The following is a 248689-nucleotide window of genomic DNA, read 5'->3' as shown; positions in this document are numbered from 1 at the left end:
GTTTAATAAAATTCATTATCAGATCAGAAATTTTGTTCCTGCAGTTTGAAACAAGAATTTAAATTATTCTAAAGTAAAATAAGTATTTATTTTAACTTGATATTGTGAGTAAAATAATAGAGAAATGTGACTCTTTAACTATTTGTTTTCTTGCACATTGTAAAAATAATTATTTGGTTTAAATTGCAGCATTAAATTAAAACTCACAATTCAAGATGAATGAAGTTAAAAAACAATGTTTAGACAACTTGTCTCTTGTTATTAAATCACTTTAATTTCTAAGTTAAAACCAAAACTATTTTCTTGTTGACTTAAATTTCATTTTTAAGGCAGCAGGTGGACTTTCATTTTCAAGTTAAACCACCTGTAAATGTTTTACAGTGTGTGTTTATTCTCCTCTTAGCAAAAAGAGCAAATCTCTCTGCCTCGGTTTTCTCTCTCAGATAGAAGTGCAATGCCTTGGGAACATTGTAATTATGCGTGAGCTCATTACTCAAGTTTAATTACTGAAATCAGATCTGATCAAAATATTTCCTCTTCTTTTCTCATTGAGGGTTTTAACCCACTGAAACAAAACATTCATTAGCTTGGAATAAACTAAAATTAAATATATTTTTCTTCTACCTGTAGGTAAAATATCAAAGTAGAAAAACCAGATTTTTTTCAGCTCAAAGCTGTTCGTCATTAGCTGGAAGTCATCAGCAACTTGCTAATTGAACTCATTTCCAGGCTATCCTAATCTGCGGAGGTGACCTTGATCCAGCATGCGCCTAATGTTTACGCCAGTGAACATGAGGACGCCTGTCTCTTTGTGCCATCATGAGCACAAAATGCAGATAAGCCATAAAAAATCTGCCCTTCATTAGTCCTAATCACCTTTTCTCTGAGAGAGGCGATGAGTTTTTGAGTCGGCAGAATAAAAACTCATCAGCAGAGAAGCAGAGCTCAGTCCCTGCACCTTTTTGCTTTTACTGCTTACAGTATATCAGCCGACGCCGGCGTGACGGGAGAAGGGGTGTAAATCTGAGGCGCTGGTGCAGGACGGGCATTAAGTAGAGGGACGGCATAAGGAGGAGCGTGTTTGGAGTGATAGATTAATGAGGCGTGGCCTTGTCTGCGTGAGTGGGGGACGCGTCGCTGTACGCTGTTGTATCCATTTTATGCTGCTCATAACTCTCTCTGAGTCAGTGGCTTTTAGTTTTTATTCTTAAAACAAGGAATTACAGCGCCTCAGAAAAGTATTCATGCTGCAAAAGCACAAAATCCTGCCAAGTATTTTTGGTTGAAATGCCTTAGTTCAGTTAAAATCAGACAAAAAAAACTGACTAGTAACTTTTTAGCAAGATGTAGGAGCCGGTTTTCTGATATTTATAGAACTTGATGCATAAATTTTTTCTATGTTATAAGTGAAATAATCAATCCAATTAAACCAACAGTTTTTCATCAATATTAAGAAATTCTTGACTCAAAATAATCTCCTATATTATGCTGAAAAGTTATTTGTAAGTTAGTTTTGTGTACTGAGATATTTGCACTATAAACTAGCCTTAATAAGCCTGTCACAATAAACAATAAATCAGTTAATGGCATGATAAATTAAAGTGAACTCAATAATTTCCAAGTAAATAATTTATTGCTTTTCTCTTTCTACTAAAAACTGATAACTAAAGTCTTCAGTTTGCTGCTCTGGTGTCAAAAATGTTGCTTGTAGACGTCATAATTAATTTTATTCTTTGCTTCTGTTATTTATTTATTTTTGGATATTTTCAGTTAAGTTTTGAAGTGTATTGATCTTTGTTAAGGCATTATTATGGCATTACTGTCACTTTAAAATGTTTATCGTTTATCGCAATAATTTCTGGGACAATTTATTGTCCAGAAATATTTGTTATCCTGACCTAATTGGTAATATTTTGTGTTTTTGCAGTGAGGATAAGTAAACTTCTGATTTAATACTGGACACTATGTTTAACATATTATCCACATGCTCTGTGGAATATATGTCTTATTTCAAGAGTATTAATATATTTGGACTATAAACCAGACCAAAAATACTCTGTAAGATTTTGTTTTTGCAGTGTATGACCCTTTATCGTTTTTGAATGCCGTCATGCTACAACCTAAATTAAGTAGTTACTGCGATTTTACACGCTAGACCAAATCAAAGCAGTGCAGAAAGGGAAATTACACGTGTCGACTTGAAGGGGAAACATTGAAAACAGAGTTTGTTTGTTCAAAAAAAAAAAAAGAAACCCTCCTGCCAAATTACAGAAGTGGATTTGGCTGTTATAGGACTGGATCTGAGGGGTGGTAAATATGCAAAGATGATAAGCTGGTGATTGTCAGACACTTTTGCGATGGGGAGAGACAAAGAATGAGAGCTCTGTGCGCGCAGTCAATAGCCATTTAGAGGAGATGAAGTGAGAGATGACAGCTGAGCAGAAGGGTGTGAAGAGAGGAGGATAAATGAATGAGCGATATACTGGGAGGATGGGGAGAAACGGGTGGGGGCAGGTCGTCGACTATATTGTGGAGGGATGGGACCGTCTTGTGACCTCTGACCTGTAATTGGATCAGTGCTGAAGAACCTACAGTGAGGGTCTCGGAGTGTTAAGGTGTGTCTGCATCGCCTCACTGTAATGTGCATTCACACCCTGCGGTTAATTACTGGATCAAGCCATTAGGATCCCCTTTGAGGAGGCTTTCGTCTCTTTGTTGGTGTTTCTAGTGTCAGCAGCTGTTATGATTCAACATGAAAAGCATCAGTTTTTGCACAGCGATGAAACAAATGTTTGTTTTTTTTCCACTGTTGCTGGATCCATTTTTAAATCTTTTTGAATCAGTTAAAAATGTACAGTGATTACAGTTCTCTCTGTTTTACTTTTCAAGCACCTCGTAGCTGTCAACACTGCAAAAACACAAAATCTTAGAGTATTTTTGGTCTGGTTTATAGTGCAAATATTGTAGTGCATTTGTATTAACCTACAAGTAACTTTTAACAAGATATAGGAGCATGTTTTAAGTTAATATTGATGAATAAGTACAAGCTCAGCTGATGGAAACGTTGGTCTTAAGGAGGTGAGATAACCGATACACTGCAAAAACACAATGTCTTACCAGGTGTTTATTGTCTAGTTTATACTTAAAATAAACTTGAAATAAGCACACTTGAAATAAGACAAAACTGACTTTCAAGTAACTTTTAGGAAGATATAGCAGCTTGTTTTAAGTTAATAATTGCTTAATATTTATGAAAAAGTACAAGTTCCCCAGATGGAGACATTGGCGTTTAGAAGGTGCTATAATTGACACACTGCAAAAACACAAAATCTTAATAGGTGTTTTTAACTTAGTTTCTAGTGCAAATATTTTACTACTCTTGAAATGAGACAAACCTAATTTACAAAGTAGCTTTTCAGCGGGATAAAGGAACTTGTTTAAAGTTATTCATTTCTTAATATTGATTTAAAAAAGTTCCACTGGCAGATTATTGAACTTAACATGGGAAAATGTCTTATTATAATTTAAATAATCTGCCAGTGGAAGTGATGCTTTTTAACCTACATTAAGAAATTAATGACTTTAAAAAAAAGCTCTTATGTCTTACCAAAAGGTTACTTATCAGTTAGCGTTGTCTTATTTAAAGCTCACTAAGATATTTAAACTAGACCAAAGATACTCTGTAAGACTTTGTGTTTTTGCAGTGTATGTGTGTCCGTTTGACTTGTTGATCCCCTCCAGTGTGGGTTAGGGTGGCTCTTGCTCTACTGACCCATGTAATCGAGGCCAAAGGTGTTCCTCCTTGAATTCAGAGTCCACAAAGATGAAGGTCACCTTATTATCTGTGTCATCTGTCTCACTTTAAGGCCAACAGGCTCTTTTCTATCTCCTGCACTCGGTTTAAGAGTTATTTTTATCGAACTTTTATTTTCTCCAGTTCACAGAGGCAGCAAAGATCGGTATGAGATTTTCACTGTAAGATAACTGGCATTATATAATCTACTTACTCATATAAAAATCAATCTTCTTGAGAGTGATTTTACATTATATCATACATATTACAGATTGTATACAAATTAGTTAATTCCAACTCAACATTTAAATGGATACTTTAAAAATGAGATGGAAACTCAGTGAGAGCTGAAATTAGTGATTTATTAATCACTCCAATATCTAGTATTTAAACTTGAATTATAACAACAAAGACAAAAAAGCAAGGATGCTACACCATTTCTACACTGTAAAACATTTGAAGACATTTAAAACATTTAACTTGAAAATGCAATTTAAGTCAAACAAGAAAATAGTTTTGGTTTTAACTCAGAAATTAAAGTTCATGAAGTTGATTTAACAACAAGAAACAAGTTGTCTAAACATTGTTTTTTAACTTCATTCATCTTGAATTGTGAGTTTTAACTTAATGCTGCATTTTAAACCAAATAATTATTTCACAATATGCAAGAAAACAATAGTTAAAGAGCGACATTTCTCTATTATTTTACTCACAATATCAAGTTAAAATAAATACTTATTTTACTTTATAATAATTTAAATTCTTGTTTCAAACTGCAGGAACAAAATTTGTGATCTGATAATGAATTTTATTAAACATCCCAATGAATTCAGCTCAGAAACATTTAGTGTGAACAGGACATTATCCTCAAGCTTTGCTAACTGAGAATTGCATTAAAATGAACATTTGCCTTCATAAAACACAAGAGTCAGATCAATGTAACACACTTCCATCTCAGGAGACAAAAACATGCCGCTAAGCATTCTGGGAAATAGTTCCCACTGCTGTCTTTTTCTTCTTTCAGTTTTTTAAGTGTTAACCTAAAAACTCTGGTTTATTCAACTCTTGGAGGTTTGACTAAATTAATAAAAAGTTAACACAACTTACTGCTGTAAGTTTATCTTTCACAAACTCACATTTAGGTTCAAAATCTAAAACTGGATAAATTTATTTGACTCAAAGAGTAAAAGATAGTAGACACAACTAAATGTGGCTCAAATGTTTTACAGTGTACTCTACAACAGCTGGTTGAAGGGAAACTTTAAATCTAATGAACGCACTTTTAAAATACCAGTTAACTGATGAAAATCTATGAAATAACAGTAGATTATTCTTTACATTATCGTGAAATAGGAAAAGGAAACCAGGATCTGAAACCAGTCCCGTTTAATTTGCTTTTGGTACCAGAGCTAGAGCAACAGAAAAGAGAAAAAAATGATCCAAAATCAGAGTTTCAGTGCTCACGAAAGCTAAAATATCTATTCAGCTTTGACCTGCTGACTCTTAGCTTGACTGATGGAGGAATCTTGGAATAAAATAGATTGAATGAACTTTAAGGTCACTGGTTTGTTTCAGTAACTTATTGACAGTGTGTGTTCCTGGAGTAATCTGCAGTGTTTGGTAAGTGTTGTTGCATTCTGTTCAGAGTTGTGGCAGACCAAACGTTTCCTAATTTGCATTATCCCTGCCACAAATTGAAACATGCAACAAGAAAAACCAGCTATGTCTAAAAGATTCACACAGACGGACTGATTTACAGTCAGTTGCCACATCTGGGTGTGGCGTTTTGCAGCTATAATTCCTCTACAACCCCAAAGAGCTATCACAGCAACTTACTGAGCAACGGCTCTGTTGCTCCATGAACGGCGGGTTGGAAAGAGTCCTCATCTCTTCGGAAACAAAACCTTGATCTGGGATATGGGAGAGCTGGGCGGAAAAGGAGAGTGTTTGCTGGTTTAAAATGAGATTTTCTCATATTTATTTATATATTTTGCTGAGCTCATAGCTCAAGGCTGTCTGCTTGCTTTTTGTTATGTGCATACTGTGGCCTTCGTGCCCCCACCCCTCTTCTGTGTTTCTGAGCATTGGCAGGCGCTAATGTGTGTGCTTACACACATTCACACCTCCACTAAAACTGCAAGGATGCTTTTTAAAGGTTGTATACATTAGCAGGTTAGTGAGAGTTTGTTTAAATCTGAAAAGCAGTCGCTACTCTGTTACTGTACGAGTTTAGGCATCCTGGTAGTAAGAAGTAGAAGTCTGAGCTGGTGTCTGTGGATAAAAATCTTTTGGGATGGACCTGTTTTATTATGTGCATGCCAGACATGCTGCTCACACAAGAAAAGAAAGCGAGCTTTCCTTGGCTGCTGATGAACACAATGCCTGAAAGCAGCTCAGATTATGCAGCAGAGTGAGAACAGGAGCTGTTTTGTTTTTGCTGGTTGGGAAGAACACATTGACATTTCCTCCAACCACACTAAAATCAATATTGTTTCTATTGGGAAAATAAGGAATTCTAAACACGGTGGACTTTTTGTTTGGGTTCATGTACAATTTATGATGTGAGTGGATGTCTTTATCATTTGTTACATTGATTTGCAGCAGTAGTCACTGTTTTTCAAATGCTACCTGGAAAGCTAATGTCAGCAGATCTGTAAATTGATGTTTTTTACGCCAAATAAGTTTTTTTCTGTGTCACCATTATTCTTTATGAGCTCAAATCAGATTTTAAAGAAGACCTATTATGCAAAATTCACATTTTGCACATTTTTGTACTTTCATTTGGGCATTTACTACTTCCAAAAACAGCCCAAGCACTTAAAAACACCCCTCCATACAGTTTTTAGCAATAAATTAATGTTTTTTTTGGTGTCTGGAAAAAGAGCCATTTCAAAGATATCTCTAATGCAGCGCTTCTCAATTCCACTCCTCAGGCCCCCCTGCTCTGCATGTTTTAGATGTACCTCTATTCCAGAGCAGCTGATTCAAATGATTGCATGACCATCAAGTGCAGCAGAAGCCTGTTGATCACCCAAAGATTCAATCCAGGTGTGTGGCAGAAGGGAAACACCTAAAACATGCAGGGCAGGGGGGCCTGAGGACCAGAATTGAGAAAAACTGCTCTAATGTAACATCAGAAATCAGCAAGCGCCACCCGTTACCAAGCAACCCTAGCTGAGCTTCAGCACTTTGGCCAGCTGGTTTTACAGCTGAATATGGCGCTGTACAATGGCTGCTGGAAAACACAAAATGTATACAGCTGTGGGAAAAAATTAAGAGACACCTTAAAATGATCAGTTTCTCTGATTTTACTTTTTATATGTTTGAGTAAAATGAACATTGTTCTTTTATTCCACGAACTACTGACATGTCTCCAAAATTACAAGCAAAAATTTAGTATTTAGTTGCAGAAAATGAGAAATGTACAAAATAATGTTGTTTTTCTGCCTGGTTACTTTATTTTTGTTGTTCTTCGTTTTCTTATGCGGTTATTTTGCACTAATTTGTTGGTCGCTGTGACAAGACGACCTTTAGCGGTTGGGTTTTTGTTCAGAGAGAAAGAGTCTTGAACCAGAGTCAGGTGGAGAACAGCAGCAGTTTATTTGTCACTCAGCATCAACACACCTTCACAGCTGAAACTGCAGTCTTAAATAGTCCCAGCTGTGACGGACCAAACCACATTAAATTCACAGGGGAATCTCTTAATCAATCTCCACCTATTTACATAAAATACATTTTATTAAATATAATACTTCTATTTACTTTTTATAAATATTTTCCATTTTATCATTACACCTTAAATAAACACCACAAAAACCCATAAACAATTCCCCCCCTAGTCCTTTCAATGGCCTCTCCCAGAATCTATATATGGCATCTGGACCCCCGGGGCAGAACCCGTCCAAACACCCTGGAGAGGACACAGAAAAGACAGGTGAGTCACTCTACCACAGCACTCCACACTTAACAGATTCTGCACACATTTGCTTAGTTTTTCCTCACCATTAGCTCATTGCTCTGAGTAACAATTGTGCTCCTCCACAGGCAACAGCAACCAACCTCACTCATCAATGAGGAGCAGCTGTGCAGAGCCCAGAACAAAGGCTACATACCAATTGCTAAAATGTTCAATAAATATAATTAAAACTTCTTGTGTGCAAATTTCTGCTTAAAGTGCAAATGCTAAATAAAGTGTTTGTTGTTGGTACAGTGCAAAAATACATTTTTAAGTGCCATACAGTGCTATATATAAAATAGTCCCAGTAATGAAGATCTCTTCATTACATTTCCTCCCTCCTCTCTTAAAAGCACAGTACCTCAGTCCTCCGACACTCTGGATAAACAGTCAGCAACCACATTAGACTTCCCTGGCTTGTACTGGACCGTGAAGTCAAATGGCTGCAGCGCCAAGTACCATCCAGCGATGCGGGCGTTGGCATCCCTCATTCGTCTCAACCACTGGAGGGCACGATGGTCAGTCTCTAGAATAAAGTGACGTCCCAAAAGATAGTACCTGAGGGCCTCAATAGCCCATTTCATGGCCAAGCACTCCTTTTCCACTGTTGAATATCTTGTCTCCCTGTCAAGCAGCTTCCGACTCAGAAACACCACAGGTCTTCTTTCACCATCCACCTCTTGTTGAAGAACAGCTCCAAGTCCCACTCCTGAAGCGTCTGTTTGTAAGATGAATGGCTTAGTGAAGTCTGGTGTGTGTAAAACTGGATGAGTACATACTGCTTGCTTGAGATCCTTGAATGCTCGATCACAGTCTTCCGTCCAGCACACTTTGTTGGGGGCTGCACCCTTTGTTAGATTGTTCAGTACAGCTGATCGTTCTGCAAAAGAAGGTATGAATTTCCGGTACCAACCCACCAAACCAAGAAATCCTCTCACCTTCTTCTTGGTCGTTGGAACTGGGAAGGAATGTATTGCGTCCATCTTCCCCACTTGAGGCTTTATTTTTCCAAACCCAATGACAAAACCCAAATACTCCACTTCTCTCTGGGCTACATTACACTTCTTTGGGTTAACAGTCAGTCCAGCCAACCTGATGCGGTGTAGCACCTCCTGCAGGTGAATCAGATGCTCCTCCCAAGACTGGCTATACACCACAACATCATCTAAATATGCTGCAGAAAATGCTGAAACATCTCTCAGTACATGATCCATTAAACGTTGGAATGTTGCTGGCGCACCCTGGAGCCCAAATGGCATGACTCTAAATTGGTACATACCAAAAGGAGTTTTGAAGGCAGTCAGCTCTCTTGCTTCTGGTGCCAAAGCCACTTGCCAGTATCCTTTGCACAGATCCAGCGTTGTGATGTAACTTGCAGAACCGACTTTCTCCAGTAGGTCGTCCACCCTGGGCATCGGGTACGGGTCAAAGTTGGACACAGCATTTAAATGTCTAAAATCTATGCAAAATCTCAGGGAGCCGTCTTTCTTTGGTACCAGCACAATCGGGCTGCACCACTCACTACTAGACTCTTCAATTATACCCAAATCCAACATCAGCTTTATTTCTTTTTCCAGTACCGGAACCAAGCGTTCTGGTATGCGATAGCTCTTTTGACGACTCGGCGCATCTTCTTTCAGCCGAATCTTGTGTTGGACCAGTGATGTAAATCCTGGAACTTCTTTAAAGAGCTGAGGGTCCAAGAAAGGTTTGATTTTTTCCTGCTCAGTAGGAGACAGATGAGAAATGTCAACCAAAGCACAGTCTGACATGCTAGTTGGGAAAAATTTTTCAGTCACCTCCTCATCCTTAACTGCTCTCACAAATAACTCCTGGTGCACAGGCTCTTGTCGGCTGTGAAACTCTTTCAACAAGTTGACATGAAAAGTCTGATGCTTTTTAGCTCTTTCCGGCATGTACAGTTCATAAACCACTTTACTCACTTGTTTGGTGACCTCATATGGTCCATGCCATTTTGTCAGCAGCTTGTTGTCACTGGTAGGAAGCAGTAACAGAACCTTCTGTCCTGGCAAGAAGACTCTGTCTCTGGCCTTCTGATCGTACCATGTCTTTTGATGTTGTTGAGCTGCTTTCATGTTGTCCTGTGCAAAAGATGCCATTTCCTGCAATCGCTCTCTCATGTTGATGACGTATGCTGCAATGTTTTCACCCCCTGGCTTTGCGTCTTCCCAACAGTCTTTCAGTAGATCCAGCGGACCTCTCACTTGACGGCCATACAATAACTCAAAGGGTGAGAAACCTGTGGACACTTGTGGAACCTCCCGGTAAGCAAATAACAGGTATGGCAGCCATTGGTCCCAGTCGGCACCTGTGTCAGAGACAAACTTGCGCAGCATATTTTTGAGAGTCTGATTATATCTTTCCACTAGCCCGTCCGTCTGGGGGTGGTAAGGGGTGGTCTTAAGTCCTTTAATCCCTAATAACTTATAAACCTGCTGCAAAAGTTTGGACAAAAAATTTGTTCCACAATCTGTGAGAATTTCTCTTGGTATTCCTACTCTAGAGAAAAGCTGCAGGAGACAGTTAGCAACATGTCGGGCTTTAATGGATCTGAGAGGAAAAGCCTCAGGGTACCGTGTAGCATAGTCACATATCACCAAGATGTAACGGTAACCTGTAGAGCTCCTCTCTAATGGACCCACAATATCCATGCCTAGTCTTTCAAAAGGTGTTTCAATAATTGGCAGCGGCTGTAACTGGGCTCGTGCTACTCCTCTGCCTGAAGTCAACTGACATTTTTCACAGGAACTACAAAATTTTGAAACCTGGGTATACATTCCCGCCAAACAAAACGGCTACTGATTCTACTCGGTGTCTTGTGAAAAGCCATATGACCTGCCCATGGAATTGAGTGGCCCAGCTCCATGACTTTGTACCTGAACTGTTGTGGAAGGGCTAATGCTTCACACTGTCCCTTCTTCTGATACAAAATGCCTCCTTTAATAATGTAAACTGCATCTTCCAAGAAGTCTAACCGGCGCTGATGAGTTCCCCCCACCCCAGTTACTTTTTCAAACCAAGGTTTTAGAGTAGGATCATCTCTCTGGAGTGCACCTACATCTGAGGGAATGTCAAACTCAAACAAATTATTTGGCTTAGACAACTGTTCTATCATTTCATCACCTGAGCCTTTGAATTTCTCCATTCTTTTCTGAGCTCTTGATTTTTTAGTTTTTCCTAGCTCTGTTTCCAGAGACTCCCCATAAAAAGGCAGCTCTTCCAACACAGTCTTTGAACTTTGAGCTCTTGTGACTACATTACAAGGTTTCAGTGATTCTACTGGTATATCAGATTTTGGACATAAATCCTGGGCCTCTCTGTTGGTAAGCACTTTGGGTTCATAGTCTGACTGGTGAATAAGGTCAAAGAGTAGGGATATCATTACCAAGTATAACTGAGTATGGCAAAGAGGGAACTACAGCTACATGTACCAAGTATGTTTGACCTCCCACTGTCAAATACACCTCAGCACTAGGGTAGACATGTTCATCTCCATGTACACATTTTATTTTAACCCCATCCCACTTAGCTTTTCTTCAGAGATTAAGCTAGCATGCACTAGAGACTGGAAGCACCCAGAATCAAGCAAAGCTTCTTCTTTCTGCCCATTCACTAGAACAGAAACTGTACAAACTTTCTTTTCCACAGCCTCAATAACTGGTCTTGGAACTGAACACAAAAGTGATGGCTTTGATTTAAGGGCAAAAGTGTTGTGTATGGCCAAAGCCATTACAATTGTAACATCTAATATCTTGGACAGAAGACTTGTGAAATGACTTTTTAACATTGGGAGGTCTTTGAGAAGGGAGCTGCTTTGAACTAGAAAAATTTCTAGCCTGACTTTGACCAGAGCCCTGTTCACCCCCAGTGGACTTACTTGATGGGGCATAGTGAGTCTCTCGGCCAAAATAGGTGCTCTTGCTCCCCTTCCTGGCTGATGTGAAGACCTCTGCAAGAGTAGCTGCTTCTTTTGCCGTCTTCGGGTCGCGCTCACGGATCCAGATCTCCAACTCTGGATTAACCATTCTTAAAAACTGCTCCAGAATTATCTGCTCGGATATTTCTTGCACAGTAGATTTATCAGGTTTAATCCATCTTGAAAACAAGTCTTTTAATCGCACATAAAGTTCACGTGGCGTCTCACCTGCTTCAATTTTCAGGCATCTGAAGCGGCGTCGATAAGTGTCAGCAGTGATTTCATATTTTGCCAGAATTGCCTCTTTCACTTTGTCATAGTTCTCAGAGTCAGCCATATCCATTAGAACATAGGCTGTGCGGGCCTTACCGGTCAGCAGAGGGACCAGACGAACCGCCCACTCATCTCTAGACCAGCGACACACCTGGGCCATCCTCTCGAACGTCGTCAGAAAATGCTCAATGTCGTCATCCGTGGATAAGGGAAGAAACTTTGGTTCAATTATGGACCTGGAACCATGAGCCAGCTGGACATCACCACCATCTGATTCTTCTGTCTGTGCTTCAGATGTCGTGGGTTGAAGATGTGCTTCTGATACATCAGATTTTTCAAGTACAGCATGCACTTGAAGCTGCATTTGTTGAAATTGATGCTGTATGCTTTTCCACCTCTGCTCCTGGCGGGAAAAATCTTTATCAATCTTCAGGTCTCTAGCCACTTGAGACCGCATAATAGATTTCACCATCACCGCCAGTTCCTCCAACTTATCTTCAGGGCTGGTTGTTGCCATTGTCTCCATTTCAGAGGAAGCTCCAGCTCCTTCATCAGGCTCTCCCTCTGGGCCTGGCTTTTTCCCTCCTCTGGTCATCATCTTCTCTGGCATGAACGATCCCACTTCTGACACCACTTGTGACAAGACGACCTTTAGCGGTTGGGTTTTTGTTCAGAGAGAAAGAGTCTTGAACCAGAGTCAGGTGGAGAACAGCAGCAGTTTATTTGTCACTCAGCATCAACACACCTTCACAGCTGAAACTGCAGTCTTAAATAGTCCCAGCTGTGACGGACCAAACCACATTAAATTCACAGGGGAATCTCTTAATCAATCTCCACCTATTTACATAAAATACATTTTATTAAATATAATACTTCTATTTACTTTTTATAAATATTTTCCATTTTATCATTACACCTTAAATAAACACCACAAAAACCCATAAACAATTCCCCCCCTAGTCCTTTCAATGGCCTCTCCCAGAATCTATATATGGCATCTGGACCCCCGGGGCAGAACCCGTCCAAACACCCTGGAGAGGACACAGAAAAGACAGGTGAGTCACTCTACCACAGCACTCCACACTTAACAGATTCTGCACACATTTGCTTAGTTTTTCCTCACCATTAGCTCATTGCTCTGAGTAACAATTGTGCTCCTCCACAGGCAACAGCAACCAACCTCACTCATCAATGAGGAGCAGCTGTGCAGAGCCCAGAACAAAGGCTACATACCAATTGCTAAAATGTTCAATAAATATAATTAAAACTTCTTGTGTGCAAATTTCTGCTTAAAGTGCAAATGCTAAATAAAGTGTTTGTTGTTGGTACAGTGCAAAAATACATTTTTAAGTGCCATACAGTGCTATATATAAAATAGTCCCAGTAATGAAGATCTCTTCATTACAGTCGCTAATGTTTGTTCTGCGTGTACTAACTGGTGAAGAAAAGAAAAGGAAAAGACATGTGTTGACTTACCATCCAGAAAAAAAATAATACTTTCTTGTTGGTTGTGCAGCAGGCTCTACTTCTGCTTTTCAAACATGTACGGCTGTTTGCAGCCATTTTCACATGTAAACATGAGTTGGGGAGGCGTGGCCAGCAGTTTATTTGGATTTAAAGTGACAAGAAGGAGGTCAACTTAGGCAGAACTAAGCAGACTAAAATCTGCTTATCTAAGAATTATTTTGTGCAAAAAAGTAATAAATGTTTTGTATTGCTCATAGACCTTTTCTAACCGTTCAAGGGGGCATAATAAGTCACCTTTAAGAAAGTCAGTAACCTGGTGGCATTAGATTTACTCGTTTCGACTTCCCTTTGTCCCACATAACTTCTCCCTCCTGTTCTTAATTGTTTGCATGCTGGATGTTGGGATGGAGAATTGCTGTCTGTGGTGTCACACCACTCTGCACTCACTCCGTCTGTCTCTGTCACAATGTGGCCATGTGTCTGTCATCCTCCATGTCTCGTATTCCTCGGCTTCTTCTTTCACAGCTCCGTTACCATGACTGCAGAACAGGAGGGGGGAACCTGCGATGACTGAGCGTGGAGCTCAAAACGATGGGTTTCCAGAACAGAGTCTGGGCTCAGAAAATGTAAAAGAGCTGTGAGTTTGACTCTGCTTCTGTATTAAAAAATGCATCACAGTTAAATGGGGCCAAATCAGTGTGTGAACTCAAAGATGTCTGAGCGAACAAGGATTTTGTATTTGAAAAAGTTGATTCATTTCACATGAAATGTACTTCATGCTTGGTGTGTTTTATCAAAAAACATTGGAGTATTTCATCAGGTGACTTTATTTTTGTAGAACAGAGCCAAAAACTGATCAGTTGCATCGTGCAGCTGTTCTTCCTACAGGTTGAGCTGCTCTGATTCCCTCTTTTTTAAAACGTTCAATGCCTAAATTAACAAAATGTTATAAAAACCAACAGAATGACAACAAAATGACAAGAAACACAATAAAAATAACTTAAATGACTTTGTGTCGAGGCCTGGATGGGTTGGATGGGTATTTTTGTGTTTTTATGATGTAAAGCACTTTAAACTCCCTCGTTGCTGAAATGTGCTATAAAAATAAACTTTGATCTGATTTATGTAAGCTAGTTTATTTTATTGCTGCTGGGACACCAAGAAGCATTTTCCTGATGCGCCGGCCCATTAGAAGAGATTTGGGGTGAAGGTGCTGTTTTTGTCTTATCCCTCCTTCACTACTTTAAGGGAACAAGCTTTTCATGGAGTTAATTGGAGTGTGTAAGCCATCACAGCTGAAGTGCTCCCGCTGGGCATCCTTCTCTTCTCTCCCCCTCCACTAGCCTTGCTTTTATTATCTTTTGCCGTGTTAAGTAAACAACCTGTTGGTGTAAATTAGGGCCCAGTGAGTGATGAAGCGACACATTCAACTCTTCCACTGTCTCCTACTCTGTTTCTTACTCCATCCCTTTCAGGGCTTTTTCTCTTCTGACTTGTTTGGCGTGCCGGCCTTTCAGCTGTGGTGATATCTGTGGTGTGTGTACGCATGTTTGCAGGGGGCAAAAATGAAGATTGACGCAGACAAAAAGGCCTGGCGTAACCTTGAGGTGGAAATTAATAATGATAAAAATAATTACTGACCCTCTCCGCTTACACACCCTTCCCTGACCTAGTTTATATAATGGAGAGCGATAGCCCCCAGTAGGACATTGTGTGAGTGTTGAGAGGAATGACCATAGTGTAACGGAAATGGATGTAGGACATAAACTAGGACCTCCATAAAGGAAAAAGAAAAGACAGAGGTCATCGGGTACAGTAGTGTTATTCTCTTTTAAATTTGTTTTGTATTTGCAACTTTTTTTTCCCATACGTCACACAAGTATAAGCGTTAATTTTCTGTGTGGAAAAATAGAAACCAAAACCAAAGACAGAGGGTATTTCACTTGATTTTTAAAAGCTGATGTCAAATGTTGATTGAAGAAATATTTAGCTGTTTGAGTGACAAGTGAGGATTTGTTTCGCAAACACATCACCTCCATGGACATCAGCACTTCATATAATATTATTAAAGTCTCAATAAAGGTGTCGCTTTAAAGGTGGCCTGTTATGCTTAGTTAGGTCTATGGGCTATCCAAAACATTTTAATTACATTTTTGGACAAAAATCATTCTTAGATAATGAGATTTTAATTTTAAGCTCCTTTCAGAATAAGCTGTCACTTTCAATCCAAAGAAACTGCTGCTGGCCACGCCCCCAACTCAACGTTTACACTCAGGTGAAAATGGCTGCCAACTGTTGCGCAATAACACAACCGCACATCTTAGAAAAGCATTAGCAGAGCTTCCTGCACAACCAACAAGATGTAGCATGTGGTTTCTGGATGATAAGTCAACAACAAAAAAACTTGTCTTTTCCAGCAACCATTGTACAGAGGATTCAGTGGTAAAACCAGCTGACCAAACGTGCTGGAGCTCCGTTTGGGTTGCTAAGTAGCGTGCTGGGCTTTGCTGGGGTTGTTATAGCTGCCAGTGCCTGCTGATATGTGATGTTATGTTCTGAAAGGTTTTTGAAACAACACATTTTCCAGACACCAAATACCATTAACCTACTGCAAAAAAGCGGTTCGGTGATTTTGTTTTTCTAAAGCGCTTGTTCTGTTTTTAGAAGCAGTAGAAGCCCAAATAGAAATATGAAAATGTGCAAAATGAAAATTTTGCATCATACGTCCAATTAAATTAAATATTTCCTGTTTTGGGGATGAGGAGAGGGAGTTAAGTTGTGGTGCGGTCAGGACAAGGAAAAGCACTGTTACCAACTTAACTTTGTTGCTATTGTCAGTGACCTTTCAGATCCCCTCTGGTGACATTTTTTTCAAAAAGAGGGACCAGCGACAAATTTAGAAACACTCTTCTGTCATTGGAGACTTTTATCGTGACACTACATTCACAAGTCCAACTCCTGACTCACCACCAGGGGGCGTGTCTGTGACCCCAACCAAGCCGTGCTGCTGTTAGCAATAGGAAAATTTGACTGCAGTAGCTGCCTTTCCACCCAAAGAGGGCAGCATTAAGGCAGTTTTAGGTAAAATAGTGCAAAATGAAACAAATTTACATGAAAATGACAATTCGCACAAAATTGTCATTGCTGGTATATTTAGACAATATGCCAGCAAAAACAAAGTTACTACTGATTTGAGGTTTAGTTACATTAAATGAAGAACATTCACTCTGATAAAAGTCTCAAATTGAACTTCAAAATACCTTATATATCTTTCACCTTGAGCCTAAAGCAGAAACTACATGAAGGAATCCCTTGGATGCCAGTGAGACACAAAATAACTTATGTTCTCTGACAAATCTCTCTTGTGATTTAATACATTTAGTTTAATTAAAAGTCCTTAATTAAGTGGCGCTGTAGCCTCGCTGGACCGTGTGAAAGCGGAAGAGAAGCGATAACCTCAGATCTCCGTCTTCAGTCTGTGCAGACAGGACCACCAGTCTGGCCTTGTAAAGCAGCAGGGGAGGCCATAAAGAGCCTCTGCAAAGCTGGTGCCATCAGTTCACTGTTTCTTGATTGCTTTTCCATTGACGCTCTCATTACAAGCATCCTTAAAATAGCTTGTGCATGCATATAAATTATTGCAGTGAAGGAAAGCTTAACTGTGGAGCAGAATCACATTCACTAATATTTTGGTGTACTGGAACTGTCACTACTTAACACTGGGACTTATTGTATTTGGAAAGTACTGTGGTGATGTAGTGGAAACCTCTAAAACTAAAGAAAAGACTGAGGTTGATCTGCATTGAGCCTTTGGATACCTTTAGATCTGCTTTGGGGGGTTTAAACTGTTGAACCGCTGATTAACACAAGATTTTTTGTTTTTTTTCTTTCGCAAATTGCTTTTTGGGGCTCAACTTATAAATTGTTTATGATTCAACAGAGTAAAATATAAATAATTGTATCCTTTTTACAGGTTTTTAGATTTTGATTAAGACTATAGAATATTAGATTTGTGTTCTTGTGATTTATATATATCATTATTTAGGTTTATAATATTTTCTCACGCCACAAAAAGGCTGCTTTCTCTCTCTGGATGGTCTTTGAGAAAAGATAACAGACTTCTGTTTTGCTAATGAATAATAAAAAAGTATGTTGTGTTTCTGGGTATTAAATACAGTCTGGATTGAATACATGCATACTTTGTGAAACCCAATGGAACAGAAAATATTGTGGTTTGTTTCTTTAAGCTTACTGGAGGTTTTCTTTGGAACTTGGTGCTTTTCCTTCTTTCACCCAGATATTTGAAGAGGTGTTTGGTTTTATTCCTCTGACCTGTGAATCCTTAATACCAATGGTGAGCAGATGTCTTCACAAACAGCAAAAAAAAAAAAAAAAAAAAGATTAAAAGTTGGACCTTTTTACTTGCAGCCTTTTACAAAGACATCCAGTCTTGTTTATTTTAGTCTGCAGTGTCGTATCTGCTGTATTGCTTGAGCAGCTCTGGTCTGTTGTGGTAAAAATCAAATAAAATAAAAATACAGCACTTATGATATGGGTCTGTTTCAACTCAACTATTTTTTGTGAGTCCTGTCTTGTATCAGGATTTAAAGAATAAGATCTTGGATCTCATGGTTGCTCTAAGCTAACCCATTTAACAAACAATCACCTAACTTGAAATTGCCCCACAATAACACATCTTAATGTATGCAACCTGAAATGAAAATATTAGTCTCTTAACTCAGGTATTATTGTCTTTGGTGCTGTTTTGTAAATGTGAATGGCCACGACAAAACATGGACAGGTCTATTTGGGGTGTCTGTAATTATTTATAGATTCTGAAAGTGTCCATAAGCTTTCCAATGATGTCAAACACAGGAAAATCAAAAAAGAAATGATTGTAAAATTTGTGCATTCATGACGTTTTAAGACTATTTGTATTTTAGAAGCATAATAAACAAGAAAATAGAGTTGAGTAGCTTTGGCAGAAACAAGAATCCTCTTCAGTGCTATTAAATATAAACATCATCCACCCATTTCTATCAATTGTATTTAAATAATTTAATCCTTTTTAATTTAATAAAAATAACAATAGCTGACGTGTGAGCAGACTGGAGTCCTACCTTTCTCGGTACAGAGCCGTTCAAAAGAACTGAATCTCTAGTGACGACTCATCAATATGACTTGACTTACTCTGATCATATAAGTATTCCTGCCGTTGGTTTCTTTCCACCAATGTCTTCAATTTTTCTTTTGAGTGATCTGGTTTTAAGCCAGTTATCCATTATTATTTTTAAACACAATCGTTTGGTAAGCTAGCTGTGGCGTCGCACTTTGAGCTGACGTCACGGCCAATTAACGGCCGTTTCCATGCAGTACTTTGCCGACCACTAGGGGGCACCCGCGGAGCAGCAGAAAGACTAAGCCTTAGAGATAACAGTGAAGTTTCAGTCAAGTCCAGGTTAATGCCACTAACTCAATTCATCCAACTATTTATTTTTTAGCTAATTATTTACATTAATTTACTTAAGACTTATTGTGTGGAATAATTTGTAAGATAAAAACTGGATGTTTCCTTTTCCCCCCAAATGGTTTTGGGAATTGTGTGCATGTTCAATTTTGTTATGGGACTCTCCCAGGGAACAAGTTATACAATAAATGCAATTTCTATATTAGGAAAGCCTTGAGATTCCCCACAATAAGCAGGAGACAGCCTCTAAACAGAAGGATGTCTAGGAGTCCCTCCTGACTCAACCTCAGATAACTTCACCAAAATGAATGGTTGGAAAAACTGGAAGAAATTTTTCCTTTTCTCATATTTAAAGAGTATGTGTCATGTCCTACAGAACTTTACTGAAAATCAGTAATAAAGCATCTGAAGTACAGTGAAAAGACCTTATAAATAAAATATCACTTAAAAGAAATTGGACTTTGTAATTTATCGCCTTAAAGTTGGGCCTCTGTCTCTTTAAGAAACTCCTCCTCTTTCTAAAACTTGGCCTTCTGAAAGTTGTCACAATGTCGCACCTCTATTAATTCTTTGACAATGTTTTTACCAGCGTTGCACTGAGAAGTAGCTGCTCTAATGAGCTCAGTTCCACCAGGTGTTTGCTAATTACTGCTGGCTAGTTTGAAGGAGCCGAGTCAGAGGGCTGCTCTGTGAAGTGGAAGCTTGGAAACTGAAGCTCTGAGCCTTGAAGGCAGGGCTAGGTCCAACCAGGCGTTTTGGACAGCTGAATGGTTGCCATGGAGACTAAAGAATTTCTCAAACATGCATTAAACAATCAAGGCAACACCCTAGGAATGTTTTTGATGAGGGAATCACATTATAACATGATTTAAAGCTAAAAAAAAAACAACCCCAAAAAACAATAAAAACTAGATATACCATTTTGGTTGTTTAAAACCTTTTTATTCAAACATAGGTGCTAATTATCATAACATAAAAATATAAATTGTATAATTTTTACTTCTGAATCCAACAGAAGCAGCATAAACATGATGATAAAAACACAAGATGCATTTGTAAATGTGCAGACTGGAATTTGTTTGAGCAGGATTCCGGTGCTGGAAGCATCTGGCTGAGCTCTCCGGCTGCAGGTCGTCCAGACTATTTGGACTGTGTGCAGCTTTGTTGGTTCGGGAGTGTTTATGTCTGTAACTGAACAGGCACTGAGCCACATAAATGCCTCAGACAGCGAAAGAGAAATGCCAGAGTGTATGTTTTGCAGTGTTAACAGCAAGTCCTTTAAAGGGATCCATGATTAGTTGTAACAATAGACTTTTTTTGGGAAATATTTAATTTAGATGTTAAAAATAATACAGTAATAATGTCAAAGACTGTTTAGTTTGTGTACATTTTTATAAAATATTGCCACACAAACATCGCCATGTTGTTCACGCTGCAATGCATTCTGCGTAAATCATGTCTCACGGTTCGACTGCACTAGCACCGCCCAACCAAAGCAGGGGTGAGTAACGTCTTTAAACCTTTTCAAATTGAACTGGAGCATGTTGAAATCGATGGGAATGTAGAAATCATTCCCAGAGGTGATGAGGAGGAGGAGGTCCAAACGGAGGAAGAGGACAGAGTTGGCCGTAGGAGTTGGTGTTTGCTGCTGCTGCCTTCAGCTTTGTAAATGAATGAATGAATGAATGAATGACACTTACCTTTGGTTGGACTGTGTGGTCCAGTGAGTACTTCTACAGCTCTGTGTCCGGTTCGATAACAGCTGTTTAGGGTCCGGTCTCCTGGTCCAATGCCACTGTTGCAGAACTCTGTTAACACTTAAAGAGCTTCCAGTGCTGTCTGTCTGATGTTTCTCCCAGCGTTCTTTGCTCCGTTGGCAACAGGGTTTAGGCGCTTTGTGGATAAAATCTGTCGGCATGGTATTTACTTTTTAGCTTTTTAAAGTAACGATCACCTGTTAGAGCCTTTGTAAGTTTTGCTCGCATAAATTACTGAAAGTGTTCTGGAGAGAAATGTTGAGAGCACAAATGTAGGTACTTAGGAAATTGTGTTCCGATCCGGATCTCTACCACTGTGTTCTTCTTTTTTTTCTTGTGGGAAGCGATCCAGATTCAACTCACTGGGGTTTTTTTTATTGTTTTTTTTTTATATTATAGCCAATAGTGACACAGTGTGACATTATCTAAAATGACACCAGCCAAACACAATATAATAAGAAAAAACTACTCAGGTAAAGTTAGGCTTCCTGTGTTTACTCTGTAGATTCCAGTACAGAATGGACCAAAACCTTCATCAACCCAGCAGGTGAAAAGATGGCAACCTCCATCGGTGAAAAATATAACAAAAGATGTAAATTTTTTAAGTAATTATGAGTTTTAATATATCACAAACCACTATTTTTTAGTTAATAGGAAAATTACAACATATTTAGGCCAACATGTTCAACTAATAAGTGGATCCCTCTAAGCTCCATGTTAATTTATTTAATGTGCCTTTCTCTGTAGCTTTGTACCACTTGAAGGAATTGCATTGGAGACATTTTCTTAGCATTTGAGAATCCACAACGTCTGTGCAGAGAATATCAGTCAGAGGTGGGGTTAGGTGGAGGGAGAGTGTATCACTTACACTCAGCGCAAGAGACAGATGAGCAGAGAAAGAGAGCAGCAGATGAAAAAAGCAAGTATATGTTACTCAATTACTTATCCCCATCATTTGGTGGGCTGAGGAGAAAGCAGCTTTAAGGCTAGTGTTGCACTCAGTCGGTTTGATTAATGTAGAGCAGAGCGGTGGCACACGCAGCTCTGAAAAAGTTGGAAAACAAGGTTCTGATGGAAAACCCAGGCAAAAAATGGCAACAGAGGAGGAGAAGGAAAAAACCAAACTGAAGATTTCTGAGGAGAGAAGGAGGCGTACGGGGTTTGGGAAAGAGTGAGAGTGAAAGAAGGGAGGGGAGGCCGAGTGGAAGAGCAGCAGAAAGGAAGAGGAGGGAGGAAGGAAGGAGGTGTGATAGTGGGTGGGAGAGGAGGAGACAGTCTGGTGGATGGGCAAAAAGACAAAGGAAGAAGAGCGGAGTGACGGGGATCTGTCAGAGGGCTGCTTAGGGATGAAGAAACTAACAGATGCATGGAGATAAGACAGCCAAGCTCTCTGGAGGAGAGCAGCGTGGAGTAACTTAGAGTATTTCACAGAGGTAAAGAGAGGGGGGAGCATGAGATTAGGGAAAGGAAGAGTGATAGACTGGTAGACAAGAGGGAGGAGAGAAGAGCTGGATGAGAGAGAAACCGCACACGCGTGGAGCTCATGTTAGAACGAACGAGAGCCAGAGAGAGGAAGGGAGGGAGGGTGGGAGGAGAGAGGGCAACACAGGGAGGGGGTGAGGTATTTAAACGCCGGAGCAGGACAGCTCAGGCGAAGCTCCGAACTCCCTGAGAGTGGAGACAGGACAGGGGAACAAGAAGCTTCAGAGCAGTTTCTCTGACACACCTAAATATCCCTCACTGAGAAAACACACACACACACACACTCTCACTCTCACACACCCACTTCTGGACTTGGACTCAGCTGTGGACTCCACCACCTGTCCTCTGGAGCTCAACCTGTGCCGTCCACACTCCCAGTCATCACTCCCATCACCTCCAGTCCCTCAGCCGCCCGCTTGGTGAGGGGGCAAATGGCCGTGGCGCGGGCCTCTCTTGGGGGCGTTTTGGGCTGTGTCTTGCTTTCCCTGGCGCTGGGGAGCAGCAATGTGGATTTCGGGGCACCTCCGGCGAGCTTCTACCCCCGTTTTAACCCGTTCTTCTTCCTGTGCACCCACCACACGGAGATGGAGGGAGCCGGGGTGGCGGAGGGCGGCGGAGAGGTGCTGCTGACCCTCCAGATCACAGGAAATCCCAGTTCCTACACGCCTGGACAGGAGTATCAAGGTGAGCACACCTTCTGAGGTGTCCTCCTTTTTGTTGTTTATTCGATTAGATATTGTTTTGGTAAATTCAGAAATTTCCTACATCAATATGCGTTGCTTTTGCTGTGAATTTTCCTGAACGCCTTTCCTTTTTGAAAAATGTAAACCTGAAAAAAATGTGATGATTTATGAGTTTATAAACAATCTAACACCTTCCTGCAGATGTTTTGCTTGAAGCTTCTTTTCTGTATGATTCTGTTTTTGCTGCTAATGGTAACCAGCTTTTATGTAACTGTAATCTGTAGTGATGCTTGTGGGACTCCATGTGTAGGTGGCTCCTCGCAGGAATAAACAACACAAATTCACCAGCTGAATGAGAGCGTAAAAGTTGAGAGTGCAAATAGAGAAGCTGGGCAGAAAGAGTTGTGTTTTCTGATTGCAATAAAAACATGAAAAATGGAGGGTAGAGGAGATAAATGCCACTTTTCTCATAATGATGTGTTTGCACCTGATTCTGGAGATAAAAACAGATTTTCTTTCCTCCCAAACCGGTGACCCGCTGGTTGATAAAGGTCACATTCCCATGCTTCTGTCCCACTAAACTGTGATGTTTAGATTTTAAAAAAGTAATTATATTTTAATCGGAAATAACTGGAATATTTCCTAAAGTTTCACAAAAAGGAGAGGGATGAACAAAAGTCAGCAAACAGGGAGAAAAGGGAAGGAGACTGCCTATAACTGGGGCTTATGAGGAACACGGGCGGGGAGAAATTTAAGTCAGAAGCTGGCGGATGGGAGGGATAGAAAGCACGGAGAGAGGTTTAGATAATTAGCATTAGAAATGTGTTGGACTGGGAGGAGGGAGAGATTTAAACAGGGCCATGGCTGGGATCGGATGGCGTAGGGGGAGATTTAAATGACGATGAGGGGATTGAGCAGATAAGATACAGACAGCGGAGCTTGAGCTGGAAAAAAATTAAACACTTGCAAGCTTCTCACTTTTTCCTCTTCCTCTTGTTTTGTCACATGATCGCAGGTCAATGTCGTTCTTATAGGGTTGTTAATGGGAAATGCAAGATTGCTTGATGAACCAATGTTTTGCCCAAATACTTCATTATCTCTTGTGAGAAATATAAGACACATTGCCTTTTTATCCCTCACTGACTGCCTGTAAACCATGTCAAACTTTTGTATAAACTCTTTACTATTTGGGATAAAGTTGTTGTGTTTCTTTCCACAAGGCTCTCACAATCATTTGCTTTAATTTTGACCCATTCCTCCTGACAAAACTGGAGCCTCTTTTCAGCTCTGTCTGCATATTTTCTGTGGAAATTAGATCAGGATGTTCTCCTGGCTTTGACTGAAGTCACTTTGTAGTAATTTGCTGGTATGCTCAAGGTCATTTGCCATTTGGAAGATCCATTTGTGTCCAAGCTTTAACTTTTTAGCTGCACACCAGTTCACCAGGCTTTACTATAGATTTATTTTTCAACGTAACAATGACTAAACGGCTAAGTTTTAGTTTCCTTACACCAAAGTACTGGTCCCCCAAAATTAAGGCCCTTTTCCCTACATAAATTTGCTAATTGTAATCTAGTATTTTGTTATTTTGCTATCCTTTCTGAATAAAGTTTTATATAAAACAAAATAGTATTTGAGTGAGCTTTTATCAGTCTGATAGAGCCAGACCATCATGGACGTCCATGTTGACGTCCATGATGGACGTCAACATGGACACCACAGCTGAAGAAAACGGTTATAAGAACATTGATTTTGGTTCAAATCGATTTATAAACCTCTATTTGATTGATATGTTCTGCTGGTGTTACCTCAGTCAGCTACAGCAGTCATGCAGATTACATTTTATAATAAAATACGCTACAAAGTGCATATGTAAAAACCATAAAGAAGGGGAATATTTCAATGAAAGAGTCAGTCACGTTCCTTCTTCTCAAGCGTGTATAATTTGAGTTAGCTTGCAAACATACACGATGATACCAAACCGTTGTTAGCATGGCAGCTAACAACACAGTGTGTAAACATACGGAGTGTCAAAAACATACTCACAAACCTTCTAATAGTTAAGAAACTAATTTACAACCGTTCAGGTGAATTTATATATAACTCATATCCGAAGAAGGGGAATATTTCAATTTAAAGCGTAAGTGTGTATTATCAGAGAAGGACGTTTCTGTCCTCTTTACTATGTGCTAGCGCTAGACTCCCCCTGCTGGTTGCTTCCGGCCACTACATCAGCCAAATCAGACCGGATATTAACATATTTAGCCCAAACTGCTGGCAAAACATTAGAAATGTTAACATTAAACTCTGTAATAGATACAACATGCAGTTCAGACCAAAAACGAGTAAATGTACCTCTGAATGGCAAATTAGCACGTTTGGCATATAAGCATGTTTTGATGTAATAATAAAACACTTTTAGACCACAGTAACAGAAAACTTATAAAAATATGTTTTCTTTCTTCTTCCCACTGATTTTGTGTACAGTGATGTCATGGCAAGGAGGTTGTACTGCAGACGAAGGTATAGTTCTGTGAACTGTTTCAACTGGAACCAGTAGCTGGTTTCCATTGACCATGAAATAGCATGAATGGGATTTGCAAAGATAAATTTGCTTATTGGAAGCATGTGAATTTTGAAAAATATTTTGACAAAAAAAAATTTGCGTTAAGATGAAGAGCTGTTTTGGCCGTAACGAAAGAATTTGTTTATGTCGCAAAACTGCAATGGAAAAACGTTTTTTTGCGTTACATGAATCACATGATTAACAACCAGATATTGCCACTGGCACAAACCACGAAGAAGACGACACAGGAAGTAGTTGGAGAATCATGTTTTTTAATGACTTATCACATTAACAAACGTATTTCTGTGTGATTTTAGTTTTGTTTCTAATTGAATAGAAACACCACGATTGCAATTTGTAGTGTGAAATTTGACATTAGCAGAATATTGACAAAGTTTTGCATATGTTTGTGATGGAAACGCAGCTGCTGGCGATGATTCTCAGCAATATAGCTGGTACTTTCAAGGAAACTCTGGCTGAACTGTTTTGATGCATTTGGTTTTGTATTTTTGACACATTTTTGGGGAGGCCTATGGAGTGTTCTCACAAATTATGAGTTTTGCTGCAGTTGCAGAGAATGCAAATTAGTACCACCAAAAATCAAATGTGAATACAAGCCCGATACCAGCACAATTAATTAAACAGAGCTCATTAGCCGTAGCATTATCAACGCTTTGTTACGCAAATTTGATTGATTCAAAAACAAAGTCTGTCCAGTAAGTTAAAAATGTATAAAGCAATGCCTAAATAAAATGGTCTGGTCATGTGACGGATCAGGCACGGCATTTAGAAAATTGCTGCTTCGCCTAAATGAGCTTTTGTATGCCAACATTGCAATTTTGATCCAATATCAATCACTTTATGAGATATCTCCACCTTAGTTATGGATTATATTTGGGTCAGTGTGAGTGAAATAATCACTGAAAGAGCCGCATGTATGAAGAGGGGGATGGAAAACATCCGAGACTGTTGAAGGGTTTTAGAAAAGAGAAATAAAGCAAAACTCTGAAGACAGGAAAAGTAAAGAGACTGGTGACCTCGCAAACAAAAGGCAGGAGGTTAGAGTCTCTGAGAACAGCATGCGCTGTAAAGCAAAAGGAAGATTTGGAGCAGCCGCACAGTAATTGAGTTTCTGACCCGACCTCAGTGCTTCTTGCCTCTCTGTTGCTTTTCAGTGATAAGACCGTGTGTGGGCAGCATTGCTCTGTGTGCATGCTGCAGACATGATTACTGTGTTAAGCTATCAGGATGAAATGACCAAGAGAGGCTGTGTTACTCACAGAGAAATATTTGAGGAGGTGGGTGTATTGGCAGGGTCATGGTGGACAAAATGGAAATAGAAACACTGTGAAGAGAGGATGAACTGCTGGGAAACAGAAGTGGGAGAAATGAAAGGACATATGACGATTTTTGCGCTTGCATTCAGAGTGTAGGGCGAGACCATGTGTCAAACACATGCCGACCTCTCTTTAAGAGGCGAGGCAGGAGAAAAGAGAAGCGAATCCTGACGTCTAAATAATCAAGCAAACCTTTTGAAGTATTTTTGCTGCACTCAGAAGGCAGCAACCTGAGATATATATTTTCCTTTAGCATCTGACCTTTTTTTAACACTGCTGTGGGAATGCAAGACAGCTTCCACAAAGCGGCCGCATGTTTATAAGAAGCAATATCAGAATACAAAACCCAGAGCCTTGTATCTAAACACAGTTAATCACAGGGAGCTGGTTTTCATTCGGTTGTCCTTTGTCCCTCTTCTCATTCTTGCTTGTTTACTTTCACAGGCAAACAATGGCGTTAAAAAGGGACAGTGATGGGAAGAAACAGAAGGAGCCACGATTCCTCAGACTGTTTTAGTATGAGAAAACACGGCCTTTCATTTAGAGCACAAAGTTTAAAAACAAGGACGTCTTTCCTACGTTTAACAGCATGAAATTCTTTTGGAGGAAGCGCAATGGAAAAGACCGAAAGGAAAATGGGATTGCAACGTGGTGTCCTCTGAAGGAGTTGCCAAAAAGAGTTCTGCACAGAAATAAGGCTAACAAGACTGACTCAGGTTATTTCTTATACTTTTAAACCCATTTTTATTTATGTTCACAATGTCAGTACCTGTTTTCACTGAGAGCTGATTAGCTGGCTGTTATTCAAACCTGTGGTAGTTAAAAACCCTTGAGAGAGTGTGTAAGTGGTTGTTCGCACAGCTTTTGTATTTGCATGCTGGGCAAATACAAAAGCTGTGTGCATTTGCTTTTGAATGTAGGGTTATTGGTTAGATTGTAAAAGCAATGAATGAGTCATTCACAAAAGCCCCGGAGAGTTAATACAAGCTCAACGCACCCGTCATTATGGGAACAACATCGAGCAGCATTTAGCTGTTTGTTTCACACTGAAGCAAACATTTACGCAAAACCCTGAAAATTATTGTTACTACTCTTAATAAGAATAATTATACTTGTATGCGTAATTAACTGGGGGAGAGCTAAATTTGTTTTACAAGACCCTTAAGGTCAGAATTAATGAACACTTTTGGAAAAACAAATCAGATTTTCCAGCATCAACAGTTTAAGAAATTTTGTTTTTCCTGAGGTTTAAATATGACAAGGTACACAGGCCCATTTCTTTTAACTTCTCTTCAAAATGGGAAAGAAAAGGGAACATCTTGTTCAAGCGGACTGGAAAATAAACATGTTTACACAATAATGGCCACTTACCTGAAATTCATCTATCTATCAATCAAACAATCAATCAGTCATGTTTATTTGCACTGCACAGTTCAGCAACAAGGCGGTTCAAAGTGCTTTACGTCAGAAAAACACAAAAGTATGAAGTCAGTAGCAGAAAGCGGCGCCTGCAGGATATTATCAGAGGGTACACACAAAACTGTCCCTGCACCTGATCCACAAGAGTGCAACCTCATCTCCAACGTGCATCATGAGAACCAGCAGAACCCTAAACCACACAAACACAGGCCACAAGCATGTAATGCGCTTGGCCCTTAAACAGCGGACCTATGTTTTAATTTTTTTTTTTACAAACTATGCTAAATAATGAAGACAGGAAAGCAGAGTCTACCCGTTTGATCCACAACAGGAGGATGTAGATTCCTGGGTTCAGGAGAAGGTGAAGCAACAATGTTTGCTTAATTTATGCTCTTTTGGTAAAAGTTTTGACTAGATTACCTGTTTAACACGCAGTCGTAGTGCAACGCTCTAGAAGAGCGCGGCAGATGTCACGGTTGGCCAACTGCGTGATCTATCAACTCTTCAGTTTGCAAAACTATAAAAAAACTGTTAAACCAACAACCCCGAGAAAACTGCGCGCAAGGTAAAAACGTCAGGCGGGATCCAAATGGCCGCTTTTAGAACTACAGGAGGCTTCAAACTCCTCTCATTCATTTGTAGCTCAGAGAAAAAACACAACTGCCAAATAAACAAAAGTGAGCTGACCAACAACATTTAGGTGTTGGCGTGCCAACAGACTCACACAGATGTGCGCTACGGACAAGATATTTTGGCACAAAGGATTTTTTTCGTCCACTATGTTGTTGATAGTAAAGAGGGCTAGATAATAAGAAAAGTCCAAAAACTATTCTTTTTTATTTTAATTAAAGGAAAATCTCAAGGTACTCGCAGCGCGTACAGCTGCAGGTGCTACTGATAGCAGACACCACACAGTCGACAATTAAGATAGCTAGTAAACATTACATTTTGCCATCATGACACTTGAAAGTGTTGATCAGTGTTTCATTTATTTTTGTCTACAATAAAAGAAATAAATTAAAAGTTTTAAAGGAGAATTACGTAGATTAGTCCTCTTACGTGAAAAACAAACCAATATGTCTTGCAACGTTGAATTATGTCAATAGAACAATAAACAAAATTTACGAGGTAAATTTATAGTTTAGGAAAAAAAAGGTAAATGCAGTAAAACACTGCATTTATTCAGACAGGTGTTATCTTAGCAGACACCTGGTTACTTAAGACGTTCTGGAAACTCGGCAACAATCAACACAATGAAATCCCTGACAACATGAGTTGTCCAGGACTTCAACAGATATCTGGATGTCACTGTTTGCACTACTTGACCTCTGAAGAGGCTGTTGATTGTATGCCGTCTGACCTTTGTCCATTTCTTGTCAAATCTACATTGTTCAGAGTTCTGCTCCTGATAAGATTAGATTTATTCAGTTGCATTTTAGTCCAGTTTGCATCTCTTATTGTGCATTTGAATCCAAAGACAAGTCAGTGTATCTCATATTGTGCATCAATCATTAGCTGGTAACCCATCAAAGGACTGACCTAGTTTTCATGAAGGGACCCAGAAAACATAAGAGGAACAAATTAAGGGCTAATGGTAACAGATGACCCTCTTGTGAGCGAAAGAAACACTTGTCTTTTCAAGAGCCCAAACCTGTGCATCCATTTGTTTCTGTCTCTCTGCCCCCTGCTGATTTGTCTGAATAGGTCACTTCACAGCACACGGGGAAGTATGTCAAGCCTTGTGCTGCTTGCACTGCATTGCCAGATGTGTTTGAGTCTTTGTGGACCCAAACACTCTCAGAGATATGCCAGTTTCCTTTCTATCAGAGGAGCAGATGGGCGAGAAATGAGAATGGATATTCAGTCGGCATCGTTCCTTTGTCACACATGCCTGCCTGGTCATATGCAGAGCGCTCGGCGTTTAGAGGGTGATCCATCATGACACGGAGACAGGTCAGATGTTCCACCGGCTACACACGGGCGTCTCGATCAGCAGGCTGCTGCAATTATCAATGTAACGACAGGATATGATATGATAACGTGAGGAGATGTCAGGATCTCCGGTTCTTTGAGTTTGTTTTGGGCCTTGTTATTATTGGTGTTCCTTAGTTCTGCCTTGTTTCTATTTCTCTAGTTATGTTTATTTTGTGTGTCTAGTCCTTTTCTTAGTTGCTTTAGTTTTTACTTTGTTTGATTCATTTCCTCTCCCTCGCCCCTTGTGCTACTTTCTCATTTTCTCTCTCTCCACACCTGAAACCCATTAGCTCAGTCTGTCTCAACCTGTAGTGTCCGCTGGTGCCACCTAGTGGTCTGCGAGGTACTGCATGTAAATGACTTCATGTATCGCCGTGCCGTGCGATACATGAAGTTAGCTTACCAACGGATTGAGGTTTAAAATATTAATGGGTCACGTTAACAGCTATTATCGTTTTTATTTAATTAAAAGTGATCTATCGCAGAATAAACACAATAGATAAAAATGGGTGAATAATTCTTATATTTAATTTTTGTTTCTGCCACTGCAATTGCAGTTTATTTTTCTTTTATTGTGTTTATCATTGGAAATTACAATCTACTCTTTTTTTCAGAATTGGCAAATAACTCAAAATGTCCTAGACTGGTTTTGTTGTGGCCAGTCACATTTATAAAACACCACTTCTCATTAGTTAACAGACTAATACTTTCATTTCAGGTTAGGTATATCTAGATTCTGTGTTGTTGTGAGAAGCAATTTCAAGCCAGGTGATTCATGAGTGTTTGTTAAATGGGTTAAGTGGTCATCAGGCTGAAAAAGTTTGAGAAACATTGCGTTAGCTCATCAGCCCAGGTCTTTTGTTCAGCATCCAACCTCCCAGTACTTCATTCTCAGTTCCTCCTTGCTGGTTCCTCTCATTATTCCCTGTTCTTTTCTCGGTTTCCTCCCCGTGTTACCTGCTGTGTTTTCATTGGTAGTGATGGGTTAATGAGGCGTCATGAATTGTTCGATACATTGCCAAACTGTATTGATACTGGGTCACTGAATCCTGACACCTGCTGAACCTTAAAAATCCCTACAGGCAATCTAATTGGTGCTGTCAACTCACACTGATTTGATGACCTAGTTAAACAAAAATATAATTTAAGTCATTATTTTTTTTATATTTTATTGTTTCATATCTTCATTTAAATTTAAAATATCTTTGATACTTTTAGATCCAGTCAATAAATTTTGTGAACATGAATCTTAACATAAAAAATCTAAGTGAAGGTGCTGTGAATGAGGATGCATGTCGACTGGGATTTTATTTCTTTCTACAATTTTTTCATTTAAAAAAATACCTTTTCCTTTTTTGTAATTGAGTCTGTTACATTTTTTGATACAACTTCTCCAGCTGTAGAAAACACACGCTCACATGGCTGATGGGATGAGGCTGGAGGGCAAAGAAAATGTAAGGAAATGCAGAAAAGGTCTGGATAGATTCTCTTTTGGTTGTCCCAGTATCTCATAGGGTAGAGTTAGGATCCATCCATTTGGAACCGCAGATGATCAGAGATTCTTTTGGCAGATGCATCCCGTGGACAGATATGACCTGTCAGTGTCCGTTCGAAACAGTTTTTGTATTGGTCATGTGGCTTTCTTATAGCGAAACGTGCAACGACACAGGGTCTCACTCTATGTGCTTGATGCATCTTTATTCATTGGATTTATGGTTTTTGTTCTGCTCTGGCTCCCTGTGATTTCTATAAGTTTGTCCATCATAGTTTTTTTTATTTTCACTGCATTTCTGCTTTTGGATCCACTATCGAAACACACATCATGACAGGAGAAAGTTTGTACTTTCTCTTTTCCAGGTGCCAATTGCTTGTCTTAAGAGGTTTTTGCATTGATACTCATGGTTGATGTGTTTCTCTGTTGCTTTGGTGCATTTCTCTGAACAGAAAAGGCCAAGTTTCCATTGACCGAAAGTCACCAAACAATGATTTGTGACCCACAACAGGATGGAGTTCCTCTCATCCTACTTTTCATTCCTGAACCCCACTGAGGGATTTTTGTCAGCAGGAAGATGGAAATTATAATGTCATGTAATTCCTGCAGCACTACATGTACAATTTTCCTTAAGAAGATTATCTTATGTTGCCATTTCTATTTTTTTTTACTTTGTTCTTTATTTATTTATATATTTTTTACTTTGTTACTTTGTCTTTTTATTTCTGAATCTGTCAACAAATTACAGTAAAACTGTAAATGTAAATTTTGTCCAGTCTCTTCTCATTGGTCTCCCACATTTACATCCAAACTTTAGCCATAATTTCCAACAGAACACTGTTACATTGACAGCATGACTAAGAAATTACTCGTACACAATGTCTGTCTACTGAAAGGTTCACTGACACAGATATTTAATTTTGCGAGTTGAACTATGGATTTCGAGAAAGACTTTTGCCAGGTAATCAATGTTGCTTTTTGAGAAATGCACTTACTGTTTTGCAAATGTCAAATGATTTGAGAAATGGACCAAATGCAACTGAGAAAAACTTTAAATGCCACGGACATATTTTATTCCCGGAAAACAGATTCGCTCCATCAGAGCATGTAGAATGTTATTTACTTGGTCGTTAAACTGTTGGCTGAAATGAAGCCAGCAGAAAGCCAGGTGGGGTAAGAAGAACTACAAAAACAAAGACAGTGAGTGGACCGCTGCCAGGCAGAGGTGTGCGCCTCTGCCAGTCTTATCTGGGTGAGCAGCAATAAGCTGCTGCTACATTTTTTATTTTCAGTTTCCTCAGTAGAGTCGTCTCCCAGCCAAAACACTCTTAACAAGCAAATGTGAGTTGTGATTTCATTTACTTTTATGAGTGGGCAGATGAGTGGCTGTAAGTACATTCAGGATGTTGGAGTGTGCGCTCGTCTGTTGGGGGTTTGCCTGGTCTGGAGTGCCTCTTCTCTGATAATACAAGCTGCATCAAAGCTCACACTGGACAGCTCACCAGGCCTTTTCCATTCATCTGCAAACATGTTGTACACACTGGTTCATTTTAGGAGATTTTTCCAAATTTGCATCAGAAAGTAAGTCTGTCTTGTGAAGACCCTCCATTACCAAGTGTAAAAGAAATGATTGTACAAATGTCAATGCAGTGCAGCATGAGCAAAATAAATACAGCTCTGGAGAAAACTAAGAGCCCACTTCACAGAACCCCATTAAAAACCTCCTGGTTATTCCACCAAATATTGATCTCTGAACTCTTTGTGAGTTAAGACATTATTATTGTTGCTTCCAAATGGGTATAAACTTGTTTCTTTGCATTATTTGAGGTCTGAAAGCTCTGCATCTTTTTAGTTATTTTGACCATTTCTCATTTTGTGCATATAAATACTAAATTGGTGCTTGTAATTTCAGAGACATGTTGTCAGTAGTTCATAGAGTAAAATAACAATATTCATTTTACTCAAACATAGACCTATAAAACGTAAAATCAGAGAAACTGATAATTTTAAGTTGTTTCTTAATTTTTTTCCAGAGCTGCAGAACCCTAGATGCTTATATTACAGAATTGCTTTCGTTTATCTCCAAAAGATGTGGAATACAAAATGGTCTTTGCTATTTCTTGATTCCTTGGTCTGATTCTGGGTAAAAGAATGAAATATACCTTTAAAATTTTCAAAACTATCTTGGCCATTTGACTGCAGACATTGTAAAAGATGTAAACCAGACCTGCATTTCCCTTGGTTCCCTGAGATGATCCAAAACAGAGAATTTGGAGCCACATCTTTACTCTGGGATTTTCAGTTACAATTTTCTAAAACTGTCTTTCATAAACTCATGTTTCACTGACGCCAATGTGTTTGTATGTGTAAAGGTTTGCTAACTTAAACTCATACACTGCAAAACATTTAAAGGTGGTTTAACTTGAAAATGAATGTCTACCTGCTGCCTTGAAAATGAAATTTAAGTCGAATTTAAGTAGAAAATTATTTTGATTTTATCTTAGAAATTAAAGTTTATGAAGTTGATTTAACAAGAGACAAGTTGTCTAAACATTGTTTTTTGACTTCATTAATCTTGAATTGAGAGTTTTAACTAAAAAACTTCCCTCACCGAGTTAAAGAGCCACATTTCTCGATTATTTTACTCACAATATCAAGTTAAAATAAATACTTATTTTACTTTAGAATAATTTAAACTCTTGTTTCAATCTGCAGGAACAAAATTTCTGATCTGATAATGAATTTTATTAAACATCCCAATGAATTCAGCTCAGAAACATTTAGTGTGAACAGGACATTATCCTCAAGCTTTGCTAACTGAGAATTGCATTAAAATGAACATTTGCCTTCATAAAACACAAGAGTCAGATCAATGTAACGCACTTCCATCTCAGGAGACAAAAACATGCCGCTAAGCATTCTGGGAAATAGTTCACACTGCTGTCTTTTTCTTCTTCCAGTTTTTTTAAGTGTTAACCTAAAAACTGGTTTATTCAACTCTTGGAGGTTTGACTAAATTAATAAAAAGTTAACACAACTTACTGCTGTAAGTTTATCTTTCACAAACTCACATTTAGGTTCAAAATCTGAAACTGGATAAATTTATTTGACTCAAAGAGTAAAAGATAGTAGACAACTAAATGCAGCTCTAATGTTTTACAGTGTGTTTGTTATGCTCATAGCTTTAATTAAATAGCGAACAAATGAAAGCTACTTCCAACGTTTTTGTCCATCAATCCACCATGGGGATATTAACATTGTCTCCTTCCTCATTTTGTAAGAACTGAACCTGCAGTCATCTGTTTCTTTGTTTTGTTTTTTTAAATAAGCGTAACTTTAACTTTCACTTGATAGACGCAAAGGATGCTATATATAGAGGGACCTTGATTTGACTCTCTGAATATCGACCCCTTCATTGTAAAGAGAGCTGTTACTGGTTCTGGCTATACTATGGCACATAAAAATGTGTAGTGAGTGAATATGTCATACAAAATTAATGAACGTCCCAGAATCTCTGACCAGCTTTCAAGTTAGCCCTGCTGCCATGCTCTGGTAAACAGCATGCTCTGAATGCAGGGGATGTTTTGGAAAACAAGAATCAGATATTATCTGAAAAACAGGAACTGAGATATTTCAGTCATAGCGCCACCAACATTGTTGTGGTTACAGTTTATTTGGAGAAAGCCAAACCCTCTGGTGCAAACAAGGTGAAGCAGGGAGGGTGTATCAAAGTCTGGGGTGAGTACATGAATGTCAACAAAGATGTGGAATGCAAAATTGAGAAAAGACAAGCTAAAAGAAATAAGTGAGGAAGATAAAACTCTTACAATATGGCTCCTATCTGATTCTATTCAAAAAATGTTGATGTAAATTTTCAGTGATGCTCATTTTTAATACCCGATTCTACCATTTTTCTTCATTTTTGTCAACCTCTTTTGTACGGAGGACAATTAGGGCCATACTGCAAAACAAAAGTAGCAAAGAATAATATCATATTTTAAGGTCATATTATGAAAATAAAGTCTTAGAATAACAAAGATAAAGTCAGAATATTTTGAGAATAAAGTCTTACCAAATCTTACAAAAATAAAGTTTAAATACAAGAACAAAGTCTTAATATTATGAGAATAAATTTCTCTTTATAATCTCGTAAGAATGTGGTCATACAAGTTTTTTCCAAATGATAGTCTTTATATATGAAATAATTTTTTGTTTAAAACAAACTAGTTTTTTATTCAGTGAAGTTACTCACAGTAGTTGGGAGAAATCATGAATTTTAATCAAATAGTAGGGATACTTCGTAAAAATGAAGTATAAAGTACAGTTAACCTAAAAACTCTGGTTTATTCAACTCTTGGAGATTTGACAAAATTATTAAAAAGTTAACACAAGTTACTGCTGTAAGTTTATCTTTCAGAAACTCACATTTAGGATCAAAATCTGAAACTAGCCACATTTATTTTTCTTAAAGAGCAGAAGATAGTAAACACAACTAAATGCGGCTCAGATGTTTTACAATGTACATAGTGACAGTGATGTTTGCTTTTTGTACATGCGGGTCACTTCAGTTTGGTAAGTCGCTCCTCTTCTGCTGCTCCTGCTAGAGGAAAATGCGCCTCCTCCTCTTTCTGTTTTCTGCTCCTCCTGGCAGCTCCATTGAAAGAAACGTAATCCCTGCTCGGGGGGGCCGTGTGTCGTCTGTGCTGATAGCATTCAGAGGGACTTGTAGAGCCCCAGTGGACCCACTACAGAGGAGGCGGCATGGTGACACTGGATGGGTGCTGGGCCCTCATCCCTTGGCACAGATGGATTAAGTCGAGCCCTGCCCCGCCCCCATTCAGCACCACCTTCCTCCAACAGCCAGGCAGAGGCTGATTATTTATACAATCAACACTCACATGTATTAATTCTCCTGAAATTCCTAATTATTCTGCGACGTTACCAAATTTTTAACCTGAGACCTCATAATATTTAAGTGTCAAATTTGAAGTTAGTTAGGACTAAAATTAAAGACAACGGTGAATTTTAGTCTCTCCTTTTTATCACAAGGTTATGAAATGTAACGTTCTTTAGGTGTTAAGACTGCAGTAAGTAGCCTTTATAAAAAAATGTTTTTACATATTCTTTCAAAACTGCCACTATGTAGTTAGCATAGCCACGACGTCGGCAGGTAAAAACTTTATCTGTAACGTTGTTTCTCTGCCATTTGCACATTTAGCATCGCGTACACAAGCATTACGCCTGAAATGATCAGTACATTGTTGCGCGGGAACAGAAAAGACAAAATAAAATCCTCCATGTCCAGTAGGGGGCTCCGTGAATTGGAAGTTAATTGTCCTTCCAGAAGGCTCCGCGTTGGGGACCGTCTGTGTTTACTGCTACATGGTTAGCATTGAGATGCTATTTTAGGCTTAAATAGCTTCGGCGATAGATCAACTTCTATTAGCACAACTTAACACAACAAAAGTATCTTTTATAGTTACATTACATCGATTTTTGAAGTAAAAATTAACTCCCAGTGGGAAAAGAGAAGCAGTTTTTTTGTCCATCACTGTTGCTTGTGGATGCCAGTTGTGCGTCAGATTTATGGGTGTACCGGAAACACAATACAAATGTTCCGGGTTGGGACTTTTGCTTTAAAAAAAAAAAAGAAAAGAAAATGTGATTAATTGTGTAAAAATAGTGTTAAAGACTGTGTAATTAATCAAAATTAAAACGTTAAAGTCTCAAAAAAAAAAAACTCAGACTTTTATTTTTTAAATCTTACATTCAATAATTGTTTTTAAAGTAATAAACAACAACCCTGATAGAGTGAAGCGTTTTATACTTTAAACCCTTTTCTATCTATGTTTTCCGTTGTGTGGCTGACATTCTTAATGCCACTAACATAGTAGATTCTTTTTTAAAAAATGGCTGATTTAGAATAAAAAGCGAGACTTCATGTTTTATTTCTGACTGTGGAATGAGTGTTTGAACGTCTGCGTTCCTGGAATGCTAAAGACATCTTTCGCCTGCATGTGTGAGTGCTCTCATGTATAGTAATGTCTGCTAACAGGCAGAACAGCTGTCTGGCTTTGCCAAGGAAAACAGCCAGATGTTTCATAGCAGTAGATATAGGTTAGTGTAGAGACACAGATGGACTCAGTGGGACTAATTGTCTGTTTCAGATAAAAAATGATAAAGGAAATAGTTTGTTTTCTCAGTTGACCAGCTGTAAAAAATAGCTTTTTTGTCACTTTTTGACAAACGTGTGTCATATAATCTCAAACCGAATGTTAAGAAAACCCATAATTTGTTTAAGCTCTAGGAAATTTTTGAAGTAAAAATCTCACTTTAACAAAAAAATAACCTCTGTCATTTTCTTGTTAGTGAGAAATTTAAAAATAAAAATGTCAATTTATTGTCTTTAAAAAGAGAAGTTTTAATCAAAGTAATGTTAGTCCGCCAGCTTCTTCTCTTTTATCTCAGAGACTTAGTAAGTTTAGACTGTGTGATATTGGAAATGTGTGAATTGTAATTCAGTCCAATGAAAACACAGCAAGATGTTTTTTCCACAATATATTAACTTTGTATAAAATATGAAAAAAAAACAACAACTTTTCAAGCTATTTCCTCTCAGCTGGAAATAATTCAGTAGAAGCAGTGTGTGTTATTTTAATAAAACATGACTGAGTGGCCCCGAGACACTGACATTTATTAAGTTTGGTCCATTTCTCTTCTTGAAAGTGGGGTAAGGTCTGTGATGTTTCATGAACACACCCATTTCCCAGCTAAATCAGTGATGGACTACAAACTTCACCACATTTAATGAAATTTTAAGTGACAATAATTAGAAATTTACTTTTAGCCCTCCTGAGTCGATTCTTTGAAGAACTGCCTTTCTTATCGATGAAAGTCTCCCACTGCACATCTAGAAACTGAAGTTTTTGGCTCAAGCTGAGTCAAATTGGAAGTTTTCAAAACTTATGAGAAATAATAAATGGATCTTTGGCCTGAACTTTGACAGAGCCATTCAGGTGAAAATGCTTAGCTCTAAACTATTGATGCTCTGGATGTATGTCACTGTTAAAAGCTCTGTCTCTTTCAAAAGTTTAGATATTAGTACTAGAATTAGTAATTGTGTTGTGGCAGAAAATATATTTTACAGGTTTGCTGTAACCAAACACAAAGTCCTCTTAAAATGTGCGGGGATGTGTTTTCTCGATGTAAACAGGCGATATAAACGAGATATAATTTCAAGACCCAGAGCAGACGAGCATTTTTATCACCAGTGGGTAAAAACTTTACTACTACATAATCCTTTTTTTCATGGTACAGTTTAGGTAATGAGACATTTTCACTAACATTAGCAATTAATCAAGAATAATCAAGTTATTGTTCAAACTGGATTGGATCACGGCCTGTAACAGCTACACTTGTTGATTAGTCTTTCTTTGATTTGAGCCACTCTTTTATGCTCAAACATTATCATTGTTTATTTGTATTCTTTCTGTTGTACTGAAATATGCCACTTTGACTCTTCCAGTACGTAGTGTGTGTTATTATTCCTTGAATGAAAAACGAAAGGCTTTCTCTTTTTAGTGTACTTGCAGAGATTAAATGTGTCTCTCATTAGCTTTTTCTTTCTGGATTTGAATATGTGCATCTTTCCTGTTCTCCCTTTGCACACGTTGTCATCCTTTCCTGAGGGGTTGTATATTTCTTTTAATTCAAATGTAAATCTTTTGGCATGAAAAATGAAAAGAGAAGATATTACATTATGTAAAGAGCAATATGATTTTTAAATTACTCGTAGATGGAGATCGTGTTACTCCCTTGAAAGCCAATTAAAAAAGAGCAAAAGGAGTCCTTGGAGCATAGAAACATAAATCTTGATTTTGGAATATTAAGGGAACTTGCACAAAGGATCTGCTCTGTGGCGGATAATTTGGACACCTGCACTCGCTCATGTTTAGGCATCAAGTATGCTTTGCATCATAGGAGATCAGCACAGCTAAGTGTGATTTTGAGGTAGATTATGTATAAGAACAGGATGTTTGTGTCACAATTCTGGGGCGTTTTACTTTTCCTCTGTGTTTGTATTTTGATTGTTTTACTGTTTATTTCTGTTCAGCCTCGGTCAGTTCATTCATTTGTATTCAGTTTCTTGTTATTGCATTTTATTTAGACATTTCCTATCTTTCTGTCCTTCCCTTGTTTATCTCCTCCTCATCTTCTCTCTTGCTCATTAGCATACCTGTTTAGCCTCCTTGCACAACTGCAGCCTATTTCCAATTGTCCACCTGTCCTTTGTCAAGAAATCCAGCTCCTCAGTATCTTCATACAGCAGGTGTGGTGCTCAGTTCAGATTTTTTTTGCTGAAATCAATTATTATTATTATTATTATTATTATTATTATTATTATTATTATTATTATTATTATTATTATTATTATTATTATTATTATTATTATTATTATTATTATTATTACTATTATTACTATTACAGACTTCTGTGTGATCTGTTCATGTCCCAAAGCGACCCGCATGCGCAGCAGAAGAACGTAGACGTCACTTAGCAGCGTGTTGTTTACTAAAGTAATAATGGATGGAGCCGTTTATAGATCGATTTACTGAGCAGTGAGAACCAACAGTATTGTTAAAAGATCACAACAAGAAGCAATCTAGTAATAAAAGAAAGCACTATATTATCATTTATCTTTAGTGAAGAATTGTTTGCAACTTCTGGGTGGTCAGACAAGGACTTCCTTTGTAAGTTTGGAAACAGAATTTTCAGTCCTTGTTTATGTCTGGATTTATTGCATCTGACTTTTTTTGTTGTAGATACACACCTCATATCAATGACATAAAATGCCTCATGAAGTTCATGACGTTCACACTGCAGACACTTTAACAATTGGATAGGTCTCCCATTGACATTATATGGCGTAGATAAGATTTCTTTTTCTTTGCGTGCTTTCTACAACTGGCATTAAACCCTTTCCACTAGGGGGCTCCACAGTTATTTCACACCGGATTGAAGGGACGTAACTGCGAACCGGAAGTGACTTGACGGCGGACCGGAAGTAGTTCATGTCGCCATCGGTTTATGTAAACCGGTTTATTATCAAAATTTGGTCTTTCTTGCTTTTTTGAGTATTTCCCAATGTGGTGAGTTGATGTTGAATGTTGTAATCTATTGCGAGAGATTAAACTATGTGCTTTATAATTAGTTGGTTAAATCCAGCATAAATGGTGATGATATGCTCATATGGTTTAGGTTTAAATCTGTGATTTTAAGTTTGTGTTGATTTGAATTATACAATGCTAAGTATTGCCATTTTGCTTTTACTTTGTTTACAGTTTTCTCTATCAATTCAAGAAAATCTCTTCACCAAACTGTCTTATAGTGGTTGTTTTTTCACGTAGCTGTTGCAGGTAGGAAGCCAAACCAACCTCCATTAAAAAAAAAACAAACATGGGCAGAGTCTCAACAGTGCAAACATGACTCAGAAAATCCAGTGCCCATGTCAATACTGGTATAGTACACCTAATTTGAACAATCGCTTTGATTCCAAAAAAATCCCCCAAAAAAACACAAGTTGCAGTTTAGCAGACCTGTAGAAGCTGAGTACCTCATAGGTCATCTGTGATAGAGTTTCACAGCAGCAGATGGCAGTGCCAGCAGGCCAGGATGGTGCCAGTAGGTTACGCAATGGAATGATTCTTGTAAGACCTGACTGGAACACCACATGACACATGCATGTGCAGAAACACACTTCCCACACATTCTTCTGTTTAAAAGTGAACCAGTGCGTCAATCCTCAGTAATTCTGACGATCTGGAAATTGGTCCAACTTGCCAATTTGACTAATAATTCCTCCTTTTCTTGTCCCAGTAAATTGTGGTATATCCTCTGAAGCATTATGGTCAGGTGGCTGATAGTCTGAACCGTTTCAGGAAGCTCAGGGTGAAGTGACACCCCAAGGCTGGCATGGCAATGGGAACAGATGGATGTATAGGTTCCCTATGGTCTGGCCTCTATTTCCTGGTCATCTCTGGGGCACGTGCGTCTGCCAGTAGGATGTGGGTCAGATGGACAGTTATCTTTATCAAGATTATTGCCAGGAAAACCTCCCAACTTTATAAAACCAAACAGCAATCATTTGGTTTACAGGGAAAGAAAACACCTTGGTTTTAACACATATTATATTTGCCTAGTTTTGAGTGCAAATATCTCAGTCCCATTAAGATAACACAAACTTAACATAAAAGTAACTTTTTGGCAAGATATATGAACTTCTTTTAAGTCAATAATTCCTTCAGATTGATTACAATTCAAATGCCAATTATTTTCCCTTCTAACAAGTGGAAAAATCTGCCAGTGGAACTGGTGCTTTTTTAAATCAATAGTAAGGAAATATTGACCTGAAAGAAGCTCCTTTATTTTGCTGAAAAGTTGAATCAGAAAAAGTAGGTCAATTTTAATCTAAATTGTATTTTTTCAGCATTTGTTTTCCAATTGGATATTCTTTTGAAATTGTGCAGCCATACCCCTGTAAATCAGTTTTCTGCTCAGTAAATATCACTCTAACATAGAGTTCAGTGCTCAAAATCTTTGTGCAAAACACACAGTAGCTGAATAATATTGTCTTCCTCTAGCTGCTGAAATGTTCCCATACTGAGCGGCAGACAGCGATTGCTGTTGCTGGCAGGAAAATCATTTTTGGGTGTTTTTCATTGATGTAATCATCTAATTTTCTTGAATCACCATTTGAATGTAATTCCAATGGACAACGCAGGAGAGAGGAGAGTACAAACACACAACTTTTGTTTAAAACTAAGAAATCATTAATAAAATGTTGTGTATAATCTAGATTGGCCAAAAAGAGAAGATAGAAATACAGTTACTTGTTTTGGTTAACCATTCTGTTGTAAATCCACCAGTGGCAGTTTGCAACCTGGAGGTGGAGGTTCTGGTTCCAGCCAGAGGGGACAGCTGTGAGGGCTTTGAGATGGGAGAGGGGTCCATGTCAGCACCCACTGCTCGTTAGTACCTGAGTAACATGGCTGTCCAAAAAGTCTTCAATAACAACAGAAAAAGTTGTTGCTTGTCACCATATAGTGACAAAGTTGCTAAGTTAGCTACAGTGTGTTGTCACTTTGACTTTGCTTAAGCTTAGTAGTAGTCTGTGAAATTTAAGCAGTTAAAGTTGCAGAATGTAACTTTTATAAAAATATATATTTCTTTAAATATTTCTTGAAACTGTCACTGTGTCGTGAAAGAATGGTATGAGACAAATAATCTGTGTAAAAATATCGAGCTCCTCGGCCTTCTGCCAGTTCTCCCAGTGCCAACGAGAAGCAACCAATCAGAGCCAGGAGGCGGGACTTAGCGCTGACAATCACTGGTACGCTACAGCTTCTTCCTGAATGCTCAGGCCAGTTATCACAGCCACCGATGACAGCAGATGAACAGTTCTCCTGTGATTGTAAGTTGTTTCTCCACAATCAGCACATTGAACAGTGACTACACAAGGATGATTGACAGCGCTAAGACATTCCTCCTGCCTCTGATTGGTTGTTTTTGGTCGGGAGCGGTGCGTTTCTGCAGTTGGTTCAGGGAAAATGTGGAGTACATTGATCTTTTCACAGATTATCTGATATTACGCTGTCACAAAAAGAAACAGTTTTCACAAATATGGGAAAACTGTCTCTTTCTTTTAAAATAAAAGTTACACGCTGCAGTTTTAAGTTGAGTTTTAAAACCAACAATATGAAACTGTCAGTCCCATGAGCCTGATGTCAATATACAAACTTGATGTGTCCAAGTTTGATATGGTGAGTTACAAAATTTCTTGCAAATATCTCTGAATTAGCACCACAAAATATAACTTTGATCACAAAACATCACAAAAACAATTATAAAATCCTGGAGGGACTGATGAATGTGAAAAGATGTTCAAAATTATTTCATTTTAAGGAGCACTTATGAAATGCATAGGCAGGTGTTTATTAACATTTAATAGTTTAATTGATTTTATCAATGCATTCCACTACAACTGGCTCTTTGTGGATATTTATGATCTTTATATTTCCCAAAGTAAAAAATTAATTTGACGTGCCGTTTCTGAAACATGCTGTCCAGCTCTTTTCCTGAGTCTGGTTGTATTATTACTTTGAAAAATGAGCTCATGGTGGTAGGACAGGTCGTGATTTGCTATTTTTTCAGTAATTAAATGTCAATTAGGATTAGTTTAATCACTTATCTTCTCAAGAATTTTGTCAAAGCATTTGTGGTTTTAAAAATAAAACGTACAAATAAGTTAAGTGTCTTATGAAAGCTTATTCACTTTGCAAGGCTCAGTTCACTGGGACCTGTGTGAAACAACACTGTGGTACCTTATCAAATTTTCAGTGGATCTTCACCGTCTTGTTTCTCTGATGTTCAGGATGCTTTTACAAAAGACAGGAAAAGTTAATGCAGTCTTGTTGTTCTTGATTACCAGGTGATTTCAGCAACGCTGGGGAGAATCATGCCTGAAATATTCATCAAACAAATTCAGAACCGTAACCGATGGGTTTATTTTAAAAAAGTCATGTTTTACACATCAGTAAGCTTAAACTTTTTTCTTTTATTTTATTATGCTTATTTTGGAGAAGATCCCTGCTGCATTTTTAGTACATGTCTGTTTAAACTCAGACATGTGTGTTTTGTTTTGTTGGTGCGCTGGTACACTGTAAAACATTTGAGCCACATTTAGTCGTGTCTACTATCTTTTACTCTTCAAGTTAAATAAATTTATCCAGTTTTAAATTTTGAACCTAAATGTGAGTTTGTGAAAGATAAACTTACAGCAGTAAGTTGTGTTAACTTTTTATTAATTTAGTCAAACCTCCAAGAGTTGAATAAACCAGAGTTTTTAGGTTAGCACTTAAAAAACTGAAAGAAGAAAAAGACAGCGGTGTGAACTATTTCCCAGAATGCTTAGCGGCATGTTTTTGTCTCCTGAGATGGAAGTGCGTTACATTGATCTGACTCTTGTGTTTTATGAAGGCAAATGTTAATTTTAATGCAATTCTCAGTTAGCAAAGCTTGAGGATAATGTCCTGTTCACACTAAATGTTTCTGAGCTGAATTCATTGGGATGTTTGATAAAATTCATTATCAGATCACAAATTTTGTTCCTGCAGTTTGAAACAAGAATTTAAATTATTCTAAAGTAAAATAAGTATTTATTTTAACTTGATATTGTGAGTAAAATAATAGAGAAATGTGGCTCTTTAACTGGGTGAGGGCAGATTTTTAGTTAAAACTCACAATTCAAGATGAATGAAGTTAAAAAACAATGTTTAGACAACTTTTCTCTTGTTGTCAAATCAACTTCAAGAACTTTAATTTCTGAGTTGAAACCAAAACTATTTTCTTGTTGACTTAAATTGCATTTTTAAGGTGAAATTAAACCACCTTTAAATGTTTTACAGTGTACTTTGTGCCCTCATGTTACTCATGGTGGATCCAGAGAAGTGTAGAAAGCCCCGGGCCCATCAATAGTTGAGCAGTAGCATGGTTGTGTGTGTCTGTAATGAGGCTTACCGCATCTCTTCATCAATATTATATGCTGGCTTTGGGCCAAGCAGTGAGCGCCGTGTTCTGGTATAAAGTGTGTGGGTGTGAGTGTTATGCATACAGCGTGATGAGGATTTTGCAGAACTTCACTTCAGACCCCTTACAGATGTGCAAATACATCATCATGCAGGAACGCGATCTCTTCTTGATTGCCATTTGCATTTCTGACCATTTTAGTAACTAAAATTTCAACTTATGTATTCAGAAAGATCCAGAGCTTATATTAAAAGCTTTGGTCCTTTTTAAAAAATGCTAAAATAAGAAAATGTTTATTTTTTTTCCGCATAAAACAGCAGAATACACACTTTTTCCCAGAACTGATTTCTATTTTCGTGTGTGTTTGTGTAGCTGATTTGCAAATCGGAGATGCAGTCTTACGCAGGAAACATCCTAAATTCAGTCCAGATGTTTGCTGATCCGCTTCAAACCTTTACACTTGTGTCGTTTGGACATAAACAGTAAAAGGTGTAAACAAACGGGTTCTCTATCTCTCTGAACCTTAATGCTCTCTGAATGAGACGCTCAGTAGTAAATTTCAGCCTTATTCCTCCCTCATGGCTCCTCATCCCCTTCGGCCAAAGCGAACAGCTCTCAAAAAATGAAGTATGGACGAGAATGTTAACGGCTAGCATCAAAGGCCTTTTTTCTAAAACGTGTGTGTGTGCGTGCGTGTGTGTGTGTGTGTGTGTGAGAGGGTAAAGTACCCCCACAGGTGATTGGATCTGATCCCATCTCATCTGATTGGCTCATCTGTCTGATGCGTTACACAGGCAAGTGAGAAAGTACGGCAGGGTGGGGGTTGTTGGAGGCCAGGCTAAATAATTTAGATCTTGGATTTGTATTGATCAGCTAGCGCGGTTCTCCTCGGGCAGCTCCGCTACGCCGTCTCTCCCTGCTCTTGCTTTTCAGCGGTAACCTTCTGGCCCCAGCTTTACCGTCTCCCTTTTTTTGTCCCAACACCCCACCTCTCTTCAACCTGCTCACCAGCGCGCCTTCAGGTGCATTTCTGCAGGGGAAAGTAATTCCCTCATTTACTTGTGGAAGAACATTATGAACACGGGCTGATTTGCATTACAAAGGCAGGTTTTTATTTATTTTTTTCCTTCACAGTATCTTTTTGGAGTAATGGAGGGTGTGTAACCTTGGTGATGCAGGTCAGTGGAATTGCAGAAATTAGCATTTTGGCTGCTCCAAGTTTAATGCATTACTCTATTAAATACAGTACAATGTCACGGCCTTGGATCAATACTGCAGGATGCAATTACTAATGAAACATGTCTCAACTTAACATTTAATGGATTTCTTGAATAGGAAATGTGCTTGGAGGGGGAAATGAAAAGGACGTGTTATGTGTAGTAAAACATAAAGATGAAACTTATTCACGTAAATTGGATTTATTTTTGCAGTTTGTGGTTGATGCAGTGGCAGATGTTCACTCAGAAACAAGGAATTAATCAAATATTTCTTCAACTGTTGTTATTTAAGCTGTATTATATTTTCAGCTTCTTTTTTTAAAATATTTGTTACATTTTTCCAGCCTTAAATTTTATTTCCAAAACATTTGAGTCAATGTCTGGGCTCTCCAATCTGTAGTTTCGACTTTATCTAATTTTCTTTCATTACAACGACCAACATCAATGCATTGATAGACCAGTACAAATCAGTGCATGATTGTAAAATTGATGGAAAATGATACACGGTTTTCTCTTTTCTCTGTCAATAATGTAAAAAGTGTCATGAAGTACATCTCTACCAAGTTTGTACATCCAGAGAATGAAAAATGTTTCCCGTTCTAACTTACAGAAGAGCTCAAGTTCATTCCGATAAGATGGAGATCAACTGTGATCATCCATTTTCAAATAGCAGATATTTTAGCTGTGGATTTGACTAGGCCATTCCATTGTTGCACCATCTGGTTGGATGTTTAAGGCCATCGTCAGAAGATGAACACTCCTTACAACTTTACATTTAATGGATTTGTTGAATATGTTTGTCAGCTTTATTGAAATTGGTGAACTTTGAAAACCTGTAAGTGAAACACTTTTTTCCGTCACATGAGTCGTGTGATCAACAACCGGATGTTGCTACTGGGGGAAACAATGAAGAAGATGACAGGAAGTGGTAGGAGGATGAGGGTGCAGCTTGTTTTTAATTACTTATCACATGAGCAAAGTTATTCCTAGGTGACTTTTAGTCGTGTTTCTTATTTAAGGGAAACATCACAATTGCAAAATTGTGTTTATTCGACATGAGCGGATTTTGACAGAGTTTTGCACACGTTTGTGATGGAAACGCAGCTACTGTTGTGCTAAAAAATGGCTCTATGTGCCTGGTAGTAAGATACATAATACTACCTTTAATCTTTATGGCTGGGTTTTTTAGGTTTTTTACGTTTTAGTTTTCTATCAGGGGCTTCAAACTCATTTTCGTTTTGGGCCAAATCAAAATTATGAATGCTCTTAAAGAGCCAGTTGTGCCAAAATGTATTTATAAAACTTTTTCACAAACTGTTAAAATTTTGTGAAAATTTTAACAGTTTTCACTGTTAAAAAACTGTTAAAATTTTAACAGTTTTCACTGTTAAAAACTGTTAAAATTTAATTTCTGAATTAAAAAAAATTTTAATTCAGAAATTAAAATTTCTGAATTCTTAAGATTAAATAATATTATGTAACATCTTTTCAGTCCCTCCAGGATTTTGTATTTGTTGCACTAACTTGAAAATATTTGCGCTCCTTTATGTTGATAAATGCAACTTTTTATTACTCGCTGTGTAGATCATGGACTATAATTTGACATCAATTAAATCTGAGCCAGCTGTTTAGTACAAGTAAGAAAGTTTTTGACGATTTCTGAGAAAAATTTGCAATAAACTCTCAATTATTAGCGCAAAGAAGTGTGGGGGTTTGTTGATTTTGTGTGAATTTCCACAATAATTCTCTAAACTGGAAAGACTGATTGATATAATTTGGCAGTAAACAGATAAAAAACGCATCGATTGGATTGAAAACATAATATTTAAGCATACTTAGTGTTTAGGGTCTAAAGGGCCATATATAATGCTATGGCGGGCCAGATTTGGCCCACTGACCTTGAGTTTGACACATATGATCTATATGCTAAAATTTAATTTCATCCATCCATATTCTATACACCCTTCTTCCTTAATGGGGTTGGGAGGGTTGCTGGTTCCTCTCCAGCTACGTTCTGGGCGAGAGGCGGGTTCACCCTGGACAGGTCGCCAGCCTGTCGCCGGGCAACACAGAGACACCCAGGACACACAACCATTCACACACACACTCACACCTAGGGAGAATTTAGAGAGACCAATTAACCTGACAGTCATGTTTTTGGACTGTGGGAGGAAGCCAGAGAACCCGGAGAGAACCCACCATGCACAGGGAGAACATGCAAACTCCATGCAGAAAGATCCCGGGCCGGGAATCGAACCCAGGACCTTCTTGCTGCAAGGCAACAGCTCTACCAACTGCGCCACTGTGCAGCTCAATTTAATTTGATGCTGAAACTAAATAAAGATGGCAACCAAAACGTGTCTGATGGCAGCATGTTTAGGTTCCAGTTGGGTTGAGGGTGTGTAAAGTGTTGAGCTTTAAATGTGACTAAAGTGTTTAAGGATTGTCACAAGAGAGCAGAACAGGAAATGTCTGGATGCAATAAAGACGGTAATGGGATGATTTATTGAGGCTTTGAAATGGATGAGAGAGGAAGAGGACCGAACTCCTCAGACGGGTGTAAGCTGTCCAATGTACACAAAATCACGAAGAACACTCACATTTAAACACACTGTAAAACATTTGACCTACATTTAGTTGTGTCTACTATCTTTTACTCTTTAAGTCAAATAAATTTATCCAGTTTCAGATTTTGAACCTAAATGTGAGTTTGTGAAAGATAAACTTAAAGCAGTAAGTTGTGTTAACTTTTTATTAATTTAGTCAAACCTCCAAGAGTTGAATAAACCAGAGTTTTTAGGTTAGCACTTAAAAAAACTGAAAGAAGAAAAAGACAGCAGTGTGAACTATTTCCCAGAATGCTTAGCGGCATGTTTTTGTCTCCTGAGATGGAAGTGCGTTACATTGATCTGACTCTTGTGTTTTATGAAGGCAAATGTTCATTTTAATGCAATTCTCAGTTAGCAAAGCTTGAGGATAATGTCCTGTTCACACTAAATGTTTCTGAGCTGAATTCATTGGGATGTTTAATAAAATTCATTATCAGATCACAAATTTTGTTCCTGCAGTTTGAAACAAGAATTTAAATTATTCTAAAATAAAATAAGTATTTATTTTAACATGATATTGTGAGTAAAATAATAGAGAAATGTGGCTCTTTAACTTGGTGAAGGCAGATATTTCATTGCATATTGTGAAATAATAATAATTATTTAAATTGCAGCATTAAGTTAAAACTCACAATTCAAGATGAATGAAGTTAAAAAACAATGTTTAGACAACTTGTCTCTTGTTAAATCAACTTCATGAACTTTAATTTCTGAGTTAAAACCAAAACTATTTTCTTGTTTGACTTAAATTTCATTTTCAAAGCAGCAGGTGGACTTTCATTTTCAAGTTAACCCTCCTTCAAATGTTTTACAGTGCACACACATGCCTATATTTTGGCTGTGTTGTGTGAGGACATGTTAAGGGGAGTCTCCCAGTCAGATGGACCCTCACAGGAATCCGTTCTGCCCACGAAAACACACCAAGCCCAGAAGAACGAACGTCCTGGGACAAAACTGATTATGTTTCTGTTCTTACAAAAAGAAAAACACATTAACACTGTGAGGTGTCTACTATTCTCTTCATTACTTCTCAGTAAGCACGGGGATTCCCGGGTCAGGAAGTATCAAGTCCTCCATGTTTCACGGCAGCAAAGCGTTTTATTCCTCTGTGTGCAGAGCTGCTTTTTTGGGGGGAAGCGTCACACTGTTCCCCTGAGCTCTGCGCCGTCTGACTGGAAGCAGGCCAGCAGCCGATCTCCCTCTTCCTCCAGTGTTAAATCTGACTCTGTGGGCCTGTCACTCCAGGCTTTTGTTTACCAGACAAATCAATAGTTAACTTTCTACAGGATACACTGAGCTGTAGATGCGTTCAGCTTGATACCATTTCACTGTTTGAGGAGAGCAAAGCTATTCGAGTTAACGCCAATTAGCTCATCAGTTTTCTCTAATGCGTATGTCGAAAGGGACAAGTCCTGTTAAAAGTGGAGTCGTTTGTGTAGCCGAAGAATCTACATTTCTGTGTCATTGAATTACCATTTGCATCAGTAAACTTCTAGTTTTATTGTTCAGGTTCCTGTTAGTAAACTTGAAAATGTTTTTTTAGTCGTTTCAGTGATTTACTTCATAGGTGAAAGTGGTTACACTGCAAAAACACATTTAACCTGGTAGTTTTGGTCTAGTTTCTAACGCAAATATCCTAGCACACTTGAAATAAGATAAACTTAACTTACAAGAAACTTTTCAGCAACATTTGGGAGCTGTTTTAAGTCAATCATTCCCTAATATTAAAGAAAAAAATATTAGATCCACTGGCAGATTATTTAACTTATAAATGTATATAAATGTGTGACGTCCAACACATGATCAACATTTTAGCTCTTTGTGCTTCGATGAGGCATCAATCTTCCCTTCAGCTTTTTAAAAGAAATCTTCCTTCTTTCTGTTTCTTCAGTCACCATCTCTACCAGTGTCCCCTTTGATGGTCTGCTGGTGACTGGCCTCTACACATCCACACCGGTCCAGTCTGCTCCCATTCCTGCCCCTGCTGCTTTCGGCTTTGGTAAGTTACGTTCATGCTCATGGGAGAAGGTTCTTGTTGCTTATTGTTGTTAACATCTGGGCCTTTCTGGAGGGCAAAAAGACGATTCTTTTACTTGCCGTCCGAAGCCGCGCTGCCGCAGTAGAACTTAACTGAATGAAGCCTGCAGATGTAAGTGTTATTAGTTTAGTGCGGTGCGCCAGAGCAAAGGGGAAAATAATACAGACAAACCGATGAACAACTCCCATTCTTCTCCTTGTGCCACCCGTTGCCATAGAAACTGGCTGACGACAGCTCCACTAGCTGACCAAGTAGAGATCATGTTCAAGCGTATCAGGATTCAACACCAAAAACACAAAAACATTAGAAAGATAGACATAAGAAAAAAAAAGTCAGAAATTTTCTAGAAAAGACATGAAAATTTTGTACTTTTGAATCTTAAAATTTCAAGCTTTTTTTTTTCTAGAAAGTTTCTGAGATGAATCAAACAAATTCTAAGTTTATTTCTTTCTACAGCATTCAGTTGTAAAGAACAGAACATTTAGTCCATTACAGTTTTGTGTTTTCAGGCTTGTTGTTTATTTTCCAATTATCAATAGGCAATCATTTGAGCAAAGTGATGGTTGATGAGCTGATTTAAACTTCTGCTCTACTGATGATCTGTCAGATAATTGTTTTGTGTGTCGCCTTATTTCTTTCAAATCAACCAAAACACCAAACACCAACACCAGCACAGCTACATGTTAGATTTGTCAAAGTCAAGCTAGCATGCCTGACCTACGTTCGTCTCCCTCGATATTTATTTTCTTTCTAAATAAAACGTTTTACTGAGCTGTGAAATGTGATACTCTTGGACCTTCTTATCTAGTTGTTGTAGTGCTGACAATCATTAGCAGAATAATGCATCCATGTTTTATATATATCACATGTACATTTAAAATTTAGTCTGTTATGTTGACAACTTGATAGCTAGTTATAATAAGTGAGAAGTTTTAATGTTTCTATGAAGAAAACAAAACTATTACAGTGAAGTTTTAAAAAGAGAATGTGTTATTTGGTCCCCAGAATTAAACTCCTTTAATGATCAATGTTGAGTGGGAATGATGGAAGAATTTCACCATGTATATTTAAAATACAAACTGAATATGACATAAATGTAAACTGAAACCAAACAAACCTGTAAGGGTGGTGAAAAGGAGACTTTTAGACTCCTTTTACTTTGACTTGCCTTGAGAATGTTCTTTGAAAAGGTTTGTCTGCAATTGGTTTCTGCAATAGAAAAGCATAACAGCTGTTGTTGGAGACAATTTAGTGGATGTGAAATGTTATTTTCAGGGATTGTCTCTGTGTAAACAATTTCCTGCATCCATTATCTACTTCTTCTCTCATCGGTGAGTTTATCATTTCCTTTTGGTCTTTTTTTTAATCCTCTTTTTCTCACAGCAAAAAAGAAAATAACAATATTTAGATTTGTTTTGTAAATTTAGTCTAGTTATATGAAGAGGCAGCTGAGTAAAATGCGATTTTTCTCTAGGAACACCATGGCCTCATTTATGGAACAGTTTGGCCAAAAACTTGCCTAAAATCCTCGGGTTGGTAGAAGTGAACTCCGGTGCGGTTTGAATGCATGCATGGATGCCAAAGACAGAAATCCTACGATTGCTAAAATCCACATAGATTTTGATGTAAACCAGAAGTGCCTGATGCTCACAATGCATTTGGTGTGAACGCACCATTAGCCACATCAAAACCAGAGCTAACCGGAGAGTTTTAAACATTATGCTAACAATATTTTCGATTGTTCCCTGCGTTTGACAAAAGTGGTTCTTTCCTCTGCACTTCAGAACAACCGATAATAAATCATTTGTGCGGCGCAGCATTGATTTATTTTAATTTTCCATTAAATTTTTTAATCGCAGCCGTTGCTACATCTCACCCTGCAGCTGCAAAGCCTGCTAACTCTTACATAAGTCGGCCGATTTGGAGTTTCGACTCCATCGCTTGGCGGCTCAGAAACATAAAAGTGGAGACAGACACAATAATGCTCCTTTCAGAAAACATAGGAAAAATGCTACTTTAGATGAAGTGCGTCTTCATAGACCCCCTTCTGCACTGGGTGGGGTCTTACTCGTTTGCTATAAAGAAATCCTCAGAGGGGCCCGGCTCGGCGCTGGTGCCCAGTGTGCTCACTCATCCTGACTAACTCCAGTGTTCCTCAGACGCTGACTTCACCCTGGCCCCATCCGCTCTGCCTTCTTGGCAGTCCTGCTTACTGGGGTGGCATCCAAGCATGAGTTGCGTCACCTTCGCTACACTCTAATGACTAGAAAATTTAGAAATACTGCTGCATAATGTTGCTGCTTGTGGAAGGAACCGTTAGGTTCTAGTATCTGATCAAAGCCTGGAAATCCTCGAGTTTGAGTTTGTGCAATCTGCTACACCGTGCAGTCAGTTTCTTCCTTACTGAATTTTCTACCAGTGGAATCTTTAGGCATATATAAAGACGATGTAGAATCTGCTTTATTTACAATTCTGAAATTGATAAACACACTGCAAAAACAGAAAATCCTACCAAATATTTTTATCTAGTTTGTCTTAAATCGTTGGATTTACGACAAACTAACTCACAAGTAACTTTTCAACAAGATATAGGAGTTTAAGTAAATAATTCTGATGAAAAAGTAGGAGCTCCACTGTCAGATTTTTTTCAATTATAACAAGATGTTTTCTCCAGTAAAAGTTAAATAATCTGCCAGTGGAACTTGTAGTTTTTTCAGGCAACATTAAGCAATTATTGACTTGAAACAAGCTTTTATATCTTGCTAAAAAGTTACTTGCAAGTTAGTTTTGTCTTATTTCAAGTGAACTGCGTAAGATATTTGCAATAGAAACTGAACGAAACTATTTGGTAAGTCTCGAATTTTGGGGTTCCTCAAATTTAATTTACCTCATCAATGAGCTTCTACACTGCAAAAACACAAAATCTTACCAAGTATTTTTGTCAAGTGCAAATATCTTAGTAAACTTGAATTAACTGACTTACTATTTTCTTGTTTGACTTAAATTTCATTTTCAGGGCAGCAGGTGGACTTTCATTTTCAAGTTAAACCACCTGTGAATGTTTTACAGTGTGGCAAAAAGTTTGGACACTCCTGACTTAAAACAAACTCTTATTTCTTGATGAATTAGTAAATTACAGTATTTTCCGGACTATAGAGCGCACCACACTATAAGCCGCTGGTATCTCCGCCGCTCTCAGTTTTCTGCAGCAGAGGGCAGCGGTCTAGTAAATCTGCTAGATTTATTAAGGCGCAGCCCTCAGTCTGCAATGCCAAACCATCATTTAGTTCATGACAAGCTAACGTGCAGCGGCTCTATTTCCTTCCTGTACTGCCGGATCAATAACCCTCAACTCAAAAGCTGCGTCATTTGAGTTTGAAGAAATTTCTCCGTCGTGCCTAGTGCTAGCATGTGCTTGTTCTAAATGAAAATTGGCACTTTCTTCTTTGATTTCCAATTTTGTCTTCCAATGATTCACTTCCTGCTAAAGAGCCCTCCCCCCCGGCGGTTGAAGAAACATCCGCAGAAACGCCGCACCGGGCTATAAGCCGCATGATTCAAAGCGTAGGAAAAAAGTAGCAGCTTATAGTCCGAAAAATACGGTAGTCTTGTCTAAAATGATCTCCTACATTGTGTTTTTGCAGTGCATGACCTAATGATGTTATGCTGTTGGATCAAAACACGATGAGAATAATAAAGTAGAACAGTTTAAAAATAGGATTTAATGTTGAGCAGATCATTAAGGTCACCCTTCCCCATGAGGGCCTTTTGTATCGACGATGTTTGGAGAAGAGGAATTAAGACAGAGTGTGCTTGTAATTCTTCTGACTGGAGCCAGTTAACACATTAACATCACCAAAAAAAAAAAAAAACTAATTCCCTCCTATTCAAAACACACACACTCACACTCCTAATGTGTGCTTTTGAAGTGGTTTCGGAAACATGTGGTTAGCAGATGTATCAGTGCAATATTTAATGTCCGCTCGCAATACGGCTAAAATTAAACTTCTTTTCATGATCATCAGAGGGGGGAAATAAACCAGCATTTATTAGGTGTCCAGGAATGTTTTTGTGTTTTGTACCACATTACTTTTGTAGCAGATATTTATCCAGGTGAGATGCATTCAAGGACCAACACAGCTTTCACTGTAAATAATCACATTATAGTAAAAGTTTAAATGGTCATTGACTAGCTTTTAGACCTAAAACTAATATCACCTACAGTCATAAAAACACGGAGCATTTCCTAATAGATGGTACAACATCTACGTCAAACATAAGGCCCGGGGGCCAAATTCTGCCCACCGCAGACTGTTTTTGTGGCCCTCTAGACTCCAAAGGACATCAATCAGTCCCTCTGTTTTTTTTTTTTGCAGAAATTCACGCAAACTTAACCGATCTTTGGTTGTTTGATGTTTCTTTCATGTTTTTGGGGTTTTTTGCACTGATGGATAGACCTTTCACAATAACCAATAAATATATTAATTACATTATAAATTAAAGTGAGCTCAATAATTTCTATTTGCACGATTTATCATTTTTCTCTTTCTACCAAAAACTGGATGATAAAAGTCTTCAGGCTGGTGTTTTGGTCTCAACGAATTGAAGGATAATTTTGTTTACAGAGACTTCAAATTTCATTTTATCTGTTGCTTCTCTTGTTTTGTTTATTTTTGACATTTTAAATGTCTTCCAGTTCCAAATGTCTTAACTGTTTGCTAGAATTTAAAGTTTATTGATCCTTAAGAATGTGTTCTTGCATTACTACGCCATTTTCATTATATTACATAAACATAAAATCAAAATAATAATACTATCGTTTATTGCAATGACTTCTGTGACAATTTATTGCCCAGTAAAATTTGTTATCCTAACAGACGTACACAAGAAACAGCCATAAACATTCATAAATACTCATGACATTCTTGTCAGTATTATGCACAAGTAAAGTGTTAAACATTTTTCATGTTATAAATAAACAAATATTTTATCTGTATTAAGTATTACCAACATAAAAGATGCTCCTAAGTCACTTCTAAGCTATTTGTCTTATTTCAACAGAACTAGGATATTTGCTCTAGAAACTGAAAATAAATGGTAGAGTGCCTTCTCCGGGTCAGGGGGGTTCTCCTGCCCCAAGAGGAAGAGTTCAAGTATCTCGGGATCTTGTTCACGAATGGGGGAAGAAGGGAGCGGGAGATCGACAGGCGGATTGGTGCAGCGTCTGCCGTCAAGCGGGCCCTGTACCGGTCCGTCGTGGTGAAGAGAGAGCTGAGCCAAAAAGCGAAGCTCTCGATTTACTGGTCGATCAACGTTCCCACCCTCATCTATGGTCATGAGCTTTGGGTCATGACCGAAAGAATGAGATCGCGGATACAAGCGGCCGAAATGGGTTTTCTCCGTAGGGTGGCTGGGCTCTCCCTTAGAGATAGGGTGAGAAGCTCAGTCATCCGGGAGAGACTCAGAGTAGAGCCGCTGCTCCTTCACGTCGAGAGGAGCCAGTTGAGGTGGCTCAGGCATCTGGTCAGGATGCCTCCTGGACGCTTCATGGTGAGGTGTTCCGGGCACGTCCCACCGGGAGGAGACCCCAGGGAAGACCCAGGACACGCTGGAGGGACTATGTCTCTCGGCTGGCCTGGGAAAACCTTGGGATTCCTCCGGAGGAGCTGGTGGAAGTGGCTGGGGAGAGGGAAGTCTGGGCCTCCCTTCTGAAGCTGCTACCCCAGCGACCCGACCCCGGATAAGCGGAAGAAGGATGGATGGAAACTGAACAAAAATACTTTGTGTTTTTGCGTGTGTGGCTGTTCTCTCTGTGTTTAGATTTATTTTGTATAATTGTGCATTTTGCTGTTTTTCTCTTTGGTGTGTCGCATTGGTAAATTTAGACTCTCCAATATTTAGTCACAAAGAGACAATGACATGCAGACAGAAAGCTTCAGTTTAGGTTTTTTCCCATCCCTAAACAGCCATGCATGTCTCAACACTTTAATAAAAAATGTGTTGTTTTGACTTTTACTGCGTCGTCAGATCTCGACACCCACTCTTTATTAAATTAGTTGATGTGTGACCAAAACTATGGCACCCATCAAGGTATTCAAAGGAATGCCATTTGTGTGGGTTTTGGGTTGAACTGCGGCTGCAGCTCGTTCCTCCTCTGCCTACAGTCAGTAGATCACACATTTGCTGCTGGCTGGCTAACCTCAGGACCTTTATGATACTATAACTGCTCTGTTATGGCTAGTGAGACAAACTGGAGTTAAAAACAATGTTCTTTTTTTGGATCAGTGCCCACTCAGAGCGCAGGAGTATAAATTGCTTGTGGTTTTCATAAAAATACCCATTGGTTCTGGAGGCTGGGTCCGTCTGCAGTGTTTTTGTCTGTGTTCTGGTGCCAGGCGTTGACTTTTATTTTGAAATGTATGATTATAGCTCACACCTTTTAGCTAAAGTAGGCCGTGTGGTTTCATTTGAGGCTTGTGGGTGGTAAGGTTTGTCAGTTTGGGTTTTCACTACGGACCTGTTCAGGGTAATTTTGACATGAAAGTTGCAAACTTCATAGGTATCAGTGCATGGGCATGTCTGTATCTGCTGCCAGCAAAGCAAAATGAATATGAACTGACTCAGCCGCCTGACAATTAGAACCTCTGCATGTTCTTGTTTTTTGTCCAAAAAAAACCAAAAAAACTTTTTAAACCTAGACGACTTCCTTTCCAGTCCCTCCAGGCATTATGGACCTCGAACTGAGATCTGGAAAGATTTCAGACTGAAAGCAATGTGTTTTCTTACCCTAATAATCGGTTTAGTTATCAAAACAAAATGCTGGCTTTCATCTGCCACAATGCAAATAATGAAATGATGCATTAAAACTAAGAGACCAATGTTTAAATGTTTAAATGGAAAGAATTGTCACATTTGGCCTGATTTGTGTTGCTCCCCTAACGGCTAAATGTTTCCCTTCACATCACTGTCCATTCAAACATGAAAACAGAACAAGTATTCATTCTACATGTCTTCAGCTACGTTACAATTACAATGATGTAGGAGCACGTAAAGGGAAGAGGGGGAAAAATGCCAACAAAAATTGACAAAGTATGTGCACTGTAAAACAGGTGAAGGAGGTTTAACTTGAAAATGAAAGTCCACCTGCTGCCTTGAAAATGAAATTTAGGTCGAACAAGAAAATAGTTTTGGTTTCAACTCAGAAATTAAAGTTCATGAAGTTGATTTAACAAGAGACAAGTTGTCTAAACATTGTCTTTTAACTTCATTCATCTTGAATTGTGAGTTTTAACTTAATGCTGCAATTTAAATAATAATTATTATTTCACAATATGCAATAAAAAACTGCCCTCACCCAGTTAAAGAGCCACATTTTTCTATTATTTTACTCACAATATCAAGTTAAAATAAATACTTATTTTACTTTAGAATAATTTAAATTCTTGTTTCAAACTGCAGGAACAAAATTTGTGATCTGATAATGAATTTTATTAAACATCCCAATGAATTCAGCTCAGAAACATTTAGTGTGAACAGGACATTATCCTCAAGCTTTGCTAACTGAGAATTGCATTAAAATGAACATTTGCCTTCATAAAACACAAGAGTCAGATCAATGTAACGCACTTCCATCTCAGGAGACAAAAACATGCCGCTAAGCATTCTGGGAAATAGTTCCCACTCCTGTCTTTTTCTTCTTTCAGTTTTTTTAAGTGTTAACCTAAAAACTCTGGTTTTTTCAACTCTTGGAGGTTTGACTAAATTAATAAAAAGTTAACAACTTACTGCTGTGAGTTTATCTTTCACAAACTCACATTTAGGTTCAAAATCTGAAACTGGATAAATTTATTTGACTTAAAGAGTAGAAGATAGTAGACACAACTAAATGTGGCTCTAATGTTTTACAATGTGGGAGCAGAGGAAAATGACCCAAACATGCATGAAAAATGGCAAACAGGACCGATGAAGGTACGACAGAACTTGGTTGATATAGAGGAGAAGAGGAAGATGAAGGGATGGCATTCCATCACTTCCTGTGACGGAGTGGCTGATTACTGTCGCCTTGCCCGTGCTGAGCTGCTGAGAAACCGGTCATTGATGGATAGCTCGTTTGCTTGGGTGATGTTTATTTTGTCGTTAATTTGCATATTTGTATGTATCCGTTGGGTTGTTGGCTTCCGCTAGTGAGGTTCAGTGGCCCTCACATCGCGTTATGATGAATTTGGCCGTCTGACAAAACGGACAGCTTAGTGACGGGGACGTCCAGCTGACACGCGGCTCCCATGACGGATGGGCTCATACTAACACACAGCCACCATTAGAGATGAAATCCCGCTGAACCTTGACCTTAAGAGGGTGGGGCGAGAGGAGATCTGCTGCCAAGAGCGTAATCATGCACATTTAATTCCCAAAGGAACACCTTTGAACATTGGCAGCACCTACAGTGCCACGCAAATGTGGGGGAGACTGAGATACACTGCAAAAACATAAAATTTTACTAATTATTTCTAGCATAGGCTCTAGTGCAAATATCTTAGTACACTTGAAATAAGACAAACTAACTTACAAGAAGCTTTGTAGCTAGATATCAGAGTTTGTTTAAAGTAAATAGTTTCTTAATATTGATGAAGAAGTATTAGTTCCACTGGCAGATATTTTCATTTTTTCCCTAAAGTTAATTTGTCTGCCAATGGAGCTAATAGTTTATCATCAGTATTAAGCAATTATTTACTTAAAACAAGAGTGTATTTCTTTCTGAAAAGTTTCTTTTAATTTAAAAAGAAACTTTTTAAATTAAAAGAATTGTTCTATAAAATTCTTTTTAAAAAATTTTATAGAACAAGTACTTTTGTTCTATAAAAAATAGAACAAAAGTACTTGGTAAGATTTTGTGCTTTTGAGTGAATAATCTGCCTGTTAATTTTGTACTTTATCATTAACAAAAAGAAATGGACTCAAAATAAGCTCCTTTGTCTTGCTGAAAGCTTCTCGTATGTTAGTTTTGTCTTATTTCAAATGTATTAAGATATTTGCTGTAGAAATTAGACACAATTAATTTTTTTATGCCAGAAATGAAAATGCCTGCAAGATATATTTTGTTACTGAGTCTTTTTTTCTCTCATTATTTAGACAGATTTAATGTCATCAGCTCTGCAAACAGTGATGTACTTCAGGCTTCTCAGTGGGCAAATAATTTTTTCTGTCAGTCAAATAATCAGTTGAGTTTGGAGCAGAACTGGAGCATGAATATTTGTGATTTTATTTAATAACCTTACCAGTTTTGGGTTATCACCCCTAAACCTGCACAAATATTTTACCCTTCAAGGCTGCAACTCGGGAAGCCAGAATTTATTAGTTTCTGATGGAAACGTTGGAATTTAGGAGGTGAGATAATTGATACACTGCAAAAACACAAAATCCTACCATCGGGTTTTATTCTAATTTTCAGTGCAAATGTTTTAGTACACTTGAAATGAGACAAAACTGATTTACAAGTAACTTTTCTGGAAGTAATAGAAACTTGGTTTAAGTAAATTAACATTAAAATTGATGACAACAGATTATTTCACTTATAACACCGGAAACATGGTTTGCAAGTGAAATAATCTCCCAGTGGAGCTTGGTATTTCTTAAAACTAAGTATTAATTTACTTAAGAAAATTGCTATATCACGCTGAAAAGTTACTTGTAAATTAATTCTGTCTTATTTAAAGAGTACTGAGATATTTGCATTAGAAACTAGACAAAACTATTTTGTAAAATTTTGTGTTTCTCCAAAGTAGAGTGATCCATTCGCCCCTAAAACCTGTAGGATTTTGTTCTAAAAAGGGGGAAAAAAATTCAAATTATCAAATTGGTCCTCTGTAATATGCGCACGTTTATGTTGTAAATATCTACACATTCATCCATCTCGAAGCTGAAGGTTAGCTGCCGTCACCTCCCCGCCACCAGGCTGGATGGAGTGTCAGCCGAAATGTCAGTAAATGAGAAATGGCAGCTCATCATGTCAGTATTTACAGAGACATACTCTCAGGTGTTTCCTGCAGAACAAAGCCTTGTTTTGAAATTCTACGTGTTTCCTCGAACAGTCCCGGGAGATCGTGCTTCCGCATAGCCCTCCTTCTTCTCAAACAGCTTGATGAGGACGCAGAGTGAGGAGTTATACCGTGTATGGAAAGAGCGCAGGATAAAAAAGAATGATACAAGAGAAAAGAGGTGGTGCACGGAGCAAAGAAGGGGCGAGGAAAGAGGGGCTCCCATGGGGAGAGAAGCTGTCAGTCCCTGAGAGACATCAAACGCAGTGCAGTCCTGTGATCAGCTTGCACCCTGGCTCTCCTCTGACAGCTCCCTGACTGCGCCGCTTACACTCCTTCATACCAGCGCAGAGATACGCACGCTTACTCTTTCCTGCAGCCACGAGAGCTCTCGCTCTTTCCGACTTATCCATTCATATGCCGACACATTCGTATTCCACACTTTCACTCGCCGTCATACATTGGATGCACATTTGTGAAGCGTTTACCTTGTAGCGACATCGTCAAGGTCGCCTGAGAGTCATAAACTGTTGCTGCGAAACTTTGGGCTCTGTGGAGGGGAGGTAGCGCTGCACTGCAAAAACACAAAATTTTACCAAGTATTTGTGGTGTAGTTTTTAGACCATCTTAGTCTGCTTGAAGTTTGACACAACTAACTTACAAGTAACTTTTCAGCTACATATAGGAGCTTTTTTTCAGCAAATAACTCCTTAAAGCGGCAGTATAATGTAAAATGGGCTATTTTTAGTTTTACCTCATGTTGTAATGTGATTCCCTCCTTGAGTGTTGCTTTGATTCTTTCATGCATGTTTGAGAAATCATTTGATCTCCATGGCAACCATTACTCAACTGTTCAAGACACCTAGTTGGACCTAGCCCCGCCTTCAAGGATGAAACTCCTCCCCCACTGAGCTCCTTCAAACTAGCCAGTAGCAATTAGCAGACACCTGGTGGAACTGAGGATCTGCTGAGTTCATCATAGCAGCTACTACTCAGTGGAACGCTGGTATAAACGTTGCTAAAGGGTTAAAGAGGAGCCATGTATGTTGTGATGACTTTCTGAAGGCCGATTTTCTAAAAGAGCAGGAGTTTTTTAAAGAGACAGTGTGTTAGATTACAAAGTCAAATTTTCTTTAAGTTGTAATGTTTAGCATTTTTATAACAACTGAAGGTAATATTGTTACTTATTTGTGCTGTGAAATGGCACCATGTGGCTGTAAAATATGTAATACTGAACCTTTAAAATTGATGGAAAAGTACTAGATCCACTGACAGAGTATTTCACTTATAATAGACCATTTATCGCATGTTAAAAATGAAATAACAACATTGAGGACTTATTGACTTCAAACAAGCTCGTACAATTTGCTGAAAAGTTACTTGTAAGCTAGTTTTGTCTTATTTCAAGTGTACCAAGATATTTTCACTACAAACTAAACCAGAAATACTTGGTAAGGTGTTGTAGTGTGGCAGCCACAGTGATGTTGAAGATGAGGAGGATAACTGATCTGATCCATCATTCCTTCTCTGCTGGGGTTATGGGCACCAAAGGCAGATCCTTCCCGATGATGAATTCATTAGCGCCTGAGATGAAATGGGTTGTCAGGGCCAGGGTTATGTATGGGAGGTGATTTGTGTCCTCTGCGGCACGGTGTTGGATCAGACTCGGAGATCTGTTGGGTCGGCTTGTTGTAAATAACGGCTCTTTTGCTGGCAGAGGATTTCCCCATCCCTCTCGTCCAGATGAGCTGCTGTTCTGTCCTTCTTGTTGCTTAGCACCCCCATCCCCAAGGCCTGCAGGCTGCTAACAGGTGGCTAAACATTTGTGCTCTGTCAGAGTCCAGAGGACTGCTCAGATAATTATGCACCACTAAGTGATCAACAGTAGATTATCTCAATGTGCACAGCCTCATTAGAAACAAAAAAACAAGCCCTATTACTAGAAAGTGAAATTTTTTGAAAATTATTTAAATGTGATCTATTATGCTTCCTTGAGCAGTTTACAATAGGTCAATGGGCTACATGCAAAACTTGTTCATTACATTTTTGCACATAATCATTCTTAGATAATCATATTTTAATCTACTCAGTTCTACCTATTTTGAGTTGTTTTAGAGCCTCCTGTCACTTTAAATTCAAATAAGCTGCTGCTGTCCACGCCTTCTACTCCCCTCTTACACTCACAGATGACCATTGGTACCAATGATATAACCGTACATCTTTGAAAAGCAGAAGCGGAGCCTCCTGCACAACCAACAAGAATGCAGCAAGAGGTTTCTGGATGTTAAGTTAACAACTAAACACTTGTCTTTTCCAGCAGCCGTTGTACAACGGTAAAATCAGCTGGCCAAAGGTGCTGGAGCTCAGCTTAGGTTGCTAGGTAACGGGCAGTGCCTGCTGATTTGTGACTTAACAATTGGGAGATTTTTAAAACAGATTTAAAACCCATTTAAAACAATAACTTATTTCCAAAAAGGCTGGGTGTTTACAACATTTCACATTTTTGTACAAGCACAAATACAAGTTTTTTAGAAAACAAAGTGGTGCATCATTTTTAAGTAGAAGAAAATATAGTTTTAAAGCTGCTTTTATAAACAAAAATCTGTAAAGTGTGGTGTGCGTTTACGTTTAGCCCCATTTCCTGGTGCTTAAATGGAGTCTAGCAAGTTCAAAAGACGATGAATGAAGCCGAATTGACAGAAATTCTGGAAGAAAACTAGGAAGTCTATGACAACCCTACACTGAAAAAACACAAAATCTTACCAATTATTTTGTTTTGTGTCTTGTTCAAATATCTCAAACACTTGAAATAACATAAACCTAACCTAAAAGTAACTTTTTAGCAAAGATGCTTGTTTTAGAGAAAAAATTCCTTTATACTGACTCAAAAATACTAGTTCCAATGGAAAATTTATTCATTTATATCATGAGAAAAATGTATTGTTATAAGTGGGGGAAAAACTTCCAGTGGAATTATCAATATAAAGGACTTATTTACATAAATAAAGCTTTTATTTCTTGCTGAAAAGTTACTTTTAAGTTAGGTTATTTCAAGTGAATAAAGATATTTGCCCTGGCTGCTTGGTAAGACTTTTTGTGTGTGTGAATGTTGGTGTTTTTTATGCATTTTTAAAGCTTTGACCCCACATAAATTTGTATGCTCATGCTGGGCTTTGTCCTTTTCTTGCTGTATTTTTTTGCATCTAAATGTATGGTAAGGAGGTCCAGGGTAACTGATAAAGCAGAAACAGGAAGGCGGGAGCCAAACTCACTGTGATAGAGATTTCAAAGCAGCGTGTGAGCTGTTGGGCACTTTTTTATTTTTATTTTTTATTTTATGCTGCAGGAGAGAGCAGCAGGCGTAGGTTGTTTCTCCCATGTGTGGTCTCTTTCGAGCAGAGCTAAGTTATTTTCTAACCGTGCGGAGAGGCTGGTTATATGTCAAAAAGAACGGGAGAGAAATATGGATGGAAGAAAGACGGGGAGAGCATCGACTGAAAACGCTGCCCGTTTCGACACATTTCTGTGAACACCAGTGGGTTTGCATCATTTCAACACTGAGGGAAGCTGACTTTGAAATGGATCTTTGTTGTTTGGTGATGTAAAACTTTTTAAATTCTGTGCTTCCACAGGCAGCTTGCAAGTGTGTGGGTTCCTGAGGCAAGCCGTACGTGTAATTTTACAAATTTGTGCTTGCCAACTGAGCTGCTCTCTTAAGGCTACCCACTTTTAAACAGTTTAAGTGCTCCGTGATTTTGTTCGCAGGAGGATTTCTCCCCTTATGTCCCTGATTGTACCTTTTTCTAAAAGTTTCTGTGATGAATCTGATTTACTATTTAGTACCAAGACAAGTGCATAGAAATTAATAGATTTTTGGTCATTTCGATTATTAAGTAGTAGTAATTATGAAATTCAGTTAATCAGTAAATATCAGAATATCACATTATATCAATGAAGAAGAAATGTCATTGACAAGGACACATTGAAGGTAGGCCACATAAACATGAAAGTTGTGTGGAAGAAAAAAGTGAGATAAAGTTGTTCATCTATCTTGGCTAATAAGAAAGAAAGACTGTTGAGTTATTGAAGCAACTTCCTGTTTTATTTTTTTATTGATCTTTTGTTGATTCATATTTTCCCTTAAGGGAATGAAACTTTTTTTCATCAAACTGTTTCTTACCTCCAAACCTTTTGGACATTTTTATGCTTCCGTTTGGGTCTCTGATGCTTCCAAAAACAGCTAAGCACCCAGCTGTTTAAAAAAAAAATAATATTTTTAGCAATAAGTTGATTTTTGAAATGAACAGTTTCAAAATATTCCCAGTTGGCAAGTAGCATTTGAAGAGCACTGTCATGTTACCTAGCAACCCACCCTGAGCTTCCAGAACATTTGGTCAGCTGGTTTTCCCGCTGTATGCGCTGTACAATGGCTGCTGGAAAAGACAAGTGTTATGATGTTGACTCACTGTCCAGAAACCACCTGCTGGTTTCTTGTTGGTTGTGCAGGAAGCTCCACTTCTGCTTTTCAAAGATGCAGAGTAGTGTAATTATGTATGTTCTGGAGCCATTTTTACGTGAGTGTAAACGTAGAGGTGATGGGAGTTGTCAACAGCAGCTCATTGGGATTTAAAGTAACAAGACTCTAAAACAGCTCATTCTGATTGCACCTTAAAATATGCATAACCATATCTATGAATGAGTTTGTGCAAAAAATTTAAAGACCATGTTTTGTGTAACCCATAGACTGATTTTAACCTGTTCAACGCAGCATAAAAGGTCACATTTAAACATATTTTTCATTATTTTGTAATGTTGGTTTTCTAAAAAACAGACTTTTTAACTTTATTGGTTGTAAGCAATAGTCCTTAGAGAAAGAGATGACTAAAAATGATCAAATAAACAAAAAACAGTTTAAATAAATCCCTCTCTGAATGGAACTATCATCTTTTCATGTTTTATTTCCCGTGGAGAGTTTCTCAAAACTCACCCTGACCCACTCTGACCCATATTCTGGCAGAGGAAAGTTTCTGACCTTCTCCTTGTCTTTCCCTCCTTATGAGAGCCGGTCTGTCGCCGTGATTATTCCGCTGCCTCCCAGCGCCTCTCGGTCAGACCAGGCGCAACTCCAACCCCCGTCATAAACACATCCAGAAAAGGACACAATGGGTGTACACACCCTTCACAGCCATTGTACGACGCTTTCCCAGGGCTTTCCACTGACTCCTCACCTGTCGCCCCAGGTCTCTGTCTTTCATACGCAGTTTGTTTGTTTGCTGCATCGATGGGTGGAGAGCAGGGTAGCGGGTGGAAGAAATTAGCACAAGTCATATCAGATTAATTAATGTGAAACTCAAACTATTAGCTGAGGAGTCCTGTTGAATTAAAAATCAAATTAGCCAAGGCGCCTGCCGGTAAAGCTGTGGCTGCGCGGCTGCCAAGCCACAATGACACACACCCACAGGACGCAGCTGCTCACGGGCCTCGCTCTCAGATTGATGTATGGATGGAGAACGAGAGGAAGAAACTCTTGCTCAAGAATAACCGGAGGATGTCAGGGATGGGGAAGATTTGTTTTTTGACTTTGCCGCCCAATTTCGTCAGCTTGTCTTCAGGCACGAAGCTGGCCGTCCTCCAGAGGGCCCTTCTCCCGGGCCTCACTCAGCAGTTTTAGAAATGTTTCTGCAATCACTCCTTTCAGCAATGCTTCACCTTCAGCATTTATATAATAAACGTTCTGCTTGATCTCTTGCCTATTTCTAGTTTTATCAATGCCTAAAAGTACAATTAAAATTTCAGCTGAGGATTTGTTGTTGTTTTTGACGATAAGTTATGCGTCACTTATAGTCAAACTTAGGATGAATATAAACATCTTTCACTTTTATGCATATTTGCATCTGTTTCTTCAAAACGGCATAAAAATTAAAATTTTGGGTATGTATATGCATGTGCAATGTTTTCCAATGTTTTTCCAATCATTTTTCTTCATGAGAACCATCTGGAGTGATTGTTGCCAATTGTTTTAATCTTTTTTTTTTTTTTTCTTTATTTGTGCGGCGCTAGTGGCTCGTATTTTTTGTTACAGTGGGCAAACAGGAAAGAGGGCAAGGAGAGAGGGGAAGACATGCGGCAAAGGTCGCCGGGACCGGGAGTCGAATCCGCGACGTCCGCGTCGAGGACTAGGGCCTCCAAGCGTGGGGTGTGCTAACCCCCTGCACCACCACAGCGCGCCCCGAATTGTTTTAATCTTAATTTCATCTGAATAAAACTATTCTTAATGGTTGCATAAGTATTGCATCAATGTCCAATAATCACAATAATCAATCTGTATGTGTGTATATATATATATATATATATATATATATATATATATATATATATATATATATATATAAATATATATATCTATATATATATATATATATATATATATATATATACATATATATATATATATATATATGTATATATATATATATATATATACATATATATATATATATATATATACACCCCTCTGATGGTAGATCTGCACTGTAAAAACATAAATTTTTACTTAGTTTCTAGTGCAAATACCTTAGCACACTTGAATTAAGACAAAACTAACTTACAATTAACTTTTCAGCAACATATATGAGCTTGTTTAAAATCAATACTTCCTGGGCGTGCTCCGGTGGCGTAGGAGATAGCCTGACCCACATTTGGAGGCCTTGAGTTCTCGTCGCAGGTACGATTCCCAGACCTGTATCGCATGTCTTTCCCCTTTTCCTGTCAACCTACTTTCAAATAAGGGTCACTAGAGCCCACAAAAAACCCCTGGAGGGGAGGAGAAAAAAATTAATAACTCCTTAATATTTATGTAAAAAGTACCAGTTCCACTGTCAGATTATTTTACATGTTTTACGTTATACGTGAAATGACCTGAAAGTGGAACTCATATTTTTAAACCAATATTAAGAAATTATTGACTTAAAACAAACTCCCATATCTTGCTGTAAAGCTACTAGATATTTGCACTAGAAACTAAACAAAAATACATGGTAACTTTGTGTTTTTGTAGTATGAGAACAACTTTCTCCTGGCATTCCTTTCAAAAATGTGGTTTAAATCTAAAAGGTGTGCTTTGGCACAGATGCAGTTTTTGATATGGACCATATGGGCAGTTGCCCATGGCAACATTAGTAACCAAAGCACACAAAAATCAGATAGAAAAATTTATCCTGAACAGAAAAACTCTTGAACAAGTTTTCTGTCACCTTTATGCATATCATCTTTGCTGTTGTATGTAGGACTGCACTGTATTTTATTCACCCCCTATAATTTAGATGATTTCCTGGATTTTGTTTGGTGTGAGGTTTGCAGAAGGAAGTCTTCAACTTGTGGCTCCAGAGCTGCAAGTCGTTCTTTGGAGTTTCCAAAATGGCTCTTAATAATTTGGCTAACAAAGTGCCGAACCAATAAAATGTTTTAAAAAATTAATATACATAGAAATGCAGATTTTAGTAGTTTGCTTTTGCAAACCTGTAAATGCTGCATTATATTTTCACAACAGAATGGCCTTAGTATGACTAATATTTCTGTTTGTCTAGTCATTACATTGAAAATTCAGTGGTTTCTTTGTTTAAATTATTTTCTATAAATATCAAAAGACAATGTATCAATATTCTTTTTGTAAACAATTTTGTCTTAGTTTTAAAACCAACAAAAAAATAAAGAAAATGGTGGTTCTGCTAAAATTACCGTATTTCCAATATGACTCTTTCCACGTGACGTCACTGTCTTCGAACCGCAGCCCGCTCCGCCATGACGGACGTCAAAACAACCTGCTCATCTGGTAGCCTAATACCACTTTTATTTAGTTGATTTCGCAGTCAAAATGGGCACAGGATGCTGCGCAGTCAGCTGCACAAACAGACAAGGATGCAAACCAAACTTGTCATTTTATTTTATAACTTTTAATGAGGAAAGTTACGGCGGTGATGGATAACAGCCATCAATCATAATGACTGTCAGCCCTCGGTGTAACTGCGGATTTGCAGCGAACACTTTTTACAAGGTTAGAAGATTAACGTTCATTTATGTTATGAGTAAATATGACTAGAAAGATATTAATTATTGCATTATGGAGAAGGTAGCCGTCTGATCACTGGTAACCATGGAGACAATGTCGCACCGTCATGTAGCCTAGCATGTACAGAAAAAACTGGTTAGCATCTCGTTTTTTGTACGTTTTTAAGGTTACTCCGGTTTAAGGGGAAACGCTGTTTGTGATATAGTGACTTAAATCATCTGGTGCGAATTCAGGCAAAGTCAGTAATTTGATACGGACGTTTGGTCACCCTAATTAAGGGATGTAGTTGTACAGGATCAATAGTAAAGTTGCATTAAAAAGTTTCAGGTTGTCCCATTGCGAAAGGTTAAGTAGCTTTTGTGGGTCTAAACTAGTTTTATTTAGCAGGACTTGGGACAAAAACGGCTCTATGGTTTATGAAGTTGGCAGACTTCTGGTTTATTGCTATTTTTTCTCTTCACTTGTATCACTTTAATAACTTATGAAGATCAAAACACATAGTCCTTCCTCGAATGGCTTGTTTTGTTGTCTTTTTCATTTTGAAGATTGGTTAACCGTGATGGGCAACTCATTATTTTATTTTTTATTATTTATTTATGAATTCCCCTCCAGGGGGTCTTTTGTGGGCTCTAGTGTCCCTTATATGACAGTAGGCTGACAGGAAATGGGGAAAGAGAGGAGGGAAGACATGTGGCAAATGTCGCCGGGTCCAGGAATCGAACCCGCGACGGCCATGTCGAGGACTCAAGGTCTCTAAATGTGGGTCGCGCTATCCCCTACGCCACCACAGCACGCCCGGCAACTCATTATTTTTAAACTCTGGGGTAATACCATATCAAAGGTCCCTCAGTTTAATAGAAATTCTCCAAAGTGCCAGTGCACTTGAATTTAAAGCACCATCCATTAAACATTACAAGATCGTTTAATGCCAGTTCTTTAATCCATTCATGTGGCAAACATCCTTTCATTTTCCCACATAGTTTCTCACTCCATTTCTCTCAGACCACTGGCATCTTTTGCCACCCATATTAACACACAGCTTCCTCCTGGCAGCGCGTTGCCAGACCCCTGCCATCAACGCAAAGTTTCCAACCCGTCTCCATGGTAGCGTGATTGGCAATTCCTGAGATGGATCCCCTTTTTTTTGCCAATGGCGGCTCAGATCAGGGTTGTCATGCGCTGCGAGCTCCCACAGTCGTCCGGCTGACCAGCTGCAGACGGCGGTGGAAGGAAGGAGTGAATGCGACGCAATGTGAGGCGCGCAGCAACACACATTGCATGGGATCATTCAGCAAGCACAAAGCGTACGGGGGTCCCTGCTCAGGCTGTCAGTACTGTTGTGATGTATCATTTATGTCCCCATTGTGTGGCCTTCTCTTGAAACATGTTGACAGAGCCATTATTCTCGCCTTGACAGATTCCCATATATTCACTGGCTTTTAATACCACATGTTAATGCTCCAGTTAGTTTATGACAGGTATTAAGAGCTGCTGCATGGAATATGACCCTATATTAGGCTGTTCCAAATTATTTAGGGTGTTGTACTTTTTAGGTCTGAACTGGAAAATTATGGAATGGATCTGGTTATTCGGCTATTATCTGCCAGTGTGAGACAACATACGCAGCTTAAACTCAAGATCCTGGAGGAAAGAGGAATTTCAACCATTTTACAATGCAAAAATACAAATTCTTACCAAATATTTTAGTTTAGTTTCTACTCAAAATACAGTACAGACCAAAAGTTTGGACACACAGTTGTGTCCAAACTTTTGGTCTGTACTGTATCTTAGTTTTGTCTTATTTCAAGTGTGCTAACTTATAAGTAATTTTAAGCAAAATATTGACTTGTTTTACGTCAATAAAACGTAAAACAAGTCAATTAATATTGATGATAAAGTTCTAGTTCCACTGGCAGATTATTTCACATGTAACAAAATATGTTTCCCATGTTATAAGTGAAATAATCCCTGGGTAGAACAGGTTTTCAGCAATATTACGGAATTATTCACTTAAAACAAGCCTCTATATTTTGCTGAAAAGCTACTTGTATGTTAGTTTTATCTTATTTCAAGTGAACCAAAATACTTGCATATTGCAAAGTGAGGTAGCACTGCAAAAAGTAAAATCTGACAAAGTATTTTTGGTCTAGTTTCCAGTGCAAATATCTTAGTACATTTGAAATAAGGCTAAACTAACTTACAAGTAATTTCTAAACAAGATGTAGAAGCTTGTTTTCAGTCAATCATTTCTTAAAGTTGATGATAAAGTACTAGTTCTGCTGACAGATTATTTCACTTATGATATTGGAAAAATGTCTTTATATAAGAAAAATATTCTACCAGTGGGGCCAGCACAGTTTAATCAATAAAGAGGAACAAGCTCCTAAATCTTGCTTAACAGTTACTTGCAAGTTAGTTTTGTCAAAATTCAAAATTACTTGGTAACATTTTGTGTTTTTGCAATGTATTTCTTTTGACCCTCGTCTTTTTTAAATAATCTACACTTTTCTCTGTTGAATCCAATATAAGTGGCTAACTGCATTGTGGGTCTTCGCTCCAAGTAATCTGCCTTGGTAGCGTTGTGCTTATTGTTCTCCTTTCTGTGTTTGTGTTAGCATATCAGGCCGTGTGTTTACAGTATTATCAGTGTTATTCTGCAGGAATGTTGCAATTTCATTAAGCTTGTATAACATTGTCAATTAATTCTGTAAAGTAAACCCAGATAAGTTCACTAATTTACTTTTAGCTTAAAGGAAGGAACAAACATCCAGACTCTTCTTATCTCGAAGTATACATTGATTTTATCATGTGATTTCCTTTCACATCGAGCTCTGTCAATAAAGATATATTTTACAATGATCTTGAAAGCATTTTTAAAACCATTTAGCAGGCATTGATATAGTCCAGCCAAACACAGATGGTTCTCTCAGACTGGTGGCTTCCCATTGCCCCTCAAGCCAGACAAAGTTAAAGGACATTTTATGGATTCAGAGGAAAATAAAGCAGCCATTTGCTGCTCACCAGATGCCAAATGGTGTGCATGGATTTGGTAACTGTGCTCGTAAGTTTAAATAAGTTGCCCTTTGAATCCTCACACCATAAAGCAGAAATGTTCGCTGTATTGCCAGTCAGAGCATGCTGGTCCTACAGTGATCAGCTGCTGCCAGGTTGAGCCACCAAGTGCCCATCTGCTGCACCGAGGAAATTTCTCGCTCCATGTATTTGACTTGTTTTAGAGCTTTTCTCCACAAAGTCTATTAGACTGCAAATAAAATTTTAAGATATTTTTTTAAAAAGCACACATTTTAAGGCTTCAATTTCTCTTTCGCTGCAAAAACACAAAAAATGTACCAAGTATTTTTAGTTTAAGAACTTCTGCTCTTGACACCACTTTGTTAAAAATGTAAATTCTGTATACTCTGCGACCATCTTCTGATGTCTATTTATTTCTCATTTTTACTATTTATTTCTTTATCTTCTTTATGTATGTATATGCATATTGTATATTATGTATATATACATAACCTGCACTTCAACTCGAGTCAAGCAAATCTTAATCTTGTTGTAATCTGTAACTTTTCAGCAACAATAGGAGCTTAATTTAATTTAATGTTGATGAAAAACTACTTTTTCTACTGACAGTTTTTTCGCTTGTATTATAAGACATTTAACCCATAAGTAAAATAATATGCCAGTTGAACTGGCACTTTTTCATCAATATTAACAAATTATTTACTTAAAAACAAGCTCCTATATCTCCCTAAAAAGTTAGTTTTGTCTTATTTAATTTGTACTGCGATATTTGCCCCAGAGACTACAGTAAAAATATTTGGTAAGATTGTGTTTTTGCAGTGTTGTTTTTTTTGTACTACACAACTTTGTGACGTTTGCATTAAAACATCCAACACGAATAAAAATGAGTTGTTTTGACATCAGTTCTTAACATTTTTAGTTATGCATAAAAATAACAGACCAAACAAAACCTAGTTTTTATAGATAAATAGCCAGACTGAATATACATGAACAAAGGGAAGTCAATTTCCTCCTCCACTTTTATGGGAACTTTAAAAACATTCACATAATTAGCTTCAAAGATTTATGTCAGAATGATACTCCTACATCCACTGTTGGACATTTAATATGCTAACACACCCATTTCCTATGTCTTTGACTGAGTTTGTTTGTGAGCATGCGTGTGTGTGCGTGTGTGTGTGTGTGTGTGTGTGTGTGGATGCTGGGGGTTCATATTAATAAAACAAGCTTGGCCGAGCTATATTGTGGGAGTTAGCAGGTCATCTTCCCCTGTCATTAATCACTGCTGACAGCTCATAAGTGCCCAATCTGCATGTGAAAGATTTGCATGCGTTTACATGTGTGAACGTGTTTGTGTTTGCATTTGCATTTGCGTATTTGACTGACGCTAGATGCTCTACAGCAGCAGCCTTTACTGTGGACAATTCATTAGGAGACGGTTGGACACACGATTCAAGCTACAAATGTCTAATCTGATTAAGTAAAAGCAGACTATTCCCTCTCCCTCAGAGTAGGTTGTAGCCTAAGTGTCTTTGTTTAATGTTTTGGTATCCAGAATACTGATTAGTTCTTGCTTTCTGATAATTAAAATTTTCAGAAACAAAAAATCTGTTTTTTAATAACAGCAGAGAAAACTTCCCACTACCCAGAAATTTCTGAAAAATAGACTTCTACTAGGTCTGGACAAAAAAATAAATAATATATATATTGTGATAGACATGTTCTTAATGTCAATACATAATATGTCTGATGGAATATCCAATAATTTTACTGAAATCTGATCCAGATTCTGGGGGATGTAGGCAGAAGAAAGGCTTTAGCCGCACAACCTCTCACAGCTAGCTAAAAGGTTGTTGGAATCAACTAACTCACGCACTCTTTGGTAACCTAGCAACTCACGCACTCTTTGGTTACCTAGTAACAACCTGCTGAGTAACTGGCACAGCCGCTGGGTAATCTGAAGATGTTGCGACTTTTTCGATGAGAATGAAAAGTCAGAGGAAGATGTTTAACCTACAGATTATTGGGTTCACAGAACAATTTGCAAAAGTCGCTGTGGGTCTAATGAAGAACTACTTTAGCCTTTGTGTGAAAGTGGAAGGACTGGATTTTGCATCTGATTTCTTCCCACTGGACTTGCAGGACTTTATATGGAAAACTTTCGGCAAATTAGGATTTCTGTTCAGAACAACATGCTCTGCACAAAAAAGTATTTTGTTTTCTTTATGCTTTTCTTTAAACTGGAAAGCAAACTTTTCCCGAGTTATAAGATGTTGGTGGACTGCGAACAACGGCTGTAAAATCTGCTTAATAAGATCAAAGATTCTCCAGTTTTGTGCCTTCGACCATCTTTGTGTATCAACAAAATCAATCAAATTCATGTAATTTTAATGTTTGGAACTGCTTTCAAAGCGAAAATGCATCTAGTTTTCTTCTGTTTGACTAAATCACTAATAGATTTTGACCAAGTTGACACAACATTGACAAAGGATAAATCAAGAGGAAGTAAAAAAAAAAAAAAAAGCAACTCAGCTGCTGAGAATGTTAAATTCTAAGAAAACTTAAACAAGGAGTGAAATGTTTCCAGCTGATGCAACCCAGGTGCTGATATGCATGTAGAGGGTTTTGCAACAGATTTTATTTTACAGTTGCAAAACAGCTTATGCATTTCTCTGCTTATTCTCTGGACAGCACCAGGAATGTTGGAGGTTTTTCTCCAGTCCAAGTTCACTAAACCTTGTTGCTCCTCTGGACAGTTGGGATTTGGATCACGCTGAATAATTTGGATTTCTTCCTGCTCTTCTTCTAAACTCTCTGCTCTCAAACATGAAAGGAGAGAGGGACTGTTATTTGCATTTTTATGTCTTGGTATATTTTTCATGTGGGAATAGAAATTCGATGAGCAGAGTCAAGTCCCAGTGCTGCTGTGTCCTGAAGTGCATCATGCTGCCTTTTCATCTTCACCTCTGCCTAATCGCTCCCTGCTTCCCCGAAACCAGACCTTTAGCTTACTTCTCTGAAGAACTTCTGAAATGTGCATTTTGCTCTCTGTTTTATGTTTTTCCTTTTGCATTTTCATAATTTTTTTCAAAAGTGTAATAATTTCCATCTCCTTTCATTGACTCAACAGCCACATTGGTGCTTTTTAATCACTCGATATACTGTAAAAAATAAAATATTGCCAAGTAATTTTGGTCTAGTTTCAAGTGCAAATATTTTAGTTTACCTGAAATAAGACAAAAATAACTGACAAGTAAACTTTAAGCAAAATATAGGAGCTTGTTTTAAGTCAATAATCCTTAATATTGGTGAAAAATTACTTGTTCCACAAACAGATTATTTCACTTATCACAAAACATTTTTTCCCATGATAAAGGTACATAATTTGCCAGTAGATGTAGTACTTAATCAATGTTAAGGAATTAATGACTTAAACTAAGCTCTTGTTCTTGTTGAAAATTGTCCAAGTTTACCTTGAAATAAGATAAAACTAAGACATTTGCACAAGAAACTACACCAAAAATATTTAATAAGATTTTGTGTTTTTGCAGTGTACTTACGTTCTCTGATCTGTATTACAACAGTTGGCCATTTGCAGATAACAAAACATTAGCTGTGTTTCCATTACAAATGTGTGCAAAACTGTGTTGATATTCCGCTAATGAAAAAACCCCAAACAATCAAATGTGAATAAGTTTGTTCATGTGATATGTCATTTAAAAAACATGCCGTGCCATAATTCTCTTCCACTTCCTGTTAGGGGTGCACCAATTTATTGGCCGGCCGATTTCTCTGTGCCAATTCCCTTAATTTTGGGAGATTGGTGATCGGCAGATTTTTACATGTGAAGCCGATCTTATCCACCGATCTTATCTAGCTTGGCAAAGGTCTAAGAATCCATCACTGTGCTCTCTCTCTCTATCTCTCCTATAAGAAAGGTTTGATTGACAGACCGACCCACCAAGTTATGTCAACGCGTTTACAATTAACAATAGTTGCCTCACTGTTGTCAACTCAACAACCTTCTTGCTATTTTGAGCAACATTTCAGACCAAAAACTTGGTATCGGCCAAAATCGGAATCCGCAGGATAAGCTTTTTAAAAGATTGGTAATCGGCAATCGGCCAGAAAACTGCAATTGGTGCACCCCACTTCCTGTTGTCTTCTGTCGTTTCCATCAGTAGTTATACCCGATTTTTCATCACTTGACTCGTGTTGTCCAAAAAAATTGTTTCCATGGCAATTTTGTGAAATATACTAATTTTGATAAAGCTAAAAAACTTTTAGCAAAAACATTTAATCATAAATGTGAGTTTTAGAGAAATTGGCGTGTTTCTGTCAAGCAAATTTATTTTTCCAATTCCAATTTGAGCAATCACACAGTCAATGAAAATGCAGCTATTGCTGAAAAGTTCCATGCAAGTCAGTTTTATTTAAATTGTACCGAGACATAAGCGGTAGAAACTAGCCAAAAAATATCTGTTAAGATTTGGTGTTTTTGCAGTTCAGTACATTCCAATGTTGTAAAACACCTTAAATGTAAAACTTCTCTTTTAGGGATGCTTCAGTCAGATGATGCAAGTATCTCACACAGGTGACATGGCAGGTTTTGACCTGCGTTTCTGTATAATTCATTTATTAGGTCTTGGATTGTCTGTACTGCATATGTGGAAAATTCAGCACTTCCAGTTCAGCTTCCAAGGCTGACTTCACTCTAATAAAGATCCTTTAACCCTTGTTTGAATGTTTATGTGTTGGGTTATGCCTACGATAAATTGCAACCATTAAGCCGAGAGGTTGAAGGCAAGGTGAATGGAGAACAGCCGCACTATTAGTGGGTGATTACATCTGATTCTGTCATTACACTCCACCACCTCGTTAGCATGGTTAAAGGCAGCTTTTGCTCTCTACCTCATAAATCTGACACATTAGGACCACACACTGCATCTACACATGTCCTGTTAAAAGGTTATAAATGTTATTGTGTCGCTAATTTTTCATTTTGACTTGCAGTTGAAAATTCAATAGAAATCGTAATTAATACATGGTGCGCAACGTACAAACATGTTTGTTTGCCAACAGCAATGATATCCAGGTCTGTTTGTGTCATGGCACACAAGCACAAGCACGAGATTTAAAGCAATGGAATTAACAAGCACATATTCACACACTAACACACTGCTAACATTAGGAGTGTTTATAAATGCTCAACCGAGAGGTCAGTTTTATTCCTGCCAAAAGGGGCTGTAAATATTTCTGCTTCAGAAAATTAGTTTTCAGACACACACTCACACCATCAGTGCATATTGATCTGCACATTGATTCTAAGGATATTAAAGCTTTGGTGGTATTAATCACAACTGATTACATTTTCAGTGAAGTGAGATTTTATTAAGAAGACAAAGTTCTGCAGCTTTCAGCGTACAAAGGCCTTGCAAAATTATTGACACCCTTTGCACTTATCATGTTAAACCCCTTAAATTTGATTTGGTTTTATAGAGTTTTATGTGAATAAAGCAAAGTAGCAAATAATTGCTATACTGCAGAGTAACATCTTTAGCTGCACACTGCAAAAACACAAAATCTCACAAGGTCTTTTGTCTAGTTTCTAGTGAAAATATCTTAGTATTGAAATAAGAAAAAACTAAAAACCTTTCAGTACAATAAAGGAGCTTGTTTTAAGTCAATAATATTGATGAAGAAGTGCTAGTTTTGTCTCACAATAAGGAAATATTGCAAATCAAAATGTCTTGTTCCAACATCCAACCTGACCGAACTTGAACTTTGCTGCTAAAAAGAACAATTTGTGCAAAGCTGTTAGCAACATCCACAAAGAGGCGAGAGACGTGCGGCTATAATTGCAATGAAATGTTTCCCTGCAGAGCATTGCCCCACAGCAACATGTCACACTTTTCAGGATTTTATTTAAAGAAATGTTTTTTAAAAATGTTTTTTTCCGTATACTTAAAGGCTCTGCTTTGTTTGTGTATCACATGAGATCCTAATAACCTGCACCAACGATGAAAATGTAAAAAAGTTTAAGAACTTTTTCAAAGTACTGTTTCTTTCTACATCAGAAACCCTAAGCTGCTAGATAAGCTTATGTTGTTTGCATAGGACCGAAGTATGCTGACTATTTGAATAATAAAAAAAAAGTTTTTCAGTTTGAGAAATATATTCTTGAGTTGTTTATGTGACTGCTGCTGCACAGCTTTGGTGTCTCGTTTAGGGACGGTAAATTATTCAGCCGTTCAGGATGTCTGAAGATTGATTGATGCGTTTGCTGGTGTCCTGGTCTTGCCCTTTGCCATAAAAAGGAAAGATTGTGTGACATGATGTCCTTCCAACTATGCAATTATAGCCAAACCAGGATGCACGTTAATAAGAGCGGCGCTACAGAGCGACGCCTCACTGGAAAGTGTAAAGATGCATTTTGAGGAAAAGAGAGGGAGAGATGGAGCGTGGAAGCAAAGAGAAGAGACAGTGAATGTAAAAAAAAAAAAAAAAAAAGATGAAAAACAAACTTGTGTGGTGAAAAATATCAGTTGAATATCATCACTGATGGGTGGAAAAGCAAAGTAAATACAAAGAAATGGGGTTTATTGGGTATTTAAAACTAACCAAATATTATCGAAGTGTTTAAATTTCATACATGGGGTTTATTTAGTTTGTACAGTCGGTTAACTTCATCTCCTATGAATCTCCTTGTTGCTCTTTCCGTTAATCTCTATTCTTCTTCTCTGTTGTGATCCAGGTGTGATACCAGATCGCCAGTTTGCTGGAACCCAGTTCGTCTGCAGTGTTGTGGCCTCTCATGTCAGCCATCAGCCCTCCACCAGCTTCAGTTTCGTCTGGATCGCTCCGCCGCCGGGCACCGGCTGCGTCAATTTTCTGTAAGTCTGCTGTCAGATTCACACAAAGAAAAGAATAAAACAGAGAGAAAGTGGTGCAGATGGGTGGATTTGCTGGTAACTTTACAGCTGCTGCTCCAGACATGGAAGTTATAAACTTATTTGTTAATGAATTTAGGCTCCGTGCTAAACCAGAAAGGCTGAGAGCGGCTCATCAACTGCATTAAAGTTTGCTTTTCCTCATTAGGCCTCCCTGCATCTTGGTGTTTATATCCGGAAATGTTGCGCATGCACACGATGCTGGAGGGCAGAAGGACGATTCCTTTATATGTTGTCCATAGCTGCGCTTCCGCGGTAGAACAACTCCGTTAACTAAATGAAACCTGCAGATGTTTAGTAATTAGTTTAGTTCATTTAGAGGAAAAATAATTTAGAAAAACCGTTAAAGAAGAACTCAAAAACCTTTTTTTCTCACTCTCTGCGTCGGCTAAGCTATGTGAACTTGTTGCAATCCTTGTCGCAGGTTCTCAACAGGATTTAGATGTTGATCAGGCCTAATGTGCTTTGATCCAAATATTTCTATGTTAATTTTGGATCTATGTGCAACACTATAAAACATTTGAGCCGCTTTTAGTTGTGTCTACTATCGTTTACTCTTTAAATCAAATAAATTTATCCACTTTTAGATTTTGAACCTAAATGTAAGTTTGTGAAAGATAAACTTACGGCAGTAAGTTGTTAACTTTTTATTAATTTAGTCAAACCTCCAAGAGTTGAATAAACCAGAGTTTTTAGGTTAACACTTAAAAAAACTGAAATAGGAAAAAGACAGGAGTGGGAACTATTTCCCAGAATGCTTAGCGGCATGTTTTTGTCTCCTGAGATGGAAGTGCGTTATATTGATCTGACTATCAGATCACAAATTTTGTTCCTGCAGTTTGAAACAAGAATTTAAATTATTCTAAAGTAAAATAAGTATTTATTTTAACTTGATATTGTGAGTAAAATAATAGAGAAATGTGGCTCTTTAACTCAGTGAGGGCAGTTTGTTTTTCTTGCATATTGTGAAATAATTATTTGGTTTAAATTGCAGCATTAAGTTAAAACTCACAATTCAAGATGAATGAAGTTAAAAAACAATGTTTAGACAACTTGTCTCTTGTTGTTAAATCAACTTCATGAACTTTAATTTCTGAGTTAAAACCAAAACTATTTTCTTGTTTGACTTAAATTTCATTTTCAAGTTAAACCACCTGTAAATGTTTTACAGTGTACTTTTATGGTATCGAAATTAGCACTTATTCAATTCTGTAATTTTATCTTAAATTACAGAATTGTGGAATGCAAAACTAATAATTTATTCAGAAAACTGAAGTGTAAAAGTTTAATGTTCATCTTTATATTAGACGTTTGGGGCTCTGACCTCATTACTTTGTGTCCATCTGGCTCAACATGTCATGGATTGATGAGAACCGCCACCCAACTTAAACGTCTTTCTCTTTTTTTATTGAACCCATTACTGAAGACTCTTTACAACACTCAAAAACTGCTTGGTTAAATTCCTGAAATGTTTCAGCTAATTTTCAGACTGAGAATTTTATAGAGAACAATTCAACTTGACAGCTCTGCTAAATTAAAGCTGCCATTTAGACGAAATCCACCACAATAAATGGATTTACTGGCTTTTTCCCTCTGCCAACTCACACTTTTACTGTCAAGCTTGTGTCGGGTGCGGGTTGTGCTTTTGTCTGAGGACTTGTGTGTGCATGCATGTTGAAACCGCAAAACTGCTGATGACAGCTGGACAACTGTATGGCAATCGGAGTCCCTGCAGTTGACCTTATCAAAGTCAGTTCTTTGCACTCCAGCTGACTGGAAATGCTTCTCAAAAATACATGCAGGCATTCAAGCAGATATGATTACTGGACTCTGTTGTCTTCATCTTGCTTTCCAGAGTGACTTTCTTGTGTCTCATAGGTGGAATTCATCGTACATGTGGGTGTCTAACCAAAACGTGGGTCACTTTTAGTGTTGCAGAAAATATTCCAAGACTGAACTGTCAGTAGCTGTGTTTCCATTGACCGTAAAATTGTGCAAATTGTAATTACAAAAATAGAAACATGGCATTTCCGGATAAAGCCACACTTTTCAATAAAACATTTTTACGCTAGTGGTTTGTGAAGATCAACAACTGGATGTTGAAAAGACAAAGAAAACGACAGGAAGTAGTATGAGGAGGATGGCGCAGCATGTTTGTTTTAATGACATGCGAACAAACCGATTCACATTTGATTTTAATTGTGTTTCTTAACATTAGCTGAATATCGACAAAGTTTTGTACACACTTGTAATGGAAACACAGTTTTCTCTACTTTGATGAGAGAACTGTGACTCCTTCACTAATAAGCCTGCTTTCCATCCAATTGCAACACAAGTTTTGAGTGAATTTTAAGAAATGTCCCTAAAAAGAAAATGCAAATTAGTCCTGTTGCCATTAGGTGTGAGAATTTTATTGTATTGTTTTTCATTTATGGTGAAAAATGTCTTATAAGAATTTTGATTTACTGTTTATTTTGCATTGGCTGTTCTACTCCTAACTGCACTGTCTGAACAAATTAAATATGTATTTGATAAACTTGTGAAGCTCTTTGTGTATTTAAGTGAGCTCTACTGGTGCAGAGTTATCAAATAGATTTGTAATTCTGTACATTTATGTCTGTGTTTTGAAAAACAAGATACATTTTAAGTCAATTTGGATTGGTACCAGCCATTGCTAAACCCATTTCCTTCGACCTTATTTAAAGCGATCCTTCAAAATGCACGTAAAAAAACCGAGATGAAAACACGGTTATCTACAGTTTATGCATGACATCTGATTTGGTAAGTGTTTGCAAAATCTCATTTCACTTTCCTGCACATTATACTAAAAAAGTAATCAGTTTTATCATGCTTTGATTGATACAAAAAGTGTTTTCTGCAAGCCGAGCCAAGAAGTGTTTAAATTGAAGACGCAGACATGCTCTGTCCTTCAGAAGGCTGGAACCGGTCCACCACTGCATTAATATGGGCCCTGTGAGCAGTTTTATGGCCGATATTGTGGGATTGTCCCTGGTAACACATCACTTGCAGCTGAGTGATAGAGTGCAGTGATGTGGGCATCCAAAAGAATTAATTTTCTGGATGGCTGTAAATTGCCACCAAAAGAGAAGGTCAGGCCTTGGAGAACAGATTAGAAGAAGAAGAGATGGAGGAAGGTGGAGAGCACACATACATCCAAAAGTTATTGCTCTCCGGAAACCTCACTGAAACAATGTTGGACTCTTTCTGGGAAGTGTTTTACACTACTGTCACAGCTGAGGCAGACACTGAAACAAGCCAAAGCCTGTTTGCACCAGCTTCTGTTTGTTGGATTTCTGTGGCAGCCATACGATGTTGAATATCAACTCCATGCTTACAGTCATTGAATGTGAATGTGGTGGCAGGATACCTTAAACCAAAGGTTGTTTAATCCCGTCACCAGACTTGAGGTATTATGTCTGAAATTCTGAATGGAAAACAAACTGTCAACCTGGAAGTTGGTTGGATCTGGTGGTGGGGGAGGCTGACAGATAGTGGCTATTTTTTCAAATGAATGGTGCATTTTTGGAGTAAACCCGAAGCATTTGTAACCAACACTCTTTAAAGTAAACTTTTCCTGGTCATTTTTACTGTTAAATTAACCTAATTTTGTGGATTTTGATCAAAATGGCTGCTATTTTTCTTACACTGAGTTGCAGATGGGAATCTATTATGCCAAACTCATATCTCGCTCATTTTTGTACCTCTATTTGAGTTTCTATCGCTTCTAAAAACAACCTAAGCACTTAAAAACCCATCCAGCTGGTTTTGGCCAATAAGTTTATGTTTTTTGGTGTCTGGAAAAGGTTTCAAAAACCTTCCAAATGTAATGTCACAACTCGGCAGACACTGCGCCGTTAGCAACCCCAGGGAAGCCCAGTTCCGTTACCTAGCAACCCCAGGGAAGCCCAGTTCCGTTACCCCAGGGAAGCCCAGTTCCGTTACCTAGCAACCCCAGGGAAGCCCAGTTCCGTTACCTAGCAACCCCAGGGAAGCCCAGTTCCGTTACCCCAGGGAAGCCCAGTTCCGTTACCTAGCAACCCCAGGGAAGCCCAGTTCCGTTACCTAGCAACCCCAGGGAAGCCCAGTTCCGTTACCTAGCAACCCCAGGGAAGCCCAGTTCCGTTACCTAGCAACCCCAGGGAAGCCCAGTTCCGTTACCTAGCTACCCCAGGGAAGCCCAGTTCCGTTACCCCAGGGAAGCCCAGTTCCGTTACCTAGCAACCCCAGGGAAGCCCAGTTCCGTTACCTAGCAACCCCAGGGAAGCCCAGTTCCGTTACCTAGCTACCCCAGGGAAGCCCAGTTCCGTTACCCCAGGGAAGCCCAGTTCCGTTACCTAGCAACCCCAGGGAAGCCCAGTTCCGTTACCTAGCAACCCCAGGGAAGCCCAGTTCCGTTACCTAGCTACCCCAGGGAAGCCCAGTTCCGTTACCTAGCAACCCCAGGGAAGCCCAGTTCCGTTACCTAGCAACCCCAGGGAAGCCCAGTTCCGTTACCTAGCTACCCCAGGGAAGCCCAGTTCCGTTACCTAGTGACCTAAGCTGAGTTCCAGCACGTTTGATTAGCTGGTTTTAAAGCTGTATGAGCTTTTCAATGTTTAATGTATTCTTGTTGGTTGTAAGGTTGTATAATCGCACATCTGTTTGCAGCCATTTTCACATGTGAGTGTAAACATGGAGTTTGGAGGGCGTGGCCAACTGCAGCTTATTTGGATTTAAAGTCATTAGAAGCTCTAAAATAACAATCATTCTGAAAGTAAAAGGCAGAAATAACAGTCTGTTAATGATCTTGTGCAGAAAATGTAATGAACAAGTCTTTTATAGCCCATACATCTATTCTAGCCTGTTCAAAAAAACATAATAGGTCACCTTTAACCAAAAAAGGTTTACTGAAATTCATGTTTTAACAAGTTTGTCAATTAATTTGCATAATAAAGTTTGCAAATGTTCTGTGAATCCACTAGATTGAGTCTGACAAAATATCAGACATCTTTCTGTTTGTCATGAGACCTGACCTATCTTTCCCAGGGCTCCTAATTTACCCAGTTATTAGTCTGCTCCATTGATTTGTTTGTACTCAAGTCAATCAGTCGACTCTGTTTTATCATAAAGCCACTGCTTAATGACCTTTCATCCTTATTAAAGGTCCTCAAAGACCTCTGGCCGGAGGGCGCATGAAGGTTTACTGGAAATGTTAAGCCAGGAAAGAAATAATTGGCTGAAGATAACAAAATATTTGTCATGGATACAGATCAGTGAGGGAAAAATGTGGAAGATAAAACAAAAATCGGAATATTTTAATGTCCAATTTTAAAAAATATTTCAGATTTCAATTTATTAACTTATTCACGATTTCTTTACCTACAAATCAGTTATGTGCATCACTTGATTATGCACTCTTGTGTTCAAACATAGGGTCACATATTTACAAATTACTGAAATTCAAAGCATTTTCCAAGTTTGGAAAATTATTTAAAAGAAACTGTTTTCTCAGAATTTATTTCTAGTCCTGTTTTTTAAGTGTTGTAATTAACTGTTGTCCATCCATCCATTCATTTCTTCACAGTCATGATTTTTTGCAGATTAGGTATTAAAAGCCTGAAAGTAAACATTTATAGTCATAATTGCACAATTGTCTGAGTTTTACTTTATTGATGTTAGTGTAATAAAATAATAAACAAACTTCCAAACAAAGAAAATAATTTGAAGACAAAAGCAAGCAAAAGAAAATAACTTTAAGGTATATTTTTATGTTCAAAGGAGTGGGTATTTTTAAACCTTTCCCTCTTACATAAATAGCATCATCCAGTAAATTACTATTCAAGTTCATTTGGTTTTTTGAGGCTAAAAACAAAGAGTTCTAAGGATTTAATTCTGTAAAATTGCTAAATTTTGCCAATAGAAATGCATAGAGACCCTGCCTCAAGTTTTCCTCTGTATTTATATCGGGTTATTTCCCAGAGGAAAGGCTGTGACCCCTGTAATCATGTGCACACCCCAGTGTGCACACAGACTCAGGTGCACACACTTAGCTGTCCGGGATGCACCACTTCTCAAATCGATAATGCTACATATTGTCCTCATCACCAGAATTCCACATCCTCATTACCAAAAGGTCACTGTCCCACCTGCTGGGCTGATGATCATTTTAACAGTCTGAGATTAAATAGAAGGTTGAAATAAAAAAAAAAAATAAAAAGTAGCATAATGAACCAGCTTCCCCAGATGGACTGTATGCTGGTGTCGGATTATTTGTCCGTGATCAGCCCTGCTCAGTTTTGATGAAAACCAGACACGGCCGCTTGCTTGGAGTCATCTCTCGTTCGTTGACTCCAAGTAAATGTAGTTAATTCTTCCCAACATCCAGTCTGACCCAGATGATCTGTGACAGGCAGAGAAATCTTTGTCAAAGCATTAAGTTTCCTTGAGTTTGTATAAGACTTTCTGTTTTTACTTTTAAAGGGGCAGTATTATGTATTTATCATGCACAGAGTGACATTTTCTTACTGCATTGTTATAAAAATGCTATGTATATCAAATAAGACTTAAAAGAAATTTGACTTCATAATTTAATGCCTTGAAATTGGGCCTCTGTCTCTTTAAAAACTCCTGTTCTTTCTGAAACTCCGCCTTCAGGAAGTAATCTATTAACCCTTTGACAACGTTTTACCAGCGTTTCACCGAAAATTGTCACAGTTCCACCAGGTGTTTGCTAATTTCTGCAGGCTAGTCTGAAAGAGCCGAGTGATGGAGGAGAACTGCTCCGTGAGGCCAAAGCTTTTAAACTGCAGCTTTGAGGAGGAGCTGCACCTCAAAGGCGGGCCTAGGTCCAGCCAGGCATTTTGCACAGTTGAATGGTTGCCATGGCGATTAAAGGACTTCTCTAACATGCACTCCAGCTAGGTTTTTTGATGAGGGAATAAAATTATAACTTGATATAAGGATGAAAAAAAGCTGATTTTACATAACCTTTAAAATAAAAGTATTTCTTCTGATCACATTAAGCTGCTCACATCCCTGATTTTTCCTTAATCTCATATTCACCCCAAAGTAAGTAGCTACAGTTGTTTTCCTAATCTTTCCCATTATTACCTACTTGCAGCAGTCAAGGTCAATTGCTCTCGTCTTTAAGCTCCATACTGAGAGCAGTAACCATGTTTCTTCTGGCTGTATTTGGAGCAATAACTATCAATGACCCTGGGATAACAAGCAGGTAATTTGCCAAACAACTCCCAAATCCCTCTTCTGTGCAGCTTCATTAAATTTGCATGCTCTCTAAGAGCCCTTTTCCAATTAATTAATTCAAGGGTGGAGGGAGCGGATGATGGAGTCGCACAAACCAGAGATAGGTACACATTTTTGTGCATAAGGATGAAGAAAATCTTTAAACTGTATTGCATGAGAGCTGAAAATAAGATACTTTTCAGCTGAAATGTGATTTTTGTTTCTGCCCTGTGTTGTCCAGGTCAGTAGGGTCACAAACGCAGCTGGAGTCCTCAACGTTGGGGATAAATCAACCAATTAGGGTGTGTTATTTTAAAGGGAGAGGTCCAAATGCTCCAAATCAGCGTTGGCAACAGAGACCGCACCCCTCTGAAACTCCACCTATTTATCATAATTACAAAACGGGCTTAGTGGGCTGGAAGAGAAGATGAGCTTTTAATTGGGGTTCCAGGAGAATAGTGGCTTTTTTTCCTCTTACTAGGAAAGTGTGTGTTCTCTATCCTCACATGTTAGACACTCATCACCATCTTTCTTAGTTATTTCTTGACAGTAGGGTTGGATTTAAGAAATGCCTTAATTTAATGAGGTGTTGAAAGGATTCCCCAAAGATTGTGGTCCATTTGGGCACCAAGCAAATATCCCCCCAAGTGTGAACCATTGATGCAACTATGGCTGCAAACAATAATTATTTTAGTAATAGATTATTCTATCAATTAATCAATTAATCAATAAAAAAAAAATTGTGCCAAATTTTTCTATCTTGTTGAAAAAAAATAAATAAATTATGAGCCAAAAAGGTATTAAAAAAGCATCTTAGAGCCATTTTTATACAATATTAAAATTACATTAAAGGATGAAAATAAATGATTCAGTTCCCTTTTTAAATAAGGACATTAACATTTTATTGCCTAAATTGCAATAATAAAGCATTCATTTAATTAAGTAATCTTTGCATCAACCAATTATCAGTTGAATAGCGGAAAGTGCTATTTAGTTTTTTACATAATTTGAACCAGGTGAAGCTAAATCTGCCACTTGAGAAATTTTGGGTAAAATATATTTGAAGACCGTTTTTTTAATCTTAAATGCAAAATGTACATATGTTTTGTACAGTTTTTCCGTAAGTACCGCTCTGTGTGTTATTTCAGCAAATTACACTGTACACTCCTGGTTGAGATTAATCGATTTCTAAATTAGTTGGTTATTTCAGCAATCGATTAATCATGATTAAACCGATTAATCATTTGCAGGCCTAGATGCAAGTTAAATATTAGAGTAGAGAAAATTGCTGGCCTTGTTTGCTTTTGTGGTACATATAATTTATTCATTTATTCTTTCTTTTTAAGCAGCAGTTTATTTAACATGTATTTGCGGCTTAGGGTAAATCAGCAGTCTATATAATTTGTGCGTGTGGTTAGCAGGGAGCAGTCAAGCCGGTTTCCGGGGGATACTTACGGCCAACAGCAACATGTAATCTAACATAGATGACATGGATGGTAATTACCCACTCCCAGCCCTTTGGGGAACTCTGTGAGTGACAGCCTGTCCATCTGCATACATGTTACCGCCGCTCCTATATAGCTTAGAGTGTCCATGTGTGCGCCTGCTTTGCTTTTACTGGCTTGCCTCGCCACTTGACAGCAGATTGTGGTGTTTGACTGACAAGGCCATCAACCCTTCCCCCTTAAATCATTTTTTCCCTCTGACCAAATCCAAACCCTGCTGCCTTCTCTTCCTATCCACTCTCCATTCGCTCTGAAATTCCTTCATAATTATGAGTGTTTTGCTTATTTCCAATTCAACATTTTGACAGATGGGGCATGGGTGACATGTACAGCTCTGGAAAAAACCAAGAGCCCACTGCAATGAGCCCCTCCTGGCTATTCCACCAAATATTGATTTCTGAACTCTTCCTGAGTTAAAACATTAATATTGTTGTTTCTAAATGAATATGAACTTGTTTTCTTTCTATTATTTGCATTTCCCATTTTCTGCAAATAAATTCTAAAGTTTTACTTGGAATTTCCAAGACATGTTCATCAATATTAAGAAATTATTTACTTAAAACAAGCCTCTATGTCTACTTTACAAGCTACTTTGTTTTATTTCAAGTGTATTAAGATATTTGCACTAGAAACTAGACCAGGGGTGGGCAATCCTGATCCTTGGTGTGCTGCAACTCTTAGAGTCTCCCTGATCCAACACACTTGAATCCAACAGCTGAATCACCGCCTAAGTGAAGTCAATTTCTCCAGAGTCCTGCTAATGACCTCATTATTTGACTCAGGTGTGTTGAAGTAGAGATAAAAGTTGCAGGAGACCGACCCTCCAGGACCAGGAGTGCCCACCCCTGAACTACACCGAATGACTTGGTAAGATTTTGTGTTTTTGCACTGTGGTGCCACAAAAAACACAAGTTTGATTGTGTTCAAAGAGTCAGGTTCTTTGCAATCACAATGGGATTATATTACCAGACTATAAATAAAGGACAATCAAAAACGTTGTAAATTTTCACAAGTCTGTGACTGCAGTTGACCTGCAGTACATAAAAGGTTATATAAATATCTCAAAAAAATGAAGAGCTCACTGCACTGAACCCCATTGAAAACCTGCTGGTTATTCCACCACATATTGGTTTCTGAACTCTTCCTGAGTTAAAACATTAGTATTGTTGTTTCTAAATTAACATAAACTTGTTGTCTTTGCATTATTTGAGGTCTGAAAGCTCTGCATCTTTTTTGTTATTTTGACCATTTCTCATTTTCTGCTAATAAATACAAAATCTTTGCTTTGAATTTCAGAGACATGTTGTCAACAGTTCATAGAATAAAATAACAATGTTCATTTTACCCAAACATAGACCTGTAAAAAATCAAATCAAAGAAACTGATCATTTTAAGTGGTTTCTTATTTTTTTCCAGAGCTGTATTTTCAAAAAATTAACTCCAGTTTGAATCCAAAAGGAGGAGAAGAGTGGAAAAAACCTGACACATATTACAGCCCCTAATTGCCCCACCCACTGAACTAAGAAAAAAACGAATAAAATTAACATTTAGCTGCTCTTTTTGTGTTTGTGTGGGTTCCAGAGAGTGGATGGACTAATGAGAGACACACGCTGAGGAGCCACTGGTGGGTGACGGCAGACAGACACCGGGGTCATGCTGCTCAGATCAAACGCGCTCCGGCTTAGACTAACTGCTCTCTCCCTGCTTCTGTTTTACTCATAAACACGCTCCGAGAGAACCACTCCTGCTCTCAAATAGTCTAAATGAAGCAACAGACTCTTTCTCTCTAAATAGTTTTTTATTTTCACTCTTTGCAAAACAATGCTTTACTGTTTAAGCTGAGGTTTAGTGCTAAACTGTGTAGGAAGTGTGCTTTCTAAAGAGGATCTCTCCTTCCTGGCCACCAAGCAAAATCCGCTAAGTGAGCTTGAGCTGTTTACTAAATATTTAAGGGCCTTGTTCCTACATCCTCACCCGCTGTTCGTTACGCATCATCTTTTATTCATAAATACCAAACCTTAAATTAGTTTTCACCAATTCTGAAATATGAGTGTAATTAAGTATGTTTTCTCCCCAGCTATGCTCAGGCACTAGAGGTCTTTATCAATTAATGAGCAGTCCATTCATTATTTATAGGATGAGACGACTGTGTAAATGCCTCGGCACCCGTAAAGAGGCATGAGTCGGCAGGGTGGGTAGAGTTTGGAAGATGAGATCAGATTCATGTGGGTTGAGAAAGAAAAAGAGGAAAGATGAATGAGGAAGAAGGAAGCTGGTGGTAAATTGTTTACACCCACTTGGCTAAGCATATGCGCTCAAAAAGAGCTGATACAAATTTTGCAGCCTCACATTTCAGCCCAAATCTGTCATCGTACTTTGGCCATTTCTTGTTTGTAAATCCACTCTTGGTCAAAAACTGGACTGTTTATGTAAATTGTGTCACTTTTAAGAGCGAGAGACTGCTGTGCTGAAAATAAATTGGCAATAACTTCACAAAGGAGGATTCTATTACAGCGTTTATGCAAAGTCACTCCTTCTCATGGAAAGATTCAACTTTCAAGGTATTTTAAGGGAATACAGTTGTCTGTATTCTCCAAACTTAGCTTATTATTTGTACTTCACCTCTAATCAGAACTATTACAAGTTTAATAGCATAAAATATTATACTATCACCACTTTTACTCTCCTCCAACTACACAGATGTCGAAAGATCACAGAAATATAAACCTAGACATATTAAACCAGTAAGTACAATTTAGCATCCTTGCAGCAAAAAATTCCTCGATTCAAAACGTTATACTTATCTTTTTCCGAGAAAAGGTCGCAAATGAAACACATACTTTGACAGAAAATTTATTAAAAACAGAACAGTTATTATAAGGTTTTTCTTTAAATGTGTTGCATTCAAAAACCATGTTCCATAAAACAAAAGGTTAAGAAGCTTCTTTTGTAGGAAGAGCTACGTTGAAGCCACTAAAAACGTCCGTTTTTCTAAGTCAACAAAGAAACATTTGTCTTGTCCAGCAGCCATTGTACAGTGCATACAGCGGTGAAAACAGCTGACCAAAGGTGCTGGAGCTCCGCTGGGGTTGCAACATAATGGGTGACACACTTCTGGGGTTGTTAGTTTAGAACAGTGTTTCTCAATTCCAGTCCTCAGGCCCCCCTGCCTGCATGTTTTAGGTGTTTCCCTTCTGCCACACACCTGGATTGAATCTTTTGGTGATTAACAGGCTCCTGCAGCACTTGGTGGCTGCAGAAGATGTCATGCAATCATTTGAATCAGCTGTTCTGGTGTAGAGGCACATCTAATGCATGCAGAGCAGGGGGGCCTGAGGACTGGAATTGAGAAGCACTGGGTTAGAGGATGTGTAACATTATGTTCTGGAGGTTTTTGAAATGGCTCATTTTCCAGACACCATAAAATATTTACATGTTGCCAAAAAGCAGCGGGGTGTATGGAGAAGCAGTAAAAACTCAAATGGAAGAACAAAAATGTGTGAAAAATAAATTTGCATAATAGATCCCCTTAAAGTTGTTGATCTATTGGAAAAATTTTGCTGTGCAAAAAGAAAAAAAAAAGATGTGTTCCTTTTGATTCTAAGAAAACATTGTATGCACATTATTTCTATTTCATTGCTAAAATCCCACAAATGTTCAGAGTTTCAAACTAGAATTGAGAAACAACAGTGATGGTCTAAACCCATCATATTAAATTAAAACATTTAGAGTCACAACCTGAAAGGGAAATACCCATATGCAAACCAGACCACCTACAATCAAAGACTAATCTCTGCTAATCGCTACATTAGCATCTGTGCTCTTTGATGTTCATTTGTGCTGATACCACAGATTGAGTATCTTAAAAATGTGTGTAATGTTTGTGGATTTAGAGACAGTAGCCATCTTTGAAGAGATCTTCAGTCTCTTTGTGGGTGGCACACATACTGTAGTTGTGTGTTTGTTTGCTCATTACTGGGAGGTTGGTCAGATTTATTAGCCACAGATGATTTTAATATTTAATGTTTAACCCTAATTGCAACATGTGAAAAATGCTTGTCTGTGTGCCAGATGATACAACTGCTCTACACTCCCCTGGATGGATGAGCTCAGAGCATGCACAAAGTCTGGGAGAAACGCGTCGCAGCTGTTGTGTTGCTCCTCTTTATGTTTTTGACCTGCAGCCTTTTGTATTAGAAAAATGTTTTAAAAGTAGGGTAATGTAGTTTTTGCAAGCCATCTAAATCTATCATTGAGTTTTTCTGTGAGATAAAAATGCAGTGCATCCAAAAAGTGTTCACAGCGCCTCTACGTTTTCTTATGTTGCAGCTTTATTCCAAATTATATGAAATTAATCTCTTTCCTCAAAGTTCTACAAACAAATGCCACAATATAACAATGAGGAAAACTGTTTTTGAGTTTTTATTAACTGTATTAAAGGCAACCTTCCAGGCAAAATTGACATTTTGCATGTTTTTGTACATCCATTTGGCTTTCTACTGCTTCTAAAAACACCCCAAGCACTTAAAAAAAAAATCACCCAGCTGTTTTTTGGAAATAAATTCATGTTTTTTGGGGTCTGAAAAATGAAACCTTTCAAAAATCTACCTAGCAACTCAAGCTGAGCTTTCACAACATCCAGTTTTACCTGTATATGCGCTGTACAATGGCTGCTGGAAAAGACAAGTGCTGATGACTTGCTGTCCAGAAACCACTTGCTGCATTGTTGTTGGTTGTGCAGGAGGCTCTACTTCTGCTTTTCAAAGACATACGGCTGAATAGTTGCACATCGGTTTGCGGGGGGAGGGGGGGGAATGGCCTAAAACAGCTCAAAAAAGGCAGAACTGATCAGACTAAAATCTAATTATACAAGAATGATGTGCAAAACAATGTAGTGAATATATTTTTGTGTAGCACACAGCTACAAGGAAGCATAATAGGTCGCCTTTATTACCACTGACAAAATAATGTTAAAATTTAATGCTATGCTTTTTTTTAAATTCAGTATATTGATAGGATAATCTAGACACAAAATAAACTAATTTATCGCTAGTTGATCAATAAGATTAACCAACTTTAGATTAATTCATTGATCAATAACTTGCATTCCTGCTTAATATTATAAACTGATGTTAGAACTTTATTAGAAGTAGCCATCGGATCCCATTGAGCATCCATAAGGTAACACACTGCACTACTTTCCATATTCTGATTTAGTCTCAGCTTGTTAAAATAGAAATTTTGACTTTGTGAAGAAGTTTCTTGCTTTGATCTCAAAGTCAGATCATAATGGTTTTATAAAAAGCCTTCTTTCATGTAGAACAGTGAAATGCATTTTGGTAAAGTAGAAAAGGATGCCATCTGTGCTAGATCGATGTTCAGACGGTATACTAAGGACAACCACTTAACTTTCCCCGTGGTGGTGTTTATTTTAATTATCCTCCTCTCCTTCGTTTTCCCCTTCTTTTTCCATTCTCCTTCCCAGAGCCACAGCAACGCATCGAGGACAGATCATTTTTAAGGATGCGCTGGCCCAGCAGCTCTGCGAGCAAGGAGGTAAGTAACAAGGACAACACAGAGGCGTTCCTCTATTCCTCTCCTCGGTGTGACACGGGCATCATGAGGCACTCGTAGGGGTAATATATTCACATCTGTGCAGAAACACAAACATGTGCACCAACAAATGCTGCATGGTCTCACCTTCTGTCAGTTCCCATTGTGTGTACGAGTGTACAGTCAGGATTCAGATGTCAGAGCAGCTGATGTTCAGGACTGTGCCTTTGCAGCACTTCCTGGCTTTCTTTCTGCTTAATGATGCAGCCCGAGTTAGAGAGATTCGGATGCCCTATATTGCCAGCTTAATTTCAGCTTATGCTAAACTCAGCTTTTTCCCCCACTCCTTTTTGCTCCTTCTCTGTCAGAGATTTACACTCTCAAGAATTCTTACATCCACTTTCTGCGACAGTCCTAAGTAGCTATTGACAGACAGTGCAGTCCCACTCTGCATGCTGAGTGTGTATAATTGCTTGTTTACAGGCAAGATGCCTCCCTCCTCCTCACTTAAGAACTCCCCGCTTGTAGATCAAAATTTATCTTTAATGCCAAACGAAGACAGAGTGTAAATACCGCTGCTCTTTTTCTAGTTGTAGCAGCAAAAAAGTGGCTTTTAATAAATAAATACTTACTTTTTATGTTTATTTGCAGTGCATAGAAGCTTAATTAGGAAAAGACAACTAAAGTTAGTCTGTATATCCTTCAGTAGGTCATCGGAAACCTTTCAGAAAGAAAACTAGCTGGGGAATAAGTGCTTAAATGTGTCATTTGGAAGAGATGGAGCTCAGAGCTCAGTTAGCCATGGATGATCAACAGAGAGACGGAAAAGCGAGAAGGCTTTTCTCCTTTGTCTCCTTGCTGGAGAGCTCATCCTCTCACCACCCCTGACACACTGCCCCAGTCTACCCTCCCTGCACATGAAATATCTGCAGCCAACAACAGTCACTTAGCTATAAAGTGCCAAGGCCCCAAAGTATCAACACTAACACACAGCCGCTGGCCGCAGACGAGCTGGAAAGCAGATATTTAGTCCTCACAAGACCTTGGAGGAGACGACTTGTAAAGCGGACAGTGCAGTAATGTAATACACGGATAGGATGAGAACAGAGTGAGCTCGGATCAAAGTGGTGACAGCGGTAAGTGATCCAAAGAGGAAGGTATCAGTCTGAATACTGGAGACTATAAATTACAGAACTGAAACAAAGCATTCATTTTAACAAAAGAGTTCACGTGAACATAGCCTAATTTTTATGAATTTGTTGTTTGTACTCATCTTAAAGGGGCAGTATTATGTATTTTACTGACATTTTGTAGCACAATCAAGTAACTATTAACTTCAGTTCCTATAAAAATGCAAAATATATCAAACATCACCTAATCACATTCAAATGAGAAGTTGCTCCTACAATGAGCTCAGCAGATTCACAGTTCCACCAGGTGTTTGCTAATTGCTGCTGGCTAGTCTGAAGGAGCCGAGTGGGGGAGTCCTGCTCTGTGAGGCGGAAGCTTAGAAACTGAAGCTTAGAGGAGGAGCTGCGCCACGAAGGCGGAGCTTTGTCCACCTAGGTGCTTTGCACATGAAAGAATGAAGGCGACACATCAGTTACTAAGTTTTAAAGTAGCTTTCTGGATAAAAGGTGAGACATCTTCAAGAAACGAGAGAAGAAAACCAGTTGCTTTCTATTCAAAATTTTAGGATTTTTAAGTTTTTAGCTAACGAATTTGAGAAGACAACTAGTATTTTTCCGGTCAGCAGATTGTCCCACCTGAGCTATGGATTTCTGGAGTTCCTCCAGAGTTATCAAGGGCCTCTAAGATGCTGCTTTGATTATTGTTGCATCAGTTTAGGTGGCCGGATACATTTTGTTAGGTTTTGTAGTTGTTTTTTCATGCATCTTTCATCTTTGGATAATAACTTGTGCAGTTCTATGTGAGATGCTCAATACTTGGGATTTTATCTTTTAACCTGCAACCTGGTTCAAACTTCCTTCTATGTGATGCAAGTTATTCATTAATTTTCTCTAACAAACCCATGAAACCTTCACAGAATTGGATTTATACCAAAAATACCCCAAAATCTTAAACTATGTATCTATTTTCTTCCCCTTTATTTTATGTGTATGTGCTCTCCTGTGTTGAGCTTTCACATAAAATCATAATAATAATAATAATTAGTGAAATATTATATTTATGCTTTTGCATTGTCAAACTTTTGATGTTGCAGTATAACTGTGCAAAGACACAAGCTAAACAAAGTCAGATTGAAAAACGTTCAACTTTTCATAAATTGTCAAAACGCTCATTTACCAATCGGTGACGCATGAAATGATTTTTTTTTTTTCCTGCTTTATCAGATTCATAAAATCTGCTGCCACGCAGTAAGTAGACAAATTTCAGAATTAGCTTTAAAATTTAACCAAAAGATATGAGGTTTCAAGCTATTTAAGAAGTTTAAATACTTAAGACTCAAGCTTTTAGAATTGGGAGTTATATAAATCTAGGTTATGATTCATGGAGGAGAGCGAGGGAAAGTTGAATAAGAGCACAAAGGATTGAGACATGGAAGGAGAGGGCAACCAATTGGGACTGATCAAAAACAAGTAAGGAACAAATGGGTAGATTAGCAAAGAGGCTAAACTCTGACGAGAAGGAATCCAAAAATCCTAATTTATGGATGAAATCAGATTTACTGTAATACCTCAACTAATGCTGGATCAAGTGACCTGCAACATTCTGCTTCTCAGTAACATAAAGCCCCGAAAGCCTTCGAATATATGAGCAGGGGGCTGGATTTGGGTGTGCGTGGGTGTGTTTGTGTGTGTGTAAAATAATCTACAGCAGTTTTGGGGGATGCCTGTCTGGTACCAGACATGCTGCTCCCCCCTTTTGCTCCTTTCTGCTGTGCCAGCACACTTCTTCACCTCTTACTTTCAATCTGCCAGCAATATCTTCCTCTAGCATCCCTTCTAGTTTGGATTGCTTGGATTTGCACTGTAATAACTCACCCTGATATTCCCGTTGTGTGGTTATGTTTGTTTTTCCATGAAGCATAATGTCAAAACTCTTCTTTTATAAATTAAAGGGAGTAAGTGAGTGTAACCACCTGCATAATCTTACATTTATTACATGTATAATCCATACATCCAACACTAAACCCCTTTTTAATAGTTAACCAAAAATAGTCATATTGTTTTTCAGACGATATGACTGGAAAATGTATCACGATATAAGCACAGTTCTACTCTTGAGTAAAATTTTAGGTACTTTATATGGAGGAATTTCCTGCCATAATTCGAGCGCACACATTTGCAGTCTGAAAGCAGAATTTCATATCTTTTTTTTCCTCAAACCTTTAATACTTGTGCTTACATTTTCAGTTTTAAAGCATGTCTTTCTTCTCAAAACATTTAATACTTGTACTCAAAATGTCTGCTCTGTTTCAAATATTCCCTGTGCTTTCTCACACCTTTCTCCTCACGCTCAAAACTTGTCTCTTCTTGGGTCAAATCTCTACTTGCAAACTTTTCTGCTCGCTTGTAAATCATTTTCTGCTGGGCTTGGAACAGAAAAGTGTCGTTGCCTGGCAACCTCTCAGCCAATAGAATGCAAGTGTTAAACTGGGTGCGTTTGTTTTCGTCTACTGGATGTGCCTGTGTGGCTACAATCGATTGTGGCAACTGGTGAAGTTTTTACGTACAATTTTTGAATGTTTTACAGTGAAAACCTGGTGAAGAATTAGCCCTGTCTGTAATTTCACTATGTCAGTGAACTTAATCATTTGGATTTTACAAATAGTTTTTAATGCTTTCTAAATATTATGTCTTGTGGATAATTCACATTGCTTTTTTTTGTAATATTAGTTGTGTCTAGTAGCTTTGTGATTATTGCACAATAACTTACATAGGGTAATATTAGGAAATTAGAAAACAAAACCACTTGTAATAATGCATCCATTTGTCTTTGGGTTAAGTTGTTTGTAAAAGAAAAATGCAGTTTTAAATTAGTATGAGTTAGTAAAAGTTTCTTCTTTGCTATTTAGTTTTAAAAACATATATTCAGCATAAAAAACAAGTCTAGATGGGACTAGCCAAGTGGATAAGGAAATATGGCTTATAGTTGGGGAAGAGGGTGGAGCCTTTGGACGTGTTGAATTGCGCTGTGTGCCGTCCATCACTTCTATCTCCTGACAGTGGGGGCAACAATCCCAGCTTTCTGCCCAGCATCGCCAGCTCCTCTCATTTCCAATGAGAGCATAAATCAGGTCTTTATGGGCCCGGTCGAGCGTTCTGCGGTCCAGATGGATTATTAAAGGGACATATAACTCAAAGAGGCCACCGCTCCCTGAGGGTCGCCTGATCACAGCGCAACAGAGGGGACGGGTGGCCTACCCTCTCCCACCTCCTCACCTCCCACCCACCCAGTCTGCCAGCCAGCCTGCTCTCCTGGCTGAATGCCATTCCTCACTAGCAAGAAATCTTAAGACCTTCGTTGTCTGAATGTCTCCCCTCTAGAGTCCTAAATATCTCCAGCAATATGTTGCTTTTTTCAGGAACTATGCCTGCTTTTCTGAAATCTGTCTTCTGATCTTTAGTCTTTTGGAGTTTTTTCTTTAAAATTGCCTTAATTTTCATCAAAATTCAAACAAATGATGGCACTGTACATTAAAGAATGGGTTTTTGAAAGGGAGGTGTTGTGCAAAATTCACATTTTGCATGTTTTTGTACTTCCATTTGGATCTCAACTGCTTCTAAAAAAAACAGCTCAAGTCCTTAAAAAAACACCAAGTAGGTTTTTGGCAATATGTTAATATTTTTTGGTATCTGGAAAATGAGCCATTTTCCAAGATACCAAGAATGTAACGTCACAAATCAGCAGGCACTGCCCATAACCTAGCAACCCCAGGAGGCAAGCTTGTTACCTAGCAACCCCAACTGAGCCCCATCCATCACCTAGCAACGCAAATGGAACTCCAGCACGTTTGTTCAGTTTGTTTTACCGCTGTATGTACAATGGCAGCTTGAATAGTCAAGTGTTTTGTTGTTGACTTACCATCCAGAAACCACTTGCTGCACTCTTGTTGGTTGCGCAGGAGGCTCGACTTCTGCTTTTCAAATGTGTATGGTTGTATAATTGCTCATCTTATTTGGACTTAAAGTGACAAGAGGCCCTAAAACCGCTCGTTCTGAAAGGAGCTGAAAACTAGTAAAACTGAGCAGACTAAAATCTTATTTAAGAATGACTTTGTGCAAAACAAAATTTTTTAGGAATGTACCATAGATCAGTCCTGACTCGTTCAAGAAAGCATAACAAGTCACTTTCAACATCAGTGGTGAAAAAAAAAAAATCACAGCTCAGAAAGTACTTTGGCTTTGAAGTCATGCTAAAGTACATTTTTAGAATTTTTGGGTCCAAATATTTTAATTTTAATCCTCATTTAAACTGATGTATTCTATTCCAGAAAATGTTTAAATGTTAACAATTTGAGTGATTTTTGGTCGTCAAAACTGCTCTGTTTATGAATTTAGATGACAGAAAAACAGGAGTGATGTGGTACTGACCTACATCACTACTTAAATTACTTGTAAAAGTAACACGTTTCAGCGTCTCTGTAGTATTGGTTTGAGATCAGAGACCCAATTATTACTGTGGCAAAGCCTGGTTTTTCTTCAGGTGAATAAAGTATTTACAATGTGGCCATAGGGAGCTGTTCTTTCAAGTCACTGTAGACCAACAAAAGCTGCATCCTGCACCCTGGCGATTCAGTAATTGCAACCACCGGTTGGACGAGAGCGAGGCAACTTCAAATGCAGTTCACGTCTTCGACAATGTGAGTCAGACAGAAGAGGGAAAAAGCAAATGTGCAAGAGCAGATGCAGTTTAAAGCACTCCTAGAAAAGTGGAGAGATTAGGGTTGAATGAGGGGGAGAAGACTTAAGATGACTTGTGCCCTATGCTCTTGGTACATGTCTGAGTCTGCCAAAGCTTATTCTCGTTTGTCCTCAGTTGTCGCGCTTCGATCCTCCTCATCAGCACCCGTCTCATTTGGGTGTCCCTTGTTTTATTATTTGTGCATCGGCATAGAGAGGAGAGCACTCGTTCAGCTTTCTATGAATGTATGTTTTTCCCCAATGCACACTTGCATGTTTAAGCCCTGGCCAGGAAGATACAGGCATTAATAGAGATGAGCCGCTAATAGACGAGGCGGTAATTGAAGTCTTTAAGAAAGTGAGAGGGGGATTAATCCAAGCGAAATGAGCACCACTGTCTGCTGTGGGTGAGGCGGAGAAAGGCAGAATGGGTGTGATAGAGAGACGTGATGAAGCATAGAAAAGAAATCTGTAAATGAGGCCCTTTTTGGAAGCTGGAAGGGATTATCCACAAAAGAAATAAATAAATCTTCTGGGCCGTTCTCCAGCCAAATGGTCTATCTGGAAAGAGTTGAAAACTAAGCCAAAGAAGGCCACAGAGAGCAGAACTATCAAACAATTTATGCACTTTGGTTGTTACAGCCGAGTAATAACTCTTGTTATGAGCAAGAGACATTGGGACTGATGGTTACTGTCGACATATTCTGAATCAGCAAACTCTGTTGGATTAGAGGGGTGAGGAATAAAGATGGAGAGAAACAACAGAGGCTTTTTCATGTGCCTTTATTGGGTTTCATCGCAGAGCGGATTTTAGAGGAGCAGCCAGTGAACCAGTCACTAAAGCCACTAAAACTTTAGCATCCACAGTCAGCATGGAAACTTTTGCACCCTTGCAAAAATTATAAATCCATCCTAAAAGCATTTGCATTGATAAGAAATGAGGGCAGCTGACGAAAGTAAAGCTTCAGCTCAAATAAGGACATTTGCAGGACTGTTATGAAAGGAGAGGACCATTTTCCTTAATCCCTCCTGACTTTATTCAGGTTCAGTTGTTTAAAAGGGGCTTTAGGTAGGCTTTCCTTTAAAATTTTAAAGGAGTCTTAAGGGACTGAGTAAAAGTTTGGAATGAATCCTTGCTTTGTTATCTGAGTGTGTCTTATTAGCTGAGCACGAACATCTAGGCAAGAGAGCATTGCGGCAGATTATTCTTTTTATAAAGTCTGAAATAAGGCTGCTTTAAGTTCCAGTAACTAAAGTAACGTGAAAAAACTTCAGCAAGACTGACTAGCTTTTAAACTAAAAAATACAACTGGTCAGAACTCAGGTAACTGGTTAAGCCAAAAATCTAATTTATTAACGTTAACAACCATTTTTAACAGCTACGGACCCCTTACATTTTCTACATTTTATAGTTTACATCTGGACGTTTTATGTACGTGAACAGCGCTGCAGCGCAAAAAGACGATTCTTTTGCATGCTGTTCATAGCTGCACACACAAACTGTCACAGTGTAGCTATGATCAGATTAGTAACCAACAGCTGAACTTGGTTAAGTTTTATTACCTCTGGTTAATCTCAGTGCTCTAGTTCTTATATTCTGAGTCACTATTGTGATTTTAGTTTTATCTTTTTTAGTTATTTCTTTTCTTTTTTGTTCTCGTGTGTTTAGTTATGTTCCGTTTAGATATTTTTGGTAAGGTTATCAGGCATTACTGTTATTGCTCACCTGTTTCCACAGCACCTTTTCACCTCCCCAGGATTCTCACTCCCTGTTTTTCCTCACTGTTTGTCGGATCCTTTACCCGTCTAACTCCTGTTGCTCCCAGTTTCTTCTTTTTTGAATTATTTTATTAAAATTTAGCACTGTACGGTAAGACTGAAAAACTTATCACGATTTAAATAAATGAGATCTGACTTTTGATGGGGCTCTACCTGGTTAAATAAAAAAATAATAATTTTAATTAATAATGCAAAAAAAAAACTGATTAGATTTTAAGAAAAGATACAGTTCTACTTAAAAATATATAATTAAAACATTTATTTGGTTAATTTCATTTGATTATTCCCTCAAACTTTTTGGGGTCCTTCTACAGGCCCCCTCAAAGGGCCTCTTCCCCCACTTTGAGAAACATTGCTCTAAAATATACGAATATTCTGTCTTAAGTTTTAACCTTTACATTTTTCAGCACAAAAACCTTGGAAACACTTTCCTTTTGCTCTAAATTGGAGTTAGATCTTTTTCTACAAAGTGTTCTTTGTAATTGAGTTACAGTCATTTTTTAAACTCACAGTTGATTCATTAAGATCTACCACTCAGAGCCCCCACCTCTTCATCAACTTCCCATTCACCTCCTTCCTCCTCGGAGCTGCCATGTCCCCTGGGAGAGATTGATGGCTGAGTGTGTTTGCTGGGCAGCGGCCACAGATCACAGCCTCTGCCTCTGGGGAGGATGGCGGTTAATTGCCATTGAACTATTAATCATAGCAGCCAGGCCTTTCATTACAGAAAGGAATTAACATCAGTAGCTAGGAGACTTTGGGGAAACACAGAGAAACTTTGTTTTACTCAGATATGATGTAAGATCGGCCGCTTTTTCTTGTCCTCACTTCCCAAAAGAGTACAGTTGAAGTTGCAAACTGTGTAAAATATAGATGGTGGGATAAATTTTTGCACGGAAACCTGTGTGTTTGTATCTGCACTTTTCAGATTTGTTTGTGTCCACCAGCAGCAGCTATCTGCAAGTTATACACTGCAAAAACTCCAAATGTTACCGAGTATTTTTAGTCAAATTTTGGTGCAAATATCTTAGTGCACTTGAAATAAAACAAAACTAACTTACAAGCAACTTTTCAGCAAGATATGGGTTCTTGTTTTAAGTCGATATTTACTAGTTCTGACAGATTATTTGGGAACAATTTCTTGTCCCATGTTTTAGGCAACATATTCTACCACTTTTTTCATCAATATTAAGGAGTTATTTACCAAAAACAAACACCCATATCTTACTGAAAACTTACTTGTAAGTTAGTTTTGTTTTATTTAAAATGTGTGAAAATATTTGCACTAAAAATTTGACCAAACATATTTATGATTTTGTACTTTTGCAGTGTAAAGTTAGGATTTGGTGGATTTACCATAAATTGACTAACACCTGTCCTCTGTTGTAGCTCCAACAGAAACCCCCGTGAGACCCAATCTGGGTGAGTTTCAATTTCACTAAATGTTATTAATTTCATTCATTACTTCAGTCCTGCCAATAATACTCTGTACAAAGTGGCATAGACAGTAGATTTAACTGTGAGCACATTGTGCATTGTGTGTTTATAGTGGAGCTCCATGCGAAACATGCTGTTCTGCGAGATGACTTTGACGCCAACGTCCCAGGAGAGTTGGACTCTAACATATGGTAGGTGGAAAAATTTCTGTTTCACTTGCAGTCTGAAAGGCCACTTGTGTTTTCTGGGAACTCTCAACCAAGTTTGACAGAGGTTCACTCATTTGTACCAGTTTTTATGGATCATCAAGTTGCTTTTTGCGGCAGGATCTAAGTAGATCAGAATTTAGTGGCTGTGTGAATCGAGCCTGATAACTACAAGAAGGACGTTGCAAATGCTTTTATGTATGTTGAAAAGACATCTTTTATGTATCATCATAGCATTTTATGTGCAAGGATAACCCATAGTAGTCAACAATAGTGAATGTATCACAATCTTTACTAGATTTTTGTTGATAAAAGAAATTGGAATCATACATATTTCAACTATAAAAAGTTGAGAGAGTATGACGACTTTTGCAAAGCACCCTCTGATAATTTGTGTCATTCCAAGATGATTACCTTTTTGCTCTCCTCTTTGTTTCAACTCTTCTTATCCTGATCTCTTCCCAGGTCTGAGTGCAGTAACTGTGAGGTTGGGGAGCAGTGCGGTGTGTTGTTGCATGGCAGAGCCGTCACTTTCTGCGAGCACTTTGGAGAGCGAGAGCTGGTAACTACCGTGTTCGACCACAATGCAATCACTGCATATTTTATGGCCCATTGACTACAGATCCAAACCAGCCGCCCAGTGGGCACAACCACATCCACTCTAAATCGCAACATGCGAGTTGTGACAACAGAAGCTGGAAAATTAAAATGTCCTAGCGCTGCAGCATTTACCTTGAACTCTCTAGTTCAATATCAGGTTTTAAATTTTTATTAAAATCAACAATCACATAAGAATGAAAATGAGTAAGATGTGAAATTAATCACTAGGTATTTATTCAATTTGAAAAGCCAACATGATATCACATTTTTTTATTTTATTCATTTATTTCAAACAAATCAATTTAAAAAAAACTATGTTTTAAGTCATTTTAGCAATGTACTTGTCCAAAAAGGAGCGAAAATAAGCTTACACTCAGTGCTTGTGGTTAAAAAGTTAAAACCAGCTTTTATTTAATTATGCATTTGATCTGCCTAAATAAAAGGAGCCAATCTATTAAAAAGAAATATCCCTGCCCTGATTTATGGTTTAAAGTTTAAACTGTAGTTATCAGTTTTAAATAAAAAAATAAGTTGATGAAAATCAATTTCTAAAATTTCTTCTTTGATTAGATTTTATTATTTGAAGCAAAAATATTTTAATATCAATTTGTTTCATTGAATTTTCTAATCCCGATTTACTCAAGATGCTGTTTTTGACATTTGGTTTCGGCATTTAAAGGCCTAAAACAAGGGTTTATAAATAATATAAAAATATAAATGTTTGTTGGAGCTTCACAACTGCATATTCCACCATGACTATATGAAAGCAAAGTTATATCTCACACAGTGAAAAGTGTTTCTCCGTCCTTTCTTTCCCTCTTTCTGTCTCTGCGGATTTCAGTCGGTTTTGCTGTGAGAGATTAAAGCTTCACACTTCACAGCAGAGAAGTGTTTAGTGCCTTGTGATTCTGTTTACTTCTGTGATAAACAGCCGCTTTGTCTGTCACTGTTCCAGATGTTTTTGAGCAGCTCGCTGGCAGCTCTTCTGTCAAGTGCAACAAAAATGTTAATCCAGAAACAACACACACATTTAGCCAAAGACAAATAAGCAGTTTATAGCAATCTATAGCTGAAAACATTGCGTAGGTTGCTATTGTTAAATCATGTAAACAAAACTTTTTAAATTTAAAGAGATCTAATAAAATCGCTCACAGCAAATCACATTTATTACATAATAAAGTCTAATTTATTGAATTCCAATTGAAGTACCGACAGCTTATTTCCCGTTGTATTCATCCTTTAAAATATAGAAAAGTAAATATGTGCATTTTTAGAAATTTTATTGACATTGTAAGATTTGTTGTTTTCTTTGCTATGAAGATATTGTTGTTCTTCTGTTTCCTCCTTAGACCACAGTACCTCTCAACACCAGCACAGCCTCCGTCCTGCAGTTTGCTCTGGGTGAGTATTTGAAAAAACACTCTGCATACAGTCAATGTTTTTTTGTTTTGGTTTTTTTATGATAAATCATTATAACACTTTTTTCAACCTTTAGATTATAGCCTGTTATATAGTGGATCAATTGTCTTTGCAAATTCACTGGTCCTACTTTGAAAAAGGTCTCTGTCAAAATTAGAGATGCAAGCAATTAATCAAATTACGTTTAATTGGCGATCAATAGTTAATTAGATTAAAATTAGTTCTAATCATTAACTAAGACCTTGTTTTAGTGGTGTAGTTTGGCCGCCACCCAGCAGAGGGCGCCGTTGGTCATCCGTAAATACAGCCAGAAGATGGCAGAGGCAGACCGGAACAGGAAATAAACGGTCCATTTTTTTTTCAACTTTTATTTTTCGATTTAGCGATCTAATCAGTTACTGTTTTGTTATACAGGGTGGACCATAAGTTTCCATACATAGAAAAAATAAACATTGTATATTGGACAACTGTTTTGATTTGGTCGGTCTGCAACATTTACAATTTTCCGAAACTTGCAAATATGTTTTGCCACGGTGTCGTGTGTGATGCTGGTTCCATGTTTTCTGTTAAAGTTTTGTGCAACCATGTGACTGCCTCCAGATCCATCCAGCAGTACAATTTCAGTTCTTTGTTTTGTTTTTTGTCAAACATATCTTCCTGGGTATCTGAAAAAGGAATATACATTTTACATTCTCCTATGTATGGAAACTTATGACCCACCCTGTATTTTAGAAATATGTGAAGTTTAACAATTTGCAAAAACCACAATTTTCTGTTTATCCAGTCTGTATGTAATACAACTGACACAAAATTGTTAAATTAAACACATGAAAAACTTAGTCCTTCATCTTATGGAAAAATGGTAAACCCTGTTGATAAAAATGAAAATGGCTGCTTATCAGTCAATCATTAGTGGATTGGTAAGAGCAATTCTCTTTAGATTAACTCATTAATGAATTGTATTTGAAACGTAATCAATTACAAATTTATTGACGGAATCTGACTTAATGTTTTGTTTTGATTGTTGATTCTATGCTGCATTGTGTTTTTGTGTTTGATTTGATGTAAAGCACTTTGAAATGCTTTTCTGCTGAAATGTGCTATACAAATAAAATTTTATTGATTAATCAATAACTTACATTTCTAGTCAGAATACAGTTATTTTTTGGCCGCACCTCCAGATTATCCTATAGATTATAGCTTTAAGTTACAGTCATTAAGCCTTAATTAAGGTTATTATAATTGTTGAGATGAGAAAGCCTTTTTAAGTGTTTCTCTTTTCTTTTGCTCTTCATAGATCTGTTGGGTTTTTCTATCTGAAGTGTTATTTTAAACATAAAACATTTTTAAATTATATAATTTGATCTTCCTTCTACATCTCAGAAATTTCAGTAGGTGTAGACGTTTTTTAAATTACAAAGGTTTCTGCTTTGTGAAACCTTTATAATTGCGTTGAAACAATCTATCCATGAGGAGAAAATACCTCTGTCTCCTTTAGGGAGACAGCGTTCATTTACACTGTTTCATGTCGGTAAATCTGCTGGTACAAACCATATTTCAGTGTTTCTTCCTCCGTCCTACTGTCCTCGCTCCCGCCTCCCCCCTCCTGTGTCTGTAATGAATGATTTACAATTTCTGGAAAGACACTGAGAAGGCCATGGAAGAGTTTTAGAGGTGTTGTATTTTTCATGTCCATTACATCCATCCACCTGTTCTCCAGGGAGCGTGGCAAGGAGAAAATAAAAGTACATGAAGGTAAAACCTCACCTTCAACTGCTTGTCTGACAGGCTGCTATGCTCTCTGAAGGTCAGGAAAATTGGTTTGTTTTGCTAGATATGCGAGGTAAAAATTGTTGTGGAGTTCTAGTTGATGCATGAATTTTAAACGTAGTGTTGAATTAACGAAAGGAGGGGGAGCAGGTGAGGACGTTGGGAGTACTAGTCCATTAGCAGCCTTTGACCCCATTTACTCCCATAGCATCCAAAGAGGTCCGCATTTAAAAATAGTGTAAGTTAAATCTGTGTGTGTGGAAACACACACACACACACACACAGATAGTTTCCAACGGTCAGTCTGCCTTCACTTCACCATCCTTATCATACATCATCTTCTCTAAATCCTCAGAAACTGCTGACTGACTCCTTTAGTCATGACACCATTTACAGTTTAACCTCCCAATTTATCCTGGAGGGAAGAGTGGGAGAATCGAGCAGAATCAGAAAATGTATCTGTCTTTTAGGCTTGTCCTCGATAGTAAACATTTCTTCATTATTGTAGCGAAAGAAGGATAGAGGGTTTACTGATGAACAGTAAGGTTTATTGGAAATAAATCCTTAGCTTCACTGTAAGAACTGTATGTGCACATACACACACAAAAAACCACAATACTCTGCTAAACCATGCTCTTACTAAGCTAAAAATTGTTTACCACTGAAAATATCAACTATATTTTAAAAACTTTACCCTAGTATTTGTATGCAATAAAAAAAATTCAGTTTTTACTGATCAATATTAGAAACATCCTTATTTGCAAACTGAACATGCTGCATGCTGCTAATAATAAGCAACTCATTTTTGTCGCTAAGCTGCTGTTCAATAATCTATACAGTGAAAGTTATCAAAATAAAAGCATCAAAAACCAGAAGTCAACCATATATTATACATGTAAAATGAAGTAAAGGAAATATTCTCTAAAAAGGCGGTGCAACAGATAAGGAGCTTAATCTGATGTTATTTACTACTACTACTATTATTATTATTATTATCCAATCTGAGTGCCCTTTTTCTGTTTCTAGGTTCAGGTTCCTGTCGGTTCAGCTACTCAGATCCCAGCATCACCGTGTCGTACAGCCTAAGTGGCAACGCAAACACCTCGGGTGACTGGATCACACTGGAAAAGATCAGGTCGGTTTCTCTCTCTCGTCTCCTTCCTCCCGCCTCATCCATCACACACACAGTCCCTCCATCTGTTATAAACACCCGCCCTCCCTTTTCCCTCTTCACACCTCCCCCTCTTAATTTGTCATTTCTCTCCTGTTTGTGTCTTGATGATCCACCTGTTTTTAATCCCTCTCTCTTGGCCTCTGTGTTGTCAGCTTTCAAACAGGCATAGTAAAATTGTTATGTTTAGTCAAGATACGATGTGAGGTTTCAGTTTTAACACGTAAACTTCTTAACAGGTCTGGTTTACTTTATATTCTGATTCCATTAAAAAGGTTAGGATAGGTCTATGGACAACACAAAACATGTTTCTTACATTTTTTACTCAAAATCATCCTTAGATAATGAAATTTTAATTTAGCCTGTTTTGAGCTCCTTTCAGAATGAGATGTTTTAGGGCCTCTGTCACTTTAAATTCAAATAAGCTGCTGCTGTCCCCAACTCAGTATTTACATTTTTAAAATGGCTGCAAACTGATGCAAAATTATACAAGCATACATCTTTGAAAAGCAGAAGTGGAGCCTGCTGTACAACCAACAAGAATGCAGCAAGTGGTTTCTGGACAGCAAGTCAACACTTGTCTTTTCCAGTAGCCATTGTACAGCACATCCGGCTGTAAAACTAGCTGACCAAATGTGTTGGAGCTCAGTTTGAGTTGCTAGGTGACGGGCGGAACTCCACTGTGGTTACCAGGTAACAAGCTGGGCCCCTCACCAGCAGTGGGTGAGGGGTAGTTCCCATTGATTTATGATGTTACATTCAGAAGGTTTTTGAAACGGTTCATTTTCCAAACACCAAAAAAAACAAAACAGTTTTTTTTAACATTTAGTCTGTTACTAGAAGCAGTAGAGAAAACATGCAAAATATACATTTTGCTTCACTTTAAAAGTATTAAGCACGATGTCCATAATGTGTTTCTTCATTTAGTATTTTCACTACATGAAATATCAGCCATTTAATCGTCTTTTTTTCCCTTCTCTTTTAGAGCTCCCACTAACAGCAGCACCGTCGTCCACCTGGTGCCACTCCCACATTCCTCCAGGGGAGAAGCCGTTCGTCTGCGCTGGTCTCAGGAGACGCCCTACGGGCCTGAAGGCTACGAGTCCTGCTGGGGCCTCGACAACGTGCTGCTGGTGAATTCTGCCCACAGAGTTCCCCTCATAGAGGACAACCTGGATCCTCTGGACACGTCCAACTGGCTCTTCTTCCCCGGAGCCACCATCAAGGTACGCTCATATAGAAGCACATAAAGTGCCTTCAAATGTATTTTAGGGGATTGTAGCTGATAGGCCAACACAAGGTAGAGCAGAATTATGATGTGGATGGAAAATACTTATCACCCCCACAAGTATGATACTGCCACCATGTTTGAAGGAGGAGATGTTGCATTCAGTTTTGCGCTGACCCAGAAAATCGGCTTTAGTCTCCTCTGACCAGACTTTTTCCACCTGCTTGCTGAGTCGCCTACATTATGTGGAGGCCTGTTGCAATAATAAATCAATTAATTACATGATAAATTAAAACAAACTCAATTATTTCCATTTCTGTGATTCGTCGTTTTTCTCTTTCTGCCAAGAACTGGATGACAAAAGTTTTCCGTTTGGTGCTTTGGTCTCAACTAGCCCTTTTCTTTAAGGATTTTTTTTGTTTACAGAGTTAATTTTATTTGTTGTTTCTGTTGTTTATTTCAAATGTCTTCCACTTCCAGTGTTAAATGTTCATTAGAATTTAAACTTTATCTTTTAAAATGTATTTTTCCTTTATTATTGTGCCTTTACCATTATGTAGCATGAAAATGGTTTCATATTATTGTTAATCGCAATATATTTTGGGACAATTTATCATGAAGCAAACGTTGTTATTGTGACAGGCCTGCTTCTGGAAAACTACAAACGGGTTATTATATCCGTTTTTCAGCAATAACGTTTCTCCTTCAAGGACAAATTTGTAGCATTCACAACTTGTGCTGTAATAATACATTTTATGACTTGAGTACCTTGATTTTTAACATTTTTGTTTACATTTAAATTAAGATGAGTAATATCATCAGCTTTGTGTACAGCTGCAGAGTTACCAGATTATTTCTGTAAATGACCCAGAAAACAAATCAAAAACATTTTTATCATTTTCTCTCCCCTTCAATGTACTGCTTTGTGTTGGTGTTGCATCCCCAAGGCAGTTTATTTATTGTTATTTAACAATAAATAAACCAGGGGAAATGAAGAGACCAAACCAGGAGGGCCTAGTTAAAGTTTTATTCTTCAAGAATAATCTAAAGAAATCTTAAAGGTGAAGATGAGAACCTGAAGGAGAAGAAAGGGAAGAGTGAAAAACCAGGGTTTCTAGCAATCAACAAATCCTCCATCACAGCGCCACAAAGCTGCAGGAAACACATGCTGCCCAATTTGCCAAGAGGCAATGAAATCCAGAGGCAAAGTGAAACCAGCTGGACCTGCTAAACCTACAGGAGCTCAGCAGCAACCTGAAATGAGGGGAAATCCTACATACAACCACCACTGCATGTAACAGTTGCATATCAGTTGTATGTTCTTCAAAAATACACTACAGTGATTATAATGTGGAAAAAGTTTTAGAAAGCTCAAGGCGTATAAATAATAAATGTCAGGAGGAGGTGTGTATCTATTGTTTGGAGAAATATAAACTATAATGATGCCAGATGTTAAATTAAAGCATGTAATTACATGTGTTTTTATTGAATAGCATGCCTGTCAATCGGAGGGCAATGCTCTGTACTTCCTTGGTGGTGAAGGAGTCGGCCGCAGTTTCGCCTCCACCAGAAACATCGATTTGCACCGTGAAGAGGGAAGAAGCTACTGGGAAGAAGACTTTGAGACGCCACCTTTAAAGTAAGTCAAGATCAGAGTAAAAATGTTTTCATTTGGTTTTTATCAACTCACCCTTTACAGCTACTTAACCTAATCATGTTGAGGCGCCATGAGGAACTTCGAAAGTGAGGGATGGAAGTATTGAATGGAGCGACTGTGATTGTTTTCCCAAGTTTACATACCACTACACTGCAAAAACACAACATCGGGTGTGCCGTGGTGGCGTAGGGGATAGTGCAACCCATGTTTGGAGGCCTTGAGTCCGTGACACGGCCATCGTGGGTTTGACTCCTGGACCCAACGATATTTGCCGCATGTCTTCCCCCGTCTTTTGCCCCCTTTCTTGTCAGCCTACTTTCATATAAGGGACACTAGAGCCCACAAAAAACCCCTGGAGGGGAGAGAAAAAAACCCCCACAAAATCTTCCCAAGTATTTTGGTCTAAGTTTTACAGCAAATATCTTGGATTAAGATAAAACTAACTTACAAGTAACTTTTTAACACAACATAGAAGCTTATTTTATGTAAATAATTTCTTAATATAGCTGCACAGTGGCGCAGTTGGTAGAGCTGTTGCCTTGCAGGAAGAAGGTCCTGGGTTCGATTCCCGGCCCGGGGTCTTTCTGCATGGAGTTTGCATGTTCTCCCTGTGCATGGTGGGTTCTCTCCGGGTTCTCCGGCTTCCTCCCACTGTCCAAAAACATGACTGTCAGGTTAATTGGTCTCTCTAAATTCTCCCTAGGTGTGAGTGTGTGTGTGAATGGTTGTGTGTCCTGTATGTCTCTGTGTTGCCTGGCAACAGGCTGGCGACCTGTCCAGGGTGAACCCGCCTCTCGCCCGGAACGTAGCTGGAGAGGAACCAGCAACCCTCCTGACCCCATTAGGGACGAAGGGTGTACAAAAAATGGATGGATGGATGGAATTTCTTAATATTGAAGAAAAAGTATTACTCTCACATATAACAGGAAAAATGTCTTGCTATAAATGAAATAATCTGCCAGTGGAACTATTACTTTTTCATCAATATTAAGGAATTATTTATTAAAAAGTTACTTGTAAGTTATTTTTGTCTTATTTCAAGTGAACTAAGACATTTGCAAACTAGACCACAAATATTTAAGATTGTGTGTTTTTGCAGAGTAGTTGTATAAATCTACATAAACAATGAATTCCTGGTTTGCTTATATGGTTATGGTTATATTTAACTCCTGGCAAGTGGGAAAGAATTACATTGGCAGGGTTACTGAGATATGCAAACATTCAAAATGCTTTGACACCTGTCACTTGTCATATGTCCTGTAATGAAACACGCAGCGCTGCATAAGTCAAGCGTGGGAACTCACACAGGTGATCGGCATACCTCTGACTGCTACAGAGATGGCCGTCCATCTGTTCGGAGTACACAACCGTACGGGGAAACACACGCCGGACAGCAGAGAGCAAGGAAGCACTGTCTGATGCTCTGCATGAGGCGCAGAGATGAAAAGAGAGGGCTGATGGATAGCACTGCTGCCAGGGAGTAATTAACAGGCTTCATGCATCAGCTCTGTCAGTACGCGTTTCCATTAATGAGAAGGACCACGCCCTCACACCTACATCCCGACACGCCGCCCTGCGTGAAGCTCTCACCCATCAGGGAACTGTGAACTGAACACATGTATAAGGAGGCAGGGAAGACTTTTTCTTCTCTTTTGTTAATGGTACACTTCACGTGTTATTTAACCCAGCAGAGACTGTGACAGAGACAGAGAACAGATAGTAACAGCAGGAAGGGGAACAGGAGAAAAACAGAAACTGTGAGGGGGGTCAGATGAACTACGGAGAGCGGGGCTGACACACTGAGCAAACTTCTGTCGGGGATAATGAGAATCTGAAAAGTCTGCCGTGATAAAATATGTGCATCCTGTAGAAGTAACAAAAAAAACAAAAAACAAAATGGGCGAAAAAGCGGGCACTGTTTATTTGCCTTACAAGCCAGGTTTTAACATGAAGGGTTGAAACTCTTAATGTTTTAAGACACAGCGGTCTTAAAACATTAACCAGCATTAACATTAACATTCTTAACCAGCATCAGACTGATGCTGGTTAAGAAAACGTTCCATGTTTAGACGACATCAAGTCAGCTGCAGTTGTCATGCCAGGATACTAGATGGCATTGTGATTTTAGCAGGTCATCAAACGCGCATGAAAATGAAACCTTAAATGTTAAAGAGGCAGTATTATATGAAACTGGCTTTTTTGAACTTTACATCATGTTATAATGTTGTTTGATCATAAAAAAAAAACATTTCTGGAGTGTTGCTTTAATTCTTTCATGCATGTCTGAGAAATCCTTCGATCTCCATGGTAACCATTTAGCTGTGCAAAATGCCCGGGTGGACCTAGCCCCGCCTTCTAAGCGCAGCACCTCCTCTAAACTGCAGTTTCCGAGTTTTCGAATATGAGAATGAGAAACTACAGAATGAGTGAAAAGAATTAATGGGGCCAATTTATAAATGTGTTCAAAATTTTAAGACTTTGAGTAAAATATCAAGTTTTTTCAAGTAAACTGCTTCAAGTCCAAAGTCATTGGTATGAAAGTCAAAGTCAAGTCCGAGTCTTTGAAAATTTTTTCAAGTCAAGTCTCAAGTCTTGATTTTAATGACTCGAGTCCAGTCATGTGACTCGAGTCCCCACCTCTTCTACTTGCTAGTAGAAACGTTGTTAAAGGGTCAATAAAGGAGTGATGCTGTGATGACTTCCTGAAAGAATTTTTAAAGAGACAGAGACCCAATTTTAAGGTGTCAAATGACAATAAAATTTATTTGAAGCCATATTTGACATACAGCATTTTTATAACTACTCCAGTTAACATAGTTGCTTGATTGTGCAATAAAATAGCTCTCTGTGGCTTGAAAATACATAAGGTAAGCCAGGTCAAGTTTATTTGTATAGCAAATTTCAGCAACAAGGCAATTCAAAGTGTGTTTCATCATAAAAATACAAAATCATAGAACACACAGTCAATAATTGAAGCATTACATTTCGTCAAATGTCGTCGTTACACACCAGACTTATGTTTCAAAAGTCTCTCTAAACAGGTGGGTTTTAGTATAGAGTTGAAGGAACTCAATGTTTCGTCTGTTTTGCAGTTTTCTGGATGTTTGTTACAGATTTGTTCTACATAATACATAATAAATCTCTCACTTTTTTTCCTCAGCTGGGACATAGAGGGAGCAATGTACGGGACAAAGTGTGGAGAGATTGAATCAGGCGCTGCTTTGGTGTTCGAGAAGGAGGGTCGGAGAAGAGTGTGCACCCCCTACCTGGACACCACATCTTATGGAAACCTCCGCTTCCACTTCACCATGGGTACGTATTCCCTGTGGCTTCTCCTTATGACCTTTACTGTAGTTGTTGTCAGTTGTTTTATGGGTGTTGGCTGGTGTTTTGTGCAGGTGGTGGTGACTGCGATCCCGGGGAGTCACATGAGAACAATGTGGTTCTGTTTGGAAGGTCAGAGGGCAGAAGGGAGCGTGTGGTGCTCGACACTCTCCCATACTCTTCCTACAGGGTAAGACACATGTCCTTAAAGTGGGGAAACTGAAATAGAAACCACATTAATTCACTTCTGAATTACTTCTTTTGTTTCCAGAAAGCCTTTTACATAATGTCTGGAAAAATATCCACATTTCATTAAAGCAGTAAATTTGATTTGAGGAGCTACACTAATAATAAAGTTATATGATGATGTTTTACCCTTAAAGTCAAGCAGAGCAGGCAATTTAGGCTGCAATCACATCACTTTATTACAACTCTAGTGTTTTTGTCTAGAAAGTCCGGTTCGTTTGTGGGTGTGTGAATACCCAATCGAACTCTGATGCGGACTAAAAAGCGGACGCGACTCGGCTTACAAACCTTGGTCTCGTTTCATATGACTGGAACTCTGCTGCGGTTCGATTGCATAATGTTGATGCAAGTGAACCAGATACTGCTCCAAAAGCAGAAAGTAGAATATTGCACATGGCATTGTGGGTAAATACAACCTAAACAAACGCGCTACTCTAGCGCTTGCTTGAGAAATGGCTCGTTGTCTTTTACCAAAGACAAAAGAGAAATCCTACAACCGCTAAAATTTGACGCTACTCAGTTTTGTTTACATTTTGGAAAGAACGAAGTGGAGCTCACGTCTTCTTCTGAGGTTTCTGTGTCGTTTCCGTCGGTGGTTCTTAGTGCAGCGCCTCCACAGGCAAAGAGGGGAACAGTTTTTTTTTGGTTTGTTTTAGAAAGAGCAGGAGTTTTTTTGAACGACAGAGACCCAAATTCAAGGAGTTAAATTACAAAATAAAATTTCTTATAAGTCATTTCTTATTTGAAATATGCAGAGTTTTCATAACAGCTAAAGTTAAAACGGTGCCTTTACTTTTGCTGCTATAAAATGGTACTTTATGCCTGGAAAATGCAGAATATTTCCCCTTCAATATTTAGTTAAATTTCATTAATCAATTTGCTCACAGGTTTATAGAATAGAAACAGCCTTTATTGTTCTGTAAACCGTAAAATCATGAGCTTGATTCTAATTTTGTGCTGCTCTGTTCGGATCTTTTCCGTCCTCTTTCTCAGACTCCCTCAGTCGTATCGGTCGCGCTGCCATCTGAGCTGCAAACACCGGTCACACAGTTCTGCTTGGAGCAGCGGTCCCACGGAGGCGCTAACCGTCATGTGTGGGCCGTGGATTTCATGCAGCTGCTCCCTGTGTTGCCTGGCACACACACACATGTTGCTCAGTTCTCCATCAACCTCGGCTGTGGCTCCTACCAGCCTGCCAACAGGTATGACACACGTTCCAGCAGAATAAAGTAGCCACAAGGGAGCGTGATCCGAAAACGAAGCTGATTTTCTCCCTGTTAGTGTGAGTCTGGAGTTTTCCACCAATCTCGGTCGCTCCTGGTCTCTGCTGCACACCGAGTGTCTGCCAGAACTCTGTGCTGGGCCACATCTACCTCACAGCACCGTCTACTCCTCAGACAACTACAGCGGGTACAGGTTTCTGCTAACACTTTTTGCCGTACGTTTGTGCATTTAATGAATCTTATTTCCAAAGTGTGCTTTGTTTGTTGGTTTAGGTGGACCAGAATCTCTATCCCCCTGCCCAATGCTGCCTTGACAGAGACGACTCGGTTTCGCTGGAAGCAGACCGGCACCGGAACGGGCAACATGTGGGCCATAGACAATGGTTAGAACTCCACATACAGTTCAAACTAATTCAGGGTTTAAAAGCGAGACTTTCTGTGAAATAGGCACAGAACTCAAAGATCTACAAAAGTAGCAGATGTTATGAGAGAAACTGAGATTTTAGCGACATGAATGAAAATAATTAAACATTTTAAATTTCTATCCGGCAAAAATTCAAGCTGTTTGTAAAGTGAAAGTGGAAAATTACCAAGAATACAATGGTTTATTTAGCCTCTAATATGAGACAAAAACAGGGATTAATTTATTAAAGTCATTTTTTCACTGTTAGTAATTCTTTAGAAATGCATTATTTAGCTCCAAAATATTTAGGACCAAACTCCATATTTTGTTAGTGTGTTAAATATTTAGCTGCCTATTTAGTTAGCAAGCTACATATTTGGATCCAAACTAAACATTTAGCTATAAACTAAATATTAAAATGGTAAATATTTAGTAATCGAGTTGAATATTAAGCTCTAAACTAAATATTTAACTTTCATATAAATATTTAGCTTCAAAGTGAAAGTTAAAGTGCTAATTGTTTTGTTAACATGCTGAGTACTTATTAGCGTCAAGCTAAATATTTAGCTTTAGTTAAATATTTAGGACTTAAGCATTTAACTAAAGCTAAATATTTAGCTAAATTAAACATGTTTCTGTTTAATTATGTTCATGTTTATTTAGCTATAGCTAAATATTTACTCATCAAAACTTTATTTATGATATTTAGTTAATTAGCAAAGTAAATATTTACTCCATTCCATTTTTCTAAACAGTAAGCATGCGATCATTGGTCTTCTTGTCTACATGTGATTATTTGTGCATCAAATTGATGCTTCGTAGATAAAATTTAAATAAATTCCAATTTTCTGTATCCAGTGTTTATTAAAAAAAATATTTAAGTTTTATGTTTTATCAGTCGTCTCCAAAAAAGGAACAGCTTAATTAAACTAGAAAATTTCTGAAGAAATTTAAAGGGGGCCTGCCAAAGCGCGCGCATCGGTCTGGACCCGGTGTTCCGACGCTGAAAGTTTGCGTCGACGCCATAGAAAGCTGCAGCGCGATCGACGGCATGAGGAGAATCGCGACAACGTCAACTGACACGGACTTGCATGTTAAAATGAGCGTATGAGCTAAAATTTGCTTTCTTCACTTCTTGTCCGCTCGTGCTGTCCTTCTTCCTCCCTCCTCCTTCTCTCTCAACCAATCACGGGACACGCACCAGAGGACTGTCTGAGCTGTTGTGCTGATCGTTCTGTTGCTATGGTATTTAATTGTCAGTCATGAATTGGCAGCTGTGATGACTCATCCAATCTGTCCCCATACACAACAATGGCAAAAAGCGTTTTTTGCTTTTTTTGTCGGCTTATTAACTCAGAATCCCACCAGAAATAAAAGCTCCAATGCTGTGATCAAGCCGCATGTTTTGATACCACTTTTGTAGGGGTCCATTCAGCGGTTCGAGCCACATTAACGGTAATAGGTGCATAACAATAGGTTCCTGCCATTGCTTTGCATGGCAGGCCCCAATTATTACAACATTCATGCAAAGTGTGAGTCAAGATTTCTAAATCAACTTGTAGTGTTTGACTTAATTACACTGCTTTCATTTCTTTTTTAATCTTTGACACTTTTTGATCTATGTAAGCAGTCTGACGTTTTGCTGTGTTTGCAGTGTACATCGGACCAGCTTGTCTCCGGTTCTGCTCTGGAAGAGGACATTGCTCCCGCACAGGCTGCAAGTGAGAGTCGACTTTTTTATTACTCTAGATAAATCCAGATCGACTGAGCTCTGACATCTGAAGCCTTTATCTCTATTAAAAATTAATCACATTCTGTTATTTGTATGATTTATTAATAAATTTTCATTTCCTGTCGCTCCATGTTATCATTTCTGCCTTCAAACCTGATCCTCTCTGCACAGATGTGACCCAGGCTTCAGCGGTCCGGCTTGTGAGCTTGCGTCGCAGACCTTCCCCGCTTTCCTGTCCGAGGGTTTCTCCAGCCCGCGTCTTTCCTCCTACCACAGCTTCTCGTCTCTGCGCGGCGGTGAAGTCAGCTTTGGCTGCGGCGTGCTGGCCAGCGGAAAGGCTCTGGTCTTTAACAGGGATGGCAGGAGACACTTGGTCACAGCGCCGCTCGACAGTTCCCAGGCCAGGTACTGATAGAGCGGATATAAAGTGTTTATCATGCACAGGAGCAAATCTGTAGAGTAGTGCAGAAAGCTTCCTTGTTCCAGTGATCCATCACCGCGCTCTCCTGCTTTAATGTCACCTCTGTGGATGTACGGTGTTTGTGGCGAAGCTTTAGCTGAGAGAAGAAGACATTAAAGTGTTAGATGAAAATAAACATGCAGTTAGATTTGGCATTATGTTAGATTGATTGCACCTGTTGCAGATGGCGGCCATATTTAATGCCAGTTTCCTGGCTGATAAAGTAAACAGCTGCCTGAGAGAGGAAAGTGTTCTGTTAATGAAAGAACAGTTTAACCGAGGACAGAGAGCCGGAGGTGGTGAATCTGGGAGCCAAGAGAAGATGATTGAAATCCGAATAAAAAATGCATTAAACTAGATTAGAAAGTAATGTGTCTGCAGGGATCAGAAGATGTGATCCAAAGTTTTTCATAACCAAACTTAGACGTCAAAGAACATTTGTGTCTAGGGTTTTGCACCGTTTATTGGCCAGCTGATTTATTGGCTGATTTTCTTAATTTTGTGAGATCAGTGATTGAAAATTGGAATCAACAAGTCAAGCTTTTTAAAAATCAGCCAGTAAACTGCAACCGGTGCAACCCTTGTTGAGTCTACTTTTTATTTCTAATCCCACTTTTGTAATTAGATCCTTGTTATAATCATTTTATGTATCCTACTATAAAACCCTTTTCCAATTTTGTCTTATAATAAAAAACGTCGAAATGTTTCCTTGAAACAGGAAGTAGAGCATAATTGATCACTGAAGAGGAAACAAATGTGCAAGTGTTTTTTTAAAAATAAACAAAACGGTTTGCAGAAGTATCCATTAAGGATAGACCGATTTTCTTAATTTTGGGAGATTGGTGATCGGCCAAAGCTTGCTTATTAACCTCAGCAAATGGTCTAAAATCAACTTCTGTCCTTTTCTGCTCTACAGGGAGATTTCTTACTAACAGATCGGCCCACCAGGTCAAGTCTGCACATTTGCAGTTGACAATAGTCGCCCCACTGTTGCCAACTCAGCAACTTTAGTTACATTTCAGACCAAAAAAATGGAATAGTTGTTAGGCTTTTTAAAAGATCGGTAATCAGGGATCGGCCTGAAAACTGCAATCAGTGCACCCTTACATGTGTCTACTTTTTATTTTTAATCCCTCTTTTGTACTTAGGCTCTTGTAATCATTTCATCCATCTTATTTTAAAGCTTGTTCCAATTTTGTCTCAATATAAGAAACTTTAATTTGTTTGTCATAATTGATCACTGAAAGAAAATAATTTTGCCTGATTTAGTTAATTTTTGTTACTTATATGAATTATTGTCATTTTCGTCCTTAAAATACCAAACTTTATATTTTGGTCCAGCTGATGGTGTATTTTTTGAATGTTAGATGATAATTTGATCAGTACTTGAGTAGACTTTTTACCAAATACTTTTTTACTTTTACTCGAGTCTTTTCTCGGACTACTACTTTCTACTTTTACAAGAGTAAAAATATGTGCTACTCTTACTGGAGTGATCCTGCCACCACCATGTCTCACTTTTAGATTCTGTGTCTTGCAAGTAGTCCAAAACATTTTCATACCAAAACATTTTCAGACATTAATTAGAACAAAAACATGTATTTCTTCTTCGCAATTACAAATCATGAAGTAGAAATTGATCACCTTACCTGCCTTACTTTTTAATTTACCTTTTCAACGAACTGGCTCCTTTCAGTCTATTGAAAGGAGCTGCTTTAAATAATCTGCTTTAACTTCTTCCTTGTGTCTTTGATCTGATCTGCAGATACCTCCAGTTCACTCTGCGCCTCGGCAGTCGCAGCATCCTGAGCTCATGCCCGGCTCCTGATCAGCCGGGCGAAGGCGTTTTGTTGCATTACTCTTCAGATAATGGCATCACCTGGACCCTGCTGCGGCACTACGCGTACCAGGGCTTCCACGAGCCAAGGTGACTTCTGCATGTGTGCTTGTGTTGGGTTATATTTTTATTTGGAGCAAAAATCATTTTTTGCAGTCAGATATGAGCTTGATTTAACTAAATAAGTCCTTAACATTGATCAAAACTACTAGTTATTTTGGCAGATTATTTTGCTTATAACAAGGGAAAAATGTCTTAATATCAGTGAAATAATCTGCCAATGGAACTGGTACTTTTGATCAACATTAAGAACTTGTTGACTTAAAACAAGCTCGTATATCTTGCTGAAAAGTTGCTTTTAAGTTGTTGTTGGAGCCTAAAAAGAATTAGATTAATACAATCGTTACAGTTGTATTAAAATTTGATATTTTGTACACTGTAACTGTCAGAAAGAGTTAAAATCACGTCTGCATGTACATTAATTAACAAACAACAGAATGTGTTTGTGTAGGTTTTCCGTCCAAGTCGAGGCCTGACTCACCCTTCTGTCAGTCTGTATGATTAACTCCTGCTGATCGGCTCGGATTACATCATAAACTGTATAGTTTAATGTTCCTGGTTTAATGTTTGGCTGTGATTATGACACTTGTGCTGCTCAGGCACTGGCAAAACCAAGAAAGTAATTATACTGATCCAGTTTATAAAACATAGGTCTTTTTTTCCTAGAGGACGAATTTTTATGGCTAGAGTGATGTAATTTAAGCATCGATTGCTGATAATTATTATCACTTACTGAGAACCCATAATTCATTTCCCCAGACAGTTAGGATCATACATAACCCCAGTAAAAATCTAATATAATAGATTAATATATAATAAGCCTAACCCTATAATAATAATAATATAATATAATATAATTAATGCAAAAATAAACACATCTCTGTATTTTTTCAGTACATTACTAATGCATAATTGTTGCAATTTCTATTTGCAAAAATGGTCAAACCCATTGTGTTTAAGTGACTGCTGACTCCCACCTGCAGGTGGCAGTATTTCAGAATAACATCTGTGATTTTGATTGCAAAAAATCGCAAGACAATGCAAAATCCTGGAGACACTGAAAAGTATGACGGCATAGTCAATGTACACAGAGAAAAAGAGGATAACATTTTTTGCCAAAAATCAAAAATTTTGAGATTAATCTCAAAACTTTTCAAGAATTTTTTATTTTTTAAGCTTGAAAAGTCAAAAATTTTCTGGGAAATATCAGAAATTTTCTAGAAAAAACGTGGAATTTTCTGAGATGCAAAGAAAAATTTTTACTTTTGAAACTCAGACATTTCCAAGTTTTTTTCTAGAAAGAGTTTAATCTCAACATTTTTCAGTTTTCTGGTGGAAATTTACTCCTTTTTCTCTATTTTTTATTGGTCATATGTAATATAAAATTTTTCTGAGCAAATGAATTTTGAGTTTTCTTTTGTTCTGAGTCGTCAGCAGAAATTAAAAAACAAAAAAAACATTTCTTTTAGCGAATCTAAATAACTTGAGTTTCCCTTCATTGAATTACTGACATTATTGATTATTTTTGCTGATATCTGATTTCCTCGCTCCTTTAGGATCGTTTCAGTCGAACTTCCATCGGGCGCTCGTAAGTTTGGCGTCCAGTTCCGCTGGTGGCAGCCGTATCACTCGGGACGCAGCCGCGACGTTTGGGCTTTGGATGAAATCAGCATGACCTCGGTTCTGTTCAACACCATAAGTCTGGACTTCAGCAACGTGTTGGACGTCACCCAGAGTCTCGGCTTTTACCTGGGAAATGTTCAGCCATACTGCCAGCACGACTGGACTCTCAGGTTTCAGACATTCTCCTACCAGTACTAGTTTTGTTATTAATCTGTAGTAGTGTTAAAAAATCACCTAACAAGCTGACACACAGTGTGATCTTCCCGGGTTGTGCGTGTCACTCTTCAGTTTCTCTGGTGAGCCCAGTCCCGGATTCAGCATCCGTTATGTTGAAACGCAGTCGATGCAAATCGGCGCCTCCTACAGTCTGCAGTTCTCCCTGGTGATGGGCTGCGGCCGCGACCCCTCCCCTCACATCGACACCCAGGTGCGCCTGGAGTTTTCCACCAATCACGGCCTCACCTGGCACCTGGTCAAAGAGGTAAATGTGATTTTTATTTTATTTTATTTTTCCCACCACATGGCAGAAACTTCTCTCACTGCCCGTGTAGAGACAAGGACACAAATTATTTATTTATGATCATGAATATTGATTTACCCATTACAGCCACAGAGATAATATGTAAATAATTAGCCTAAATGTGGCACTTTATTCTAAATGACAAATTATCACAATTAGTTTGAATCACTCCACTATCAGAAATACACGGCTGTGTGTGAATGAGACGGCAGATTATCTTCAACAAGGATTTTCTATAATCATAACGGCTTCATAAATATTCAGAAGTTAGATTTTTTTATTGCTTTTGGAACTTAATGGACTATAATGACTTTCTCTTTTTCATCAGTGACTTTTCTCTGATTCACTTACACTGTAAAACATTTAGTTGTGTCTACTATCTTCTACTCTTTAAGTCAAATAAATTTATCCAGTTTCAGATTTTGAACCTAAATGTGAGTTTGTGAAAGATAAACTTACAGCAGTAAGTTGTTAACTTTTTATTAATTAAGTCAAACCTCCAAGAGTTGAATAAAGCAGAGTTTTTAGGTTAACACTTAAAAAACTGAAAGAAGAAAAAGACAGCAGTGGGAACTATTTCCCAGAATGCTTAGCGGCATGTTTTTGTCTCCTGAGATGGAAGTGCGTTACATTGATCTGACTCTTGTGTTTTATGAAGGCAAATGTTCATTTTAATGCAATTCTCAGTTAGCAAAGCTTGAGGATAATGTCCTGTTCACACTAAATGTTTCTGAGCTGAATTCATTGGGATGTTTGATAAAATTCATTATCAGATCACAAACTTTGTTCCTGCAGTTTGAAACAAGAATTAAAATTATTCTAAAGTAAAATAAGTATTTATTTTAACTTGATATTGTGAGTAAAATAATAGAGAAATGTGGCTCTTTATCTGGGTGAGGGCAGATTTTTATATTGCATATTGTGAAATAATAATTTGGTTTAAATTGCAGCATTAAGTTAAAACTCACAATTCAAGATGAATGAAGTTAAAACACAATGTTTAGACAACTTGTCTCTTGTTAAATCAACTTCATGAACTTTAATTTCAGAGTTAAAACCAAAACTATTTTCTTGTTCGACCTAAATTTCATTTTCAAGGCAGCAGGAGGACTTTCATTTTCAAGTTAAACCACCTGTAAATGTTTTACAGTGTACATGCATCTTGCAAGTACAGACTCACTGTGCACTTTGTAGAGTTACTCCATGCTGATCATTCAGGGCTTCAGGTCAAAGATAATGTAATTCAGCAAACTCTATTTATGATCATATGAAACTGACTAAACCGAATCTGCAGGATACAGTTCTAAGAATATTTCAGAAATTCGGAGTGAGCAGTGTTGTAGCCCCTCTGGTGAATATGTGAAAGAAAATATATTTTAAAAGGTTTCCTTTCCTTTGCTAGGCCTGTCTACCTGGCATGCCGAGCTGCTCTGAGTTTACAGCTCCCAGTGTCTACCATCCGTCTGAGTTCAAAGACTGGAGACGTGTTACGCTCTCGTTGCCTCAGAAGACGTGGTAAGTACAATTCACAAAAACAGAAGAAAAAGACTCACAAAGTCCCCTTTGGGATTAAACGCTCTCTGATCGTGATTTTGCCTTGTTTTTGTTTTGTTTTTTTCATTGTGGCTAATAAGCACGTTGGGATTTGACAGCAGTCAGGTCAATTAGAGAAAACGAACAGCAGAATACGAGGAAAGGTCTGCATTTTCCTCCATCAGTGGCTGCAGGCCTGAATAGAAATACATAATCATCTCACATCTGCTAACACTTTTACTATTTCACATATATTCATATCCCGCAAACATTTTTTACCATTAGAACCACAAAATTGTTCTTCCAACATGTATTTTATTATAATTTTCTAAATGTGATCCGTCATCCAAAACTGTGAACTCAAGTGCAAAGTTTGTAACTTCATAACTTCATTATGTTTTTTAGACATAATGAAATGTGTAGCATGCATATAAATCCAGCTTCCTTAACTCTGATACCCCTAAATAAATTCCAGTTAGAAATATATGGATCAGATTGTTTCATAAATAAAAAACAGTATGGTATAATAGAAATGTTGCTAGAGCAATATCTAAAATATCTAAAAGATATTATCAGTAGTTTGGATGTATCATTTGGGGTTCCTCAGGGGCCAGTGTTTGGTCCTACACTGTTTATACTTTATTTAATTACATTTGCAAGGAATCAAACAAAATTATATTTGTTATATTTGCACAGGATACAAACATTTTGTTTAACAGAAACAAATGATTACTCAATTAAAAATAATAATAAGAAATTAACTATATCTGCAAACACTAAAAAGTATTAAAAATATGGAAGTTGAACATATGTAACATGTTCAATCTAAATGATCAAGAATTATTTCAATTTTAGGTAAAACATGGTATTTTTAAAACATAATTTACTCAACAAATTGGATTATTGTTCTATTTCTGGAATACTGTGTGTGTAAGTTTAATGCAATATATAAAAAACAAAACTGAAACCAATTATGGAAACTATTGAACAGGATGATCCAATAGTAATAAAGAAATAAAGTTCAAACTTACTGAAGAACAACTAAGAAGGAATACGTTGTTGAAAGAAAGTCGGAACAGAAAACATGTAAAATACGGTTTTCTGGTAATTCAAATTCAGTTTAAATTCAATTCAGTTCAATTAAAGAGACAAAAATTGAATTAAAAAACATATACATGTGTTAGAACGGCCCAGATCTTAACACTGTGATGATCTGTACCTTTCTCATTGATCTACTTTGCTCAGAAAAAATGGGCAAAAGTCTCTGGATGCGTTTTACTCTTTTGTAAGATACTGTTAAAGATTTTATCAGGTAACGTTTTATTGGACTTTGGGTTAAATCAGTCCTTAACACACATGCAGCTAAATAGGCTGTAAATAACGTGAAGCAGCCTTAGTTCAGACATATATCCGTTTAAATCGTCACATAAATCTTCGCCTCTGCTGAACACCTTGACCTCAACCTCCATTTCATTCCAACACCTCGGCTCCTAAATAACGATGCTCTAATCTCCTGTAGAGTACGATGACAGGTCAGAAGGTCACGGCCCCTAATGGTAATAAAACAGCAGGTTGAATGAACACCAGACAAGCTGATATGGATCCGTAAAGCAGTAAACCAAGAGGCCTGTGTGGTTTATTAACTCCAACCTGCCATATGTACACCACGAAATCTCTTCAATTTGACGTTCAAAAGTATAAAACATTAGATGTGACACCAAGGTGACCTCTTTCGATTCACTGAACAGGTTAGTTCAGTGAATCTAAAGTTTATAAAACGTGTTTTATAAACGTGCTTTATAAAATACGTTTGTTACATTTTTTGCACAAAATCATTCTTAGAGAATCTGATTTTAGTCTCCTGAGTTCTGCTGAATTTGATCTTATTTCAGATTGAGATGTTTTAGGGCCTCTTGTCACTTTAAATGCAAATAATCTGCTGCTGGTCACACCCCCAATTCAACATTTATGCTGCGATCCAGTAACCTGGGAAGTGGGAACTTGAAACTGGATTATCCTTCAGACCCGAGTTGACGGCACTCATCAACATGGCGACGCCCATAAACATGGCGACGCCCATCAACATGGCGACACCCATAAACATGGCGACGCCCATAAACATAAACATGGCGACGCCCATCAACATGGCGACGCCCATAAACATAAACATGGCGACGCCCATCAACATGGCGACGCCCATAAACATAAACATGGCGACGCCCATCAACATGGCGACGCCCATCAACATGGCGACGCCCATCAACATGGCGACGCCCATCAACATGGCGACGCCCATCAACATGGCGACGCCTATAAACATGGCGACGCCCATAAACATGGCGACGCCCATAAACATGGCGACGCCCATAAACATCAACATGGCGACGCCCATCAACATGGCGACGCCCATCAACATGGCGACGCCCATCAACATGGCGACGCCCATAAACATGGTGTTCAAAAGCTCTAACAAACATCATTTTACAGACTACTTTCCAAAGGCAAACATCATTTTAATTTGTTCACTTTAGAGTTACAGGCTCTACATGTTACATTGATTTTAGTTGCACTTTTACCTGTGTGTCTTATAAAATACACATTTCCACCACAAATTACTACTGCTGATGTGAGGACCGGCCACATTGAGACGCAACATGGCCACGTCTCATGTTGAACTGGGAGAACAGGGAGAAATCTGACTTTGGATGGCACTCCAGTAGAATCAACTGGATTCAACTGGAACTCAGCATCACACTTGCGCTTGAAAATGGCTGCCAAAAGATGCTCAATTGTGCAATTGCGAATCTTTTTGGAGCCTCTTTTAGAGCCTCCTGCACAACCAACAGCAATGCAGAAAGTTGTTTCTGGATGGTAAAGTCAACAACAAAACACCTGTCTTTTCCAGCAGCCGATATACAGAAATACAGCGGTAAAACCAGCTGACCAAAAGTTCTGGAGCTCAGTTTGGGTTGCTAGGAAGTGCACTGGGTTCCGCTTGGGTTGCTAGGTAACAGGCTGGGCCTCGCTGGAGTCACCAGGTGAAGAGCAATGCCTACTGGCTTGAAAAGTTACATTCCCAATAGCTTTTTTGAAATGGTTCACTAAAGTTAAACTTATTGCCATAAAAAAACAGCAGACTGGGGTTTTTGTTTTCTAGAATCAGTGGACGTACAGAAACGTGTAACATGTCAATTTTGCATCATGGATCCCATTTTAAAATTTTAGGACATTTTTTATACACAGTTCAGGAAAAATGAAGAGCCCACAGCAATGAGCCCCACTGAAAACCTGCTGGTTATTCCACCTAATATTGATTTCTGAACTCTTCCTGAGTTAAAACAGTAATATTGTTGTTTCTAAATGAACATAAACTTGTTTTATTATTTGAGGTCTGAAAGGACTGCATATTTTTCCTTATTTTATTCATTTCTCATTTTCTGCAAAAAAATACAAAATTTTGGTGACATGTTCTCAGTAGTTCATAGAATAAAAGAACAATGTTCATATTACTCGAACATATACCTGTAAAAAGTAAAATCAGAGAAACTGATCATTTTAAGTCAGAGGTCTCAAACTCCAGGCCTCGAGGGCCGCAGTCCTGCAGTTTTTAGATGTGCCACAGGTACAAAACACTGGAATGAAATAGTTTAATTACCTCCAATGTGTAGATCAGTTCTCCAGAACCTTAATTATTCTATTCAGGTGGTGCAGCAGAGGCACATCTAAAAGTTGCAGGACTGCAGCCCTCGAGGACTGGAGTTTGAGACCCCTGTTTTAAGAGGTCTCTTAATTTTTTCCAGAGCTGTAAATTCTAACTATTTCAGGTCCAGTGCAACCCGGTTTAGATGGATCCAGAATTACTACGGCGAGCAGGACGAGTGGGCTCTGGACGACATCTACATCGGCCAGCAGTGTCCCAACATGTGCCACGGACACGGCTGGTGTGACCACGGACATTGCAGGCCAGTCCTTCCTCCTGACCTGTGGATGCATGTGGGATAGATCATAAACGGACAGCTGCATTAAAGTCGCCCTCTCATCTCACACAGGTGTGACGACGGGTTCTCGGGTCAGGACTGCCAGCCGTCGTCTCCGCTCTCGTCGAGCGTCCTCTCAGATTTTGAGTCCCAAGACGCGCTGCTGGCCACGTGGCAGGAGGTGATTGGCGGAGAGGTGGCGGCGCCCGACATGGGCTGTGGGGTGGTGTCGTCTGGATCGTCGCTGTACTTCAGCAAGGTAGCGCAATGAGAAATATTTAATTCAGTTCTGTCAAATTAAATAAAGTGTTAAATGTGATTATTTTCACGTAAAATCCAGTGAGCTTAACTGCACGAAGAAATCTGGCTCTTGAGAGTTTTCTGTGTTTTCGAATGTAGCAGATCAAGCATGTGGTAAGTTTGCATTATTATAGTAAACCAATTTAGAGGAATGTCCAAACCTGTCTGATTACTGTCCAGCATTCGTTGCCGAGAACCGTTGACCTCTGAACTCCTCCCTGAATGTTTCAAAAATAAATATCCAGAGAGTTCAGGAGTTTGATTGGCGATTACACAGCTGTTGCTAAGCACTTTTTAAATCAGTTTTTCCAGCTGCAGCTAAATTTTTTCCACAGTTTTTTCATTATTTTCAGCTCAGTGCTAATCAGAATTTCACACTCATGGGTTAAGTGAATATTATTATTTTATGGCTTTCAATTATTTATTTCAACCTGTTTTTCAGATTGGTACAATTATAAGACCATCAACTTCAACAAATTTTGAAAAGCACAGGTTAAGATTTATTGTGGAATTTTCTTTAACATTTTTTAATATTTAACTCAAGTTTATTTCCATCTCACATTTCAATAGCAAGTCATTTGAAGTGCTTTATGTGATGACAACATAACACAATTAACAAAATGCAACATTGCATTACAGTGGCAGAATAAAGACAAATAACATAATCTAGACTAGAATTAATCTATGTTGACTTATTATTAATCGAAAGACAACCTTAACTCTAAGGTGGGTTTTATGCCTTGATTTAAAGGAACTCAGTGCTTCGGCTGTTTTGCAGTTTTCTGGAAGTTTATTTTGGTATTTAAAATGTCGCCCATGTTAAATGTTTGAGTTTACAGTTTATTGATCTTTAAGAATGTGTTCTTGCATTCTTATGCCATTATCATTATATTACTTAAAAATGGTCTCAAAACAACAATATTATCGTTTATCACAATAACTTCTTGCAGTTTTTTTCACCTGTAACGTTGGAAAAATGTCGTGTTATAAGTGAAATAATCTGCCAATGGACTAGTATTTTTTCATCAATAAATATTAAGGAATTATTTACTTGAAACAAGCTCACATTTCTTGCTGAAAAGTTACCTGTTAGTTAGTTTTGTCTCATTTCAAGCAAACTGAGATATTTGCATTAAAAACTAGACCAAAAATACTTGGTAAGATTTAGTATTTTTGCACTGAAGATGATAAAATCTGACCAAATGTTTATCTGGTGTGACTCTGTGTGCATGTTGTGGTCAGGCTGGGCTGCGGGAGCTGGTGAGCTGGGATCTGGACACGGAGTGGGCGGAGTTTGTGCAGTTCTACCTGCGTGTGGGCGGAGACTGGGCGGAGTGTAACCAGGCAGACAGCAGGGAGGAAGGAGTGCTGCTGCAGTACAGTAACGATGGAGGAATCAGCTGGGGCCTCATTGCTGAGATGTACTTCACAGACTTCACCAAACCTCGGTGAGACAGAAACCAGCAGAGGAATACGTCTCAGCTGGTCCGAGTTGCATGTGGTTCCAGAATAACGAAGCCGCTCTTTGTCTTTCACAGCTTTGTTCATTATGAACTTCCTCTGGCTTCTAAAACTCCCTCCACTCGCTTTCGGTGGTGGCAGCCGCTCCATTCTGGGGAAGGGTACGACCAGTGGGCCATTGATGACGTCATAATTTTGTCCGAGAGGGAGAAACACATCATCCCAATGGCCAATCCGACTCTGCCGCAGGTCAGACTCCGTCATGGCATCATCTAATGTTATGTGCTCTAACCGTGTTAATACCCCTTCTCTTCTCAGTACTTTATTTTATGCAATTTCTTGTTTGTTTTAAAAAATGTAGGACTGGAAAAATATCTATTTTCTTTATTCATATGTTATGCTTGTTGCAAAAAGCAATTAATCAAATAATCGCACAATAAATTAAAATGATAATTTTATACTATTATTAAGAATTTTAATAATTTCCATTCTGATGATTAACATTTTTTTAAAGGGAAATTTTCTTTTCAGGGTTCATAATCCATTTTATTTACGGGGTCTGATGTGTGTGATTTTTATTTCTGTTTTATTGATCATTTTTGATTGTGTTTTATTTTGGATATTTTAATATGTTTGTTCCTGTTTGAAATGTCCTTTACCAAATTAAAGTTTATTGGTCTTTGTAGAGAAACCCTCTGCATTATTATGCAATTATCAATATATAACTTGAAAATTATCTCGAAACAACAATATTATCGCTTATCGTAATAATTACTGGGACAATTTATCATCCAGCAAAATTTATGTAATTATTGTGGTAGATCTACATATTGTTGTTCTTTTTATATATACATTCTTCTCTATGAAGTAACATTTGTACCCATACATCTATATATATATATTTATATATATATTTATATATTACAAATATTATTTGTAATTAAGTAAAATAATCTGGTATTTACAAAACAGGATTAGGGTCCTTAGAAAAAACAATCCTGTTTCATAATTACCATATGTGACTGCTTTCAGATTCTAAAAATGTTGATTCTTTCCAGTGATGTCAAACACACATGTGATGATGTCAATTAAATAATAGTTTGATTGACTGTCTGAAAAGCCTTTTTTGGATTCATTAAGATGCGTTTGACATGTTTAGACTACCAATAAACAGCTTCTTCCACTACAGCAAACAGCTGACTTCAAAAACATCTTAAATCTGACTTTTTGTTTTGCAATAAATCCTTCCCGGATAAATATTACCAGAAAACACAACACCTGTTTTCTCTTTTCTGCACAGAACTTTTACGAGAAGCCGGCGTTCGACTACCCTCTGAACCAGATGAGCGTTTGGCTGATGCTCGGCAATGAGGGCATGGAGAGGGACAACAACAGCAGCTTCTGCGCTCCGACTCCCTCAGCGATGGTGTTTGGACGTTCAGACGGGGACCGGGTGGCCGTCACCAGGGACCTGGCCCTCCGCCCTGGGTACACCCTTCAGTTTAAGGTTCGGGAGAAGTTTTCAAATCAGATAATGTAGGAGAAAATACTGAAACTAGGGATCCACTGTTTACATCTCCAATACCGATATCTGAAGTTTAGTACTGGCCAATACCGATCTGATACAGAAAAACCGCTGAATTGACTTGAGATGTTTCTTTTTTTAAAAAAAAAAAAAAGAAAACATATAAATATATTTACTGAATTGCAAATGTATCTGAACCAGAACCGCACATTTAAACACACCAATAGCTTCACAAGCTACATGTAAAAACAGCTTTAATTAGTTTAGTCATTCAAATTAGAAGTAAAACAGCCAATGTAAAATAAATGATAAAGAAACTAAAACTGTCTGAAGCAATTGGTTGGGTATCATGACAAAATTAACTGTAACAAACCTTTCAAGTTTTTCAGAAAGTGCAATTAGGAAATGTAGATATAATGTAAAATAAATAATACAGCATGAAATCGCTCAAAGCACAAAACATAGAAACGGGCTGAATAGATCGTTGTGACATCGTCACCAATTCCCCATTTACATTTTCTTTCATTTCAGCACCAATCCAGATGTTAATATCGGATCAGTGCATCTTCAGCTGAAACCATTATTTGGATCAATTGTAATTAACTGATTATTGAAATAATTACTGTCAACTAAAATAGTAATTGATTCCTTGTTAACAGGCGTAGAGAAACTCAAAAAATGCCATTTACTGAAAGAACAAACTGAGAGCAGTAATTAAACCAAAACTGTACAAAAACATATATAAGTTTAAAAAAACCCTTCTGTCTGTAAACATGTTTTAACTTGAGCTCTTCAGGTGATACCTTCACCTGGTTCTGTGAAAAATCTCCTGTTAAGCACCTTTTGCGATCCAATTATTATTTGGTTAATTCAAAAAATAATCAACAGATCAGCCCAACACTGTATTGATGTTAAGTCGTGCAGAAAGTCTGAGCTTTTCACATGTTAGAAGTTCAATAAATTAAAGTTGTTACTGCTTTTTAGGCAATTAATGTTTTACTTTTGTATTATATAAAATGGCATTTTTCATTTGCATTTTTAAATATATTTCTATATTCTTCTGAACTAGCTTAAGTAGTTAAATGAAAAATCTAAAAAATGTGCTCATTTTTTGTACCTAATTACTGTTTTTATCATCATAATCATCGATAGAATAATCAGTTACTAAAGTAATTATTTTCCATCCATCCATTTTCTTTACACCCTTCTTCCCTAATGGGGTCGGGAGGGTTGCTGGTTCCTCTCCAGCTGCGTTCTGGGCGAGAGGCGGGTTCACCCTGGACAGGTCGCCAGTCTGTCGCAGGGCAACACAGAGACATACAAGACACACAACCATTCACACACACACTCACACCTAGGGAGAATTTAGAGAAACCAATTAACCTGACAGTCATGTTTTTGGACTGTGGGAGGAAGCCGGAGAACCCGCAGAGAACCCACCATGCACAGGGAGAACATGCAAACTCCATGCAGAAAGACCCCGGGCGGGAATCGAACCCAGGACCTTCTTGCTGCAAGGCAACAGCTCTACCAACTGCGCCACTGTGCAGCCCGTAATTATTTTCTGCTGCCCTAAATTCTTTTTAATTGAAGTTTTTTTTTACATTCTTCATTTATCGTTGTAGCTGAACATAGGCTGTGAGTCAGAGTTCAGCGCCTCAGCCCCGGTCCTGCTGCAGTACTCCCACGACGCCGGCAGAACCTGGGCGTTGGTCCGAGAAGGCTGCTACCCGGGAACGCCGGGAACAGGCGTCTGTGAAGGCAGCGGCCGTGAGCTCAGAGAACCGACTGTCTACAACACTGGAGACTACGAACAGTGGACCAGGATCACTGTGGTCATACCTCGAAATGTGGCAGCCAGGTAGCTCCCTATGTTTACATTTACTGAGATGTTACAGTGTGTTTCAAATGTATTCTCACTGCAATAACACAAACACAGAAGTGTCTAGTGCAAATATCTTAGTGACTTGAAATAAGACTAACTAACTTACAAGTAACTTTTTGCAAGACATAAAGACATGTTTTTAGGGAACAAATCATTAATATTGATGAAAAATACTAGTTGGCAGATTATTTCACTTATAACAAGACAGTTTTCCCATGTTACAAGTTAATTTATCTACCAATGGAACTAGTAGTTTTTCATCAATCTTCAGAATAATCTTAAGAAATTATTTACTAAAAAACAACCTGTGTGTCTTTCTAAAAAAGTTACGTGTAAGTTAGTTTGTCTTATTTTAAGTGTATTGAGATATTTGCACTAGAAACTAGACCTAAAACTTGGCAAGGTTTTGTGTTTTTGCGGTGCTCTTAGTCCGGTAGATCTGTTACGTTTTCAGCAGCGGTTTGGTTTCACCCTGCGCTGCGTCAGACAAACCACTCTAATAGAAAAATCTGTTCCCCGTTTCGCCTGTGGTGGCGCTGCACCAGGGACCACTGGAGAAAGCTACACAAAAATGTCTGAAGCACAACGTCCTTCTTCGTTTGATTCAGATTTATGATGCATGTCTCACATCAATATAAAAGTCGGATAAAATGCAACATGATCATTCAGACGCTTTCAAAACAATCAGATACGTATCCAAATTAGCATCTGATTTGTACTATTAGTTATTAGCACAAATCAGATTTTTTGGGGGAGGTGAAAAATTGGAATTGGGCCCTTCAGACTGCCATAAAAAAGGCAAATTTTGTGGCAAGAGTCTGTTTTCACACCTCGTAGTCCAGTAGACTCAGTTCAATTGGGGACCAAAATTGCAACATTTGTTACATTTTTGTTGTGGTTCGTTTTCACACTGCAATGTCAAACAAACCAAGAACTGCTGAAGGAAATGATACTAAAACCTTAGAAGAAGACACCAGCGCAACTTCCTTCTTCATGAAATGTAAACAAAAATTGAGTGGTGTCAAATTTCAGTGGTTGTAAGATTTCTCTTTTGCATTGGTAAAAGACCACACAAATTTTCGCCCGCTAGTGCTAGACTCTTAAATTTGTTTTGATTTTATTTACCAAGATAGCCATGCGGTGTAGTTTGCTTCCTGATTTTGGAGTGGTTTCTGATTCACTTGCATTCTCATGTATTCAAACCACACCAAAGTTCATGTGAACTGAGCTGAGACACAGGGTTTTAGGCGGACCAGAGTTTGCTTTTGTAGTCCAGTTGCACATTCATACTTCTCCAAACAAACCAGACTTTCTAGCAAACAAACTTGAGTCTGATTAAAGCAAACAAACCTGGGCTGGTGTGAATTCACCCTTAATTTCTAAGTTTTATTTGCACTGAAATACCTGAACTTTATTCATTTTCCCAGTAAAACCAGGTTCCGTTGGTTCCAGGAGAGTAGCGTGTACCGAGACGCGCCACCGTTTGCTTTGGACGGAGTCTACATTTCCGAGCCCTGCCCCAACCATTGCGGCGGTCACGGAGACTGCATTTCTGGTGTCTGCTTCTGCGATATGGGCTTCACAGGTACCTTGATGAAAGAAAGCTGATCTAACCAAGTATTTCATGATGCTGCTGCTGTATCTTAACCTGTAATCTTCCTCTCTTTTTTTTTATAGTGGAGCAAGATAGTTGTGTCCCATCCGTAGCTAGTCCCACGGAGCTGACAGAGGACTTTGAGGGGAAGCTGAGTCCTCTCTGGCAGAGTATCAGCGGGGGACAAATCGGAGGCGGCTGCGGCATCATCAGTGAGGGCAAGGCTCTTTACTTCAGCAGTGCTGGACTTCGGGAGGCTCGAACAGCTCCTCTGGACACTACCAACACACGGTGAGAGGAGCAACCCTCTTATTTTCCCAGCATTTCAAGCATTATGTTGATACTGTTGAATATAAAATTCTCTTTTGTTGTTTTTTTGTTTATAGGTTGGCTCAGTTTTACATCCGAATTGGCAGCAAGAGTTTAGGACCCACCTGCACCAGGCCTCGCTCGCGCAATGAAGGTTGTTTCCAAATAGAACACATGTTGTGATGAGGCCCTCTGCTGGTTCAATGTGGGAACTACCTCATAAATCAATAAAGAAAGGCTAACTTGATCATTTTAGCTCTGCAAAAACACAAAATCTTACCAAATATTTTTTTCAGTTAGTACAAATATCTTAATACACTTGAAATAAGACAAAAGTAACCCATAAGTAACTTTTTAGCAAGATACCGGAGCTTGTTTTAGGTCAATAATTTCTTAATATTGATTAAAGGAATTGCAGATTATTTCACTTACAGTACGGGAATAATCTCTTGTTATAACTGAAATAATTTGTCAGCTGAATGCATAGTTTTTTTAATCAACATAAGTATTGCTGAAAAGTTGCCTGTATATTAGTTTTCTCTCGTTTCAGGTAGACTAAGATATTTTCACTAGAAACTAGACTAAAATCATACATGGTCAGATTTTGTGTTTTTGCAGTGAGGAAAGTTTGCTCTGCCAAAGACTTTATCTTCATCATCTTTTTCACTTAATTTTATTAGCAAATTTCTGAAATTAAGGCGTTTTAAAAGTTTGCACTGAGTTACCTGGAGTATATAACTCTCTACATTTAGCATAAAATTAGCCAGCTAAAGCTAAAGACAAGTCCAAGACTAAAGTGAATATGTATCGTCTTAAAATTCCTCCAATTTCTAAAACACGGGACGCTGTGTCAAATCTTGTTGTGTGAATTACACTGAATATTCAAACCATTTCAGGTCAGAGTAATTGCCTATTATGAATTTAAAGTGGAATAAAAGGCACAATTATTACAGTGTTTTACATTAACACTGAATCTTCTGAATTTCACACTGTAAGATTATAATTTTAAAAGATTTATTTATTTAGAACAGACAAAAAGTAAAAACGAGGAAAAAAAAATTAAAATAAATTATCATTTCTATTGAAATGCAATTTTACATTATTTGTTTGAAAAGGAGCAGGTAGAAGAAGCAGGATCTTATGATTTCCTGCCCCTGTTATACTCATAACCTACAAACATTTAAATCTCCAAACACCAGATTAACTCTTAAATTATTCCCACATTGAATGATACTAAACATCACATTCTCCTCCTTAAATGTACAATTATTTATACATTTCTAATATCTTCAACAGCATTTTTGATCTTTGAGACCTTCATCTTGTGCAACATATTTCCCCAAAAGCTCCTTTATAAACAGTTTTTTAAAGCTGGTTTATAAGATTATTGGTGACAGAAGAACTTATCCGAAGTTTCTGATGAGGGTCATGTTGGTAGTTTCCCAGGGCTGCATTAGAAATGGGGATAAACACATACTTAATATTTAATTTGTGCTACAAGTTTTCTGTTGCTTTTGTACATGTGAAATCAGTGGGAGGTTGACGTCTCCTCATGCTGAGGAAGTATCCCCTCCATACTGCTGAGAAACAGGGTTGGCCTCAGGATTAACCTGGATCTCTACTAAAAGATTAAGCTAAGAGTGTAATGAATGAAGTCATTGCGACTGAACTTTATATCCAGAACTACCATGTCGTTTAGAATAGTACAAGCTTCCCATTTGGTTTCTCTTAATAATATTCTCCCTCATCTCTATTAAAAGGCTGTTTTTGTACTTTCAGGTGTCATTGTCCAGTTTTCCACCAATAATGGCATCCATTGGCAGTTTCTGAGAGAGTTGGACTTCAGCTCCTTCTTGGAGCCTCAGGTGGTCACCATTGAGCTTCCACCTCCAGCAAAAACTTCCTACACTGTGTTTCGGTGGTGGCAGCCACAACAAGGCGAGTGAACTATCTACAAAACTCACGATGCAACAAAAGTATCTTAAATTTTACCTATTATGCTTCATAGAACAGGTTAGGATAAGCCTATGCAAAACATATTCATTACATTTTTTGCACAAATTTATGCTTAGATAATGAGATTTTATCTGTTTTAGAGCCTCTTGTCAATTTAAATCCAAATAAGCATTTTTACGGTTGTCGTCTTGTGAAATACATGTTTCCACCACAATTTACTACCGCTGATGTGAGGAGCAGCCATATTGAAACAGGAAGTCTGCCTTGCAAGTTGGTCCCAGTTTCCCATTGAGAAATCCAGTTGATTTTTCTGACTGGAAAGTCAGAAATTCCCAGTTCCGAGTACAACTGGAACGCAGCGTCACACTCTCACTTGAATATGGCTGCAAACAGTACGACCGTACATCTTTGAAAAGCATTAGCCGAGCCTCCTTCACAACCAACAAGAATGCTGCAAGTGGTTTCTGGTTGTGACAACAACAACTTGTCTTTTCCAGCAGCCATTGTATAAAACATACAGCAGCAAAACCAGCTGACCAAACATGCTGGAACTCGTTTTGAGTCGGTAGGCAACGGGGCTGGGCTCCACTGGGGTTGCTAGGTAACGAGGCATTGCACTCCAAATGTGACTTGACCATCAGGAAAATCGTTAACTTATTACCAAAAAAAAAAACATCTGGGTGGTTTTTAAAGTGTTTGGTCTGTTTTTAGAAGCAGTAGAGACCGAAATGGAAGCATAAAATCTTTTAATAATATTAGGTCGCCTTTACTGTAAGCCAACTCTTTAGATTGTTTTACTCATTTACTCTTTTGTCCCTGCAGGAAAGCACTCTGCCCAGTGGGCGCTGGATGACGTTCTGATCGGTATGAACGACAGCTCCAGAACGGGTTTCCACGATAAATTCGATGGCTCCACCCCGCTGAGGCACAACTGGTACCGGATCCAGGGCGGGGAGGTGACCGTGGACTGCTTGTCTCTGGACACTGCTCTCACCTTTAACTCTGAGGCCATTGATAGTAAGTGAAACACATTCACTACAGCTATGATGTGCCTTGCTTCCAGTTTGTTGTGCATATAGACTGAAGTACATGTTATCCACCCAGACACTTAAAAATCATTCAAACAAGGAACATCACAGCACTTTGCTATTAACAAGCAGCTGAAACAGAGCCTGGGATTTACTGAGGTTTCATCCATCCTGCATTATTGATGAGAGCAGACCTCATTGAACATCCTGCCTGTTATATATGCTTGCATCAAGCTGTGAGTGGATTAGGTTTGTGCAAATAGCGCATCACAAAGGGGCCATTCATTAGGTGTGCACAGCATGACCGATTTGGCAGCCCATCTGTAAACACAGGAGCTCTGGGTTTACAGATGCAGCATGAATAGTCAGAGGAACATTTGAGGATGCTTCATGACATAAAAAAAAGATAAATTCAGCTTAAGTTTGAGTGTTTACTTCTTCTTTCCCTGGCAGGAGAATTTACCAAAAGAAAACATATAAATTAATAATTTAGTTTCAGATTGTTGTGCAAGTCTGATTAACTATTGTTAGGGCTGTAAAATATTATATAAACAAACTCTCTTAAAGTGATTGGCTAGACTTTATTGGAGAGACTTTTAGTGTTATGACTTCTTCAGAATGTAATTGTTGATCACAGTAGAAAGGAATCAAAAGCCATTGTTTCTTGCTAAGCAAGAATACCTACACAAAGATGGTGCCTTCCACCTGTATTCATAACTTCTAAACCTTCAAACATTTAGTCACCAACTCAAAGTGCATAGCTGTGAAATGAAGTGAAAGGAAATGAATATGACGAGTAAATTTGTCTTACTACACTGCAAAAACACAAAACCAGTACTTTAATCTGGTTTCTAGTGCACTTAAAATAAGATAAACTTAACTTAAAGGTAACTTTTCAGCAGATATAGAAGGTTGTTTTAACTCAATAATTAATTGATATTGATTAAAAAGTGTACCAGTTCCACTGGCAGGTTATTTCACTCATTTTTCCCAGTGAAAGAATCTACCAGTTGAACTAGAACTTTTTCATCAACATTAAGGATTTATTTCCTTAAAACAAGCTCTTATACTTACTTGCAAGTTAGTTCTGTCTTATTTCAGGTTTAGTAACATATTTACTACAAAATAGACCAAAAAACACTTGGTAAGATTTGGAGATTTTGTTGTGTAATTTCGATGATGCTTCATAAATTGTAAAACGATTTAACTTTTGCAACCTGAAATCCCTTTGCAGAGAAGCCAAGATATGCAGAGAGCTGGGACTTTGAGGTGACGGGTTCGTCATTCCTCCAGTTTGAGCTGAGCATGGGCTGCAGTAAGTCCACCTCCTTCTCCCACGGGGTCCGACTGGAGTACTCGACAGACTGTGGCCGCCACTGGACTCTCATCACGCCGGAGTGTGTCCCTCCAGCCATCGGCTGCGCTGGTTACACACAGAGCTCCATCTATGCATCAACCCAACACAAACACTGGAGGAGAATCACGGTTTACCTGCCCAGTGCTGCTAAGTAGGTGTTTTTGGACACACACATGTAGTTAAAATTAGGAACGCAAAGAATTAATTGGGTTACGATTAATGTTTTATTAGATTAAAATTACTTCCATTGTAAATTAAAGACAGAAAAGCGGAGGCAATAGCAGAAAAATTGAGACAAGCCTAAGATGCTCCTGCTTTCTTAAGTTTAGTAATGTGAGAAAACCAAAATTTTTTGTTTGTTCAGTCAGTATTTAATACAGCTGACTCTAATTTGTTAAAATATGATGATATTCTTATTTTAAATTAAGCATTTTATTAAAAAGAAGTATCCCTTCATTTTATGGAAAGATGGTTGACCCTCTTCAGACTAGAGAAAGTTTGGGCGTGCTGTGGTGGCGTAGGGGATAGCGCGACCCACATGTGGAGGCCTTCGGTCCTCGACGCGGCCGTCGCGGGTTTGATTCCCGGACCTGGCGACATTTGCCCCTCTCTTCTTCCCCCTTTCCTGTCAGCCTGCTGTCATATGAGGGACACTAGAGCCCACAAAACACCCCCTGGGAGGGGGGGAAAAAAGACTAGAGAAAATTCTACAAGAAAAAGATGGCGGCTTATTAATTAATCGCTTGTGAATTGTCAGGATCAATCAACTTTAGATTAATTGATTAATCAATAACTTTTATCCCTGATTAAAATTTAAATCTTCATTAGAACATATGCTTAGTTATTGGTGAAAAGAAATGAAAGCTAAATTTATAGTTTTTGATGTGGAAGTGTTTTTTTTGTCTTTGTAAAATTATATAATCTAAAATGAGCTGTAAAAAATCCTGCTTTATGGATTACATTATGTCATTATTGCTCAAGCAAACATGAAATCCAGAAACAAGTATTCATTGAAATCCTTAAATATATTCAAAATATTCTAAACCTCAACACCTATTAATGCCCTGTTTTGTTGTTTTCTACTATACTGTTTATGTAATAGTGACTTTCTAAATAAAATTTTTCCGACCCGCTCAGTTCCCCCAGAACTCGGTTCCGTTGGATCCAGACCCACTTCACACCAGGGGCAGAAGGATGGGCACTGGACAACGTGCTACTTGCCCCTGGTTGCCCATGGATGTGCTCTGGACATGGTCTGTGTGACAACGGCCGCTGTGTGTACGTAAATGTGTCTCTTTCTCTGTTGCTCATCGATTTCTGCCTTGATTTAGTTCAATCTCTACATTTCTGACTTCTTCTAAATAGTTTCTTCTTCTGGAAATCCATTCATTTTCACACAGATGTGATAAAGGTTACGGCGGAGCGCACTGCGTACCTTTGGCTCCTCTGCCCTCGGTGCTGAGGGAAGACTTCAACGAGAATCTGCAGCAGGAGACTTGGCCCGAAGTGTACGGCGCAGAGAGGGGGACGCTCAGCGGGGAGCCACTTAAATCTGGAACTGCGCTTATTTTCAAAGGGGTGAGGATGCTGAACAGGGTTGCCAGATCTGACTGAAAGTTTCCAGTCCAAACACAATGAAAAATCAACTCCATAAAAAAAACAGCCCAAATCTCAACCTCCAATGAAACTCCTGTTTCTACCGCCAGATATAATTCAAATTCAATTCAAACTGATTGATCCCAAAAGAAAATTAAATGTTGTTGAAATTCATATCGATTCAAATTCTTCAAAGAGTTACTGTAGATGGTGATGGAAAGATCTCCTGTAGCAGTCTGTATTACAGGGAGTTTGAAGAAGCCTCTGACTGAAGACACTAGGTTTTCCCAAGGTAGTCTTGTGAAAAATTTTCTTGATTTGATTTTAAATATATATATAATCTTATATGTACTATATGTTGACTGCATTCATAGACTTGTGAAAATTTACAACGGTTTTGGTTTGATTATTATAATCTGATCATATAATCCCATTGCGACTGCAAAAAACACAACCGGACTTGTGTTTTTTGTGGCACTACACTGCAAAAACACAATATCTTTTGGGTGTAGTTTTTAGTGCAGATATTTTAACACATTTGAAATAAGACTAAGTAACATAAACATAACTTTTTAGCAAGTTAAAGAGCCTTGTTGTAGGCAGATAATATTTTATATTATGGAAATTGAACTTATAACACAGGAGAACTGTCTTGATGTAAGTGAAATAATTTGCCAGTGGAACTAGTACATTTTCATCAAAAATAAGGGATTATTTACTTAAAAGAAGCTTCTATATCTTACTGAAAAGTTACTTGTAAGTTAATTTTGTCTGGTTTTCAGTGTAGTAAAATATTTGCTCTAGACACTAGACCAAAAATACTTGGTAAGATTATGTGTTTTTGCAGTGTGTGTCATTTTATATCGTGATGTTGCACTTGGATTTCTGTTTTAAAATGATTAACTAACATTTCTAACTTCACCAACTATATATTTCACAATAAATTAACTAATAAGTTCAATAGCATGGCATTTTCTTAAGTTTTTGTTTTTCTGCCACATTATGACTGTTTTGAAATATGTTTTCTCTGAACATTTTCTAAAAACCTGTCAAATTTTGTGAACAGCAGCCCAATTTTTAACTTTCCAGCAGGAAACTCACCCAATCTGGCAACACTGGTGCCGAACTTGTGCAGAGGAAAAATTCAGAGCAGAACTTGGAAATTTAAATCACGTTCACATTTCTTCTTCTGTTTGTTTTCAGGATGGACTGCGAATGATTGTGTCGAGGGATCTGGACTGTTCCAGCACTCTCTACATCCAGTTCTCTTTCAAGTTTATCACCAAAGGTACTCCTTCACTTCCTCTGATCTCCATTTTGGATTATTTTTTTTTTTTACTTGAGTCTTGCTGTAACTGTTCATCCTTTTCTAGGCGTGCCGGAGCGCTCCCACTCGGTGCTGCTGCAGTATTCTGTGAACGGAGGGATCAGCTGGCTCCTGTTGGATGAGTTTTACTTCCCGTCTTCCACAGACACGCTGTTCCTCCACCTGCCTCTGCCAGCCAGCGCTCAAACCAACGCCACCCGTTTCAGACTGTGGCAGCCTTACAACAGCGGTGAGCAGGCAGCACCGATTCAACTTCGGTTTTGTTATTTATATGCCGTCGATTCACAACAAACTACAACTCTAGATGTTTTACAAAAGGAAGTATCAATACCAATATACACAGAATTTTATCACTAGATAAAAAATCTGATAGAATAACTAATACTCAAAATACAGAATATTCACTGAACTATGACTCAGAACCGCACAGCATTCTGGGGAATGTAGGCAGAAGAAAGGCTTTAGCTCCTAAACATCTCACAGTTAGCTAAACAAGATTGGTGGAATCAACTCTCTCACTCGTTCTTTGGTTACCTAGCAACTCACTCATTCTTTTGTTACCTAGCAACACCTTGTTGAGTTCCTGACGCAGCGGCATGTTTCAGGGGTTTTTTTGGGGGTTTTTTTCAAGGTTTTATTGGCTCTAGTGGCCTTTATTTGATAGTTATTTATTTGACAGGAAAGTGGGTAATGAGAGAAGGGGGAAGACATGCGGCAAAGGTCGCCAGGCCGGGAATCGAACCTGCGACGGCCGCCTCAAGGACTAAGGCCTCCTTATGTGGGTTGTGCTTAACCCCTGCACCACCATAGCACATCCGCATGTTTGAGGTTTTGCCTCATAACTGCTTAAAAATAAAAAAGATGGAGTGGAATGAAAACTGGGAATAAAATAGCAAAGGTCACACCACCAGTTTGGCAGCATTCCAGACATTTAAAACAAAAAACAAATCAATAATAATCTATATTGACTGATATGAAGGGCTTATATCATGATTCCAATTTATATCTAGAAAAATAAAGCCCAATCCAATCACGCAGGCATATTCATCCCTAACAATTCAGCTTATTATTCAAATTAGTAAAAAGTTTTCCTTCTATGGAGACCCAGTTGATTGCATAGAGTCACTAACTTTGGAAGCAAGCATGTAGCAGCAGTGGACAGTACTTTTTTTTCTTAGCATACTTTGTCGAATTGATGAAATTTGGCACTGTACAAATAAAAGCTGCTTTGATTTTACTAATAAAATAATATGTCAGCACACATCTATTATTTTGAAGCTCTATTTATCTAGCATTCTGGAGTCTGGAGGGCCACATAAATAGCTGTGGCGGGCCAGATTTGGCCCTCAGGCCTTGAGTTTGACCCAAAAATAATTATTCGGATGCATTTCCTTTTTTTTTTTTAGGCACAGAAAGAAGGGTCTCTCCCAGGGAACATTCATAAGAACCACCACTGATTAATATGTAATTGTTTTATTTTTTGTCGTTCAGGTAAAAAGGAAGAGGTGTGGGTGATCGATGATCTCATCATTGATGGCAGCTCTCTACACAAACCACCGATGGTAATCGACACTTTTGAGGAAGGCCCTAATGAGGAGAACTGGCTTTTCTACCCTGGTGGAAACACAGGACTATACTGCCCCTACCAAAAGGCTGGCCTGTGAGTCTTGCACTGCAAAAACACAAAATCTTATCAAATATTTTGGTCTAATTTCTACTACAAACATATTAGCACACTTGAAATTAGACAAAACTAACTTATGAGTAACTTTCAGTGAAGTATTATAGCTTTTTTAAGTCAATAATTCCTTAATATTGACAAAGGAGTTCTAGTTGCTTGCAGATTATTTCACTTATAACCAAAGTTGGTAGTAGTTAGTTACATTTACTTGAGTAACTCTTTTTTTGAATAAATGAAATTTTAGCAGTAATTTTTACTACTCTGTACTATTTACATTTACTTGAGTAATTTTATTATAAGGTATTTCGATTCTTACTTGAGTAAAATTTCTGGATTTTTCTACCCACTGAATGAAAAACAAACATGTTTTAACCAAAAATTCACCAGGCACAGACACACACCTGCAGTTTTTTAAGTTTCATAAGTTTTTTATTGAAAGAAACTGATTTGGGAAAAATTTTCTTTTGCCTCATTTAGTTATTTTTTGTTCTTTAAATAAATTATTGTCATTTTTGTCCTTAAAATGCTAACATTTCCACTTACCTGTTATATTTTGATCCTTCTGATGAATTATTTTTTAAATATTAAATGATTGATAATTTGATCAGTTACTCAGTACTTGACTAGACTTTTTACCAAATACTTTTTCTTTTACTTGAGTCATTCCTTGGATGGCTGTTTTTTTACATTTTCTTGAGTAAAATATGTTGAATTAGTGCTACTTTTACTTGAATATAATTGTTGTGTGCTCTGCCCAGCTCTGCTTATAACATGGAAAAAAGTGTGTTTTGATTAGTTTAATGTGTTTCTGTCACACAGACTAATTGGTGATAAAACCTGTAAAAAAAATTACAAAACGTTTGTTTTTCTGTTTGTTTTTTTGCTTTGACCTCTGATTAATCCTAGTGTTTGTGTGTGTGTTGATGCAGGGAAGAAGATGAGTCGGCCATGGTGTTCATCTCCAGTGAGCTTGGAGAACACTCCATCACCACCAGGGACATTGACGTCAACGAGAACACCATCATCCAGTTTGAGGTACACAGACATCGAAGAAACACAGACATCGAAGAAGCAATTGTTTCTTTGATGTCTGAGAGAGATATGAGAGAAAGGAGAGAAAGAATCACAAGAATATAAAATAATAAATTCCTATTGGAGTTAATTAATAAGCCAAAATTAGACGATATGGTTAAATATTTGCTTTTCAACATGTTTTCTCACAAAAATAACAATCAACAAGTTTCTTATCTTCTGCCATTAGTTTAACGGCAACAGCAGAGCTCATAAACTCATAAAACAATAAAATCCTTCTAAACTTTACCACATAAATTAGGGATTGGTTATAAAATGTCTTAGTAATATACAGGCTACAAATATATAATATTTTGATCAGCACTACCCGATCACAAGTGATGGAATGACAGGAGAGCCCCCTAGTGGTGGATGTGCATTACTGGTCAATCCCAGAAAAGGCTCAATACCTGATCAATGATGTATGGATTGCAATTTCCTTAAATAAAAAATATATATATTAATACATCATAAATAAATTTCATAAATAAGATCTCAGCAGTTTTTGTATTATATTTGCATTGCTTATAGGCTTATCTGAAATATGGATCGATATTTATTCTAAAGATGTTTAATGTTATGAAATCACATCATTAATAAATGCACAGAATCTCCCAGAAATGCACTATTGAGGCAATAATAGTTCTTTAATACAGGTTTTCCCAAATTTTCTACGCTATTGCTACAGACAACGCTACAAAATAAATAAAAAAACAAACTTATAGAATACTTTTTATTCACTATTCAAAAATTATTACTTCAATTTGGCATAAATGCTGCCTCAACCCATCTGACTTTGAACCCTCATGAGTTTGGGTAATTGTATTAGATAAAATATTATGACTTAATTACCAGACAATACAAATTTCTATCACAATCCCCTCTTGAGTATAAGAAAATATGTAATATTTTATATTATTCTCATCCAATTTCATTTTATTTACATATTTCTTATGGTTTTCTACAGCAATGCAAGGTTCCTTCTGTCTTTTTTTTTGTTTCTTACAGCTCGATGAATTTGATTAGGAGCCAATTCAATTTGCTGCTAATCTCTGATAACATTTTAACTTGTATTGTAATTCAAAAAATTATTGAATAATTGAAAAAAAATTATGTTGAAAATTTATGGGATTTATTTAAAAAAAAAATAATAATTTTCTCATCTTCCCTCCAACTTTCTGAGAACCCCACAGCGCCTCCTGGTGGCCTCTCATAAAAACACTGCTTTAATCTTTCACACAATCACATTTCTCTTGTGTATTTCCGCTTTTCTTTAGATCAATGTTGGCTGTACTACTGAGAGCTCCTCTGCAAACCCGGTTCGGCTCGAGTTTTCACGGGACTTTGGAGCCACATGGCACCTTTTGGTGCCGCTGTGTGCCGGCGGCCCTCAGCCCTCCTCGCTTTGCTCCACAGAGCTTCACCCTGCCAGCATCTATTTCCCCGGTACCACACACGGCTGGAGGAGAGAGCTGATCCACGTTGGCAAGCTTCGCCTGTGTGGGTAAGGGCAAAAATACCAAAACACTCACTCAGTTTTTAAAATCGCAATTTTGCAAGTTGTCAATTTCTTTCCCTGGAATCCAGGTCAATAAGGTTCCGCTGGTTCCAAGGTTTCTTCTCAGCTGGTTCTGCTCCTCCAACTTGGGCGCTGGATAACGTTTACATCGGCGCTCAGTGTCAGGACATGTGTAACGGTCATGGGGTGTGTGTGAGCGGCACCCACTGTGTGTGTGACCCCGGTTTCTCTGGACCCGACTGCTCTGTTCCAGAAACCCCAAATCCAGACTTCCTCAAGGAGGACTTCGAAGGTACAAAAGAATCAAGTTATTTGTTGCTGCGTATTAAAAATGGAGATGCAAGTTATCAAGTAATGAGTTAAGTGGATTGATGGTATGATTAATTGATGAGCTGCCATTTTCATTAAAACTTGAGTTTTCTCTTGCATAAAGAGGGTCAAGTTTCAAGTCTATCAAGTTTATTTGTATAACATATTTCAGCAGCAAAGCAGTTTAAAGTGCTTTAGTCAACAATTGAAACATTACATTTTGTCCAGTGCCATCGTTATACATCAAAATGCTGATTAGTGTTTCCTTTATAATGTTTCAAATAAAACTATAAACAGATGGGTTTGAAAATTGTGGTTTTCTGACATTATTAAACTTAGAGAAATGTATAAAATGTAAGAACACAGGAACCTTTTAGGTTGTTAAATAGGAAAATAGAAGATGAAAATAATAAACTATGGGAAACACTTAATTCCCCAAGAACAGAGATGTTCATACAGACACACTTTCTGTTGTTGCTCTTGAAGGAAAATTAAAACTTCAGTCCATGAAGTTGTTTGACTCAGGACAAGCATCAAAATCAGTCTTGCTCATTGGCATTATGGATTTTTACATCATGCTACAATTTTTCTCTGTTATCCCCTCCGTTTTTTGTCACAGCAGTAATTTTTGAATCAGAAACTGACCCACTAAAATGAAACTTAAGCAGATTGTCGAGTTTTTATGTTTAAAGCAGAACTGCATAAAGTGCAATTTGCTCAAACTGGATTGTGCTAGAACTGTTTCTCTTCATTCTGGTATCCCTCCGCCATCTTTATTTCTGTATCAACTGGCTCCACTTAAGGATGGCCAGTGGCACCCTCTGCTGGATGATGACAAAAACTACAACACTAAAAGAAGGTGTAGTTGGATGCTGTTAGTTAATCGTTTTGAACTCATTTTTACTGTTGGTTGATTAATTACTTGCATCCCTATTTGATGAGGTAGGACAGTTATTCTGCACATATGTGCAGAATAACTGCACATATGTAGTAAATTTAAATAAATATGTCTGGCTTCTGCTTCTTTATCCAGGAGGAGCTGTGGATGCTGAGCATTTCACTCTGCTGAGTGGAGGAAAACCATCCAGGAAATGTGGCATCATGTCCAGCGGAAACCACCTGTTCTTCAGCGAGGATGGTCTACGCATGTTGGTCACCAACGATATGGATCTGTCAAATGCAAGGTACATCTGCTATAAACCAACACCCAAAACAGTTACATTTCTTTGAAAATGTGTGAAACAGTTTGAATTTTCAGTTCTGATTAAAAACTTTTCATTCTTCCTCAGGTTTGTTCAGTTCTTCCTTCGCCTTGGCTGTGGCAAAGCGGCACCGGATCCTCGTTCTCAGCCTGTTCTGCTGCAGTTCTCTGTGGATGGAGGCCTAACCTGGGGACTGCTCCAGGAGTTTCTCTTCAGTAATACCAGTAACCAAGCTCGGCTGGTGGCTCTGGAGATCCCACTGCGTGCCAGAACACCTGCCACTCGTCTGCGCTGGTGGCAGCCGTCTGAAAATGGTCACTTTTACAGCCCGTGGGTCATAGATCAGGTACATGAAGTGAATTTATCCATAAAGTGAACATAATTAATCATAATAATATGATGCCAGATGCTCGGTAGTACTGAACCAGGTTCTGGTTCTACTGAAGGTTTCGCCTGTTAAAGGGAAGTTTTTCCTCTCTAGTGTCTCTTCATGCATGCTCAGTATGAGTGACTGCATTAAAATAAAGTCAAGCGATTGCTGCTACGTGTTCGTACAGGAGGAGTTAATGCTGTAAATTAGTGACTCAGTTTTTATCTGTGTAGTGGCAAATTACTACAATTTGAAAATATGTAAATATTTTTATTTTTAGGAAATATTAATTGATTTCAGAAAAAGCTATAATATTTTAGGATTTCCTCCAGAAATCTAGCTAAACCAGTTGCACCACTGGGGGGTTTTTTAATTAAAAAATTAAAAAAATTGACATAAAATTTTGGAAGTATAACATAAAAAAAAAGAAAATACAGCAGTGGATTAAATAAAACGAGTCTGTCAGTAGGTTGTGTATTTATATTCAAATGCTGTTATCTTTTTAAATAGATAATAGTTTGCTGAAGATTGCAAATGTTTTATTATGTATAAATGTAGCTTAACCTGTCTTTGTGATCACTGTTATTTGTGAATTAATAAAATTACTTAAAATAAAGAAACAACACTCAGCCTGGTGGGTGGTGGAATAAAGCCTGGCAGCCCGCCAGGCTTATAATACACTGGGTGAAACATGTATTTTAGGTTTGATAAGTAGTTTTTTCAATGCTTTCTGAAAAGCAGCTGAAAATGAGTCTGACTCCTCTTCAGACTCTCCTCTCTCTGCCGTCGGTAACGTTTTCTCTTTTATACTTTAGGTCGTGGTGGGTGGCAGTGCTAGCGGCTGGGGGCCACTGGAAGACGATTTCTCCTCGATCGACGGACGGTCGTGGCTCCTCCACCCGGGTGGAACCCGAATGCCTGTGTGTGGTTCTGACGGACCAGCTTTCGCTTTCATCGAGAAATCCAACACACGATACGCCGTCACTACTGACATTAGTTTGGGCCAAGATGCTTTCATCCAGTTCGACTTTTCTGCATCCTGCTCTGTCACTAATTCTTGTTACTGTAAGCAACAGGAACTCATAAGCAAACATTATTATTTGCATTCGTTAAAATGCAAATAATAATAATAATAATAATTGCATGTTTTATTTTAAAAGGAACATTAGATAACTGAGGATAATATGATAGAAGTTTGTAAATATTTTCATAAAGTCACCTATTTAACAGAGGTGGGCAAAGTACCCAAAAATTATATTCTAGTAAGTGTAGCATATATTTTTACTCAAGTAAAAGTAAAAGGTAGCATCCAAGAAATTACTACAGCAACAGTGAAGTATTTGGTAAAACATTGCCTCAAGTACTGAATAAATTATCTCTGTCTTGTTATTATTGAAATTATTTCTGTCATTTAATATCTAAAAAGTTCATTATCAGACAGACCAAAATATAAAGTGAAGTGGAAATTTTGGTATTTTAAGGAACAAAATTACACAAATTTATGAAAAAAACTAAATCAGGCAAAATAATTTTTTTCAAAATCACTTTCCTTCAATAAAAAATGTAGAAAACTTTAACAAACACTGCTGGTGTGTGTCTGTGTCTGGTGAAGTTTTGGTTAAAACAGGTTTTGGTTTTTTTTTCAAATCCAGAATTTTTACTCAAGTAAGAGTAGAAATACTTCATAATAAAGTGATTCAAGTAAAAGTAGAAAAAAAGCATAGTAAAAATACTCCAAAATAGTAAATACATTTTTTTTTTAAAGTTACTGATATGTAATTGTGTAACTGTAACTATAGTTACTACCCAAGTCTGCTGGTTTAAAGGTAATCTGTAAATAGATGAATGGAGGAGTTTTGAAGTGTCTGTTCTTCTTTTTGCAGCTGTGGAGTTGGAGTATTCACTGGATCTGGGTCTGACTTGGCAGCCGCTGGTCAGAGACTGTCTGCCTACAAGTCCCGACTGCTCTTCTTACACTCTGCAGCGGATTCTCGTTTCAGACACCTACAACAAGTGGGGCCGTGTCACCTTGTCTATCCCTTCATACGCCAGGTCAGCAGAGAGCTACGCTTTGCCAACTTAAGAAGATATTCTGTCCTATATAATGCCTGAACACTTTTCTATTGTGTTCAGGCATTTACTCAAAAAATTAGCAGTGCATCGATAAATCGGCACATCCATCCATCCATTTTCTGATCACCCTTCGTCCCTAATGGGGTCTGGAGGGTTGCTGGTTCCTCTCCAGCTACGTTTTGGGCGAGAGGCGGGTTCCCCCTGGACAGGTCGCCAGTCTGTCGCAGGGCAACACAAAGACAAACAACCATTCACACACACACTCACACCTAGGGAGAATTTAGAGAGACCAATTAACCTGACAGTCATGTTTTTGGACTGTGGGAGGAAGCCAGAGAATCCGGAGAGAACCCACCATGCACAGGGAGAACATGCAAACTCCATGCAGAAAGACCCGGAGCCGGGAATCAAACCCAGGACCTTCTTGCTGCAAGGCAACAACTCTACCAACTGCGCCACTGTGCAGCCTAAATCTGCACAGTTCTCTTTAATTTTGGGAGATCGGCGGTTGGCCGATATTTACACGTGAAGCCGATCTTATCCATCGATTTTTACTTTCTCTGCAAAGATCTAAAAATCAACCACTGTCTTCTTTTGCTTTGAAAGAGGTTTGACTGATAGACCTGCCCACCAGGTCATGTCTGCATGTTTGCAGTTAACAATAGTCACCCCACTATCAATTCATTTCTTTGACTTTATTGCTATATTTAGCAACTTTCCAGGCCAAAAAAAACAAAAAAAACAGTATTGGCCAAAATTGGAATTGGGAGGTCGGGCTTTTAAATTACAGAAATTTGCCAGAAATATGCAATCGGTGCACAAATATTAAAAATAGTCATAGTGATTCCTAGCTATGAAGTTAAGAATATATATGTAACTGTTCTGTGTTCGTTTCAGGTCCAGGAGGTTGATTTCATGAGACCTAAACATAGAAAGCAAACCCAAAATTACTCACCTAACATCATATATGATATAATATTATAAAACAAAACACAGAGTTGATTGTAGTACGTGCCACAGTTACAGAGGGTAACAGACAAAAGAGGGCGAAGCTGTCAGTTACTGGTTGCCATGGTAACCACCGACTGTCAAGAGCACCATAACGGAACTTAAAACACAAATAAAATTCCAGGAAAATTTGTTGATTCTCCTGGAAACAAATAAATTTAAAGAACAAATAAACTAATTTTGACAAACTTCACATCTATAATATTGCTAAAATAAAAACCCTGTTACACATAAAATTCCACCATGTTAGTTAAATCGTCCAGAGGAAGAATTTGTAAAATGTGGCTGTAGATTTTTAGTAGAATCTGTTTTGATTCTGTCTCTAATAATTCTAACTTTAACCTGAAGCCACTTAGATTAAACACCAAAAACATTTTTTTGTAGTACAAGCCCCAACAAAAATCAGAGCAGAACACAAACTAACACCAAGAAAGACACAACTGTTGAACTAAAATACAAACTCAAACGGAGCATGTAAATTATCCAATCTCGTAACGTTTATCTTTCCCTGTTTCAACTTTTCCAGATCTCCTGCCACGAGGTTCCGCTGGTTCCAACAGGCTCCCTTTGATAAGCAGCAGACCTGGGCTCTGGATAACCTGTACATTGGTGACGGCTGTCCTGATATGTGCTCTGGACACGGCCGCTGCCAACAGAGCTCCTGTGTGTAAGTGACAAAACATACGCATCACTAGAAAAGAAAATACTGGTGGTATCTGGAACATCAACACTAAGGCATTAAAGTCAGAATCTAACTCTTTACAGTATAGTCATTAAGCAAAATATACACCGTTTTACATGCTAAAGGTGATATTGATGCAAATTTAATATTTTGCACATTTTATGGTTCCATTTGTGTCTCAAGCATTTAAGAAAAAACACCAAGTCATTTTCTGGCAGAAAGTTAATATTTTTTGGTGTCTGGAAAAAGAGCTGTTTCAAAAACCTTGTTAAGCCACATTCAATGGGCACTGAGCCGTTGCCTAGCAACTCCAGCAAAGCCAGGAGTTGCAACCCAAGGAGAGCTGTAGCAAATTTAGTCAGCCGGTCTTATAGCTATACAATGGCTGCTGGAAAAGACTAGTGTTTTGTTGTTGACTTACCATTTAGAAACCACTTTCTGCATTCTTGTTGGTTGTGCAGGAGGCTTCGCTTCTGCTTTTCAAAGATGTATGATTGTATAGCTGTACATCCGTGTGCAGCCATTTTCACATGTAAACGTTGAGTTGGGCAGCGAGGCCAGCAGCAGCATATTTGGATTTAAAGTGACAGGAGGCCCTAAAAACAGCTCAAAATTGGCAGAACTAAAATATGATGATGTAAAAATTATTTAAATGAAATCTGATGAACATGTTTTGTAAACCCTATAGACTTATACTAACCAGTTCACGGAAGCATAAAAGGTCACCATTAAAGTAAAGCAAAATGTGTTTGGGCCTGATTCGTTAAAAGAGGTTTGGATCTTAATCTTAAAACCCCAAATGTAATCCCTATTATGTTACTCAAAATTAACATTGTATGGTTCTTCTTGTTTCTAAATTCACTTCCCATGCCAGGTGTGACCCGGAGTGGGGAGGAGAGTACTGCGACGAGCCAGTGCTGTCGCTGCCGTCCCAGCTGAAGGACAGCTTCAGTCGAGCGCCGTCGCTCAGCCACTGGCACGTTCTCACGGGTGGGAAGCTCAGCTCCGTGTGTGGAGCTGTGGCGTCTGGAGCTGCGCTGCACTTCAGCGGGGTAGGTCCGCCTGTGCTGGAGATTCTGCTTAGGTGTGAGGGATGGATGGGGCCTTGACCGTGACTATGCAGGTCCCACTTGACGGCTGAGTTAGAATTAACCTCACATCACAGGCTACATGGAGTACCCTGGCAAGACCATTCAATCCACAGCAGAAGAGTCCAGAGAATACTGTTTGGTCCACTGTGTGACAAAACTCTCTGATTAGCGTCGTATATCTGGCTAAGGTTAATATGTATTATGATGTATTATGCAGTATATCATAACAAGAATTTTGCACAGAAAAACTATGTGAAATATGTAAATGTAGGAGTTAAATTCTCCTGGCAAAGATTGAAATTTCTGCTCTCAAACCTGCAAAAGATCCAACATGTTTTTCCCTGAAGGAAAGTCAGATAATTAACAAAAATGTCTGAAAGATTTAGATTTGAGAATAAGTAATAAAATGTCTGTCTTTATGTGTGTCCATTACATTTTACACTGTAAAAACTTAAAATCTTACCATTTTTATGCAGTGCAAATATCTTAATACACTTCAAATATTAAGTAGTACCTTTTCATCAAGATGTAGGAGCTTATTTTAATTACTGATTAAAAAGTACTATTTCGACTGGAATTTTTTCCCCTTATAACAAGACATATTTCTAATATTATAAATGAATTAATTTGCCAGTGTAATTAGAACTTTTCCCCAATATTAAGGAATTATTGACGCAAATCAAGCTCCTATATCTTGCTGAAAAGCTACTTGAAAGTTAGTTTTCTCTTATTTCATATTTTGCTCCAGAAACTAGGCCATAAATACCTGGTAAGTCTTTCTTAAACACCAAATAAGTCATGTTTTTTATTATAAAAGCAATAATAAAGGGCGGTTTTAACAGTTATCGTAAATGTTTTATTCAGTATCAAACTTGCTCTTTAGTTGGAGCCCTAAGGAAATTAAAGGGGTTTAAGGAATTTCGTGGCAATGTTAGAAAAACATAAATTATACCTCTATACATAAGTCAAACACTTTGTGACTTCAAAAATACTTTAGAAAGTAAAGAATTTGATTTCAACATTTGATTTTCTCAGACTACATCTCTCCATGTGTCTTTGCGCAGTCATGCACCCGTCAGCTCGTGACGGTGGATCTGAATCTGACGAATGCGGAGTTCATCCAGTTCTACTTCATGTACGGCTGCATGATTCCTCCCAGCAACCGGAACCAGGGAGTCCTTCTGGAGTACAGCTTGAACGGGGGAATTAACTGGCATTTACTCACAGAGATCTTCTACGATCTCTACACCAAACCTGGGTGAGTTTTATTCCTCCACTGCCCCGCCCCTAGTGTTCGACAAGGTAGTGCACAAAGACGACAACAGGAAGAAGTTGGAGGAACATGGTGCGCCATGTTTTTAATGCATGAACAAACTTATTTTAAAGGAAACACAGCGATTCCAAATTTGTGTTGTTTTTTTTTTTTTATATTGGCAAATTATCAACAGAGTTTTGCTCACATTTGTAATGGAAACACAGCTGCAGTTTCTGTGTTTCATCTTCTCAGGTTCGTAAATGTGCTGCTGCCCCCTGCTGCACGTCAGGAAGGAGTGCGGGTGCGGTGGTGGCAGCCGCAGCATGAAGGAGCAGACCGAAGCGACTGGGCTCTGGACAACGTCCTCATCGCCGGATCAGACCCGCGGGCCCAGATCTCTGACACATTCGGAGGCGTGGCTCTGCCTAACCATGAGAGAGCACCTGCAGATGAGACTTCTGGAAGAGTCAGTCTGCTGAATGAACAGGAAGAAACGCCAATAGGTGATTCAACAACCACCGCCTGTCACTGGGAAACACAGGCGTTTCTTTAGGTTTCTAATCTTTGCTTCGTTTTGTTCTCAGTGAGTGACCACTGGCTTTTCTCTGAGGATTGCTTTGTGCAGCGCTTCTGCAACTCCCCTGATGGTGTGATGGTGTGTGGAAATGCAGATGGGAGAGAAGTGTATGCTGTCACACATGATATTGTTCCAGACAAAGGCTGGGTCATGCAGTTCAAGGTAATAATGCCAAGTTTATTAATATAGTGCTTTTCAGCAACAAGATAGTTCAGAGTGCTTCAAATAAAAACATTATAATGAACAAACAAAAAAGAAACATTACATTAAAGTGGCACTAAAACATTGGGATCCAGACTAGAATTAATCTATAGTGACCTATTATTAATAAAAAGCAAATATAACTTGTGTCTTTCAGTTTTCTGAAAGTTTGTTCCAGATTAGAACATAAACTGAATGCTGCTTGGATTGAATGTTTGGTTTTGGTTCTGGGGATGCAGGTGAGAACCAGAAAACCCGAGAGGTTCTGGAAGGTTGATACAACAGCAGATCTTTAATGTGTTGTGGTGCTGAGCTGTTCAGTGATTTATAAACTAAGAACATAACTTTAAAGTCTATTCTCTGAGCTACAGGGAGCCAGTGGAAGGACTTTAGAATTGGGTGATGTGCTCTGACTTCCTGGTTTTAGCCAGAACAACAGCAGCAGCGTTCTGGATTGGATTGATTTTCTTTAGGCAGACCTATGAAGACACTGTTGCAGTAATCAATGTGACTAAAGATAAACGCATAGATGAGTTTCTCTAGACCTCACTGAGACATTAGTCCTCTAATCCTGGAAATGTTCTCCAGGTGATAGAAGGCCGATTTTATAAATGTCTTTATGTGACTCTGAATGTTCAGATCAGAGTCCATCACTACACCCAGAATTCAGGCCTGATCGCTGGTTTTCATTCATAATAACTGAAGTTGTGCACTGACTCTAGATCGTTCCTCTTTAGGTCCAAAGATAATAACTTCAGTTTTATTTCTGTTCAGCTGGAGAAAGTTTTGGCACATCCACACATTTATCTGTTCTGAGCATCTACTTTGAGTGACATCGTAATGTAGAGCTGCGTATCATCTGCATGACATCTAATCTTATTACTTGTTATAATCTGAGCATTAATAGACATATTTAGAGTAAAATCATTGCTTTTGCATTTTTCTTGATCTGAATAGTCTCCTTATCTAGTGAGTAAACCTTTTCATTGTCTCTTTTAGATTGCTGTTGGCTGCAATATTCCAGACCGTCCAGCAGATCGACAGATCCATGTTCAGTATTCGGTAGATTTTGGAGTTACATGGAAGTACCTGGTCCCTCAGTGCCTGCCTGCTGACCCTCGCTGTGGCGGTCAGGTCTCCCAGCCATCAGTCTTCTTCCCTGCTGAGGGCTGGAAAAGGGCAGTCTACCCACTTCCAGACAGCATGGCTGAAACGTGAGCCGTCCATCACCTACCTCCGCATGGTTTTAGCTAGCCTTCATGATAAATATTAATATCAATATTAATATATAATACATCAGATAGAATAGTCAATATCCTCACTTTCCTAAAACAATGGCCTAAGTAGCATTTTGCCAAAAGAATCCCCACCTCTGTCTTTCCAGAAAAAAACCCCAACTTTTTTAGGAAGATGAGGATATACAGAATATTCACTGACCTATTGGTACCTGAGCCGATCCAGAACTGCACAGCATTCTGAAAAATGTAGGCAGAAGAAAGGCATAACCTACTCAACCTCTTATGGCCGGCTAAGCAAGACTGGTGGAATCAACTAACTCTCTCACGTTTTGGTTACCTAGCAACAACCAGTTGAGTAACTGGTGCAGCAGCAGTTCAAGGTTTTGCCACCGTGCTTCATAACTGCTTAAAAATAAAAAACGATGTTGACTGAAAACTCTGGATAAAGGAGGAAATGTCATGGCATCAGTTTGGCATTATTTCAGATATTTAAAACAGAAAAAACAATCAATAATTATTGACCATGGACTGAAATGAAAGTCTAACCAGAGGCTTCATGTACTGAAAGTTTAATTAGTCATGTGATTCTGTGTTGCTGAATGAGGCTTGTGCTTGTCCTCAGTGCGGTGCGGTTCCGGTTTTACCAGCAGCACTCGGACATCCAGTGGGGTGTGGAGAACCTGTACATCGGGCCGCCCTGTGACGGCCACTGTGGGGGACACGGAGACTGTCTGGATCAGCGATGCATCTGCGATCCAGGATTCACCGGACCCAACTGTTACGCCAGTACCGCCCTAAAGGTAGCTTTTAATCCGTCTTTATGGGTCACCTTCAGTGAAAGAATGAAGTCAGAGATGGCTTAAAGCAGGTGTGCCAAACCTGAGGCTCGGGGGCCAAATCTGGCCCACAATAGCTTTTTATTTGACCCTCTATTGCAGTCGTCCCCAACCCCCGGGGCACCGACCGGTACCTGTCCGTGGACCAATTGATACTGGGCAGCACAAGAAAGAATTAAATATTTCCCTTTTAAGTGTTATCCGAGTCTGGATGAGCTTTTATTTTGAAAATCCTTTGAGCGGGTTCCCTCGGTTATGACTTGCGCCCCAACATTGAGCCCACAAGCAGAAAAATGAGTAAGAAACAGATCAGATTCTTTGGATAGTTTCTTTGTGAAGGGAAAAGGCCTAGAGAAGAGACAGGAGGATGGATTTATCCTGGTGGGTGATTCCCACATTCAAGCTCTGCATGGCATGCGGTGACCGGCTCGTTAATGAGGCAATGAAGCTTCAAACTGCTTCACCAAGTAGAGACCAAGCACCCTGAGCATAAGCAACACTTCAGGTGTCACTGTCTCTCATCACTCCCAGGTGGGAGCGTCTGGTTGCAGAGAAACAAGCTAAGGGCTCCCTTTAGTCGATATCATGAGTTAAAATTTTCACAAAAGTAAAATGTTTGTTTTTGTAGTGCATCTGTATCTTATTTTGAAGGGGTAATAGGGAAGTGGTCGAGACAAGAGGAGAGGAGTAGCTTGTGAGTCTTAAGTCTGCTTCACACGGCACGATTTAAGGATTGCGGGCCGATTTTCAAAACTTCTGTGACCACAGAGCCGATAAAAGTTCAACAGGTTCGGTCGGTTCCTGTGTCCAGCCACACGGCACAAACCGATTTCACTCACGAACATCCGATTCCTGAAAAAAATCCCGTAAACCCCCCAACATGCCATATGTTAATTTAGAGTAACAAACATGGATGACGGTGTAGAAGCAGTAGTGACAGTTTGATAAAAGACGTAGCAAAAAGAAAAAACGTTTGATAAAAGACTGCGGGAGCAGCCGCCCTATTTGCTGCACTATGCACTAGACCGGGTTCTCAGTTGCTCAATGTCAGCTGTTTGGGCTTCCCCTCCGTTCTTACATCACAGCGCTTTCTGATTGGCTACCTGTCACGTTCAACAGGCTGCATTCTCGGTCCTAGTCAGAGAAAACCCCACAGGCTGCAATAATCGGGCCAAGATAATCCAACACGTTTGAAAATCTCCAATTTTAGATCGAGCGGTCCCGACGTTCTACGTAACCCAGCTGGTCAGAATGTTCTGAGATTGTCATAAAGGGAAAGTTGGGGGAAAAAAATTAAAATTTTGTCATGTAGTTTTCAATTTATTGCAAATTTTCTACAAAAATGTTTAAAAACATTGGGCTTAAATTAGTAACTCCAACCTGAATGTGGCAGTATTTACTTCTAATGAATTTCCTAACTTCACATCGATGATCAATATGGTGGAAAAAAAGTCACAATTACAGTCCTACAGGAAACCAGCTATTGCAAAAATCCTTTTAAAAATTTCTGAATTAGCACCATAAAAATCAGGGATTTTGACTTTGTAAAAATATCACTAAATCACGACATAGTGACATTTTTTAAAAGTTACACATTCCAGCTTTAAGTATTGACTCAAAAGGGCTGAAAACAAATTCACACCACACTTTTCAGTTCTTTTTTTTATTATTTCACAAATATGCTTTGTAAATTACCTTTTTGTTTACATCAATCCCTAAATCGATATGATGAATTATCCTGTTGAATCATGACGTGAGCACATTTCCAAGCCACTGTGTGATTTTGTTTTGTTGTTTTAACACTTGTTGTTTTTTTCTTCTGTAGGCATCTTTGAAGGAGCGCTTTGACTGGGAAGGGGGAGCCGGACCTCAGTGGCAGGTGCTGGAGGGCGGGAAGCCCTGCACAGACTGTGGCGTTCTGGTGGAGGGCACCGCTCTGTATTTTGGAGGAGCTGATGCCAGGCAGGCTGTCACTGCCGATCTGGACCTCCGGGGGGCCAAGTGAGTCCCATCACTCTTAGGGAGAAGATTTCTGTTTAGTGAAACTCCTTAACTCCTTAATGTTGCTTTTTTTTATATTTCTGCTGATAGGTTTGTGGAGTACTGGGCCAGGATCGGAAGTGACGACAACATGACCATGTGCCACCGTCCCACATGCCGTAAAGAGGGGGTCCTGCTGGATTACTCCACTGATGGAGGTCAGTGAAGCTCAGGCTGTTACCTAGCGGCACCTTTAGTCACCTGGATTTACCTCTGCATGTGCTGTACAATGGCTGCTAGAAGTGTTTTGTTCTTGACTTACCATCCAGAAACCAATTGCTGCATTCTTGTTGGTTGTGCAGGATGCTCAATTAATGCTTTTTAAAGATGTACGGTTGTATAATTGCATAATAACTGAATTGAGGGGCCGAGAACTACAAAAACACAAAATCTTAACAAGTATTTTTGGTCTAGTTTTATATCTTAGTGTGCATAAAATAAGACAAAAGCAACTCATTCAGCTTGTTTTAAGTAACTTATTCCTTAATATTGATAAAAGAAATACTAGTTCCACTGGCATATCTTTTAACTTATAACAAGACATTTTTCCGATGTTATAAGTGAAATAATCTGCCTGTTGAACTAGTACTTTTTGATCAAAATTAAGATATTATTAAAACAATAATAATATGAAATATCTTGCTGAAAAGCTACTTGCAAGTCAGTTTTGTCTCATTTCAAGAGTACTAAGATATTTGCACTGAAAAATAGACCAAAATACTTGGTAAGATTTTGTTTTAGCATTGTGGACAGCAACACCTGATTTGGATTTAAAGTGACTTGATTATGTTTTGCACCACCCATACACCCATCCTAACCTGCTGAAGCAAGCGCAGTAGGTCACCTTTCATGTTATTCTTTGAACACTCAGGTGTGTCCTGGACTCTGCTACATGAGATGGATTACCTGAAGTACGTGTCCGTGAGGAGAGACTATATTGTTCTGCCAGAGGTGGCGCTGACTAACGCCACACGCCTGCGATGGTGGCAGCCTTTTACCGTCTCGTCAGGGTTGGCCACGCCAAGCCTGGAGAGAGCTCAGTGGGCCATCGACAACATCTTGGTGGGAGGGTCAGACATCAACCCGTCCACACTGCTGGACACCTTTGATGATGGTGAGTTTGGATGCGCTGATACAGTAGAGATGTGAATCTGTCTTTGTCTAGTAGTGATTTGATTCCAATTCTGTTTGAATTATGTGACTGACCAGAGGAAAAGACAACGTAAACTCGTAGAACATTTACTTAAAACCTTTCTAAAATGTTACACACTGTGTCAAATTTAATCATATTTAAACAAAAAATAGGTTTCTGCATAAAATTATGTAAGTTCAATTGCCAGTATTAGGTTAGCTGGACCGGCTGGCCTTTTCTCAAGTAAAAAAATATAAAAATAAATTTATAAATATAATTTTACAAAATAAAATTTAAAAAATATATAACTTACAAAACAAATTAGATGTATTCTATAAAGAACTGTACATATATACAAATGTAAAATAGAAAATACACAAATACATTTATATATTATATTTACAAAATCCCTATTCTGTAGATGTAAATTTATTTACAAATAATAATTTAGACTGCTTAAAAACTATATATCACCTAACAGATACTTAGTTTTCTAGTTTGCTAAAAAATTGAAACAGACTAAAATAGATTTTTGAGAATTTTAAATTGTTTCAGAATTTCCCAGGAGTAGAAATTGTGATTCTCTGTAGAGTCACAGAGAATCACACTATATTTCACTATAGAATAAATTTTTTTTCTGCACCTCTTTAGTCAGATCAGTGAAAACCTTGGTTTAATCACATCCTCATAAACCATTTGTTTCACTAGAGGGCGTTTCTCATGAGGAAAGCTGGAGTTTCTATCCTAACGCTGTGCGTACCGCCGGCTTCTGTGGAAATCCCTCATTTCACCTCTACTGGCCGAACAAGAACCAAGACAGGACACACAACATCCTTGCTACTCGAGAGCTTATAGTTCAGCCCGGATACATTTTGCAGTTTAAGGTGAGAATGAAAGCGTGCTCACAGTGGCATTTGTTTTATGGGTTTTGGGCCCTAAAACGTCTCATTTCTGCAGATTGTTGTCGGCTGTGAGGCAGACACATGTGAGGATCATCACTCTGTCCTGCTGCAGTACAGGAAGGACGCACGGTAAGAGAAACAAGGAGAACAATCAATCTACACTGCAAAAACACAAAATCTTACTATTTCTTTGTTCTACTTTTTAGTGCAATTATCTTAATACACTTGAAATAAGACAAAATTAACTTAGAACTTGCTCTAAAGCAAGCTGTAGGAATAGGAGTGCACCAATTGCAGTTCTCTGGCCGATCGCAGATTAACGATCTTTATAAAGCCCGATCTGCCTTTTCTAATTTTGGGCAATACTAATATTTTTTGTCCGAAACGTCGCTAAATATAACAAGAAAGTTGCTGATTTGCTAACTGTGGGTGACTATTTCCTGTCCCACAGCAGGGCAGAACAGGACAGCGGCTGATTTTTAGACCTTTGCTGACGTAGATAAGATCAGTTGGATAAGATCAGCTTTACATGTAAGCATCATCTGATCACCCAAATTTAAGGAAATTGGAACTGAGAAATCGGTGCACCCCATATAGGAACTTTTTTAAGTCAATAATTTCTTAATATTGATATAAAAAAGTACTAGTTAGAATAGAATAGAATATACTTTATTGATCGCCAAGAGGAAATTGCTTATCAGTTGACAAGCTACTCCGTTCAACGCGTTCAAGATTAATAGTACAAATATGACCATAAGCTATAAAATATACAGCTCTGGAAAAAATGAAGAGCCCACTGCTCTAAACCCCAATTAAAACCTCTTGGTTACTCCACCAGATATTGATCTCTGAACTTTTCCTGAGTTAAAACATTCGCATTGTTGTTTTCTTTGCATTATTTGAGCACTGAACGCTCTGCATCTTTTTTGTTATTTTCACCATTTCTCATTTCTGCAAATAAATGCAAAACTTTTGCTGGTAATTTCAGAGACATGTTGTCAGTAGTTCATAGAGTAAAAGAACAATGTTCATTTTACTCAAACATATAAATATAAAGAGTAAAATGAGAGAAACTGATTATTTTAAGTGGTCTCTTAATTTTTTGCAGAGCTGTATATATATTTAAGAGTGATGTAGGTCATTCAAATATGACTGAACACAAATAAATAAATGAAATAACAAGCATGCACATGCAAATATGTTTATCTATAAATAACCTGTAGATGAGTGGCTACAGGTAGAAATTATTTCCTGTGGCGCATTTTGGTGAAAATTAGCCTCTGTAAATAAATAAGGTTTATTAAATAAAATTAAACAATCTGCCAGTGGAACCGGATAAAATGCGACGTGACCGTTCAGACTGCAGATGCTTTGAAAACAAACTAGTACCTCCGAGATCAGATTGGCAAAGATCAGATTTTTTTGGGTGGAGTGAAAAGATTGGGATTGGGTCTTTCAGTGAGTACAGGTCGCATTTGAGGAAAAAAATATTGAGTGTATCTACAAGACCTAATTTTAAAAATCTTGAGTTGTCCCTTTAACTTCATCACCTCCAGGTCCGACTCGTGGCAGCTGGTCCAGTCAGAATGTCTTCCTTCGTCTGTGAACAACGTTGGCTGCTCCCCCTTCCAGTTCCACGAATCCACCATCTACAGTCCGGTTAACAGCTCCACCTGGACCAGAGTCACGGTCCAGCTGCCGGACCACGTCTCCTCAGGGTACGAAACCAGACGACGCGTTTCACAAGATCACCGTTCAGTTCTCATGGCATCAGTGTGAAGCATCTGCAAACTGGTTGATGTTTCAGAGCTACGCAGTTCCGCTGGATTCAGAAGGAGGGAACAGGAGAGAGGCACAGCTGGGGGGTGGATAATGTTTACATTGGCGAGGTTTGCCCCGGGCTCTGCAGTGGCCGTGGCTACTGCACGAGTGGAGTGGTCTGCATCTGCGATGAAGGATACCACGGTGAGTCACAAGATATATGTCACTATAAGGCTGAGCGACACAGATTAAAATATAATCTCAGATTTCTTATTTTATATCTGATTTTAATCTTCATTTTTCCCAAAAAATAAAATATAGAAACATGACTTCTCCCTCCTGTGAGTTGCACAACAAAGTATCAGACCCAAGATGCAAGATTTTTTCTTTAACTATGAGGAAATAGTTGTAATATTAACAGAAAGAAAATGGAGTTTTACCAGAATAATTTCTTAAAATTACAAGAAAAAAGTCAATATAATGATAAAAAAGCTTGAATAATTAATTTTTCTGTCATTTTTCTTGTGGAAGTTCTTATAAAAATTGCTACTCTCTTAATATTCTGAATTTATTTTCTAAAAATAAAATCTTCAAAAACCAAAACTTCAATTAACTGATTATATGGATTTATTGCCCAACCCTATATTAGACGCATCACACTTTTTTCAAGAAAGAATTTGCTAGAAAGAACATGGAAATTATTACCATCAAATATTTTGGACTTTTCAAACTCAAAAATAATAATAAAAAAAATATATAAAACATTTTAAGATTATTCTCAAAATTTGAGTATTCATAAGCAAATTATTGACTTCTAGAAACTCAGAAATTCCTGTTTTTTATTAGAAAATTTCTGCTTCCTTTTTAGTGGAAATTAATTATTATTATTTTTTAATTTTTTTTTACAATGGCCCTAATGCTCCATTGTAGTTTTACCCTTGCTTTGGTGAAATCGAACACTCCTAATTCATCTCCCTCTCCTTGTGTCCCACCGACAGGCGATGACTGCTCCCTCTCCAGCACAGACTTGCCGAGCTCCATCAAGGACAACTTCGAGTCCGGGGCGGTGTCTCCGGAGAGCTGGCAGCTGATCCACGGCGGCGGCGTGGGCAGCGGCTGCGGGCAGCTGTCTCCACATGCTCACGGAGACTCTCTCTACTTCAGTGGCTGTAAGCTGAGGCAGGCAGTTACCAAACCGCTGGACCTCACTAGAGCCAGGTACAGGTACTACCAAAACATTCAGTTACTACAGCTAGAAATTAGCAATGAGGCCTGAAATCTGGGAGCAGTGATGGATTCGGACCTGAACCTTCAGAGCCACATAAAGACAATTACAAAGTTCTCCATCACTCGGATCCAGAACGCTGCTGCTGGAGTTCTGACTAAAGCCAGGAAGATAGAGAACATTACTCAGTCCTAAAGTCCTTCCACTGGCTCCCTGTAGCTCAGAGGACAGACTTTAAAATTCTGTTCTAAGTTTATAAATCGCTGAAGGGCTCAGCACCACAACACATTAAAGAGCTGCTGGGGTTGTATCAACCTTCCTGGTTCTGCTCTACATCTAGAACCAGAACCAAACATGAGAAGCAGCATTCAGCTTCTATGCACCACAAATCTGGAACAAACTTCCAGAAAACTGCAAAACAGCTGAAACACTGACATCCTTTAAATCCAGACTAAAAACCCACCTGGTTACAGTTGCTTTTGAATCATAACCAACGAAACATTGACCAGCATATTTATTAACATCCCAGTTGTTCAGTGTTTCTTCAACATTTCTATATTTATTGAGGTATACTGATTTTATTATCTTATCCAATTATTTGACTTGCCTTTGATAGTCCTATTTTCTAAATGTTGTTATTCTTTCTTGGTGCACAAATGACAATAAAAGGAATTCTGATTGCGATTCAACCTTTTTTATGTGTATTGATCATTTTCATAATTTCACTCAACAAAATGTAATGTTTATTGGTTTCACAATTGGTGACTGTATTATGTTTTTATAAAGAAAAGCAACTTGACTGATTCATAAGCAAATCATAAAAAGATGTCTCCTTATCTCTAAAACAGACCAGATGTTTCCATGTCTACATTTCCTCTCTCTAACCCGTCGTCTGTCTGTCTCCTTGCAGCAAGATCATGTTTGTGCTGCAGATCGGCAGCGTAGCACAGACAGACAGCTGTAACATCGCTCTGGATCAGGCCGACACAGTGGACCGGGCCGTGCTGCTGCAGTACAGCGTCAACAACGGAGTCAGCTGGCACGTGATTGCCCAGCATCAGCCCAAAGACTTCATAAAGGCCCAGAGAGTCTCCTACAACATCCCACTGTGAGTTTATTAGAAAATGCACCGAACTGCTAAAAAGATGGATTATTTGTGATTATGACTAATTTATTCATTTATATAAAGTGTCTTACAAAAGCTTCCATCTTATGTTTAGGGCTGCAACTAAAGATTATTTTAGTAATCAATTAATTCTTCAATTATTCTGGTAATTAATTAATTGGGAAAAAAGGCACTTTCTGCAGATTTTTAATTTAACCGCCTAAGCGTTTTTATACAATATTAGAAATATATTAAAATATGTAAATAAACAAATCAGTTCCATTTTATAAATAATAAAACAAATATTTTATTGCCTAAAATGCAGCAACATAGCATTTCTTTAGAAAATCTGAACGAGGTGAAGCTAAAACTTTACGAGTTTTTTCAAAGGTGTTTTTACTTTAAATGCAGTTTGTATGTATTTTTTGTACAGTTTTGGCTTAAAAACTCCTCTGAATGTTTATTGTTTCATAAAAATCTTTATATTATATAAAGTTTGCATTCTGGAGAAGTTTAAAGCAGGGTTAATTATTACACAATATCCCAGGCTTTAAAGATGCCAATGACTGAATATATTATCTGAAATTAAAGTTGAGCACAAATGAGCAAAACTAGGTCACCTTTACTTCCTGACAGGAAGTTGTGGTTGTTTTTGAAGGATTCTGATTGGCTGGCATAGTTTCTATCTTTGCACTACACTGCCCCCTATGGGTTTGGCATTTTTAAAGCAATGCTCATGTGAATGAAAACAGTTTGGAAACCGATCCCATGTGTGTAACATATTTATTACAAAATAACTAAAATAATTTACCTACTGACTTAAATCTCCCCTTTTATTTTTAAAGTGCATGTTGCACTGGTTTATGCCAATTCACTAACTCACTCCACAATGTTTCTATGTCCTTCCCAGTGAAGCGAGGGTTAAAGGCGTAATGCTGCGATGGTGGCAACCCAGACACGATGGTGCAGGACATGACCAGTGGGCTTTGGACCATGTGGAAGTAGTTCTGTGAGTACCCAATCCCAGTCCAGCTGTTGGTAAACTCCCACCCACCCAAAACCGGCCCTGACAGATCCCTGAGCATCCCCTATCTCAACCTCTGCCTCACCGCAGTAAAAAATATTTCCTTCCACTCCACACAGAGCAGGAAATTCACACCAGGGTGGTTTAGTGGAAAGGGTGTTGTTAGATGATTGCTGTTTCGCTTACAGCAGAACAACAGTTGCTGTTGGATCATGATATTTTCAGTTAGGCACTTTCCACACAAACACGGTGATGTCATACAAGTTAATTACCTAAATACAATCATATGTAGCTTTTAACTCTGGGTGTGTCTGGGTTTTTTTCTGGCTTATCTTTTATTTTTAGCATTAAAATGCTTATTTGATTTAAACAAACCAGTCAAAATTTACAGTATTCGTTGTTTTACTTATCTGCTCTTTGTGGTCATTATAAGTAGAGATGCACTGATCAGAGATTTGTGGCTGATATCTATTTTAGCTGATTTACAAGTTTTCTTTTAAGAAATATTCTATTTGTAAATATGCTTAAAGAATTTGTTAAACTCAGGACTATGTTGTAGCGTTATCTTACTCAGCATTAGAGGTGGGCAGATCAATCCAATGTATCAATAATATTGATACCAAGTCAGTATCAGATCAATAATAGCATGATAAGATCGATGCTTTAGTTTCAAATTCCCTCTTAAAATGTATTGTATTTTTGCATTCTATTTTCTCCATTCTACCTAAAAGCTATTGTTTTGATTTGCTCTCTAATTATAATTTTTTTAATTTTATTTATTGAGAAAAAAATGTACAAAAATTTATGTTTTTCTATTGTTTGTGTTCTATCATTTCATAATACACAGTTTTGCATAAATGTGTATCATGCAATTTTTTTCGTATTTTCATTTTGGGTTCTTGCTGCTTCTAAAAGCAGCCCAGTTTAAAAAAAAATCCACCCTGGTGATTTTTTGGCAATGACTCAATATTTTTTTTGGTGTCAAAAACTTCTGGAATGTCTCACTAATCAGCAGGCCCAGCTCGTTACTTAGCAACCGCACCAGAGTTTCGCCCGTCACCTAGCAACCCAATCTAGGTGACGGGTTGCAAGCTGTTGAAAACAGAGCTCTCTCTCAATGATAGCACATCTACAAAGCAATGCGGGTAAGTTTCATTGAGTTGAGACACACTGGGGCCACTGATTAAACTTTCAAAATTAAGTGGCTTTATGTTATTAAAGATAAAGTTTAATCAGTAATACTTTTATAACAAATTTAGGTCAGATCATAATTTCTTGGTTATTGTCAAGTTGCATAAGAAAGACATTTTGTCAACTTTGTATTAAAAGTCTCATGATTTTCCGAATGATACTTTATGTCAACAGTTATAAATATTCATGAAGACTTACTCATGTTCATGACAGGTGCTATGTCATGTTCATGACGGTTTCATGACAGTCTTATTCACAACCCGTCAAATACAAGATAAATCTTGATAAATGTATACATTTTAAAGGTAAATGTTACCAAGATAAATACTAAAACTATTCAAATGTGTTGCTACTCCATTTTTGTTTGTTTCTTGAAGAAGGAAGTTGTCCTCATTTTTTCTTTGGAGGTTTTTGTGTTGTTTCCCTCAGTGGTCCTTGGTGCAGCGCCACCACAGGTGGGGAGGTGAACATGATTTTCAAGTAGTTTGGATCATTTGACACAGTGCAATGTGAAAGATAACCACACGAGCTGAAAATTTAACAAATGTTGCCACATACAGCCTGCCACATACCGGTCAGGCAGTATGTGGCGGTCCCTGATTGGAAGAAACTCACTGATCTGGGTGAAAGGTCATCTGACTCTGGTCGCCAACAGTGCATCTCTAATTATAAGACAGGGTAGCTGTAGCTGATTTCAGATGAATGAGCCTCATTCATATTGTTTCACTGAATATTGCTTTTATTATTACGTTTCTTGCATTCTAGATTGTTACACTTCCTATTTTCAGCAGCTAAACTCTGAAACAGCTTAAATTAAGAGTAGAGACTCTGCAGAAGACTGAAGATATCATGAACATAATCACTGCTACACTGGTTGGTTCTCCTGGTTCATTACTAACATAACACCGTCATAAAGCATTTTAATGCTTCATGTTGGTGGTGGATTCACAGCAACATCCCATCACACAGATTGTATTTCAGATTCTGCATAACAGTCATCTCAGTTCAAATTATGCAGATTTGCTTCCACACACACTAATAAGCTGACGCCTGAGCTGAACCTGGCCAACCTGGCCCTGACCCTCTCACTGCAAAAACACAAAAACTCACCTCAGTTTTTTGTTTCGTTCCTGTTGCAAATATCTTAATATAATTGAAATAAGACCAAACTAACTTTTCAGCAAGAGATAGGAGCTTGTTTGAAGTTAATAATTCAAAAGCAGAGCCAGTCCGAGACTTTTTGGGGCCCTAAGCAGATTTTCATTTGGGGCCTCTCATTCCAACATGTCAGCACCAGATGCTTCACAATTCCTAGGCTTCTTGATGTAACACCTCTACTATAATTAGCATAATTTGTAGCTAGCTGACATCACACCAGTGTTGCCATTGATTTTATTGATTGATTTTAACCTTACAGCAGTCACAAAATAAAAAAAAACAAAAAAAAAAAACTTGAATTTAGAAATTCACATTGGCATTTAAGTGTCATATTATTTAAACTACTTAAAAGTGACACCAGCTGATAATACATTTACAATAAACAACAGGAGCTATCAACAGGAATTAGTTTTTCCCACGTTGTGAAATAATCTGCCTGTGTAACCTTCTCATTAATGTTATTGACTTAAACTTACTTGTATGTTAGTTTTGTCTTATTTGCACTGGAAACTAGACCAAAATCCTTGGTAAGATTTTGTGTTTTTGCAGTCCTCCTTCCTCCTGCCTTTGCTCGGTTTTCAACAGTGTCTGCTGAAAAGAGTGACCCTCACACTTTGCTCTGTTTATTTCTCTCCACCCGCCACCACTCCTCCTACACACATTTCCTCTCACTCCTCCTACACAACCTTTCCTTCTCTCTCATCCTCCCTTTGCTTCCTTAACACCTCTGCCAAACTTTCACCGTCCTTTCTCTCTCTTTTCGTCAACCTTCTCAATGAATGGATTTCTCCTGTAAATCTTTCTCTCTCCTTCTTTCTTTTTTGGTTGTCTTCATTTTTCTTACCTCTCTACTGTCTCCTGCTTCATATTTTCTTCCCATTTTCTCTCTCCTACTTCCTTACACTTCTGACTACCTCTCTTCCTTCCTCTCTCCCCCACTTCGGGCCTCTGCCTCCCCAGACTGGGGCTCCTTCCCCCCCAGACCTTTCTACAAGACAGCAGTCCCCACCTCCTGCCCATCCCCTCTCGCGCTCTAACCTCTGCTCTCTTCTGTATTCTGCTCCCTCTGGCATGGCTGTAGTGTGAGGTAAGTTTTCCGCCACTTCCTGGATGCAACCCCTCCCTCAAACTCACCTCAACCAACACACAGACCCTCCTTCCACTCTTTTATTTTCATTTTTAAACTGCAGACACCTTTCCATGATTTTAAGTATCTCTTTTCATCAATACTAAATTCATCGCCATGCTCTCCGTGCAGGGGTGAGCATTTGTCGTATCGTTTATTGCGATAAGAATTTCGATTTAGCGTTATCACAATAAATTCAGATTAATTGTTTAAAAAATAAATTCTCTGTATTGTCTGGAATATTGAAAGAATAGTTCAGATATCTTGATGTACTGGAAATACGGCAAAACTAACTTACAAGAAACCTTTTGGCAAGACATAGGAGCTTATTTTAGGTCAATAATTCCTTAATATTGATGAGTTCTAGTTCCACTGGGAAATTATTTCACTTCTAAAAATATATTTCTCCCATGTTACAAGTGAAATAATCTGCCAGTGGAACTTTATCAATATTAAGAAATTGTTTACTTAAAACAAGCTTCTATATCTCTGAAAAGTTATGTTGAGTTAGTTTTGTATTATTTCAAGCGTAGTAAGATATTTGCACTAGAAACCAGATCATAAAAGGTTTGTGTTTTTGCAGTGTAGAGATCGGTGGATAAATCCAAAATATCTGTATCAATGCCAAGTCAGTATCAATATGGGATCAATAGCCGTGTGATAATATCAATACTTTAGTTTCAGGTTCCCTCTTGGAATTTTATTTTTGCATTGTAAATTCTCAATTCAACCATATAAAAGATTTTTGCATTGATTTGTTCTCAAATTATAATTTTTTACACTTTATTTAGAAAACAATTCATACTAATTTCCTTAGTTTTTCTATAGTTTCTTTTTGATTAAAGTATTTTGTTAACACTTATAAACTTTATCTAAATTCATATTAATTCAAAGGAAAAACACCTAAAGGTCAGAAGTTTAATCATCTTAAATAGTGAATATTGGTATTATTGATACTATATTTTCATATGCCATGTATTCTACACACTTCTATTTGGTATCTTTGCCTTTGAACTTCATGGTTTGGGTCCATTTGGACCAAAGTTTTAACTTTCTGGCTGATGTTGCTTCAGTATTTCCACGTAATTTATTTGGTGAAGTGCACCAGTTCCTCCTGCAGCAAAACCCCCACAACATGATGCTGCCACCCCCGTCCTTCACAGATGGGATGGTACAAGTGTCCCTGTTTTTCCTCCAAATTTAACAATCATCATTATGGCATTCTTAAGGTTAGCGTCCAATATGGCTGCTAAAAGTATAATAGTCAAAGTTGCAAAGTAACACTTCTTACAGTTTGTATTACAATAAATAAAATACACACATACTATAAATATACCACTACTTTTTGATAATATAGTTCTTTTAGAGTTTGAATACCTAAATGAAGAGAAATACAACACCAGAGCTATTAGCCAATCTAGCCAGTTTACTAACTTGCAGATGGAAAATATCCTGACAACACTAAGCTAAAAGGTTTTACAGTTTTTAGAGAAATCTGGACTAGATTGTTCAAAATCTAAAATGCTTAAATGGATCAAACCTGAACTGGATACATCTAAACCAAACATTCAAAAACAATTTATTACAATTTTTACTCAATTTATGAAAACCAACAAAGAAGATGCTTAGTTTTCCCAGGAGTGAAACCAAAATGTTGTCCAGTTCTCGTGAACCCAACTCGTACCTCGTCTCGTCTTGTGAGCCAGATGTTTCGTCACCCTCTAGTGTTTATATGTGTGATGTAATCCATCGCTACACGTTTTGGTTTTTGAGACTACCTCAGCTCCAAACCAATTTATTTATTTCCATTTTGATCCGAATATAAACCGGATGCGTACAATACTGTACGTCTGTGCAGTTCAAACACGGACCGTCTGTCCCCTCCTCAAATTAAAACGTCACTTATAAAGCTGAAGATCTCACATCATTGCTCTGAAATAACTTCACATTTCAGCTTTCAGTTTCCTGCATGGCTCCATGGATCAACCAATGCAACAGCGCTCCATCCTCCTCCCTCACAATGACTGATTGTCTGTCTGACAACAACAGCATCAGGAGCTTCATCCTTACGCTGCAAAACACAAAATACTACCAAGAATTTTAGTTCTAGTTTCTAGTGCAAATATCTTAATACACTTGAAATAAGACAGATGTAGTAGCTTGATTTAATTCAATTATTCCTTAATATTGATTAAAAAAAATACAAGTCATAAGTAGAGATGCACCAACTCACTTTTTTCTCTTCTGATACCTAAAGTAAAAATAAATAACAAACTGAAACTAATAAAAAACAATAGGTTGAGTACTTTGGCCAAACATGTAAAAATAAGCTGCATCAAACCTTCTTTCAAATGGTTCAGAAAGTACAATGAGGAATTTTAAATATAATTTAAAATCAATAATAAACCATGTCGTCAATCAGAGGAGAAAGCATAGAGTTAGACAGAATAGATCTGCCCTTATGGATTGGTAAGATTGTCACCGATACTTGATTTAGAATTTTTTTTATATAGGAACCGATATCGATATTAGTATCGGATCGGTTCATCTCTAGTCAACAGTGAAATAAAAGAAACAAGAAACTTTCAGGGAAAATGTCTTGAATAAGCTCATATATCTTATTGAAAAGTTACTCGCGAGTTAGTTTTCTCTTATTTCAAGTGTATAAAAATATTTCCACTAGAAACTTTACCAAAAAGTACTTGGTGAGATTTTGTTTTTACAGTGTATACCTCCTTGGTTTCTGATTAAATGTCAGAAATGCAGAAAATGAAGCTTTCCATTTCTCTCCTAACACACACACCTCAACAGGCATTCCTAACGCTTCCACCCATCACACACACACACACACACACACACACACACCCCATCTCCCACCTTCCTTTGCCTTCCTGCCCACCCACCCGCTTCACAGAGACCCCCTGCCTGCCCTGGCTGTACTCCCGGCTCACTGGCACCGCCCTGCTGGATGGAAGAGGCAATGAACAGGCTAAGCAAGAGTGATCTTCTGCAGCTTTTTAATTTATTTTTTTGCTGTTATTTCCAGCGCCTTGCAAAAGTATTAATACTGCTTGACGTTTGACAGATTTTCTCACATAACAGCTACAAACTTCAATGCGTTTGATTTGGGTTTTATCAGATCGACACAAGTAGGAGAAAACTTTTGCTTGTTTTGTTTTGGCATAAAATGTTTTATTATGTCTTATTTGCTACATAATTCACATTTAGTCTGACTGATTGGAGAACATCTGTGAAGATCAATTTTTAAGGTCTGGACTTTGACTGGACCATTATATCGTAAATATACTTTCATGGTAACAAGAGCAAGATATTTGGAATCACAAATCTAAATGAAGATGAAACTCCTTTTCATTTCTTTAATATAAATATCTATATCATAGGAATTACTTCATTGTTTATTTTTTATTTGTGTATTAGATTTCTTAATCTGGGACTTGAGTCAAGCAGTGAAAAAATTATTGAATCTTTGAAAGGAAACAAAAGTCACAAAATGTAGATATTTGTTTCTGTTTGGATTTTCAGAAAGTTGTATTTTTTAATTTTATTTATTTATTTCGAAAAATTTTCCTTCTTGCCCTGACAAGTACAAACAAAACACAAAATTTTACTCTAATGAAGAAGCCTGATTTCTGTATATAAGGGAACTGCAAATAATTGGACATTTGAAGCATAAAATGTATGAAAAAGTAAATATTTTGCTCCACTTTGTGTTGATACTGAAAATCCCAATGAAACATTGAAGTTTGTGGTTTTTATGAGTGAAATTGTGAAGAACTTCAGCGGTTTTAATAGTTTAGCAAGCTACTGTAGCTTTAAAACCCTTTCCTGCTCAGGACCCTCCACTTCTGGTTTTTATTTACTTTTTTTCTTTTTTAAACTCTGACCTCCAACACTTTGTGTCAGAGTGAAGCTCTCGTATTTGTGGATCTTCGTACCGTCTTGTCTTGATGACTGTTGTAGCTAGCTGCATCATCGTTTTCGTGCAGAAATCCAAGCTAGCAGTAGAAGTTTTCTGTTTTTTCGTATCTGTTCAGTGTTTGAGGTCATGGTTGACTGAAAACCAAAGCATGAGAAATGAAAACGGAGGTGAGAGAAATCTGAAGCTGCGTTCAACCATCCGTGTGTTTGCATGTTTGGATCCGTCCGGTGTGAGAACGAGGGGAAGTTGCAGCTTGCTTTTACTCTCACTAATCTTCACACTCCTTCCTTCTCTCTCTCTGTCTCTCTCTTTTGTTTTGTTTTTTTATTTTACTGACTTCATCTCCCTGCAGCACACGCAAACAAAACTACATGATGAGCTTTGCCAGACAGACCGGGATGCGTCACTACTACAGCCGCAAGCGGCGGGCACTGCAGCAGCGTGCCTGAATCCCCGCCCCCTTCCTCCTGACCGCATTTCGCCCCGCTGTGACCCGTCCGCCGGTGGATTCAAGTCGTCCCGCCCATCTTCTGCTCGTTCTCAACAAATCACCTTGGCTTTCTCAACCAAACCCAGTAAAACTCATAACGAAGGAATAAGGCGGCCATTTTGGAGAGGATGGTCCACGGTTTCTAGTTCTTTTGTAATTGTCGCTGCCATTCCTTGAAATCCTTCGCCGTATCCCTTCTTTTCCTACCACACTGTGAAATTAAAAGATGATTTATCACTGCTGAACTGACCAGCTGATTGGAGAGTAGCCTCCCAGTTCCACTGAGCCGCCTCCAAAGCTGCCAAACCAGTAAGCCAGGAGAAGGACACACAATGACCATAAAGGAGGAACAACAATGAAGCTTAAAAAAAAACTGAAAAAAAAAAAATAGAGTACTGTGTTCTTGGTGTTCTGTGTGTTTGTGGGTTAATTTTGTGATAAGTTGACTGTGGTGTTCCGTTTATTTGTTTGTTCGTTTTCTACTAATTCATATGATATTATAGGGGAGGGACTGGGGGATATGCTGGGTTTTGTTTGCCTTCTCACGTTTTTTCTTTTCTCTTTATTTTTTGGATCATGTGAGCAACGAGCAAAAAGCCTCAACAACAACCAGAGAAGGAAGGAAAAGATTTGCACAAAAACTAAAAAAAAAAAAAAAGAAATTATGGGGAAAACTTTTTTTTTGTTATTGTTTTTTTATATATATGTTGGTTTCCGAAAAATACAGATATTTATGGTAAATGGTTCTTCACGTAACCTATTTAAGATGCACTGTGCGTGAAATCTGTATGTTATTTTCCAGTGTTAAGTTATTACAGTCGAGTCAGGCTCTCGGACTGCAACATCTCCCCTCTTCCTTCACTTTCCTACGATGGCGAACTGGAGCTGATCTGGATTTAAAAAAAGAAGTACTTTTCCACCAAAAACTCTCACAAATTTTGAGGTGAAATACAGAAATTTACTTGAAAAAATAAGGAAATTCTGAGCTCAAAAAGTTGTAAATTTGCAGTCCAATCTCAAATGTTTCTAGAAAAACACTTGGAAATTTCTGAGCTCAAAAAGTCAAATGTGAGAGAAAAACTCAAATTTTTAGGTCAATTCAGTTTGTGGAAAAAACGTTGAATTTTGAGCTTAAAAAGTCGGTAATATGCAAGAAAAAAACTCAGAAATATTGACAATTATCTCCAAAATTTTCTAGGAACAGCTTGAAATTTCTGAAAAGTTTAATATTTTTACTTTTGGAACTCAGAAAATTACCAAAAGTTGTGAATTTTTTACATGGAGCTCAATCATTTCCACCTTTCTTATAGGAAATATTGCAAAATTTATCAAAATGTGTTTTTTCTCCCAAATTTTTGTCTTGACCACGTTTTGGGTTTTTTTTCTAGAAAATTTCTGAGATTAATCTCAAAGTTCCTGAGTTTAGGTTTTACAAATTCATTACTTTTGGTGCTCCAAAATTTCTGAGATCGATATCAAAGTTTGAGTTTTCTGGGGGAAATTTACTACTTTTTCTTTTCTATCTATGACTACCCCAATTCGCCGTCGTCCTTTCCTGTTTTCTTGTGCTGTTTCCTCCCTTTTTCCTCCCACATCCTCTCTCTCTCTGCTGATTTCTGGTACCTGGAGGTGAGGCTCTATTAGTGTCGTTTATGGACGTCTGTGTAACATGGACCCTCTGACCCTCAGTGTAACTCCAGTATAGCAATTTCCTGTATATATATGTATATCCACTATGGGGAGACCCAGCAGCCTTATAAAAGGGAAATAAAGAACTGTCAAACCTCAAACTACATTTTGTCACATTTTTCCTCTCTTAAAAGCCTACATATTATCAATCTTTTAGAACTTGAGAAAAATCACCTTTAATTTCTAAACTACAAACCTCTGAGAAGCAGCAGGTAGGCCTGAAGCCGTTAATCTGATTGATTGATTGATTGAATGGAAGAGGATTAGGGCCACTAAAGTTTTTTTTTCTCAGAAATCTGACTTGAAACAATTTTTTCTGACAATTGACTTTTTTTCAATTTTTTTCCTCGATTTTTGGAATTTACTTTTTCATTAGAATTCTTTAATCTGAATTATTAATTATTCTGAATTACAACTATTTTGCTAGTCTTTTTTTGTAGTTATTTTTTCTCAATTCTTAGAATTCTAACATTTTCATTAGATTCTTTAATCTCTGAATTATTTCTCATTTTTTTCCTCAGAATTCTGAGGTTAAAGTGGGAAAAAAAGGAAAACGTAATTTTTTGCTTCTGGTTAATATTTTTTAGCCATTGATATAGCAGGTACGACCAGGTTTGTCTTATTTACGTAGTGCTTTAAAAACGTCTTCCACAACATTATTACATCTGAAATATTTTATTACAGATCTTGGATTAAAAACATAAATACTACTTAAAAACATCGTAATAAAAGCGTCTGGCATTCGGATGGCGCACACTGCAGTTTTCAGACTGCGTGTTCGCCCCTCAACTTCTCATTACCTATTTTACTCACAAACAAGTAATAATAAAGACAGCCAGAAGAGTTATAAGAACATAAAATGGTTTGACCTTGACCTCCGAGTTACAGTACGGCCAGTCACAGCAGCTGAAGGTCATGGCGTAGATCGTCCCTCTGAGCCGGATGTCGCTTTGTTTTCCGCAGCTCTTCACCGGAAAGCACCCCCTCGCCGACAGGGCAGTGACGTTTCCATAGCGACCCAGCGCCTTGAAGCACAGCTCGCGAGGAGGACACTCTGTCACAATGAGTTCAAAGGTCATCGCCTCCTCCGTCTTCAGGATGGGGCTGTAATAGCACAGCATATTCCCGCAGCGCAACGAGGGCAGAAGAAGAAGAAAACACAAGATGGCGACAGGCAGGAGCTGCAGAACGTTGTGCCTGGGGAACAAGATGAAGGGAAAACTGGACAAACTTTTTTTACTGTCATAGATTTACTACAAAACATTGTAGATTTTTTCTGGGAAAGTTGTTAAATAGAAAAAACCCCTGAAATTTCCTGATTAATTCCAGAAATTTTCTAGAAAAACTTGGAAATTTCTAAGTTCCAAAAGTCAAAAATTTTCAACTTCTGGACTTTGGGAGATTAATGAACATTTCTGAGTTTTTGGTACAAATTTAACTCCCTCCTCTCTTTTTGAAATTTACAATGGCCATAATACTCCATCATAATAATCCATCGTAGCACAACTGACTTTTCAAACTCATTCATTTTTATTTTTTTTACATATTCCTTTCAAATTCCCTTGTCTCTTCTAGAAAACTCTAGGAATGTTTTTTAACTTTTGAAACTAAGATATCTCCATCTTTTCCGAGGTATCAGGAAGCAGCAGAGATTCTGAGCTTTTTCTATCAAATTTTTAGATTTTTCAAACTCAAATATTTCCTTGTCTCATCTGGAAAAATTCTGAGATTAATCTAAAAATTTCAGAGTTTTTTTATAGCAAATTTTTCACTTCTGGAGCTCAGAAATGTTATTTTTGTAGAAAATTGAGTTTTTTGGCTGAATTGTATTTTCCCGCCCCTCTGTTTCCTGCCGCCCTAAGACGCCATCTTAATGTTGCGTTATAGACGATTTGAGCAAGATATTTTTAAAAGCATCTCCAGGTTCGGAAAGTTTCTCTCAAGCTTTAAAAATTATGACAGATTGTTAGTACAACGGCGTATTAGAGTCATTGTTGAAAAAAAAAGATTTTTTTTATTTTTGCCAGAAGACAAAATTTTTTAGATTAATATCAAATTACCTAGAGATTCTTTTTTTCAGAATTTATGCCAAATTGGCATAAATTTACTTCTCCTTTTTTTTCTAACCAAAAATTTTATATTAAATGATCTTGGAGCATTATGAAACCTTTTTATTAAACTTGAGTTAGAGGGGGGGAAATTAATTTCTAGAATTTTTATTTGGGTATCAAGTTATAAACTAATTTCATTTATTCTTTGACTTCTTGTTTTATTCACATTTTAGTTACTGCTTGCTAATTGAATTTTAAATAAGTTTATTTATTCTGGTGTACTTTTACTTTAAACTTACTGCCTCCAATAGTTTCCGTTTTGTCAAACATGTACTTGTTTTATTTGGAAAATCATATTGTACAGTTTTTATGTGGTTAGGTGATTTACTGATTACATTTAATCAAGTTTGAGACCAATTTGTTATAAATTGCACAAAAATCAGGGATTTTAAGAAAAAGTCTAATTTCATTTTATCAGTTGTAACAAGTTTGAAGGAATTTTAATGCAACATCTGTGTTTAAGTTGGATCAAAGGTAACACACCCAACCTTTCATGTTGGCAGGTTATTTATGTCACTAAAAAGGGGCTTAGTAGTCAGCTTTGTGGTACTTTTATGGGAGAATATTAGTGACATCCAGGTGGAATAGCTACGTTTCCATTACCAATATGCACAAAACTTTAATATTCCACTGGTGTCAAAAAACATTTTGCAGTTGTGGCGTTTCCATTAAATAAGTTTATGGCGCAACAACATCCTAACACTTCCTGTCTTCTTTCCCACTATCTGGTCATCACCCAACTTACAGTGCAAAAAGTGTTTCTATTGTTTTGCAACATTTATTTTTGATACAGCTGGGAAAAAAGAAACTTCACTGGCAGGTTTCCTATTAAGCAAGTTTATTTTTGTAATTCCAAGTTGTGCAAGTTTATGGAAACAAGACAAACCCGAGTTGATTTCCCTTTCCATGACTTTAGTCATTTCACTTACTTTGTTAGCATGCTTTTAACAGGTGTTACCAATTTCACTGTCACACCCAGAGTGTTAAAGTTAGAAAGGAAATGCAGTATGATTTTAGTGAACTTACCCAGCCATTTCACAGAGTTTAAGTCCAACCAGCCAAATTTAGTTGAACATGAATGTTTTCACTCAGTGTCTTTAGAAAAAAGTCACACCTTTAAGTACACCTGCTTTCAATAAACAAGACAATTATTTCTCAATCATGGTGCTTTATTGACCAGCCGCCAAAGTCAATGAGGAGGATGGATGAACAAGCCAACCTTTTCTCTCCGGCTTAAACATGTGAAAACCACCAATAACTTCATTACTATTTTTACTCTTCAAATATTTTCACATCAATTAAAAAAGTTAAAGCATACAAACATGTGACTAAATGTGAGTCTACTTTTCAGAACAAGGGTTAGGTCCAGTGGTAAACAGGCCTCCAATCCGTCTTCAACACAGTTATAAGTTTATATCAGAAGATGATGCGGTTTGGTTTGAACAGGGTCTCTGGAGCGTCTTCATTAGAGTGGAGAGGAGATTACCTCGTCTAGTTTTGAACCAAAGTGATACAATCAGGCTGGCGTTGACCCTTGGTGTTGGGTTGCATTTGGTTCCACAGCAGCAGCTGTGAGTGAGGTCGTACTGTTGACCCCGATATCTGACCACTTCCTGGGAGTTGCAGAGTTTGATATCCAAGCAGCCTTGAGAGGACAGAACATGGCGCAAGCCATCCCATCCCCAGGAACTGGCACATCGATGGTTGGGCAGACACTCCGTGGTGAGGACTGAGCAGGGTACATTTTTGGGCATCAGGGGGCAGAAATTACAAAGAAGGTTCCCCACAGTGAAAGCAGGGAAGATCAAAGCAAAAAGCAAGAGAGTAGAGGTCAGGTGCCAGGCAGAAACATGGACATCCACTCTGATGGAAAGAAAAGAAAAAAACAGTCAATTAGAACATTAATTGTTGTCTTTAAGTATCTTTGTATGAATTGAATTCTTACCTGCTTTTTCTTTGGTACCCCATCTTCCTGTAAGTGTAAGCCATCCCCACCAACCAATTTAAATATGTACCAATGTCATCAGTTCCTCTGATTATCAATCACAAACAGGTGTGTTCAATGCCAGAGAGTGTTCTCTGCAGTCTTTAAGTGGGGGTTTCTAAAGAAATAAAACACTTATTAGCTAGATTCAGCAGCAGAAATTCTTCAGAAGCTTACAGAAACCATTTGCTTTAAAAAGTTGAAGGGTATAATTTAATTGTCTAAAAGTCCATTTGAATAACATTATTTTCTGAATGATGTAATTTTTTTTACATTTGTTTTTAAACTACTTACATCAGTTTCACGTTATTTCAGCAACCAAAGCGGATTCGAAAAATTGCTTCCGTTAGCTATTAAAACAGCAGACTCTGTTGCTGTTGGTGCTCTTATTTTGAAATGTAACCGGACGTTCTGTTAAGAGAGCCGGAAGGCGAAGTAATAGGAAGGCACTGCTAATGTCGGACCGGCTAACACAAACTGTCGTTATCAAATATAAGTTAATACGTTTCTGAGATCCTGGGTTACAACTATAAGCTAGCGAAACTAAAAAAAAAAGTTAAATAAAATCCGATACAATAAAAGTAAGCTAGCAATATTTTTAAAAAAAGGAAAAAGTCGGTTTCGTCTAAAACAAACCTGTTTCCACCATAAACGTATATAAAGAATAGATGCCTCATGCACCGCTCTTGCCTAATGCCGGTAATAAACCAAGCTATTAGTATTATATTGGTATTAGCTGGCATTTTGCAGGTGGACATAAATACAGTATAGCAATATTCTATTCATAAAAAAATAAACGGTAAAATGTCCATCTTACTTGTGAAATGTTGTCCCCCGAGATCTCACGTCAATAGTCTGTCGATCTGAACAAAAATATCCGGCAGTGCTGAGGCTTTTTTTGGTGTTTGGTTTAGCCAAGTAGGAGGGACGACCGCTCCAAGATGGCTGCCGTATTTCCTGCGCCAGAGCAGCCAATGCGGAGTCTACTCATTATATTATGTCCTCCACATCTTACTACTGTTGATGCGACGAGCGGCCACATTGAAACGCGGTCTTAACTGGGGGATAGTTGGAGTTGCTCCTAGTTTCCCAGTGGAAGATATGGCTCAGAGGGCGTTCCAGTTGGCTTTTCCGACTGGGTGGTCGGAATTTCCCAGTTCCGAATACAACTAGAACGCAGCATTAAAGTCACTGCAAATATGGGGTAAGAAACAAGAAGACAAAAGGCTTCCAAACCAGATTGCTCTTCTCAGTTTATTCATGTAAAACTGCATCTTAGTCACTACTTTGACTAAAAACAACAAAAATCTGTACTGTCCTGCAAGAACAAAAAGAACAAAATAAAAACATTTCTGAGGCAAAAATCAAGACTGTGGCGCCATCTGGTGGCCAATACAGCACATTGATCAATGCAGCAGCAGCAAGTGGGTTTTAATGGTTTGTTGCGTTGTTGTCAGTCAGGCCTTTCCACTACAATTAGTAAAATAAGATTATTTCCTAGTTGAAATCCTCCTTCTTGCTTTCCTGCTCATGTTCTATCAAAGGAGAGCTGTGAATCCTTGTACAAAGGTTCCTGCAATGAAAAATACAATTAAAAGTTGGAGTTAATGTGTAAATTATAGATTATTCACAGCATGATACAACTAATTTAAAAATAAGCATGTCACTATTAGCAATTAATCCGTTAGTCCCATAATAAATTTATGATGATTAACAAATGTTTTGAAGGTCAATTTTCTTTACAGAGACATCTTAATCCATTTTATTTACAGTTTTGGTTGTAATTGTTTTTTTATTTCTGTTTTATTTCTTAATTTTTGGTTGTGTTGTCTTGTTTTATTTTGGATATTGGATTATTTATTGAGAAACCATTTTTGTCATTATGTTGTTTTGAACTAAAATCTCAGCAAAAACAAGGACTGTTTTTAAAATTAATTTTCTTTTTACATTGTTAAATCTTTTTCTATGAAAACTGATATTTTTGTGGCATGAAATTAATTTAAAATGAAAACCGAGTTATGATTGAGTCTGTCGCAATCAGGGCATTTTTATTTACAGAGACATGATCATCCATGTAAGACGTTTTTATTATTGTATTTAGTTGTAATGTTCTGTTTTGAATATTTCAAATATGTTCCAGGATTAAGTGTTCTTTACAAAATTAGGGTTTATTTGTCTTTTAGATAATATTGTTGTCAAAACAACAATACCATTGTTTATCATAATTACTGGGACAATTTACCATCCAGTAAAAATTGTTACTGTGATAAGTTTACTTAAAAATGTATTTCAGTTGAGTAATTTTGATCAAATAGAGAAAGCCCACAATAAATCAAACCTCTCCACCAAATTTTTGTTTTCTAAACGTATTAAACTTGTTTTGTACATTTAATCCATCCACCAAAAAAAGAGCACTTCAAAATAATGCATTGAATTGTTCAAAGACCAAAAGTAATAATATATTTGCTTACAGCCAGCTCTTCCTCCTCATCGTCTTTGTCATAATCTCTCCAGTCGTCCTGTTCCTCTCCGGGGTCGTAGGTGTAAACCGGAATCAGACGGTGGCGCAGCTCGTCTAATCTGAAGAGGAAGAAGCAAAAATAAATTCAACCAAACTGAAATGGGATGGAAATCTTTCTAAACACAACAGTGTCCAAAGTGTGACCAGGGGGGACGATTGTGATTCTCTGAGTGTTTTTTGTTGTTGTTGTTTTTTTGTTGCAGCCCTTGACCACAATAAAAAAAATAATTTAAATTACACTAATTTGATTTTCCAGCTCAAGAATATATTTATGCAAAGAAGGTAATCCTACAGGAATTAAATTTTTTTTTAGACAATTTAAGATCTTCTAAAAGCATTAATTAGCTAGGAGTGCTAACATCCAGTCATTTTTACTCAAAAGCAGATTTTGAGAAATTAATTCAGCACAGATTTTGGGAAAAACAATCGACATTTTGCCGATTATGTTATGTTTCAAATATTCAATGATTTGCAGCTTTCTTTTAGGCAGAAATCGGGGTTATTTATTTTATTAAAATGTTGCTTTTTGTTTATAATTGTCCAGGCAACAGAATAAATGTTGGACAAAAAAGCACAACGTTTTAAAATTTAAAATAAGAAAGAATATTTTGTGCTGTATAGTCAACGTTTTGATACAATCTGCTGGGTTTAACTTCTTAAACTAATTTAATAAACCAAATTGATTCAATGTTTGATGACTGGGATCATTTATAATGTGATCCCAGTTATCATATTGTGTACGATTGAATTGAAACGACTCATTTGTAAAGTTTGTCAAGATGACTTGTGAATAATGTGAATATATAAATAAACTGAACTGAGCTGTGCAGAACATATTGATGCAAACAAAATTACTATTTCCTTTACAAATAATAAATATATAAAACTCCACTCTTCAAAATTCAGTAGATGGAAGTTTTGATATTATTGAATGTTTTGCAAATATTGCCATTTTTTGTAGAATAGTTGCTCAAAAATGTCTGTGTTTGAAAAAGTAAAGAAAGTATTTGAATTTTGGAAATTTTCTGATTTTCAAAAGTCTGAAATTTTAGATTTTTAAAATTCAGAAATTTTCATTTTTCTAGAAATTTTCTGAGATTAATCTCAAACTTTCAGATTTTTAAACAAATTTTCAACTTTTGGAACTGATTTTTTTTTGTTTTTTAATATCTGATTAATCTGAAAATCTGAGTTTTTTTTCTAGAAAACTTTTGATTATTCAAACTTCCTTGATTTTTCTAGAAATTTTCTGGGAATAATCTTAAAATTTCTGCTGTTTTTTTCTAGCAAATTTTAAACTTTTGAAACTCAGAAATGTCTTTGTATTTTCTAGAATATTTCTGGGATTAGTTTTTTGGTGAAAATGTACTCTTTTCCTCTTCTCATTTATATCTCCAGTAGTCTGAATACTCGCTAGTATAAATGACTTTTCCAGAAATTTGAATTAGCATTTTTTATTTGCTATTTTTTTTAAAAGGCCAACTTATAACTCGGGCTGGCCTGCTGAGGTAACAGCAGCTTGTTACCGCAAGTGAAGAGAAAGCAGGAGTGGATTGGTCCCTTATTTGGAAATGGGACCATTACACTCCGAAAGTGAAGGGAGTGTAATTGCCCAAAAGATGCGACTAAGGAGTAGATTTAGAAGTACACAGAAAGCTACGGAATTTGTAAAAAACTGTGAGCTGCACTGAAGTAAGTAAAAGAGAGAAGTTTAAGTACATGCTGAGAGTGAAACTCCTTCCTAAAGATGAAGTTATATCACAGATTTCTAAAGAAAATAAAAACGGGAGACCGCGGATAATATGGGAAATAGCGCCCCCTATACTTCCGGAGTGTAATGGTCCCATTTCCAAATAAGGTATGAGACTGACAGTGGTCCGTCCCCGCCCCTTTCTGTTTACTCCAGCGAGGTCCTTCTCGACACAAGCAGATGTCTTGTTTTGTGTTTTAGGCAACATGGATGTTGCTGGGTTGGTTGTGGTTTTGCGCGCACACGTAAAGTCTTGTTAACGATCCCAGGCGTTAAGCAGGTAAATAGTTTGTTTTATTTTGCGTCCAACTAAATAGTTTGTTTTATTTTGCGTTTCGATCGGGAGTTGTTCTTACTAAATACCCGGATGTTTTGAAGCTTAATGGAACATTTCAGTGGGGCTGCTGCCACGGTAAGCCCCTGACATTTATGACTGGAAACAAAGCACCGTATCAGATTTGCAAAACAGGAAAACATGGTTTCATTTTTGCAAGTTGCCTACTCTACAAATAAGTAAACATGTCATAATTTTTACGACCTGTTCTCCCTTTTTAAATTATTATTATAATTACAGAGACCTGAAACAGTAAATTAAAAACATATTGTTCAGTTTTAGTTTCGGTTTGAGGTTTCGTTCCTTCATGCAGGGCTGACCAAAGCCTTTTTGGGGCCCTGAGCAGAATTTCATTTGGGGCCCCTAATAACAACATGTCAACAACACCAGATGCTTCATAATTTCTAGGCTATGTGTGTAATATGCCGACTAGCATTAGCATAATTTGTAACTAGCATACATAAAGCTAAAGTTGATTTTTAACCTTACAGGAGCAGCAAACTAAAAGATTGATTTTGAAATGCATAGTGGTATTTAAGTGTTGTATATTATTTGAACAATTTTAATGTGACAATACTTGATAAACACTAAATTTATGGTAATTAAATGAACAAGTTTGATATCTCAACAGTGGCAGCAGCCGACATCTTGAAGATATTGACCTATTTTTTCTGTAACAAGTATAAAAATAATACATAATTAATTTTTTCATGTGTAATAGCATTTTAGTTTATATTATTCTATCTTATGTTAAATATATTATCATGCTAGAGTGTCGGTCTTGGGGAGGGGGAGGGGGGGGGGGGCCCTGGTGGTGTGGAGGTCCTAAGCAGCTGCTTAACTCACAGACTTTTGTTGTGCATCTCATTTATACAACTTACCTTGTTCTCCTTTTCATATAGAAAACCTAAAAGAGACATTTGCACAATATTATTACTATAGTTATGTTATTTGCTTTAAAGTATATGAAGTAGCAGACAGATTCTTACCATTGCCACTATGCAGCTACTCAGTGCGAGTACAACAAGAGGCAAGAGGGCGTAGTACTCAGGAAACTCAGGTTTTATATTTGGAGTTGAAATAAAGGAGGTCGTGTGGTTCAGATTCATTTCTCTTTGTTCCTGTTTGGCTCTTCTTCTGTTGCGTTTTTAGGAAGGTCTCTGTTGACGCATTCAGATGAAAACCGCTGCAATTCCCAAAAATAAAAGGTTGTCAAGACATCCGAATCCCAGAGTTCATAACCAGAAAGCAAAGATATCACACTGTAAAACCTAATTGGTTCTCCTTACTTAAAGAATATATAATCACCTTCCTAAAATAACAGCTGATACTTTTTGCTTATGTAATCTTTTGGCAATAAATTACTCTGGCTGTTATTTTAGGAAGGCAACAAAATGCAAACTCACCTGAATAGTTTTTAGTTTTTATTAACTAATTGAGTAACGTTAAACTGTACAATTTTGGTCAGCGTAACTTAAGTTGACTTAATAAATTCAAGAATGTTGTAATTACTTAAATGGCACCCAAATTATTATAAAAATTTTTTTTGTATATGTAAATAAGCCACAAAGCTTCCTGATGGCACATTTTAACTAGAAACTACTAAGAAAAATAAAGTTTCTTCATTGAAATAGCTCCAGGCTCCTGCTTTTTATCTGGTTCTCTACTCAAACTTTTACAGAAAAAATGGAAAGTAGTGATATTTTTGCTCACTCTTTCCAGTAAAAGCAAACACAATCATATAATAAAAAGTGGCTTAATTAGTCGCTGCTGTTGATGGAACAATGCATTGTGGGATACCTTGCTGGTGAAGGTATTGCCTTCCAAATTACTTCAAATTAACTAAATTAATTTTTAAAACATGTTTACCTCAAAAACCCCTCAACTTATTTAAATCGGTATAACAATGTAAACAAAAGTGAGTTAAGTCGACTTAATTTATTCCATAAAAATAAACATTTGCAATTCACTACACTGCAAAAACATAAAATCTTAGCAAGTATTTTTTTGTCTAGTTTCTGGTGCAAATATTATAGTAAATTTGAAATAAGATCAAACTAACTTATAAGTAACATTTCAGCAAGAAACATGAGCTTCTCTCAAGTAAATGTTTTCTTGATAATGATGGAAAAAGTTCTAGTTCCACTGGCAGATTATTTCAAGCAGAAAATGTTTTGTTATAAATTAGATAATCTGCCAGTGGAACTGGTACTAAAATCAATATTAAAGAATTATTGACTTAAAATAAGCTCCTAAAGTTTGCTGAAAAGTTACCTATAAGTTAGTTTTGTCTTATTTTAAGTGTACTAAGATATACTTGGTAAGGTTTTGTGTTTTTGCAGTGTACACACCCAAAACCTTTTGAGTTTTATTCATCCATCTTTTCCTGTTGAACATAATGTTGCAGTTCTCTAACGGTATGCGCTGCAGATGATCATCTGCATTGATCCTTTCAGAGATCAGTGCAGATGATCTCTGCATTAGTGATGACAGTAAAGGATGACCGGAGAAGAAAATTGAGGACTCACCGTGTGTGTGTGCGCGCTAGCTGCAGACGCAGTCACCCATCTTCCTCCTTATCCTCTCCTTTAGTGTCGCTCTCCTACAGAACCAGAGCTCATTCTTCAACCTGCTCTCCAACATTCCTGAATGAGGAGTGGGTCAGTCGCTGCTTGATGCTAAAAGAAGCACTTTTTAAGGCATAAAATCTCCTTTTGGGATTAAATCCAGGCCATTAGTGCTGGGTAAATGTATTTTAAACTGTAGGATTCTGAAGTTTGTTTGAGTTGTTGTTAAATGGCGTTTAGCGGAAGTGGGGTGGTGTGTTTAGTTTTCTCCAGCAGAGGGAGGGCTGTTGAGGATTAGTGGCCTGGGGGGGTGGAGCGGGGGGTTGACGCTCAGCAGGGAGCAGCAGTACAGGTTGGACTCGCTCAGCATGGTTTCAGTCGGGAATTCACCTTGAATAAGAATGACTGTCCTTATGCCAGACATCTAATCGTAAGTTTTACCTTAAAAACAGTCTCTACTTTGTAAAACAATAACTTCTACATCTCATAAATCGACCTACATTAAACTGTGGTCTCTGTTAAATCTTCTGTTTGACATGTTTTTGCTTTTGTTTTGAAGGATTGTTTTTACAGGTTAGTCGCAGGTCCTGACTGGTTTTTAAGAGTTTCAGGGTATTTCCAGAAACTTAGCGGCGCGGTCTGGTGGATTTCCTGTTAGGATTTGAAATCTTGTAAATGATTAGAGCAACATAAACCTTCAGGTCGTCTGTAAAGCCACTCATAAAATGGCTCACTCATCTTTCCTGACTGTAAAAACACAAACTCTTATCAAGGGTTTTGGTCTTCTAGTGCAACTATCTTAGTTCACTTGAAATAAGACAAACATAATTTAAAAGTAACTTTTCAGAAAGATATAGAAGCTTGTTATGGGTAAGTACTTCCTGAATGTTGGTTAAAAATTGCTAGTCCCACTGGCAGATTATTTCAGTTATAACAAGATGTTTCCCCATGTCATCAGGGTAATAATCTGCCGGTCAGATGAAAACTTTTTTCGGCAATATAAAGGAATTATTTAATTAAAAACAAGCTCAAATTTCTTGCTGAAAAGTTACTTTTAAGTTAGGTTTGTCTTAATTCTAGTGTATTAGTATATTTGCAATAGAAACTAAACATAAAATAGTTGGTAAGATTTTATGTTTTTACGGTGCTGCACTAAGTCGCCACCTCTCATGTACACTGCAAACACACACAATCTTACCAAGTGGTTTAGATCTAGTTTCTTATGTAAATATGTAAATACACTAAAATTATGTCAAAGGAAACTTGCAAACAAAAATTTTTTTAAGTCAATAATTTGTTTATATTGATTTTTAAAAGTTGTCATTCTACTGGTAGATTATTTCACTTATAAGATGGGAAAATGTATTATTATAAGTGAAATAATCTGCTAGTACCAGTAGTAGTATTTTTGTCATAGTTTTAGATACTTATTTACTTAAAATGAGCTAAAAAGTGACTTGTAAGTTACTTTTGTCTTAATTCATGTATATTTGACCTAGAAAGTGGACCAAAAAACACTTTGGTATGATTTTGTGTTTTTGCAGTGTAATTTACTCTGATTTGTTTTGTCTTGTCTTTTAGCTCCTCATATTGTTTTGTAATGAAGTGAGGACTGGCAGAGAAACTTAAACACCATCAGCCAAAGCCTAAAAAACAAAAATCCTATGGATGATCAATGGGAAACCTTCGTCACAGACGAGCCAAGTCCTTTGAGAGACGATTTAGTGAATCATTATGAATCCATTAAATGTGCGGAGGTTCTTCAGCCTCAGAATGAGACAACGCTGCCTGGGGTCACAGAAAATCCCTACCAGCAGATCCGGGACAGCTCACCACCACCTCCATCAAGACATCGGGTCCTGAGTGCCCCGCCTCCTCTGCCCCCACGCAACCCGCCTCCTCTGCCCCCGCGCGACCCGTCTCCTGTAGGCCCCGGCAGAAATCGATTTTACTCCGATATTGACCAGAATACTTCTAAACTGGTACGATCCAACACAGAAGTACACAGTCATGCGAGTATCCCTAATGAATTCACTCTTAAAGCTGCAGTATGCAACTTTTATTTTGAAAATGTTTTTTACAAATTGGATAAAATTGTCACCATGTTGTAACTGTTTTTTATGAGCAAAGCTGGGTAGTAACTACTTTACTCAATTACATTTACTTGAGTAATCTTTTTGAAAAAAAAAATACTTTTAGGAGTACTTTTACTATGCTGTACTTTTTGAGTAATTTTATTATGAAGTATCTCTACTCTTACTTGAATAAAATTGCTAGATTTTCTACCCACTGAATGAATTATAAACATGTTTTAACCAAAAAGTCACCAAACACAGACACACCTGCAGTTTTTGTTAAAGTTTCATAAGTTTTTTATTAAAAGAAACTGATATGGGGAAAAAAAATATTTTGCTTGATTTTGTAATTTATATGAATTGTTGTCATTTTCATCCTTAAAATACCAAAATTTCCACATAATTTTATATTTTGGTCTGTCTGATTATGTAATTTTTAAATATTAAATGATTGATAATTTGATCAGTTCCTCAGTACTTGAGTAGATTTTTTTAACCAAATACATTTTTGCTCTTACTTGAGTCATTTCGTGAGTCATTTCGTGGATGCTACTTTTTACTTTTACTTGAGTAAAAATATGTTGAAATAGTGCTACTCTTCATTGAGTACAATTTTTGGGTTCCTTACCCACCTCCACCATGAGCTCCGACTGCTGTCTGAAGAAATTCACCACTCCCACCTTATATAAAAGTTACAGACTGCAGCTTTAAATGTGCTTGAAAAAAATCCAGAATTGAATGTGGTGTAAGAAGGCGAGAGAAAAATTTACTAAATGTTCTTCACATTTAGGATCCCTGGGCTATCAGGCTGATACCCTCTCCAGCAGGCAGCACAAATAATCTGGCCTCTTTCAGCAATGCAACATCTCAGTAAGATATTAAACACGTTTGTCATCCGTGCAGATTTTGTGGTTTCCTGCTGTTCTTCACACCTCAAAAACACAAAATCTTACCGGATGTTTTTGTCTAGTTTTTAGTGCAAATATTGTAATCTTTCAGCAACATATAGGAGCTTTTTTATATATTGATAATTCATTAATATTGATGTAAAAGTACATATTATTTCACATATAACATGGGAAATATATTTTGTTATAAATTCATTGGAAAAACACAAAATCTTACCAATTCTTGCTGTAGTTTATAGTGCAATTATCTTAGTACACTTGAAATAAAACAAACTAACTTACAAGTAGCTGTTCAGCAAGACATATGAATTTTTTAAGTAAATACTTCTCTAATGTTGATGAGAAATACTAGTACAACAGGTAAATTATTTCACTTAAAACAATACATTTTCCCATACATGTTGTAATTTAATTTATCTGCCAATGGAACTAGCACTTATTAAAAATAAAAAAATATCTTAAAACTAGCTCCTATATAACTCTTTTCTTGCTGAAAAGTTATGTTTAAGTTAGTTTAATAGTTTTTCAAGTGTATTAAGATGTTTCCTCTAGAAACCAATATTTTAGCAGATTTTATGTTTTTACAGTGAGAGATATTCTGTCAGTAGAATTAGTACTCTTTCATCAATATTAAGAAATTATTACTTGTAAGACAGTTTTGTCTTATTTAAAGTGTATTAAGATATTTGCCCTGTGCAGGTTGTGAATGTTCTTCGTTTCTTTAGTCATTTTTCATACTTCAGACGGCGTTTTCTTTGGCTTCTCCAACAGGTTGATGTCACGCTACAAGCACACCGACCGGATTCACAACTCGGGAATAGTATGGGGCCGACTGTTAAATATCCACCTTGCTTTGCTGCAGCAGGAAGTAAAAGTCACTATATCCGAGAACGACACCATCGAGTTTCCCATTCCCACCCCAGGTAAGATCCCTGTCATCATAAATGTGCCGCAGCTAACGGTTATTTTACTAATCGACTATTTTTGATGATTATTCGGATAAAAATTTTTAAAAAAATCAGCGCATTCTGTATATTTTTCATTTAACCTCTTAACCCATTTGTATACAATATTAGAAAGAACATTAAAACATGCAAACAAACAAATAATTAACTGTGTGAGTGAGCTAGCTAGCTAGCTAGCTCACGACCTTGTCATTCTCGGTAGCTAGCCAGCTAGCTAGCTATCCTAGCTAGTTAGTTAATTAAGACCTAAACTGAATTATTATACATTTAAAAACACAGTTTGTCCATTGTGTAACCTTTACTTTACTTTTTAATCAGTGAACAAAAAGGTGAAGGACCTAATAGATGAATACTTCAAGTTGCTTGACCGCACCTCTGACACAAGCAAGGATTATATTTTAAAATTTTGTGACTCTGAGGAGTTCCTCACAAAGTGAGTCTGTCACTGCTTTTTGTTCAAGTCAGCAATATAGATTTTTGTCATAGATACATAGTTAAATTGAGCTTTTCTGAATTCACTTTCTTTTCTTTGTAGTGAAGAACTTCTTGGCTTGCATGAAAGAGTTCAGATGTATTTCAAGACAAATGAGGTGATCAACCTCCGACTGGTTCGAGTAAATAATCTGAATCGCCATCTTGCCAGAGATGTGAGTCAATTTAAACTCCCTTCCTGATCGGGCTGACGGTTCAAATGATTGCCCATCAAGGGTTGGTCTTATCTTTAATCTTCAAATGCTGCTCTTGCAAACACAAAGAGAGCATAATGTAACATCCACCCTGATTATTGTAAGTTTGTTTACACATGCATTCATAAATGCTGGTATTTAAGATCCAGAAATAACTGAATGAATGAAAACTGTTTATACTGAATGAGAAAGCATGAGGTTTTATTCTGTATAAACAAAATTCACTTCATTTTTATTTTTTTCTTCATTTATTTCAAACAAGTTTAAATGTGCACCTGTGAATTCTTCATCATTCTTCAACTTAACTATTTAAATCTGTTACTGTTTTCTCAGGCTGCAGACAGTAAGACTGAATGCAATTTGCACCAGTTCCTGCGGCCTGTCAGCGTCCACTGCACCGCAAGGTGAGATGACAACATACTGTCCATTTCTTGTTTGTTTTCAATAACTGCATCTAGTGTAGCTCAAGTCAGCCACTGTTTGAACAAAACAACCAGGCTGACGTCTGTGTGTGTTTTATCATTCCTCAGGGTGAGCATTGAAAATGTGCTCACTGCCTTCAACAAACATGTGAATGAACTCATGAGCACTAAGGTATGAGGAAAGAACCAGTGTGGTCTTTATTGCCTTCTTTCAAAACGTTCCTTTTTAATGATTGGATTCTTTTTGTGTCTTCAGTGTAGTAAGAATATCCCTCTGGTTGTTAATAATGTTCGCGTCATCAGTAATCTTCTGTCTGGGCTGACATGTCACGAGCTAGAGGATGCCATTGGTGCCCTTAATCGAATCAGTCATGTAAATATGGTAGGTATTTGCTACACACTTGGCATTCATCTTTTGGCAGTATTATGTTGAGAGTTGAGCTGCTAAAAATAAAGGAATAGTGGAAGAAAACCTGTTAGGCCTCAGTTCTCTGAGCAGTACTACACTGCTCAGTGTCAGCTCAAATCATTATGCTATTTTTGTCTATTTCCTTTGTGAAAGCTTCCAGTGCAACCAGACAATGGTGTGGTTTACACTTTTGAAACCACTTTATTTCTGGGTTTCCTTCAGTTGTAGGTCTGACCTGGGCGATAAACTGAAAATTAACTGAAAATTTCCGAAATTTCTGATGATGAGCATTGTCATTTTGCCCATGTCGGTATTTTAGGTGTTTTTAAAAAATTGAAATAAAAGTTGTTTTTGGCTGCGTATTAGTGTAGATAGAAAAAAATGGGGAATACATTTCCACTAATTTATTAATCTCAAAAATGTTCTGGAAAAAAGGGACAATTTCTGAGTTTGAAAAGTCAGAAAAAAGCTAGAAAAAATCTGAAATTTTAAGATTAATCTCAGAAATTTTCTAGAAAAAGATGTGAAATCTTCTTTATGACTTTTGAAACTCATAAAATTTTCAAATGTCAAATGTTTGACTCTTAAAACTGACTAAATATTTCTACAGCAGACAGACAAGAAAGCCATCACTTGACAATGAGTGTGATTATCACAACGACGGTGTTTCTGTACGGTTGTAGATAGAAAATAAAGGAGGGAGTAAATTTCCACCAAAAAACTCAGAAATTTTCTTTTTAATCTCAGAAATTTCTCAGCAAATTTCTCAAAAGTCAAAAATGTTTGATTTTTGAAAATTTTCAGAGCTTAAAAGTTTAAAATGTTCAACTTTTCGAACTCAGAAATTTCCAAATTAATCTAAAATTGTTTGAGTTTTTTTATGGGAATTTAGTCCTTTTTCTCTATTAACAATGCACCTTATACACTGTATCAGTGTGTAGCTAGGTAGGATATGTTCATGCCCCTTTAGTCCCTGTTCTACGTCTGCAGTCACGTGACTCCGCCCCTCCAGTTAGAAGTGAAAGAGACAGAGGATGACCACACTGTAGTCCGGTTGGTGGCAGTAAATGGACCCTAAGTTGGTTGCCTCCACCAATAAAATACAAAAGAAGAAGAAGTTGAAGTAGAGAAAATTGAGGTACTTTCAAATGTTGGAGCTGGTCTAGCAGAAAAACCAGCTTCTCACTTCCAGAGAAGCGTCAGCAATAGTTGGGCAACATTTTGGATTCAGCAATGACATTGGAAGTTAAGCAATTTTATACTTCTAAACTCTTTCAGTCAAGCTTATTTATCCAGTAACACTTAGCAAATAAAAGTACACATTTTCTTTATCTATTTGCATGTGCTGTAGTTTTAAAGTCAATTACAGTAGCATTTAAAATAACTGTGAAAACTGATGCAGGGGAATCAGACCATCAATATTGGCTGTGAAGTATTGCTATCGAAGTGAACTGCTCAATATATTATGACATTGATTTTCGGTCAGACGCAGCCCTATGGGATGGTAATGATGTCACACAACACAGTCCATTGATTGGGGGCAGAAAAGCCCCCACATTTTTGACGTCACATTTGTCATTGCAGGAGTGTGACGGCTAAATTAGGCGCTTGATACAACAATAGTGATCCGAACCGCCGACTGTGCCGCTCAGTGGAAACGAGGCTTTAGAAACTGCTGTTTAGAGACTTCTCCATCAAATCTGACAGCAACGTAGAATGTTCAAAAAATCTGTGTTGGTCTAGAACGTGAAAACTCAATAAAATATTTATAATTAAAGCTTGTAGTTGCAGTATGACATAATCACAAATGAGTTAGAGAGGTCTTTGATTGCCTGTATATAGTTACAGTAAATATTTCTCTTTCCAGAACCAAAATCAAATGATGGAGTGTGAAGCTGGTGAGTCTCTACAGAGGCAGTGTTGTCTGTATCTGTGTGAAAAGACATTTATAAAGCAGGATTTGAGGAGCTGAATTAAACTTGAGTTGATGTTTAATGAAAGGAGCAACACAGTGAGTTGGACCATAAACCAGTAAAGCTGCATAACCCCCAAAAAACACAACTCTGATTCTATCAATTATCCATTTGTTCTTATTGTTACCTGCAGCTTTAGTTAAATTTTTATATTGAAAGAAATTGATTTGGGGAAACGTTTCATTTGCTTGATTTTATTACTTTGTAATTATGTTATTTAAATAAATGTTAGTCCTTAAAACATTAACATTTCTACGTAACTTTATGTTTTGGTTCATCTAATGATGTAATTTTTAAACATTAAATAAATTATGTTTTGATCAGTTACTCAGTACTTGAGCAGCCTTTTTACCAAATACTGTTTTATTCGAGAGTAATTTCTTGGATGGCTACTTTTTACTTTCACTTGAGTAAAAATATGTTGAAGTAGTGCTACTCTTACTTTAGTACAATTTCTGGGTACTTTACCCACTTCTGGAGATTTTGCACAAAAATATGATGAACACTGGGTCTAAATCACTGGGTCTAAATAAATCAACGGAGAAATGATTCATTAGACACACAAAGCAACGTTCTCCCGTGTAGCAATGACAGCTGAAGGTTCTTTTCTAAACATTGATTCAGAATTAAAACATGTTTTGGTGAGGTTGTTTAAAGTTTTGACTCGTTCTGTTTCTGATTTCAGCCTTGATCATGCTCAACGGGGCTCTGCTCAAAGTGCTGCAGATATATTTTGATAATTTCCACTCAGACTTCAGAACACACAAAGTTATCGGCACACCCCAAATCGCTGATGTCGATAACAATGGGGAAATTTTGCAGTTCAGCATATTTTCCATCTACAAACTAAAGCCGAGCTGGATGAGGTTTGTGCACGCTCAGGCTTATTCTTCTTCATCCATCCAGAACAGAAACTAATAAGGCAAAAATCTGTGTTTTTTACCTTTTGACAATTACAGTAATTATGAAAGTTTCTCTGTTTCCTGTGACTTGACATACGGAGAAAAAAAGATCTGTGAGACAGGCGTTTCGGAGAATATCAGCATAGCCTTCTCACAAGGAAACAACATCTGCTGTAACCGCCTGTAAGGGCCAGAGTTCGTAATGATTTTAGTGATTTAAAAAAAAAAAAAATTTTAAATGGATAATTTGAAAGATGAAAAACACTCAGAAGGCTGCTTGTTGTTTTTAAATTTCAGGATGGTGTTTCCTGTTCCAGTAAATGAGTTGCCATATGAGAGCATGCTGACATTTCACCTTAAAGGCACAAAGCGAGGGAGAAACCCAGAACTTTTAAGCTGGGCGGTTCTGCCCCTTTACAGCGGCAGGTAGGTTTAGAGATCATAGATATTCCTGTAAGGCGTCACTAACCTCAAAAAATGTAAAAGTAGGGCTGGACGACATGGCTGAAAAACACATCATGGAGCTTCATATCAGTTGATATTGATAATAATTAATTAGTTCTTTAGTCTTGAATATCTGAAATAAAGCCAAATTGGTGGCGTGATCTTAACTCTTTTATCCAGTTTTCACTAAAGACCATTGTTAAAAACTGCATCTGCAACAATCAGTTACTCAACTGGTTGTTGCTAGGTAACCAAAGAACTAGAGAGTTGCTAGGTAACCAAAGAGCGAGTGAGTGAGTTATTCCACCAACCTAAGCTGGCAGTGAGAAATTGAGCAGCTAAAGCCTTCATTTCCCAGAATCCTATGCGGTTCTGGATCTTAGTTTGGTGAAATTATTTCATATTCTATTAGAAGTATTATCTACTGATATTGATCACGTCTCTTATTGTGATATTTATCATCGATTTATTATCCAGCCCTAAGTTTTGCATCAATCATGTGTATAAATGTGTATCTAGTTAATGTTTTGTTCATTTTCACATTGTTCTGATAAGGCAGAAGAATATTTTGAAAGTGTGATAATTAGCCTAAAAGTTCCTTCCAATGAGTCAGTCAGTTGACAGAAATCTCCATCATAGTGAAGAGAGGGGGTTGACCCCGTTGCTAAGTGTGACCCCATGTTCTAGGGACTGTGATTGGTCGACAGACCAAGCACAATAAGACACAAAAAAACAAATGTGATGAGTGGACAGAAATTAACCAATCTTACAATCAATAACCAATACAGTAGCCCTTTTTTGTAGGACACTTTTGTTTACAGAGACTTCGTAATTCATTTTATTTGTTTTTTTTTCTGTTGTTTTGTTTATTTGAATGTAGTTTATACTTTTTACTCTGTGTCTGTTCAGGACTTTTGTAAGAGGAGCTGTCCTGCTCAGCATGTCCTCTCTTCCTGAACCGCCGTTCCCTCCGTCTCCTGCCCTGTCCGACAGCCACAGGCAGCCTAAAGAAGTCATACTACAGGTGAGTACCGGGCAACTCAACCTCACACTGACTAAATACAGAAGAGGATAAAAGCCACTAATTTTTCCTCAGAATTTTGACTTATTTGTCTAAATTTTGGCTTTTTTTCTCAAAATTCTGACTTTAATCTTCTATCTAAAAAGTCATAATTTTGACTTCAATCTCATAATCCTGACTTTTTACATAGGAGATTAAAGTCAGAACTCTGGGGTGGGAGAACGGCCAAAATTAAGAGTAAAACATCAGATTTTTTTCAGTGGCCTTAATCTTCTCCTGTAACTAGATGATCAAAATACCTGCTCTCATATTAATCTTGTTTTACAGCTTGAATTTGACAACCAGTATAGGTGGGAATACCGCAGACCCATTGCTCTTCCCGGGTTAATCAACTTTACTCATCCTTGTGATGAAGTGGAAAGGAAATTAACAGAGATCTCCAAAAAGCATTGCCTCTCTTTGTAAGTAGGAGTACCAGGAATTCAGGTTGTTTTTTTGTTGTTTTTGCATAAACCCTTCACAGATTTCTCTTTGCATTATCAGCCTGACAAACAATGAGAAGTCTTTCCTGTGGGACAAACGTTCCTGCTGTGATAAAGGAAGCACATTCCTCCACCTTCTTCTCGGTGGCGCCCCCCAGTGGCAGCCTGGGGACCTGACGGAAATCTACACAGTGGTAGAAAACTGGCCCATTCATCTGCCAGAGGAGGCTCTCTTCCTGCTAACGCCCAGGTAAACAGAAACATAATGACTTTACAAAATATCCATAAAATGTTGTTTTTCCTGCCTCGGTTGATTTTTAATTCTGAAGACACGGGAAACATGAGCGAGTCTCTTACCTGCTTTTGTTCTGGGGTTGAAACACACATTTCTCAAAACATGATTCATCGGATTAATCGTGATGAATCGAAATAATTGCCAACTAATTTAGTAACTGATTAATTGTTAACTTGAGTATATAGATTCAAAAAAAGATAATTTGCTGAAAGAATAACATATTCATAGCAGTAATTAAGCCAAAACTGTATAAAAATGTATACATTTTGCATGTATAAATTTAGCATTTAAGATAAAAACACACTTGTCTGTGAAATATGTTTCAGTCAAAACTTCAAACTTCAGAAAAATTGTATCTGAGGATGAACCAAACTCATGGAAGTTTCCAAATTTTCTCCTATCATTGCAGATTTTTTTTTAAAGTAATAAAACAATAAGAAACGTGTTTTTATTCAAGTCATTCCACTTAACTTGGATGATTTTAAATAATCTTTAAGCTTCTAAAGCCATAAAATCGTCTCCTGGGCTTCCACAAATGGTTTACTGCAATGCAAAAACACAAAATCTTACCAAGTATGTTTGGTCTAGTTTCTGTGGCAAATATGTTAATACACTTAAAATTAAGACAAACCAACTTACAAGTAACTTTTCTGAAAGATATAGGAGCTTGTTTTAAGTAAATAATTCTCTGAAATTAGTTCTAGATCCATTTGCAGATTATTTCACTTGCAACGAGACTTTTCCCCCAGACAATAAATGAAATTCTGCCAGTGGAACTAGTACTTTTGAACAATATCAAGGAATTATTCACTTAAAACGTTGCTCATGTATTGTAACCCCAGATTCTATGAGAATAGGCGCAGCCCTTTAAGGCTGTCGCTCCGATATCTTGCTGAGACGTTACTTTTAAATTATTTTAGTTTTATTTTCAAGTGTACTAAGATAGTTTCACTAGGAACTAGACCAAAATTACTTGGTAAGATTTTGTTTTTGTTTTACCCTTAAACGTCTCACATTGAAGAAGTAAAGTCTCTCTCAATATCCTGCCGCTCAGCTCATAAAAAAAGAAAAGTTTAGTGTGATTAAATGTCTCTTGTTTAAATGTTACATTTATAGATTGCAAATATTGTAGCATTTCATGCAGTTCTAGCCTTTACTGACAAAGAAACTGTTTTATTATAACCTGCACTTTAACTTGAGTCAAACACGGTCTCAATCTCGTTGTAATCTGTTGATGACAATGACAAATAAATCTTATCTTATTCTTCTTCTTTGCTGAGAAACCCAGCATCCCATTAAAATGTATGTAAATCTTGTTTCGTAAAACGTCTCTTTCAGTTTTCCAGATGAGACAGTCCGAAAAGCTGCGGTAGATTATTTTGCTCAGATTCCAGATGGAGAGCTGGAGTTGTTTCTGCCACAGTTGGTCCAGGTAAGGAAAGTAACACAGAACTTTTTTTAAAGTTTACAGAACGTTTTCAGAACTCGATAGCTGAATAACCTTTTTGTTTTGTTTATTTTCTTAAAGGCTCTGAAGAGCGAGTGGAAACTTGACGGGCCTCTGGTGACGCTGCTGTTGGACCGATCCCTGAAGAACATACGGATCGCTCATCAACTATACTGGTCAGTCGGACTTTAAACAGAAAGACTTTGATTATGTGTTAAGTCAAAGTTAAAATAATTTTTTTTTTAAAATTATATGATGTATTTCATTACAAGAAGCAGCTGTGCTCGCATTGGACCTGATCAAAAATTGTGTAGGACTTAAAATGTCACACTCTTTAGATCCAGTATAAATAAGAAAACAATAAACCAACAGAACCTGCACTAAAAAAACATAAAATAAAACAACACTAATTTACAAGTAACTTTTCAGCAAGATATAGGCATGTTTTAAGCCAATAATTCTTTAATGTTGATGATAAATAACATGGGGAAAAATGTGTTGTTATAAGTTATAACTCTTAGTGGATCTAGTACTTTTTTTTAAATCAATTTTTTAAAAATGACTGAAAACTAGCTCCTCTTTCTTGATGAAAAAGTACTTGTACACTTCAAGTGTACTAAAATATTTGCAATAGAAACTAGACCAAAAATTGTAATCATCCTTTATTGGCCGAAAGATGTCACTGATGACACATTTTTACCAGCCAACTTTGCGTTACAGTAATTCTGCGATATTTTGCACTGTCTGAAAAATTCCAACTGTTTCTGAAAGGGGAGACGTTGCGCTTTCCAGCCAATATTGGGATATTTCGGTAATTTCACTTGTTGCAGGAGGGACTTCAGTTTAATCTGATGAAACACTCTCTTAATAGATGGTAAATTGTAAATAACTGATAGATATTGAAAGGTTCAGTTGGTATGGAAAAATGGGCAAAAATATTTACTCACAGACCATTTAAAGAACTTTTGCAATTAAAATAAGAAAAAATATCCAGGTGGAGATTTGAGACTTGGCCTTCACGGGTTAATCTAAATGTTTTTGGTATTTATATGTCTGTTTTTCCAGATCCCTTTGTTCACATGTTTATGGTTTAAATATCCCGGCAGGCTGCTGGAGGATACCCACACTGACCGCTATTTCCAGAGCTGGCTGAGTAAAGTCCAGGCTGCCTTGATGCACTGCTGTGGCCAAGCATTGAGGAAGGAGCTGGATCATGAATCCCATCTGGTGCAACTTCTCGTTCAGGTGGCCCAAAAAATTCACTCTGCTGACAAGCCTCAACGTCAGGTTTGTAAAAACATTTAAAGTTGCTTTTTATCAGAGCGGTAAAATAGTTGGCAATGCATTTTGTTTTTTGCACCATTTGATTCTTTTTGCAGAATGTTTTGGACAGAGAAAAGGGAGTTATCGGTGAGTTTTTCAAAAGTGGCATCACCTGCCGTCTGCCTCTAGATCCTGCACTCAGTGTAAAAGCTGTCAACTTGGATGTAAGCATGCACACTTCACTGCAAAAACACAACATCTAACCAAGAGTGTTTGGTCTAGTTTCTAGTCTAAATATCTTAGTGCATTTGAAATAAGAGAAAATTTATGTAGAAGGAACTTTTTAGTGAGATAGAAGAACTTGTTTTAAGTAAATAATGCCATAAGACTGTTTCTTAAACAGTATTAGTTCCACTAGCAAATTATTTCACTAAAAACAACAAAATTTTCCTGATATGTAACTAGTTTTTTTTTTGTTTGTTTGTTTTTTATCCAATATTAAGGAATTATTGACTTAAAACAAGCTCCTATATCTTGCTGAAAAGTTACTTATTTAATTTTGTACTATTTCAATTGTATTAAGATATTTTCACTAGAAACTAGACCAAAAATACTTGGTAAGATTTAGTTTATGCAGTATTCCACTTGATGCTGTGTAGCATCTGCAGGGTTTTGCCGTAGTTTTTACTCCTCTGTGCTTTTTTCAGGTATGTAAGTTCTACAGCTCCAACTCTGGTCCTCTGGGGGTGACATTCATTTGTGAAGACTCTCTGGCTAAAACCACCAGTGTCATTTGCAAGGTCAGTGACGACCATCAACTTCCACGGCAACAAACTCCTTTTTGATATCTCCTATGGTTTTTGCCTAATTTCTCTTTAATTTCTGTCACTCAGAGTGAAACTGAGACCGCAGTGTTTTTAAAAAGATTCAGTTAAACACTTCCTCACAGATTCAGTAGTTTAGAAAAAAAAATTATTTTCAGGAAAAGCGCCCATCTTTGGTGCAGATTTTACAGTTTGCCATCAAATCTTTTCAGCGCCCCAAGATGTCTGCCATTTGACTGGTGTATTTTGTGCCTGGCTGATTGGCAAACCACGTCTTCTAATAATGGCATAAAACAAGTTGAATTTAGCATAGTTTGCCCTTGATTAAACCTGTTTTTTTTAGGTTACCGTTTGCTTACCTGATATTTCTTCTTATACGTTTAATAAATGTAATACCAAGCTGAGCTTTGTCGCTGCTCCTTTGATTAATGACATCTGACATTTTCTCCAGTTTAAAATATCATGGGCTTGCTTAGGTACAACATAATTCTGTCAATCTCCACACGGTTATGCTGTGGCTTTCTCGGGCGCCCAGATGTGGAACCCAAGAAACTATGTTTTATAACTGAAATTGAATATTTTTGTGCTTCCATTTGGGTTTATGCTGATTCTAAAAACAACCCAATGCTTAAAAAAAAAAAAACACCCGGCCAGTTAGTGTTGGAAAAAAAAAAAAAAGTTCATGTTTTTTTGGTATCTGGAAAACGAGCCATTTCAAAAACCTCCAGAATGTCACGTCACAAATTAACTCTTACCTAGTAACCCCAGTGCCCGTTACCTAGCAACCCCAATAAAGTTCCGCCCGTCACCTAGCAACCCAAGCTGAGTTCCAGAACGTTTGGTATGTGCTGTAAAATATTTACTGAAGGAGACGAGTGTTTTGTTGTTGACTTAAAACTCATTTTCATTTTGGGCCATATTAAAATCTGAGTGTTAAGGGCCGATTGTGCCAGAATGTATTGATAAAATATCATTAATCAGCCGTTTGTTTCAGTGTTCAATAAGTGTTTCTTAAAATTAAATAATATTCAACATCTTTTCACACTGATCAGTCCATCCAGGATTTCTTGATTGTTTTTGTCAGATGTTGTGGTGTTAATTTAGAAATATTTGTAAAGATTTTTTACGATCTTTGCGCTGTTGTTGTTAAATGCAACTTTTTATTAATCGCTGTATCAGTCACAGACTATAACTTGACATCAAGTAAGGCTGACGCAGCAGTAACTTAAACCCAATGTTTAAAATTAGCCAATGTTTTTGGCAAATTTTGAGAAATTTGCAGTAAAAATCCCCCAAAAATGTGGACACTTGATTCTGTGTGAATTTTATGGATTAGTGAAAAACTGGAGGGACTTATTGATGTAATTTGGAGTCTAGAGGGCCATATTTAAAGCTACATTGGGCCAGATTTGGCCCACGGGCCTCAAGTTTGACATGTGACTTAACACTTGAGCATCTGTTTGCAGCAATCTTCATGCAGTGTAAACGATGAGTTGGGGGCGTGGCCAGCAGCAGCTTATTTGAGTTTAAAGTGACAAGATGCCCTAAATCAGCTTAAAATTGGCAGATGTGGGCAGACTGAAATCTCACTGTTTAAGAATGATTTTGTGCAAAAACATTTAATAAACATATTTTGTTATTTTTTTAATTTTTGTTATTCTAATGTAAACAACTGCCCACATTTACACATAATATGATTTTCAGACGGGGGACGACCTGCGTCAGGACATGCTGATTCTTCAGATAGTCCGTGTGATGGACTGGGTTTGGCTCCAGGAGGGGCTGGATCTGCAGATGATTACATTCCGCTGTGTTTCTACCGGCAAAAATCAGGGTAAAGGATTTGTTAGAGCTTTTTATTCTTTATTTTTTTATTCACTTGAATTTTATTAGTTAATTCTTAAATGTATATTTTTTGTATTATTTACAGCATTTATTTGCAGGTTCATAATTGTTGATTCTATTTATCTTTTGTTTTATTATTTTTCTTATTTATTCTTTGAGTCAGACAGGAAGTCATGTGGGTCAGTCCATTTTCTATAAGTATAGGGGCCTGGTAAAGGACCAGTAGGCATTTGGGTTTGGGGCCTATGGTTTTTACCAGAGCAAGAGAGGCAGCATGAGAACAAAGGAAAGTTTGAACTCTGTAATTGTGGCTGAAAATAAAAATAAATCATCCTGAACAAGTTTGGACGTTAAACTTCTTTTGCCTGCATTAAGAAACTTGACCCCAGTGCCTCTTAGTGGCTCAAGGAACTTTTATTGGATGTTTGGTTTGACAAACAACCGCCACTACAACAGGATTCTTTTTGGCTTCTCATTCCATGTTTTCTGAGATCGTCTTTAATTAAATCGCTTGTGGTCATCAGGTCTGGTGGAAGTTGTGCCAGATGCCGTGACGCTGCGAAAGATTCACCAGGAGTGGGGTGTGAGTGGGACGCTTCGAGTCGACACGCTGGAGAAATGGTTCCACATGTTGAACAGAACTAAAGAAGGCTACGAAAAGGTTGAACCTGAAGGCAATGCGGATGTTTGACCGTTCGGTATTTCTGTTGTCATTTTGTATCAACCTTCTGCTGTGAACCTGCAGGCGGTGATGAATTTCATCCAGTCTTGTGCGGGTTGGTGCGTAGCCACCTTCATCCTGGGGATCTGTGATCGCCACAATGACAACATCATGCTGAAGTGGAGCGGACAGATGTTCCACATTGACTTTGGCAAAATCATGGGAAACGCACAGAAGTTTGCAAATATACCCAGGCAAGTTGGTGGAAAAGGGAATGTAGTGGGGATAATCAGGGCCGGATCTAGAATGAAAAGGGCCCCTGGGTAGAGCCAGTGTTGGTGCCCTAAACAAACAAACAAACAAACAAAGAAGCTTTGTACTCATTAATAGATAGGCCTACACATCAGCAGGTGGTTTGTGACATCTGACAGCTCCATGTTGGTCCCAAAAGATGTAGAGAATTTTAAAATAGAGTATTGTATAAATACTCAGGTACTGTAACCTGAGTACTGTATAAATATGAAGGCAACTGCTGCTAGTTGCCTTTGTTACCCACATTTCTCTTTCTGTTTTAACATCCTCTAGCTTGTCACAGTACTACAATTGTTTATCAAAGCGTTGTAAAATACTGTCCAAACAACATTTAGTTTTGTACTTGCTAATAGTAGCCCTGAACAAGAATCCAACATGGAGAACCAACAAACATTTAGCATCATGCTTTGCCAGGAGAAGAGAGGTGATCTTCACTGGCTGCAAGTTGTAAATCCTTTTGTGAGCCTAATCGTAAATAGTTTAAATAATAAGAGTAATGTATGCTTACTTACTTTCTGGAGGCGACATGCTCAGAACACTGGATTCTGATGCAGCGTGATATTGACTGATAATCCCTCTATATGTAACAATATTAAAACTCCACACTTTATATGGGCCTATGAGTTTCATATAAAGTATAATGTTTGTTAAACATGCATTTATTGCACAAACACCCTGGACTACTGCCCCGGTTAGCCCTGTGTAAGGTCCGGCCCAAGGGTTAATAAGTATAAAACAAAAGAAAATAAAACAATAGAGACATAATAAATCTTCAAAATTCTTTTCCCACATGACATCAGGGACAGAAAACCCTTCATTTTCACATCTGAGATGCAGCACTTCATCACAGGCGGTGGAGAGAAACCTCAGCGCTTGCATCACTTTGTGGAGCTCTGCTGTGAAGCTTATAACATCATCAGAAGCCGCTCTGGACTGATACTCAGCATGTTGGAGCTGGTAAGACCTTTCGCATCAAACACACAAACATCTTCATCAAAATGCTGAAGGTCTGTCTGAGAGCACCTGAACCTTAAAAATGTCTATTTTTCCAGCTGCTTTCTGCAGAACTCCCAGAACTGAAGGACTTCAATGACTTGCAGTTCGTCCTGAACAACCTCAGACCTCATGACACAGACCTAGAAGCCACTTCCTACTTTACCAGGTAACTTTACGTGCCACCCATTATCGCCTCACACATAATCCTAGGATGTATATTTTGTCTGCGGTTGTGCTAATCAAGTGATTAACTCTGCTGTAGAAAAATCAAGGAGAGTATGGACTGTGTGGCTGTCAAGTTTAACTTCTTCACCCACACCATAGTTCAGCCAAAGAAACAACAGACACTACGCCACCACAGCCTTCCTGCAACCGCCACCAACATCCAGGAAGCCATCATCCAGGACTTTTCTGTCAAGGGACGAGTGGTGGTGAGGCCAAATTCTGGTTCTTTGCAATGAAATATCACTGAACGTGAGCTTTGTGTTGCATCCTGACACCCCAGGAAAAAAAGCTGTCATGTTCCGTGTTTTTCTGTGTTTATTTTGAGTTTCCTGTGTCTCTGAGTCTCTGTGTTGTCCTGTTTCCCCTGGATTGTTTGTCTCGTTTCTTTGATTACCCTCTGTGTATTTAACCCCACCTGTGTCCTTTGTTCCTCATCTGATGTCCCTCAGTCTGTCATTTGTGTCCATTCGTGTGCCTTGCTTGCTACCTGCGTTGAGCCCTGGATTCCGCTCAGCAGTGCTGCCTTGGTTTTTGGATTATTTTGTGTTTAGTTTTTGTTCATTAAAACCATCCTCATTTACTGCAACCTGGTTCCACCGCGTCTGCCTCACCATTACACCCGCACTTCATCATAGGAGCATTAAATTTTGACCAAAAAAAGTTTAGAACTTTGAGCTTAATCTCGAGATTTTTTTAGAAATCCTCCAAAAGTTGAAATTTTGTGAGGAAAAAGCTCAGGAATGTTCAAATTCGTCTGAGAAATTTCCTAAAAAGAAACATGGAAATGTGTGAGTTTGAAAAGTCAAAAATTTAGATTCATTTCAGAGATTTTCTAGAAAAAAAAATCTTCAATTTGAAGTGTAGAATTTTTTATTTTTTTTTTCTGACAAATTTCTCAGATTAATTGCAAAATGTCAGACTTTTGGACAGAAAACACTCCTCTTTTTGTATCTCTAACGGCCCTAAGTTCCTGTCGTCGTGGTAACCTCACTCATTGTCAAGTGACGGCTTCCATGTTTGCTGTAGAAGCTTTTTTAGTAACATGCTGAGTTCATAAAGCCTTTTTCCTGGTGTTTAATGGAGTGATATTGGTATCTGTGGGTGTTTTGCTGCTCTTTGATCAGAAGAGGTTTTCTTATGACTAGTTTAGTCATTTGAAGGCTCAGAGATTTGCCTGGTTCCTTTTCCCACAAGAACATTTACACAAAAACATCACTTGGTAATATTTTAATCCTGTCAAACTGTCGGCAGCAGGTTATACTAAATCTCTGTACTCATTCTCCAGGCAGCTGCAGACTGTTTTTGTGTGTCTTGTGTGTGAATTCCAGACTTACAACCTAAGCATAACAATTGATGATGGAGTTTTGACGAGTCAGAAGACATTCAGGGAGTTTGAACTGATCCACAATAAGCTCCAGACTTACTTCATTGAATCTAAGCTGCCGCAGTGAGTAAAAGACAAACTATACTGCAAAAATACAAAATACATTTGTCTTGTTTCTAATGCAAATTTCTTACTTTTTTCTAATTTCAGTTGTACTAACTTACAAGTAACTTTTGCAGAAGATATAATTCCTTAGTACTGATGACAAAGTACTAGTTCATCAGATTTTGTTTGAAGTGAAACAGTCTGCCAGTGGAACTGGTACCTTTTCTTCAATACAAAGAAATTATTGACTTAACATAAGCTCCTATATCTTGTTGAAAAGTTACTTGTAATTTAGTTTTGTCTTATTTCAGGTATCCTAAGATATTTGCAATATAAACTAGACCAATAATATGTGACAGAATTTTGTTATTGCAGTGCATTTTTTGTTTTATGACTTGTTTTGGTATTTACTAACATTTCTAACCTGAACCTTTTTATCTCATTAAGGTTTCCAAGCTGGTATCAAATGTCGTTTACCCCACAGAGGAGGAAGGCTCTGCTGAATACTTACTTAAAACAGCTCTTTGAGGGGCTCTGCAAGGGAGTAAGTGTCTAATCCAGTCTCAGGACGGTTTTTCATAATCCTCCCAAATCCCTAATTCTTACTGTGAAACGTCTCGTTGTGTCATCTGCAGGATGAATATGTGTGCAGCTTGTTTCTAGATGGTCCCAACGCCAAAACAAATGTGGGAACAGGTAAAATCAAAGGGGATCTATTATCCAAAATGCGAATTTTGGATATTTTTTAACTTCCATTTGGGTTTCTACTACTTTTAAAAGCAGCACTAGTTGTAAAAAAAAACACCCCAGACATTTTGTGGTAATAAGTTAATGCTTTTTGGTGTCCCTGTGACGTCACAAATCAGTCCATTAAGAGAAGTTCCAGCACGTTTGGTCAGCTAATTTAACTGCCGTATGCACTGTACAATGGCTGTTGGAAAAGACAAGTGTTTTGTCGTTGACGTACTATTCAGAAACCTCTTGCTACACTTCCACTTCTGCTTTTCAAAGATGTATGGTTGTCTAATTGGTAAAAAAAAGTAATGAACATGTTGTGTGTTGCCTGTAGAACCATCCTAACCTCTTTAAGAAAATCTGTCACCTTTACAGCATAGCTGAAGACTGATGGAGAGAGGTCTGATGTAAGCTCTGTGTGTTGCAGGAGGCTGTCCTCAGATCCAGCTGCGTATATCTTACTCAAACTGCAAGCTCTCTGTGTTGGTGAAACACCTGCAGAACATCGTTAGTTTGCATCATTCTTTAAACAAAGTTGTATGTTCTGATGAAATATAGTAAAACAGGCTCCAATGGGTTCTCTGCTGTTGTCCTGTTTTACAGAAGTTACCAAATGGTTCAAACCCTGATGCCTACGTGGTCACGCGGCTGAGACCAGACCCTGCGCAGACCTCCAAGAGGAAGACGAAGGTGGTCAGCAACAACGACCACCCGACTTTCAATGAGCTGGTAAAGTTCACCCTTTACAGTACACTGTACCCTGATTTCACTTGGAAAGGATCAAGATGGCAGTGAGAAACATTCACATAGGATGATCAAAGTCCTGAACATATGATGTGACATAAAGTCCATCCAAGTCTTGAAAATGGGTGACATGTTATGGCAACAATTGGTTTATAAGAATAATTGGTTTATAAGGGTAAAAATAAAACATCTTGAGAAAATGGCAGTCATCCTGAAATTCAAGTGGCTAATTGGACAGATGAGGATGCTAAAAAACTTAGCATGTTGAGGGTGAGGATACAAATTTTTATATTTGTAACCAGACATAAAATATTTTTACTGTAATATGCTGAACTATAAGGCTGTTTAGTATGTAAAACCCTCTCTAATTTAAGTGTATTAAACAAAACAACCTTTATATAAACAAATCTGCCTCATTCTCACAGCTGGAGTACAACTTTATCCCGCTGCTGGATGGGATTTCGCTGAAGGTGACGGTGAAGAGCAGAAGGGTCAAGAAGACATTTATAGCTGCCACCAGTATTAAACTGGAAGAAGAACTGCTGGACAAGGACCTGTGGATTCCCCTGGGGAACTGTGTAATCTGACCCTGAGGACTGCACTGTGAGCCTGCCGCCAGCAGGGGGTGCCAACACACTTACTGTATTATATGTTTTATTTTAATGTAGGCAGGAAAATACAGGAGACCATCCACTAAGAAATCTTATAAATTATATTTCTCTACAAAAGCTATGTTAACCTACCTCCAGAATTTAAAGCACTGACTGGTTGGGATTTTTGGCTAAAGTATGCATGTTTATAGTTAAATAAACCAAATCAGCTTTTTTAAAAAATTAAATGAGATCAAATTAATATTATAGAAATGATTTATGAAGGAAAGGGCGTACTGCCTAAATTTCCCTTTAGACCTCAGAGCCACAGAACTTCAAGATAACATCCCTATACTTAAATATCATTTTATCAGTGAAAACAAAGCAGTTTTATTTCTGTACTGTTAAAATTAAAACAATGTGAAAAGATGCTGAATATAATTTAATCCTAATAAGTACAAATTGAGGGCAGACAAAGCTGTAATATTTTAACAGTTTGTCGATATGTAGTTCTATTAATACATTCTAGGTCTTCAAACCGGACCTTTGAAGACGATTAGGGCCACGAGAAGGAAAAAAACCCTTTAATCTCACAATTTTGACTTTGGATCTCAGAAGATTAAAATCAAAATTGGGATTTAAGAGAGAACTGACAACAATCTGAGAATTCAGATTTTTTTTCTCTTCAAAATTCTGACATTTTTTCTCAGAATTCTGACTTTGGACCTCAGAAGATTAAAATCAGAATTCGAATTCATAGATTACATTCAGAACTTTGAGATCAAGTAGAGAATTCTGGCATTAATCTCAGAATTCTGACAATTTCTTTCTCTGAATTTTGAATTTGGATCACAAAAGATTAGTCAAAATTCCCAGATTAAATTCAGAATGCTGAGATTAAAGTCAGATTTTCTTGTTGTTTTCTTGTTTCAGTGACCCTCAGCCTCTTCCAAATAGGGGACATTTATAATCTGGATGTTACCCTAAATGAAAATGTCTCTGCCATCCCTGGGATCCTGCTTTTGCTTGTAGTCTAGTTATTTATTTTTTTATTTTTTAAAAGTGAGTCAAACTAGAGACTTCATGTGTTTTTATGTGACAGATTAAGAGTGAAGGGGTGCTTCAAGATGTCTGCTTCTTACCTGCACAGGCATGTTTGTCCCTCCAGGCTGCATGTCCTTGACCAGTGGAATTAGAGGCGAAAGAGTAGGCGACTGTGTGAGCAGGATGACAACTCAGCATCTCAAGCCTAAGGGGCCGAGTTAACACTCAGTCCACCTCCCTCTCACTCCATACACTGTTTTATCCATCAGTGGCATTTAAATACAGTTGGGCACGCGCGTCTACACGCAGAGGCAACCAAAACACCGACTCTGATCGACATGCACACTTGCTCCTGCTGGGCCAAACTGGGTCTTCGTGTTATCTTGATGCCATTCCAGTCCTGACAGGCCTGCTGACCCGTACTTTCCTTTTACCTCATTTAAAGGATTTAGTGACGAACAGAGATGGAAATAGACTTCCCTGCACTGGATTCAGCTCAATAATGTATACCTCTTTGGAGACTATTTATAATATTCCCTGACGGGTTTTTCGAATGGAAATGGAACTGGTTGCTATTTTTGATGACTGCGGTCATGTAGCTTTATTAAAATTGGTGTCACTCACCACTGTCAGCCTGGATATGTGAAAGCAACAGAACACAGACACATTTGTTGGCACCTCTGGTGTTAAAAGCTCTAAAATAAACGTATCTGTTGCTGCAGCAGCAGCATAATCTCACTGAAAACATTACATGAAGTCGACCTTTACTTAGTGGGGAGAAAAAAAAAAAATCTGTCTTTAGAAATAAATGTCTTTTTTTAATGACTGTAAAAAAACATTTGGCAATAAGAAGACACTTACTCTTCTGTTTTAAAGCAGAAAAGAGAGCAAGACTTTTTACTATTCTTCTACACACAGTTTCCCTAGGTCAGTAGTGTCCAAACGTTTTGCTAAAAATATCCAGTTTAAAATACTCTGGAGAACAAAAGTTAGTTTTTTAAAATTAAGTTACTTTATATTAACTTCTCTCTCTTTTTTCCACAACAATAAACTAACCACACAGTATTTTAAAGGTGACATATTACTTCCTTTAACAGGTTAGAATATGTCTATGCCTATATAAAACATGTTCATTACATTTTTGCACAAAATCATTCTTTGAGGATGAGTCATAACTGTTGTAGAAGCTCTTGTCACTTTAAATCCAAATAAGCTGCTGGCAATGCCCCCCCCAACTCGATATTTACACTCGCACATAAAAATGGTAGCAAACAGACGCCCAATTATACAACTGTATATCTTTGAAAAGCAGAAGTTGAGCCTCCTGCACAATTAACAAGAATGCAGCAAGTGTTTTCTGGTTGGCAAGTCAACAACAAATTGCACAGTGCATACAGAGGTTGAACCAGAGGACCAAATGTGCAGGAACGCCGCTTCGGTTGCTAGGCGACAGGCGGAATTTAGCTGGGGTTACTAGGTAACGGGCTGGGCTGCACAGTTAAAAAGACAAAAATTAAAAAAACAGCATTCATTGTTCCAGATATTTGGGGTTGATGATCTCTTGTCTAGATTTTTCTGTGTATTTTCAGCAACAATAGTATACATCTCACCCCTTTTTTTTATATTAAATGGTTCAGCTCAAGTTTGGTTTTCAGTAAGATTTACCAACTTAGTAAATTGAAAGCAAAAAACATGTTTTATAAAAGATGAAAATTTTGTGTTGTACCTTACGTTTTTCATTTTACGGCCTTAAATTAATTAACATTTGCCCATAATGTTTGGGTTTTTTTTTACTTGTATCTATATCATATTTTATTTTGGTAGCAGGACAGATAAGGCTTTTTTTTTTTTTTATCTAAAAGACAAACAACTTGTGCCCATTGGTTGTCATGGAGATTTGGTGAAGCTTTCATCCAGCCTAATTGCTAAAGGAAATGTCCCTCTTGTCATTTATTATTTAAACCCCAATAAGGAAGTTTCTTGAAACTGTGAATCACTTAAAAGTATAAAAATGTGAAACTGATTATCCTGGGGACAATAACTATGCCAACAGTGATTCTGTTAAAAGCAATAATTTCTTAACATGGGAGTTTAATTCCCTCCATAGTGAAAAGACTCAAATTAAAGTTAGAATTGTTTTAATGAATTCAATGTGAGATTAGGCTATTACAAGAAAACATGAAGCTTAATTTTGTTTTTGTAGTCCATGTTTATATCTTCAAGGTGATTATTGGACAAAAGTTTGTGTGATTTAATGTATGTATTAATATTGATTACCAAAGAAATTCAAGCAGTACGCAATCAGTTTCTTTTCTCTTTTCTGTAACTCTGTTAGCCAACAGTAAAAATAGACATTTACAATTTTTGACAATAAAATTGATATTTGTATCTCAGAAAATCATGCATTGTGTAACTTAATTATTGATATTTTGTTGTTCTTATTGGGTGCTAGATAATCCATCCATCTTTGTATCTAAACTGTGTGAGAGAGAGTCCATCTTGGATTGATACTAATACAAAACCAACACGAAGAGGGAAGCCGGATCCAGACTGCATCCTTGTCGGGACAGGAGAGGCACCCAGCGGTAGCCTGGAGGAGGTTAGGGCCAAATGAAATTACATCAAACAGACAGAAAAGATTGTTTCCATGTTTTTAAAAATCTATGCCACAGAGCAGAGCCTTTAGCTGTGCTGACACTGCAAATGTCAGGCAATGATGGACCAACAGTTATCTGATATACTCTCCCATCTCCACTTAAAAGTCACCCTTTCTGCCCTGTGGCTCACCTTTCTTCAAACTGGTGAAGGGCAACGTGTACTGGCCCACAAACTCGCTCTTGAAGAGGGTCATCTGGTCACGCACGCAGAAGCGGACGAGGCAGAGCTCAGGGACGGTGATGCTAAAGTTCATGTCGGTGTCCCAGTGAGGAGTCAGAGCTGGAGCAGTAAAAATCATCATCATTAGCTACACAAAGGGTTCACTAACTCATGTTTAGAGCCAGAAATAAGATAGGCAATCAGTCAAGTTTATTTGTATAGCACATTTCAGCAACAGGGCAGTTCAAAGAATTTTATGTCATAAATACAAAAATAAACACACCATTGCACCAACAATGCAAAAACACAAAATCTTACCAAGTAATTTGGTCTAGTTTCTAATGTGAAATTTTAGTATACTTGAAATAAGACGGAACTAAATTAAAAGTAACTTTTCAACAAGATATAGAAGCTTGTTTTAGGTCTATAAATCCTTTATATTGAAAAAATACTAGTTAAATTGGCAGATTATTTCACTTATAACTTGGGAAAATGTCATGTTATAAGTAACTAATCAATGGAGCAAGTATTTTTCATCAATGCTAAAGAATTATATCTTCCTAAAACAGTTTCTTGTAAGTTAGCTTTGTCTTATTTCATGTGTACTAACATATTTGCGCTAGAAACTACTAGACCAAAGTTACTTCGTAAGATTTGTGATTTTGCAGTGTAGTTGTGAAAACCAGTAATAGACACTGCATTTTGTCAAGTCCCATCGTTAAAATACACATTAAATATTTTTCAACCATTTATTATGGTTGAAAAGCAACTAAACAGGTGAGTTTTTAGTTTTGATTCAAAGAAAGTTTCAGCTGTTTTGCAGTTTTCTGGAAGTTTGTCCCAGATTTGTGGCACTGCTTCTCTGTGTTTGCTTCTGGTTTTGATTCTGGGAATGCAGAGCAGACCGGAACCACAAGACCTCAGTGGTCTGGAAGTTTGATACATCAGAACTTTCATGTATCAAAGTCTGTAATGTCTTAAATTCATTAAGCAAAATGAAAGTTGGCTTTATAGCTGGGGTATGTAACTTTTACTTTAAAATGTTTTTTCTATGTTTTGTTATCATACAGATAATAAATAAAATAAAAAAAATCGAGCTTGTCTGTCTTTTTCCAATGCTAACTAAATACACAGATGGACCACAATGGAGCCATGACTGCTAATGCTAATTAGCATAAACGGTTCTCCGCTCATGGTAAGTTGTTTATTAGCACATTAAGTATTGTGTACCTGAAGATGATTGACAACCAATCAGAGCCTCCCTTGGCTCTGATTGGTTGTTTTTGAACCGGAACCGGTGCATTTCTTCAAACGTCAATAATAGCGCTGGGAGGAGGTGGGGAAGATTTTTCACACATTATCTGTCTCGTTTTATACTGTCGGGACAGTCTTAACAAATAAGTAAAAAAAAAAAAAAGTAATAGTTACAGGACTTACATTTTGTCAGGCAAAAGTTTAGACAATTTCATTGCGTCCTGTGACTCGAGGCAGTGGAGAGGCTACCGCTAATTAGCTGCTAATATATGCTAGGGAGCTAACTATGTTTTTGCCTTTGTTATGGGGATGAACTCGACAGAAAGGGAACGATGAAGGACAGCGATAACCGAAGGTCATCGCAACTCGGAGTGAAGCTGAACACAGAAGAAGACAATAAAACACAGGTAGGTGAGGAAGTATTAAGAACCATAGGATTTCACACAATACCAAGTTTTTGACTACTAAAAATTTCCTAGTAAAAACTCAGAAAATTTTAAATTAAGCTAAGAAACTTTCTAGAAAAAAAAAATACTTATAACAATTTTGAGTTTGTTTTGAAACTCAAAAACTATACTTGATTTCAAAATTTCTGAGGTTTTTTTTTTCATTTAAAAGTTTAAAATTTTTCTAGCATAAAAGTTTTCTAGAAAATAAATTTCCTTGTTTTTTTTTTTTAATAGAAAATTCCTGAGATTAGTCTCAAAATTTCTGAGATTTTTGGTTGAAATTTACAACTCCTTTCTCTTATTTCCTACCATTAGAATGGTCCTAATGCGCCATCAGTCCAACTTTTGCATGCGGACTGTTTTTGTGAGAACCTAATTCTGACAGTTCCTCACTTTAAACACCAACCAACGTTGGCTTTGCTTCACATGGAAGAATATTAACTAAAAACTCATTAATGTTAAAACGACCAGATTAAACAGAGTTTTTGAAAGGATACACCAAAGATAAGTAGGGAAACTTACACTTTTCATTCAAAGCATCCAGTAATTAAGTTGTAAAAGTGGATCTCGTCTATTATAGACATTCCTGAAGATGTGGTCAGCCGATGCTCATAAACAGAATTAAGATTTTATTAAAAGGGAAGGTGGTATTTTAACCTCTATAGACTGAAATTATACATAGTTCATCTGAATTTTCTTCTCTTTTTATGGCTCAACTGATTAAAGCAAAAATGCATAAAAGCCCACTATAGAACAAACAGGGACAAAATGTAAGCAAAGTTCATTAGGCAAGCTAATGAATCGATCATTTGAAACTAGTTCTCTCTTGACAAGAAGTAGTTCTGCATTAGCCAGAGTAAAATTAATTCCTGTTAATAATTCACAGATCCAGTATGAACTAATTGTCATTTATCAGTGCACATTTTTAACGTAGTTCATCAGTCTGTCTCTCTTGGATACGGTTAAAATGTTTTGCTGCAGCCATAAACCTTCAAAGAAGTAGTGGAAATAAAGTGGAAAAAAAGAAGGAAGAATAATCATAATAATAATAATAATCTGCCTTATGTGATGTCATCATAAGTAAGAAGCTTGTTTGCATAGGAGGGTGATTTTTATTTTTTATATGTATCTAAATTCAGTATAATTGAATTTAGATTATACTGAATAATACTCTATTATTCAGTATAATAATAGATTATTATTAGACTTTCACAAGAAAGTCTGGCTGGTATTTTTAGCTTGACCAAACGCTTTGAGTAACACCAATTACAGCAAAGTAGTTGATATAACTTTGCCATAATGTATTAAAATACACAGAGAATTAAAATTCTCAGCGTATTTTAATGATTCTTTTGTCCCGCTCAGAAGACAAAAGTTGGGATAAATCACGCTTAATAGGGAAGAGCCAGTCCTTAAAAAGAGTTTTCTTTGTGGTACTCACAATTGTTTTTGACAATGTGAGTGCTTTTACTGCGGGAGTCGAATGCAATCCCATGAATCTCCACTCGAACAAATGGGTCCAAAGTGTTTCGAGACTTGATGACTGGAAGGTTGGACCCACTTATCACCTGTGAACAGAGAAAGGTGGAAGTCAACTCAGTTTAGATGATGCTATAACAGAAAATCATTAAAAGTAGATGTTGGTATCAACAAAACAACAAAAGAAATTATGTATTGTCTTTTTTTTCTGACAGTAATTACTACCGTCTGGCAGAAAAAGCAAACTTATCTGCAGTCTTGTCACACTGCGCCTTCCCTTTCCCTGGCTCTGATCAAAGACAAACCTGCAAGCACTTATCACGACATGCATCACTTGGTCGTGATGGAGCCTTACAGTGTCCAGCATCAAATTAAAGTCCCTTCTCTATCACCCAAAGTCACGCTACATAAAAAAATACCATACATTTTACCAGCAACAATACCTTCATGTTAGTGTTTAAACCTCAGAATTGACTCAAAGCGTTGCCGTAAAGATGAAAGGTCCTCACATATTAGAGGCTAACCCTTAATGGAGTAATTAAATTCACATTCTGTTAAAGGTGACCTTCTACGCTAGCTTGAACAGGTTAGGATAATTCTATGGGCTTTACAAAACATGTTTATTATATTTTCTGCACCAAATTATTCTTAGATAATGAGAGTCTGCTCAATTCTGATTATTTTGAGATCCTTTCAGAATGAATTGTTTTAGGGCCTCTTGTCACTTTACATCCAAATAATCTGCTGCTGGCCACACCCCTAACTCAACTTTTGAAAACGACTGCACTCATTTTCAAAACTGAAAATGTTTGAAATTTGCACAATTATACAAATGCACATCTTTGAGAAGCATTAGTAGAGCCTCCTGCACAACCAACAAGAATGCAGCAAGTGGTTTGTGAATGTTAAGTCAACAACAAAACACTTGTCTTTTCCAGCAGCCATTGTACAGCACATCCAGCAGTAAAGTCAGCGGACCAAACGTTCTGAAACTAGGAGATGGGTGGAGATTCATCTAGGTTGCTAGGTAATGTGCTGGACTTCTCTGGGGTTGCATTCGGAAGAGTTTTGAAACGTCTCATTTTCCAGACACCAAAAAACCTCTTGCCAAAAATTGACTGTAGTTTTTTTTATAAGCTCTTGTTGTCTAGATATTAGGTTAATTTACCTTTTCAAATACTGTCAGGTTTGTTTTATAATATCAATTTTGCATGAAAATAATAATTAAAAAAAACCTATCCTGTATTTACCCAAATAATCTTTGATATTAACTTTTTCATGATCTAAAACCTTTAAATGTGACAAAAAAAAAATAAAACTGAAGAGAAAAAAAGAGGAAGAGGAAAAACTGTAAGTGCCAGAATGAACTTATTATTTTTCTTCAGGATGTTTTATGATGCAATCACAGGAAACGGCACAAAGTACAAAGTTGTCACTGTGAAGCAAAGGCTTCAAAGGAATTTGACCAATATCTGGTGATGTTAGCTGCTTGAGTTTAAGTTAATCTAAAGCTTGAAGTTCATTTAAAGCCTCTTCACTACAAAAGCTCAAAATAAGTAAGTAATTTTGGGCTAGTTTCTGGTGAAAGTATTTTAGTACACTTGAAATAAGACAAAGCTAAACTACAAGCTACTTTTCAGCAAGATGGGGGAGATTGTTTTAAGCAAATAGTTCCTTTAAAATCAATGAAAAAGTGCTAGTTCCACAGACTATTTCACTCTTAACAAGGGAAAAATGTCTTATGAGTGAAATAATCTACCAGTGGAAATAGTACTTTTTCATTAACAATAAGAAATAATTTTCTTAAAACAATCTCTTCTATCTTGCTGAAGAGTTACTTGCAAGTTAGCTTTGTCTTATTTCAAGTGTAGTAAGAAATTTGCTCAATACTTGGTAAGATGTTGTATTTTTGTAGTGTGTGTGATATTTCTGCTAATATGTTGAACTATTTTTACTTAAGACTCTATAAAGGATAATTTTATGAAACACCACCAGGCAAAATCTGAAAAATTCAGATCATACCACTTCTCTCAGTCTTTGCTACGAGGCTTCCTTGAAGATCCTAGCACCGCTCGCTAAGACACTTAGAATAATGGAATACAATGTTTTATTAATTGGACTGTCAGCCTAATTGCATTAGATTTCCTGTGTTTCCTTTTTCCCTTTAATTTCTAAAGGGAGATAATCTCATTAAACAGACATGCTCAGGATGTTTTACATCATTGTTACCTCACAGCATCAAGCAGGAGACTATTTCTCTGGAAGCTAAGAGTGAGATAAGGTCTGCTATAAAAAATAAAAAACCCTAGATTGTGAGGTACACACAGCGGCGTACCACTGGACCTCAATCCATAATCCATAATCCACCGTGGGGGGGATTATTGAGCATTCATTGCTCCATATCTGTACCTTGAGCACCAGCTGTATGGGTTTGAGGTAGCGGTAGCTGGTGTTGGGATCAAAGTTCCTCTCTCTGGACATCAGCACCGCTGGCTTCAGGACGTACCCGCAGCCGCCGTTGTCTTGGAAACGGCCGTTGTTGAGGTCCATGGACAGGCCTGGAGACTGGAAATTCAGAGCCACTGCAAAACACAGTGGGACAGTCTGAGAACAATGAGAGTCAGGAGCCTCACAGCAACAGTGAGAGCAGACGCTGCGTGTGCACAAAGCTTGTTGGGGGGGAAGGAGGCCGACATTAAGAGGATTTCTGCAAGTATCTGAAGCTCGTTTTCACCGCACTGAGGAGAGTTAGAATATGGAACAACTTCAGATGTTTCTGCAGCAAAGGTTGCATCAGAGACGGCGAGTGTCTGGAGAGGTTTCTGTTGTCCAAATCTTTAACCATATGCACTGCATATACCAGGAGTGTCCAAAGTGCGGCTCGGGGGCCATTCACGGCCCTCTGAAAGCATTTTGGGCGGCCCAAAGGGAGCCAAGCTGGCTTGCGAACATAGGTGGTTGATGCAGATGGGACACTTTTTTAACAGATCCACATTTATCAACAAGGTTTTTGCATTCATCTTAATTTTAGATTTAATTATAATCTTTTTCCCAAAAGCAAATCTTACTTTTCCTATTTCTTTTAAGAAAAATTTAGAAAAAATTTAGAAGTTTTGTATCTACAATGATTTTGTGTTTTCTACAAAAATCTGATGTTTTTTTCATTTTAATAAGATTCAAATTTTGTGTATTATTGAGCAGCTAAAATAAAAAGGAACCAAGAGTTTGTTTTAAAAATAAATTTAACACAAGACATTTTCAATGTCTAAAATAAACAAAATTTAAACTTCAAATAAGAGGAATTATTAAATCTCTGTACACAAAATTGTCCTTAAAAAAAGGGTTAGTTGGGACCAAAACACTTTAGTCACCCAGTTTTTGGTGGGAAGAGAGAGAAAAGAGAAAAACAATAAATCATGCAAATAGAAATTATTGAGCTTCAAATGATGCCCTGCCCTAACTCTGCAGACTGCAGTGGGTTTGCAGTTATTTAGGGGCATATTGCAGTTTTATTACCATGTATTTTCTTCATTTCACTGCACAATATTCCACTATTTTGATTGGGCTTTCTGAAATAATCTCAACAAATTACACTGAAGGACATAATTTGTGTAAATTCAAGGGGTACAAGCAGTTCTGCAGAGCACTTTACCAGACTTCTGGCACAAATGAGAGAACTGTAAAATAAAAGAAGAAATATATGCATAGCTGCCAAAATGTTTATCTGAATTAACAACTTTCTCCAGTATATGGCATGAAGCTCTGCTAATCTAACAGAGATTGATCTGTCTGAGCTGCTGCTTTGTTCATCTGTCTCAGAGCTCTGCAGCTGCTGAGCTGCCCCCATGCAAACGCGCCGTCTGCTCAGCAGGGCTCCTTTTCAAAGACGCCACCAACCTGAATGAGCGATGGAGACGGACGAGGAGGAAGTGCAACGACAGACGGAGTGACAGGAGCCTGCAAGATGCAGTGATTCAGTGAGTCAGGAAAACGCAGTGAATAGCTGCAGAATTGTACAAGTAAAGTTTAATATTTTCACTCAAAGTGTAATTTCACAGAGAGACGTTTGTAGCTGTTGATGTCGTCAAAGTCGATTCAGAGCGTTGAATGTGTAAAATGAAAACGTAGGGTGCTCTGACAATGGCACAGCCACTGTGCATAGGAAATAAGGAAATACGTTTACACAGGAGCAAATCAATCTGGAGGAGGTGTGATGGGAGGCAGGAGAGACGTTGCTGCAGGGGCTGATGATCCCAAATGGAAAACAGATTTCTAAGCCATTCTCTTTGAAGTTTGACAACCCAACTTCTGGACGGCAACTTCTCTCCGTCACAGCTTGTAATGAGTTACAAAGACGATTCGGTGAATGTCGAAAGCTTTTTGATTCCTTGTGTCACTGCAGATAGAATGGATCAAAAATAGTCCTCCTATATTCATTTTAATATTTTGACAATGGCATTTGTGTCTGTACTTGGGATGTCGCTTAATTAGTTACAGTTGATAAACTAATAATGTCTGCTTAGACCTTCTGTTAGCATTGTAGTTCAGCCGCCATTCAGTAGAGGGGGCCGCTGGCCATCCTTAAACAGAGCCAGTTGATACAGAAACAAAGATGGCGGTGGGATACCAGAACGGGAAAGAGAAATGGTCTGGTGTGGGATGCACGATGCATTTATGCAGTTCTGTTTTGAAATATAAACTCTCATCAAGCTACGAAGGAGGATCAGAGACACCAAAAAACTAAAAAAAGAATACTGACTTTAATCTCAGACTCCTGTCAGAATGGTTTTAATCTAAATTTTGACTCTTTTTTTTTTTAAAATCAGAATTCAGAACTTTTTTTATTTAGAATTTTGACCCTTTTTAAGTCAAAATTTGGATACATCTCACAATTCTGAACTTTCTGAACTCAAAATTCTGACTTTAATCTCAGGAGATTAAAGACAGATGATTTTTTTTCAGTGGGTCTAATCTTCTTACATAACAGGCTTCTTAAGTTTCACAAGGTTTTTATTTTTAAAAGCCAAAATATAATGACAAATGTAGCCCTTTATAAGATGGAAACGATCGACCTTCTTCATGCAAGAGAGAACAAATTATTTTAAGAAAATGGCCGCATATAAATTAATTGTTAGTTGATCAATAAGATCAGTGAACTTTAGACTAACTTATTAATAACATTAGATAATACTCCACACTCTTGCAACAGCATTTAAATATTTAAATATCAGCGTTTCCATAATAATTAATTAAATCTACGTTTCTGCTTAAGTGAATATGTGTAGAGGTTCTGCGACTCACCGAGCTGCGCGCCGACGTTCCAGAACTCCTGCGGGTTGTAGTTGGACGAGGACGTTCTCGAGCCTGCTGGATAAATTCTGCTTAGGAACCTTTGATTGTGGTGAATGAAACTGGAGCCTGAAAGAGAGGATGCAGAAGCCAGTCAGGGGGAAATGTTCAACATACAGCACTGAGTGCCACTTCCTTGTGATGTTCCACGCTGTCACACTGGATGCCATCATGCGGTTATGGGGTTCATCTGGAAGGACATGGTCAATTTTTGACAAGTTTCTAATACATTTTTCAGTTTGGTATGAGACGGATCTTATTCAAATAATCTGCAGCTTCAACATGCAGTTCTGTGGTAAAGGTTTAAATAACTCTTCATTTCTTAACATCTTGCTTCCATGGAGCCAGACAGTCCTGTAATCTCATTACTTGGTCTTGATCTATAGATTCCTTAGGTTTTCTGAACATCTCTAAAAGTTTGTATGTGGACATTTGGTTCTGTTTTATTCATTTTCTGTCCAGAAAAGAGGAAAGTGGACAACTGGATTCCAAAAGAAGGTTGGTTCACAAGAACAATAATTTCACATATAAACTTTTAACACCCCTCAGATTTAGAAAGAAGGTGTTTACCAGGTAAACATTTCCCTCGTATTCTTCTGAACTATTCATAGCTCTAATCAAGACCACAACTAACAGCATGAAAGAAAGCCTGGCTGTTTGATAACCAACAGTAGAGAAATGTTGGATGATGGAAGATAATTCATGTTGATTTTCAAGTTTTCAGATAAAAGTTTGAAATCCCAAAACTTTGTGATTTTCAGATACAAAATCCCAAAGTTCTTGGATGGATAAATGAATGGATGGGTGAATGGATGACAGTTGGATGAATTGGCAGATGGATGGATGGATAAATAATGGGTGAATACAGGATGGATGGATGATGGATGGATGTATGAAAGATAGATGGATGAATGGATGCAGGACGGATGGTAAATAGACGAACAAATGAAAGGATGGATGGACGATAGACAGATGGATGAACGGACAGATGGATTCAGGATGGATGAATGGATAGACAGATAAATGGATGGATGGATGGATATCCAGGCCTTGAAGATACTTAAATCAAATTCCATGTTTTTCCCCCAAATTGCAGCGACCCAAGACTTTTGCACAGCTCTTCTTTGTTTTTCACAGAATCAAACCTCCATTAATGTCTGTCCCTAAAGTTCAGGATGTTTCTCACACTAACAGTCATACTGGAATCCTCAGCATGACCTCATCACTCCTCACCATGACCTCATCATGACATCATCAGCGCGTCTCTCTGTGTACCTGAGGACTTCATGAGCTTGCGCGCCTTCTTTTCTGCCATGGATGTGTTCTCATAGCAGTTCTGATTGTCCCTGGAGTGGCAAAAGCTGATGAACTTCACAGACCGCGTGTAAATCACCAGGTCCGATAAATCCTTGTGAAGGGCCACCTTCTCCTTCTGGTCAGTGCCGTTAAGTGAGACAAGGTTAAACTTCACAGAGTGGCAATGCTTAGAAAAAATGTTAAAACAATAAAATTCCAAGGAAAATGTTGTTGCATTACAGAAATAAAGTCAAAGTGACATGAAAATACTCATAAAATTACAAGAAAATAACTGTATGAGATAAACAGCCGTGTTACAAGAATAGAGTCATGAGGATAAAGTTGTAGGTGAATAAAGTCAAAATAAAATCATAAAATTACAATATAATCATGATAAATAATTAGAATGAGGAAAATAGTCGCGTTACAAGAAGTGATATTTCAGAAAAATAGTTGTAGGAGAATAAAGTTGAAATAAAACGAGAATTGTATTATGAGAAAAAACTTGTACAAGAAAAAGTTTTATTACAAGAAGTCATATCACAAAAAAAAACTTAATTAATATGAGAAGAGTCAAAATAGTACAAAAATATAGTTGTATGAGAATAAAGTCATAATATTATGAGAATAAAGTTTAAATAAAACCAGAAAAACAAATACTACCAGATTAAGGTTGTATTATTATGACTTTATCCTCATGTTATTTTGACTTTATTCTCATACATTATTCTCATGATTATATTTTTTAAATTTTCTCAGCGTGACTCTAAAACTCTGTCTTATTACACAAACATACCAGAATCTGTTTTAAACTGACTGAAAAAACAAACCCTAACTTACTTTATTCTTTGAACCCATTTTTCTTGGAGACCAGAACATTGCTCTGAATTGAATGCTGTACTCATCATCCTCCTCATCCTCATCCTCATCATCAGCATCAGCATCCTCGCCCTCATCTGCACTCTCCTCTGTCTTGTCCTCTCTCCTAATCTGTGACTTTAGCTTTTTGTTCTTGATTAGGATCTTATACATCAAGTCCTAACAGTCCCACACAAACACCACAAACTCAGTCATAAAATTATGCACACAACCCTTAATATATATCATTAATTCATGCTTCTCTTTTAAAACTATTGTATACTTGCATAAGTGCAGCAGCCAAGCACCGTTTTTGCATAATTCACTACCGCAGAGATCATTTCAGGTCATATTCGCATTACTGCACACAGTTTGGGGTTATATAAGGAGAAACCATTTAATCATACACAAATATACATCTACTATTTACTCTATTTGTGCTTTAAATCTTCATCTTTTTCTGCCACAAACTGTAAGGTACAAACTTTTTGGGGAGAAAATAAGACGCATATTGACAGATTTACCAATACAAGCAATGCTAGGGTCTATAAACTCTACAAATTACTTCCCTTGTTTAACATTATATCTTCAGATAAGCATTTTTCTCAAAGAAAAGTTAAAACATCTTTGAAAAATAAACTTTAGTGTTTCTGGAACATGCAGTGGAAAACTAAATAAGGGCCCCTCTTTTTATTACCAACAATATTTCAGAAAAATTTACAAGAATTGGGATTCTGACGAGACGAAGAGAAAATAAAACTTTACATCTATAAGTCCCTCCTCAAACCCAACAAAGAATATCATAAATATTGCTGGACCGTAAACTGTCCCAGAATTCATTGCGATAAGCAATATTGTTGTTTTGACACCATTTTCTAGCTGATGAACATTTAATACTAAAACTGGAAAACATTTTAATTATCCAAAATAAACAAACAAAACAACTGAAAACAAAAACATAATCGTCCTTCAAAAAAGGGACCATTTTGGACCAATTCTCCAGACGTTTGTCAACCAGTTTTGAGAAGAAAAAGACGCAAAACTGGAAAAATTAACAATCATACAAACGGAAATATCAAGCTTCTTTTATTTTATCCTGAGATGAATTGATTGACAAACTTCTGCAGCAGATCTTTTAAAATCTGCCTAACCCTGGACAAACTCTGCAAGGACACAATCAGCTGTTGGAGTCATGCGCAGGTTTTAAAACACTGTTACCAACTTAGCGACTTTACAACCTCCAAATTTAGAAACTTTTTTTAAACGCCTAGAACAACTTTTTTTCTCAAACAAGCAACTAGCCATTTTTTTGTTGTCGTCATTGGATACTTTTATGGCAACAACACGTGAAACCAAGTTTCATAACAGGAATATTTGACTGCAGTTGCCACGGTTCAACCAAAAGAGGGCGCCACAAAATTGGTTTTAGACAAATTTCGCAGAATTAACAAATGTGCAACAAATGTGCTGCTTTGCAGCAGATGTTGATACAGGACTAATTTCTCTGTAGAAGCATTAACTCCAGCTTGAGCAAACTTCGTCACATGGTCCGTTGGTTTTATTCATTTCAAAAACATTCATCTCAGAGACAAAGAACCCAGTGGCCAAATGAACAGTCTCTAATCCTGCACATTTTTTTCTGTCCATAATATCAGCTAAAAATTCCCATAAAGGTTCATCCTGCCATCAAGCTCACGTAGGCTACATTCACACTACAGGGTGAAGTGGCTCAAATCCAATTTTTATAAATTTTTTTTGTGCGTAGTCGTTCGCACTTCCAAATATATGCGACTTGTATGTGATCTCCAGTGTGAACTGCAAACGACCTGAAAGTGTCCTGCATGTGCAGTAGGGGGCGCAATGACGTCACACAGAGAGCGTGCTCAGCGTTTTGCCAACCACCATAAAAAAGACAAAGAAGGGGGCGTGCTCCGGTGGCGTAGAGGGTGGCGCGCCCCATGTTTGGAGGCCCTCAGTCCTCAACACGGGTTCGATTCCCGGACCCGACAACATTTGCCGCATGTCTTCTCCCCTCTCCTTCCCCCTTTCCTGTCAGCCTACTGTTGTATAAGGGACACTAGAGCCCACAAAAAGACCCCCTGGTGGGGGAAAAAAAAAAAAAAAAGACAAGAAGTGCTCGGTGTTTGCGGTAAACATGGATGCTAACATTGGAGCAAATCTTACAATATTAAAGTTTTTATCCAACTGAAGCCAGCACATTAAAAACTTAATCCTCATTTTAATCCACAATGGTTGTTGTTTTTCTTCCCGCTTGCTCGTATCAGGACGTAGAATATTGACGTCTGTTGAGTATCGATGACGTTCAGGTTAGATGAAAAGATCAGGTCACATTTGAAAAGATCCGATACGTATCTTATATCCAAGCGGCCTGGGTCGCTTTCAAAGACAATCTAATGTGTGTTGTTCAGACTGCCATGAAAAGGTCAAATAGAGGTCGCATTAAGGCAAAAAAGCAGAATTGGGTCACTTCAGGCTGCAGTGTGAACGTAGCCTTACATTCTTCAACGCATCCACTGTTATGTCAGTCTTACATTTGGGCTTGGGAGGTCTCCGGTGGTCGGGTGATCCAGAGGACTCTTCAGCAGCTTGTCCCCCAGGATGGAAGTCAGGTACTTGGCCATGACTTGCTGCTGCGCCTCGCAGCAGTGGTTTTCCAGAGACAGAATCACCGGGTAGGCGGAGACCTGCCAGGACGTAAATGAAATCTAATTTAACTCATCACATCATGGAAGAGTTTAAAAGATTTAACGCCTGAAAGCAGAAAGTGTGCAGTCACAGTGTTCAGTGCAAAAACACAAAATCCTACCAAGTATTTTTGGTCTAGTTTTTAGTGCAGATATCTTAGTATACTTAAAATAAGACGAAAACTAACCTACAAGTAACTTTACAGCACAATATAGGACCTTGTTTTAAGTAAATTATTCCTTAATATTGATTAATAAGTTCTAGTTTCACATATATAATTATTATACACAACATGGGAAATGTAGTTATTTCACTGGCAGATTATTTAACATAGCAAGTACTTTTTCATCAATATTAAGGAATCATTAACTTAAGACAAACTCTTTATTCCTTCCTGAAAAGTTACTTGTAAGTTAGTTTTCACAACAAAGTATAAGGAAAAAATAAAATCACGAGAATTAAGTTATATTACCAGAATAAACTTGGACCAGAATAGAATTATAATAATCATATTACGACTTTATTCTCATGTTACCACTTTATTCTTGTATTACTTTATTCTCAAATCTGACTTTATTCTCATATTAATATTAGTCACGTATTATTTAAACTTTACTTGTAATATTGCCTTAGTAGTCCATTGCAGGTTGCCTCATTTCTTATATGTACTAAGATACTTCCACTAGAAACCAGAGCAAAACTCCTTGGTAAGATTTTGTGTTTCTGCAGGTTGCTAACTGGATTCATAGCATCTCAGTAGAGATTCCTGGGGCTTATAAAAGTATGAGTCAGAAGCTGATTATTGGCGCTGCATAAACGTGAGTGAAAAGCCGGAGCTGTTACCTCGAAGGCGTGTTGTTCCACAGTTCTGATGACATCCTTGAATAAAATCTTGGTGGTGAGGGTGTAGCCGTGGTAAACTACAGGCTCCGTGTCTGGACCATCCCAGCAGTCGATCTCCAGACAGCGGCAGCCTTTCCTCAGCGCGCTGCGTCTCACACACACACACACGCACACACACACACACACACACACACACACACACACACACACACACACACACACACACACACACACACAGTGAGCTCAGGCAGGGTTACCATAATCACAAACTTCACTGCTTCCTTCCCATGCATACATTCTCACTCATCTATTTCTGTTTTTAATGATACCACAGATGTGTGTTCCTTCTGCTGAATATTTAAATATTATGGAAAGCAGCATTCAGCTGATAATGATGTCACTTTAAATTGTTATGGATTTGATATATTTTCTGGCAGCGTAGTGGAGAGTAATCTCAGTTTCTGCAGACGCTCTCCAGAGGGACTGCTTTTGGTTTTGTGCCAGTTTATTGCCTTCACTTATATCACTAACGAAGCGACGTTCCGCTGCTCATAGAAAAGCTGCAGCAAGTCAGTATGTTGTTTTATTAAATCATAGTGTCCAGTCAATGCAACTACTGTAAGGGGAAAAACAAGATAGTCCAAGTTAGGAGTGCACTAATTGCAGTTTTCTGTCTGATCAGTGATTTTGGTTTTGGCCAATACTAACTTTTTTTCTTCTTTTTGTCTGAAATGTCAGTAAATATAGCAAGAAAGTCACCAAGTTGGCAACAGGTGGATGATTATTGTTTGTTTGTTTTTTTTCATTTAACCGTTTATATGCATTTCCCACATTTGTTTACATGGGAGCTGTTCTTCTACCATCCAGTTTGTCCAGTTCTTTCTCTATTTTTCATTTCTGTCTTTTGTCTTGAATAACGACCAATTTTGTCCACTTTTCCATTTGTGTTTGCTGTAGTCTCAGATGACGCGTCAGTTTTTCCATGATGTAGATTTCTTCTATTATTCTAATCCTTTGTTCATGGCGGAGGGTTCACCTTTACCCATTGTCTTACTAGCTATTAACATTATCTTACTCGGTTAGCTAAGGTAGGGTGACTTGCAAACATGCAGATGTGACCTGGTGAGCCGGTCTGTCAGTCAAACCTCTCAGAAGAGCAAAAGAGGACAAAGGCTAATTTTTAGCTCTATGTTGAGGTAGATGAGATCAGGGCATAAGATCAGCTGATCACCCGTCTCGTAAAATGAAGAAAATTGGCGCCAATAAATTGTTGCAACCCTGAGGATTCAATGCAATAAGTAATAATTAGGGATACACAATTTCCTTAATTTTGGGAGATCAGTGATCCGCCGATATTTACATGTGAAGCCGATTTAATCTACATCGACAAAGGTCTAAAAATCAACCACTTCCTCTTCTGCTCTCCCATGTGAGAGGTTTGACTGAGGGACCGGTCCACCAGCTAATTTCTGCACGTTTTCAGTTAACAATAGTCCCTCCACTGTTACCAACTCAGTGACTCTCTTGCTATATTTAGCAACTTCTATACCAAAAGCAATCAGTATCGGCCAAATTGGAATCAGCAGGTTAGGCTTCAGCCAGCAAACTGCAATCGCTGCACTCTTTAGGAGTAATGTAATAAAATCAGACTTTAAAATGCACATAAAACCGCATCATGTAATAATCAGTTCAAAATAAAATAAAATTTTTGAATGCATTTTGGACTATTTTTCCTTGAACGACTTGCAGGTTAAAGCTTCAGTTGAAGACGTTTTCCTTGATAATTGCAGTTATGAACTGAGAATATGAAGAAAATTTGAAAATGGTGTTTTATATTCATTTCACTTCACTGATCTATTACAATAAATTCCACATAAAACACATAGAAAGTCTAATGTTGTAATAGTTTTCAATGTAGTTTTAACTTTGTGCCTCGGTTCAGTTGCATTCACTTTCCAAAGACTGAATCTAAGCTTTTTTTTTATTTCCTAGCTGAGTCTCTAATCAGCAGCCTTCTGCAGCTGTATTCCTGTTTCTCTCGCAGATAAACATTTAGTTATCAGGGCAGAGCAGAGCTTGAAGGCTGCTGGGGCTGAATGGTTAGTTTCTACCAGCTGGCCGGGGCATTCAGCCGTTCGCCGGATCCATAAATACTGAACTCTTGCTGCTGTCAGCTGCTTTGTAATCGCTCTCATTGTGCCACAGAGGTATCCGCAGCAGATTTGCTGTCTGCCTCAGCACATGAGTAGGTCAGTGAAACGAGAAGGACAGTGTTCAGAAACGCTTGGTTTCTGAACACTGTCAGAAACGGCTCTGCAGGGACGGGATCGACTTACAAATAACAAAAACAGTAGATTTCAGCGCTGTTGTATTTTTAGATTCTATATAATACATCGAACAAATCAATAAAGTAAATTAAAAACAAGAATACGTACGTGCATTTAAACATATACACAAACAAAAGTTAGGAATCAATCATTTTAGCTACTTGTTCTTGTTGGAAAAGGAGCTACAAGTTTATTTTAACTCCAACCCCTTTTTGCTATTGTTCAATACTCCCCTTATATTTCTATGTCTGACATAGAAAACAGAATTTCATCCTATTTTCTTATATATTACATTTATCAAAATCATAGAGAAGAGAATTAGGGTCACTGAAAAAAGAATTCTGACTTTTATTCTCAGAATTCTAACTTTAATCTAAAAAAATTTGACTTTTGTTTTTAAATATGACTCTAAAAAGAAAAATCTAACTTTTTTTCCCCTCACAGTTCAGACTTTATTTCTCTCAGAATTTTCTTCTGAGTTCTGAAGAACTCAGAAGAAAAACAATCAGAACTCAGAAGAAAATTCCAAATTCTGTGAAAAAAAGTACAAAGCATTCAGATTTTTTTCCTAATTATTCTGACTTTAATCTTCGGAGAAAAAAATCATTCTTTTTTTCAGTGCCCTAATCCCGTATTATCTTACTATTCATGTACAACCTTCATCCTCCACGAAGCTATTAAGAAATATTTTTTGTACCTTTTTTATAAATACTTCCTTTTATAAATACATCCTTGCTTCATTTATCCATGCTTTTTAAAATTCATATTTCTCCTTAAATTGCATCTTTGTAAGCGATTCTTGAATATTTTTGGATAGTAGATTATGTATTGCTCTGTACATTAAGTGTACTTTGAATTCCACCAAATCCAGAGATTTCAATGTTCATAATTATATTTACTGTGGGTTTGTGTATCTGTATAATACTTTAATTATCGTTATTGCTTTGTTCTGATACAAAATAGTGACAATTGCAGTACATTTTGACAGCTTCGATCTTCCGTAGCTTTCACCAGATTACACCAAGAAATGTTTTGTCATTCCCTCTTTTTATATGATGTCCAGTCTCATTTATCAAATGATGGATGCTTCGTTAAAACAAAGCGAGGAGAGTCATAAAAACGCTCCCTACCTAACGTACGCATCCAGGTGGCTCTTCCCGACCAGCTGGTCTCCGGTCAGGTAGGTGTTGTGAGACGTGGAGATGAAATAGCTGGTGAGAGGCTGGTCCATGTCCTGGTATACCGTCTTGTGACTCCGGTTGAACACGCAGCAGTCTTTGGACTCCATAAATCTGAGGAAGCCTTCGAACGTCATGCACCTGCTTTCTACAGCTGAAAGGGGGAAACAACAGCTTGAACTCTGGGTCAGGAAATTTAATAAAACAGAGCAGCAACAGCAAACCCAAGCAGAAAAACTGCTGATCCTCTTTACATGTACGGACAGAGCCTGCTAAGTACTTCGCTAATGAGGTTTTTATGTTTTTATTGAAAAACACTTCATTTTGTTCTAAGTGGAATATCTGAGCTGCAAAGACCCTTTTTGGCTTTTTACCAATACTGGAGCCACATGCGTTTTAAAGTCAAAGTATTCCAGCTCTGAAATAAGACATGTTGCAATCGCAGATCATTTTACATATTTCCAGAGAAAAGTAAAGTTCCCAAAAATCACAAGAGTCGCACAAGAGTCGACATTTTTAAGTCTAGCAAAAGTAAAAAGTAGTTGTCCAAAAAATGACTCGAGTAAAAAAGTATTTAGTAAAACTATAGAGTAACTGATCAAAACATCAATCATTTAATATTAAATTTTTTGTACATTAAAAGGTCAAAATTAAAAGAATTTATATTCATAAAGTAACTTCAAAATAACTAAATTAGGTAAAGCAAACATTTTTTCAAACCAGTTTCTTCCAACATAAAACAGAAATTGCAGGTTTGTGTCTGAATCCTGTGAATTTTTGGTTAAAACAAATTTTCTTGTGAAGTTCCTCAGTGGTTAGATTATCCAGAAATTTTACTGAAGTAATACTGTTAAAAATATAGTATTTATCTATTAAATATATTATTTGTTTAAAGTTAAAAGTCAGTTTATAAAAATAAACATTGCCATAAAATAAAAACTAAATAAATATTAAATTGTTATACGTTCATTTCAAAATTGCGTTTGTGTATTTTCTTATTTGTTTATATAATAATGGTATTTCATTTTTCTGTTCATACTGTTAAATAACTAAATACACAAATAAATCTTGAAATCAAAAAACTGAAACTGTGATTGACAAAATTGCCTTTAAAAGATATTTTTTTATTTATTTGATTTATTGATTAACAGCATTTATTTATTCAAATTTAATGAAACACACCTCCATAGTGTCCTAAACTAGCATTTATTTCATGTTAAATGCACAACCATAGAAAAAAGAAAAGCAGTTATTGCTAAAGAAATATTCCTAAAAACTTTGAACAATATAAATAAGTAAAGCATTAAAAATGTTATTTTATATTAATTTAAGAGGATTGTTGGGTTTCCCAGTAACATTAAGAATTTATGGGTTTCTTTCTGGAATTAAAATTTTTGTTCACATTTCCGTCGTTTTAAGATTAGATTGAATTATCTTCTTTGCATGAACATTTATTCCTGCACAGCTGCAGGAAAACGTCCCGTTACATTTCCTGCTTTTTAGTGAGACATTCTGTGACTCACTCTGCAGCACATTGAGCTTTTAACAATACCTGTTCCACTTTCCCAGCGACGAATCCTCTTCTCTCCTCATGTAGACCTGTCACTTTCAGCGTTCAGGGCCTAACTTACATTCAGACTGAATCACCGTCGTCGTGATTCGTCTGTTTTCCAGAATAATTTTTAAACTTTCTTGATGCAGCGAAGAGACGAGATTCCCCCTCGTTCCACTCACTCACCTGTCTCCTCAATCTCGTATCTGTCGATCAGATCCTCCGCCGTGTCTTTGTTCGCTGTGAGCTCCATTTGTTCCTTACACAGGAACATCAGCAGAGCGCTCGCAGGTAAAGTGGAGAGGCCTTCTGTGTATCTTTGAAACAGAGACAGGATTTCTACTCTCCTGGACAGCGGCACCTTGTTTTTCTTCAACATTACCTGCATAAAGTAAATGTTTTTAATCAATTGAAGATATAAAATCGTACTAAGATAAATTCAGGCTCGTCAGAGGGTTTTTCATCAAAGCTACTGTTTTCTATTGGTCTTGCGTGATATTCTCATTATCTGTGAATTTTAGGTTTTTTGAATAAGTATAATTATCAAAATTTACAGACATCAACACTTGATATGTGTCACACTTTGTGTGATGAAACTAAATACACTGCAAAAATAGACAATAAACCATGAATCAATTAATCACATGTTAAATTAAAAGCAGCTAAATGTTTTCAATTTGTAGGATTTATTGTTTTTCTCTTTTGTCTTTGTTTCTTACCAAAAACTAGTCTTCAGTCTGGTGCTTTGGTCTCAACTAGCCCTTTTTTAAAGGGCAACTTTGTTTACTGCAACTTCATAATTAATTTTATTTTTTTTATTATTTATTGTGGATATTTAAAATGTTTTTGGTTCCAGTATTAAATGTTCACTTTGATTTTTGAAAATGTTTTCTCCTCTTTTATTGTACCTTTATCATTATGTCACTTAAAAATTGAAATGACAATATTATCGTTTATCGCGATAACTTCTGGGACAATTTATTGTCACATTTGTTATTGTGACAAGCCTATGCAAATTAACCGAGTATTTGTACACTTGGAATAAGAAAAAAACGTAACTTATAAGTAACTTTTCAATACGATATAGCAGCTTGTTTATATGATAGAGTATTAGGGATACACTTAAATAAAAAATAAAATAAATTTACGAGAATAGTCATAGCATTATGAGAATAAAATCATTTTATTATGACTTTATTTCTGTACAACTTTATTCCCATAATACTGTGACTCTTTCTGGTAATGCTATACTTTATGTCCAAAATGTAAAGTTTTTATTCTCATGTTATTTTGACTTTATTTTTGTTATATTCTAACTTTATTTTCTGTGTTTTATTTTTTAATATTGCCTTAATACACTCATATGTTTTAAATTTATAACTTTCTAAAAAAAAAATAGTTTCACTGGCAGATTATTTCATTTATAACATGGGGAAAATGTCTTGTTATAAGTAAAATAATCTGTCAATAGAAACAGTACTATTTTTATTAATATTAATTCATTATTGATCTATAACATTATTGATCTTGATAAAAAGATAATTGTAAGTTAGTTTTCTTATTTTAAGATATTTGCATTAGAAACTTTACTAAAAATACTCACTGAGATTTTGTGTTTTTGCAACGTAATCCACAAGTTTCAGTTCTGGAATTAAATAAATTAGCTTTTTAATCACATTCTAATTTATTTATTGAGCTGCAGCATGTTTTAGATCATTTTTGTGAGTCTCAACTTTCAGTGACAGATTACATTTTCACAAAACTTCTCCAGGAAGCCGTGAACAGAGGTGTCAGCCTTGAGATATATCTCAGTGTTTACCTGTTCGCATCTGTAGAATACTTATTTCTCAAGCTCAACATGAAAGGGAATAAAAAAGAAGTCTGGATTTTTTTCTCCGCAGATGAAATCTTCGGAGGGACAAAAACTCTACATGCTTTCAAAGAGCCTATATGCCACAATGTTAGCAGCGCAAAAAAGGCCTTTCATAAAAGGCTTTCAATGAACTTTTAATACTGCTGGAGAAACTAAAACTTCCCTTGGATTAATAACCATCCATGAACCAAAGCAAACTTACAAAAAAATGTAGATTAAATATGCCTGATTATTAATACAGTGGCTTTTACAGTAACAAAGGCTTTTGTCAGTTAGCTTTAGCGCAGCTTGATTAATTTTCCCAAAACTTTCTGAGACAACCTACCTTGATTAAAGACGACCGCTGGGCCTCTGTTTTGAAAATGTAAAGATAGATTTATATTTAAAATTAAAAATGTGTTTTAAAAAAAAAGTGCTGCAACTGTTGGGGATGAAAATAATCTCTTAAATTTTCAGGCAGTTTCTCTGTAGGTACAGAAAGTTGTTGCCATGGTGACGGAACATTCCAGTTCCAAAGGCAGGAAATGTGAAAATCACAAACGCAACAGTTTCGCTGTAGTGTTGCCTCCCTTTATGTTACCGGTCAGAAGTTTTCTCTCCGTTTTAATGTTTCCTGTGTTTCTAAAAACTTTCCACTTCTTAGTTTTGTTAAAATCTTTTCTAAGGAAGAATGAATACAGGTACAGCTGCTGTAAAAGCGTATAATAAACCATCGTGTGAGCTCTAAAATATTTGAACTTAATTATAAAACTGGTTTTTAAATGTCCAGTTTTCTGTTTTTTCTTTGAATATATTCAAATCTGAATTTAAAAGATCCCAGTTAAAAGTTAGTTGGCTTTATTTGTAAACCCTATCAGATGATTTCTTGGCTTGACTGCAAAATGTAGGCAACCCTTTGACCCCTCACACTGTAAAACATTTACAGGTGGTTTAACTTCATTAATCTTAATGCTGCAATTTAAACCAAATAATTATTTCACAAAATGCAAGGAAAAAAAATAAAGAGCCACATTTCTCTATTATTTTACTCACAATATCAAGTTAAAATAAATACTTATTTTACTTTAGAATAATTTTAATTCTTGTTTCAAACTGCAGGAACAAAATTTGTGATCTGATAATGAATTTTATTAAACATCCCAATGAATTCAGCTCAGAAACATTTAGTGTGAACAGGACATTATCCTCAAGCTTTGCTAACTGAGAATTGCATTAAAATGAACATTTGCCTTCATAAAACACAAGAGTCAGATCAATGTAACGCACTTCCATCTCAGGAGACAAAAACATGCCGCTAAGCATTCTGGGAAATAGTTCACACTGCTGTCTGTTTCTTCTTTCAGTTTTTTTAAGTGCTAACCTAAAAACTATTATTCAACTCTTGGAGGTTTGACTAAATTAATAAAAAGTTAACAACTTACTGCTGTAAGTTTATCTTTCACAAACTCACATTTAGGTTCAAAACCTGAAACAGGGTAAATTTATTTGACTCAAAGAGTAGAAGATAGTAGACACAACTAAATGCAGCTCTAATGTTTTACAGTGCATGCCATTTCTTAATTAAATAGAATTATTTAAAGGAGCTGAAATTTTCTCTTGCTCTACAATGATACAATGATATTTAACCAGCTTTACGTCTTTTTGCAGCCTCTAAAATCTTGCGTTGCTTTTATCTCCATCCACTTTTCCATCATCTTCATTTGGCTCCTTGCTGAACAAAAGTGCCACTTAAACCATGTTTTTCCACAGAAATGATGTGCAGTTCTGCAGTAGTAATTACATTTTCAAAAGTTGAGACGAACAATTAAACTTTTCACAGTTTTAATTTTTTTAAAAACTTTTTATTTTTTTCATTCACCAATTAGAATAAACCTTGCAGACTAACAAAAAGAGGTATTGTAATAAATAAATTAGAAACAAAAACAAGGAGGTGTATTAAGATGGATACATTCAGGACAAAACACAAAAAAACAATGAAATTCTTTAACACTCGGGTTAGGATTTACTTTTTTCCCTTTTAATTTTGGCAGCTATTTTTTGATTTTATTTTTTAACTTTCAATCTTGCATTCATCACCATTCATGTTGAATGGTGATGCTAACCTAGGCTGATTTTGTGCATACTGCTGCTTACTTCTTGCTATAAAAACAATTCACATCTGCATTGCTGAGATTAAAATGATTATTTTTTCTGTGGAAAATGCAGCTGAAAAACAATAATTCAGTTCCCCAGTGTGTCCTCTGCTTCAGCATGTGTCTCACAAATGATTTTTGCTTAGTACAATTTTCTACAAGGGAACAGTATATATCATGCAAATGACTGCCGATATTCAGATTAGTTCTAGCAGCGATATTGTCATGAAATAAAGTCCAGATCCTCCACAAAGCCAAAACCACAGAGGATCAAAGTGTTGATGCGTCATGAAGAAATGCTCTGAGCATGTCGATGAGGTTTCCAGGAAAATATCCACTCATATTCTTCCTTCCTTCCCTGGTTGTGTGATTAAACATTTTGATGCAACACTGAGTAGCTGTTGCCAAGTTGAAACGGGCAGAGTTGTTTCTGTTCACACCAGCCTTTAATTGTTTGGCCTTGGGCCTGCCAGAACAATCTGGAGCAGTAGTCTGATGTGATAATTCCCGGGCTGTGAGCATGAAGCCCTCTGTATGGCCCCAGTCTCTGCTTCCTCGTCCTCTTTCTCCGCAGCCGGTTAGCCGGACTGATTTGAAGTCGCAGCGTGTAGGTGTCATGAAATCTGTCAGGTTTGGTTTTGGTGCAACTGTGCAGATTGGAGTGTTGAAAAACAGATCAGTATAAGAATACATACGTCTCAAGTGACACTTTCGTGAACTTTGTAAGTCTACGTTCACACTGCAGCCTGAAGTGAACCAAATCTGATTTTTGTTTTTTTTCTGCGTGGTTGTTCACACTTCCAAATTTATGCGACTTGCATGACTTGCATGTGATCTCTGTTGTGAACTGAAAACAACCTGAAAGTGTCCGGCAAAAACGTCACACAGAGAGAGCGTGCTCATTGTTTTTGCCAGCTATAGATGCTAACGGTGGAGCATATCTTACTATTTTAAACTTGTTATCGAACCAGAAACAGCACATTGACAACTTAATCCTTATTATAGTCCATTTCGGTTGCTGTTTTTCTTCCTGCTTGCTCGTATCAGGGTGTAGAACAGTGATGTTTGTTGAGAATCAATGACATTCAGGTCGGATGAATGCGACCTGGCCGTTCAGATTCTGGTCACATAAACAACTCCAATATCCAAGATGTCTGGGTTGCATTCGAAAAAATCCAATCTGTGTTGTTCAGACTGTCAAGACATCTGATTCGGGTCACGTTAAGGCAAAAAACAAACAAAAAAACTGGAATAGGGTCACTTCAGGCTTCAGTGTGAACGTAGCCTGATAGCCATCTTGCAATTGAGTTGCTATGACATCAATAAGCAAACTACAAGCTTAAAACAAGCTCTTGTCTCGTTCCTATCTAACTTTTTGAGTACTCTTCCCACTTCTGTGTAATACTAAGATAAATATCAGTAATATTTACTGCTGAACTAGCAAAATTAGCTCAGCTAATGTAGTTTCATCTGCAAGCCAAGACAGATGTCACACGAAGAGTTTGTACATCTTTTACAAATCCGTTTAAACGTTGATTGCATCCATGGATTTCAGGCCACAAAACTCACTCTTCAAATTTACTAAGTAGTGAACTATATGAAATCAGAGGCAGCTTGTCCACATCATCTGACATATTTTCCTTCTCCAACTCAGACGGTCGATCCCAACAGCAGACATTTTGTTCATGTATCTTTCTCTCTCACATTGGTTAAGAGTGTCCACATATTTTCTTTTTGTTGGTTTCGAAGCCACTATGCATTGTGGTGCGTTGCCGTACTACGATGACGCACTACGATGACGCGACTCACTTTCAGGAGTAATCCACGCCATCTTGGTAGGCATTATATTCAACACTGATTAAGAAAGTTATAATACGTTACCTGGCAAAACATTTACAGCTAAATCGAAAAGTATGAGGCAGGGTTTATGCTAAATGGATGTAATAATTATTTTATAGTAAGTAAATGTACGGAGCCTCGTGCCGGAAGAAAAACGGTGAGTGACTGAGGGTCATTGTGCGTAACAGAAACCTTGTAAATTCTAGACACTAACAGGTACCATAGAGTTGCACAAAAATCCGTGAGGGACGGCGGAGTCCCAGAGCAAAATTCTGTGAAAGAGGAAAGAGATGTACGGATCCTGGTGCCGGAAGCCCGTTGAAAGCCTGTTTACATTGTTTTAAACTGCGTGATTGTGAGCGGGAATAAAAATACCATCAGGTATTTTGTTCCATATAACACAGTAGGAGTGTGACAGGTAAACCTTTTATGGATGCAAACTCGTCTAAAAATCAACCTGTTTGGGATTGTATTTGAAATGTTATCAATTACAAATTTATTGATGGAACCTGATCTAATATCGTGTTGATTCTATGTTGCATTGTGTTTCTGTGTTTGATATGATGGAAAGCACTTTGAAATGCCTTGCTGCTGAAATGTGCTATACAAATAAAATTTGACTGGTTGATAAAAAGTGAGAAAAAATGTAAAATTCAGTATTTCTTTGCATATTTTATTGGATTTTCTGTGGGCAAACCATGTTAAAAATGTCAAGCACCCAATGTTACCACTTGAATACCTGAAATGATGAGAGTTTATGGCGTCCTCTAACAGGTCGCTCAGCAAGCAACAGTACAACTAAGACAGAAAATAATGAGGCATTAATAGGAGACAAACACGCTAGAGGTTTAGTTTGGTTTGCCTCTGGAAAATAAATCAAAGTTCCTTGCTGGTTAGTATTCCTGTTATTTCTTGAGAGATATTGCTGTGGCCTCGAGCAAATGACCATCTGTCAGGGAAGCGACAGCGTGCATGTTTCTGAAATCTGGATTCTGTGGCAGTTCCTGGGTGTGGAGCGACTCTGGCAGCCGAGGTGTAGCTGAAAGCAGCAGGTCAAAGCAGCAGGAACAAGAGACGTTCATCTGTAATCCAGCTCAGGAGGGAGCCATTGATACTGATCAAGGCCCGTCCGGGGAACGCGTGACTCCTGATAATACACGGATTCTGGAGGCAAGCCTGCAAGCCGCGGCAGGCTGGCCACGCCCAGATTATGCTTTAAACAGAGAGTTGTTTAAACATAACCAACTGGAATGTTGAGTTTTATAAAAACAACAACGATGGAATGCAGGTTTTGTCACAACACAGGTCAAATACAAGTCTCCTCATATCATATTCAAATTATTTAAAGGGGCAGTATTATCAATCTATCAATCAAGTTTATTTGTGTAGCTTATATTTCATAAAAACCCAAAAATACAAAGTCATGAAAACAACATACAATCACCAATTAAGAAGCCAGTTACAGAAATTAGTGCCATTTTATAGCACAGTCAAGTGACTGTTACCTTCAGTTGTTATACAAATGTTTAACATATCAAATATGACATAAGAGAAATTTCACTGTGTAATTTAATGCCTTGAAATTGGGCCTCTGTCTCTTTAAAAAGTCACGTGCTTCCTGTAGTCATCACAACATCGCTCCTCTGTTAAGCTTTTAACAACGTTTTTACCATTGAGGTAGCTTATATAATGAGTTCAGCAGATGCACAGTTATACCAAGTGTTCGCTAATTGCTGTTGGCTAGTCTGAAGGAGCTGAAGCTCTGAGGCTTAGAGATAGACCTGTCACAATAAACAATTAATCAATTAATTGCATGATGAATTAAAATGAGCTCAATAGTTTCCATGTGCAGGATTTATAATTTTTCCCTTTTCTCTCTTTCTACCAAAAACTGGATGACAAAAGTCTTCAGTCTGGTGTTTTGATCTCAGCTTAACCTTTTTTTGAAGGGCAGTTTTGTTTACAGACTTCATAACTCATGTTTTGTTTATTTATTTTGTATATTTAAAATGTCTTCCAGTTCCAGTGTTAAATCTTCATTAGAATTTAAGCTTGCAATTTTATGCCACCACCATTATATTCCTTGAGTATGTTCTCAAAACAACAATGTTTTCCTTTATCCCAATCATTTCTGGGACAATTTAACATCCTGCAAAATGTGTTATTGTGACAGGCCTACTTGGAAACTGCAGCTCTGGGGAGGAGCTGTGGCTCGTAGGAGGGGCTAAGTCCACCCAGGTGTTTTGTACAACTGAATGGTTGCCATGGAGATTAAAAGATTTCTCAAACATTCATGAAGTAATCCAGGCAACACTACAGGTCTGTTTTTGATGAGTGGATAACGTTGCAACATGACTTAAAGCTCAAAAGTCTATTTAAAAAAAAATTTTTTTTTACATAATAATTTTCCTTTAAAAATAAACAAGTAATTTCCTGGCGGAATGCAAAACTGTTTTTCTCAGTTCATAACTGCAGAAAACAGTCTTCAATTGAAGCCACTTAAACCAAACCAAGTATAATTGGTCCGCTCCGTGGTGAAGCTCACGAGAACCAGAAACCACGACAGCAAGAGCGCTAATTTAATTACATCTGTAACAAATTATGGAATAATCGTCAAACTTTTGCTGAGTGCTTAATTACAGCTGGTTCCAGCCAATGAGCAGTAATCCCCAGCAAATTACATATTCTCTCTCTGTCTCAGTGAAGCTCCCCATTCATTTTCTGTGCCAGCTTGCCCCATAATAGACATGGGAGATTAATTGGTGTCTGTTAGTCTTGCTGGCTGCCAAGAGTTCTGCTGGAGGAGGCCGTTCACGTGGCAGGGAAAATTGACCCACTTAGCACTCCATCATAGTTCGTGCACCTTCTCCATCCAGGCAATTAGTTGCTGAACCGGGCCTCGGTGGAATTAGCCGGCAGTGTGTGTCTTCCTTCCTCCTATGAATCTGCAGCATGGAAAAACAGATAATGTTAGGTAAATAAGTTATGCATTTGAGTTTGTCTGCTGCCTGCCTCCTGTGAGGTTGCATTCTGCTGCTGCTTTTGTCAGGGAAGGGCGTGTTAGCCAACACAAATCATATTATGGACAATTATGTCAAACACTCCCAGTAGTAGGACTGTTTGTACACCGCTTTAAATCTTAAGATTATGAAACTTCAAGCTGACTAGCATCTAAGAACCCTTGTTGAGACTAAGAAAACTTGAAAAACGTGTATTTATTGTAAACGTATTTGCCCCCTTACAGATTTCTTAAGTTTTTGCTTTTCTGGTCACATTTAAGTGTTTTCACACCTGATTGTCCAGTGGACTCTGTTCTATTGGGAGCCAAAATTGCAACATTTGTTACGTTTTCAGCTGCTGCGGTTCGCTTTCACAATTGAAAACCCAGTTCCCCTCCTCACCTGTGGTGGCGCTGCACTAAGAACCACTGAAGAAAACACCATGAAAACCTCAGAAGAAAACACTGAGCACAACTTCCTTCTTCTCAAAAAATGTAAACAAAAATGGAGCGGCGTCAGATTTTAGTGGTTGTAGGATTTTTCTTTTGTCTTTGGTAAAAGACAACGAGAAATTTATCTGGCTAGCGCTAAACTCTTGCATTTGTTTTGGTTTTATTTACCCAGAATGCCCTGCGCTGCAGACAGTGAGATACATTGGGAGAAGGTTCTCCTGAATCAATATTAATATACTAATCAATATTCATACTCTGCTATGTCCTTTTCTATTTATGCTCCTAACACCTGATTGTGACACTTGAGCATGATTATGTTTATGGGCCAAATTTTGAAGATTTGGTTTTGGTTTGTATTGTATTAAACTGTTAAAAAGTTTAATACATCCTGAGAAAATGTAACTCATTTTGTTGCTCAACCTTTTGAGGCAACCACTTTCCTTACCTTCAATAGGATTCAGATCTGGGCCCATTCAGAATAGTCCAGTGTTTGGCTCTTAGCCATTTCTGGGAGTTTTCAGATGACCTGCGACTGAGACCAAGCTTTCTGACAGTAGGCAGCACATTCCTGTCCAGAATGCTTCGATTGTCTTGAGATTCCATCATGCCCTGCTCAGATTCAAGACGTGCCGAAGTAGCAAAGCAGCACAATAACAGTATAATTCGGTAGTGCTTATTTTCCAGTGGTCTTGTAGTTTATTCCTCCTTACATCGTTGAAGATTAAAAAACAGGCTATAAAGATTTGACAATAAAAACCAAAAATAATTTCTTCTGATCAATATTTCTTACACTTTAAAATCCAGCAGAAGGTTATGATTCTTGTTATTTGTTCTGCAGGGGTAAATTGTTGTTTATAAGATATCGCACCATAAAACTGAGTGACAAATATACTCAGCACAAAAAGATTAGAATGCTGCCGTTTATGCAAAAACGTCTCAACAAGAACAATAACAGTGATGGTGTTCAGAGTCTGTAGAGCAATTCCCTTAAAGATTGCAAAGTAGGAAGAATAAAGAGGCGCCGTTTTTCCACAGCGATATTGAACATTTCGTTTTCTGGGAGCGATCTAAACTGGATCTCTTTGTCATTGTAGTGATACGTTCTGTGACAAATCTCTTTCTCGTATCAAATATCTGTTGCACAAAATCTTTCTGCAATCTTTCTCTGGTTATTTGTTCTATAAAAGTGGAACTGCATTCTCACAAAAGCATTATGCATGTAGAATAAATCTGCTTGGTGAAAAGCTGTTAAAGAAACATCATGAGTTGAAGTCTCCATATTCTGAACACGTTTGAATTTAAATGTTTCCTTCTACTCTTGTAGGCACGCTCTGTATTGTCTGAACATCAATTATTACAACAAGGGTGCTGAATTTCATTAAATTTTGGTTCATTAGACAAGAAAATGTAAATTGACTCTCAAAAGATGGTTAAACTACTTACCTTTTATTGATGGCATTGAATAACAATAAAGGACTCCTTTTCATTATTATTAATTTATTTTTTTGTAACAATGTTGTAAAAAATAATAATAAAGAGTCCAATTCAAAAGCAAAAATGTATCAATGTTAGCAAAAAAATCATATTTGCTAACATTGATTTTATTTTATTTTATTTTTGGAACATATTGTGATAAGGTTTTAAAGGGGACCTATTATACAAAATTCACATTTTGCTAATTTTTATACTTCCAATTGCTTCTAAAAACAGAATAGGTGCTAAATAAAAGAAACACCCAGCAGTTTTCAATAAGTTGATGTTTTTACTGTCTGTACAGTGAGCCGTTTCAAAAACATCACGATTGTTACATCACACTCCACAGGCACTGCGCCGTTATCGAGCAACCCCAGCAGAGTTCCAGCATGTTTGGTCAGCTGGCTTTACTGCTGTGTGCACTGTACAATGGCTGCTGGAAAGGACAAGTGTTTTGTTGTTGACTTACCATCCAGGAACCGCTTGCTGCATTCTTGTTGGTTGTGCAGGAGCCTCCACTTTGCTTTTCAAAGATGTACGGTTGTAAAATTGTGCATCTGTTTGCAGCCATTTTTATGAGTGTACACCTTGAGTTGAGGGGAAGAGGCCAGGATTGGATTAAAATCTTAATGTCAAAGAATGATTAAAAAAAAAAAAAAGAAGTAACAAACATGTTCCGTTACCCATTGATTTATCTTGAAGCATAATAAATCACCTTTAAGAGCACATCATCTGCCTCTAATATCTATGTGTCAGTGTGTTAGCTGGTTTTTATCATTTTAGCTGCTAGCAGCTCTGGAGCCTCAGGTTGAAGTTGGAATGGCATGTGTAATAATGTCTAAAGATTTTTTTTCTCAGCACAGCTAAGATGAGCAGTGGCTGTGCAGGTGTCTTCTTCTCGTGTCCTCATTAAAAAGTCATGTTCAAATAAAGCTGAACAACAAAGCCTAAAATCTCCAGAAGGCATCTTCACTTATTATTGAGTAACATTATGGTTTTCTTCTTGCTCGCTCTTTCCTGCAGGGCAATGACAGTGATGTGGAAAATATTGGTGCTTTGCACTGATGTCTCACATGTTTTAAAGATTTTTCCCTGAAGATCTACCTCTTTGGAAATCTCTCTGACCTCTGAATGACGCCCAAGTTGGGATTTTCCAAATAAAATGTTACAACAGGGTTTTTTAAAAATATATTAATATACTGAAAGGGACTTAGAGCTATAACTACTTGGTGATATCCGACTTTGTTCTATATTCAGCTTATATGAATTCACAGTATCTTTTTATTTTTTTTATTTTTACAGAAGCTGTTTCTACATCTAAATTTAAATTTCTTTGGATGTGTTTCTCCTTTAATGCTCCCCTAAAAGCAGAACATCTTGACGTTTTGACAGGGATTTTATGCTAAGCCTGGATAAAGTGTGCACAGTGCAGTTTGGCTCTCTGAGCTCCTGCTAACTTGCTCATCACAGCTCATTAAAAAAACCCACGATGCATTAATTACGCTTCACAGCGGTCGTGATCTGCAATTTATGAAGACATAGGCTCATTTTGTTGACACTGGTCTTCTAGTTGTTGCATGATTTGTCACATCGCAACATCCAAAATGTTTTTATCTGTTTTACAAAGATAATTTGCAAGAAAAATTACATTTGAATCATTAACTGCAAACAACTGAAAGCAATTTTACTGGTTATTTAGACAGCAAAAGGTATTTGTAGGAGTACAATTAAATTAGTTGTTCAATTTTATGTTGCATGGATGATGATTCTGTGGGCAGGAAGAATCTCCAGTAGCAGTCACTCTTGCAACAAATCTAAAAAAGCCTCTGACTGAAGACCGTTGCTGAATGACAGCCTCATGACTGTCACAACATGCTAACAGCTCCGTATCCACACAGCGTGAATGATAATCCACAGTAACATCTCCAGGTGTTGACAAGCTCTGCTAATCCACCTCGTTTGCTTTTGCCGCTCCTCTTTAAGTCTCTGTCTGGCCATATGGATCCAGAAAGGCGCTGGATCTCAAGTGTCATCAGGGCTTTAGAGATGCTAATCGGATTCTCCCGGTTGTAAAGACAACACCTTGTTGTCATGGTTACGGATCATAACAACCATCCAAAATGTATGCTTACAAAACCAAAGGGAATAATTGTTCAATCTAACATTTACCAGGAGGGTAGGGAGTTTGTTTAGACATCAACATAGATTGAAAATAAATATAGTTATGGCCTTCAATCCCTGCCTATGTACAGGAAGTATTGTGTAAAAAGCCGGAGGAATGAAGCCAGGTGAGGCAGGAAGGCTAGGAGTTATAGCAAGATAAAGTATGCGTTGCATTTTTAACATTCACAGCACAAAAAAAGCTAATCTAGAAGATTTTTATGGTCTCACTTCACCACCTTTATGTGTGGCTTTTTAAATTTCTGAACACTGAGCTCTTTGATCTGTGAGCTGTGGAGCATTTGCATTTTCCTGTGAGCTTCTATGGCAATTTCAGCTGCTTTATTGCCTCCTGTCAGAAACTGTATTGTGCCTTCCTTTTTTTATTACAATTTTACTACAGCGTCTGCTTGTGTGAGAAGGAGTTGGATCAAAAAACCTTAAAAAGGTTATCGGGAAAGCTCTCCATCCATTCGTCTATCTATCAGTGTGACTGTCACCTTAGAGGGTTTCCTTGTTCTTTATTTATTTTACCTTTCTGCTGAGCACAGCAGCTGCAGTGAATGTGAGCCATCCAGCCGACAAAGCGCTGATTAATTGTCTGCCTGCAATGAGAGAGAATGAAAACAGCAGGGGGAGGCGGATCGGAGATGGGTAGCAAAAGCAGCAGCAGGGGAATAACTGTCCATGCTAGCTCAGAACATGTCCAACCAGAGGAAATGGCAGTGTAACTTTTAGCATACAGCACAGACAAGACCTTTGTCCTCCTGTGTTTTCATAAATCAGTACACGCTCCCTGTGTTTGCGGCATTAAAAAGTATAGGTATGGATGTTCACACCTGTAAATGCTATATACCAATCTCTGCTCTGGTCAGATGTGTTGCATCTCTTCAGCTAGGCTGTGTTTGAGATAAGTGAGGAATCAATGCGTATCGATTTCCCTCGCGGTTTAGCCGGAGCGTTGTGCTGTAGAAAGCAGATGGTCCTGGAGCCCAACGGTGCTCGGCCAACAGGACTTGTTTAGTGGCCCAGACACAACCTCTCAGCAAGACCTGGCTGTGTCGTGAATCCTCTCCAACAGACCTATAAATTTAGATTCTCCTACAGGAGACACACACCCACTGCGGCACTCTGTCATGGTTTTGAAACATGCCAATGTTTGTCAAGAAAATGGTAAAACTGGGCATTTGATTAAAGGTGACCTAGTTTGCTTCTTTGTACAGGTTAGGATGGGTTTATAGGTAATACAAAACATTTCTTGCACAAAATCATTCTTAGAAAATGAAATTTCCTTTCAGAATGAGCTGTTTCAGGGCATCATTGTGTTACTTTAAATTCAAATAAACTACTGGTCACCCCCCTCCTCCCCCCCCCCCCAACTCAATGTTTACATTTGCATGTGAAAATGGTTGCAAAGACATAAGCAATTATTCATAGTTGGGGTTTGAAACCAAACTCTGAGACTGCAGATAGGAACACAATCAGCCTTTTCACTGTTTACATTTAATTTTTTTACAAATGTTTTACTTGTTATAAAGTATGGAGTGCCATAAGGGACATGGGGAAAATTCTTTTCTTTTGTGTTCCCTCGTAATAAATTAGCAAATACAGCTTTGTCTATTCTGTATATAGTCGCAATGACAACAAATGTCAATTTAAAAAACTACATATATGTACAGCTTCATAGAGCCTCAGTGAAGTAGTTTTTATACATTCTTAACAATTTGATGCAAAAAATTGGTTGAAAATTTACCTATTATGCTTCTCTGAACAGGTTAGGTTAGGTCTATGAGCTACAAAACATGTACATAACATCTTTGCTCAAAATCACTCTTAAATAATTAGATTTGCTTTCAGAATGAGCTGTTTTAGAGCCTCTTGTCACTTCAAATCCAAAACGTTGCTGCTGGCCACAGCCCCCAGCGCAACGTTTACAATCACACCGCAAACGAATATACAATTAATACACAACAAAACACTTGTCTTTTCCTGCAGCCATTGTACAGAACATATAGCAGTATGATCTTCAGGTTTTAAGGTTCCTGTTTATTTTTAATTTTATTTTGGCCGTAGATACTTTACTAATATACAGTTGTTACATATATATATAATGAATTCAGTGGGGTATATTTTGTTTCTAAGCTACTGCTATATCCGGTAAATTTCCCAAACGTGGTATTAATAAAGACTATTTATTTCTACTCTATTCTATAACCAGCTAACCAAGCGTTCTAGAACTCAGTTTGGGTTGCTAGGTAATGGGTGGAACTCTGCTGTGGTTGCTAGGTAACAGCCTGGGGTTACTAGGTGAGGGGCAGTGCAGTGCCTGCTGATTTGTGACGTTATATTTGGAAGGTTTTTGAAACAGGTAATTTTCCAGACACCAAAAAACAGCATGGTGGTTGATTTTTTTTAAGCGCTTGAGTTGTTTTTAGAAGCAGTAAAATCCCAAATGGCTGTACAAAAGTGTCCAAAATGTGAATTTTTACATAACAGATCACCTTTCAAACACTTTTTTCTACCTATACTGATGATGTTTTCTTTTTTTTCATTAGAGTGAGTGACTGTAAATCATTGTTAGCATCTCTGGGTGACGTGCAGTAAACGCCTGAATGTTGACGTACCGCCGCTTTGCTTACTGGACCTCAACCAGTGAGGAAATGAGCTCCGATTCCCCACAACCTTCACAACACTCCCACTCATCGATTCAGCACCAGTTTACTGTCCCAGCTCCTTCACTACTTCTGACACGGATCGTCGTGAGAACTGGTTACAGTAAATGTGGTTACGTTGTTTTTCAACCCAAAGGTGGAATATGAAAGTCACTGCACCTGATCTGCTGCAGAGGAAATTCTTGGCTTTCTAGCTTGAGGAAGCAGCCACATAAGCAGAATAAATAAACCCAGAACAGAAATATGACACCAACCCATAAAAGCTATAATATTACATAAAGCTGCAGAAAGAGACGTATACTTGTTTCAGATATTTTTAAAGAGAAACCAAAGGGAAACACTATATGATGAGGTGTTCTTGCACTGATTTGATGAAACTGAAAACAATGCAGCTGGATTTTAGGTGTATATTTAGATGAACATTTTATTAATATAGACACCATGTCTCTTTTAAAATGTATTTTATCATGTTTTATCACGTCCTGAAAGTTATTCAGAAAAAGTATTTTACGCAAAAGACAAAGTGACAAAAGATTAAGTTAAGATTACTAATAAAGAACAATTAAAACAAACAGGTTTGTTCAAAAGTCTGTTTAAATGGACAGTATTATGTTTTACCATCTGTTTTAAATTACTTTTGAATTTGAAACAATTCATGTTTGCATCAGTGTTAGTAGATATTAGCTTTTGTTTAAGGACAAGAACAGGTCACAGCAGAGTTTGAATGAAGCAGATTCAGCACTCTGATGTGTCCTGACTGGAATTTCATTACTATATTACTTTCCTGATGGATAGAAAACCATTCTCACTTCCTGTTTTTTGGGGGGTTTTTCTGTGGGAGCGCTGCGTCTGGTTGAGAAGCAGACTTGATTGACACTGAAACCCAATAAAGCTACTTTTAAAAAGACAAGGTGAGTTCAGCTGCAGTCACAGAATCTGGCAGTGAGTCAGAGGGAAACTAGATTTCTCTGTGTTTAGTTCCAGGTTCCTGCAGTGGAAAACAGGATGGAAAGGATTAGAACCAACCCTACAGTTTCAGTGCCTAAAAACTGTGGCTTTCATGCACAATGGACATCTTTATTCTTTTAGAAAGTTAGCAGATTCAGAGATCTCATTTTCTGAGTGCTGACAATGTTTTCTAAAAGTTTATATTGTCTGTGGAAGTTGATAGTTTTGCTTTAAGAGTTGTACTTACTGCAGCAAGCAGCATGATTAATCCTGATGACACAAGAATCAACACGAGCTTTGGTAACAGACTAAACAGCTGACTAATTTT

At 37.7% G+C, this 248689-nt stretch overlaps 5 protein-coding genes and 1 long non-coding RNA gene across 20 annotated transcripts; 3 read left to right on the top strand and 3 right to left on the bottom strand.

Moving 5' to 3' along the window:
* Positions 1-22306: 22306 nt before the first annotated feature.
* Positions 22307-178853, top strand: reln (reelin). Of its 7 annotated transcripts, none has more exons than XM_044125992.1 (65): positions 22307-22815; positions 50904-51011; positions 78940-79078; positions 93368-93438; positions 102471-102503; positions 102631-102709; positions 103190-103286; positions 104674-104725; positions 107540-107648; positions 108670-108910; positions 110406-110551; positions 113730-113881; positions 113968-114083; positions 115133-115341; positions 115421-115549; positions 115636-115745; positions 117420-117486; positions 117669-117902; positions 119723-119884; positions 121411-121647; positions 121766-121958; positions 123400-123512; positions 127355-127492; positions 127580-127766; positions 129050-129255; positions 129346-129517; positions 130569-130775; positions 132419-132654; positions 134106-134263; positions 134356-134563; positions 134659-134735; positions 136361-136519; positions 137360-137554; positions 138800-139073; positions 140060-140200; positions 140323-140500; positions 141722-141806; positions 141892-142074; positions 143337-143505; positions 144456-144561; positions 145875-146101; positions 146185-146408; positions 147459-147609; positions 147715-147973; positions 148813-149062; positions 149881-150049; positions 151605-151745; positions 152635-152812; positions 153916-154109; positions 154359-154609; positions 154691-154845; positions 155884-156098; positions 156745-156922; positions 158784-158959; positions 159050-159156; positions 159870-160112; positions 160839-161014; positions 161088-161161; positions 162589-162750; positions 162840-162997; positions 163792-164011; positions 164929-165126; positions 166034-166132; positions 169457-169583; positions 173915-176599. In XM_044125992.1, exons 1-64 carry the CDS (start codon positions 22563-22565, stop codon positions 169575-169577), a joined length of 10455 nt encoding a protein of 3484 aa, XP_043981927.1. In that variant the 5' UTR covers positions 22307-22562; the 3' UTR covers positions 169578-169583; positions 173915-176599. The 7 variants fall into 7 exon arrangements, with proteins under 7 accessions (XP_043981927.1, XP_043981928.1, XP_043981926.1 ...); XM_044125993.1 differs by having other exon boundaries at positions 163792-164017; positions 169578-169583; XM_044125991.1 differs by having other exon boundaries at positions 163792-164017.
* Positions 178854-179003: 150 nt separating this feature from the next.
* Positions 179004-180892, bottom strand: LOC122836216 (protein Bouncer-like). 2 transcript variants are annotated; one of them, XM_044126012.1, is made up of 3 exons: positions 180654-180892; positions 179798-179954; positions 179004-179715 (listed from the first exon to the last, which is right to left on the bottom strand). In XM_044126012.1, exons 2-3 carry the CDS (start codon positions 179839-179841, stop codon positions 179256-179258), a joined length of 504 nt encoding a protein of 167 aa, XP_043981947.1. In that variant the 5' UTR covers positions 179842-179954; positions 180654-180892; the 3' UTR covers positions 179004-179255. The 2 variants fall into 2 exon arrangements, with proteins under 2 accessions (XP_043981947.1, XP_043981948.1); XM_044126013.1 differs by lacking the exon at positions 180654-180892 and adding an exon at positions 180131-180243.
* Positions 180893-181052: 160 nt separating this feature from the next.
* Positions 181053-196011, bottom strand: LOC122836217 (small integral membrane protein 29-like). 2 transcript variants are annotated; one of them, XM_044126016.1, is made up of 6 exons: positions 195818-196011; positions 186970-187043; positions 185431-185627; positions 185323-185348; positions 182308-182416; positions 181053-181409 (listed from the first exon to the last, which is right to left on the bottom strand). In XM_044126016.1, exons 3-6 carry the CDS (start codon positions 185548-185550, stop codon positions 181365-181367), a joined length of 300 nt encoding a protein of 99 aa, XP_043981951.1. In that variant the 5' UTR covers positions 185551-185627; positions 186970-187043; positions 195818-196011; the 3' UTR covers positions 181053-181364. The 2 variants fall into 2 exon arrangements, with proteins under 2 accessions (XP_043981951.1, XP_043981950.1); XM_044126015.1 differs by lacking the exon at positions 195818-196011 and having other exon boundaries at positions 186970-187084.
* pik3c2g (phosphatidylinositol-4-phosphate 3-kinase catalytic subunit type 2 gamma) lies at positions 184254-208923 on the top strand. 4 transcript variants are annotated; one of them, XM_044125998.1, is made up of 33 exons: positions 184254-184387; positions 188590-188990; positions 189874-189953; positions 190763-190914; positions 191275-191389; positions 191492-191603; positions 191976-192046; positions 192173-192236; positions 192321-192446; positions 194341-194371; positions 195132-195312; positions 195406-195531; positions 195646-195774; positions 196702-196816; positions 197141-197274; positions 197357-197545; positions 198929-199022; positions 199119-199213; positions 200144-200324; positions 200417-200524; positions 201008-201100; positions 202829-202958; positions 203494-203630; positions 203715-203884; positions 204743-204899; positions 204995-205104; positions 205201-205369; positions 206492-206610; positions 207040-207136; positions 207228-207288; positions 207755-207834; positions 207931-208056; positions 208497-208923. In XM_044125998.1, exons 2-33 carry the CDS (start codon positions 188673-188675, stop codon positions 208656-208658), a joined length of 4032 nt encoding a protein of 1343 aa, XP_043981933.1. In that variant the 5' UTR covers positions 184254-184387; positions 188590-188672; the 3' UTR covers positions 208659-208923. The 4 variants fall into 4 exon arrangements, with proteins under 4 accessions (XP_043981933.1, XP_043981937.1, XP_043981936.1 ...); XM_044126002.1 differs by lacking the exon at positions 184254-184387 and adding an exon at positions 184414-184519; XM_044126001.1 differs by lacking the exon at positions 184254-184387 and adding an exon at positions 187109-187438.
* Positions 208924-212096: 3173 nt separating this feature from the next.
* LOC122836213 (1-phosphatidylinositol 4,5-bisphosphate phosphodiesterase zeta-1-like) lies at positions 212097-232198 on the bottom strand. Of its 4 annotated transcripts, none has more exons than XM_044126007.1 (12): positions 232000-232198; positions 230214-230415; positions 226757-226901; positions 225760-225912; positions 223190-223387; positions 222329-222536; positions 221006-221122; positions 219602-219661; positions 218114-218286; positions 215667-215793; positions 212493-212642; positions 212097-212295 (listed from the first exon to the last, which is right to left on the bottom strand). In XM_044126007.1, the coding sequence occupies exons 1-12, from the start codon at positions 232190-232192 to the stop codon at positions 212216-212218; spliced, it is 1806 nt and encodes a 601-aa protein (XP_043981942.1). In that variant the 5' UTR covers positions 232193-232198; the 3' UTR covers positions 212097-212215. The 4 variants fall into 4 exon arrangements, with proteins under 4 accessions (XP_043981942.1, XP_043981943.1, XP_043981944.1 ...); XM_044126008.1 differs by having other exon boundaries at positions 222329-222485; XM_044126009.1 differs by lacking the exon at positions 219602-219661.
* On the top strand, positions 216700-222334 carry LOC122836218. The gene is made up of 3 exons (XR_006371424.1): positions 216700-216731; positions 219524-219681; positions 222248-222334. It is a non-coding gene; the product is annotated as an uncharacterized LOC122836218 (long non-coding RNA).
* Positions 232199-248689: the final 16491 nt, after the last annotated feature.

This window comes from Gambusia affinis, linkage group LG08, assembly GCF_019740435.1.
Source record: "Gambusia affinis linkage group LG08, SWU_Gaff_1.0, whole genome shotgun sequence".
NCBI classification, from domain to species: Eukaryota; Metazoa; Chordata; class Actinopteri; order Cyprinodontiformes; family Poeciliidae; genus Gambusia; species Gambusia affinis.
The sequence above is the reverse complement of the archived record's forward strand: the minus strand, read 5'-3'. Positions and strand labels throughout refer to the sequence as shown.

Excerpts from the sequence above, each read along its gene's own strand:
- reln (XM_044125991.1), top strand. The coding sequence starts at position 22,563 with ATGGCCGTGGCGCGGGCCTCTCTTGGGGGCGTTTTGGGCTGTGTCTTG. Across the intron at positions 139,074-140,059 it reads TACCTGCCCAGTGCTGCTAA|TTCCCCCAGAACTCGGTTCC; the intron begins GTAGGTGTTTTT and ends CGACCCGCTCAG. Across the intron at positions 154,610-154,690 it reads ACAGGAAGAAACGCCAATAG|TGAGTGACCACTGGCTTTTC; the intron begins GTGATTCAACAA and ends TTTTGTTCTCAG.
- LOC122836216 (XM_044126012.1), bottom strand. The coding sequence starts at position 179,841 with ATGGCTTACACTTACAGGAAGATGGGGTACCAAAGAAAAAGCAG. Across the intron at positions 179,716-179,797 it reads GGGTACCAAAGAAAAAGCAG|AGTGGATGTCCATGTTTCTG; the intron begins GTAAGAATTCAA and ends TCTTTCCATCAG.
- LOC122836217 (XM_044126016.1), bottom strand. The coding sequence starts at position 185,550 with ATGAATCTGAACCACACGACCTCCTTTATTTCAACTCCAAATATAAAA. Across the intron at positions 182,417-185,322 it reads TATATGAAAAGGAGAACAAG|ATTAGACGAGCTGCGCCACC; the intron begins GTAAGTTGTATA and ends CTTCCTCTTCAG. Across the intron at positions 181,410-182,307 it reads ATGAGGAGGAAGAGCTGGCT|GAACCTTTGTACAAGGATTC; the intron begins GTAAGCAAATAT and ends TTTTCATTGCAG.
- pik3c2g (XM_044126003.1), top strand. The coding sequence starts at position 188,673 with ATGGATGATCAATGGGAAACCTTCGTCACAGACGAGCCAAGTCCTTTG. Across the intron at positions 189,021-189,873 it reads ACACAGAAGTACACAGTCAT|GATCCCTGGGCTATCAGGCT; the intron begins GCGAGTATCCCT and ends CTTCACATTTAG. Across the intron at positions 189,954-190,762 it reads TTCAGCAATGCAACATCTCA|GTTGATGTCACGCTACAAGC; the intron begins GTAAGATATTAA and ends CTTCTCCAACAG.
- LOC122836213 (XM_044126007.1), bottom strand. The coding sequence starts at position 232,192 with ATGTTGAAGAAAAACAAGGTGCCGCTGTCCAGGAGAGTAGAAATCCTG. Across the intron at positions 221,123-222,328 it reads CAAGCTCATGAAGTCCTCAG|GCTCCAGTTTCATTCACCAC; the intron begins GTACACAGAGAG and ends CCTCTCTTTCAG. Across the intron at positions 212,296-212,492 it reads CTTCACCAGTTTGAAGAAAG|GCTACCGCTGGGTGCCTCTC; the intron begins GTGAGCCACAGG and ends AACCTCCTCCAG.